This window comes from Polyodon spathula, chromosome 10, assembly GCF_017654505.1.
Source record: "Polyodon spathula isolate WHYD16114869_AA chromosome 10, ASM1765450v1, whole genome shotgun sequence".
Taxonomy (NCBI): Eukaryota; Metazoa; Chordata; class Actinopteri; order Acipenseriformes; family Polyodontidae; genus Polyodon; species Polyodon spathula.
The window spans coordinates 32,704,035-32,980,153 of record NC_054543.1 but is presented as its reverse complement, the minus strand read 5'-3'; the positions used below and the strand labels follow the sequence as shown (position 1 = coordinate 32,980,153).

Sequence of the window (276,119 nt, the reverse complement as noted above, 5' to 3'; positions counted from 1 at the left end):
TGTAAAAAAATGGTGTTCACCTGGCGTTTTACACCTGCTCTTAAATGTGCGTCATTAATCCATTAAATTTATATTGAAATGTATTCAAATGAAGAAAAAAGCATGGAATTGGGCGAGATCTGGATACTGATCAGGTGCAAACATTATAATGTGATGTAAGGATTTTGGCATGCACTTAGGCAACTGCTGACTCTCCAAAAACTTTACACCTCCTCTTACAAGGTGCAAACCATTGTAGAAGCGAGTAACTAAGAGCTGTATAAAAGCACACCTCTTGCTCAGAACATGTTCAGTGGAAAAGGGTAAGACGAAGAAGACCCTACATCTTCAATCCCAGGGTCACTTTGTTTGGGATGCCGGACGACGCAGTGCTAAAGCATTAACGTCTCGCTCCACAGGTCATTCTAGACCTAATAGCTGAATTGAGGAATGAGCTAGACCCCGGTGTCAATCTAGGGGCCACTATCCCGGCACATGTGAAATTGCTGCGTTCGTTCCCTGCACTACTTAGCCTCTGGTTCCTTTCAGGGCAGGCCAATACATATCATTTCCTAAGGATACTAGCATAACTGATGTGGCTGAGGCTTTTCCAAACAACTCAGCAGTAAGGACTCTCAGCTCCTTCTTAGAAAACTTTGATTTTCTTTTCCATGTGCCAAGAGGACTTTGCTGCCCTTCCTTTGACATATTCTTTTTGCTTTGTATTTTTGTGCTCCACACGTCATACAGTGACTACAGCTCTCTGTACTCCTAACTCTGCAAGTGCAGCCGCTAAATAAACTGATGCGCTCATTGAAACCCTCTATCATAATTGCGGACCATTATTCTCTCAAGCTTCCATAGGGCGCAGTGCAACAAAATTGCTTGGCCGCAATGCAATTTGAATTTTGCATCCGCAGTTATTTCCACTGCACCTATACTTACATCACCCCCTTTGTGTGCAAAAGCCAACCGATTTTTTTTTTTGGGGGGGGGGGGGGGGGGGGGGATTTTCATTTTTTGAAGATTTAGATCTTGAATTAGTGGCATCTGGTGTTTGTGATGTTCACTTGAACCCTCTAAGTTCAGAGCTCGCTAAACCATAACTAATTTTATTTGGTATCAGATGACCGCCAGATATAAATCCCTTTTTGTCACGCCATTGTAGGACTGGAGTTGAACTTTGTCCGCTTGGCCTCTGAGGTTGAAAGGAGAATGTCTTTCAAAGGCCTCGGGCTGTCTTATTAATATCCCTATGTTTTCTTTATTCACTTTGTCTACATGCTGTTTGATAGAAAAGTTTGGTTCAGGTTCAGAATTAATATGAGAGATTGTTGCCCAAGAGACCTGGAAGTTTAGTACAGAAATAATTTGATGAGGTGACTGGTTTACCAGAATAAAAATAACAGCAGATTACAACAGTAATTATAGAAGTTTAACATGGTACATTTGCACAGTTTTCCATCCTTTTTCCATACGTATTCTAGTACAGAGCTTTAATGTGTATTTTTAGGCCTCTGTTGGCTTTATCATACTTGTTTAAATATAACCATGCTTTCACTATTCTTTATTATACTTTTACCTTGATATACAGCTTTAAGCTTTTATAAACTAAAGTGCACTTTTTCCTCATGTGCTGTCTATGGTTTACCTGTACATTGAATGCAGTCTATCTGCTGTTTATTAATTTATAATAAACGTTAATTTAAGATTACTGGCTACAAAAACTAATTTACTATGTAGTTAGTTAAACTGCAGTTTTCTTAAAGGTGGATTTTAAAAAACCTAAAAAGTATATTAGTTTAGGAATAATGAAGCATAATTAACTCCATAGATGCTAATATGCATTTAACTACTGTACAACTAAGGACATTTTGCATCCCCTAGAATTTTAGGATGAGTCATGATATGTATTTTTTTAAACTGTAAAGCTGTATGTAATTCAATATGTTAATGTAACATTATTAAGCAGGTTTCATTCGACTTCATGAAGCAACATTTGTTAATTCTATAGGGTGATGCAAAAATCTTTGGCCATAGCTGTAGATATTTTATATCAACAGAATCTGACTAGAAACATTATAGTGTATCTGTAACCCGCCTTCCAAACGAATGGTCGCTGATCATGATCAAATGTGATTATAGTCTAACCTCCTTACAGCAAAAACATTTGCCCTCCAGAGTCCAATAAAGACTGATATAAAGATAGATCTTCTCTGTAATTATTTGAGCCATTACACTGTTCATATTTCATTATGTGTAACATGCCCCACTTTCAAACATCTAAAATGAGATAGGCATTCCGCTTTCATAAAGATAACAAGGAAACAAACTGCAGGTGTGTCATATGATCCCCAGTGGTAACAGTATCTGGTAATTGAGTTGGTGTGATGATAGTGCCGCATGTGCCCTTGTGCACCGTGATATTGCATTCTTTCCAGATGGATGATCTCTCCCTACAAGCTAATCCATTGATTTAGGTTGGATAATCCACTGCATCCAAATAACTGGGAGGATTTCAACAACAAGGCAATTTGTTCAGCACATCGTACCAATCTTAACCCTATTCGCATCAATTTGAACTAACAAAGCAATAAAAACACTATTTTAAAAAGAAATCGAAGACTGCCATATGCCTAATCCTAAAATAATCTGAAGAATGCCAGTGGGTCGTGGGTCAATTTAAAAAAAACATTGGTTTGGGGGGGCTCCCGAGTGGCACATCCGGTAAAGGCACTCCGCATTGAGTGCAGGATGTGCCCAATAATCTGGAGGTCACCAGTTCAAGTCCAGTGTACTCCACTGCTGACCATGGACTGGAGTTCCCAGGTGGTGGCACACAATTAGCCTAGCACCACCTGGGGTTGGAGGGCTTAGGTTGTCCTCAGCTCATTGTGCACCAGCAACCACTGTAGACTGCCTGGGTGCCTGCAGGCTTGCCTGTAAATTGACCAGAGCTGCATTGTCCTCCAGTGCTCTGGGTTGGCTGCATGGCAGGCCTGCAGAGTGAAAAGAAGGCTATTTCACACAAGGCACACAATTGGCTATTTCAAACTGGGAGAAAATCAGGGTAAAATCAATTGGCAACTACTAAAGATGGCATCATGTCCATGTAATGAAACAAAAGACAGGATTTTCCCCATGAGCTTAAAAAAAGAAAAAAATCTGGACAAAAAAAAAAGGAGTGGAGAGTTCAAGTTTAAAGTGCACAATAGTTCACTGAACTGGGGACAGATTTAAAGACTATCCCCTTGAACTATTTATATTTACCCAGTTTTTGTACCTTCTGCAAACTTTTGGAAATTCAAGTTAATTCCAATTTTTTTGCAGTGGGAATGGCATTTTGTTTTGCAGGTTTGCAAATTGTTCGAAATCATCAATCAGTTTCCCAAAGCGATGTGAATAGCGCCCAGCTCCTGTGCAGGCCATGTCCCTTGCAGTGTTCACGGCACAGATCCTGAAGGTTGCAATGGTGGGGACACTGAGCTGCACAGTGAAGTGGGCCGGGCTTGATGGATTTTACTGTAGGTAGGACAATATCAATAATGTGAAATTATAGAGGAGGCTGACATAATTAGCGCAAAATATCATAAAAAGGAGGATTTAACTAGGACATATGTTTGCGATTCACCATGCTTGTACAGTATGTTATCTATCTTGCTTTATTATAGTTTGCTATGCTTTTACTATAGTGTACCACAGTAAACCTTTCACACCCATTATCAGTCTAATTCAGAAATAACATGGGTTTCTATACTCAGTACTGTCCATGTTTTTTCCTCTAATTGGTCTAAAGGAGTGATACATGCAAATCAACATATTGCATATTCTGTTTTCTGTTTTGTTGTGGTCAATGCAGAGGAACCGGGCTTTTCAAAACAAGAGTCCTTACTCAAATACAGAACTCACTACGAGATAGAGCGCTGGCTAGGTAGAAAGCCTATCATTTCTGAGGATGAATCTTTGCAATGTTAAACTTTGTTTCAAATTAAGATGTTGAGACAAGGCTGCAAAAAGACATTTCAACTTAGCAGCCTTGAAGAAACCGAGCTAATTTAAAAATGTAACATTTCATTCTATTCCCGGTCACAGCTACCAAGCTTGGGGTATTGAAAAGAATTACATTTGAATTGGCAGTGAATGAGATGTCTGGAATACTTTGCTGGTGTTACATGTTAAAGGTTATAGACTTAAGTGCAATTCAGAACAGTAGAAAGAACAAATAAGAAAGGGAAGGTTAGACCTGAGCCACACCATCTCAATATACATGCCATGTGCAAAAAAAGAGACACGATCCATTAGGGAAAAATGTGCGTGTGTGTAAGATGCGGTGTAGCTCATAACATTTCCCTAGAAAATCAACAATCCCAAGAGCAGCTGAACATGATTTACCATTGGACTGAGATTGGTTTTCAGACTGGTCATATAGTCATTTAAAAAGGAAATGGCCTGCTTGGTAAAATAAGGATATCTTCCTAATTACTCTGTTACTTTAAATGATAACTGGGCTGGAAAGGTCACATTATCTTAAACTTCAAAGGTACCACTAAAATCGCATCACAGTGCAGGAATTTGATGTTTTATGACACGACCGAAAAAAAATTAAGTTTCTAATCCCCCTTCTTATTTATTTTTTCTTCCTTTTGATGTCAGATTTAAGGATTTCTATGGTTCATGTCTCCATAATTTAGGATGAGTGAAAAGGTCAGATGTCAGCAAATCTCTCAATCCTCAGACATGCAACGCTCAGGGTGGGGTTTTTTGTATATACAGCTCCAGATAGACAGAGACCACAAGGTTATAAAACTGTATGCTTGTGTTCTCCATAGTTGCTCCAGATGCTCTATAGTTTGCTATATGACTACATGTTAGAGCCACTATGGCATCAGATTAAGTCTGTACTGTATTAAGTGACCCAATTCAAATCCACACACACTGTTGGACTCAATTATATGATGGTATCAACATCACATTTTTTATATGGATATCAATTTGTATTTGTATCAATTTTATTCCAGAACATTCAGAGTTATTAGACCTTTTATGTTCGGTTGTTTAATCCTATCAGGTTTTATTGTGTATTACGTTGGTACTGCCAGCTGTAAACAAAACAGCTCTACAGAGCCTCACTGTACTGTAAGCAGGGCAATTCTTGAGTGACAGCACTACAAAACCTGAAATAACTTGGCAGTTGTTTAGCTGCACTCAAACTACAGTATATGAACTTTTATTAATATTATTAGGCCTACATTTTATAACCTTAACATTAAGAGAAGAAAGCCTACCCTAGGATAACTATTTAATCGTTTCAGTGACTTGCACAAAAAAAAAAGTTTAAAATGGATAGATATACATATTATATTAGTTTACTGGTCTGCTGTTTTGAGTGGAGTTATGTGTCATATACTACCAGAGCGGCCTGCAGTTTTGATCGACCTTATCTTTCCTCCTTGTTGAAAGTTCTTCAGTACTGTGGTAAATCTGCACACCCTATTAAGTGTTAAAAAAGCAAAGAACAAAAGAAAATAGGGGACCGGGGATGTTCCTAATATTACCAAGAGGTTATCACTCCTTAACGTCGCTCTTGTCAAATGCAATGCTACATTTTACATCATTGAAGTGAATTTGAACAATTCAACTATAATGGGGGACATGTATCAAGATCGACTGATGCAGTGCTTAACTGGCGGAGTGTAAAGTAGCGCTCTGCCACGGCACACATTTTACCCTGTCCTGAATGTATTAACTGGCACAAAATGAAAGAGGCATGGTGTAAACTGCGACATTTAAATGAGAAAATTACGCTGTGACACTGTTCTGAAACCCTAAAAATGGGCTACAGTAGCACTGACTAATCTGAAAAAATAGCACCTCCCCTCCAAATGGGCCTCAATTGAACAGTAGGTAGGTCACTTGGAGAGGCAATGACCCGTGTTGACTAAGTGTCTTGAGTTTATATTATTATACGACAGATAAAACCAAGTATACATAATGAAAAATATATAACGAACCAGGTTTATTATACGACGAATACAAACAACTGTACATAATGAAATAGCCGATAGAGCTATAATTTAATCCTCAGGGAGATCAAAGAGGGTAATGCACTCTCACTCTGTTCCTGGGTTGTTGAGGAAGGTTAGAAGCCAACACTCTCAGTCGTAAGAAATGCCCCTGAAAAATCGTATCATCACTAATTTCATGGATTTCGCGTAGGTCTATTTGACTGCCCACAGTGAAAAATATGCAAAGCGGGCCACTTCTGAGGTGCACATGCAGCACTACCCTGTGTGAGCTACCCTGCGAGAGCTGCGTTGTGGGAGCCTTCATTCTGCAGCTGGATACTCTTGAGATTAGATGGCGAAACAGACTCACATCACACACAACACAGGAGGATTTGCGTACAGTATACAGTTTGTGTTGGCCCCACCGTCACTACTATATACGAAGATCATATGGGGAATCCTCCATGACAGCCCCCCTTTCAGCAATATTACAATTAAGTTCTGCTCTCGCACCGTCCTTGATACAGCCCTGCCAAGGAAGCTTCCACGGGCTACAGCTGTACACGGTCCGACTCAATACTACACATTTGGTTACTACGCCAAAGGGGTCAAACAAATACCTGCTCCATGATTGGTGAGTTCCTCATAATGTACAATGACATTTCTACATGATACTGTGTACAAAGTGCTGCTTTCTGACGTTTTCTTTGTGCTCAAATAAGACCAATTTGAAATCTTATTTATGGACCCTTTTAAGGCCAGCACTGCTGTTCTGTTGCTTCTTAAATCTCATTTTAATATCACAAGACTTCATATATAAATGAGCCCCACCTACAATTTGCACATGCATATAATTAAGTCTTGACACACCTTAAAATGCATGGCTAATGAGCGGTGGAGCGCATTGCATGGCAGAGCGCATTTTGACGATGCTAATGGCCTTAACTTACCAAAAGAGTCACGATACATACAGGGCAACTTTAAGGCCATCGTAAACTCGACGCTATGTCCTTAATGTCATTGCAAACGCTTCATACGTCTCTCTGTCTCTCTCTCTGTCGTATGTTTATTATGTATTGGTAATTACCTGCTCTAACAAATAAAGAGCTTAAATACCATCGAAACTGATATCTTGTAATTTTCAAGCAGTTACCGTTTGTTTTATTATATAGCAAAAGTTTCCTAATTGGGCATATCAATTAAAATATTCCTGCAAAATAAAGTGCTGCCAACAGAAGTAAGGTGTTATTGAGGTCTTACTTAAGGTAAGAATTCCACAATTTTAACTCACGAAAATTGAGCCGTGTCAACTAGTTTTGTCTGACTAGAAAGTGTATAGAGTAGAAATCCATACAGTATGTATATATGGCAGATATCACATTTGTATCCTGGAGAACTGATGTGATATTTGTTATACAGTAAGGCTAAGCCACTTCTACATTGCATGTCTTTTCAATTACACTTCAAATACAGATTGTAAAGCAAACCTGGATTTACTTTTAAATATGCATAATTCCTAAATTCCTGGGCTGACTTCAAAAGTTAAATCCCAGGCAAAAAAAAAAAAAAGTGTGACACCATAAATGTTATTTAAAAGAACAATATTTATAAGAACTCCACAAAACAATCACACACTATAGCGTGATTTTCAACAAATACACATTAAGTCTAAACCAGATACATCTGTCATACAGGTTTCAATCTAATTTTATAAAATAATGAGGTACCTTGATCTTTAGCTGACACTATTATTTACTGTTGCAAGGTGGGGTCCTCAGTGTGTTGCTGCAATTACACTCAGACAACAGAAATAAGGTCTAAACAGGCAGGGCCTGTGGGTTTATTCCGTTTTCCTGTCCTGTTATGAGGACACAGAGTCACCAGTTTTTAAACAAAAAGTACAAGACTTACTAACACAACAGCCGTTTACCCTAACTATCACCCAGGCAGCTAAGCTGTTTGCTGGTTTCAAAACAAACTAAAAAAGTTACACAAAACCTACAGTAGTTGTCATTGTTACCTTGTTTAATTCGTCTCGTCTTGCCTCACATTAGTCCCACACTGCCAGAGAACCCCTCAGGTGGGGGGATTAAATGCCCACCATTAATAAAGCACAGGTGCAACCCATTCTCCTGTACTCCAGCCACTCAAAGCCCCTTGGGAAATGTAGTCTTTTAGCCGTCGCCATTCTCACTGAACTACATTTCTTATCTCAGTGGTCAGAAAGGGTATATGATTCACTGTGCCCTGATTCTATGATCTATGATTCACTGTGCCCTGGTGCAAGAGTGTGAATTAGACCGCCCAACCTGAAATAAATCTAATTGAAGTTTTGTTCCAAAAATGAGTACAAATCATGTGTGATTTTTGGGGAATTCAACATCAGTTTATTTAGCTGCACAGGTTTATGTTTCATGATTTCAACTCTAAGCTCTTTGGTACAAAAGTCAAGCCAAGTAGCTGGATTATAAAAATCACATAAAGGTGACTGACCTTTATTTTTCTCTGTATTTGTGATTATATACCTTGTTAGTAAACTGTTTGTTATAATCTTTATAAACAGCAGCTGTGAAAGAAGTGCAACCCCCCCCCCCCCCCCCCCCATAAAAGGAACACAGTCTGTTTTTTAATCGACACTGACCTATTATAAAGTTTCACGATGAGTCCCGCCTACATAGCTCTGATTTGATAATGTGTGTTTTGACTGACAGTACAACTTTGCCACGGTTTATTTTTGATCCACTGGGAGAACAGTTTTTTGTTTTTTGATAATGGACTTCAAAATAAAAAAACTGGTATGGGCAAAGATATTATAGAATATCTTTGGTATGGGCCCCAGCAGCGCAGACGCATCCCTCGCACCCCCCTGATGCTGGCCCTGGGTATATGCTTCTTTCCAGGCATGGCCCTATGTACCTGCCCTCCATCACTTTACCCAACCCTTTATCACATTACATACAATAAGATACAACAGTGAATAACGGCAGATCTGGCAGTACAACAGTCCTGCCACCTTGCATCCCAGATGTATTTAGCCTGTTTTTTGTTGGGATTTTGACAGGTTATCAGTCCTTTTCATATTTCCCAAGTCTGCTGGAGTATAATCATTAGAACAAAAAGTCAAAGGCTGAATAAGCATCACTGGCTACCATTAAGTTATTTTTTTCCCTGTCACTCAAGCAAAAAAGTGTTGCAACAGTTTGTCAGATACAAAAGGAAAACAAGGAAATTATGTTTCACAAAGGTGACTCTAGAAATGAAGTGCATATTCTGAAAAGAAAGTCACAGGACTGTATTTTAAACTTAGGTTTTTATAGTAGTTATTAGAAGGTGCTTATATACACAAGGGCTAGTGAAAAGGTTCAAGTACAGCATCGTTCTCTCAAAACAGATGGGACCTGGTGTTTACTCTTCCTGGTCTAAGTACTGAATATTTGAATATGTTCAGCTATTTCTATCCATCATTCGTGCCTTGGATCTTACAATTCAAACCTGCTGCAGATATAAATTACTTTTATATGCACCGTATATCTGTCAGTCTTAGAAAATCGAGAGCATAGGGATAGGAAGATGCCATCAAGTGCAAAAAAACCCCAACAAAACTGATTGCCACAATGCTTTTCTACACTCCAAGAGTTCTACTAGCCCTTTATACTGAAATTCAAGGGCTGATTATCAGAAGCATATAGATAATGGAGAGGCCCATTTACCACCCTGGAAGCCTCATTTATGTACTGTGATTGGTAGCAATAAGATCCATCTTAGATATTAGTTCATAGATTTATAATGCAACATTTTGACTTGCAATAGAGAATTAGTATAATCATCTAATTTCTTCCTTTCAAACTATTTTAATTGTCCTTTTGCTAAACCACAGACCAGTCCTGTAGTCAATACCTGTGTAAATCGATTTTTTTTTTTTTTTTTTTAAAACCAAACAATGTATTGTTTTTTTAATATTGCTGTGCCCATCTCAGTGGTGGATACAACCTCAGCTATGGTTCAAGGGTTTCCAGTAGGCCACCACAGACAGGAAATGTGAAATACCACATTTCCCCAAACGAGCAATTCTAGAAGCTTCACTAATCCTACAGAATACATGCTATATTACAAGTAAAAGCCACATTGACTCCACCAATACAGGCCTCCTTTATACCAACCACAGTTTTTTTTTCTTCTAATATGTCAATATTTTCACTGTAAGTCAAACAAGGTGTTAAATATCCATGTGACCATAGTAGGAAAAACAGAGAAACAGTACTGACAGCACCCCCACCCCCGCCCCCCACAGCATGTGAAAGCGCCATGTGAATCTGTGTGTCTGCTTCAGGCCCTATGCTCCTTCTGGGATGGAAGCTGGGAGGCCCCTAGCCTGCCCTTTCGGCCTGCATATGCCTTACAGGACTGAGCACTTTTGATCTTTTGGCTTGGAATGAAAGTGGTGAGGCAGAGGGGAAACAGTGTGCTACATTTTATAATCCTGTTACAGGAAAAAAAAAAAAAAAAAAAAAAACCCAAAACCAAAACATAAGCACATGTTTTTAAGGTCACACGAGGGGAAACAGTGTGCACACTCCCCCCACAGCCTTTTATAATCCTGTTACAGGAAAAAAAAAAAAAAAACAGGCCGGGAAGAGAGGATGCAAAAAAAAAAACAACATTTGGAGGACGTCCCTGTCAGGGGTATTATCGGACCCACAAGCTCAAGTGCCTGGTGGCTCAAGCCTCAGGATATCCTGATAGAAGTTGGCTTGTGTTGTAGCTTTATATATTCCTTCCTCCGATACTGACAATTCACCAAGTCCTGAGGCAGAACACTCTTTTTCACGTCCGCTGTCAAATATTATTTGACTTCCTCTAAAGAAATGCTGCGGTGTGCAGATTTGTTTTAACATTTTCATTATATGTTATATCGTACCCAAATGTTTCAAATAATTATTTTTTCACCTTCCCCAGGCTTGCTCATGTTCTTTAATGTTTTGCAAATCAAAGCACAGATTATTTTCAAACTTCTCTGCAGACAGAAGATAATTAGCCTTTGCTCTAAACAGTCTTATCTCCATTAGGAGTAGCTAAGGCTTTTTTTAATAGATTATTTCAGCATCTTAATAGAAGTAACATTAAAAGTACTAAGAAGGCTTTATCTTACACAGCCAAGATAACAAATGGAGATAAACAAATGAAAACACTAGAGATATGTAGTATTCTTTTGTGTAAACAGAATACTCCACAATGACTAATTAATTTGTTAGGCAACTAGAATCTCTTACTTGGACTCTTTACTATAGAATTTAAAAGTGCTATTAGGAGGGAATCATTTTTAAAAAATGGTCAGGCAAGTTTGTCAAATCATAAAGGTCATTGGTTCCTATGGTGATCTTGCATCTGCTAATGTGATATTATGGCAGGTTTTGATTTTGACTGACTCCTTTACATCATAGCCATTAAGCTAAATCTACTAAACTTAGATGTATTTATATCAGTGTAACAATATGCTTTCTACAGCTTTTGTTGCCAACACAAGCCATTTAAGAAAACCACAACACAAAAAAAAGCAAGAAATTATATAAAAACAAAAAAACAAAACCCACACACAAAAAAGACAACAGTCCTCAAACTAACTCACAGCCACTGTTTGACCTATTATTTCTAACAGGAGAGTGATTCATACAGTAGTTTCTCCTTGGATACTGTAAGTGGTATCAAGGATGCCTAAACAGCTCTTTTGCCTGGGTTCAAGTTCTGGTTCAATTATAGATAGTAAACCTGCTCCAGGTTGCTATTGAACCACCACAGGCCTGCCAGTTAAATAGGTTATCTTTAATGTATATGGTAATTTGGCTCACTCCGTTTGGTAATTGTAATGGTAATTAAATTGGTGCCACATATACCAGCCCCCATCCCCCCATCCCAGGGGAGCACTGATCAGTAGCTGTGATTGCCTCATGTCAAACTCCCTGTGCCTAATGGTGCATGTCATTGTTAAACCGAAAAGGCTTTTACTGTTCATAAATGTTTTTATTAAAGCCTCCATAATCTGCCTCTAGGGGGCAGCCTTTACCATGCGTATTTGAGCACTTTTCCCCTGAAGGAGCCAAGCCAAGGCTCAGTCAAGTTATCAGATAACCTCACTATCCGCCACAGCCCTGCTACAGTAATTAAAGTTTTGTAGGGGAATTACAGAACACTAAATTTGTTTGGTGAACTGGGGGGTATAAGCCCAGGAAAAAAAAAAAAAAAACATTTATAAAAGACTATACAGGGAAAAGGTGAACTAGTTTTGTTCAGCTCTTAATGGACACCTGATTTATAGGTTTATTTCTTGCTGTTTCTTTGTTAAGAAAAACAAGTAATTTGGTTTTAAATCTGGCTTTACTTCCACACATGCACACAATGTTGGAGAAAATCAGGTTGTGGTTTGTAATATCCTATAAGGTGTATGTAAACCCACCTCTCCTATAGTAGATTACTTACCAAATAAAAAATGACCTTTATTGCATACTGTGTACAGAGGGGTACCAGCTACACTATGCCTAGCATGTATAAATACATGACATAACATCACAGGTTCATCGCATTAAGTAGATTGCATTTCATGTATTTTCTGTAAGGAATTATTTTTTAATTTTAGTTTAACTAGTTTAACTGGGCAATGTCTTTGTTTAGTTTCAATGACATTTACACTTGTCTAACTGCTTTGTAATTGACACACCCCAAGCTCAAGCTTAATATGCACTCTTTCGTGTGGGTCATGTTATAATGAACAGCTTTTTGAAGAGTTGCTTGAACTGCCAAATACTGTATCTGTTGTCACAGCAAACCCATACCAGACCTGCCTTGCAGCTGTATTTATTTCCATGCAAAACACTGCATTCAGCTGCAATAGTACTGACTAATCTTCATATACATGACATGTCCTGAATTTCTGTTGCCCAATATAAACAAACCTATCGGAACAAGTTCCTTTAGTCTTTCAGCATTTTTTTTCCCCATCATGCATCACAATCTACATGGCTATAATAGTTCTAAAATAAAAAAAAAAAAAAAAAAAAAAAAAAAAAAGCTGTATTGAAGAATTTTCAAGTACTGTGACATAGTCAGATATCATCAGTGGTCTAAGGAGTGCTTTATACATTCTGAATTTGCATGATATTTTTTTTAAATACATGGTGTAACTTGAATCATAAAAGCTTAGTAAGCTTTACTGTGGTTCATTTTTTTTTTTTTTTTTTTTTTTTTTTCTTTAATTTTATTGCAAAAGACAACACCCACCCACCCACTCCACAGGGAACCATGTTAAAGAATTAAAGCCTATCATTAAAGAGTTATGTAAGCAAGATAACTATTATTTTTTTTTAAAAAACTGAATGGTGGTTTACTCAAAAAATTGAGTAAACAAATGCATAAATAATTGGAAAACAGACCACGTGATCATTGACCCAGCACACAGAAATTGATTTTTTAAGCACAGTTGTGATATATATTTTTTAATAACAAAAAAATAAACAAACACTTAGCTATAATGAGAACTAACTACACACAACACAGGAACCTAACTATAAAACAGGACAGCTAAGATGTTTACCTGTAACACAAAACACTAACCATTGATGACAAAATTTGTTTTTATGTAAGTATTGGTTCCAATTTGAGAATTGTTTTATTTAATTTTTGAGTCTGTCTGGGAACGTGAACTCATAACTGTCGTGTGTTCTTCACCAAAGATGCATAGTCAGCTTCCGATTTACCTCTGGTGAACAGTTGTGCAGACTATACTGCGGCTTGATAATATTGTCCTCCACTGAATTTTTTTAGTCTACAGCCTTTGTGCAAGCAGAGACCTTATCAGTTTCAAATTCCATTGTTCCGTCTTTGGCACCTTGGATTTAACCCGTGGAGCCAGGCGTGCAGCAAAAATTCACAGTGTTTTTGTTTAGTGACACTACATGGGAGAGGTTGGGGAAAAGGAGCCTAGGCATTTAACAACTGGGCTCTTCACTATTCAGCAGCCCAGAACAAACTGGTTGCACGCCTTTTAAACCCTGCACCTGGCTCCAATTTGCAATCATAGCCAAGTGCAGGTGATTATTTCCCAAATGGAGGCTTGTCAGCCCCATGGTCTTCTGGGAACTGTAGTCATGTGCTCATCAGGACTACACTATCTCTGCTCCTGGTTTCACACATCCTTCCCTTTGTGCGAGACACACTGGCCATTCCAAAGCCACCTCCTCCACTGAAACACAACCACCCACCCTCAAGTTCACAAATGTCCATTTTCGCCCTCTTCCATGGGCGGACTTGAGGATGGGTCGGTGACCGGGAGCCAGGGCTGGCAGGCAGAGGCGTGCAGCTGTGGACTGGAGCAGCGACCTCTGGGAGACCAGGGAGAGCAGAGCAATAGGCAAGGGAAGTGGGGCAAATCAGCAAGGAGAACCCAAGTGATGTCTGCCACTTGTGCAGTGACATCTGGGGTTCAAGGAAGAGTGGAGCAAGGGGCCAGGCAAGAGATTGTGTCTGGCCATGCTACAACCTAGGAGCTAGGTCAAGCAAAGGGAGGTCTGGGCATTCTGGACAGGGGACCTCCCTCAGCAGTGCCGGATTGGCTTGCATGGATGGTGGTTGTGGAGGTACCTTCATCGCCTCCTCCTCCTCCTCCTCGATTTCAGCCTGTGGCTTCAGAGAAGGTAACAGCTCCACCTTGTCCTGCTCAGGAGACAGTTGGTACTTCTCCCTTCAGTGCTGGAAACAGCAGAGCTGCTCCTGCCTTCTCCCGCTGTTGGAGCAGCAGCTCCAGCCCGGCCACACTCACCAAGGTTCATTTGCCCCTTTAAAAACCATAGACCCAGCACACGGAAATTGATTTAACATGTGCCTTTTAACTCAAAAATTGCTTTCTTAATAACATAGCCCCATTGCAAAACGAAATTGGATGTTTTTTTTTGCTCTTTATTTTGTTTTTGTTATTAAAAAAAATAAAATAAAAAAACACCTAGCTCTAATGAGCACTAACTATACACAACACAGGAACCTAACTATAAAACAGGACAGCTAAGCGGTTTACCTGTAACACAAAACAAAATAAACAGATTAACACAAAACACTACACAAAGGTTTAACACTAACTTTTGTTTTTCTTTACAGTTGAACACACTCCCAACTGGGCTCTGCACGCTTCAGCAGCCCAGAACCCTGCATCTGGCACTAATTTGCAATCATAGCCAGGTGTAGGTGATCATTTCCCAAATGGAGGCTCTTCAGCCCCATGGCCTTCTGGGATCTGTAGTCCTGTGCTCCCCAGGACTACACTTTCTCTGCTCCTGGTTTCACACATCCTTCCCTTTGTGTGAGACACACTGGCCATTCCAAAGCCACCTCCTCCACTGAAACACAACCACCCACCCTCAAGTTCACAAATGTCAATTTTCGACCTCTTCCATGGGCAGACTTGAGGATGGGTCGGTGACCGGGAGCCAGGGCTATAATTTGTTACATTATATATATATATAATGTAACAAATTTGCTGCCGTCTTCCTGGATAATGACCTTGCTTGGTGTAATATTTAAGAATAATTCCAAGCAAAACAGTACTTATAATGAAACACGTCAGGACGTGGCTTTATTTGAAAACAAAACAACTGCACTGTTGGTGCAAACAAAAACAAAAGAAAAGCCTAAACCCTTTTTGGGTCTAACTAAACAGTAAAGGTGTCCCTCTCTAAACAAGGACAGGCTACTCCTGTTTACCCCAAATTACACACACAGGTCATTTATTTCTTTATTTTTTTCCTTACTTTCGTTTCTTTGTATACAACCAACTCCTCTCAGGCTGTCGGCAAGTCATCCTAACATTTCCCTTCCCCCTACCTTTTCAACTTTACCACTTTTAACTGCCAGACAATTAGACAATTAAGCTACATTGGAGATAATTCCTGACATCAGTATGTTCCCCAGGGTCTTAATGCCTCCAAATACTCTTTCTGACATAATACCTTTTTTTTTTTTTCCAATCTAACATAACATTGCTTCTTTTAAACCCAACCACTTTACATTAATTTGTTAACTATAATTTTATTTTTAAACATATTACCTTATCTACATACTTTGTTTACTATCCAGTTGGTTTATGTTGTCTTTTCACACTTTATTACTTTTGTTTTATTTGAAACATCTCCACAACCTTTAACCAGATGAAGTGTGCATTCTTTACACCCACGTCCCCACAGCTGCCCAAGTTTGATCTGGAATGTACACTCCATCACTATATATATATATATGTGTGTGTGTGTGTGTGTGTGTGTGTGTGTGTGTGTGTGAGTGTGTGTGTGGTGTATGGTGAACCTTTAGGCAAGGGAAGTCCCAGCAATAGGACATGCTCACTTCATAATCCATTTTAGATATATTTGTCCCCATACTTTTAGCACTATACACACTTTTGTATCACTTCTTAAGCTCAATACTGTACTTACAATTGTACTTGTTATTTTAGCTCACTGCAAGATACATGTAACTGAATGCTGGGAAAAATGAGCAATCACCAGGTACCCATAGCAACAGATATATCAAGCTGAGAGGGTTAGCAAGAGTGCAGATTCAACTTTTATATCTATTTTGCCATAAAAAAAAACATAATATAATGCTGTGAGAGTGAAACCAATAGGACCTATTTTCAATGGCAAAAAAATATATACAAATGTGAGCCTGATATATTTTAATATACTATTGAATAGGTTATCAAGCAATCATATTTTGTATACTCTGTGTATTTCCATTAATTTTAACATTGACCACAGTACATGATCAGCTAAGGTTTGTGGGAAGGAGGTCCTTTATTGTTTCAGTTAGCTAGAAAATGTGTGATGTGACCAGTCTGGCCAAAAAATGTGCTCTTATTATTAATTATTCAGGCACAGAGTGACAGTTCTGTAGCCAAGAATTACAGATTTTTATTTTGTAAGAAATATGTTAAATGCATTTTTAAGATTGTATGGCAATGTAATTTCAATAATACATTTATACATTTTAACTGACTGCAGTGCATGAAAGGATACCACTATCTCCATAGGTTTGTAATGCAAATTTCTCATTTAAAGTTGAAAAATTAAACTGGCAAACCCAGAATAATATAAATCCAGAGCGGTCCAGGGTCAATATCTCATTTATATGTAATATTGTATAAATCACACTGCTCCTATTTCAGAATTTAAATCTTAGAAGAAAACATCTGTGCATCTCCTGTTGGCAGCCACAGAAGCCAAAGTGGCAACTAATAGTTATTTCATATATTTCATTTATAAGTACATAGACACCCACAGAGCATACAGTTGAATGTTTCCCTGTCTGTCTTTGGACCTTAGGATTATTGTTGGATATTGCGTTGGATTGTTTGACTGTACAGTATATGAAAGACTGTCTACATCAATACCCAGTGCTGATTCATTACCACACCCACTCATGTCTCAGAAACAGAAGATGGTAAATTTCATGCAAAGAAAATGCATGAAGCAATTTACATGCGACTACAATACAATTTGTGCACTTTTGGCATGAATAACTGCACTATGCCTAAAAAAAGAAGCTAGGTATGTGTTAGAGAGTACATACAATAACTACGACTCAAACACCCTCCTCAAAGTTTGTATTTGGTCCAAACAATTTTTTTTTCTCATAACTGATTATTATGTCTTTGCATGGTGATCTATGAATATAAATAGGATTCTGCTTGAATGTACCATATACAGATTTCAGTATAATGCTAGTTGAATATTAGAAACCTATACATTGCAAAAGAAAATGATGCTTCATGATTTGAGCCCATACAATGTTAACTCAATGATAGAGAGCCATTTTATCAGTTCTATAAAGGCCTTTATTTTATTATTTCAAATGTTCATGTATAGGACAATGTCCTGGCTAACAGCAAACATTTGATCCTCATGTCATAACATTCAATAAGCTCTTTAATGAAAACACATGTGTATAGCCTCTGTGGAAAATCGGATTGATTGTCTTCACTCACCACAATACGGAAAATTCCGCTTCAGGAAAAAACACTTTTCCAATTAAACATTGTCATTTAAAAAAAAAAAAAAAAACAGATTGTTCAGATAGTTTTACTTTTATCATTAGTAGGCCCTTTTCATAAAATTTTAAGGCCTGTTTTTATAAAACCCATTTTCACTAATTTAAATTTGCAGATCATTAAACCTTTTTTCAACTGTTTGCTAGACGGTTTATTAATCTGTTTTTGTTTTTCAAAGGACTTTTTAGCCTAAAAGAATGTATATAAACACCCTTAAATAAATACATAAATGAATAAACAAATCCTTAAAACTGTTTGTTTTGTGAATAGAGCACTATGTGTTCTGTGTAACCTCTTAATGCTATATTTTCATTTACTGTACCCTTAGAAGAAAAAAAAAAGTTTTCATGCTGGGGCCTAAGCATTGATTAATCACAAATTCCAGATTGCAGTGTCAAATGAGACTTGCATGCTCTAAAGTCTCTGCTCAAACATCTGGATTTGTAACTAGGTGCCCTGCAGAGTTTTTGTAATAATTTCTCAAGTTTAGGCTGATTGATACACTGCATAGGTGTTGATTGGCTACATCCTTTCAGAGAATGTGAACTGCCTATGAAAGTTGTTATTCATGGTTGGATACCAAGTGTTTCTGACTGACTACTTGTTAAACAGGTTTGCTGGTAATAAGAGCCTAACATGTGATGTTTAGCATCAGTAGTTAGCAACAAAGCAGGTAAGGTTATTCTTGTGGTTGTGTACAATGATGAACAGTAAATAATTAATAATAAAGCAAGATTACCTTCAGGTAAGAAATTAAGTCAAATCACCATGGGTGTAACCATTACATCCGGGTTGCATCAGTAGTAAATAAATGATCAGAACATCAGGTACAAAGGTTCATGATACAGTATCACACTGGTACTGATATGGAATGGTGCTACTGCTTAGCATTGTGATATCGTTGGTATGTGAAAATATCACAATGCTATTACTTGGTATCATTCTATTAGTGGCTCAATGCTGCAACTGTGCTATGCTGTAGTTTCCCCTTTGTTTAAAACCATTACATAGTCATGGGTGACAAGAGTGGATCTCTCCAGTACGTTTCATAATTTTCTTTGATTACAATATTAGTGAGCAGAAGTATTTTCAACCTAATATCATTTCTTGTTCTAGACCGTAATATTGAAGAAACACAAAAGAAAAAAAAAACATGAAACCATTCTGAATTGTAAAGTAAATAATAAACACGATTACATATGAAGACACTGCTAATCTAAATCACGTATGTTATGACATGACCTTAATCTAAAAAAAAAACTTCCTTACAACTCTGCAGTTATTGCATCTATTGTCTCTTAACAAAGAAATCCAAATTGCTTTTCAAACTCATTACTTACTTTGATGTTGTAAAAGATGTAATTTCCCACATTTCCTGCTGTGTTCCTTTTAGTATAACACCTTAATAATAAGGGTCATTTTACTGTTCAGCCTGCTTAGGGTGAAAGCATTACACCAGCCTTATGTTAATTACAATTCTTTTTGTATAAAAAAACCCCCCAAAAAAACAAAAAACACAGTTATTTCCTGTCTTACAGAACAAAAAAATACAGTACTTCCAACAAAAGTGTATCAACTGGAAATAACTTTTTATGTACTATACAGTACATATTATATGGAGTGTCATCCTCACAATCATATCATTGCATGTTAAGTAAATCATAACTAAATGTAACAACACTTAGTTAAGGCTTTTGTTTTTTGAAGTGGGAGACTGGAGATACTGTGTTTTGCTTTTCCATAGGGATTTTTTTTTTAAAATGTGTTCACCTGTTTGTTGCTGGCTGGTGAATAGGCATAGGCTATACAAGAAAATACAGTGGCGTGCTGCAGGGCTTTTCCAGATGATACTTTAAAAATCAAAGCCCTGGAACATTTTTGTAGTATCACATAGAAGATGGACTTTCAGCCCTGCATACCACAATTTATATCCTATAAAGCCAAATTGACCATTGTTTATTGCATTCTTCCTTCAATGCACATGCATTTAGAACAGACTGGAAGTATGCCAAATAATGTTCTGGAAGAAAAGGTGACTTGGTGGTTCCCATGAGAAAAGAGATAAGCATCACATGTAAAAATAAAGCTTACAACCTACAGTTGTGACAAAGAGATTATTTCCAGCAGAACTGTAGTGCTAAGAAGCATTCCTTGTTTCCATGGAAACTTCACAAAAGTAAATGTAAAACATTGACCTTCACATATATCTGACCTCTAAAGGGCTGAACATATCTAAATACCAAAGGGTTGCTAAGTCAAAATATGTAGGTTTTTAGGAAAAAAAAAAAGTTCTTAATAGCACAATGACGACATTTGAAGTCATGAGAGTTTTTACAATGTTTTTGCCGTACTTTTCAGGAAATGCATTGCTATACTGGTCTGAGTTAGGAAGAAAAGTCGGCCACACCAATGCTGATTACTCAATTCATAGTAATTTAGGGGAGGGGATTATTAAATGTCCGTGGTTACTAAGCAGGAAAAGAACAACTCTGAATATCGTGAGGAAATACACGCACACGCACACACACATAAAAATATATAAAATAATACTTCTACTAAGTACAAATTTTACTACTTAAAACATAGATATGAGTAACATCTAAATGTTTTATTTAATCACACTAGTCTATAAAAGTATGTGGAAAATGTGGGAACACGGGGGGTTACACTACAATACAATAAAAAACGTTATGATCCTTAGGCCTATATGAATATAAGATTGAGAACAGGGGGGTATGTAAAAATACATACAAAGTTCCGGAGCAGCTTCATGCACTGGTAGGTCTATAGGTGGAGTACCAGGCTGAGCATACTATCCTGTTCCTGTACACATCTGCCGGTCCCTATACCCTACCTCTGCTCCGAGAAGCCAGTGACTGGTCTGCAGCTGCAGTAGAAGTGCAGTTTTTTCTGCTCCTGGCTCTTGCTAGACTGGCCATCTACAAGACCAGGAAGTGTAAAATCATCGAGGAGGGTCTCTTTGACTGTGGAGCCATGTTCAGGGCCCTGGTCTGGTCCTAGGTTAATTTAGAGCACGCCCACGCGGAGTCTGCTGGCGACATGTGGGCCTTTGTCGACCAGTGGGCTCTGGGTGGCATGCTCTGTACCACCATCCTTTTTTGTCTGAATATTTAATTTACAGACTTTTTGACCTTTTTTTTTTTTTTTTTTTTGTTTAAATTAGTTAAACGCCTGCCTATTTAGCATCCTCTTTTATGAGAATGCTAATTTGAATTTTTTTTCTCTAGCCGTCACTTGACAGCTGGAGTTGATGATGTCCTTTATAGGCATTTAGATAGGACTACTACTACTACTACTACAAATAATAATAATAATAATAATAATAATAATAATAATAATAATAATAATAATAATAATAATATGAGGCTAAACGTTTGGTTAGTTGTGTTTAAGAACATGCATTTATACAAACATTAATAACAGTCTATTCAAGAGGTTTACATTTGCAGCATGATTTGCGTTCTTTCTTCTCTCTCTCTCTGTCACTCTCTCTCTCTCTCTAGTATGGCTTTGCTGAGGAATAATGTGAGATTTCGCCAGTTAAACGGGATCTTGACTGCTGAAATCTCGTGAGACACAAGCACAATTCCTCCTCCAGTTTACATGGGTTTTTACAGCTATTGTATACAGCTAAAAACTAAAAGGTTTTTAAAGCGATTGACCCTGCCCTTAAAGTCACGCTGATCAAAGGATGTTCTTTTGTTGTTTCAGGATGTATTCGCGTGACAACGTCACACAGTCATGACTGTAAAGTAAATTTTCATGTGCATGTAAACCCAGCCTGTGTTAGCCAATTTGATTTTTGTTTTACAAAAATTGCTCTTAGGCATAAACCATTTGGTAAACATGTCCCATTGTATATAATAACACAAATCAATCAACAAGTATGAGGATTGGTACTCTATTCATTAAACAGGAAGATAGTACAATCGCCATGATTTTATTGCACCAACCTTTGCCCTGTTAACCCCTCCAACACAGGATGTGTGAGAATGAAGGTAGAGCCAATAGGATACATAATTTAGACAATGTTTGGTCAGGAGGATGTTCTCAAGCTGGTGGCTAAAAGGACGTTCCTTTCCTTTCAGAAGTTAAACAGTGATCTTTGTTCATCCCCTTAAACATCTCCATATCAGTCTTTATAGACTGCAAGGGCCTTGTTCCATTGTCAAAGGAATCTGGCACTCAAGAAACAAAGTTCTGTCAGCCATGTGCTTCAATTGTCTGAGCCCCCTTGTTCAAATGAAGTGTACTGTGTGGTGGGATTTTTAAAGACATTATTGATTTATTTTTAAATGTTTTATGCAGAAAAACAGCTGCGATAATACATATCACTTCCAAGTATGTCCACTGGGAGATTACAGAAAGCCACAGAAGTCAGCAATAAGTTACATTATATAGTTTCCATCACTAGAAAAATCTGAGTGCACTTAAATTAAATGGGTTTGCATAAATACTCTACTGTTGTAAAAAAAAAAAAAAAAAAAAAAAAAAAAAAAAGATCTTTAGAGTTTTCTATAAGGAATCTGGAACAGTATCTTACCCAAGTTTAACAGTAAAGTCAATATACAATATTAGCAGGTTCTAGTATTATATTTCCAGCTGCCACAGAAAGTCGGCAGACTTTCTGCTTCTCTGGCTGATGCAGCAAACAGAAGTGTCGGACAGAGTATAAGGTCAACATCTTCTCAATTGCAATCCAGGTAGCATTATGTCACTTGGGTGACAGCTGTAATATTGTCACAGCTCTCAAAAGGCTTAGAAAGCACCCAGGCTTGAGAAATGCAATTTATTGTTTGGTAAGAGTTGTCAAGTTAAAGTGGAACAATATCATAGACTGGTGTAGGCAGTGTGACAGTCGTGACCTTGTGACAGCAGCTTCACTGGAGCTGTTTTAATGTGCCTGCTTCCCTCACCTCACCTATATGGAACCTAGATAAAGGCTTTCTTTTCCATTGACATCCTGGTGACTAATCACAGAGATTGGACTGGTACCGTTCACTCAGCAGAGAGAAATGTCTTAGTGACAGGCCTAGGACTTAAGAGAGAGAAAGCAGTTAAAAGCAGGGTCCACTTGTGTATGTATCTCTGGTCTACTTGGTTGGCCACTGTATGGCCTCACTGACCTTTCAAACAATGTATCCCAAGTCCAGTCATGCAAATTATACACCAGGTACCAGTACATGTAATATTTTCAAATGATGGTACTTGTGAGAATGCTAATGAGGGTTAAGAAAATGTTACTTATGTATTTACTTTTTTTATTTATTTAACAAACCATGGTAGTCATTAAATGTTACAACTTTTATGGTAAATTCATGTATTAAATTATTCTTGAGATATATTGCATGAAGTACTGCAAGTGCATAGTAAATACTCTTAAAAGCAGGATGACAGTTGAGAAAAATAGATCCACTGATATATTGATTTAATTATTTTCCCACAGATTAATGGAGTCTTTGCAGTGGTTTGGATGCTGATCAACATTAATCTGTCCAATCTGTGGCTACTAATACAAATGCATAAGACAATGTTCCCTTCACAAACAGCCATTATTTATACTAATTGGGCCTTTGCTGAGGTAAGGAAAACAAGTAAGCACTAAACTGAGTTATGTATTAGTGAAAAGTATACAGTGCGTGTTTAAATAGTGAGAGGGGGTGAAATCCTTCAGAAGTTCAAAGCTGAGTTTGCATTTTTCTTTTTTTCTCTCCAGCTGTCTCATCTTCAGTTCTGTTGGAGCTGTACTGTAGCCCAGCTAGATTTTAAAAGGGTTTGTTAGAGAAAATGTTGCTTTTATTAATTTCTTTTTCACCAGATGCAATGGTAAGCCAATGGTCTTGCATTGAGGGGCAACAGTAGTACCAAGGTGACTGCAGTGGTATACATTGTACCACAGTATCAATGTGGTAGCCTAAAGTCAAACGCTACTGTAAGAACCAAAAAACAAAAGTGTGACACTTGCAGAACATTTAGGAAACAACGGCACCTGTTGCAAGTCATTGTGGATAACTGAGAAGTGATACATGATGAAGAAAGTGCAATTCCCTTCAAAAGGCCTGACAGAACATTTTACACCCTGCACATTTTCTGGACACCGGTGTAAATTGGTGTTTTTATTACTTGTGGAGCTGGCTGAATGACATGATTAAGATATTGATCAGAAAAACAATGCTGCCTCCAATGCAACCTTGATTTGTCACTTTTCACACCTGCTCACATTCACACTGCAGGGCATTGGAAAAGAGTTACACTTCTGGTCTTATTCTGCCAGATCTATAAAGTACAGTTAATAATTTAGTCATTATTGAAAAAAAAACAAAAAAAAAATTAAAGTACAGTTAATAATTTAGTCATTATTGAAAAAAAACACACACACACACACACACACACACAAAAAAAAATCAGAATAATTAGCCCTGTTCTTGGAATAGGTTTGAAAACAAAAAGGACTGGTAAATAAATGACCCTTGATTCAACAAAGAGTTGTTTCATTCGGTCAGGGATAATGCTAACTCTATTGGGGTCAGACTTTATATATAAAGGCCTCATTCAGTGGTGGTGAGTCTGACTGTGCAGTAACTGAACTTAACACAGCCACCATTAAACACATATGATTAGTCAAAGAGAATAAGTACAATACTATTCATCTTTTAAACCAAACGCTATACAATGAAGAAAAAAATCTGAGTAAAAGTTTATATTGGAAAGAAAATATGATTTGGTAAAAATAAAATAAAAACACTAAATGTGCATTCTAATATATTTCCTATTATAAGGTGAATGAGGACAGAGCTCTTTAAAAATAAAGTAAATCAGTAAGAAACATTATTCTCCACTGTATGCAAATATCCATAACAATACAATCTCATCTGGTAAAAGCATGGCCATGTGGTTCACAAGTTCCTGAGTGTAAAGAGACAGCTGGCTTTGTGGGGTATCAGAGGACACCCACTGACCTGTTCTCCTGAGCTGTTGTGGGTAATTGCTGTGGTGAGGAAATGTAATTGGACATTCTACATTGGGCATTAAAAGGGGGGGGGGGGGTTGAACAATCTACTTTTTTTTAAATAAGGCAGTTGTTTTATTTTTTATTTGACTGATTTTAACAACAAAGTCAATGCTTTTCATTGATTGGTGGTTCTAGTAATGATCCACTTTTTCTCTCAACCAATCAGGTAAGAAGCAGCATGTCACACCTCTTTTTCTGTTAAATTACTTTGAAAATATTTAATCTACTGCAACTAATAATAATACTACTAAATAATAATAATAATAATACAGTACGTCTTCTGGTGTATAGTAGTCAGAGCCATCAATGGAAAGAATAGAAAATTCATTTATTGATAGCATCTCTACTAGGCATCTTGGAAATGGTACAATATTGATTCTCCTCTTGTACAATCTTACAAAAGAAACATTGTCCTTTAACTGTTCACTTTGTCCCATTCAATTTTGGTTCCCCCGTGCTCGGAAACAAGCTGTTCCTCTATTTCGTAGCTATGTGAAAGAGAAAGCACACAGCTGGAGGTGGGTGGACAAATGGAAATGGTAGAGATGGGTGAAATTTGCACAGAATGGCACATGACAGAAAATAAGATGTTTTTACTAGAAAAGCTTTATGTCACCCCCAACCCTTCCACAACCTACAAATCTAGTAGACTCATTCAGCTGGATGCTTTCAATCTCACATGGGACTGAGCTCCCTGATTAACCTTGGGTGACTATTCTGTATCCTAATGGCATGAATTGGGCTTTCTTTCAGAATACATCTAAGAATAGACACAAAGTAAATAGGATAGGAAATAGGGGGAGAGGAGACCTGGACTTAATTAGACAGTGTGTGTGTGTGTGTGTGTGTGTGTGTGTGTGTGTGTGTGTGTGTTTGTGTGTGTGTGTGTGTTGCTAGTACAGTACAGTATATCTTGTCTCTAGGTGTTGTTCCATGATACCAAAAATGTAGGTCATTAAAATATAATATGTTTTTTATAGCTTCATCCTGACCTCAGTAGCTTTCAGAAGTCAAGCAGCCTAATTACTTGTATGGGGGACCTTCATGAATATCGTGAGTGTTGGTGGCTCTGGGGTGGGGGAGTTCAACTAATGCCCTCAAGTCTACACTGCAGAAACAAATGCCCTTTCAATGAAGAGCATGTGTCATGGGTAAACCCCCAAAAGATCAAGTGAATCTGGTCCATTTCTTTACCCTAACTATATTCTCAAATGACAATTCATTTTTCTTCCACATGAGCTAAATCCATAAAAGAAAACCTGTTAATGCAAGGGTTTAACATTTACGTGATGGTTTCATCATCAGAATCAGAGCAAGTAGCTGCCTGCTGTTTTAATTTAAATCTGGTTTCTGTTACTGACATTGTTTTGTGACGTTGTGCCTGTTGCCTGGTTACCAGGTTGCAGTACAATAAAATAAAAACAAATAAAATAAAAAATGAAATCTGTCTGCCTTTGGGTGAATAAACACTAATACATAATACAATTATTATTATTTTTTTAAACAAGCCGAATTCAAACCAGAAATAGCTTACTGCATGGATCAGTTCTGTACACACATATACATATACACATACAATACTCACAACTGTGTGCCTCTTATCAGGGCGATTCATTAATTCAACACCTGGTCATCAAGTTCGTTCTACATGATTAAATACAGAATCCAGATATAGCATATGATATTGGCAAAACATGTTTCTTCTCTAACTAGTTGGTCATCTATCTTGGACCAGGTTTAGTTTTTTTAAAGCCCCATCATATTATAATCATAGGGCATCTCAGTATGTTCTTTGTTACATTAAGCTATGCCGTTTAAATTAGAGAAACCAGCCATACTGGTCTGCAGTATCAACAGCTTGGCAAAGACCCAGATGAGATAACAATGAGAACAAAATATTTTTCAGGGATGGTAACATCACATAGAAGTAATACACTGAGGCCTTTTGCCACATAGATAGCAAATTAAAAACAAAACAAAACAAAAAAAGATTTCACTGCATTACATAAGTCTATATGAAGGTTGTAGGCAGTGATGGATGAATACTACTTAGGCTTTTCAGGTCTAAAAGGAACTGGGTGACAAAGTTGATCAGTTCACAGATAACAACATTTGCATATTATGTCTGGCACTAAGTAAAACAGCTCAAAGTATACAATGGCTGTTTGTACAGCACACTGTGATGAAGTGCCCATCATTGTGTGTATTTTCTGTTATATATTGCGTATGGTGTGTTAAATGTTGGTGTATAGACATTGGTACCCGGGATATAAATGGGTCTGTATAACACGAGTGTTTAAAATGTATATTTGTATTTAGGCACGAGGATTGCATAGCACTTCACGTGCAAGTAAAATGTAATATGTGAGCACGGGGAATTGCACTTTATTAATTCACTTGCAGTTGTACCGCGACTCCAGTTGAATGATTGATTAGCAGTCGAGTCTCGGTACAGCTGCATAAAAGCAACATGTTTTCACATACTCGGGGTTGTGTGTTCGGTGAGTGGAGAACGGGATTGAAGACGGAGGTAAAGAGAATAATAATAGTAATCGTTAAAAGAAGCTCACCGTGTTTTGTCTGTATGGTCCGTTTTGTTTGTCTGTTTATTTTGGCTACCAGTGCCATATCCTGTGTATTTTTGTTTGTTACTACCTTTTTATTTTCTGTTCTGTTTATTTATTAAATGCTGAGCGAAAGCATTCACTCAGCTCCAACAAACTCCACCTCTCTCTGTTGCTTATTTCCTGGCTCTGGTCTTTGTGACACACACCTACCAGTGATTACACTATGTAACACAATTTTTGTTCCTGGGTAGTAAGTGTTATTTCCTAATTGCTTATGCCTCAAAAGTATAGAAAATGGCTATTATTCCCCACAAACTTTGCTTTTGTGACCAGGACAGTGATATTTCAAAATATCGCTATTTCCAATGGGAAAATGGGCAAATGTGTGTCTTTTCGTTCACATAAAGTAAAAAAAAAAACAACATATGAATCCAAATTAACATGTATTTATACTAAAGTAATACAAAAATGACTACAAAAGATTTAGAAGTGAGTAGTTTTTCGAGATTTACGATTATACAGTATTTACGAAAAGACACACATTTGCCCGTTTTCCCATTGGAAATAGTGATATTTTGAAATATCACTGTCCTGGTCACAAAAGCAAAGTTTGTGGGGAATAATAGCCATTTTCTATATTTTTGAGGCATAAGCAATTAGGAAATAACACATACTACCCAGGAACAAAAAAATAAAAAAATAAATTTATTACAAAAAAGCAAAAGCCTAAGCGAGACACCCTATTATTCACCAGTGTCTGTGAGGACACAATGTATACATGAAGAACATACACACTATTTCAATATAGATTTATTCTAAAAAGAAAGGATTCAAATTGGGCCATTTTTATTGGGGATGACAAAAGTAATGATAAAGTTGACTAGAAGATTCTAATGCTTGTCTTCCATAAAACAAAACAAACAAAATCGTACTTTGTACTGTCCCACCTACTCTGGCTGGCAGGTTGGGATGGCAGTTTAAAGGTCAGATTGTCACATGATTTGAATGGGATAAGTAAGGCTGATCTTTTGATTGCAAACATAATAACATACAGTAATGATGGAAGAAAATTAAATTAAAATGTAATTTGAAGCTACGTATTACTTAATAAAAGCACCACTATGACGTCACTTAAAATCCAGTAAACATTTTATAACAACAGAAAAAGCTTTAGTTATCATTCTAGCATGTGGTAAATGAGTAGGACTGGCAGTTTTACAAAGCTTTTATCATATAATGCAATTTAGTTCTACCATAATATTAGCTGGAGATGCAAGTTATACATTTAGACAGCGTAACAGATTGGGAATGGAGTGTGCTCTTAAACCTGAAATTTGCCTCTCTTCTATATATATATATATATATATATATATATATATATATATATATATATATATATATATATATATATATACTGTGATTGATTGACTGCATGTGTACTGTAACAATGAAATGCTTACTCCTTTAAGAAAAATAAGGAAAAGAGAGCCTTATTTGACTGGCAAAATACCTCTGTCTGCTCTTCATGTCTCTTACAGCAGCCAGAAACCCTGATCCTGCTTTCAAAGTAGTGTATTTGGTTGACGGGTCAGTCCATAAGCGTGGGGTCTTTTGTGTAAGTGGTCTGTCCCACAACTGATTCATTTGGTATACAGATGGAATCACTGACATGTACTGTGAAATATATACAAGCTGCAGCTCAATTTCAGTCTTGAGACAGCAGATCTGGCAGACTGATAGTCAATTTATTAGAGGTCTGTATCTCCATATCCAAGACTAATGGCGTTTCATGAAGAGCGGTCTCAAAAGAGATGACTCTTTAGACATTTCTGGAGAAAAGAATTATCTGCATATTTAATGAATAATTGAGGAATGGTTATCTGAACAATTTATGGTAATGACTTATTATACATACGCATACTGTTAAACACACCAAATATCTATATAAAAAAGAACAACCTTACAGTTTGCAGGCCCCTGTCCTGCTACATCTCTTACAATATGTACATATCAGTGCTTGGAAATTCTGGGCTATGATTGGTTAAAACCTCATCATAGGAGCAAAAATAGATTGAACTATTGCCCTTATCCTTATACCACAAGGCAATAGTCACCCTCTTGCATGTGATTGGGTCACATCACTGTCTGTCCCACCCCTTTTCAAAAGAACGCCTTCCACCTCCACTCCTAACAAGAGACAATGGCTGAATGAAAAAACAGCGATTCTGTGACTTAAAGAAAATTAATTACAAACCATACTACAAAAGAATGAAAAAAAATTTTCATAAATTTTTTATTTATGTTATTGCATTGATAGTAGTATATTACTTCACTATGTGTACCGCGGTAAAATATTCGTGCCAAAAAATGTTAAATTTTTTTATTTTCATACACAAAAAATGCATAATAAAAGGCTTGAAAATATTTATGGCTTTAGAGTATATAAAGTCATATTTTCTATCCAACCTTGCCTCTCTTAGTATTTTGATGGACTCATATATTAAATATGTACTGCATGCTCATTCATAGTAGAAAATGAAATGCCCCCCCCCCCCCCCCCCCCCCCCCCCCCCCCCCCCCCCCCCCCCCCCCCCCCCCATTATAGCTCACTGTCGGTAACAATAGTTTTCCTTCTAGGCAATAATTTTCACTATGGCCCTCCTCTCCAGTCCATATTTTCTCTCTCTATATACACACACACACACACACACACACACACACACACACACACACACACACACACACACACACACACACTGCTGTGCAAAAGTTTTAGACATGTTGCATTTTTCTACTAATGCAATATGAGCAACAATTTATTCAAAGCCTCAACTAGTGTTTTCAACTATTATCAAGCTGTCTAACATGGATGAGCAATGCTTGAAGAAAATATCCTTAAGGAATAGAAAGAAGGCAAGTGTTGAATTGATAACAGAACTGGCAGAAGGCACAGGTGTCGTTGTCCACCTTTGACCATTGTTCCATAGTCCAATTTCTGTGTTCTTGTGCATATTTTAGTCTTGTTCCCCTTCCTTAACAAAGGTATTCTTACTGCAACACATCCTTTAAGTCCTGATTTCAAGAGTGACCTTCGTACTGTTGATTTGATGGACAATGACACCTGTGCCTTCTGCCAGTTCTGTTGTCAATTCAACGCTTGTCTTCTTTCTTTCCTTAAGGATATTATCTTCAAGTATTGCTCATCCTTGTTAGACAGTTTGATGGTGGTTGGTGGGGGTAGCGCTGGTGGGACCGGAAGTGACGACACAGACAGGCAGGAAACAGGAAGTGCGGGTGCAACCTGCAGACCAGCAATGCAGCAATGCAAATGCAGCATTAATAACGAATAAACTCAACAAAATGGTTGGCCCTAAGCCGCAGATCAAATTAATGGTTGTAGTATTTAAAAAAAACTAACAAAACAAGCCCCCGGAAATACCAACAATGGGAAGCCCAGATTAAAAATAAACACAGTAAACAAAACAGTCCCATGCACTCATTAAAGCAGTGGTTCAGCAATCAAGGCAGTTCCAGCCTCTGCCACGTCGTGGGTGGTGGCGTGTCTGTTAGACCTGGTTTCCTCCAGGTCTTCTACGGCTCACACCAGTGCTCAATCCACTGGGGCAGGAAGGGATCCACCAGGGTAGGGAAGAGAAGTTCAGGGTTCTGGAAGACAACTCACAATAGCAAAACACACACTCCAACAACATGGCTCCTTACAGGTTGCTATCCCAGGACAGAGAGACTGGAGCAGGGGAAGAGAGGCTGCTTAAATAAGGCTGAGCTGATTGCCTGGCCATGCTGAGTCATGCTGCTCAACATGGCCGCTGCCTTGCCAGCACCGCCAGTGGTCGGGAGGGTGCATTACAGCACCCCACAGCACTCTCCCAATGACAGACAGCTTTTTTGCTGTTCCAGTCCTGGGTTTGTCAATTACAGATGATGTTTCTCTGTATTTGTTGATTATGCTTCGGATACCACACCTTGAAAATTGAGTGATGCTAGCTTTTTCGCTCAACATTTTTCCTTCTTTATGCAAGTCAAGGTTGTTATAATAATAGAAAACACCAGTGGGGGCTTTGAGACAAGACAGCCGTATTTTTCTAAAAAATATATTCAACATACTTCTTGAATATGAACAATATTGTAATGGTAGTCACACATGCATTATGCATTATAAAATCCAATCCATCCAATCCCATTTTGCATCATTTTCATTCTTAGAAACCACAGCGGGATACATTTACTTGGTCTGTGACAGTTATTGAGAGTTTGGGTTGGAAAGAAAATTGCTCTTGTTAGTACAATGGAATGTTGTTTGCAGTAAGTAACTCTATTTGTTGACCTGATAATGATTGTATAGCCTATTGCTTTTGCATTTTAAGAAGTCTTCTAGGAATTTTACCATAACGTATCAAGGGGATATACAACCTGCCCTAGAGATCAAGGTAACCTAATATTGTCTGTCTTCCTCCCATTTCAATAAAGCTAGAATACAATGCTGTGTAGCATTTAAATGTACACACAGTAACAAGTGAGATACAGATTGTCAGCATTCAATGAATGGTGAGCACCTTGAAAAAGTAATTTTCCAAGCACCTTTGGCTAGATCCATGAACAAGCATGTCTCAACTATGCAATTGTATTAACAATAAGTATGGATTGGACCTCTTTATATTCTTGGATATCCATGTGACAGCTATCTATATAAATTACCAAGTCCAAACTGTGATGCAACTATTAAAAAAAAAAACAAACAAACAAACAAAAAAACCATCTACAGCAAGGGATGGTTCCTACCAAATTATTGCACTGACACTGCATTGACACTGTGTCATAGGGTCAGGAGTTAATTTGTGAAACGTTTTATATCAATGAGAGTTACTCTCACAGAGTGGCCAGGTGTTACAGAGATATGTCTCTGTTACACGTACGTATGGTACATGTCCTGTGTGTTATACGCGTCCCATATGTAACCCCTGTAGTATCATTAGAATAGATTTTTTTTCAAGTTAAAAACAGTTCTCAGTAATGTCCTGAAAATATGATTCTTTTTATACTAAGGGTAACGTATCGTCGGTCAACTGGGTAAGGACTAAAATGTATTTCAATTTTTACCTTTGTGGACTCTCTACCAATGGATACTGGGTGACCCCGATTAGTTTATTATAATTTTAGACCTTACCCACTGAAAATGAGAGTCTTATTTCCAACCCTGTAAAGGTCAGTTTATTTTTTTATGTACTGCTTAATTAAAACATGAAAAGCAATGCTAATTTGGATTTGATGTAGGTAGTTACAGGCACAGAGTAAACAAACACATGATGTTGTCTCACAGTTGGTAAGTGCAAAGAGAGAAGAAACTTACATAGTGATCTTTGTTGCCTTTCCCCATAATTGTACAGTTTTCTTTAACAGTGTTATTCCAAATGTATTTGTTTTTGCATTAAATTGCCATTGATAAATATTTTCATATTGTAAATACTTATGTTTTAATATTACGTTAATCCAATTGATATCAAAAGGCAATTATATGATTGCTGTAAAATAAGGCTCACATGCAACAAAGTTGAATTGGGGCATAATCATACTACCTGTATGTGGCAAACTAAGTAGAGACTACAAACAAAGGCTGTCTTCCTGGGAGCCACATTCATCTATTAGTATTGACAAATAAGACAAGTTCTACTTACAGAAGTATAGCAGGCATTTTTTATTATTAAGGAGGGCTAATACTCTTATGAAAGGGTTCCAGGCAGCAACCCCATTAGTGGTGCATTAACCTCATTTCATGCTGTTTATATATACTGTTTGAAAAGCCCTCTGTCTCAATACTAGCAATTTTCCACTTTCTAAGACATTTTCAGTTTAAAAACTCAAAGGCATTTCAATTAATTTTGCAAATAAAGGAGAACATATCTGACCCTAACTTCTTCTAACAGGTTAAGGAGGCAAGTCAACACCATGTTTAGCTACTTTGAAATAAATTTCTCAGCGTTAACACATTTATTTTTTTTGCAGCTGTATCATGCCATCTGGCTATGCACTGTTGCTCTTCAGTACATGTCAATGTTATTCAATAACCAGCTTTAAATATAAATTACAGCACTACAACAATTAGGAAGTCACTCAACCATCATAATGAAATATTACAGCAATTAGAAATTTAAAATAATGCTGAACAGTCCTTACAGAAGCAGGGCATTGGAGTTAGCAGTGGGAAGCGAGGAAAGCAGCTTTCTGGGAACCCAAGTCAATAAATCAGAAAAAAAAGCAATTACAAACATTAAATTGTAGTGTACAGTACTGTATTATAGTACACTTTTTTTTTTCTTTTTGACCCCTGGCTTCTAATTTAAGCAATACCTAATATGCCAGAGCCCTCAAGGTATTACATCCAGAGCCTATTCTCTTGAGCAGGCTCAACGGTTTAATTATTCAACTGGAATAAAATTGCTTTAAAAGTTTCAAAGTAATTCGCTCCATGCTGCAAGCATTACAGCAATCACCTGAGGGGCCAATTTGCTGTTTCAGGGGAACCCAAAACCTTTTTTTTAGCATGAACCAAAAACATACAGTTCTTTAACGTTTCTAATTAGCATGCATATTGTTCTTGTTTAACATGGAGAAATGCTTCAAAACCAAATTACTATGTTGCTGTTGACCAGAAAATGAGCATCCTGGTTGGAATTTATTTATTTACAAAAAAAAAAAAAGTGCATCATCTTTAAAATGTAAAAGGTTGCATTTATTAAGCCTTTGCAATAGGGAACCTTTCCTTTGAAAGGAAGAAGGATGATGGTTATTTCTAGTTTTGAAACAGATTTACTATATTTTGCACCACTGCAAAATAAAACTGTTTTTTTTTCTGGAACAGTTTCAAAACACAAACATAATTTTCTAGAGTTTTAGCAAAAGAAAAAAAAAAGGAAAAGTTTTAACGGGCCAAATTAAAATTAAACCCGAAATGGTAAATTATAATTGAAAATTACATTATGAATTGATATAATAAATAATAGTAACTATTTGTTGCCCTATTTAAACCCACCAATGCCTTGACAATTTTGTGATAACACTTTTTTTTTTTTTTTTTACAGTTGTACAATACACATTGCTCTAGGCATTTGTTACTGTTGTGGTGTACTGTCCCTTTAAGAGTCTGAGCTGCTGGGTTGTTTGAATGTTTGGATTGTGGAGGAGTTTTGGCGAAACTGCAGAGTTTGGAAATTATCTACTTTATAATATATAAAACATTTAGAACACGTATTTCTGTCAACAAGCCAGCTTCTGGAACATATCTGAAAAAGAAATAAAAGAAAATCTGGGAAATCCAGAAAAGAAGGACTGGGAAAAATACAAAAGAGAAAGAAAAAGAGAAGGGGAAACTGGAATCTTACTAAGAGCGCTATAGGCTCCGTCTTCAAAGTCGCAGGCCGTCATATTAGAAATCCAACTACACAATGAGAAGAAAACACGTTTAAGTCATCGGGGATAAATTGAATTTTTATTTTAATTAAACCGCGTAGTGTACGCAACGTTTTCAAAGACTTGACTGTTTTGTTTTTGTACGGCACGTCGTAATGTTTTGAAAATAACAAGGAATAAATCGGACTATTATACTGTTTTTTTTTTTTTTTTTTTTTAATTGAAATCATGCAAATGAACAGGGTACTTTTGAATTTTTAAGTCCCATATAGGCTATACCAGTAATCTGAATGTAGTATAGTGTAATCATTTTCTTCCGGTTTTGGGATGTCACATGTTTTTTCAACGATAGTCTTTTTTTTTTTTTTTTTTTAAACAAAATCTGACAAACATAATTCAAAGTAGTTTGTATTAAACTGTCCTTCGGCTTGTTAGAAGTGTTTTTATTTTATTTTTTTAAAACGTTTCTAAAACAGTTTATATCTGTTGTTGTGCCTTGTAAGTGATGATTACACCTGTTGCTTCCCCTGTATCTAACATGAACTGATGACCCTAAGGCAACAGGGGGGGTGAATTTTACTGGCTGTATATTAGTTTATTTGGCATTGACAGTGTTTTGTATATATTCACGTTTGTTTATGAAAGTAAGCAGAAGATGAAAGTAACTGTGAGTTTTGGAAGGACTGGAGTGGTTGTCCCTTGCAGAGATGAGTGGACGGTCAGAGAGTTAATACAGCAAGCAACTCAAAGATACATTAAAACGCTGGAAAAGGTAAGTGTTGCAACTTGTTGTGAAAGCTGTAGGCCTTTCTTTTGCTGATAGTTAGTAAAATAACATACAGTAATAAGTCTTTTTTTTTTGACATTTACATTTGAAAATAATATAAAGTAGCCCCTTTAAAAATGACATACAGTAAATTCGTGCACCTGCGCCCTGCCTTACACAATGCCAGTCTGTGTTCTTAGCAGAATGCTGCCGCCCAATCCGGTGACTTCACCATCCACTCATGGTCTCCACCTGACTAAACGTTTAACACTAGAGTCTCTGCATGAATAACCAAGTGAGATTAATCTAACTCCTTGTTAAATCAGTGTACTGTAAGAGTCTCATTTCGAGTTTGTTTTGCAGCGTTTGAGTTTTGCTTATGGCTTGTCAGGTAACACGGATGAAAGGTAATTTGAGAGAGTTATGGTTACATAAAGGTGCAGTACCCCATACCATTTAAAAAATAGTTTTATATTAACATAGTGGCCGATTGTAAATACAATATGAGAGATTGTGGGTACATTCATGTAATAAGTTATCACTATCAGCATAACAAACATAATGTAAATAACTTGCTGGTGACAGACACACACCCACACCTGATCTGGGGATCCTGAAACTCTGTAGCCATTGACACACAAAATTAGGTCTTGATTGCTGTGATCTTTGAGCATGCTTGGACTGCTGTCAATACTTTTTTTTTCAGGTATGTATTAGCAACTCAGCTTGTGTTTATATTCCCATTAGTTGCAACTTTGCCCATAATTAGCAGTTTTTAGTAGTTTCCACAAACTCCTTTTGACATGTTTTCTTTTGAAATCCTTTTTACTTTATTTGCCAATAAAATGTCCTATCCAACCATTGCCCTTATTACAGTGGTGATATTTAGCTTTAGATGAATGTAAAAAAAAAATTATATATATATATATATATATATATATATATATATATATATATATATATATATATATATATATATATTCCTAAGTGTTAGTCTCCGAATAGTGTTAGTGGATATTGTCATTAAAGAAAGCAAGTTCTCTAACATCTAGAAATGTTACAGGAGTTCCATTGGACCAGCTTGCATGCTTTATCTCAATAATTAAAGTGGCAGACCTTAGTATTCATTACTTAGAAACACCCGCTGTAAGACAGTACTGTCTTGTAATTGATGCGAGGTAAAGCCTGTGGAAGTGTAAATTAACTGCAAAATAACTTGTTATTTTCTTTATTCTTCTGTCAAGGAAATAAGCAATCAATTACATAAAGTGTTGCATCCTAATCCTGTGCATTTTGTGACAATCTGTTGTGAAAAGTTGATATTTTCAAGCTCTGTTTAGCTCAGGAAGTAACATGCATTTAATCAGCGCTTACTAGGGCTGGCAATTAATCGTAGTTAACGTCTGCTTTTGGGAGATACATTTTTTAACATAGTTAATTGCACTCGTCTGTCTTGTCCCTCTTAGCATACCATAATTCATTTCTGCAGCACCATTTTAATACACTTGAGTGCACGAAACTGCATTAAATAGCAAATAGCACTCAAACTGAAGGACTTGTGAATGGGAAGTTTATTTAAAAAAAAAAAAAAAAATCAACTTTCTGACAGTTCATTGGCTAGAAAGAGGGTAACTTGTATCTCCTGGCAAAGTGAGTTCCATTATCACAGAAGTGCATCTAGTCTGCTGTACCACCTGTGTGCTAAAATACACTTTCTAGTAGTTTTCTACTACAGACAACAACAATACAACAAATTAAACCTGTCAGTTTCGACAGAGTACTCTTTCTGAAATTCAGGATCGTTGCAAACTCATGAATCAATCTAGTACAGTACTATATCCAGTGCTGTTGCAAAGTGGATAGCTACTGACTGTAGACCCATTAACATTGTGGCTTTGGTTTATTTCAATAACCACATTTATTTTAAACAATATTATTTACAATTATGGGGGATATAACCGTTACTCAGTGACTTTTGTTTTATTTAGGCAATTTCAAGTTATTAATAAAATATTATTATTATTATTATTATTATTATTATTATTATTATTATTATTATTATTATTATTATTTAAATGGAAATGAAAAACATCAGTTTATTAGTAAAGGAAACTGATCATTTTAAATGCAGTAAGATAAGTAATAAACTCCATTGTGATTTAGCAGTTGGTTCAAACAATTTACCAACAAATGCTGGATTGATTGTAAAAAAAAAAAAAAAAAAAAAAAAAAAAAAAAAATATAAAGAGGGACAAACAAGTAGGATGCAGAATCCAGAAATAGAAAAGCTTTTATGGTGGGTTGTTTTTTGGATGATAATAATATCTGTAATAAAACAAATGTAAATGAGATGGATGCAGTAGTTTGTATTAATTAAATATGCGATTAAAACCAAGATTCACTGAGATACATTTTTTTTTAAATCTCAAGATTAATCGTGATTCATTTAAATCACTTGACAGTCCTGGCGCATACACATGCAGACTTTATAATCTTGGACTGCATTAATCTGTAGGTTGAGTATGTGTAAAGAAGCGCAGAAGGATATATAGACTATAAGATATTGTATTATACAATACACAAAAGCAATCCGTAAGCTTAGAGGAGGCTATAGTGATATCATTTGGAGAAGATTCATGAAAACTCAGTGTGTGTGTGGCTGGCAGGCAGAGAGAGACACAACATTTGCAGATTTAGGAATAACATATTGATTTGTTCCAGGTTTGGTTATCTAAAGTTGCTGTATTTGCATTGCAGTAGTGACTGTTTGAGGTTTAAGGAAGTCTTTGAATTCTGGTGTCCCAGATAAAGGCCCACTTTACAACACCGTCTCTAATTATGCACAGCTCAATTAAAATAGATCAAAAGGAAAATTAATAAAAAGATGCACAGCGTACTGTGCTGCACCAGATTCACTTGTCTAGGCCCCCATTCTTGTCATAGTATCCTCATTATTCTGATCCATTGCAATTCCAGGCATATGGATTACATAAACTGCATATTCCTCCCTCCAGCGATTTACCCAAAATCTCCTTTATTGTGCCAGGGATATTGCCGTTAGTGAACCCAAAAAATGGGGACTGTTACACGCTGATCGTGTCTGTTCAATCGTCTCTCTGTCAAACTCTACATGGTAAATATGCTTTGATCTTGCAATAATCTCCTCCAAATCATACACTCTTGGCTTCCAGTAAATATTTTGGATTGCATTTGGCTATATTCCGCAAAAAACTTTGACAAATATGTTTGGGATGCAGTGAAAATTGCATACAATTCCAATCCGAATGATAGACTAAAGATAAAGCCAACCGAATATGAATCTTTTTTCTTCAATAAAAAAAGCATCGTCGGTCTCCTCACTAAGCCGGTGGCATTTTCGGGGGCTCATCTCGCACTTTGCTGCATGTAGATGGCTCATATTCACATCTCTTGATAATTTTAGTAAATAAATCAGAAGTTATGACAAGACCTACCTGATTGATTCTGACTGCCCTCAGTAGGGATAACCACAGCTTCATATTTGGTCTGGGTGTTCAGATGTTGATGAATGGTGCTGGCAATAGTACTAGTAGGCATACGCAAACACCAACTTGCATCCCTAAAATGTTTTTAACCTTTATTTCAGGACCCTGTTGCACTGGCCATGGTTTCATTGATACAGGGTTGTAGCATGAATATGTTTACCTATAATACTTAAACAATACTGATATATACATACTGATGTAATAAATCATTTAATTGAAATTATATAGTTTGTATTCTTTTATTAACCGTGACACTGGCCAAAGTCCAGTCCCCCATATAAGAACAAAGTTTATAAACTAGAGGGCCATTTGGCCTATCTTGCTCGTTTGATTGTTAGTAGCTTATTGATCCAAGAATCTCATCAAGCAGCTTCTTGAAGAATCCCAGGGTGTCAGCTTTCTTTCTTCAGTTAAAAAAAGTCCCTTGGGTCGAGATTGTCGATATCTTTTAGAATTTGGAATGCTTGAATCAGATTGCTGCATTGTTTTCTTTGTTCAAGACTGAATAGATTCAACTCTTAAGCCTGTCTGCATATGACATGCCTTTTAAACCCAGAATAATTCTGGTCTCTCTTCTTTGCACTCTTTCTAGAGCAGCAGTATCTTTTTTTGTAGCGAGGTTACCAGAATTGAACACAAAATTCTAGATGAGGTCTTACTAATGCATTGTAAAGTTTTAACATTACTTCCCTTGATTTAAATTCAGCACTTTTCAGTATATATCCGAGCATCTTGTTTATAGCTTCCCCACATTGTCTAGATGAAGACAATTCTGAGTCAGCATAAACTCCTAAAGTCTTTTTCATAGATTCCTTCTTCAATTTCAGTATTTCCCATATGATATTTATAATGCACATTTTATTGCCTGTGTGCAGTACCGTACATCCTTTTCTCTATTAAATGTCATTTGCCATGTGTCTGCCCAGTTCTGGATAACCTTTGTTGCTGCAACAATGTTTGCCACTCCTCCTATTTTTGTGTCATCTGCAAATTTAACTAGTGTGCTTACTATACCAGAATCTAAGTGATTAATGTAGATTAGGAAGAGCAGGGGACCTAATACGGATCCCTGTGGTACTCAACTGGTTACCTCACTCCATTTTGATCTTTAATCAGTACTTTCTGTTTTCTACATGTTAACAACTCCTTAATCCATGTGCATGCATTTCCTTGAATCCCTACTGTGTTCAGTTTGAGAATTAATCTTTCATGCAGGACTTTGTCAAATGCTTTCTGGAAATCTAAATAAACCATGTCATATGCTTCACCATGCTAGTAAGTTTAATGTTTTTTTTTATTTTTTTTTTTTACATTAAGCAGACCATTCTTCAAGTTCCCAAACAGTCAAAGGTTTTGTCAGAAAGTAGCAATGGGTTTACCAGGGGTCAGAATGGAAAACATTCCAGTGAAAGAATGTTGGAAGCTTAAGTATCTTTTGTCCCAGCAGAGGTGGCTGAATGAGATCTGAAGTTGCCTTTGATAATACAAATGTAGATGCTTGGTTAAGGGTTAGGGTGTGCTGGTTGAAAAACTCTGTGTTCACAGTGTTTGTTGTTAAATGGCCTGTGTTATACAACCAAAGTTTAGAGAGTGTTGATTGCGTAAGCTATCTGTTGTAGTAAAATAATTTAATGAAGTGATGTACGTTGTATAGTGTATCAATACTTGATATGGTATTTAATTTAAACATTTATTTTCAGTATTTATTTAAGTATTATAGGTAAACACACTCATGCTACAACCATGTATCAGTGAAACCATGGCTAGTGCAGCCAAATAGAGTATTGGTTGTGTAGAGCTATTTGTTGTAGCATCATGATTAAGTTGGGCATTTTATAATCCATGACAGCCTATTGTTCAAAAAGGTACAACTTCAAATATATCATTACAGTTGCATTTTTAGCATCCCTTTTAGTATAAGTATGCCTTTGCTTGCATTGCAAGTATGATGTAAACCTCTGCAATGGCAAATCAACTGGTTGGTGGTTTATTGCTATCCTTTTCCAGATCATACTGTTTGAACTGTTGGTTATCAAAGACACTTTGTGAAAAGTTGAACTGTGTATATTCTGTGCTGACTAGTCAGAAAAAAGCTTTTTTTTTTCTTTGTTTGTTCTTATGTTAAGTTTTGTTTAAAAGGGCATAAATTCCCCTGAGAAATTAGTCAAAATACATTTCTCAGTAAAATTAGTTGGTAGGAAATTTGCACATCATACAGATTATTAAATGAGACTCAGCCATAATTACTGTCCATATATTGTAATGATCATGTACAGTATCTGTGGAAACATCATGTAATTAATTGCATATTTTTGTAGTTATTTGGTGTGTTTGATATCTAACAGTGAACAGTAGTACATCACCTTTTAATATGCTTTTAATATGCTTAGCCTATTTACACCTTGTTACACCTTGTTGTGCTTTTGCAACTTTCAGGGCAGTACATAGCAAGTTCCCTTATCAACTGCATTTTTAAAATACCTTTTTATAGTTGTTGCTGTTTTTGGTATAATACATTGTAATCACTGCCACCAAGACAAAAAAGAGAAATATGCAACATATCTGGAGAATTGAACTACTCAACTTGCTATTGCTTTTTTCAATAATGAGTGCATTTATAACAAGAAACTGAAATAAGGAAATTAGCTAACAGGTCATGTGCATTTACTTAACATATATACTTAACTTTTCTGAATGCAGACACATATGGGTACTGTAATCCATATATATTTTTCACCTGCTGGCATGCCATATATTCTGGAGATGATCTATGTTTTTAATGTTTGCATTGCAAGACTGCAATAAAATACACATTTTTCTCAATCTAAATTTGCACTTATTTTGTCAAGCTGCAGGGGAATGCATCATGCTTTGTGCATAACCTTGGGGGGAGGGGGGGGGGGGGGGGGGGGTTATCTAGTTATGAAAAAGCAGTGTGGATCATTTGCCTTGGAACGATGGTAAATGGCAATGGTAAACTAGATCTATTGCTCCCTTTGTGAAACGATATTACTGCATACATTCTTCAGCCGTTTTCTCCTGGGTGCAATGCTGATGGTATTTCAGCTGTCCATCAATGCAGAAGACTGGGGAGATGGAACTATAAATTGCGCAAAGGGTCAGAGAAAAGACAAAACCCCAAAGCCACATTTACAGAGATTGGAGATTTCCCCAGTCCCCTGATTTAGGAGTGCTAACTGTGATTTAGCAAGCTAGGCTTTCAAGTGTGAATATCAAGGGCTGCCATCTGACGTTATTGTTATTATTATTATTATTATTTTTGTTATTTGTATTATATATATATATATATATTATTATTGTTCCTGGTGTTATCGTTTTATATAGATATAATTATATATATAATATATCCGGTATATATAATATTACAGTTATATACAACAGAGGTACCTGTCTTTTAGAGAATATATATATATATATTAATTAATTTTTTTTTTTTGTATTTTTTTAATTAAAGTCCCTTTTCCTTTCCAATTTAAGGATGAGCAAATATGTTATCGATCTCTACTTTGTATAGGCGTCTGGCTCTGAATTGTGTTATGTAGGCCACTATTGACAATAGGAGAACCACAGATATGTCTCCAGGCAGTGCTTGTCTCTTGCTCGGTCGTCATGGTGTAAGGCATAAATCAGCAGAGAGTTTAGATACCAGTCCTACGGAACGTGTCTGGAATGCTAGTGTTGTCAGGCCCATAAATCTGAATGTTTACAAAGGTGTTGTACTGTCTTGCTAGGCCTGAAATAAGATTTTTTTTCCACTCGTGTTTTTTTTCTGAGGTCGTGTTAAATTGCACCCGTGCTGTGGTAATCATTTTGATGGTGAATTACAGTACTGAGGCCTGCAGGACAAATAATTTTAAAAGCCTCTTCCAATGATTGTGTAATCCAGGTATGAGAGGAGATTTATGAAAATAAATAGCTCTTTGTTCCTTTGATACAGTGGATTCCTAATGATTGATCACGTCCTTCTGTTTTTGTTTACTAGTTCAGGGTTTTCTTATCCATGCTCCTAAATGGCAGTGGCACAGACCATCTGAAATGATGCCCCACGTATTTAATTTAAGTTGCAGGAAAGGATTTTACTCTATTTTGGGAATATTGTTAAACTCCCACTTATTACTTGACCGGTGCTCATTAGAGACCACTCCCTTTCCAACTGGCAGAACATTATGTTTAGCCCAGTGGATGTCTATGGTATGTGTGCGCCATTTCTTTCACATGCAAACTGAATAATCCAGAAGTGTCAAAGAAAAGTGTAAATGTTAACATCTGTATGAAGGTTCAACTATCATTAAGATAAAAATAGGTCTAACCTATTTAATGACATTCTCAGCATCTGACATCAGCAAACCTTTGGTCCTCTATAACAATGTTCTTGTAAACTATATTGTATCTGCTTCCCAGTTTAATAATTGATGTGAGTGATAATCACTATCAGTCCCTCCTGCTACTCTTCAGCAGATTAGAGGCTTTCATCCTTAATTTGGCACAAACAGAACGCAAAGTCTTATGACTTCACTGGGCTGTCATTTCAAACTGTATGAAACTTGGATGAGTTGAGAGTGTGTATTTTTGCTGCAGTTTCCTTGTGAAATAGTCTGATTTCAATATAAAACATGTGTAACTGGTTGTGAAAGCATGTGTGGGTGGATAGGGATTAGTTTTGTTAGTTTTCCCCCCTCTGAAAGCTGTAGTGAGTCAGTGGGGTACTGAGTAATGATAGAATGGTAGTGCAACAAAAAGTACCAAGTTATTTCCCTGCAATCAAGTCAAGTATTTTACTGAGATGTAAATCCTTGATCTCTGTTTATTCAGTTTAGCTTGTGTGCACACCATCAGCTTAATTTGCAATTCCCAAATATAATTTATTTTTTAAGAAATACATTGTACACAGGTACTGTAGTTCAAAAGAATTATAATTCAGAACACACTATTGGAAGGCTTCTCACTGCTTGGTATTATACCTACTTGTTTCAACATGGGCTAGTGAAATAAAAACTTCTGTACCAGAAACAAATATGTAAAAGACAAAACAACTGTTCACACTTTTAACCAATTACCACATGCGTTTACGCACACATGCTTCTCATTCTTTTGACATTGTTTCCCTCTCATTCTTTTGACATTGAGAAACCCAATAGCCTGTTCAGGCTATTTCAGTTGTGATAGTACAGCAGCTGTGGGGACCCCGCTGCTATTCTACTGCCTGCAGAACCAACACAGGAATCTCGCTAGGGTGTAAGTGAGTTTAATATACAAAAGTCAACAGCTTGACATGCACAGCCTGATCTTTTTATATGAAGTCTGTGAACGGTTGTAATAATGGAGTACACTTCTGCTTATTAAAAGCTGTGTGCATCAGTTGAGCTTTTACTGGTGTCGGGACATTGTTTTATAGTTTTCGTTTAAATATAATACTAATTGGAACAAGGTGACCTGTAATGCTGTTAAATTAAAATAGAAAAAATTAAACCAGTTTTTATGAAAGATATGTCCACTCCCTCAGATGGTTTTCATGCTTGATTTATAACAGTTTTTGCCTCATTTTTTCATATATTCTTATACCAAAAGTGTTTTTTTAATTATTATTTTAAATATAACCTTTTCTAATGCGCACCCTTAAACTTCTGGTGGTCTCATCAACAGTGCGAAAGCCTTCAGTGCATCGCATCACGTCATGCCGCTCTGAATTTTCACAAAGGACAAGGGAATTTTGCCTGCAAGTGATGGACGAAAATGAACCGTTTACCATGCGGGTTATTTCTGCTTTCATAGAACTACAATGTATTTGCAGAAATATACTTGCCTGTTGGCTCATTGACACATGGCTTGTTTTCAGGTGATTCCCCCCCCCTCCCCCACTTTTCAACGTTTTTTTTTTTTTTTTATGTGAGCGCCATCTTTATAAAAAACCTTAAGCGTGTAGTATGTTCTTTAGCACTCCAAGATGAGAGGAATATTAAAGGACATTAAAATGTGGATGCAATGGGTCTTTAGAATGATGTTAAGTACAAAGGTTTCTGATCGAGTCACAGCCCTGAGAAGATGGTTCAGATGACAGCAGTGCCTAATATAAGAACAGTTTTTGACTGATTTTTTTATTGGCTAAAGTACTTTTTATTCTGCTTAATGTATTGGATTTTGCATGTTACACTGCTAGTATGTTGGTACAGTCACTTCCACGTACAGCACAGTGTAATTAATTTTTATTGGACCTTGTGTTGCCAGAGATGCATCCTAATGAGATTTTGCCAGATGGTTTTAAATAATAGTATTAATAAAAATGGGGATCTGCAGTACAGTGAATTGTTTATTTAAAGACAGTGGGAGGTAGGGGGCTGGGGGATACAACTTTTTAAATAGAGCAAAACATTAAACAGAACAGTCAATTGTGTACAGCTTATGAATACTAAAGAATGAAAAGGTGCATGTGTAATAAAATGGAAAACTTCTCTCCCTTTCAGTGTGACCTCATCACCCATTCCTTCTGGACTAATTATTTGACATCTTATAAATACCCTGCCCGTTATTGGAGGCGATGTGTTACTTGGTATGAACTATATGACAAACAGTATTCCGAGGAATAATTACATACATTTATTAAAACATTCAATAAATAAAACGCCCAGGGCCAACTTGTAAATAACTTAACATTATACTGCTGGAACTTCTAATTATGGCAGATGCCTTTTTTTTCTAAATATGATATGTCTTTAGGATTTATGCTAATATTCCTGATTACTATTTTTCTCTTTTTTTTTTTTTTTTTTTTTTTTTTGGCTTTGAAATCAAAAACACATTAGTTTTGCCAGTGAGTCTCGGGGGTAATATGCAAGATAATTAAAATACAACTTTAGAATCAATAAACAGTGCCTGTTGTAGTTACAGTGTGTGTGTGTAGTTTGGCGATATTATGATGGGTAAAAAATGTAAACAGCCTTTTAGGACCTTCCTCCCATGACCTTTTCCTTAAAGGGTGAAAAGAACAGATACTGGGAGAGGAATGCATTCTTATTTCCATTTGGCTACACATGGGACAGTATAACCTTTACATATGTGCTAACAATTCACTTCAAAACAAGCTGATGTATTCCCCTGTGATAAAACAGTTACAGATTAAGGTCAATTTGAAATAATTTCATTTGCATGACTCGTTTAATTTGTTAAAAGAAAAGCTTATAAAATAATTTATGGTATTACAACAGATATTTCTAGGTTTTGACTAATAAAACACCCAAAAAATCAATAAAGTTGTTATTTTTCGTCTACAAAAAGTATTCCAATTAAAAAATGGAATAAAAAAAGCACATAAGTGGCAGCTGAATACAAACTACATGTATTCTAAATAGGGAATCTGACCTTTGTATTGCTACAGTAAGTTAAATTTGTAGGTTCAGTAAATGATTAATTTAATAATTCTAGTTTTCTAGTATTTTCATGAATACCTTTAAGAACACACACAGGGTTCCTCCTCATTGGCCTGTTGTGTTGAGGTAGGTTTGTTTCAATACAGGTTGTACTGTAACTGTCTTCTTAAAAATGCTCCCCAACTGCCTGGTGGATTATAAGAGAAATTGGCTTTGTAATGGGTTGGTACCATATTTTTATTTTTATTTGATATTGTAGATAACTCTTTATCTGGTTCGCCGGCTAGAGTAGATATTATGAAACCCTTGCTACTGTATGACGTTTTAATTAAACGTGGATATTCATTTCTAGATTATTCTATCAGTGTTTGAGACCTGTTACCTCTTTTGAACTTTTCAGTTAGTTATATTCTCCCTCGAAAATGTACTTTCTTTCTTAAATCTGGCTTCCAGTTTATCTTACAAAGAATATGCATTTTGAATGCAAAAGGGTGATTGGTGAAGTTGGTTTGGAAACGCCTTCATGAATGACTTGATGAATTCAAACCCAAAGATCTTTTACTCAGTGTGCTTTAGAGTGCCAACTGTGATGGTGAACACCTGCACAATAGTAATTGGATTGGGGCCACTAGAACTAGAACAATGACTTTCGATCACGTGCAATCTTGTTATACTTGAACCGACAACCAAGTGAAAACAAAACAAAAAAAACTTTTAAATCTCATTGACAATCAACTGAATCTCCTGGCTCCTGTTTTATCATTTGCTGTATTTTAAAATGATGTGTTGCAGAAGCAACTGGCATTTAGATAATGCCGTCGCCACCACAATATTAATCAGTTATTTGTATAGATAGTATAATTGATATCCAAGCTATAACATGCAAAGGTTACCATTATTGCTGTGTGGCTGGTGGTTTGGACAGCATGCAAATAATGAAGTGTCCCAGCTATTCTGCTCGTACTGTTCTTCAGATTTATGTAGCTATTGTATTGCCTGCAAATGAGTACATCTCTCATTCAGGCTTGTGTGTCGTGGTTCAAAGCTACGACTCCTTTGTAATCATTCTGTTACCTCCAGATATAGCAGATAAAGCTGCTGCTGAGTGCAGTGCTGTTAATTACCAGATTTGCTTATCATAGAAGTTTCTGTATCATTTTGTTATGCTAATCCTGTGACTATGCATGTTGTTGCTCTATAATTATGTGTATAATTTGTTTCTGGATTAAAAAGTAATACGTTTAAAGTAAATTATAATGCATGTCTTTTAATGCTGTTATTTTTAGGAAAGCACTGTACTAGGTGGTACTTAATACTGCAATTTTGGAGAATTTACACTCTAAATGTTTAATTAAAATAACTTGTGTTTTGATGTTGACACGCTGATATAGGGGGAGCTTATATTCTATGTTTTTGTAAATTCACGTCTAGCTTTTTCAGTATACTGACTTTGTACATTTCGATGTTATAAAAAATGCTTTATAGATATACAGGTATACCCTTTTTCACCCTTTTTTAAAAGTCCATTTTGATTAATTAAGTCAAATGTGTACATAACAACAACAACAAAAAAAATCAACATTGTAGTGAAAATTAGAAGTTGATTCTAATTTTTCAGAAAACTGTTTAACCTAAGTAAACATTTATAAACACTCTGCAGAAAACTGTCCTTAAAACAGTCTTAAAATTTTTGTAAATAGGACCCATTGACTTCATACTTGGTACACAAATGTATTCTGTGATTCTCTAGGTCAAGTTCAGTTGAGGGTACCATGCAAGAAAAATATACTGTTTTGTGGCAGTAGTATTACAAAGCTTCTGCACTATCAGGACCTCACAACTTGGAGGTCATTTGAAGCACTGACTTTGTCTTTGTAGGGTTGTATAAACACAGCAGATTAAATGATGTAGAAATTAAGCTATGACCCAATATTGCTGCCATTTAAAAATTAAATAAAAAAAAAAGCTGTTTCACTGCCACATTGTTGGGCGCTCAGTTGAGACTTGCTGCCTGCTAGGTTTGGTTGAGAGGAAGGGCAGCAAGTGATTGACTGTGCCAGTCCTCAATCAGCAGGTGGACGGGTTTCGACTGCGTGTCCGTCAGCCGCGTTTCAACTCCAACTCCCATGTCTCTATCTTGCATATCACCGGTTACCCACACACTTGACACGAGTAACCTGTCACATACCCTCTCTGAGATTTTGACATTTTTGTTTCAGTAAATTAATAACTCAAACAATTCAATATTTTCTAAATATGTGATGTTTCCATTTTATAAAAATAACCATTTTGCATGCGCATATCAATTATGGAGACTATTGGCCACTAGAGTTTTAATAAAGAAAAGACACGATTGGTCGTATTGGCAGCATAGCGACAGCGGCCTATCGCCAAGCCCAATGATTGATTCTGTTGAAGTTAGACTCGGAGCAAAGGCAGCAAATAACTGAATTTAAAATAATAACAGTAATAAAATTAATAATAATACCTCCAGCACATTAGAAAAGAAATCCAAAAAGTTTTAAAAAACACTTGTCATTTAATGACTGTAACTTGAAGAAGCAGGGAATTTACTTGGAGACAACTTGTCATTGACTTACCGAGTTTTATCTCGGAAAGACTGTTCTCACTTTACAATTTTACATATTCATTGTATCTGAGGTCTTATTCCACTATAACTGTAGTTTATAATGTAACATTTGACATTTACTCTGTAACATATCAAAGTTTCTTCTCATTACTGATTTTATAAATGAGGAACAGTCTTGAAACTGACAAAGCATCTGGAGAAGATTGTTTCTACTTCCCTGAACAAATTAGGGACAGCAGCCATTGTATCCCTGTGGAACAGATAGAAACTCTACCAGACTTGTCATGCCAAATCCGGGCTGTCTTGACCACCATGGTGGCTCAACACCCTATAACAGTGTTATATGGCAGATACGGTATCAACCCCCGTAAAGCTGTCTTCAAATAGCAGACGTGCTATAAAGTTTTTCTGCATACTCTGCAGCTGGGACTGATGCAAATGAGAGTTTATACAGCATGACGTGACCTGTGGGAGGAAGTTATTGTGAGTCTTTCAGGAAGTTATCAGGTTGATCAAAAAGGCCAGCTAATTACAAAGACAAATGCAGACTGGCCCTTCACTGCTGTTTTTTTTTTCATTAAATAGAGCTTTGTCAAAATAGGAATGTTACGTAGGCTGCCAAATGAAACGATTTCCTTGAGAACACAATGCTTCAAACCTGGAGGTTGAGTGTCAAACTATGCTGCTTTAAAAACAAATATCAATGCATTGTCGAATGTTTTGTTTCTTTTGGCCATAACCTTGGAACCTTCAATATTGAAAGTGGCATACATACTGTCATTTAGGCTAAATCATACACACAATAAACATACACTCATGCCTTTTGCACATGCATCAGATATAAACATGCTTCCTTCTTGAACAATACCTTTTAAAATATAAAGTTGTCTTGTCTGCACATGTAGTCTTTAACAACCCTCACGAGTTGCACAGTAAACCTGAGTCCATTTCAAGCCAGTGCAGTTGTACAGCTATATTAATTGCACATATACATTCCATACTAATACATAGTATAATTTAATAAAACAGTGAATTACACATTTTGATAATATTTAATATAGGAACCAGCCATGCAAAGTGACTTTGTAATCGCCCTGCACAGTATGTACTGCTTGTAATAACTACAGTATGTCCTGTTTGACAGACCTGATGCCTGTTTTTTTTTTTTTTTTTTTTTTTTCTTTTTCTATACTGAGCGTGGCAAAAGGTGTATTTGAGATCTTTACTATCTGGGGCTGTTCTGTCTCTTTGATGGTTTGTTATTATCTTGAGATACGCTTTTGCAAAATGGCTTGATTCCTGTGAAAATATAACTTTTTTTTCCATCTTCTATCATGTAAAACATGGTATAACTGACAATTTTTTGTACTTTTTTGTAGCAGCTGTTTGTTCTGTGTTTTTTAGTAGTTACATAAACTTAACAAGAATAACAGCAGGCATTATGAATATATATAGTTTATGTATGTAGTACCAGCAACATTGTATTGCCTTTCAAACTATTTTATTATGCACTTAATCACACCTAATTTTACATACCCTAGAGATTACTGTTTTTCTCTTTTTTTGGCTGTGAAATCACAAACAAATTTAGTTTTGTCACGGAGTCCTAAGACGTAATATCCAGTGTAATTATAATGCAACTTGAGAATTAATAAACAGTGCCTGCTGTAGTTATAAGGTGTGGGTGTGTGTATTTAATTATACTTCTGAGAAATTACAATAGGCAAAAAAGGTAAACAGCTTTTTAGGACCTTCTTACCATGACATTTGCTTCCAGGTTCAATTTCTCCAGCCTTCAATTACAATCTGAAAAAATATAGTAAACAGTTTGATTTGTTCTTATGGTAATTTGTACTGTTTGCATCTGTATTGAAATTGCAATATAACCAAGAGTGGCACACAAAACCTGACTTAGGTTAGTCAAAGTAAGCAATATTGTGTGTGTGTGTGTGTGTGAGTGTATACAACACATTTTACTATTATTTTTAATTGAGTGACCAATTATTATTTTCATTTATTTTCCCCCAATTTGGAATGTCTAGTTGTGTTTTTTTTTTCTCCTCCGCGCAGCGAGTCCCCACACAGCGCAGGCGTTCTGAGGGAGTGTCCTCTGGTCTCACAAGCTTAAAGCCAGACTCTCTCTTTTACGCCGATCAATCCAGAGCGGAGGGGGGGGGGGGTTCCGATCCCGGAGAACATCAGCCCTGCTTTTCATCCATGTCTGGCCAGTAGGGTTCGCTGTTGCGCGATGAGGCGAAGCAATCCCTGCAGGTTTCCAATCCCCACCCCTGGAGTGTCGGTAGAGTTCGGCCTCTTTGCACAGCCCAGACGCGAACTGGCAGCATCCAAGCTGTATGACTCAACCTGTGCTCCCAGCAGCAGCACTTTAACTGGATGAATCACTCAGGGACCCCTATACAAAACATTTTTAACCCCTTAATTGTATGGCAGTGTAAGCTGTAGATCCCTTGGCATTCAGTAGCATTTGTTCTAGAATTAGATTTAGTGATGCGATAAATAACTATTTGAGCCGCAAACAGCACTGAATTGGTCTTTGCAGGATTGGGGTGAAAATCAGATTAGGCTAGTTTGCCTCATTGCACTCCAGCAACCAGTACTGGCCAGAAGGCACTTGACGAGTAGAGCAGGGAGGGCCTGAACCTCCATGCTTCATCAGCTTGGTAACATTTGTTCCTTAGGGGTCTCACTGTGGGAACTGAGGTTTTCAGTAAATCTTCAGTCCTCTTGAATGCTAAATTGACTGCAGCACTGAGGCAATGTTTGAATTGGGCATTTCAAATTGGGTAGAAAAAGCAAGGTTAAAATTGATCCAAGAAACTAAATTTGAACACATTTTTATATTAGTATTTCTCTCTGTGTGTGGTCTACAGTCCTCTAGGTATTGAGCTGAGGCCAAAGCTGATTTAAACACAGGGTCTCTGGGGGTGAATTTTTTTCAACTAGCAACAGTACTGGTACTGCACTTATGGAGGTGTAATAGAGTTAAGACAGATCATTGTGTCATTTGCTCTTTTGGACTGCATTGGCTTCGTTATATATAGTGAAATTACAATGTCAACAGAGTCCAGAAACATCTAGTTGTTGTGTTTTTTTTTTTGTTTTTTTTTTAATTGTATTTATTAAATGATTTTAAGTTCCCATAATCTCAGACTTACCTGTTTAATACTGTTTTAAGCTCCTTGGTGAAAAGTAGTTTTGTATGAATGTGTTAAAGTATAATTTTGCCAGGAGATAAGAGTACAATTAATGTTCCCATTCTCAACACCTTCCGTCTCTCTGTCTGTACTTTCAGTATTTCACTGTCGGCTTAGGACGTATCTTTGTTTGCCTGTCAGTGTGCTGGGGAGATCTCTGAGCACAGTAAACAGAGCGGTCTGTCTTATTAGGTCCAGAATTGCTGTTACTCTGTATTATGTCTAGATAGCCACAGTTATCTAACTGAGGATAAGATCTTAAATCCTCCAGGCTTAGAGGCAAGTGAACAGAACACTGATTGACTACCTGTTCTTATAATTCCCATAAGAACAGCGTATAGTTTGTGTTTGTGGTGGTTATTACATTTCAACATAACATCAGTTGTATATTCTAGTGGTGCGTAGACACAATTGATATCCCTGTAGCAACACCCTTCCCCATTCAATTCCAGTCTAATCATGTGGCAACATAATCGCTCATCTCTGCAAGCCCCATCTCTCTCTCTTGCTACAGTATATAGTGGTACGATTGATACCACAGAATTGAATGCCATATTGTGACATGAGTCCCAGTAATTCTAATTTTCTAGACAGGCTCAAAGTCTATTAAAGACTGATGATAAACATAAGTCATTACATAAGCAATGGAACTTAGAACCACTCTGAAAAGACATTGAGAATTACGTTTATCATTTAATTATAATATTTTTATATCGCTGTTTGCTAAATGATTGCTAGCATACAATTGTAGAAATCATATTTAAAGCCACTTGTTCTTTTACTGCAGTGTAGCAGAGCCAGGAAAACTACCAACCACTTTAGCATAGAGTTAGTTAGACATTTGTCCTGTAAACAAAGTATTGTATCTGGTCTTGTAAATTACAAGTATTTTCGACAAGGTGAGGAAGAATGATCCCAAGCATGGCCTCTTGGGCCAGGGTTTAGTGTACAATATGTTGGCGTAGGTGCAATACACTGAGTTTGACTTGGTAACTGATAAACTGTACTAATCTTCAAGAGACCTGTGTCAGGCAACTCTATTAACATCTGATTATCACCATGCTCATTATGTTGTCCCCATCCTTCTTCTGTGAACGTGCAAATGACATGACAGGTGAGAAACCGCATGCACATTATGGGTAGGTTAATTGGAAGGTGTTGATTTTTAATACTGTTCTCTCTACTGGTTTAAAGCTGCAGTGTCCCACTCATGTTTTTGTACTAAATATGATTCCTGGTTTCCTTACTTATTTTGCCTTTTTGTGCCATCTGCTTCATTACAAACCACCAAATCTTGTTGAATATCAGTTTTTTTTAGTTTTTTTTTTTAATATTATTTATTTAAACAAATAGATATACTAGTATATACCTAGAGATAATTTTGCTGATTCAGCCAATGTTACATCTACAGTATCTCTATACTGTATGACAGGCAACTACAACTGAACAGCAGCATCTAAAATCAGGGCAAAGCATCTTAACGCTATATGAAGAACTTGGCACTATCCTCTGGAAAGAGTCCTCGACAGGAAGCAGAACTTGTGATCTATAGTGTTGTTTTTAAAAACATAGGCCTCCTAAACAATCAAACAGTGACAGTATTGATAGTGCTTCTTGGCGGTATGACAATATATTTTAAAGCCTTGACTATGTCACACCTTTTAGTATCAGAGAATCTTAAGTTGCTGTACAGGTACTTTTTGGTTCTTTAGAAGAATCTAAAGAATGTGACTGGATCGGTTGTTCTGTTTTTCCCGTCAGAGATTGTTTTTGTTTTGTTTTTGTTTCCAATGCCATCCGATCTATTTGGTTTAAGTTCGCATGGGTTACTGGATACATTCCTTACATGCAGTAACTTAAGTCACAGCAGCACCCAATTATTTGATATGAAGGAGGCAGTGTGATCCAGAGGTTAAAGTGCAGGGCTTGTAATCAAAAGGTCCCTGGTTCAAATCTCACCTGTGCCACTGACTGACTCACTGTGTGACCCTGAGCAAGTCACTTAACCTCCTTGTGCTCTATCCTGCAGATGAGATGTTAAATCAATGTCATATTGTAAGTGATATAATGCACAGTTCACAGCCTACCTCTGTAAAGCATTTTGCGATCGTGGTCCATTATGTACTATATAAAAACAGATTTATTATTATTATTATTATTATTATTATTATTATTTATTTATTTTTTTTTCAGTTTTATTACTGTACAAAGAGTTGAGAGGTGGCCCAGAGAGGTTAAAGTTACATAAATTATATAATTTCGTGAACCATACTTTGTTGTGCATGTTTTGCAAGCCATATTATGCTTGCAACAACAACAACAACAAAGGAAAATGCAAAACCTATGTAGCAAAATTCCAACACTACAGGTGGAAATGATTTAATTGTTTATTCAGCCTTTAATACATCATAATTGCACATCTGGAGATCTGGGTTTGAATCCAGCTCAAGTCACAGTTCAATTAGATTGTCTTAAACTCGGCATTGAAAATGTAGTACTGCAACTGGCTTTAGGCACAGAGAGAGGCTGAGGATTAGATGTGCATGAACTGCTCTCTCGCTCCCTATGAGGGTTGCTTCTTTAGGGCAGGCTTGAGGAATGCCTGTGGGGGTAATCTGAGGGAGGCTCAAATCGCCACTGCTGTTGATTCCCTTGGTGAATAGAAAGGACACTCCCAAAGGCTGATAATCCCTTGTCTTGCATTAAAATACCAAAATTCTTCACAAAAACTGAATTGTGTTAAATATCATTGTCTGTTGTAAGGGTCATGATATTTTTCTTCTGTTAACTTAAAACAAAAAAAAAAAAAAACTTAAACAAATGCTCTTGGCCAGCAGGCAAATTAATAAGGTTTTCTGGCAGAATCTGGCATTCCTTCTTTAGAACATGGTTTTCCTTTTATGTGAGCCCTTGGCACATAACATAGCCCCTTAAGTTGTAAAGTTCATCAGCAGTGAACAGCTTCTCTGTGAACAGTCATGGAACAAATGGAGCCCTATGTTTTTCGGTCTGTGTTAATTGTACTGGATCCCCAGGCAGTGAAAAACGTTAAACATTCTAACCACATCTAAAGCTGCTTGTGTTCTGCTTTTATTCTGTCCACATTCTGCTTTAACAATCTGATTTTTGTGATTAGCCCGACTTTTTACTTGTTGTTCAGCAGTGGGGGACAGTGTAGTAAATTCCTATTTTGCCCATTGGTTACTACAACGGTATTATTAAGCAAGGTTAGTTTAAAACTTTATCTTGTATTGGCTACTTTCCAGTGAACCAGAAGAAAAAAAGTCAGAAGGAAACAGAATAATGCCTATTCAGTACAGTGATATGATGGTAACGTGATTATTACCTTAAGGATTTCTACTGGGTGTGGTGGAAACTTTTAGGAATTAAAGCAACAGTAGGCACGCCATTTTGTGCAGGAGAACAGAACCATGTGACAAGTCAAGTAAACAACTGCCTCAGTTCGTTGTTAGTAGTTAGTTGTGGATATAAGGTTTTATCAGAAATCCAATCCTGCAAGATTTAAGGTTGTTGGAAATTGAGTGAAGCATAAGTACTACCTTGTTTATAGTTACCAGTGCCATACCGTCCTCATACAGGATGACAGGAAACTGTGAAACAGGCAGTAGGCGATGTAAACATTATTTTTATCTACGCTGATTTTAGATTAGTGAACCATTCCAAATTTAGTCCACTTGAGCAAGCTGAAGTGGGTCTCGGCTGACTTTAATGAGGTCTTAATTGGATAATGTTTGCCTAGAAACAGGTAGAGAGTTTCTTGATGTTTTTTGTAGTGTCATTGATGTGCTCCTTGTCAATCACATTGTTTTAAATAATTATACTGTTGGTTAGTCTGGAAGACAGTAAAGTTAGTTATCTTTTATTTTTTGTTATATGTTTTAATAAGCGCTCAATGAATAAAGGTATTCCAAAATCGGTTGGGATTTCAGTAACTGTTATAGAAAACACTAGTATACCATTGAATAATTCCTCCCCAAGTAAATTATATATATTTTTTTATTCCATACAGGATGGCAGTTACTCAGTAAAGATTCATCACATTGAATACATAGATGGAGGAATACTGGATCCAGATGATGTTTTGGCAGATCTTGTGGATGACAAGGATAAGGTAAGGAGGATATTGCTGCATTACAGTATGTCTCACAGATTACGTGTGGAAACAGCAGTTTATGTGAAATGCTGTGTCTACACTTAAAATGTTTGAGCCGTCAATTGAAATGGTTCTTTAACATACTTGACTAGTCTGCACATGGAAGCACATACTGTAATGTATGTCTTCATTGTTTTAATACGATCCAACCAAATCACTCTGTCTCAAACTAAGGGCACAACACCCAGACTGCATGTAAGGGGGCACAACTATATTTTTTCCACAGACAGCAGTCCGGGTTATTCCGTTTATACTGCACTGTACAGTTCACAATATGTATTTGTTATGCCATAGCTCTAAATTAACAGTGACACTTGAGTTGTTGTCCAGGAGAGGCTGGTCATTAGACACAGATAAAGGTGAAACGGTTATCTCAATAGCCTGTATCCTGATGTTTTCCAAGGGCATTTTATTACATGTAACTCAACCCTTTCCTAATAGGAGCAGGATTTCCCCCTTTTGTAGCTATTCATTTTTTTTGTTTTGCAAAAATAGTGTTTCACAATCCTACTGTAAATTATTTGCTAAGCACACAGTTAATAAATCTGCTTTCACTGGAAGACTTAGCCAATGGTTTGCATGTCAACACTTAACAAATGTGTGATACAGTACAGGTGAGGAACAGAAGTGGACAATTTTAAGAATACAGTACAGCATACAGTTTGTAGGATAATGTCTGCTACTGGTGCTGAGACTAACATGTTCAAATGTTCTTTCAAAATGTACAAATTTAAACGAATAATCAAGTATTCTATATTCTGAAGTTGCTGGTAAACAAAAGTGTAATTCACATTATAGTAAAAAAGAAATCTGGAGTTAAATAAACTTGGTACCCTAACTTAACTAATGTATTTCTAAGAAGCAGGAGAGACTCACTCTTCTCTACAGGATCATGTAGGCAATTCATATCAGAAATCATGTTTTCAGTGTTCTCCTTTGCGTTGTTTTTATTATGATGCAGTCATTTCTACATTCTGTAAAGAGTAATGTTGAAAAAAGAATAAACAACATCAATTGTCAGGGCTAAATGAAAGAACGAAGAAACAAAACCACAAAGAAACTAAGCTCTGGAGAAAAGTTTTGGCTTCTGCCTTCATCCATGTTCTACTATAAGACATTGTAATATAAATGAGTGTTTGGGTTATGGGTTGAATAGATGGATTGAAAAGACCAAATGCAGGATTTGTTGATCCTTGGTTTCAGAATGGAAACATTCTGTGGATTCTACTGCTGTGTCTGGGTATAATAGTACAGTACACATTGCTTGCTGTGTTATAAAAATGGGTACAGGCTTTTATACATGGGATATTTTAAATAAAAAGGTAGAAATAAAAGCATGAGGAATAAAATAGAATGGATTCTGCTTTCATGTTGCCTCGAATTCAGGAAATCCTTTAGCTGCTTGGGGGGGGGGGGGGGGGGGGGGGGGGGGGGGGGGGGGGGGGGGCTCTTTAAGACACATTTAGAATTTACATAGTATTTTACAGCTCAATAGGGCTGCTCTGCCTGCTTCACAAACAAATCCCCATTTGCTAATTATCTAGTATAATAGCACGACTGAAGTTTGACAGGGCTGTTATGTTTTTACCTCTTGGTTTTAAAAGGGTACTATTGTTTTACAAACATACGGTAATATATTCTCTAGATCTTCTCATCTTTTCAAGTCAAACAATAAATATGAATATACCATTATTTAACCCAATGATTTAATCTACATATTAATAGAAACATAAAAGAAACCCTGTATTGTAGTCTCCTAATACGCATTAAAGTAGTAAAATAGATTTGGAAATGCACTCATTCCAGCTTTGTTTTGTGAATGTGGCTGAGGCAGTGTGAACTACTTTAAGCCTCTCCTCTAGAACAGGAGTTCTCAACCTTTTTGCTTATGAGTCCCCCCCCCCCTCCATATACCTTTTGCACAAAAGAAATGCACTCATGTCTAATAGATTTAATAAAATATTTTAAACATACATATCTAACAAAATCATAGAAATAAAAATACAGATCAAAGAATCCTGATCAGTATGAAACATGACACACTGTCAAAATGAAAACATTACAAAGTTAGTATCGGGTATGACCTCACTGAGCATTAGTACAATCTTGGCAGCGTTGATGCATAGACCCAATAAGCCTCTGGATAGATTGCTGTGGGCACTCTTCCTGTGCAGCTATAGCTGGCAAAGGTTGGTAGTCGCTGTTGTCTTCTGTGGATAGCACTGGCGATTTGGTCTCACAGAAGTTCTATTGGACTCAGGTTAGGAGAAAAAGCTGGCCACGGCATGACCTCGACATTGTTTTCTTGAAGTTGTGCAATTGTAATCCTAGCACTGAGTCGGCTTGCATTGCCCTGCTGGAAAATCGACACTTCCGGATTGTCTTGCAAGAACAGAAAAACTGTTGCCTTACAGACTTTGTCAATGTATTACTGAGCAGTAAGGTTGCCCTCAATCTGCACCAAAGGCATTCTTGTGTTTTTTTTTTCATGCACACGGCGAGCTACAGTCATTCTGCTGATGCCAGGAAGAAATAACCTGCGCATTTCTCGTGCTGCAGCCACTGCAGTCTGAAAAGATTGTGCAGATGGATCAGTCGGATATGATGGTCCTGGGCCGTTGTGGTGACCTTCTGCCTTCCATACGTTCTGTATTTTGAAATGAACCGATAGTACTTAAGTTACAAGAAACTTTAATCCAGTCATTGAAAAGTGAGTTAAATACTTGTCTTTTAGTTTTTTTAAATATGTAATTTATTTTTTATCCCAAAGACTGCAGTATGTACCCAGCTGTTTATATGACATTTAAACAACAGGGCTTATTTAAAGCGTACATATTTAATATGTAAATTAGTCGTGTGTGCACTAAACGCCCTGTCACAGCACATCAGTCTGGTGTTAGCGATTAAACGTTGATTACAAGACAAAAAATTGCAACATAGATTGGCAACAGGTACTAAATAAAATGTGGTGTTGGCTTTTTGCAAATTTTTCTCACGTACCCCAGTTTGAAACCATATTACCAACAGATACAGTTTAGTAGTAGTGGTATTTAAATGCCATTGTCCTGGCTGGTAAATTCTTACCTTCCAGCTGCCCTTTTATCTTGACAATTTTCATATCAAAAATAGCATTTTTTTTTTGACATTATTCATTTTTAGCCCCCAAGTAAATATTTTGGACAGTTTTCAAACAATTTTTGCTTTATTTTTATAGCACATGTTGATATGATAAACGCTCTGCTTCAGGTACTGTATTTAATTTTTTTCAACGTCAAACAATGGTCTGTGTTTCACTGAAAATAAAATGTCAAATATACAACATGTATTTCATTGGTTTTGTGGATTTGCTATATTTTAACATATTTTAATACTGCAAATTAGTGATATGGTTTTGAAAATGCTACTTGCCAAAACCGTGACTGCATGTGAACTGTATTGCATAATAATTTCCTTTATTCCGATTTTAGTGGTGTTTTCTCAATGCAAGATGTATAGTGCTGTGTAAAGTCGCATACTTGATTTATTATTTGACCATTCTTCTTTACAAAACTGTTAAAGCTGTCAAATTCCTTGGGGAGTGTTGATGGACAGCAATCTTCAAGTCATGCCACAAATTTTTGATTGGATTTAGGTCAGGGCTGTGACTGGGCCACTTAAGGACACTTACCTTTTTGTTCCTTGGCCACTCCAGTGGAGCTTTGGCTGTGTGCTTTAGGTCATTGTCATGCTGAAAGCTTTCCTGCGGAGGGCAGTAGGTTTTCCTCAAGGACTTCTCTGTACTTTGCTCCATTCATTTTCCCTTCTGTCCTGACAAGTGCCCCAGTCCCTGCCGATGAGAAACATCCCCATAACATGATGCTGCCACCACTATGCTTCACAGTAGGGATGGTGTTCTTTGGGTGATGCGCTGTGTTGGGTTTGTGCCAAACATAATGCTTTGCATTTAGGCCAAAAAATTCCATTTTAGTTTCGTCAGACAACAAAACTTTTTTGCCACATGGCAACAGAATCTCCTGAGTGTTTTTTTTGCATACTTCAAACGGGATTCAAGGTGGGCTTTCTTGAGTAATGGCTTCTTTCTTGCCACCCTACCATACAGGCCATATTTGTGCTTGGGATACTGTTGCCACGTGCACATTTTGATCCGTCTTGGGCATGAAAGCCTGTAGCTCTTGCAAAGTTGCCATTGGCCTCTTGATAGCCTCTCTGATCAGTCTCCTTCCTGCTCGGTCATCCAGTTTGGAGGGACGGACTGATCTAGGCAGGGTCTTGGTGGTGCCATACACCTTCCGTACATATTTTTTTATACCCATCCCCTGATCTGTGCCTTTCAATAACTGTCCTGGAGTTCTTTTGAAAGCGCCTTGGTGCTCATGATTGAGTCTTTTCTTTGAAATGCACTACCCAGCAGAGGGAACCTACAGGAAATACTGAATCTTTCTTTTTATCCTGAAATCATGTGAATCACTACAATTTAACACAGGTGGAGGCCACTTAACTTGGTGCATGATTTTGAAGGCAATTGGTTACATCTGAGCTAATTTAGGATTGCTATTACAAGGGGGGTGGACACTTATCCAACCAAGCTATTTCAGTTTTTATTTTTAATGAATTATCTACAAAACATCTAGAATTTTTTTTCACTTGGAAGTTGGGGGTAGGTTGTGTAGATAAATTAAAAAAATAAACAAAGAAAAAAAACTTTTAATCTATTTTAATTCCAAGCTATTAGGCAAAAAGGTGAAAATTTTGAAAGGGGGTGTAGACTTTCTTTAGGCACTTTCATCCTGGCTTGGTACTTTGTTTTTATCAATGTCATGGCTGAAAATCCAGTTTTGCATAAGTAGGTTGTTCTGAATGGGACTAGCACTTTCAGTGCTGCAGAATAAGCGGCATTGTACTGAACTTGGTTCTGAGGGAGCTGTCTGTTGAAATATCAGTGAGCTCTTCTAACAGCTTTGATGGGACAGAGGGTGGCAGTTTAGCTTCTATATTCTCACTAATAGCCCACAGGTGTGTATCGGCTTGTTCTGTCGTGAGTTCAGGAAAAGTAAGTATTACATTTATTGAGTAGACCAGACAGGTGCGCAGCCAGCTGCGGTGGGACTACATCAAAGTTAATGTTTCTTTCCTGAATGAAAAGAAAATGAATGTTGCTTGTTGTTATATATTTCATCCTTGGGAATTAAATGCCTCTGTAATTTGGAGGGTTTCAAACATTCACTGGACACCTCAACTGCGGCTGAGGTGTATCTCCACTTCCAGTACAAAAATTCAAGTAGCTATCTTCATATTTCCTTCATTTTGCAGGGTTAATAACTGCTTTATGTTTTTTACTCACAACGCCACCTCCTCTTTGTTCTTCAGCCCTTACGGTTGAACTTGTTAAAGGAAGTTCTGTATCATCATTCTGTGGGTTTTGTTGTTTTGAAGCTGATAGTCTAATAAATAATGTATCCATATCTGGTATTTATTGTGCGTGTTTCCAACGATTTTTCCGCTGCTTTGTAATCTGTCGTGCTCCTGCTGAAATAGCTCTATTACACCATACCCGAGAACGCGTTCCGTAACCAGAGAACGCATTCATTTCTGCGCATGCTTATGACGTGCTTTCAACGTGTCATAAGCATGCAGGGAAAATAACACATTCTATTTTTGGATACCTCCTTATACCCCCCGACTGAGAACCCCTGCTCTAGAAGACATCTACCATCCATCACATGCAGATCATTATTAATAGGGAAAGTAAAATGGGAAATAAACTAAAAACAAGAAAGCTCCTTTTTTTGTGGTGTTTTTCCACATGCCACTTACAACACAGCAAGTCAGCTTGCTTCTGTGTAAAACCTTACTTCCAGAGAAAGACTTAACTATGTATTGTGCACTCTGCTGCCCTCTAGGGTTGTAAATTGATCAAAACACTTTGTCGAGCACTATATTCTGCAATTTTGAATATTGACTTGGGATACTGTTTTAATTCTGGAAACCTGTTTTTTTTTATCTTTTGGTTTTGCTAAATTGCATTGCCTTTTGCGTTTTACTCAGTTCTGTGCATGGATAACATTCAGATTTCATTTTGCTGTCGGGTCGTTTTTACGTCGTTTTTACATACCGCTGCAATACTCTTTAGTTTTGGCATGTTTTACCTTCAGAATCATATTGTTCTGAGTTAAAATACCACTTCTGGTTAAAAAATTGTACTGTACCAACAAAACCAATACAGTACATCTAAATGGAAGCCTACTTATTTTAAAACACGGTCCTTTCAGATATTAATTTTTGATATTGTATCTTTTTGTATTCCCTGAAAAATGGACAAGGGTTGGAACGGGCCAAAATGAAATAATCAGATATGCGTCACACATGTTTAACCGTCACCTGAGGTCAAAATTTTATAGGGTTGGATATGTGAGTGCTGACTATACTTGTAAAAATAAAATAAAATCTACTGTGCAAACATGACTTGGATTATAATAGACAGCTTTTCTTCGGTGTATATCAAATGACCTTACTGTGTAATCAAATACATTATATGATCATTGTGTATATATTATATATATATATATATATATATATATATATATATATATATATATATATATATATATATAGACACACACACACACCTGGATATTTTTAAATCCTATCAGATTTATTTTGGGATGACTCGGTTCCTGTTTGAAAAACTGAGGTTTTTATAGGAAATTCAACATTATCTCCCATCACTGTTAAGTTACTTATTCATAGTGTGTAATGACTTGCTGCATACTGTACATCAGTATATATAGAAAAAATAGAAACCTTACTGGTAGACTACTAGTGTTTAGATGTGTTTTTTATGTACTGTATCTAAATAGTTTTACAATAAGGGTTATGTTAAATACAGTATAGTGTTAAATAATTATATCAGGCTATACATAATGGTGACGTTCACAATTGAGTTTTGGAAGGCACTCATTGTGAAACTCCCTCCCCAATGATTTCTGTGACTTGGACTTCCTTCCAAAAGTTTTTTTTTTCCCTCATAAATAATATGTGTCATGAATGCCACTTCATATTGTATTGCATTATGTTGAAACAGTTGACTGGAATTTGTATTGAAGTGCTTTCTCTAGCTGCAAAACATGTGGACAACTGAAGTTCTTTTTTTACAACAGTAAGTGACAGAGTGAGAATACGTGGTTACAGTTTCCCCTTGTATGGTTTGGAATGTTCTCTGGATTATATATTAGTTACGTGATCCTTTATTTTGGCATTCAGCTGATTAATACCACAGTGGAATTGCTCTTTTACCATATGTATCTCTTCACTCTCCATTACATATATGCCTGTATATTCGCACTAAACTTGCTTGAAGATGATGCATTTAAAATGTTGTTTTGGTGAAGTACCAATGTGGCTGTCTCCAGAAGCTATTTTAATTCTAATACAGTACATTTGGACATTTACTGACCTAATACAAGAAGTGCTTTGGAAAAAAAGAAAAAAATACAAAGCCACATTCTGTCCTCCTAATGGATGTTATACCAATATTCCAAATATACTTATAAACACTAAAGTCATTATAAGTGGCCTTTTTCATTTAAATCGACCGTAAAGTTGATATTTAGCAGTCATAGTTAATGTTTAATTACCATTATATAATTTTTTATTTTGGATAAAGTTCAATAAACCCACACAAATTGGAATCAATAATTTATGTTGTTATTGCTTCCAGCATCACTCCTCATCACTAATAAAAGATACTTCTACAGTAGTAGTTTTTTTTTTTTTTAGTCCCAGTTTTGTCCCATTGTTGTTAATGGGAAAGTTAGGCTTGCATACTTGCCGGGGTCTAAAGCCCTGGAATGTGTTAAACGTGTGCTGCAAGAAAGAATAGGTGCTTGAAAGCATATGCTGCAGGATTAAGCAGCCTGGCGGTTTTACAGCTGGAACCGGAGGGGGAATCAAAAGTACCAGTATTAAATTACAAATGCAATATCGTGAAGGCTGCAGGGAGGGCAGAAAGCGGTTTGGATAGACTTTGTTATGTTAGGTATGATTTGAGCGCCTACAATGCCTTGAACTGCGATTTTAAAGTATTTGTATGCAGTTGCAATATTTAAATAAACTGTTAAGTTATGTATTGCCCTTATCTCCTTTTTTTTTTTTTTTTTTTTTTCCCCTGCCAGTCACCTTGGAGGTATTTTTTAATTTCCCTAATATACTGAAATAACAAAGCAAACAAAACACTCTCCCTGGATTTAAGTTTTTGAGGAAACAATGGCCACAGTACTGTAAGGGTTCATGGTGTTCTAAAGGAAACCACTATGTAATTCAATATGTTTCCCCACCCTGCAGTAAAGGCCACGTGCTGTGCATTCACATAGGTTGGTATAATTCTATTCAGAGTTCCAGAGTCAGATTATTATATTTCATATTAGATATTGGCACAGTACTATACTTTAATGTTTAACTGAAAATGTTCAGTTTTATGAGGGTCTTTCATAGTTTTTTTTTTTTTTTTTTTTATAGTATAGTTTAATTTATTGTAGCTTCACTTATTGTTAACTGCTGTAGTCGAAAATCAAATTAAAAACATTAAACAATGCAGCCGGTATGCATATTAATCAATATACAGTATTGTGGTGGCAATCCAGGAGATTTTAACTGGGAACTGAATGATCTGGTGAAGTGGAAATATCCCTGCTTTAACTGCAGTCCTGTTATGTTTATGTCCTTATTCAACTATATGTGTATTGCTTATAATTACGGTGAGTAGAGGCAAATGGATACTAGCCTCTGTACCACAGACCCAACTCTAAAGTTTATAGCAGGGAATATGACCCTTGTCATGTCTGATTAGTTGCATGAGAGACATTCCACTTTTTTAATTTTTATTGCTTTTTCTATGTGTAATGCGATTTAATAAGTGATAGAATGTGTGTTGGAATATACTCCAGATACCTATTTATTTATGGGTGAAGATTGGTTCTCTTATGCGACTAATTATCAAAAAGGAAAGGGGGCCTGTTTGAATTACTGTGACTACAGGGCTATCCACTGTCCATAGAAAATTGAAAACTTTTTTTTTTATTTTTTATTAAGCTTTTTGTGCTCATCATCCACAAACTGTAACTTCATAACAGTGTCATCACACTGATTAACTTGTTATGAGTTACAGGAAATCCTGACCCATTGAATCCTTGGCTGGTTAAGATGCCTAAATATAATTTGTTTGCCTTCACATGCAGCTTTTCTTTACTTTTATTGAGTCTGGATTTAATCCATGTAAAAATAAGCAGAATTTAGTATTCTGAATTAACCACTGTATTTATGAACCAGAGGCACTATTGTATAAACCCATTTCTGAATCATGAACATTAGTATTTTTTAACCTTTGCATTCATATGGTTTATCTGAAACGTTTAGTTGTTTAGTAAATACTGACTAGTGTATTTGCTGTCCACCACTCGATTGTCAATTTGCCTTAACACTTCACACTGTACCTGGAATTGATCAAAGCAAACACACGCTAAAGGAAGTCTTTTTTGACATTAACACCTTAATGAGAGAATCTGATGTAGTCATGCTTCGACAGGCACAGAAAATTAAACTGACTGCTCACCCGTGGCAGTTGCTTCAGTAGTTCAGTAATCATCTTGGAAATGATCAGAAGGGCTGATGTGCTCAGTAATGTGTTATACAAAACACTGTTTCTTAAAGAGATTAATCTTGCAAGTATTTGTTCCAAGTCTTTTTGTTCTGTGAAACGGCTATTTCTGTGGAGGTCCCTATACCTATTGCTTTTACATCTCCAGTTGTTTTGAAACTACTTTTTAAATGTTGCGGTCTGGGTCAGGGCTAACAAAAGTCTGCCCTGGGGCTAAATGTGGATCTTCTCACTTCTCAGACGAGCCCTGCAGCACACGGGAAACAACTTCAATATCTGCTGCCTGCTGTTGCCATGACAACCCAGGGTACCTCTGCCAAGTGTTTATTTCTTCTCATAGGGAATTATTGTTTTTTTTTGCACCTTTTTACTTGTTTCATTAGCAGGTATAAATTCAATATACATATTCATAATTCAGTTTTCAAGTAATTCACTTTTTTTTTTATACATCTAAAGAACATGTGCACAGCATTTTGTGAAGGTATGATGCCTACATTCATAATCGCAGAATTAAACATGTTGGCAACTCGGTTTGTACATTTTATTAAGTGTGTTGCTGCTTGCCTGACCGCTCCTGGTTTTTCCACAGACTGCTTGGTGCTGCCTTTCAACGAGCAGGTCTAGCATACTGTATTACATACTGGTACTTTGCCTTTTTCTAAAATTAGCACACATAAAGCTATAGCTCTTGTGTCATTGTTCTATGTATTTTCTGCATCATTTATATATATTTTCTGAGGCTCAGAATATATTGGTAAAAATCAGTTTTGTAGCTTTCCCCATTCACTTTGCTTGGTCCAAGGTGGCCACAGCTGTTAACTCAAAGATGTCATGTGATTGCAAGGCATGGTTTTCTCTTGTAAATGGGCATTTGGCAAACAGTCCATAGCCACAGACAAGATTTTCTTTTTTTTTTTTTTTTTAATGTCTGAATGCTGTACGCAGAGGCCTGTATTTACATTTATTGTACCCAGAAATATATAGACTTTTTAAACTATTTGGGAAACAGAATGGCCCAGGGTATGGCAGTGAAAGTGCTGCTCTGTTGTACAGGCTTGATGGTCATTTTTTCAATGTTTATTGCTCCATAATGATCAAATAAACCAGGAATGATGATAATTTAAATGGTGTGTGTGTGTGTGTGTGTATATATCTATCTATCTATCTATCTATCTATCTATCTATCTATCTATCTGTCTGTCTGTCTCTGTCTGTCTGTCTGTCTGTCTGTCTGTCTGTCTGTCTGTCTGTCTGTCTGTCTGTCTGTCTGTCTGTCTATCTGTCTATCTGTATGTGTGTGTGTGTTTAGTATACCGGGATTTTTTTAATGGTTAAATAATTACCTAACTTTGAGTTCAAATCAGAAGCACATCAAAGAATGTAAGAAAGAGATGGCTGGAGTCAACCTACATAATATTAAGTCATTTGTGTTTTTTTTTGCCGATGGTTGAAGTCCCAACAGTTGTAACCTGTTGCTTGTCTTGCTTACCACCCTTCTGACTGCCACGCGGTAAACACTGCACTTTTACATCTTTTCATTTTATAAACACGACATTACATTGTTAATGTAATCTAGTGCAGTGATAACACATAGATTTATACAGGAAATCAGAAAGATGGTCTCTGAAATCTGTGTTTAGCAGTGACATTACTTTTAGCAACACCCTCATCAGCAGTTAATGAATGTGCATTGTGAGTGCACCAATAAGGAGTACACAGGAGGCCAAACAGGAAGTGCTGTGAATGTTATCAGGCTTGTCTTTGTGGATGGTTTGCTTAGTTTTAACCTGATATCTGCAGTCCATTAACATACCATTTAATGTAACTTTTGAACATAACTTTTTTAAAGCTTTTAAAATGCCCAGAATATGTTTCTTAATTTAGGCACAAACAAAGGCGAACACTGCTAATTTAGCACATAGCAAATCGATTTGCTGCAGCTTAGCACAAACTGCTTTCAAAACGGTCATCAGGGATTTCAATCCGAAAACGCTTTCCTTCTAAATCTCGGTTCCTTCTCAGATTACTGTCACTGCAGTCAAGTGCTCTTAGACTCCTTCTATGTGAAATGGGCTTAGGCAGTTTTATGAAAGCAAAATTAATCAAACCTGCTGCATAAACCTGACTTTACTGTAATTTCTAATTTGGTGAGTTTGCTAGAGCTGTAGGGCCAAAAAGTAGCATTTGACACGTGTGGACATTTGTGTTTCAGAAATCTAATTTAATAGAAAATGTATTTAAATGTGCTAATATAACAGAACATTCCAGCTTTCTTAATTTGCCTGTTTAATTATAAACCATTTCAGCAGTCGAGGTACGATTATGCCTACAATGTATAAATGACAATGTGGATATTGCAGTTGTTCGTTTGAAATGTTTTTGGGAGCAGTGCTTATGATCCTTCCAAAGTATAGCACGTAAATAATGCAGTAGCTGTGCTAATTAGTGTTAATATAAATTAGTCAATTAACATCATGTGAAAACATTATGTGAAAAGTTGGTCGGGGGGGGAATGAATGTTAATTTTCCTGGCTGTCCAGGCTCTCGAATCTGAGCACCTTTTATTTTAGATTTGAACATTTTTCTGTCAAATGTTTGTTTTGGTAGTAACATTTTTTTAATTTTATATCTTCATTAACTTTTTTTTTTATGGTAGTATTATTTGAATGTAGTAAATCAGTTTTATTTATTTATTTATTTATTTCAAAGTCATTAATATGGACCTCCGTAATATGCAGTCTCTTCTTAAACTTTATTTGCATGCATGCTGATAATTTAAATGCACAAGACAGGAACTATAGTACATCTTCTTTAGAAAAATTGGTGGGACTCACATATCTACTGTTCATACTGTATTATACATTGGTGTGGATATTTTGTTTAGAGCCAATACAGGTTTATGTTTTGCATATAGCAGACAAAGATACAAACAATAAACCATTTTTTTATTTATGGAAAATATTTTTATTATTGACACCTAAATTTACTGTAAGCATTTGTTAGTAAAAGTTATGTTAATATTAGAAAATATTCTTTTTGAACCTACAAAGTTATACATTTTTAAACAATCAAATAGTGTTTCCTTGAAATCATGTTTTATCTGTCAAGGTAAATTACAGGTTATTATGTGATATACTGTACAGTAGAATCATTTTTTTCCTATTAGTTCTCAAGGCCCATAGTCATAAACATAGAGCTCCAGTTATACTCTTCATAAAAGTTTTATAAACTTGACCGTAAAGAAACATTTCATGTATTAAATAAGCAGTTGAATACCATTACATGAGAGTAGATGTTAAAACTTCATGCTGATTTGAACTTGGCTCTTGCCAAGATAAGCACCAACTAAGACATAGCTTTGCAGTAAACTCTTGTGGTCCAGCTGCATCTCCATCCATTTGTGTTGCTTTCCATCTGATGATGTAGATATTTTTCTGTCTGGTGTTGATGGCTGAAATGTAATGCTGTCTCCAGGGATCAGCTTATTTTGCCTCCCTAGCTCATCAGCACACACAACGGCTGCGATGCTGGCTCCAGGAATCAACCACAGTGCGGCCTCCCCAGCGCATCAGCATGACAACCGTCTGGATGGAGCTAAATAGGGTACATCTCTGGAGTCTTCAAGTGGGCACCTTCCATCCTCTATGTTTCGTCGACTAGCCCATGACACCTCAAGAGGGCTCAACAGTGATTCTCCCAGCATCACCCCCCTCCCTCCTCCACTCTAAATTAAAATAAGTGAAAAGACCATGTTAGTGATCAATATCAATAATGTATTAACTAAACCATAGTATAAAGTTTGTGATCTTGGAATGGTCAAGAAAAGAACCTAATATCTTGTTAATGGCTTTTGAACTTTAGCATTTAAGTTACAGTGTTATAGGCTTGGAAAGTAACTGACTGACTTTTTTTCTCACTCATGTCTAACGGTGCAATTCAAATTGCATGTAGTCACGGCAGTAATGGTACATACTGTATCAGAGGTAGGCAAAGGGAGGAAATTGTAATCGGATGCCTGTTCTGAAAAAATCCAGTTACCTTTTTGTGTAGCGTTTTTTTTTAAGCTCACATCTGGTAGACTAGCTTTACATATAAAAGATACTTCATGTACTCTCCACTTTGGTTTTTGGTTTTGACTAATGGAAAGTCAAACTACTTTTGGTTTTGACTTACTAAGCCATGCTGCAGGTCTAATTGATTAGTCTTGGTCTTTCTCTATGATGATGCAGTGGGAAGCTAAACATATTTGCAGCATGTCACACATTTAGATTGTAGCAAGTGGCATCCATATTGTGTACAAGTTCTCTAGTCTGCTATCCTTGAGAATGTGTGCTGGTGTACACCCCTTAACTATACTTACTAGGGTGGATCAGTGTTGGCTTTTTTTCCTGTTTTCTGACATGCATTTTTTTTCTGTCTCCTTGCATTTAAGTGAGACATGCATAGCAATTCCCGTCTATGTTGTGTTGAGCTGTAGGATTGCGCTTTCATTGTGATCGTACACTAAGCAACACACATCTATCAGGTTGATTTGTTCTGTGGCATGATACCTTTCTTTTCTCCACCTTTTCTTTTTATTGGTTTTTCCTATTTCTGTATGTACATTACACACTATATATATTCTATATCTGATATATATATTAGCTCTATTATATATATATATATAGCTATATACTATAGATTACGCTCTTACGACGAATAATTACAAGATGTTAGATACTGTAAATAATTTAACAGCAGTTGGAAATGAAAAAGAACCATTGTCAGACATTGGTGATGTGATTCTGCTTTAAGACGTGCATTAAGGCTTTTTTTTTTTTTTATTTAGTCGGCATACTAATGATGACATTACTGAGAAATTGAACAAACAAAAGGTAAGGTGATGTACAAAGTAATGCCTCTACACACTTGTACTAGTCCAGTTTCCTGTCTCTCCTGCACATGTTGCTTTTAAGAAATATTTTTGCTAGCCTCACATGTGATTTACAAAGGTAGGTGATGTACCACTTAATGCCTCTACACACTTGTACTAGTCCCAGTTTTTCCTGTCCTTCCTCTCCTGCACTTACATGTTGCTTTTAAGAATATTGCTAGTCCCTCACACTTATATTGATTTATGAATATATCTATATATATATAGTATTATCTATAATATATATATATATATATATACCATATATATATATATATATTTGTGTACATGAACGCCTATATTATGATAGGACAAACTTTGAGGAGGAAAACCAATGGATGCAAAACAATAGTTCCAGTTTTTCAGCATACCTGTTCTCTATTACATGAAACTGGTCTTTTTTTGTCTCTTGGCTTAAGCATCTGTTTTTATAGGGAGTGAACACAATCTGAACATGGAAGGTTATGTGGGGATTTTCTCCCAAAAACAGGCTTGTTGAAACAGAAAGCTAAAATTTGGCACGTCGTTTCATAAATTGCTACCAGTTATTGCAAATTAGGCAAGAGCCACATCAGCTCTTTAATAGTGGCACGAAAGCAAGAAAGAAAAGCCTTTGTAGGTGCATAGCCTGTGTGTAGCTATTAAAATAATTGGAGTGATTTTATAGTAATTTTAAAAATGAGCTCTTATTCGCCTTTGTTGCTATTACCCATTCACAGTGGCCATTAGAGGTGCATATGGATTTTTTTCTATACTTTCCTCCATGGGGGATACTCTTGTCCAATTTATGATTCAGGATTCACACCCACGGGTGATACTGACAGGGTTCGATCGGCAAGAAACGAATTGTACTTGCTTGAATAACAGCTGTATAATACTGAAATCAATAAAAGCTAATATTATAAGTGTATAAAATAAATGTATGCAGACTTGGTAGAATGTTTTTTTGACTAGATGTTGTGTTTTTTTAAAATGTTTAATTCACACATTTTAATGAAATTCACAGTGTGTGTGCACAGATCCGTACAGATCACTGATAGCACCCTGTGCGAGATATACCCCCCCCCCCCCCCCCCCCCCCCCCCCCCCCCCCCCCCCGCCCCCCCCCCCCCACCCCCCCCCCCCCCCCCCCCCCCCCCCCCCCCACCCCCCCCCCCCCCCCCCCCCCCCCCCCCCCCCCCCCCCCCCCCCCCCCCCATCCCTCTTTCCCTTTTCGGAAACATCCTTTTCTGAACATCCCACGTATATCGGACACACATCGATATTTTTATTAACCTCACTAAATATCTTAAAATTTTTACTCTAAATAAGCTACAACGTATAATGGGTCAGTGTCACCGGTAATCCCCATACGTATACCTCAAAAAACAGATATGAAAGTAGGTTACCCCTATGAAAGAACGAGGTTAAATACTAGTCCTCCCTAAGTGGTCCTAAGTGTGTCCTCAAGTAGTGGGATAGTCCCAACTATGACTGTCCGGCAAAGCTAGCGCGTTCTCCTCTGCTTAAACATGAACGAACTTATTGTCGGTACGACGGAATATTTGAGCGTTTAGGTTATTTTCGGATTATAATATTACAATAATAATGTTATTTTAATTTTTACTACGTGTCTGAACTTCAATCTTAGCAAAAAAAACTGAGATCTAACAACACAAAAAAATTATATTTTACAAATAAGTGTGTATAAATTACTTTAAAGTGGTCAACACACCACTGCGGTGTCTAGTCGATGTCTAGTGACGACTATCCCCCCCCCCCCCCCCCCCCCCCCCCCCCCCTTCAGTCAGAATTACCCCCCCCCCCCACCCCCCCCCCCCCCCCCCCCCCCAGAAAAAAAAAAAAAAAAAAAAAAAAAAAAAGCAATAATCGTTTAAAATCTTTGTAAATGTCCAATGGAATGCACCAATGGAAATGAAACCTAGACCCTACAAATGTACTTTTCTTGTCTTCAGTGATGCAAAGTCATAGTTCAGAGAGTTGGCCAATTCAAATTCAATGGATATACTGGCTAGATTAGACAAGCGTTCAATTTCAGCTTTCCGAAACTATGTTGGATTGCTGGTGAACTGGTAAAAATTACCTACGTACTTGAACAATCATACTGTTAGTTGAACGGGAAGATGTTTATTTGCATGTAATTAATTATATTATGTGAAGATTGGAACTAAGTTTTAGGTTTCCAATAATCAGTATAATAATTACAGTTAATAGTTGAAGATACTGAACTGGAAAATGCTGCCAATCTCTCTCTGTTGGGTAGGTTTTCTCTGGAACGTTCCCAGCCCAGAATAAAGAAAAGGACTCTCACTCTCTAAACTAGGAGGGCTATCCTTGCCTGTTCTTGAGAAATATTATTTGGCTGCAAAGCTATATTCGGTGCAACGCTGAATTTTCAAAAATGTTAATGCCAGATGTGCCCACATGAAACCATTTGGAAAACAATGTAACTGTTCACTCCTAACGGGTCCCAATGTTTCAAAACAGCTAATTTACATACACTAAATGCCTGGTTTAAAAATGTTTAGAATTAGACAATAATTACTTAAAACTGGAGGATATTCCACCCACAAAATAGTAAAAGCTTGGTATCAACACTGCAGGACATCTCTCAAAGACACTGTCCTTTGCACAGCACAATACAATATAGCAAAGGAGCTCTTTCAGTTCTTTCAAATAAGACAAGTCCTCAAAATGACCACAATATAGCATGTACACTAATAGCATATGTCCAGTCGAATAAATATGATTGCTGCATCCTAAGCCATAAAAAAAAAAGACCACGACACTGCAGGGCGCAAAGAAAAATGAAAGCATAAATAAACTGACAATATTAGCCTTACACTTGTGCCCTTTTTTTACGTAAAATATAGTATCCCAAAGCACTTACAATAGAACATATAAAGACCATACAGACATCAAAGAAATCACAGAAATAAGAAACAAGCAAAAGAAAAAATCAGACATTAAAAAAGTAGCAGGTCACAAATAAAAAACATATACGACAAAATGTATGCAATAAAATAAAGAGCAGAAAGCTCTATATTATAGCCTGATAAAAACAGGTGTGTTGTCTTTATCATATTCAACAGTTTTCGCTTTGTATTGTAAGCTTTCACATTTATTTTCAGCAAATCGAGAGATCTTGCTGGGAACGCAGGATCGATGAGGAAGGCAGGGCCTGTTGTGTGCTATTGTTTAGTTTGTCAGTTTTGGAAGGAAAACAAAACAAGGTCAGCTATTGTACTCATTTTTACTTAGTTTATTTTAGAAATGTCATAACTGAATCAACAAATGTTATGTGACAGTATTCTTTAAAAAAATGAAAATGCAGTCGCCCTTTTAAACCCAGTTGCCACGTCAATTTCAGTTCCCAATGCCGCTTGTCAATTTTAGTAGGCAACTGTTTAGCCGAGAGCACACGCAGGCCCAGTACAAGGAACACATGCATCGGGAACATTAAAAGTATAATTATGGTGAGAAATAAAATAGGCTACTATTAAGAAAATTAACAATGAAGATGGAGTGTGAAAAGTCTAACACTGGTTATAATTCTTTTTTCAACACTAGTGCAAAACAGCTAGTTGGCTATACGCTGCAGCCTTGCTGCTCAGACCCCAACATTTTATATGAACTGAGTGTCTTGTTTGGAGCGCAGCTTCCGGAAAACCACCAGGAGTGAAAAACGTGGCTGTGCACAGTGGTCAGCCTTTTAGATCGATAGCGAAAAGTGTAGCCTGTTATCAGCAAAAAATATTTAGGGTCGGTCAGGTAACCACACATTTTTTTTTATGTGGCCTTATTATTCGTCAGTCAATCGACGTCCCTCTCAGGTCAGCGCCCTGTGCAGGTGCATTGCACGCACACCCCTTGGTACGGCTATGTGAGATATATATATTTTGTCCTGGAGTTCTTTTGATGTGCCTTGGTGCTCATGGTTGAGTGTTTACTTTGAAGTGCACTACCCAGGAGAGGGACCCTACAGGAACTGCTGAATTGATCCTGAAATCATGTGAATCACTACAGTTTAATACAGGTGGAGGCCACTTAATTGGCGTGTGATTTTGAGGGCGATTGGTTACACCTGAGCTAATTTAGGATTGTTATTACAAGTGGTGTGGACACTTATACAACCAAGCTATTTCAGCTTTTATTTTTAATTAATTTTCTACAAATTTCTAGAATTTGTTTTCACTTTGGAAGTTGTGGGGAATGTGGGGGGGGTAGATAAATGGGGGGGGGGGGGGGGGGGGGGGGGGGGGGGGGGGGGGGGTGGGGGGGGGGGGGGGGGGGGGGGTGTAGACTTTCTATAGGCACTGTATGTGTGTGTGTGTGGCTATAAGACAACAAAAGGTGAAAATTTATTATATATATATATATATATATATATATATATATATATATATATATATATATATATATATATATATATATATATATATAACGTACTCACACACTGCTTTACCTACAGGCTGTTAATTAAAACATTGTTTCACAAGCTATTGTAAAGTGCTTGAATTGACGTTGATTTTGGTGATGTCAGTTAATTTACCTCTATTTGATGTTTAAAAAAAAAAAAAAAAATCCGTACACATAATTTATAAAATAGGTCTGTGTGTGAATTTTATAGAAACTTTCCGTGATTTTCACAAGGCCTTAATTATGAGCATCGACGCAAAGCTCCCACTAGTGTTTTCTACTATTATAACAACCTTGACTTGCATAAAGAAGGAAAAACATTGAGTGAAATAACTCGCATCACTCGATATTCACGGTGTGGTGTCCGAAGCATAATCACCAAGTACAGAGAAACATCATATGTAATTGACAAACCCAGTATACTGACAAAGTGTGCCTTCTGCCAGTTCTGTACTTGTTGATTATGCTTCGGGTTCCACACTTTGAAAATCGAGTGATGTGAGTTATTTCACTCAATGTTTTTCCTTCTTTATGCAAGTCAAGATTGTTATAATAGTAGAAAACACTAATGGAGGCTTTCATTAAATTCTTCATGCTCATAATGCATCAGAGTAGAAAAATGCAATAAGACTTTTGCATATCAGTGTGTGTGTGTATAATATATATATATGTGTTTGTGTGTGGTGTGGTGTGTGTGTGTGTGTGTGTGTGTGTGTGTGTGTGTGTGTGTGTATAATATATATGTTATATATTATATATATATATATATATGTAATAATATTATATCTATATATATATATATATATATATATATATATATAGTATATATATCATACATGTACACACACCAATATATATATTAATAATATATATATATATGTGTGTGAACATTACTTCGGATTATTGTAACATCTATAATATTATATATATATATTATATGTGGGTGACTAACATGTCAAGAGTATCATCCTTGTATCCAAGGTCAGGACCTGTTGTGGCATGATGTTGCACAAGCATTGTGTTAAGAACAGCCTGAATTCGTCGGGGCATGGACTCTACAAGGTGTCGAAAGCATTCCACAGGGATGTTGGCCCATGTTGACTCCAGTGCTTCCTACAGTTGTGTTAAGTTGGCTGGTAGTGGATCTCAACTCCGAATAGCTCGTTCCATCTCATTCCACAATTGGATGGAGATCTGGTGACTGGGCTGGCCACTGCAGTAAGCTGAATTCACTGTTATGTTCGTGGAACCATCCCTGGACAATCCTAGCCTTGTGGCATGGGGCATTATCCTGCTGAAAAAATCCATTAGCAGATGGATACACTGCTGCCATGAAGGGATGCACCTGATTGGCAGTGATGTTCAGATATCCTGTGGCATTCAAACGTTGCTCCACTTTTATCAAGGGGCCCAATGTGTGCCATGAAAACACACCCCACACCATCACACCACTACCACCAACCTACAATGTTGACACACGGCATGGTGGATGCATGTACTCATCTGGTTTTTTCCATACTCTAGTCCTCCCATCAGCGTGAAACAGCAAGAATCAGGCAATGTTTTTTCCAGTCCTCCAGTATCCAGTGTTTTTGTTCCTTAGCCCACTGCAACTGCAGATTTTTGTGTTTCTCTGAAAAAGTGGAACTCTGTTAGCTCATTGGCTGCCATACCACATTTGTGTCAAACCCATTTACAACGTACCTGGGATATAACCTACACACTGATATAAAGAACCAGTATCAGGGAACTGAATAAAATCGTATTAAATCCGGTTTAAATTCTCCTTTTAGTATGTACTCTGATAGTTCATACTTCTTGTTATTACGCACGCACCGCGATGGCACACAGTGGTCTGTGCTGCGCATATTGCGTATTCGTAGGCCAAATTCTTGCTTTTTTAACTTGACTTTGCTCTCTGTTACTGTAATTTATGCAGTATTATCATGGCCAACGCTAAACGATCGCCAATTTCGCTTAAGGACAAACTGTACATTATTGGAGAAATCGTAAAAGGACGAAAGCAATCAGAATTATGTTCTCTAGTTTAAAAAGCAGCAGTCATCTATGGCCCTGTCCATTAGAGGAAAAAACTGATAAGCGTTCAAAAACGATTTACCTGAACCCTAGCCCAACAGTGTTAGAGCGTCCAGATTGCCGTAATGAAACCGGGTTAGTTTAACCCAGCTGTTGTTGGAAAAAACACCGTATCCCAGAATCCACTGTAATGTATACACCACCTACTTTTTTTTTCCAAATAAATACCTTTAACTTGCTAATACGTGATGTGATCTAAGATAATTTAAAACATGTTTTGGACACATGTTAAGTTTTGTCTACTACAGTACATTAGCATATCTGACTGTACCAATGGAATATGACAAGAATAAATCCTAAATTTTAATTCAGGCTTGTCTTTTCTTTATTCTCGTCTCATGTAACCAGGGGAATTATGGCAACGTACTACCACAAAGCACTAGGGGATATATAGACTCATACACAGTTCATGTCCAGATTACAGTTAAACCAGTTTATCTAACCCAGTTATGTTGACAACCAAGTCCGAGACTACCTCCTGAGTAGGTTTCAAACTCGGTTGTTTAACTCAGTAATGAACTGTGTTTAGTGTGGATACAAATCGATTTAAGCACTTTTAAAAAGGCTTTGAACCCTTAACTCGGTTCTAAAAAGCTAATGTGGCCAGGGCCTAAAATACTTCTTAAAATAGCGTACAGTAATGATTACTGTACCTGAACTGACAGTTTGTATGGTAAGGTTTATTGATTTGTATATTTTACATTTTTATTATCATCAGTTTTATTATATATATATAATTTATTACTGTACTGTATTTTTTAAATTAGTTTATTTTACTAATTACAGTAGTTATTCATTACATTAATTACATGTTTTTTTGTTCTTTTTTATAATTCATTTAGCTGAACATCTTTATTCAAGGCAACATAGAATTACTGTATTAAATAATAAAAATACAGAATGTTACATATGGTATAGTAATGTACAGTACTACTTACATTGTTTTATATTGTTTCTTCTGTAATACACCTTTATACTACATACCTCGGTTATAACATACTATTTTTACGGTCCCAAGGCAGTACTTTGTTTCAGTGTTTCTCTCTCTCTCTCTCTCTCTCTCTCTCTCTCTCTCTCTCTGTGATAGGTGGGTATTTTGCTTTTAAGACAATTTGCAGTCATCAAAGTAGCTAGAAGGTGTTTCCTGCGGTGAGAGAAACTTTTATTATTATAGTGGATGTGTGAGTGGGGGGAAGAAATCAGTTTTCACAGCATGTGATTAAACTGTAGCAGCAGTGAGTGAACTGGCTTAGTACAAAGCCAAATTAACTGTGACGTAAAAGCTGAACATTTTGATTTGGTGCAAAATGGCAATGGCCTGCCTATACCCAGGACACCTCACTCTCTGTTCTGTCCCAGATTACACTGCTAACTAAGCGTTCTATTCTAAATGGCAGTGAACAATATGTGACTAATGCATCTGACAGGGAGCAGTCATCAGGGACGTTTCTTGCATCTGGTAATCCTTTTTTTTTTTTTTTTTTTTTTTTTTTTAAATCACAGTTCATTAAGTTTTTTTTAATTTACTCTGGGTTTGACCAGAAGGGTTACTGAACATTTGTAGAGATTGAGAGAGAAATACCAACAGGTGGGATATTCTGTTAATTTAGAAAAAGCCCCTTAAGTCCATCTGCAAACTGCAATATTGTGCTGTGATGAAACATGAGTGATATACAGTACAGGGTATAGTCTGTTCCATAGCTAGACACCTTACTATGGAACGTTTTTCTTTTTTTTTTTATTATCTCACTCTATGGATGTTGCTTTTTTTTTATTTCACAAGTTGACAAATCACAAATTCATTCAGCTGTAACAAATAAAATGTAAGACCTGTCAGTTTCAGTCTTGCTTTATTGGCAAACTTGTCCATTTCATTTTGTTGACGATAATATTGACGCGTTCTAGCACAATTGAAGCTTTTTATTTTTTTTTACAATGAATAAACAAGTTAACCGGTTTTACAGGTAGCATTAGAGATGTATTTCAGTATGCATTAACAACAGGGGTGTAGAACTCTGAGTCACACATTGTGAAAAGCAGAGATTAAAATAATTTGATTTGATTATAGTTTTTTTTTTGTGGGTATTGTGAGGTTTTGCGTTACTGAAGACAATATTGCGATATGTATTGCGATACATATTGGAATTCAATGCTAAATGATGCTGATGTTGGTTTTATTGCTACCAAAATTATAGACAGTGAAACTTCAATATTGTCATCAAATGAAATGGACAAGTTTGCCAATAGAGAAAGATTGAAATTGACAGGTCTTAAATTTTCTTTGTTACAGTTGGATGAATTTGTGATTTGTCAACTTGTGAAGTCAAAAAATCAGCAACCATTGAATGAGATAATAAAGAAAAAAGCATTCCTTAGTAAGGTATTTCATGCATCACTTTTTCTTTTAATTGCAAGTTAAATATAATTCAATTTCATTCTGCTAATTGACCTGGTTGAATTTCTCTCTGTAAGACCTATTTTATATATACCATTGCATTTAGCATAGCTCTTCAGATTATTTTGAAGAGTATGTCAGATAAAAGGGAATAGCATGTGGAAAGATTATCCTTACAATTTATGAAATCCTTGATTATATAGGAGATTTATATTGGACCCCAACACCCCCGATATATCGAGTGGGTGTTGTATATCAAAGCAGAACATTAGTATCTGTAAAGTGAACGTTTAACTTTCAGCTGTTAGGAGTGTTTTAAATGAGGTTAAAAGTGTGTCACACACAGTTACTGAAGTGATATCTATCCAAGTCTTCTAAATTAATCTCTAGTGTGTGACAGTTTAAAATGAAGAGTAACAGCAAGTAGAATAAAATAGATGATGTTTGTTTTTAGTTTCGATTTTACAATAATGCTTAGCTTGCCCAGTTGAACATTTGTGTTTAAAGTACAGAAGTTCATTCAGGTCTCTGAGCAAATGGTTACTAAGCCATTGTCAGGGCAGGTTAAGTGAGCACACAGGAATAATAATAATAATAATAATAATAATATAATAATAATAATAATAATAATAATAATAACAGTAGTAGTTTCAAATGGGGGAAAAAAAAACCTCTGCTCACCAGTTTCTAATAAATGACAAGTATACAGTGGACAAGTTTGACTGCTCGCCACTAGGACTGGTGCAGGTACAGTACTGTATCAAATTGTGTCCAGAGGAAAAACTATTGGTATAACCAATGTCCATATCCATGTGAAAACATTTCAGCTTTTTTGAGAGGCAGAAATCAGAAATTTTAAACTACTTTAAAGAGGCCATACTTAAATGTAATTTTAATAAATTGTAAGGATAACCTTTCCGCATGCTATTCCCTTTTATCTGACATTCAGAATAATCTGAAGAGCTATGCTAAATGCAATGGTATATAAAATAGACCTTAGAGAAAAAATCAACTAGGTCAATTAGCAGAATCAAATTGAATTAATAGGTGTGATGCCCAATTATATTTAACTTGTTAACTTGCAATTAAAAGAGAAAGTGATGCGTAAAATAAGACTTGTTTTACTACACCTGTGTTTTCAAATAACATGTGGATTTCAAAGCAGTTTCTACATGGAGTAGTTGGAAGGGTACTTTACTTTCTTACAGCGATATCTTCTTGTTTTTAAAACCTCTTGCCTGTAACAACATGCTACTTAATACAAAACCTCTTTTCCCAGGTCCTCTTTCTAGAGAATGTTAACTAGATAAAGCATTTTATAATCGCTAATCCTGCGAGCACCAGAGTAATTGGCCAAGTGCATGACAAACTAAAGTTATGGCAACAAATTTACTTAGAATGCAAAAAAAATGAAAATAAAAAAGACTGCATTTGTTTTGTTGTAATTATTAGTCTTCTGTCTTCTCTAGGAATCAGTTTTAGTCATGCTGTACATACAATTGACTGAAAAACAGAGTGCCTGTCAGAGTTTCCACACTTCATTAAATCACATCTGAACCCTAATTAAACACTCACCTTTCCTTTAGCAAAGATGCTATCTGCAGCTGGAGCTCTTACTTCAAGGAACACTTTAATTATTATTTTTAGTGCTGCTGACAGTATTAGATAAACGTCCGCACATCTTCAGTGCTAACCGAGGGTTTAGAGGGTTGAAGCAAATCTGGAGACTTTGGTTTTAATTAAACATGCATTTCTAAAGGTCTTCCTTTTATTTATTCAAGATACAGTGAGTTTCCTCTTAATATTTACTTTATATTGTATTTTAACATGTGATGCAGTCATGTGGCTATTACAGTGGTCTTTCTGTTTTATATGGTTTTTTAAAACAGACTATTTTAAACACCATTTTTAATTGATGCTTGCTATGTTCACAGTGTATCAGTTTGCATTTGAATCGTTTTTGTTCTCAATGTAGTCGTAAGAGGTTACTAGCAATATCCTATTCTTACATGACAACTACTTTTGGACTGTGTTTAATTACACAGAAGTAATGACATAAAATAGCAAAATGTTGTTTACAAGGCCATCCCCAAGTAATTACAAATACGTTGCCATCTGAAGCAGAAATCATGGGTAGTTACCCAGTTATTACATTGTAATTAAGTGCTGGGATTTGTTCAGATATTCAAACAAACACTTGATGTCCTCATAGTCAAAATAACAGAATTTCTAAATGTGGTATAAAGAAGAAATCATGCATTCTATGATTTTGTCAGCTATTTGAAATTAAAGAATATTTGAACTACTTAAAACTTTCTGATAAACTTCTAATTTTGAAGATTAAAACCCCATATTTTCTCACCCATCCAAATATATATATATATATATATATATATATATATATATATATATATATATATATATATATATATATATATATATATATATATATAGTCATATATTCATTTCATTTTTAATTAAGTGGATATTAACCATGTCTATTTCTTTATCCGGTACAGTGCTTTCAGTGCATGAAGCATGCAGTGATTTGAAAGGCTGTCAGAAATAATTGTGGATGATTTGTACAGATGTTGTCAGATCTGTTTGCCACCTGCCAGCATTAGTGTTGAAAGGTAAAAGGGAAAGGGTTAAATGACACTGAAATGCCAAGTCTATTGTCTGTATTTAACAAAGAAAATGGAGAAATAATTTACTTGTAGAAACCTGCTGTATGTTTTCAATCGTTATATCGAGATATTGTACATATTTTATTAACAGACTCCTGAAGCATCCTTTTTATTACACCACCTTTATCTGTCACTTTTCCTTCTGAATAATATCATTTCATATTTTCTAAATTAAACCCCAAGGGGTGGGTTTGATTTGAAGTAATAAGGGTTGGGAAAAAGTAAGTTGAGGGATTGAACTTCGCATGTCTCAAACAGTTTATCATTATGGAAGAAGTATTAACACAGGGTGGAAAAAAAACCCAATAAAAAAAAAAAAACAACCCAGTTGGTTAGGGGGTATGGCGAATATTGCATTTTTGAAGTAAGGGATCCAAAACAGATTACAGAATATTAAAATAGGTTTGGAGTTTGCATTGTTTCCAAGAAATGTGGTCCAGAGGAGGCAATCTACAGTCTATTTTAGTAGCTTAAATTGGTTTTATATAAACAAAGATTCAGACATTATTGATTCATAATACAGATTAAGGTGTTGCTGTAAGGCTTTTGAGTCTTCTTTGAAAATAAGTTTATGTATAACAACTATTATAACTAAGCATATTTTTTAACAGTTACCGTGGATTTCACAATTTCACATTGCCATGCAAAATGTAGTTAGTTCCCTGTGAAAGTTCCCATTTTTGAAAGAATATAAATATACATTTTTTTGATCACATAGAAATAAATACAGCAAACTTTTGTGTGATTGACACACTACCTGCTACACTGCATTTAGGAACCTGGCGTGATTGAACACATTGCATAGATCGGCATGCTTTCTTTAAAATGTCTTCAATGAAAAAGTCACCAACTGCATCATAGATTGGAAATGTTTCTGCTAATCGCTCTGTCCAGTACAGAGGGGCATTTCACATGTCTGCTGTTGTTTTTACATGTATTTATGTTTTTATTTTGTTGGATAATTCACTGTTGGTGAAAATGGGTGGACATGGAAAAAATGAAATCTTCTACAATTTAGCATTTACTGTTTTTCAGGCTCCATTTCATTATTAAGGAACATTTGTTGTATAGTAACTCTTGAGAAAACGACCAGTTTTGAATGCGACAAAGGTATTTTTTTCTGTCATGAAATAAGCCAATTTGTTCCATGCCAACATACAGCCCTAACTGTAACCATTAATCCTATTATTAAAAAGCAAGAATGAGTGTATGTATGTGTGTTTTCTGGCTGACTCCATGGTTAAAGAGACTCGCTGGAAGCGACAGGCCACATGGTTCATGTATAGTAGAGCACTGTGTTGCCAGATAAAAACAAATGCGATATTAGAACAATTGTACAACAGTTTCTGACATATGTGTTGGCAAATACTTGCTCAATACATTCATGGTCCAGATTCTTTGAAAGTTGCCAGCAATCTCAGTTTTAATTATAGTAGCTGTATTCCCTAGTGTGATGTTGATATTGAAACAGCTGTATTTGCTTTATTCAACGTCCAGACATATGCGCTGTGTTTTGTGGTAGCTGTGTAGCTTCACAATGAGAAAATAACGCTGCAGACTGTGAAAGAAGGAGCTCAGCAAAGTGACTTTGTGGCTTTCTGATTGGAATGGACAAATGGGAACCAGCAGATGCTGAACTAAAGTATAGTACCAGCTGTCTGTGACCTGAAGCAAGTCACAGCAGTGCCTGTACACTTGCATGCAGTTGCAATTAAATCGATAGAAACAGGAGCCCACTGGAAATGAGCATCTCAGATTAGAATATCTGAGGTACAGGTACATTATTTTGAAGTTCCTTTGTCTGTGTTGAATATATGTTTCATATAAAAATAAAACAAAAATCTGAGTCAAAGATGCTGTAGAGTTCTAGTGACATCAGCCATGCTGACCAATCTCACAGTGCTTAGAGTGTTGTTACCACAAAGCCAGCCACACTGGGTCAGGAGCTTCCTATTGGTCTGCATGGTTACATCAGAAGGTATTTTAAATACTGAGGAGTCTATGGTGAAATAACAGCTGGATAATCTAAACGTGCAAAACAGTTTGAAGGTAGGGTATACTGTATGCAACACATCAGTGGGTGAAACATATTTTAATTGCAATTTTAATTGTCACTGCTGGTTTCAAACTTTGTTTTGTTAATCACCCTTTGGCTGTTGCCTTTGTCACTTTTTTAACATTCTAGCAGGTAATGAGTGATATGTCAGACATTAATGCTTAATTAATAGACGGCTTTGTGTTTAGTAGTTATAGACATGTCTTTCGTATTGTATGTATGTATGCCCTGTGTGTGGGTGGGTGGGTGTGGGTGTGTGTGTGTGTGTGTGTGTGATGTATATATTATATATATATATATATATATATATATATATATATAGATATAGATAGATAGATAGATAGATAGATAGATAGATAGATAGATAGATAGAACATTCCCTGCATTCGGATTGGCTGCCACCATTCCAAAGCCATGCGATTTTTAAAAGAGTACAACCAGTGGTTCAGACCTCATTTCATACCATGCGTTAAGATCAAAGCGTGTCTGGGTCAACGGCTTTTTAATGAGAGATTTGCAGCCATTACAGCTGGTGGTGAAGAGCTACAGGTCACAGACTGTAGATGTTGATATTTTTCAGAATTAGTCATTTGTTTTAAAACATTAGAAAGGAAACAAAATCATACAAAATTTCAATGTCCTTGGATGTGTCTTATTTAAAATCGAGAAATTTCAATCCGGTGTGACGCAGCAAGAACGTCTTTAAAGCCTTGGACTTTAGTACAGAACGCAGCCAATCAGTAGTTTATAAAACCAGGCTTGAGCGTAATTGGGTTGGACCTCAACTGTGGATGTATTGCAGATTATTATAAAAACACTTTGTAAAAATAATGCTGATAATTTTAAGCCATTTTATAAGCATAATAATGGCTGCACCTCATGCCTAACAATGCATCTAAGGCATGGGTTAAATTAGTGTAACACATGCCTTCATGTGTGGTATTGCTTACATATATATTTAAAAATATGTTCTTATTATTACTGCATTATGATTGTAAAGTTAGCAATTATATAAAACTGCAGTATTGCCTTGTTAGTTATATAATAAATAAGGATTATTTTAAAGTCAAAAATAAAACCCAGGTTCTTTGTGGGCTTTAATAAACATATAAATAATTTGCAACACTTCATTAAAACAAGACAGCGGCTATACAGTCATTTGGTTGAAAGTGCATGCTTGTTCCCACATCACTGTTTTTGTGGTGCATGTATTACCGTGTGGTTTCACAGAACACAAACGAGAGGAGGCCATTCGGCCCATCTTGCTCGTTTGGTTGTTAGTAGCTTATTGATCCCAAAATCTCCAGCTTCTTGAAGTATCTCAACAACATTACTGGGGAGTTGATTCCAGACCCTCACAATTCTCTGTGTAAAAAAAGTGTCTCCTATTTTCTGTTCTGAATGCCCCTTTTTCTAATCTCCATTTGTGACCCCTGGTCCTTGTTTCTTTTTTCAGGTCGAAAAAGTCCCTTGGGTCGACATTGTCAATACCTTTTAGAATTTTGAATGCTTGAATTAGGTCGCCACGTAGTCTTCTTTGTTCAAGACTGAACAGATTCAATTCTTTTAGCCTGTCTGCATATGACATGCCTTTTAAAGCCCGGAATAATTCTGGTCGCTCTTCTTTGCACTCTTTCTAGAGCAGCAATATCTTTTTTATAGCGAGGTGACCAGAACTGAACACAATATTCAAGATGAGGTCTTACTAGTGCATTGTACAGTTTTAACATTACTTCCCTTGATTTAAATTCAACACTTTTCACAATGTATCCGAGCATCTTGTTGGCCTTTTTTATAGCTTCCCCACATTGTCTAGATGAAGACATTTCTGAGTCAACAAAAACTCCTAGGTCTTTTTCATAGATTCCTTCTCCAATTTCAGTATCTCCCATATGATATTTATAATGTACATTTTTATTTCCTGCGTGCAGTACCTTACACTTTTCTCTATTAAATGTCATTTGCCATGTGTCTGCCCAGTTCTGAATCTTGTCTAGATCATTTTGAATGACCTTTGCTGCTGCAACAGTGTTTGCCACTCCTCCTACTTTTGTGTCGTCTGCAAATTTAACAAGTTTGCTTACTATACCAGAATCTAAATCATTAATGTAGATTAGGAATAGCAGAGGACCTAATACTGATCCCTGTGGTACACCGCTGGTTACCACACTCCATTCTGAGGTTTTTCCTCTAATCAGTACTTTCTGTTTTCTACATGTTAACCACTCCCTAATCCATGTACATGTGTTTCCTTGAATCCCAACTGCGTTCAGTTTGAGAATTAATCTTTTGTGCGGGACTTTGTCAAAAGCTTTCTGGAAATCTAAATAAACCATGTCATATGCTTTGCAATTATCCATTATCGATGTTGCATCCTCAAAAAAATCAAGCAAGTTAGTTAGACACGATCTCCCTTTCCTAAAACCATGTTGACTGTCTCCCAGGACCCTGTTACCATATAGGTAATTTTCCATTTTGGATCTTATTATAGTTTCCATAAGTTTGCATATAATAGAAGTCAGGCTTACTGGTCTGTAGTTACCTGGTTCAGTTTTGTTTCCCTTTTTGTGGATCGGTATTACGTTTGCAATTTTCCAGTCTGTCGGTACCACCCCTGTGTCAAGAGACTGCTGCATGATCTTGGTTAGCGGTTTGTAAATTACTTCTTTCATTTCTTTGAGTACTACTGGGAGGATCTCATCCGGCCCAGGGGATTTGTTTATTTTAAGAGCTCCTAGTCCCTTTAACACTTCTGCCTCAGTTATGCTAAAGTTATTTAAAACTGGATAGGAACTGGATGACATGTGGGGCATGTTGTCAGTATCTTCCTTTGTAAAAACTTGTGAAAAGTAATCATTTACATCACTTCATTAAAACAAGACAGCGGCTATACAGTCATTTGGTTGAAAGTGCATGCTTGTTCCCACATCACTGTTTTAACACCTGCTTGGTGCATGTATAGCGCTACCCCTCCTCCCGTCTGTCCTGCCTGTCTTTCACAGTGTAACACATATTATATTGTCACTTGGCGTCCACTTTCTCAGTAGCTTTTCTAATTTTGTTTCGATACCTGTTTGCTGCGCAGGAGTTTAAATATGGTTTTGGCCCTGTTGTAAATAGGACTGCATTAGTGTTTGAGCAGGCTGATTCCAGTGGCCTGATGGATTGTCAGTATTAATGTGTTCTAATATGGACAGTGTAATGGACACAATATCTGTCACCCCAATCCACTCTATCTCCTTTGTACTGTATGCCAAAGTAATGGCATTTACAAATATTTTGATGAGATGAATGAGCTTTCAGTGAATGTGAACTGATCGCTTTCTGTGTGGCAGGGGTATAGGGTTGCCGATCTCTCAGCTACTGAATGATATTAAAACCTGAGCCAGTGGTATTGCTAATAAAGGCACAAAGAAATAAGCCAGTTTGAGACAGAATTGCCTCTGGCAGGCTGGGTGGATTATTGGTAATGGAGGCAGATGGGATTGAGGTTTACATAAAATAAGATTGGCTGAGAGCAAGCACTTATGTACATTTCCAAGGCACTAGGCAAACTAAACACGAAAACCAGCTTCTCATTAGAAACCCATAAATCCTTGCAGAGGTTCAAAGGGCTGCAATCTAACCCACAGCATCTGGATGATTGGAGTATGACGCTTCCTCTGTAAATCAAAACACACTTCATTAAGTTGGTGTCAAAAACACAAATCTGTATGGGAATGTAATTTTGGAGTCTGTAAACTCGGCACATGACAGGCTTTAGATGGGGTGGAGAAACAAAAGACCTATTTTTGAATCCTTGTACCCTCAAAGCTACTGTAATCGTTGTGAAGATAAAAGCAGCACAGGGTTGTTGGTTATTCATACAGCAACTACAGTACTGCAACACACCTTTTAGATAAATGTTTATCTCTGCCAAGTACCGTAACCCCATTTCAAAAGTATTTTTTATTCATTTACACTTCTTTTTTGAGTTTCTCATACAGTATTTATGTTAGTAGATATTACACTGTCACAAAGACGACTGCATTGGGTGACGTCAGACCAGAACCAGGAACCAGGAAATAAACAACAGAGAGGTGGGGTTTGATGCAGCTGAGCGATTTGTTCTCGCTCAGTATTTATTAATGAAACAGACAGAAAATAAAAGGTTGAAAGACAAACAAGACACAGGACACGGCACTCGTAGCCAAAACAAACCAGACTATACAGACAAAACACAGTGAGCTTGTATTTTAACTTCTTATTCTTATTACCTCCGCCTTCAATCCCATTCTCCTCTCACCGAACAGACAACCCAGAGTGAGTGAAAACATGCTGCTTTTATGCAGCTGTACCGAGACTCGATTGCTAATCATTCAGTTGGAGTCATGGTACAACTGCACGGGAATTAATAAAGTGCAATTCCCTGTGCTCGCATATTATTACATTTTACCTGCACGTGAAGTTCTGTGCAATCCTCATGCCTAAATACAAATATACATTTTAAATAACTTGTGTTCCACAGACCAATTTATACCCTGTGTACCAATGACACTGAAATACACACGGGTGGGCAACATTACCACTTACACTTAAACAGAAAGAATAAAACGTAATTCAGACACGCAGAGATGTTCACAAATATTGTTAGACACAGCGTTGCACAGGTTCTGTGAATGCAACAAATCCAGGCTCCATTCCTGTTTGTATTTTTAGATTGATACATCAAGAAGATTAATGGACAGGTTTCAGTGCACTGGTGTACAGTTCTTTAGATTGATTGGTTCCCTGCATTCTGGAGGATTTTCATGTGGCATTGGTTTTGCACCAATGTAGCCAGGGTCATAATCTTTACAACCATAACATGTAATAAGGTATATTTTGTTGGAGAATACAGCTTATTGTGTAGGCAAATGAGGATTATCATTTAGAAAAAAAAAAATATATATATATATATATATATATATATATAATATATATATATATATATATATATATATATATATCGCCCCATATAATACTTTGAAAGATTAACCAAAATTGGTTTTAATATTATACTTACTGGCCTCATATATATATATATATATATATATATATATATATATATATATATATATATATATATATATATATAAAAAGTATAAAAACCACAATTCTGTTACCCAGCAACGGACTCAAATCTGTATTAAGAAACCATTTTAGCATTTATCTGCAATTAATAAACATGCTATAGCGTTTTAGGCAGGAGGCAGAAAAGAGAGAGACACTCTTGGTTCCATTAATCGTTTATATCGGACGCTCTCTCGCACCAGAGACCACCGCTGTGCCAGCTTCACCGCGACACACACAGGATGCTGCAATACAGGAACACAACAACCATGGCAACCAGAACAGCAACAACAACACTGAACGGCGTGCAGTGTCTTCTTATACCAGTCTCTTAACAGTGTTATGCTTACAGCGATGAAACCAAGAAAGTGATTCTAGCAGAGATATGTACATTTTCTCATATGCCTTCAACAAGTTTGCTAGTTTAATGATGCAGTCAGTTATTTTTGGTGGTTATTTAATATGATGTTATTTATTAATTTTCTGCTGTAGTGTTTGTCTTTTTGTTTATAATACAATACTGATTGTTATGTTACAGTAGCGTGTAACTGATGCAGACAATATGCTCAGCTACTTTTTTACTGCTCTAGTATGTTGTAACTGGAAACGGATCCGTGGCCACTGGATTAATTGTAAGCTCACTTATACAACTTTTATTTTTTATATGGAACTACAATTTGAACTTTTAATTTTAAAACATTTTGTGTGACCTGCAGACAGCAAGCATGTTTGCTTTGTAAATGCATTATCTAAATGAACGTAATTAAACTACACTACTTCCTTTTGTTCATATCCCGTCTTCTAGTCTTTTACAGTGTAGGCCTATTCAAAACATACACACATAGCCTAATTACAGGAAGGCATGTCAGAGACAAATAGAAAATTCATAAGTTATGGGCCCTCTTTTAAGAGACCACCTGTGTTAAGAGGCTGCTATTTGACTGTTTAATCATGACTTTGAAAATATTTTGTAAAATTCCAGCAATGTGATTGGCTAGGAGCATTAGTAAGAACTTACAGTATGATCCCTGCTTTTGTTTTTCTTTTACATACTGTAAAGCTATTTTATGAGCACAGTAACACACTCCATGGTGGCCGGTTGTACCGTGATACAGACTTCTCTGGTTATTTGAGGTGTCTGTTTGTCTCGGTCCGACTGGGCACCCTGTTATGTTTTTGCCAACTCATTTTGAGCCCGGTATACTAAAATCCCTTTTCTTTCATTGGTTTGTGAAGTCACAAAAGCCTGTGTGTCCTTGTGGCTGGCGTTGTTTGCATAAAATCTTTAGTTTAACATAAAAGGCCAACAAGTTTACATTTATACTGAAGGTGACACAAAGTATGTTAAAAAATATTGAGCATAAGTAGAAAAACAACAACAAAACAAACACGCAAAACACTCCGTATCTCATTAAATAGATAATAGGCTTATTGAGATCAAGCCCAGATTTCCACCTACATGCAAGAAATACAAATGATAAAATGCATTTTGGGCCTTGGTGTAAACTCAAAAATATAAATATATATTTGTTGCATAAAAACCTCCATGTAATTTCTTAATGTTTGTTTATGCACCAGTTTTATGATGTACAGCATTAGCATAGCTGTATTTTCTACACTAGTGCTAGAGTATAACCTGCTGTACACATCCAATTTTGACTAATGTTACACATGGAACATCTTGAGAGCCAGCTTGTGTAAAGTGAACCATTAATACAACCTAAGGGGCCTAAATAATGCATTGAAATGCCAAGTAACACAATTCTCCCTGTGTGTGTATACGCACACACACACACACACACACACTGCTGTGCAAACATTTTAGACACGTTGCACTTTCCTACTGTGATGTATTATGAGAATAAATAATTTTCTCAAAGTCTCCACTAGTGTTTTTCTACTTTTATAACAACCTTGACTTGCATAAAGAAGGAAAAACAATGCATGAAATAGCTTGTATCACCTGATTTTCAAGGTGTGGTTTCTGAAGCATAATTACAAGTACAGAGAAACATTATCTGTAATTGATGAACCCAGGACTGGATTACCAAAAAACTGTCTAACAAAGACGAGTAATACTTGAAGATAATATCCTTAAGGAATAGAAGGAAGACAAGCGTTGAATTGACAACAGAACTGGCAGAAGGCACAGGTGTCGTTGTCCATCAAATCAACAGTACGAAGGTCACTCTTTTAATCAGGACTTAAAGGATGTGTTGCAGTAAGAATACCTCTGTTAAGAAAGGGGAACAAGACTAAAAGGCTAAACTATGCACAAGAAACCAGAAATTGGACTATGGAACAATGGTCAAAGGTGCTTTGGACTGTTGATGGATTGACAATGACACCTGTGCCTTCTGCCAGTTCTGTCTTTGCATATGGTTTAATTACTCTTTTTACATTGAAGCCAGAAATAGAATTGACTACAAGGTAAACATTGTTACCTCTAATCACATTTCCTCCTCAATCATATTTTCTTTATTTACACCAGCCGTGTTTGGAGCTATCATTGAACACAGAGAAAGGAGGGATGATCAGAGAAATAACTGAATAGCTGCTGGAAAAGACTCAAATTATTGAACGTCCAGTAGTATGCTAGCAGTATACTAATATCATATTATGCACTATGATGCTGGATACATGATTTAATTTAGTTATTTGGTAGTTACAGGAGCATTATTAAGCTTGTGAGATACAGGCGCATACTTTATGATGTACTGTATGTTTAAACACATGCCTTGTTGCATTAAGGCATGTGTGAAAGCTGGCACCACCTGATACTCTGGCCAGACTCAAACTAATCAAGAGTTGATGACCTAGAGACCAATGAAGTCAGAGAGTAGGCATTTAAATGAAAGTTGCTGTTGGATTGGATTGCCTGTTTTACGGCTAAAGTACTATAACTGGTCTAATTTGGAATATAATACACTGTATTATGACAGTGCTAGAGAATTTAGTTAGAAACAAGGTTACTATTTACCAGTATTTATCCTTTTGCATCCTATAAATCAACAATTGTTTGCATAGCAGCGATCCCTGCTTGTGAAAGGCAGGGTAGCTGAACATTTAGAAATTGTCAACATTAGGCCTTGGCGGTTCAAAGAGTTACAGTTGTCTACACAACACTTTTAACTAAATAATAAAATTGAGCTCAATTTCTTTACTGCTAGGGTTGTGAAAGATAAGTTGGGATTAAATAATTCAGTTCCACTTGGAAGTCGAATGTCCTTGCTGTCATAATGCAGAACTAGTTACTTAACTACATCCACATGTGTATGGCTTATTAAGCAGTCATTTCTCTTGCAATTATTGATTGACTTGATCTGGATTGCAGACCTTTCTCCAGAGGCGAGGCCATCAGTCATTCCCCAGTCTGGTCTCCTGTATTTAGTGCACGACCAGAACATCTTAACCCTTTGATCAGCATATTTAAGTTTGTGGTTATGTTTAATGGTTTTTCTGGACAGTTTCTTCCTAATGCTTGGGGAACAACACATCAGCATCCATGTTTGCTCTTAGCAATATTTAAAACAAATAACCCAAATATATTCAATTTTGTTCATACTGTAAGAGCTCTTGATTTAAAATATGAAACGTCAGTTTGAGGAGAAGTCTATCTGTAATACGTAGTCCTTTTATTATCTTCTGCTGTAAATACCTGAGTGAACTATATTTCAGTATAACATTTTAGATGATTGTGCGGTACTGTAAATTAAAAATATCTCCTTTAAACACAAAGGGGGAAAAAAAGAACTATTTAACATAGGGGAAGAAAAGGAAAATAAAACAAAACATGGGGATTTGTTAACTGACTTGCTGTTCCAACAAGACATCCAATTAAAACCCTGGTTTGTAACAGTTGAGAAAATAGAAGCAGAAACTGCTTTTTCAAGCTGCCATATTGCGCACTTAGACATTGTAAATGATTGTCAGATGTGTACTTTGCCACGAGAAGTTGATGAAACAGGAAAAAGTGCTAAAGTGAGACCATGCTGTTGTGTTATTGCAGTTTAACTGTGAAGAGCTAGGTGGTGCTGGCAACCTGTTCTGTACAAGATCATGGTTTTGGACAGCTGCTGAGCTACCAGCTTTGATAGTGGGAAGTTTACAGCATGCCTCCCCAGCAAGGGATTCAGTTCAAGCCTCGGGCTTTACAAAGGTTTCAGTCCCTGAATGCCCCGCAGCAAGGGAGAGCGCTAAGAGCTACTGTAACCCCATTGCTCAAGCAGTGTGTCATTCCATGCTGCTGCTCCGTGATCGTCTTCCAGCAGGAAGTTAGCCAGACCCGGAGCGGCATTAATCTGAGGAAATGTCCCTTAATTAGAATCAGGAGGGGGGGGGGGGGCATTGTTTCAGCTGAAAAGTAAACGTGAGGTGAAAAACATCTGCAGTAAATGAGGAATAATAGCTTGGGGGGGATTAGGGTTAACTGTTTCCTGTTAAGAGTTGATGATCTCATATGATACTGCAGTCATGTTTAATATTTATTGAGCATTGTGTTGTTTTGTTTATGGTCAAATACATGGAGAAAAATTGTATGGTATGATGGTTATTTCTTACAGATCTTCTGTAATCTAAAGGTTTTTATTTGTCATTAAAGCAAATTAAGTATCAAATGCTCTATAAAGGTATAGTGACGCAAAGCAATTACTGATTCAGTGTTTTTAATAAATCCATTCTAAGGAAATTGTGTTTTCATGGACATTTGAATTGCATTGTGCAGTAAGCTAATTTGCATTCAACCACCTTGTGGAGTTTGTGTACCTTTCAGGGTGCAGGTAAGATTTCCAGTTTTTATTAACTGTAAACCTGGTAAATATTTAGCCGAGAATGAAAGAAACCAAAACAATAGGGTATTAAACAGCTACAGTAAGACATTCCTTTGAGAAGATTCCTGTGAGAGGTTTGCTTTGTAAGAAGGATGGTGAAAGCCCCCACAGTTTTCTATAGGTAATACACCTTGCTGCTGTAAAGCAACAATCACTATGGTTGAGACCTACTGTCCATATTATTGTTTACTATGAATTCCCTTTGGCTCAGCAGCCATGGACACACACTGTATTTCATACTCTGGGGGCTCATTAGAGCTGGGCAGCTGGGCTCTCTGGCCAATGCAAGGATTCCTTAAAGCTCTGAGGATTCTTGTACACTGCCCAGTCTACTTGCCAGACATATTGCAGTTAAATGTAGTTTTATTTCAAAATAACCATCTTATTAGCAATATGTTTCAAGCAAGTGAAGCCTATGGCGAAAGACAATGACTTGTTATGGTGAACATAATTAAGTCTTGCTTTTTCCCTCAGATGGGTAAAGTAGACTTCTCATTGAGTTTAGCTTTTTTTTTTTTTAATGTAATACAGTACAGATTACAGATCATGTTCCTGGTTTGGGGAGATTGCAGGCTGATTTTCAGTATGTAATGCACTTTATCTAGCTATAATTAAAAATGTACACAGAAAACCGCGGACCTGTTCCAGAAGGGTTGTTCTGTCCCAGCATGTGCACTGACCGTGCTCCTGTTGTAATATGTGGGTTCAGTTTATAAGGTTAGATTTCCCATAGAGTGCTCTTTAACTTCATAGCTAAGAGGTGATGGATGCCAATATCCCCTATTTCAAGACCTGTAATGAAGTACTGAGACAGAACCTCAGACTACAGTGTATAAAATGAAATTGCTGTCAGTTAAAAATAGAGATCTACCAGATTTACCATTTTACTGATTTTAAACTTTTCATACTGATGCTATGAACTAATAAAAAACATTTTAAAAGAAAGGGATATCATTAGAGACTGTTTGCATCAGCCTATTCTATAGATAACTTTGGGGCCAAGTCATAATGCATTAATCTACAGTACTCTGTACATCTTTGACTTAAACCATGCTGGACTTCACAGCTAAACTATTAAAAAAAAACTAAAAACTTGCCTGTTTTATCCATAAAAGTAATGACACATTTTCTTTAGTTATTGGAAGATCATTAAAAAAAGTTTCAACATTTAAAATTAAATTTCCCCAAAATAATCTGAAAAACAGCACAGAGCAACAAATGGGTCTCTGTGGGTTGCAGTAATCAGTAATTTCAGGCTGATTTTGTATAATTTTGGGTTTTCTGTCTGAAATGGTGTTCAGACAAATGAATTTAGCCTATGTGTGCTTGTCACACTGATGGCTAGTGGATGACGTCACAGACTCGGAAGCTACAGACACGAAAGGCAGAACTGGAGTATGCAAAGCGCTGCTCGTGCATTTATTTAATAAACAAAATATTTAAACCAAAACACTTTACCAAAACAAAATGGCTTGTTGGCCAAAAAAATAAAAAACAGACAAATAATAACTTTAACAGCAAACAAGTATGTGGCTGGTTTTGAGCCAGCATGTATAGCAGTGGTTTTGTTTCAATTATTTTTCATTAACTCCTAGCTCTCGTTCTCTATTCCTAGTCAAAGGATTTCTCCTGAGGGCTATTCTGTGGCTGAAGCCCAATTAATCGTTAATTAATAATTATATAATTAAGGCTCTGTCACATTCTCACATGTATTTTGGCATGGAGAAATTTAACCTCCTTCCTGCTAATCCAAAACACAAAATAACAAAACCATAAACAAATGAATATAGACACAAAAAATATGTAACATTTAAAAAAAAAAAAAAAAAAAAAAAAAAAAGTAGCCAAAAATGGGCATGTAGTCAGCATTTCCCCTACTGAACCCTAACCAATAAGATGGTCCACTACAAGCTTGCGGGCTGTCCATGGTGAAATATAGGGAAGCCAACCTTGCACATACTCTTGCCAGAAAATGTTCAGTCCATCCTGTGCTTCCATCCTGGCACTTCTACCCAAAAGCTTAAGTTCACTATTGAAAAAAGGCCAAAAAAAGTGATACTTCTCGATGAAAATGACTAACGAGCGGTTATTTGTAAAACATCCAAAGCTAATTGGAGAACTATTATGTTTGAGTGAACTAACATGGAGATGGTTTTTAAAATACTATCGATGGGAAGAGTTTGTATATTGTAAAACAAGGGAAAGAATGTATGCCTTAAACACTGATATGGCAAGCTGATTTCTACAAAAGGTGCAGATCTGAAAATGGAATGGCAGCTATCCTTGGGAGTACCGACACCCTATTTCTATATAGTTGCCATATAAAAAGAACAGAGAACCATTAGGAAATATTGCTATGTTTTTCAACTAAGCCATTGTTGTAGCACCTGACTGACGTATACTTTCAATTGATTGCAGTAATTACACCAGCAAAAGACTCTTTTTTAGAGTAGTGTTTTGACATACTGGTAAATTCGTAAATGTTTGGTGTCTCTTTGTTTTGAAAGTAATTCCAGTTTGAGGAAATGGTTCTCCTGCTTTACACACACAAATCTATTTTTTAAATTTTCTAAATAATGTAAAAGTACTTGCTGGTCTCCTGTGGCTTCCGAATATTTAATGCTTTGTTCTGCCTTGCAACAACAAAATCACTTACTTATCCCAGTAGTTCATACAGAACATACCACAGCTAGATTCTTATTATTCAAAGCAATATGGAACAACGTTAGTTGCTATGACAAGAAAATGTGCCATTCTATGCCTGGATAAGCCTGGTCTCCTAGCTGTTAAGCAATGCAAAAAAAAAAAAAAAAAAAAATGTAGGTCTCTCCATCTGTAGATGCTGAATTTGTTTGATTACCAGAGCTCTAGGTAACAGGGTAATTTATCAGCAGTAATCAATCGTATTAGTATGGAGATGATATGAACATAGATTCTATTGATGTTTCATAACCCAGGCTCCGGGAATGTAGTAAACGATTATAGATGCACTTTTTTCCCCCTTATGTATGCAATTCCTCTGTAATAAACATCAGCAAGCTCTTTGGTAAAGGCAAGGTGATTTATTTTCTGCCAGACCTTGCTTTAAAACTCGTCAGTATACTGAACTTTCTGTGTCTAATCTGATATTCTTGGCAGGGTCTGGAGACAGTTGTCACAGATCAACAGTGAATTATTTCTTTTGTTCCTCAGAAATATGTCTCCAGTCTCCTGTTCTGGGCTTTCTCAACTCAACTTCTGATAAGGTTTCTTATGCTTTATTGAAAAAAACAACAACACATCTCTGTAGTGTGTGCTGAGCCTGTTATTGTTTTAATGCATATTTTCATCACATTAGGCGGTAGGCATGGACATTTTATAATACACCGGAGACTACATAAAATAAGTGCAGCTTCTAAAAAGTTGCATTCCTTATTAGAGTAGAAGCCTTTAAATATGGTACAGGAATCTTAGAGGAACACAAGAATTCTGTGTTTTCTGCTGTGTGGGTGGCATTTTTTTTTTCTGTTCTAGTGTTTCCTTATATTAACAACTTCTTATCCCATTTCCTGATCATTTTGAAGTGCAGAAAAACTAATTTTGTTACATTTGTGTTTTGCATTTTAATATGTATCTGAGGTGTTAATTCTAGCTGACAGGTTTCAAAATTACCTGTTAACAAGAAACGCTGCCTAACTGCAAATTATTTCAGACCCTGTATTTAGCAGCTATAGTGATGTGTCCAATGTGTGTTGACTTTGCCAGTCACCATGTGCAATCTTTGCTTAAATGTTTTGGCAACTGAATTAGTAATTTTCCACATCCAATTGGGCACTGTAATTGGGATTGAAGGGGATCTCCCTAGTGGCACTGGGATAATGGTAATTCCTGAAACTTGATCCATTTTCTATTTGGGAATGATTGGAACAACTGATTATTTAGTTTGATTTTGACTACTGTTAAAGTAGTCAAACTCAGCATTACCCCTTTTTGAAACTCCTTCACCTTTATAGTTATAGTTTGCTCTGTATTTGTCTAGAAGTGTGGCAAAGTGGTTGCTGTGCACAGGTGTAGGGGTGATGCAGTGGTCAAGACAATGACAGACAACAAAGTACTGGTGAAGTGGAGGTTTATTTTGTAATCCAAAGTCTGATGACAAAACAGTAAACAATAGTGATATCAGATGATACATAGTGTTTGCGTACTTCTTTGTTTAATCCACGGGTTGGCCCCGAAATAAGTCCCAGTATTTAAACACCCACAGTTAACACAAACACGATCACAACCCCACAGTGAGTGCTATAGTGGCTCGTGGTGCAAATGCAGTTTAATCGTGACACAAGTGAAGTGCTGTCCGGGTTTGATGCTGGCCTTTAAAATAGTTTTTAAACATGACAAAACAAACAAAACACTCATGATTACAATACAGGTCTCCTTCTGGTTTAGCGTTAACCATAACAAAGAAACAGATCACCTCGTTACGTCCCCTTATGTAACGTCAGTCATGACCCCTTGGTTAATGATTGCAACTGCTCCTCCAATCCGCAGCTGCCACATCTTTTCCCTTCCAGGTAGATGATTTAGTGTGTCGTAGCTCCGCCCCCTTTCTAGATGGCCGACTTCCGCCTAATGAATTGTCTGGCCACCCAGTCCAGGACACTCTATTCCCTTTATACAACGCCCTCACAGGTCGGGAGAGAGATTTATCACCAAGAATCAGTCTCTGTCACAAGACGTCCTAGATTAAACTGACTTACCTGTGAAGTGGCAGCAGCTAAGGCTCCTTACGTGTCTACCAGTGACAGTGTAAAATATCAAAATAATATTCACTGGCGGTGATTCTTTTGAATTTTGATGTATTCACAAACAGTACCTTACAATTGCTATTAATGAACAGCAATTACCTCCAGACAAGGAAGAATGGGATTCACAGAAAGAAAATCTATTTGATCAGATCTTTAAACATAGGTAAAGCACAGTGTACATTGTGTGCTTATTTAATCGTTTATTCCTTAAGATTATGCAATATTCTCTTCCTGGCCAAACGATTGACATAATTGTAAATGAAAGCTGTAGTATTGAAGGCACTAATTCATCATAAGTAAATTAATTAATTTATCAGAGCAGTTGCGCTTTTGTCACCCTGCCAGCATGGTCAGCTGTTTTCTTCCCTGAGAAGAGGGAGCCATGTCATTGTGTTTGACAGCTTTTGATTTACTTGTCAGATGCAATTTAGCAATAATCTCATTCCCTCTGCTTTGACTATAAAATACAAACTGTGTGATGGTATACTACTTATTCAGGTGTACTCTAACCTGTTGGGAAATGCATTGCACAGGTATTCATTTTTCCAACTGTTGGTTAGGTTAGTATTTAAATGTTCAAGCTGTTATATATAGTACATTATTACTGAAATGTATGTAATGTATTGCATGTGATAATATCCCAATGCAAAATACAAGCTCACTGTGATCCAACCCCAAATCATGTCTGCATCATGATTCCTACATTTTAGCGGACAGGATTATATTTTGAATTGGGATCAACAAGTGCATTCACACTTTAAAAAAATTAAATAAAATACAAAGAAGTGCCAATTTAAATGGTTGAAGAGGAACACATATTTTATACAGTCATCAATAATATAAAGAGCCAACATTTTGGTCTTTCACATACAGCAGTGTATTTCAGAACAGAAAACCATGCAAGTTTCCCTTCAACTTTACATAAAAGGGATCTTCTGTCTAGCTATACTGATGTAGCTATACTATAACACACATTGCTGTATATGTGAAATGCTTTCCAGTAGATCTGAAATATGGTGGTATACTAGGGTTGCCATCTGTCCAGGAATTGGTATCTGTGTCTGGGTGGCAAGAATTAACAAGCCTGAAAGCCCTGATGTCCAGTTTTAAGTGAAACAGATAAGAAACACCAACCTTTCTATAATATTTTCTTTGATATACATTAGTTGCTTAAACAATGTCCTCTGTCTTATTAGAAATGTACTGTTTAGTACTGATCTGTACATTCTACTTTATCCCCAGCATTTGAATAATGCTGAGGAGGGACAACGAACATATTCACATGATGTAAACCGGTGGTTCTCAGACTTTTTGGGCCGTGGCCCCTTTCTCTTGTCTGTGGTACTTGACTAGATTTGCAATGTTCGGGGATTTTTTTCACAGCATGCTCACAAAAACAGTTTTGCATTTATACTTTTAATTCCAAAAACATTTAAATAAAATGTTTTATATGGTTGATAACGTTTTAACAATAACAATCAGCCATTTTGTTACAGACTTTCAACATGTCTGACGAAAACAATTTTGGCTGTTACTTAATTAAACCCTTGTGTAAAAGAAAAAAAAAAAAAACACAAACCATTGCTTAACATAAAAAAAGAACAGTCCTACTACACAGTAGCAGGCGTAGTTTACAGTGCCCCTGCGTTTCTGATCGCATCATCAATTCCAGATTTTTTAAATCCATTGAATGAAATGTCCGGTCTCTTTTAATGCTTTCAAACAGATTGGCTTCGTCACTGCTATTCTCATGTCCACTTTGATATCTGACACATTATTTCTCTTGTCCAGCGCTTCTTTAATCTGTTCTGCGTACCAGTCTGACAGAGGGCAGGGTCGTTACGTGTACTGTATGCAACCCTCTGATTGGTGGAAGTATTATTGGCGAACCAATCAAAACCACCAATAAAGCCCAAATAAAATATCCACCCATTATAGCCTAGGTTAAGATGTGTGCTGTAATTAAAAAAAAATTAAAAGTTAAAAAGTTAAATAAATAAAAATAAAAAAAAACCCTGAACTTCTAATTGCTCCCCCTCTCCCCGCCAGGATATAGTTTGTGTCCCTCCCACAGCAAAATGTTATCTATTTGCAACCACACAGCACACTTCTTCCCTCCAGTCACAGGAATAATAAGTGCCAGATACCCCTACTGTGCACCACCAGTGAGCGAGCTCACTTTAACATGATTTGCCAGAGTTTTTTTTTTCCCTTTTAAGAAAACTTGCTTACATGTTACCAATTAAGACAATATGCATTTTCAATAGTTTGTTTCAGAATGCAGTATTAATATGAATTCTATACAGTATTTTTATGTTTGTATATAAATGTTTAACTTCTTTGGTTAAATAGACTCGCAATTATTTGGTATAGAAGATACAGAAGAAGAATACTTTGGATGGCAATACAAAAAAAAGATTCTACGAAGCATCAGTAACTGGAATATGTAGATTTTTTGTTCCTGTAAAATCAGTTTCAGCGAATGACAGCAAAATGGTTACGCTAAGAGACTGTACGAAAGGACTATGCAAAAATGAGCACAGCATTAACAATATGTAAGGTACATAGATAACGATTTCTGTTCAGTTTTCAAGTTGCCTAAAATTACTGGTAGATGAATGCAGTATGCATTATTATGCATTTAAATATGTTACAAATGATGATGGTATCGTAATTTTATATTGAAGCACGCTATGATTGCCTACGTAGTTTTTCAGCAGAGTGCCCGACAGACAAGGAAATGGACTACAATACAGAAGCTGATAGTGAAACTGGCGACAGGTGTTCAGATTATAGTAATTTGCATGACAGTGACAGCGAAAATGAAAGTGACCCGTGATATGAATATTCCCAAATATCTGAAGATGGAAGAAATAGTAATGGACCAGTACTTTACTGGCTTGAACCAGTAGCAAGGCCAAATGTTTTGGGCGATAATATGCCAGTGAGAAATCAGCTACCACCAGCGCGCAGACTGGTTAGTAACGGCACAATTTCAAGTTGTGGTATCACATCAAACAGAAGCTGTTATTTTAAAATATTTAAATTGCAGGATGAGATGTTAGGATTTTTTGTTTGTTTTTATTTTTAGTTACTGCATTAAACAACTGAAAAAAATATTGACACTGGATCGTATCTAAACGGCAAATTGGACTTTTGTTACTTGTAGGGTTGCCACCTGGCCCCATAATTCCAGTACACTTTGGGACAGGACATAGTTTTTAAGTTGCCCTTAAACTGAAAGCAATGAACATGTGAATTGAGCACTAAGCACTTGCTTAATGTATACTGCTTCTTAATTATCCGAATCATTGTGATAATACAAATCTTACTAAATAAAAAAAAAAGCTTCTTGAATAAACGTGTGTAGGTTTATTCAAGATATTTATTTTTATTTTGTACAAAATGGTATTTCAGTTCTCAATATTTAAAATATACTGTTTATATCCTATTAATTAGTACTATATAGCCCTAATTTACATTGACTCTCCCAATTAAATAACAACACTGATGCAGTGTTCACGCTGTCTGGTGTTAGGAATAGTGAACAGCTGCTCAGTATTAATGATTTCAGTGGAAGAAGTTGATGTACTATTAGAAACTATAAAGAAACTTTAAAAATATATATATATATATATATATATATATATATATATATATATATATATATATATATATATATATATATATATATATTTTAAAACTATTAATAAAATAAATATTGATGATGTACTTATTGATTTGTACTGAGATCTGGTGGTATTGTGTTACACTGTATTATATTATATACTGCAGTTTTGATAGATCTGACATATATCCAGATTTGGTCTGATGTGTAGCCCTGAACTAATAGTGGGCTTTATAAAATGCAACCCTGGCACAATGGCCCTGATGCATTCTTTGTACTGTATCCCCAAAAATTAAATTCCAACTTCTCTTGCATTCTCATTATTGGTCTCTTAAGCATTGCTCTTGTCTACCTCATTATGAAGATAAAGCACTTTTTAAAAGCTTTTGATCATTGACACTTATTAAAGACAGGACAGTTAAGAGATGGAAAAGGAATAATGGAAGGTTAGACAGTAATACTCTAGATTTTAGCTCCATTTGAAACAGCCTGATAACTGTCTTTTACATCTTTTTAAAATATTTATAGTTTTGAAGCCATTTTTAAAGTCTCTGCCCAGACATAGACATACGCAATATTAATCACTTTAATTCATTATGTCCACATTTCATTAGCTCCTGAAAGACTGTCTGGTGCACTGGATTAATGCAATGGCTAAATGAATTGTTATTTTCCCTCTGGGACCCTTCTTTGAACCTACATGAATCTTCTGCATTAAGAGTAATTCAGCTTTGACAGCTGTGTAGATCACACATGAAGGCTAGTTTGCATGCTAACAGGCTATCACAATCAAGGCTGACAACTGTCCACAGTTTCAGGGCATAGCTTATTGCATCTGCCATCTCCTATAAGTCTTTGATTAGTGTAAATATTCTGAAACATTTTTAGATGCTTTCTGTATTTACTTGAACACTGGTGTGGTGTAGTCTATTGCTGTTGGATGGCAGAAATGAACTACTTTGAATTCTGCATACCTTCAGAATCTGCTTTAGTAGTTCATCTCTATGGGTGATTGTATGCGATCATGTTGGCTATTCTTGAGAGCGCTTCTGTAACTGAAGCGGTACAGATACTGTATACCAATACAATAGAATACCCTGCTCCAAAACAAGCAAGACAGAGAACCCGAAGCCCCCACACCCCCACACACATTAAAACGTTAGACCTTAACTTTTTAGTTGACATTTAAAATCAGTCTATAAATCAAATCAACATTAAGCTAACATTTCTAACAAATAAATCAGTGAAAAAATACATGTCATTTGAATCTTTTTTTTTTTTTGTAACTTGCCGATTCAACATTTACCTAACAGATAAATGTGAAAAACATTATCACACCGGGAGCAAAGCAAACGATATGAATAAAAAAGACTTTCTCATTTTGTGGAGATGAAATAAAATAAATAAAACACAAAGAAGTATGGGTACACCACACATAAAAAAGGAGAGAGTTTGTTAAAGACCAAATGTGATTATTATTTTTATTATTATTATTATTATTATTATTATTATTGGTCAACATTAATACAAGCCTGCTATGAATCTTGCGAATCTTCAGTCTGTGATACATATTCAGATGTCCAATCTGTGATGAATATTCAGATGTTCAAATGCATATTCCTGGGGTTAAGGAGTTGTCATTTTTATTTTTATTTTTTTTTTGGCATCACGTTGCACAGTTCTTGGAATAAAGTAACACTAATCATCAGGATTAATGACATTTGTGGCACACCATGAACACTTCCTGCATGTCGTTTGAGCAAATTAGTCCCTACTTCTGTAATAAGTCAAAGCCCATCAAGATATGTTGTGGATGGGGAAAAGATAAGTTTTAAAAAGGGTAAATTGTATTTATCATAAGAGCTTGTGATGGGGAGGCAAGATCTGCAATTAAACTCCAGTAAAATTAAATTGATGAGTCGCTGCAATATCAGAGGTATTTTAAATTAAAGCACAGGGTGAAGGCGGTATGAAATATTTGTAAATGAAAGTGGAGGAGGTTTTGGTTAATGAAGTGCTGGTTTATTAAACGCTTCTTCCATTAACTCTAAGTGTGTGTAGGATTTTATAGAAGCTCTTGGAACGTTTTAAAGCTAACGTTTCTTAATGATTGAAGCATATCTCTGCAGGTATTCTGAACCTAGTTGAGCTTTCAACAGTAATTTAATGAGGATGCAGAAATGTTATAAGAATCAAGGAAATATTGGCTACTGTTTGAAGGTTACAGAGCGTTTCACCTGAGGAGATTTGGTATTTCTATGTTTAAAGGCACTTTAACATTTAATGATTGTTGCATCACACCTTTTGCTGTGCATTTGTTGTTTTAGTTTTGTATAACAAAAATAAAGGGGAATTATTAAAAAAAAAAAAGAACTCGCTTCTTAAAGCTTTTTTTTTGAAGAAGACTGATCACCCTGCTTTCAGGTTGTTTTAGTTCGGTGACACACAAAGAAAGTACAGGAATAATCTGTTCTGTAATACAAGTATTTTAACACTGCTAATAAATCTGAACTAAGCATTTTAGCACTGCTGTTAGCTGTACTTTTTTATTTTTTGTACAACTCCAACTGTTACATATTTTTTTCAGTTTTTGTATTATTCCAAGGTCCAACTTTAAAACTAGTCAGTCTGCCATTTATGTGTTTTAAAAGCTTTATGAAGTTGGCATTGGACCTTAACACTGTTTGAATAGTCATAAATTTTTTTTGTTCACTACTGAAATATTGAAATGTACTTGATTTTCGGATGATTCGATGTCAAACTTTGAATATGAGTGCCTACAGCTCGATGACTAGTTGGTTATTTATAGAGGAGACAACGTGCAGTACATATTCTGTTTATTGGAACTCTGTACGTATGATTTAAGCGCAGAGATTGAGAGAGTATGAGAAAAGTATGTTGGGGTCTCTGGATGTCCTCTGTAGTGTCTTAATTCAAGGTAAATGTGTTTAATTTGTTTGGGTAACTTTAAGGCTTTATTTGTGGTATTGTGCATTGGAATATTTACTACTACTATCATGGGTGAATATACACAAGTTTGGAAATTCAGTGCTATGATGGAAGATACTTTTTAGAGATTTAAATGTCCTTTAAAAAAAATATTGCTGTGTGCTTATTTCTTTTATTTTGTGTTTGTTTTGCAGCTTATTGCTTACTATGAGGAGCAGTTGACACAGCAGAGAGAGGGCCTTAATGGTACCCTGACAGGAAGACGGAGCTCCCCAGACCACTTTGAGAATGGAGTGTCTGCCCAGCTTGCCGTCTTCCAGCCAATCAGCGGAGAGATTGAGGTCAACTCTTCTGCACTGAAATCCAGTATGTGACCCAAGAGTCCTATTGCAGGCTTTATGGAAAGTTACACTGTGGGTGGCAGGAAGGAGTTAGTATTTACTAGTTTACTCTTGAGTCATATTAGATATCTAGTCCTACTGTATCTGCAGTGTAATTTGGATCACAGACACAAGAAATGAGTAAAATCACAAAGCAACGTACACACTGTCTTTACTGTGAGTGAGTACACACACTGAAACTAGTTCAGTTTCTCTGCCATTTACTTTCAGTTATTGAAATTCATTCATGATATATGTTGTTAATAACATAATTGATAATATATTTATTGATTATGTATAACAAAAGTTTTCATACTACACTCTATGAGCCAAGCCAAATGTGAAACTAGCCACACTCAGCAAATGTGGTTTGATGTGCTTTGAGATAACATGCATAAATAACTTTATCTGGAAGTTTATGTTCAAGGAAACGGTGGCCTTGTACAACAGTTTTCTCTTGTCTGCATATTTAAACAAGGGCATCAGCTGTCATCAGTTGTTGTATTTATAACTCCAGTCAGACAAAACTCCACACAGGGTGAAAGGCGAGAACAAACTAAATATGTTGGCCCTTTTTTTTTTTTTTTTTGAAGGCATATTTAGTTCTTACAAAGGTGTTTTACAAATTGGGAACGTTGTGATAGTTTTTTCAGGAGTTACTATCTTTGTGGGGACATTTCTTCAAATTGTGTCCCCACATTGATCATAGTACCCCCCCCCCCCCCCTCCTCCCACACACACACACATACACACACACAGACACAGGCTTTGGACATGTCATTGTCTCATGTTTGATTCCTTTTTGACATAAACAGAGTTCAATATCCTGTATACAAATGAACATGCCAGCAGCAAAGTGTTTGATATGTAAACCTTAAATGAAGAAGATCATCAGATCCTGTTAGTGAAAACTGTGCTTTAGGGAGCAGAGAGAGCGATTTGTTTTGGGTATTTACATGAACCAGTGCTTAAAGTGCTTATCATAGAAGCAATTAGATTTTTTAATGGACAATTCCTCAAGCCGCGTTTTCATTTTTTTTTTTTTGCTTCAGTGCTTCCTTTGTCTGTGTTGATTTTAAGCGTCATGAGTACTATTACCAGTTGGTGCTGGGATTTACACATACTGTACATGTACAGAGGCCAGTCCTTTCAAACTATTGAAGCCCAGCCTAATGCAGTAAAATTCCTAAAATACACCTAAGTGTTTGAGTGGTGTTACTGAGATCCTTCACTGTTTAGGTAAAGTGGACCCAGCTGTTGTTAAATGACTGATTTCTGTCATTAAACTCAGCCACTGTAGATATTGTCAGATTGTTTTTTTTTTTTTTGTATTTAACTGGAGTTTATATATACATTATATTCATGCACTTTTGATTTACTACCTGCATTGTTTTTATTTGTTAGAACCCCCAGCCTTTCCCATCCCTTTGCCTTCTATACTCGTCTAAGTTTTCATCACAGATTGCAAGTGGATCTCTGTGCTGAATGAAAAAGAATGAAAAAAGGCCTACAACATGGCATAAATGTTAGGATGAATTGCTCTCACCTTGTGTCAATATAGTCTGGAGGTTCAGTTTTATTTCTATATTTTATTCCCCTTTTATTATATGTGTTATTGGTCCATGTGACATTTCAGATTGTTCTTCAGAACCCAGAAAATGCAAGAAGTTGAACTTCATCAGTCGTGAAAATGAATTTCTTATTCAAATTCTCTGTCACTGCCAAAATACTTTTATGACTAAAAGGCTGTCTGGAACAATAGCAGCAATACATACAGTTCTACAGTGTGTGATGAACAGTGACATCTGAGTTGCAGCATTGTGATATCTGTCATACTATGACACTAGCAAAAACTTATTTTAAATGATTTGACTTATCGGTAAGCTTGGCCAAATATTCAATTATGGTTATCTGTCTGCCATTCTTAATGATGGACTCGCCCATTGTTTAGAACAGGTCGTGATTGAAGCCTGACACATTGGGAGGAACACTGCAACACAAGTGACATTCATTTGCAGTGCAATTTTCACATATTGTAATTACACTGAAACAAACTGGGTTTCTTAATAAATATGAATAAAATTAGGTTAGAACTATCAAGATAATTTCCGTGAGTGTTTTGCCGAATTGCCCTAACCCCCATTGTGTAATTGTTGTTTAATTTGTAGGTAATATTCATCATACTGGTTGCTACGTAGTTACATGAAAAGTTGCCATTAAAGGGTAAAGGGTTAAGTGAAAGGGTTGTTCTTTTTAATGGAACAGCTTTGCTCTTTGACCGTAGGGCTTAGTAAAGTGGCTCCATTAGTTTGTATTGTTCAGATACAAATACAATACTTTTTAAATGTCTTCAATCGTTTGTCATTGTATTTTAGTTCCTTTCAGTATTTCTAAATTCAGCACTGTTGAATGTTCCATACTTCTGGATGATGTTGTTGGGATAGACTTGGATTACTTATTTATGTTGAGTTAAACTTACCAAAAATACTTAAGGTTAGACCTTTTAAGGAGGATCAAATGCCTAAGGATAAAAAAAAAAAGTTAACTTTGTAATCCTGACAAATTATAGTATTAGTTATTTTAGTATTTGATTGTTCAATCATTATTTTATCCGTTTAAAAATGTTGACTGTTAAGGTCTCCACGCACCTACGCGATGCAACAAGCGAGTGTGTCGTACGACAGCTGCACCGTGACAAATAAAAACAAATAAAAACAAAACATGTATTTTTTGATACAAGACATTTACTCTGTCTGTGATGCGACGTGATTTGGGGGGGGGAATAGGTGCATCCCATATGTACAGATCGCGATGTTGACGGTGTGCGTTTATATTATTATTATTATTATTATTATTATTTTATTTTTTATTTGGGGTCCATGGGCCAGGTTAATTATAGCTGAAGGTTTGTTATAATGTATAATTTGAATACATTAATTTACACTAATTTGGTCTCGTACAGACACATCAATAGTGTAAAATATTGTTAATACTTTATATTTTTTAATTTGCCATGACATCGCCACTAGTGTGAAAGGTATTGTCGCTGCGAAAATACAATTTTATTGGCAGACAAATCTCATCGCATCCGGTGTGTGGAGACCTTTTGTCCAGTCAATTAACCTCCAGCTGCATTGGGTACTTTTAACTTCAATCACGGGAGGATCTATTAGATTTTCTATAAAAATAGTCGGTACCATGGAGAGTATGTCTTGCGTTATGTGTTATCATGTCAAAGAATCTTTCCAGTATTTAATATAACAGCAGGAGTCTTACTTCACAGAAACAAAAATGTACGGAAGTAATCGAGATTTAAAAAATGAAATACATAATTAGCCAGGTTTTTTTCTTTCAATTGTTAAATCAATAGAAAGTGATAATACATCTTACTGTATATTTACTGTAGTACATATTAAATTATTACTAAGCGTTATTGTATGACCTGTTTTGTATTGAGATTGAGGTTATTTGACAATAATGAAATTATTTTGATGTAAACAAATTTCTATAAATGTTTTAGCCTCAAAGTTATCCTAGACTGTAGTCTGTGAGGTTTCGTACAGTACATTCTGCTAGTGCTTTCCACATATTGGCCATCAGGGTGTAGACAACACAGGACAGCATGTGTTATGCTCTTTTAAATGTGTAAAGTTAATCCCAGAAATGCACTTTGTGCAATAAACCTTTTATCATAGGCCCATTTTATTGAATACCATATTCAGTATATGGCCTACTCCACATTACTGAAATTGCAGATGTGTAGTGTTTATGTAGTTGCTGCATGGAATCTCTGTGTACCCAGCATTGCCATGTCGTCATATTGTTACTGTGCAGAATGTGTATTACTTTAGTATATGTTTGAAACATTTGATCAAAGAAACACTACCATACAACAAATATGTGTCCGTGTGCTCCGATTTATACATCAATGTAGTATAACTTGCTGAATTACAGGGCATGTAAATTAGGTTTTAGAATACACAATAATATTTCAGCCAGCAAATCATTAAAAAAAACTCCAGTTCCTGATGACCTAGTGTGACAGACAGAATGATTCTTGGTGATAAATCTCTCTCCCGACCTGTGAGGGTGTTGTATAAAGGGAACAGAGTGTCCTGGACTGCATGGCCTGACAATTCATTCTTGCCATCTAGAAAGGGGACACAGCTGTGGTATATTAAGTCACCGCCCCAGAAGGAAAGTGATGTGGCAAACGCAGATTGAAGTAGAAACTGCTGCACTCGCTAACCAAGGGGGCGTGACTGAAGGTACAAATAGGGGACGTGGCTAGCTGATTTGTTACCGTGAGTGTTTAGTGTTTGTTTGTTTTGTCGAGTCTAATTGTATTGTTTGTTATTTATTAGAAGCTAACACGATCCATAACTGTCGGTTATGGCCAGCACAAACCCTTATAGATTAATTGCATATTCACCACTTACACATTAGCACTCACTGTGGACTTGTTATCGTGTGTGTCTTGTGTGTGTTTAATAACTGTGCAGGTTATTTTGTGACTGCAACCCATTGTTTATTGAACTGTGCGATACACGTTGTGTATTGCCAGCCCTCCTTTTCTTTACTGTTGTCATCAGACTTTGGATTATAAATAAACTACCATTTCACCAGTACTTTGTTGTTGTTTGTCATTATCTTGAGCACTGCATCACCTCATCTGAAATAAGAAACCTTTCTTTTTGGCTGGGCTGATCTAGTGTGGTGAAATGACCTTGCCTTCTAATTTGTAGTTTTTTTAAAGACATGTGTTTGTGTTCCACAAGCCGCGTTTCCACTTCATATTTCTTAATTTAAACATCAAACTGGAAGTGTTGGCTTACAAAATAAACCTTCCCTTTTCATTTTCAGCAGAGGTAAATAAGCTGTTTGTCATGTTGGTTTTGCCTGACGTCCATCTGTGTTCAAGCCGTCTGTGCCGAAGAGAGGCCCTAATTTGATTATTTGCGGTACATCCATCTTAAGTAGAAGTCATTTGGAGTTGGTCACGCTTTCATGTGGCTCTTGGTTTTTCTGTCTCGGCCAGGCGGAGGTGAACCAAAATAGTGATGGATAATGGCTCAAGGAGGCTAAACCTGCTTTCCTGTCTTTTTAATTTAATTTTGAAACAGCAGCATTGTGAAGATCTCATTTCCCCTAGGCGTAACTGGGGCTAGCTGTGCTGTCAGTCTTTCAGGATAGAGGAGGCACCCTAGTTTCTGACCCTCCATCCCTAGACTATCTTAATCACTGGTTTCTTTATTAAGTGGATTTTAGTTATTTCTTTACTTAATGGAAAACCATAGTCAGCTCATGCGTAAAATGTAAGTCCAATTTGCCACTAATTTAGTTACAAGGCGAATGCTTAGCTTCCTTTGTGTTGGACCATGTGTCGCCTTTATGAGTTACTGAGACAAACACAGAAGATTGTATTTTTTATTAAAATTTTTCTCTCAAATGGGTTTGTTGTCCATCAAGACGCATTAACCTTGTTCCAAGACAGTTAAATCACAAAGATAAATATATAATCGAGGGAAAAAAAAAAACAGGAAATAAAAAAAGTATTTGTCCAAAAGGATGTATGTCTCCTGTCAAAACTAAACACACATTTGCAAAAAAAAGATAAGTACAGTATATCTCAAAATAGGAAAACAAGGCTGATTTTTTTATTTTCGCTGTCAGTAATTGAAGCAAACTTTGCACTTGCTTCAAAATAGGTCCAAGACTGAGTTTTTAAGCGTTAAGTGATTTGTGAATTGAGATCTTAATTCTCTGTACTTTATTATTATTTAGTTATGGTGTGTTTTAATTTGCAGTTGGATTATATTTATGAAAACAAGTTAGTTTATAGAGTTAGTTTATTGCATCTAATCTTATTTCAGATTTAAATGAATAAAACATTATAAATAGGCTCAAATTTTCAAACGTGGTTGTGCAAGACAAAACACACTACTTAAATAAGAGCAGGTTGTGTAAAAGCAAAATTAGAGACTATTTCTTGCCAGCAAACATGTTATGTTTTACAGTATTCTTACTAATTGTTTTCTCTGTCCTAATAGTATGTTATACTACAGTAAGTGCATTTGTGCCAGAAGCTAAACCTTTTGGCACTAGAAATGTTATTGAATGATAATGGCCTGGGTTCAGTGTTGCTGCCAATATTCATATAATTTTAACTATTCGACTGCATATTAATTATTTCCAATTGTTGGGTGATTTAATGTAGTTTTTTGTTACCGATTTAGCAACTGAAAATAATTACAATAATTCCTGTTAATTCACTTCATTTATTATAACACACCTAACACATTTTAACATGTAACTAGTAATGATGTATTAGCACAAAAAAGAAGCACATATTATAATTATCCCAAAACTACATAGTCAGTATTTATTTTTCTGGACATACATGCCCATACATTTTTTTTTGTATCTACTTTGACCTCCTAACATTTCCACAACTTCTTTTTTGTTGCCTCCTCTGTATAGTGACTCCCAAAGTAAAAATCACGTAGAGCATGAAAATGGGGCTGTCTTCAATGAAAATTTAGCAACTGTCCAAAACTTTCAAGGTCAGGGGTCAAAGTTGACCATGCCTTTTTCCCATCAGTTGGGCCAACCTGCAATTTATGGTTGTCCAGTTAATGTAATGAGCATCAGAAAAGATCATTAAAAGAAGACATTTACTTAGCACTATGGTTAACCTCTTGCCTTGCATTAAGTAGACTCTTGGTTGACATCCAAGTGGAAGGTCAACTTTAGAAACCACTTGCCTGTGCGCTGGCCAGTTTTTGATGGAACTGTTGGGCTGGGGTGTACCGATATATATCATGCTGATAAAGCCACATCTAGCTTTTCCATCACTTAAGCTTCACTGCCATTACCATCTAAAATTGATACCTTCACTTACCACCTGTCATTGAGCAATGTTTCAAGAATATGTGGCCTGCCTATTTCTTAAATTGAAGAAGAAACTGAGTACCTAGACAGATGTTATATACTGTAATTGTATTCTAACAGCGTTAGGCTTGTCTTTTAATATTGTACTTGGAGCCAGTAAACTTCATATCTTTCACCACTGACCTACTGTACGGTGTATCCTTGGGAAAGCCACTTCAGTGCATTGTCTATCCTAGCTCTAAAACAAGGTATGTGAATGGGACCTGCAGGAATTGCACTGAAAACTTGGTATCAAGCGCTTTTTCTTCCAGGTGGCTGTATTTGTCTATAAGGGTGTTAACTGAAGGTGCATAACTGAGTGACATGATATAGCAATTCCTGTGAAATATGTAAATATAATTAGAACAATTTCAAATGCCGGTCGTGTTGTGTCATGCTCTCTGTTTGGCGTAATGCTTATCAATAATTAACTCTGTACTGCAACAATACCCCTTTCTCTTTTGTTTCTCTAGCTGATCCCCTCCAAGGAATCTAAGCATTATAATGCGCACTGTTATTTATTATAGGGCTATTTCACACTACAGGCACAAACTACTATATTCCAATCTGGATCCTATTTTTTCTCTTCCCCTGTTAGTTTGAACCTCCTTTTGAGGATAGTTTTTAGCAATTTCTATACCACTGCAAAAAAAAAAAAGGATTGCATTTTTATTCTCCTAGCAGGGAAAGTAAATAGCAAGTGCATTTTACATACAGTGTCTTAACCAGGACTACATCAGTCTTCTGTAAAGCCTAAAGAAATAAAACATGAATCACTGAAAGCTCTTTGGAGTAGTTTTTAGTTTAATGGTTTAGTATAGCAGTAAAAGCTTTACATTTGTAGATTCATTGAAAGCAGCAACAGCTATGAGTGCTCTGCTGCCACCAGGTCACTGTTGAGAAAGTGTTGCTCAAAGCTCTGGGCTTAACTGTGACTAATACTAGCTTCTTATCAGGGTTTTCATATTAATGCATCACATTCCTCTACATCTCTGACAACACTTTGAAGTTTGTACATCATATTCACCAGGCTACACAAGTATAAGCACAATGCCTTAATACATGGTTGCTAATGAGTCCTGCTACTCTATACCAACAGCTATCCCAATCTAGGTTACACTCCCATCCCATCCATAATTGTTGAAAATGTGCTAAAGAAATTAGCTATAATATGCAGAGCATGAGCTACAGTGAGTAAGTAATGTTCCTGCTTCAAAAATGACAAGTTCTCAGCGTTCACTTTAATATATTCATATTTTATAATATATATGAATATATATATTTAATACACATTAAATTACCTAATGTCTGTATGAGAATAATGTATTTTAAATATTCATAGTTATAAATAGATAGAAAATTATTACAAAATGGGTATAAATCTTAAATAAAAATTGTAAAAAAAAAAAAGTACCCAAGCATTCGCCCAAATCTTTTGGATGTCTGTTAACCTTTGGTAATCCAGAGCAAGTGCTTGATTTTCAGAACATTGTTCGAAAAGGATTTAATTCTCTCTACAGTGATTTTCTTTAGATTCAATAAAGTCCACCCACAACACAGTAAACAGCATTCGCTGTGTGGGATGGAACAGCAGAGGGCTTACGTTGGAAATGTAGGTTCCTAATGAAGTAGGCTGGTGTTATTTAATATCCCCCCAAGCTGTCCACACCTCCTGACCCTGCTCTGTTATTTGCTTCACCCCTCTCTGCAGGTACACCACTCATGGTGCGGCGGAGCAGCGACCCGGCACTCTGCCCACCTGCTGAATTTCACACCGGTGTTTCACATCCGGAAGATGTCAGTCTGAAACCCAGCACTACGGTAAGTTAGGGGCCTGGTCCATGTGAGACTACCAAAAGAGACAACAGCACAAAAATAGTCATGCTTATGAGAACACACTCAGCCCTTTTAAAACAGTAGTGAAAATGTGTGGTAATAGCGCCAAAATACGGTACAGACTACAGGCAGATAAAATTGATATATTCATCAAGAGCTTTCTTTTACCATGACATGTGGCATAAAACTAGACTTTTGTCTATCATTTTGAATCCTAGATATACATTTAAAGAACACTGTTTCAAATTGTAAACAAAATATTGGAAACATGGAAAGAATCTACAGTGTTTGCGTAAAAATATAGATGGTAGATATCATATTTTTTCGATTACATATGTAATATATTTATTGTGTGTTATATTGAAGGCAGATAACTAAGTAGATATTTTTGGTGGGGAAATAATTGTATTTGTTTGCATTTAAGTGAAACCAAAATATAATCGTATTTCACTGTTTTGCAGTGTTTGCTTTTTTTAATTTTTTTTTTTATGCCGGCAACCTTTTTTTTTCTTTTCTTCTCATCAGTCTGCAGCTCATCTCGATATAAAAGTAGAGCCTAATAGACTTATGATATGATGGAAAAGTCATGTCTTAACATGCAAAGCTCCCAATCATAAGATGAGGGCTGTAAGAATTGTAATGCACTGCTTCACCTTGTCTGGTTCATCCCTGTGCCTAGTTTTTGTTTGGCTCCTTTCACTTCCCCCTACTAACCAAACATAAAATATGCTACTGAAAAGCTTTATGCATTCGAGTCCTTGTGACCACTCAGACCCCTATAAAATGTGTATTTCTTTTTCAGTAAAGCTTTCTGTGTAGCCAGCTGAGCCCCAGACACTCGTACACACTGTTTAAGCTTTGAACCACCAGGAGGTTCTCCAATTGAATTTCTCAAACACAGTATTTTTTATGTGATGTAAAAGCAAAAACAAAGAAAGACTGATTGTTTATGTCAAATGCTATAAAAAAGTACAATTTATATTGAAAAATAATTGGTTTTAAAAATAAACTTTCTCATAACAGACTTGATCATATTGTTATGTATATTCTGATGTCTTATGTATAGCCATTGGAAAGTGGTTCATCTAGTTTAGTGACTGATTTTTTTTGTTGTTGCTAGGAGCAGGTTATCTTTACTTTTAGTTTAAGACAAACTAGTTTCTCTCAACAGGGAGCTGATAAGACAGATAAAGCTAACAGGAGACTATATAGTTGTAGGGAATGTGAAAGAACCCAAGTGGAATGTTATCTTGTTTTAATGGAGCGTTGTGAGTGGCAGGAACCTTTATCTGTGACACATAGCAGTTGACATGTGGTTCACACTGCAGATACAAAGGGAAACATTTTGGTATACATGTGTCTAAGTGTAGGTGTTGATTCACAATCCCAATATTTTGAGCATGCTAGTCTCCCTCAAAAGGTTTTAGAATGGGGAACCTTTGATGACAAAAATATTGGTTTTATGTTATCTGAGGATACAGTGGGGTAAGATTATACAACAGAAAGTAAACAAAAAAAAAAGATTATACTCAATATATTGGTAGGATTGTGTGCAATATATGTTTAGTAAAAATCTAAGTCCTGATTTAATTTTGTGTTGGCAGTACATCTGGTACCTAGTGTTATAGACATACTTTAAGATTGCCATGTCATCACATTGGAAATCATAGTTACTTTTAGAGAAATCTGTGGATAAAGGTTATTGAGATTTCTTAAGCTGTGATTCTGTCAAGTAATTTTTCCGAACCATACACCAGCGATTCTACACAAATATTGCAAGGCCTTCAGCATAGATAGCTGTATATATGTGGCCTGTGGTTTTGTATCCTGAAATAAACTACTGGGGAAGTTGAAGTTTCCATATTTTCTACAGTAGATATTTAAGTTATAGTTACAATTATTTAAAGATATATAGATTTCACAGAGGGTGTGCACATTATATGTGGTGACTGTATACATGTATCTGGAAAATTGTGTGTTTTATATGGGTTTGCATGTTATCTGAACGTACATGTTGGCAAGTTAGTACAATAGCTTGTTGAATAAAAAACGTGACAGTCTCTACTGGGTCTTTACAGCTTCTATGACACTTTGTCACTGTAGCATGTTATTACAATATGTGGTTAAGGTTAAGGGGTGTTAAGGCAGTTCCCAAATTTACTGAATGTTATCCTATTTATAGTTAGATCAGCTCAGACTCCCTTATCAAGCAACAGCTGAAAGATAAGAACACTAATACAGATGGATTGCGGTGTCCCTTTTCAGGATTGGAAGCCAAACATCTGTAATAGCATGCCCCTGTTTACAGGAAGCTGCCAACAAGAATGACAACAGTCTTCTAAAGAGAGCAGGCATCTCCATGAACTTTCATAACAGAAAGGCAAAGCTCGATCAGTGTTGCAGAACCCTCCGCAAACACTTGAAGAGCACTGGGACACAGGGATTTGTGTTTGCGTCAGGGACTACATGAGAAACATGAGCATGCTGATTCGCACCACTTGTTTTTTTAAATACAGGTTATCTGGCCATTAGTAATACTCCTGTTTTTTCTTTTTTTTTTTTTTTTTTTTTACCTGAGCATGCACCTGTGGCCTGTCGAGCCTCAGCACATCTCCAAGAGGCATATTGTTTGAACTTGGATGTCTTTTATCATGTCTGCTGGAAATCAACAAGTATAATCCCTGAGATACAGTATATTGTGTTAATTGCTCTTGAGCTGTTTCACCCTCTAGGTAACATGTACCTACATTGCATTATTCACCCCAGCTTGCAGAAATTACAAGGTTACTTTAAAAATTGCGTGAGCATGCAGTAACCTCCCCAATCAACTGGAAAATGGCCAGTGAAGCTGAAAGGCTCGGGGATTGTTTGGTTTTCCACTGGTTAGTCAGGTAGAGTTTAATTTCTACCAATACAGAATGTAAAATGGCTTTCTAAATTCTGTGTGCTAGTTACTTTGCACTCTGTAGTTGCTTTACATTCTTCATAGACTACTGTGAATATGACTGTTGTAATATCATATGAATAGGTATAGGAAATATGACTGTTGTGAAACATTCAACATAATGTATGTGTTTAATGAAACACGTGAAATCAAGAGACTGCAGTTTTAGCTGTTGTAGTATTCAAACCACATCAAGGATATCCATTTTATTTCTACTGTGCTCTTTCAGTGATCAGTAAAAAATAAAGCAAGTCAAAGATCATAATTCCAGTGCAGGGATATGCCATGAAAAGATTTTTTTTGAAGCAATTTTTGTTTCTCAGCAAGTATTAACGCAAGTGATTGTTTCTAGCTGGGCCTACGTGAACTGGGTATTGGATTTCTCTACCCAGTCCCCACATCACAGAAAAGACATAACAACAGCTACTAGTTAGCGTCTATGTTGGCATTCTCTCAGGGAAGCACATTTCTTCAACTTCATTCTTCTCCCTTGAGGGTGGTTCCTTCAAGAGTGGGTTGATCATTGATCATGCACTTGCTTTGTGGATTATTGGAACACAAAGGTCTCCTAGCGGTGTAAAACAATTATTATTATTATTTTTTTTAGGTCACTAAATTCATTAGTATCATGAGATTTGTGTAAAATTGCTGGTATTGGTTTGATATGAGATGACATGGAAGATATCTGTCAAAATAATTTATAAAGTAAAAGCTTTAATCTATGTACTGTATCCCTCCGTATTGTTACTAGTCCTTTTACCCACTTGCAGCTCTGGTCACTTTTTATGTCAGTTTAAAGGGGAGTTTCTTTACTATTTATTTAAATGCTAAGGCACTTTTTAAAAAGACCACACAAGCACTACTCGTTTAAATGGTTTAAATGTATTATACTGAAAAAGAAATAAAAATAGGCACAGATATACATATTAGTATATCAGAATAGTTTGCTGCTTTCCTTTACTACTAGAGCAGTGGAGTTAAAACATATTTTGTAGAAACTATTTTAATGTACATGAAACAGTAGTGGCCAACTTTACTAACAAAGTAAATACCATCTCTATTGACTCAGTATTTTCCATTCGTGCTCCCTTGCTTTAAACAAGCCCTCTAAACATTTTATAAGCCTTGTGTTGTAAGGGCACATGGGACCTTCAAAGCCTTCTTCTGTCCGTGCCATCTATAAAGTTGACAGGCATTTAAGTTAGTCTGCAGGGAGTCTCTTGGCATGTCCCTTGAATCTCCTGTGCTGTTTTGATGACCCTGGCGTTTCAGTGCTCTTTGGCTTCCATAGATTAAAGTCTTCTGAAGTAAATTGTCTGTAGTGTTGTTCCAAGCGAGCTGTGCTGGTTTTATATTGATGTATAATACGTGGTGTGACAGCGGTTGTGGAAATGACTTCTGGGAGCTTGTCTTGATCTTTTTTTATTTGTTAGAAAGATATGCATCACAATAACTTTAATAATGAGTTTTTCAGGTGTTTTTAAGGTGCGCCTTCACTTTGCCTGACAGACATTCATCAAACGGGCTTGACCGGATTGACAATGGATTTGCCTTTAAAAAGACACAGATTACAGCCTGATTGGTTAGGCTTTAAACCTTTCCGTGTGCAGAGAATCAGTAAACGAGGCTCCTGCTTAGCAAAGGCTAACAGGAGAGAGAGCGCATAGACATTGGGATATTGGAGGATACACCAAAAATGTAGTTTGGTATTACAACATCCACACTTCAGATAACCTGCACTGCCTGATGTGATCTAATTAGAACCGGACTCGAGACTACTCCCTGAGGTGGTCTCGAGTACGGTATTGAACACTGCGCAGTGTGGAAGCAAACTGTTCTTAGCACTTTTAAGCCGGTTTAAAGGCAACTAATACAGTTTAAAGGCATAGTGTGGACAGGGCCTAAGTGTTATTAGTATTATTAAAATATTAAACAGAATTGAAAATATATATATATATATATATTTATTTATTTATTTTTTTCAATAACACCATAGGTAATTAGCTGTAGCAAGAAGTTCACGTAAACTTCTTTTAATCTCCAGCTGCTTCCAATTAGACTGAGAATATTTATCTCCAATACATTTTCTTGTGTTTTTTTTTTTTTTTTTTTTAAAGGTTAGAAAATATTTTTGCTGTTTATTCTGTGCTGTCTTGGTACTGCATGGTTTTATCTCAAGATGATAAAAAACAAATGGTGCATGCATTAGCATTTAAAAAAGGCTATTTTTCTTAGAATGAAGCTTGCTTATGGATTATTCTTTTTATTAGCGGTGTCTCTTTAAAGCCAGACCATCTGATTTAGTGCCTGTACTACAGTATTGTTGACAGTGTAGCTCATGTTCCCAACTGAACACATCTGTTCACTAATAATAACTTGGGACCTGTTAGAAGACGATCAAAACAACGCCATAGGGATGTTTCTCAGGGTTTACTGCGCATTCACCAGTAGATTAGATGCCTTTGAATTACTGGACCATACAGACTGTTGTTTGTATGCAGTGTAAGTTTCAGTCTTTCTTTGCTACTGTGTGTGCCATCGAGCCCGAAATGTAGTCGTCGTTTTATTCTATTCTGCTCTGTTTTATTCTCCATTGTTCATGTCCAAATGCTAGTCAACTGTGTGAGCTATCAGCACATCTCCTATTACTCAAGACGGCTGTGCCTACTGTAGCTAGGATATCCTTTGCTGAGCACGTATCCTGTTGGAATCTGAATCACTTATCTTAAGTGTTAAAACTAGATCAGCAGGAAGTCGGTTCAAGTTCATTTGAAAGTCTGAACCTTCCTCTTTAAGGTTGAAAGTGTTATAGGTAGCCCGAGAGATATGCAAGTTAGCAGCCCTGATGTAAAAAAAAAACAAAACAAAAAAAAACAAAAACATACGACTCACTGGAGGAGAAATATCACTGTCCCAGAGCGCTAACAGATAGTGTTAGGATTATAAGCCTTTGTTATCACTGTGTGCGATTTGCTTGTTTGTTTACTGTATGTTTTCTTGTATGGATAGATCTATTTTTCTATAAAAGATTGTGACTCTTTTATAACGTGAGCAACTTGCTGGTTTGCTTTGAAAATCTGGATATGCTTTCACAATTGCGAAGGAACAAAACAAACACATTGCAGATTGTTCTAACAAAGCATTCCCCCAAAACACCAGAAACACCCACCTATTGAGTATTAATAGATCTATGAGTATGATTTGTAGTTTTAGGCATGCACCCTTCTGGTATCATTTATTCTGTTATCCCACCCCACAATCTACTTGTCTCTGCACTATTTTGCTAGAGAAATATGATATTAGCTAGCTTCACAGCTAAACCAATAAGACATGACATTGTAGGCTTTATCTTTGTATAAAACACCATCTTTTGGAAACAGTAGCGTTATTTTTTTTACACAGTTACAAAATGCATACTGTTCCTTGACTGAAACATTTTTAAATAGCATTTTGTTTTATTTTTACTTTATATGTTACATTTAAAGTATAGTAAAATAAATACATAAAAACATCCTGAATTTAACATGTCCTTTTGTTTAGGCTTTATGTAAATTGCCTTTGGTCAGTCGTTTGATCAGCCTTTCGTTATCCGCTGTCATATCTTCAGAGGTGGGCTGTTGATTACAGTCGGCTTAAGTTTGGTTTGTTTTTGTTACCACATGTTTGCATAGATCAGTAGTATACACTGATTTGTGTAGTCTCCTGGTTAGCTCGGAGTTATACTATAGAAGCAGTCTGTACTGTCCACAGCATCTTTACCCATCATGTGAGTGATCTCCTAGATAAGTCCATTTGTTTTAAATGTCAACGATACCCTTTCAGATTAATGTTAGTAAATGCAACATCCAGATTCTGTGAGTCTTGACATAAACAGATTTTACAGACAGATGGGCTTTATAGATTACACTCTATCTGTAATAGTGCCATGGGGTCATGGTGAAGTGCATTAGGGGCTAGTGCATGTTGGTGACCCCTTGTGTAATCTCTTGTCAAAAAGGATTTACTGTGATGCATTACTGGTATATTTCCTGCATAATGTGATCACTATTTTACTAGACCTTCTCACAAACTAGGCCTGGAAATATAGTACTGGAGCTCCTTAGGATCATTATCTGTGCAACATGCGTGGAATTACATGTTTTACATTATTGCTTTTTATTCATTTTTGTTATACACCCGAGAGGGTAACTCTTAATGTGCATAGTAAGATGAATTATGAAAGTAGTTTGTATACTTTTCTTTTTGATGCAGTCTTTGCATTTTTAAAGAAAGAGGCTCACAAATAGCCTCATCATTTTTGATAACCCTACCTAGAAGTGTGTGTTAGATACATTTTAATCAGCATTTTCTAATACTGTTTGGAAATGTTTACAATTCCACTGGCTCAGAAGCAGGGGCCTTGAAGAAAGATTTCTCTGGCCTGTGGTTGTGAGGTGTCCTGAGTAAACAGGGATGAGAAATACAATAACATTTGAATTCTCAACTTTCTAAACCTTGATAGTTTAACAACAATAACGGCGAGTCAACAGAAAGATTATAATGTTGACGTTCAAAGAGAACATTGCATTTTGACCGTGCAGGTGAGTATACATGAAAGTGCAGTCATGGAATAATTAACACAAAACTCTTTTTGAAGGAAAGAATTTGAATAGGTGCATAAGCACTGAAAAACTGTGTCCAGACAAGGGTTGAAGCACTATGCAAATATGGGTTCCACAGGCAACTGTAGCCATGTTTAGCCATTAAAAACACTTTACAACAAAGCCATATACTTAATTTTCACAGAACTGTATCCACTATGTTAAAGTACTGAAAAGTTTAAGAAAAAAAAAAATCTAAAAATAAAAACCCTCCACTGCATGAAACAGTGGTGACTGGAACCATTATTAATCAGTAATACTGACTAAAAAAGAAATCTTTTGAGAAGAAACCCCAAGTGAATCTGGAGTGGTATTAAACTGTATAAAGAAAATGGTCAGTCTGTCAGTCGGCCACAGTTGTCCATGTCTGTCTTGATCTATCTGTCTGTTTTTCACTTCACGGTTGACTTCCGTTCCTATTTGATTCATTAAGACAGCCTCGCTCGGAGACACCTTTGCATACACACATTTTTTCAGTATATGTAAACCCGCTAATTGGAACAAAATTGTTATGGTAGAATCGTTTCTTATGAGGGTCAGTCCTAATCAGAATCCTGATGCCTTGCCACACAATAACAGGCTGGTTGATTGATTTATTCTGACAGGGTGTAAACCAAGCATTGACAGATGAGGGGGGAGCTGACCAGAGCCGAAGAGCAGCAGTGGAGACAACCCAAATGCAGCAAATTGTCTACAGGTAGGGATATTAACTAATTTTGTTTTTATTTGTTACTAGCTTTCAGAAATCAAGGTTGCCTTGAACATACATTTTTAAACTATAAATCATTTCCAAGGAGCCAGAGAGGAAAACCTTATGTATAAATCTGCAAACCAATTTGCTCTTCTAATTAGGGTGGTTTTCTTTGTTCTTTTCTTTCTGTATACAGAGTAATGGGAACTGACGAGAATTTAGAAGTGAGGTCTCGCAGAATCCAATAAATCACATACTGGGGCTGGCTTAAGTACATGTAGATACATTCTCTTGATGTATTTACCATGTCAGGGTATGTCACACCATTTTGTGTGGGAGGGTAGTTCTGAAGGAAGTGTTGCCCTTTGGAAGAGATCGAAAGCCAAGCTCCCATCTGCTTTGTGGGTGTTAGAGATCCAACAAAGGCAAGTCAGGCCATGGTTTTTGGGCTCAATTACCTTTTCAGAATACCCTGTGTATTGTACATATCTTTAACATTGTGGGATCTTAGTGTTAGTGAATACTGTTTTTTGTTTACAATGTGCTTGAAAGTCACTAACAAGACCTCTCAAGGCACTGAAATGGTTAAACAAATGATAAAGTGAACGTTTGCTGACAGTAGTGAAAATGCAATAATTTAAACAGATAATAAGACACCAACATGGAATTTTACCAGACTACTTCATACTACATTATCTTATTTTTGGAATACAGCTCCTGTATGTTGCTCACTATCCCTTCAGCCATGTTGGTGGAAGGTTATAGGAATTTGACCTTTTATGTATCACTGTTCAATTTAAATGTAATTCCCTGGCAGTATACCTGTAAAGTTACAGGGAAGACAAATACCAACTGTACACCAATCCTCTGCTTCTCTATATATGTTTATTTATTTACTAATGTATTTATTGAAAACCTGAAAGACTGAAGCAGCCCAATAGAGTGTGTTCTCCAGTAGATTTGTTAAAAAAGGACATCATAAATTAATGTTTTGGCAAAAAACAATTTGAATTAAAGCTTTTAGTTTTATGGTAATACATGAGTAATATAACTCCACCTCAATACCACAGATGGCTTGAAGCATTGACCCAGTTTCCGTTGTTTTAAGACCTGCAGTTACCCCTTGCTGGTTTGGGTTCATATGATTCTTTAGCATCATTAGAGGACCAGCCTGATTCTTCACGCTCACATTTGTTCCTGTGTTCCATGTCTCAGGACAGAATTCAAATTCTTGAAAAGAACCCAGATGATATGGAAAATAACCTCCCTTCCTGTTCTCCTGAACAAACTGACAACTACAACCCACTAACTTAAGACCTTTAGGATACGCCTGCCATAGGTCATAACACAGTGTTACTGACACAAATGTAAAGTTTTTTTTAAAAGATACTAAAAATGGTTCCATGTACTAATTGAACTGCTGTTTTTTGCACACAAGTCCAATCGGAATGTTCCAGGCCACTGTGCATGAAATATTCCAGTGGAGAAAGTGGTGCCTACTATAAATTACAAGTGTAGAGTTAAACCAGCCATCAGACTGGAGACACAGTGCTTAAATGAGGGTTCCTGCTAACCCATGACATCAGCCCGAATGTTTCTGCACTGTTGTTCAGTACGAGTGCAGGACCTCCTGTAATGCGAGTCAGGTTATAGATGATTAGATTACTACATGTGAACTACAGACACTTTCTTTTGTCAGCTTTAAGGCATATCTAATTCTGGATTCTGCCTGTTCCTGTCAGGGTTTAGTCAGGTCTCTTCTGCTGTCTGGCAGTGTTAGTTGTGGTTTATCAAAAGCTCTGTGCAAGTCTAGCAGCTGATGTGGGGAACTTTGCGCTATGAGCACAGCAAGCATTCTTGTCATGTAATCCCTGCCACACAGAAGCCCTTTCCTCCATGTTAGTGAGTAGCTGATCCGTTATGCTCCGGGTAATCCTGTCTAAATGGGTCTAATCACTGCCCCATCCCACTTTTCCAAGTGGGAGACACAACTCCATCACCTCTGAGTACGGTCCTGTCTTTTAACAGATCCGCTTGACACCCAGTAGCTTCAGCTTCAGGTTGATACCTGTACAAGTGTCCTCTATTACCCTGGTTAGGATGGGGATTTCTCTTTTTACTAGTGTTATTAATGGTTTTTCATGACTATAAATGGTGATCAGGGTGTGAGGAAAACCTTGATGAATCGTTTGCACACGCAGAGATCCTGCAGGGATCAAGTTGGTAATCCTCTCTTGCAATACAATGTCCCACACGTCCAAACCCAGTCCTAACACAGAGTGCATCTGAGTAAGTAAACATAGAATGGGTTGTATTCAGTTGATGTAAAAGAATACTGAATACTACTGTCCTTTAAGTCACAAAAAACACGATTCTGTTTTCAACAGGATATGCACTTAAAGAAATGCACTAAACAAACGCACATGCACTGCTAAGTGTTTCATTTTCGTAACCGTGGCGTACAAATGTGTTTTGTCTCAGTGGTATTTAGATCCTCCAGTATTTAGACCTATGAGTGTTCAATATCTGCTTGTGTAGCATTTACTACAAACAGTGTTGTCATAGCTCTTTTTTAATATAAAAAATGTAGGCTATACTAGTATGTACAGTACCAGAAATATCCTTTAATTGTTGTATGCTTTTATTTGAAATAGCCTAGCTGCATGGTTAAAAGTAAAACAAAGTCATGTAAGATTGACGATACGTAAAGGATGTCACAAATTGTTCCCATGTTTTCATTAAATACAATAGTACCTTATCACATCTTATTTCAGCTGGGACAAGGAAAACAGAGAAACTTATGACAAAGCATAATCAAATGAATGCATTTTAGTAACCTCAAAGCAGTGTTATGTGAAATACTTCTACGTATGATGAATAATGTTATGCTTTCTTGACAGTTATTGTTAAGTTCTCTGGAGTGTAAAAACAAGGACACAGGACATTAGCTCTCTAGTTAAAAGAAATAATATATTTCAATTCATTATTATTCAGACATGATGCATTATTTGACCTACACTGTCTATGCGGTGCTGTCTCTGTCAGTAGTGAGAGCATTTTGTCCTTAGGAGATTTAACATTATCAGTATGACGTCATTGTCAGGATGTCACGACTGACATAATAACTTGTGTGACAGACTATTATTTTAGGGTCAAAAGAAGATCAGTGTCAAGTTCCTCAATTGTTGTGTCCCTCAACCCAAAGTTCACCACTATTGTATGAATAAGGAGCACTGTGCAATAACCTAGTTACAACCTTGCACACTCTGTATGATGTGAAGAAAATGGCATGCTCATACTGAGTCTTCAAACGTGTACAGTGCAGTCAAAGTGACGGTGCTACTTTCTTTTATATTGTTGTCTAATATATTTTTTCAAAATTCACAAGTTTGTTTTTGTGAGTTGATGCTTGTTTGTGAAACTGTATTAATTCCAGGTATATCCTTACTAAACTGTACCACTAAATCAGTATGGCAGTGTGACAGGGTCTTCATCGGGTCACACGTGTGGGTAGCCGCTGTTCATGCATACAGAGAGACAGAGGTGGTGTTGAAACGCGGGCACAGGCGCGCAGGATTTATTAACAAAAACAGAAAACGAAAGTAAAATAAAGGTGGTCATGTGACGTTACCAGCGATGGTAACGCACAGAGGACTAATATAGCAAACTGTACAAAAAGTGCAAAATAAAACACAGTACAACAAACTATAAATCAAAAGGTGCCTTGAAAACGGCAGGCCTTGCAGCAGCCCGAGCTATCTCCCGCGGATGTTTTTAAACTGACGGACACTCGGTCGAGACCCGCCCACCTGCTGATTGAGGACCAGCACAGCCAATCACTTGCTGCCCTTCCCTCAACCAAGCATAGCAGGCAATCAAGCGCCCGTCTGTAAACAATAATACAATCAAACAAATCAAGTCCCAAAACGACACAAAATAAACTCATTCCCACATATAAACCACATCAACACTAATTTACCACTGTGCAGGGCAATCACACTGCCACAGGCAGGTATGTGCATACAGTTGACAAACTAATTTAGTATTCAAGTTTGGTAGAGTTTTTGTTTGCATGAGCATGCATAGGAAATTTTATTATGAGGCGTTCTGTTTTCCATAAACCCTGGAGTCCAAAACACAGAAAGTTGGGGGTAGGGGTGAGCGAACTTCAGAACCTGTGTTTTAAAAATTAATTTAAATCAAAGTGAATAGAAATCTAATTGCAGCACGGCAGATCTCTAAGGTATTTGAACTGTTTCATATCAAACCACAGTCTTGTGAAGCAGCAATAGAAAAGAACACACAATTTCAGATGAAGCCCCATTTAATTCTAGGTAATTGCTTAGCTTCTGAAAATCTTTAGTGCAGTAACAGATGATCCAATTTAAAAAAAAAAAAAAAAAAGAAAATATAAATATCACAACTACCCTTCTTGATCTACCACCTGCTCAGCCGCTTGGTCTGGTTTGATTTTCAGATTTTTACATGCTGGAAAGTTACATGTAATTGTAATTCTTACAATGTCTGCTTTACTGGTGCGATTTCCTAACAGTTAGTCACAGGATTTTTGGAGATTAGGGAAGAGCAACACAGAATGGTGTACTGTACAACGGTAATGTCATTTTTGTAGTCTAGGTTTGTTGGAAACAGTCATCAAATAGCAATACCACCTGTGTAAACATTACCCACACATGCAGTACACAAGCGATGTGTTTATATTTTTGCATGTTTTAAAGTATAGCTTTCAAAGCTCCTTTTCCAGCACTTCATTTGTATTCCTAATACACTTTATACCTGAGATACATAGATAATTAGAATAAAATGCAGGAGTGGGAGGTCATCTTATTAATGTATGTGGAATTCATTAAGAGCCCCCTAATTACTTCTCTCCTGCCCGTTTCTACTTCACACGGAGCTGGGCCTTTGATACCCGTCGGCTTGCTTTGATTAATTGAAACTTCCAGTTTGTTGATGAAGCACTTCTCAAGAACTCAATCTGTTTGTTTACCAGAGCCTGTAAAGTACATCTCTCCCTTTCTCATTTCTCCCCCCTTCCCATCCTGAACATCAGTGTGTGTGTGTATGTGTTATCTTTACAATTTACTTCGTGGTACTGCTTGATACAGCTAAGCTCTATTCACAACAACAACATAACTAGCCATCTCCAATGTGTTTTACATTCAGGGATTAAAGGAAAAGCTATTCAATTGCTGTTATAGTATTAATAAAAACCATGGTTAGTGCAAGAATAGTAAAGGGATAAAGAAAGTGTTACCAGCTAGATAACCTACTCATCCCACCCCTGAAAGTAATGTATATCTCAGTGGAGTTTTAGATGTGACAATTAAGAGAATGCAACCAGTTTAAGAAACCATGTTTTCCAAAGACTTAAACTTAAGAGCCTCTGGCAAGCAAATTAATAAGAGTGGACTTTAGGGCGCATAAGGCGACTTTTAAGTTAACATGAAAGAATTGTAATCATGTCATGGAATGTTTTGTCAACACTGGTCTTTAATGACAGAAGCTTGATAAAAATGTGTTTTAAATTGAACAACTACAGTTAGCTGCTTAGCCATTTTGCTTGTTACAGTGCTCATGAGAATACAATCTTATAAATCATCATCATATAAATATACAGACTTTGGGTAAATAAACTGTCATTAAAGATGGTTGTTTTCATTTCATGTTAAAGTTTGGCATCACCCTATAGAATTGTATCTAATTTTGCTTCATAAAGTTGAATGAACCCTGCTGAATAATGTTACGTTAGCATATTAAATGACATACTGATTTGTAGTTTGTAAAAAACAAAAAAAAAAAAAAAAAACAACAAAATATGACATTTCAAAATCGAACAGGTAGTAAGTACTACTATTGTGGCTTCTGTTAGATTTTTGCAATATCATTTTATAGTTTATTTGATTATATGATGTTAAATAAAATATCAAAATTATGTTCATATAGTTTTAAAAAAAAAAGTCTCAATACTTATATTCTATTTTGTTGCAAAACACTTGGCCTTAGCTGTATATTTTTAATCTCCACTTTTTTTTATTTAAGTTTTTACAAAATGTCAGCAGTCATGATTAAATAAAGTTTAACTGAATTAATGATAAATAGATGTAAATAATTGGGCTAAATGATCCCTTAGGGTTGTATTCCAGTTCATGTTATATAATAGCAACTGATTGGATTTCCCATCTGAAACCCAGCATTCTAGCCCCAGTTCTATTGAATCAGCACCTAATTCATCTCCTGCAGCAAGTAGACAGACTGCATAAACAGTGAAATATTGAAGGCTGCTATAGCAGGCACCATATGTGAATGCTTACGTGATGAGTATGTAGTAGTAATAGTAGTTGTAGTAGTGTGCCACACGCCTTTATCCAAGGCCACTTACAGGTATTGTCAGGACAGTACAGGGTTACAGTTCAAGATTCATTTTTATATACAGTATAGTTTGCAGTAAGTGCAAATAATACCACTAAAATACAATAAGAACTAGGGTGCAACAAGTTAAGAAGAAGTTCGATCTACAGTGACCTATTAGTAGTGCAAGGATAGTGTATTAGCTGAGGAACCAGTAACGTGGTGCATAGGTCAGGCAAGTCCAGTGCATAGGAGGAGGGGTAGATCTACAAGTGCAGTCTAAGCAGGTGGGTCTTGAGGAGGCAGCGGAAGGCAACGAGAGATGGCACAGTCCTAGTGTGTCGTGAAAACTGGATTTAAAAAATGAATTGGTTTTTATTACTTTAACTATTTGCTGCCCAGATCCAATATATTTGACATTGAGAAAACAGGTCTGGGGACATAACCAGGACAGTAAAGGGTTAATATAGACAACATATCTTTTCTTCTGTCTTTTAAAAAAATGTTATAAGGTGCAACTGTGCACAAGTATGGGTAGTATGGTTACAATATTTGCAGTAAAATCACACGTTGCACATCACTTTTCATCAACAGGAACATGATTTTTGCAAGCTGGGGCAAGTATGCCATATCTGGCTCTCATAAGATGACTGCATCAAACCTCAGACCAGTGTGCAGGTTCTGTCTTTATTACCAGTGAAAACCTGCTGCTGTGTTCACAATTTGTAAGATTCACAGACTAAACAATAAATATAAAATGAAAAGAAAAAGGTCAGTCTCCAATACTTGGTACGAATAGGCACTGTAACATGTGTTCAAGTTTATCTTTATTATGAAACCATATTTTATTAAGGTAAATGTTTTAAAATGCTTGGTATGTTACAGACAAAAAAAACACAAGTGCATTAATTTTACTTTGACGTACATTTAAGAACCTTCACAAAAACATGTAAAAAAAAAAAAACCTGGTACTTGTGACATGATTGGTGCAGCCATCATGTACCTTGAGTTAAGAAACTCATTTGTTATAAAGGTTTTCAGTGTGGTATTTTACTGAAAATGTATTTTAAAAACTTTTAAAATATGCTGTTGGTGTTGTGTTTTTTTCTTACATGTTGAAATTACAGATTATCAAAATGTGGGTTTCACATGTTACATATCGTGACAATAATTACACTACAAGAAATACCCTTAATTTATTTGCTAAATGTAAATTTCTGTATATTCAGAATGCGTAACTTAAAATTATTTATAAAATTAGCACGTTTTGAGTTCTCATCAGATAGAAGATATTCAAATCCAAATAAGAACATTTGAATTACCTACTCCACCTTGTAGTCAATATCAGGATATGTAACATGCGAACTGCAGTTTGTGTTGAAAAATGTATATACTTTTCATAATTACTGTGACGCAATGTTTTACCACAATTGCCACATTTTGTATTTTATTTTTTATTGTGTCTTCAGTCTTTTCTCAAAGTGGGAATCTGTTTTACCTGAGCATTTTTCACATTGGTTTCCAACATTTTTATGTCGGTAGATTTGAAACTTCGGGATCACTAAAATAAAGATGGTGAATAGTGGGGTGGTCATTGAATAAAACTGTGTCAATTGACAATGGCATTTTGTTTTATCTTAAGACTTACTTGTTATGTAAATTCATACCTTGCACAGTTGATAACTAAATAAATAAATGCAACGAAGTCAAGTTTAAATTTTGTTCCTGCTTTTGGTATTGGAGATTGACCCAAAAATGAAAATGTGAATTGATACTTGCCAAAGAGATTCCTTTTCAGATATAATCTTTTTTGCTTGTAAAGCTGTACAAAGAGTGTGATGTCAACAATTTGGTGCCAAAGGAGATTCTGGTCATTCTGTTAAGGTGTAACAGACTTGGAGATGGTTTCTGTATTGTAGCCACTGCTTTTGGAAAGCAATGAATGATTAGTTCCAGAGAGTCTGAGCTGTTTCATAGGCAAGCCTCATCTGTTCTCTTGTTTTCTCTCTCTTTAGTGACCTGGCAAGGAAGGTGACGCTTGCTGGAGATGATGGACCCCTGGGGATCCATGTAGTGCCCTACGTTTCATCTCTCAACGGAAGGTAAGACTACAACGGGGGGCTGCTGCTGTTCCCTGTAGGTTTCTACTTAGTGTCTAGTTTAACAATAACTGATTTTCTTTTTAATTAAAATAAAAAATGTGCTTATTCTTCCTCTAAAAAGCGTAATTTAAAAGAAAAGGAATGGAAAGTGTTTACAATTACAAACATTGAAACAGTAAATGTAATTATGTAATTAGCACAACACTAGAAAGATGAGAACAAATGGCATCGACTCTGGCGGCTTCACCAATGGAGATAAACCATGAGGTAGCCATTTAGGAAAGTTCAAAATGTAATTTAAATTGTGAGCATAATACAGCATAGTGATTGCACATTAAACAATGGCACTGTAGCTTTGAAAGTGAAACCCAATCACACTGAACATTTTAAATGTGTTTTATGTATGCATGCATCATAAGTTTGTAAAGCGAATAGAGTGATTTAATATGGGGTCAAAAAGGGTAATTAATATGTTATTTAATGGAAATTGAAAAGGGTAAAGTATGCTGGACTGTGTTGGAGAGATAGTAGAAATTTAACAGGATATATGACTTGTTGCAGGACACGTGAATAACCTGTGTAGAAAATGTCACACTTCTTGTTTGTATTGTGGGGAAAGTATAGTGCAGAGGATGGGTGGGCTTGGTTTTGTATAAAACAATAAAAAAAAAAAAAAAAAAACTGTGGCTGTCTTTGTTTTTACTTTGCCACATGCACCAAGCTGTAGCCTTGAGCATTGTCCCATTTTATTTCATCACCCGCTTGACCAACCTATTGTATTTTGATTATTTGAGCCTGAAAGATAATTTCATTTTACAGACGCATGTGTGTCATGTTTCACATTATTACAACATTGTTACTCAAACTGTGCGAACCACAAGAGAGCAAAAAATGAAGAAGCTTCCCTGAGACCATAAAACCTGCTCTCTTCTAAGCAGGCTTTAAAGCATTTTGGCCTCAAGTCACATACTTCTGAAGCTCCCCCACCCCTAGGGAAAATACCACCTGGAGCCTGTGGATATGCTTCTCCAGCACAAACACTTACACTCACTGACGCTCAATAGAGTGCAGCTAATAAAAGTTGATAGGAGCTCCAGAACCTTTTTGTCGATATCCTTGTTTACAGATGGTAGTTTGCAGTCCAAGGCAAGGGGTTTTTAGACTGGCTTATTGGCACAATTCTGGCTAATGACTAAACTGATAGAGTATTGTTTCAGGGTAGTGTCAAGGGCCAAGCAAATTGACAGAAAGAGAGACTCAGACACAAGAAAGCTGCAGTGAAGCGCTGTTGTGCACTTTATTAAACAAAAGCAAACAAAACACAGGAACAAATAAACACGCCACAAGGGCAAAAAAAACACAGGATCAAATAAACACGCCACGAGGGCCAAAAAAACACAGGAACAAATAAAAACGGGACGAGGACCAAAACAAAGATTAAAATAAAACAATACAGACTGGTCATTCGCCTTCAGTGTAAAGTTTTAAAACAGTACACAAAATCGCAGCACAAAAACTCACCCACCCAAACTCCTCCACCGCACAAAGGATTTCTCCTTCCTTTTATACATGTGGCCACTCCCCAGTTAACACCAATGACCTAATTAGGGAATGATCACACTTTGATCCCATCCCTGCCAACCTAACATTCTTGCACACACACTATTTACAGCAGCATGGGTTCGTCCCTGGCACAGTATTTTTTTGGAAAACAATAAAACTGAGAGTCCACTCTCCCAATTACAATTAGCAGTGGACAACATATTTACAGTTCATGTCGACACTGCTAAGAATAGCGGTAATCATAACCTTTAGAATCTTATCAGCACTGCATTTAAAGGCATATGTGCTGATAAAGGGACAAAACTGGCTTTGTTATAGTGATGTCTGATTGAGGAGTGGTGAAAACCAATTTTACTTTGTAATGATTGCCCTCCTGAAAGACTGCATTCAGGAACAATAGGACATCTGTAAATTACAAAGCATGCCTCACTAATGGAGATGGTACATACAGATGTAATGGGTATGTTTGATTTTTTTTTTTTTTTTTTTTTTTTTTTTTTTACATGGACTAAAATAGCTTTGTTGGTAAATAATTTCTCCGGGGAAAAAATATTTACTGGAGCATTGCATGGAACCAAATAACAGGAAATTAGATTAAAAAATATCCCGTCAACACCAGCGTGGCCTTGTTCTATATTTTTATATGGGCAGCACTTAACTTCTTCTCGGCATGTAGGTGGTGTGTGACTGACTGTATTTTTAAAACTGATAGGAATGTAGCGGTTATGAAAGGTGAGGGAAGCCACATGTCTGTCAGGCTTGTTGTAGTATAGGTGTGTGCCTGCTTTCCTACCCAGCGCATTAGAACTTTCCAGAGGGGGAGGGTGGTGCACATGTAATTTCTGTCACCAATCCTGCTTAACCAGCAAAATATGGTTACACTGTTACAGTTGTCACTTTCTAAGATGTAACCATTTTTTCAGTACATTATAATTCTCCATATGATGCATTACTTGTGCACGTTGAGACACCAAACTTGATTTAATTTACTTTTCCAATGTACAGTTTAATTGGGTGGATCCTCTCTTGGCCTTCATCACTGCATAACACAGTATCTTTTTATTAGTTGTATTTCATACCATGTTTAGGGAAAAGCATCAACTACATTCAATATCAATAATCAATACTCTAGGTATGAGAATTATATTGTGGACTTATTGACTAGTGTAGTGTTAATAATCGAAACCAACACACTTATTTGTTTCATATTTTGCTCTTTGAGGTTAGCAGTGCTATTATCCAATAAAATCACGTGTTAAGGCTTTGGGTTCAAACCACAAAAAAACGAAGGAACGTTTTGTTACGGACTGTATTGTTTAAACCTATTTTAATTAATTAAGTCAGTGTTACAATTCATTAAACCTGAACTGTTTGAGGTTGGAGCTTTATTCTTATTTTCAAAAAAAAGTTAGTCAAACAGGCCTTAAACATAACAAATATGTGTTGCTTGTGATTTTGTATTCGGTTTCTAATGTCATGTGTTGTTTTTTGTTGTTGCTTTCTTTAAAGGGCACTTGGTCTGTACATCCGGGGTGTGGAAGAAAACAGCAGATCCAAAAGGGAAGGCCTTTTTCAAGACAACGAATGCATTGTTAAAATCAATAATGTAGACTTAATGGACAAATCATTCGCTCAGTAAGTAGAGGTTCTTTTGATGTCAGTTATTTTCTATGCATCAATGTATACTATATATCTTTTTTTTTTTTTTTCTTTCCCAAAGATAAGCTTGTTGAATTCTCTGGGGATGTTATGTGCGTTTTTTGTTTTTTTTTAATACAAAAAAAAGGCCCTTCAGGGTCCATTGTTGCAGAGAAAATGTCTGTTTAACATAAAGAAAAACATAATGAAAAACTTCAGAAGAAAAGTTACTTCAATTGTTACAGATGAAACACAGTATATTTGTATTCCTTTTATCATACCATGCTGTTAGCTGTCTTCATTGTCAAATACACAAATATAGGAATTTCCCAATGCCGGTGAAGAAGAAAGATAATAGAATCTACTTATTGTGATAGCAGTTTTATTCATGGTTTGATAGCAGTAACAGTCATATTTTGAAGTCAGAGTAGCAATCCCAATAAATGGTTTGTACACTTCATAGCAATCACTTGTGTTGTATTACAGACCATCATAAGTACTGTGCTGACAATTTGCCTACAATCGTTATACAGTTTAAATAGCTAACTATTCAGCTTGAGTTCTAAGATACTACATACACCATTTTGCTATTACTGAAACTGTTGGTTCTTCAAAAACCTGGTAAAAGTTTTACATTAAAAAAAAAAAAAACATAAAAAAGGTCGATAAACTGCAAAAGCTGTATTCAGACGACTTTTTGAGCTCTCATATTGTTGGGGGGAATAGCTTTATAAAATAAATGTTTTCATTTCATCTGAAATAATTGTTTTTTAAATTTATTGAGTGAATAAACTAGAATGATAAAATAAAGCGAATGTATCTTCAATAATTGGAATTGATAAAGACTTTGCAATTTTATTCTTAATAGATCGCAAGAGTTGTTCCGACAAGCCATGAAAAATCAAACCGTCAGCCTGGATGTGCTACCTGCACCCAACAGAGATAGATATGAAAAGACTCTGATTGGTCACCTGTACAGCCTAGAGCCTGAAGACAGAGTTCCGAAGCTCCAGGTTCCACTCCCTGTGAAACCCAAGCCTGCTCCAGCCAATCGGAAACTGGAGATTGGACATCCTCTGATGCCTCAGAACACTAGTCTCTCTCCGACTAGAAACATCAATGAAAATACATTGGTGAAAAATAACTCCTCTCTCTCCCCTCTAGTAGGGTTTGGTAGCAAGAAAATAGGCAAGAAAATCAAAATTGACCTCAAAAAAGGTACGGAAGAAATGATTTATCATAATCAGTTTTTTTTTTTGGTTACAGTAGATAATAAAGGTGACTGTTTTCATTTTAAAAGGTTTGTTGTGGTTCTGGTGGTGTTCCTTAATGTTTGTTTACAGCATTTTGCTTGCAGAAATAGGATGTTATAATGATGTCTGCAAACTATTGTATTTCACAATGATGACGTTACACAGGTAACGCATGTAGAGCTTATATTTGTAAATAGGTCTATTTATTAATCGAATAATTGAAAATACTCTGTCAGAATGAAACATCAGGCAGATTACAAAATACAGTATGACGTTCTAACCATTAGGGGTATCTTAACTAGATGCAATGAGACATAATAAAGAAATGTTATCCACGTCTTTGCTAACTCCTTTACCTGTGAACGGTGCAGTGATCTGCCATATAATTTGTCCTAAGGTTGACACATTATGACAGGCTATCCTGCTAAAGCTAATCTGCTACAGCAACACTCTTGTAATAATGACTTGACAGTAACCCTAAGTCAGCACTTTGAGCAGGTCATTGTGTGATAATGTAGTTACTCAGGTATCCTTATCCCCTGTGATTCAACCTGCTGTTTTTGTATTTCATAACTCACAAACATCATCATGGTTACATAAACCGTGTGTGTGCCAGTTTTCTGTTACACTCCCCTGTCTAGAAAAGTAAACCAGCCTTACAGTAAAGAAGAGGTTTGCTGGATTTCTAAAAGCAGGTCTGTGAGGGAGACGCAAGTCTTGTCTTTTGCCATCATACTGGAATTACAAACACGTGTCCACAAAGATATCATTCACAGTGAATTAACCTGCTTGAATACACTCGTTTTTTTTTTTTTTTTTTTTTTTTTTTTAATTCTACCAGATTATTGCGTTTAGCTTTGATCCACACAGCCTTGCTGCTAACAGCCGTTTTCTGTTTAACAAAGTGTGCATTTGTTAATTCCTTACGTGTACATTATCTGCAGCAAATGTAATTGAAGACCACGTAAAGATTGTTGTCATCTTACATTTTCATTCGCAACATACTGTGCCTATAGAAAGTCTACAGCCCCTTGAACTTTTTTCACATTTTGTTGTGTCAGTGCCTCAGAGTTTCAAGCATTTAAATGAGGATTTTTTCCACTTATCTACACATCATACCCCACACGGTTAAGGGGAAAAAAGTTTTTATTTTATTGATTATATATATATATATATATATATATATATATATATATATATATATATATATATATATATATATAAATACAATACTGAAAATAATTGGATAAATCTCCACCCCCCTAAGTTAATACTTGGTGGAAGCACCTTTGGCAGCAAATACAGCTGCGAGTCTGTTGGAAAGGGTCTCTACCAACTTTGCACACCTAGATTTGGCAATATTTGACCATTCTTTACAAACTGTTCAAGCTCTGTCAAGTTCCTTGGGGAACGTTGATGGACATCAATCTTCACATCATGCCACAAGTTTTCGATTGGATTTAGGTCTGGGCTCTGACTGGGCCACTCAAGGACGTTTACTTTTTGTTTCTTAGCCACTCCAGTGGAGCTTTGACTGTGTGCTTTGGGTTGTTGTCATGCTGAAAGGTGAACTTCTGTCCTAGTTTCAGCTTTCTTGCAGAGGGCAACAGGTTTTCCTCAAGGACTTCTCTGTACTTTGCTCCATTCATTTTCCCTTCTATCCTGACAAGGCCCCAGTCCCTGCCAATGAAAAACATCCCCATAACATGATGCTGCCATCACCATGCTTCACAGTACCACAGGGATGATGTTGTTTGGGTGATGCGATGTGTTGGGTTTGCGAAAAACATAACTCTTTGCATTTAGGCCAAAAAAATTCCATTTTAGTTTTGTCAGACCACAAAGCTTTTTGCCACATGGCTGCAGAATCTCCTGAGTGTTGTTTGCATACTTCAAACATGATTCAAGGTGGGCTTTCTTGCGTAATGGCTTCCTTCTTTCTACCCTACCATACAGGCCAGATTTGTGCAGTGCTTTGGATATTGTTGTCACATACACACTTTGACCAGTCTTGGCCATAAAAGCCTGTACCTCTTGCAAAGTTGCCATTGGCCTCTTGGTAGCGTCTCTGATCAGTCTCCTTCTTGCTCTGTCATCCAGTTTGGAGGGACGGTCTGATCTAGGCAGGTTCTTGGTGGTGCCATACACCTTCCACTTCTTAATAATCATCTTGACCGTGCTCCAAGGGATATTCAAGGCCTTTGATATATATTTTTTTATACCCATCCCCGATCTGTGCCTTTCAACAACTTTGTCCCGGAGTTCTTTTGAAAGTGCCTTGGTGCTCATTGTTGCACTACCCAGCAGAGGGAACCTGCAGGTACTGCTGAATTTATCCTGAAATCATGTGAATCACTACAATTTAACACAGGTGGAGGCCACTTAACTTGGTGTGTGATTTTGAAGGTGATTGTTTACACCTGAGCTAATTTAGGATTGCTATTACAAGGGGGGTGGACACTTATCCAACCAAGCTATTTCTGTTTTTCTTTTTAATTAATTTTCTGCAAATTTCTAGAATTTTTTTTTTTCACTTGGAATTTGTAGGGTAGGCTGTGTAGATAAATAAAAAAAAAAAAAAAAAAAATTTAATGCATTTTAATTCCAGGCTATAAGGCAACAAAAGGTGAACATTTTGAAAGGGGTGTAGACTTTCTATAGGCACTGTGTATTGTTTAAAGAATATTCACACTTCTTGTCACCTGCTAAAGTTACTATTACAGAGTTGTTAAGAAGATCCAGTAGCCTCTTATTTAGCTACAGATATGTTGTACAAAATCACAGGGATGACCCACTTCAGCCATAGATGGTGTATTTCATACAAATGTCGTTTCTGTAGAAAATGTCATATGCTTTTCAGTCTGTTATTGGTCACGGTTTAGATAGATTATTTGTGTGGTATTAAAACACCTAAAGAAGAATAAAGTAAACTGCCCCTCTATTCACGGACTGACTGTTGTGTTATTTGTGGTCCAGGTCTAGAGGGCCTGGGTTTTACAGTAGTTACCAGAGACTCCTCAGTCCACGGGCCTGGCCCCATCCTGGTGAAAAACATACTGCCAAGAGGAGCTGCTGTGAAAGATGGCAGAATGCAGTCTGGAGACAGGATCCTGGAGGTAAACCCAACTTAATTGTCTATCACAGACAGTGTCTCTTTATTTTCTCTCTATATTCATGGAATTACTGTAGAATGAGATTTAGCTTTTAATGTCGTTTAGTTTTTTTTGTTCTGCTTGTAACTTTTCTGGAAAACAAAGTCAACAAATTAGAACAGTTATATAGATATGCTGTTTCCATTTAGTAGTTTTCAGCTCTTGGTTGTGATTAAAAGGATAGAAATATGAAGCATTTAAGTGAACACCAAAAAGAGAGGACAAGCTACTTGGACACCCTAGCTGGTTTGTGGAGGTGGGACATTTGCTCCCTATTTTACTCCACTCAGAAAAATCACTTGCTAAGTATCCTGTCATCCAATCAGTGCAATACCAATGTGAGGGGAACATTGTATTGAATAAATACAATACAGTATCTTAATATTAATAACTTTTTAAGTAGTTCTCGTAGCCTAGAAAAAAGGGGAAGGCCAACACGTACTTGTAACATTGGGATGTTGACCTTTACGTTCAGAGAAATAAGGAACCAACAAAAAAATAAATAAATCAGGGTGGAACCACCTAAAATATTTCACTCCAGCCTCATTCTGAAGGTTTGGAAATGCCAAGTTTACAAATGGTTTAGTTGTGGTTTTTATGTGGCTGAACTTTTTTTTTGATAGGTGAATGGCAGAGACATCGCTGGTAAAAGCCAAGAAGAACTGGTTGCTATGTTACGAGGTACCAAACAAGGAGAAACGGTGTCTCTCATTGTGGCACGTCAGGAAGAAGTCTTCTTACCTCGAGAGCTGGTAAGCTTGCATTGCGGGGAGTGGGGGTGCATGCAGAAATGTGATTGTCATGTTGTTGCTAAACCTATTTGTGTAGTAAACATACCATCTAAATTTACAGCCCAATAGATTACTGTTTTAATTGTGGCAAGCTGTTTAATAGGTTTTTTGTTTATACAGGACCTAATTTGAGCTGTATCTGAACATCATATTAGCAGCTCTACATGTGTAAAACTAGTGCATGGTGCAGTTATACAGTAAGTAAGGTAAACAAACAGCAAAAAAGTCCATTGAAGAGGTCAAAGGTTTTGAGCAAAACATGTACACATTAAAAAAAAAAATTAATTCTGGTCTGTGTGAATTGCCTATACAAGGGACCAATTAAGTGCTTTTTATAAGCTTAATTGGTCAAATTACTTAATTTAGGGTATAGTTACAAAAAACAAGCGGTACACAGACCCTCCATGACAAGGATTGGAGACTCCTGGCCTATACCGTCACAGAGCCGTGATATTTTATGCCGTCTCTGAACCCCCTCGTGCTTCATGCTGACACTGAAACACTATAGTGGACGTGCATTGAAAGTCAGCATTTCACATGACTGTATACCGGAGGTGTTGGGTATTTTTGTTGTCGGTGTTACACGCTTTCATTTTTTTCAAATACAATGACTGATCAAGAACGAGGTAGTAATTGGAGACAGGAAGAAGTTAAGGAATTGTTAACTTTACAATTCTATGAGTGGCAGCTACTAAACAGATACAGCACTTTGAACTGTGCAGTAGAATTTGGGGGCACAGACCCCAATCCACTTAATGTGATCGGGGGACTTCTCTCGAATGCAGAGGAAACTCAAAGTGAGCAACAAACACAACAGTTTGATATATATATATATATATATATATATATATATATATATATATATATATATATATATATATATATATATAAAACATCTGCAATTTTTAGTAGCTGATAGTATATCCAATAAGTAGAACTTTTAATTTTTTTTGATGGTCGCCAACATTACAACTTTTAATATGCTGCAGTTGGTATCAGACAGCTAAATGAAAATAATATTAATAATGCGTCCCTACTTAAATATTTTTATTTCAATTTTCCACATATGTACTATATATATATAGAGTACAATGCAAGCACATGGACATTTACAGTACACTACAGTTCTGCAGCGCCATTCATTAAAAGATAAGAAATTGATATATACATTTTTTATTTTTTTTTTAAATCGCTTACCCATGTTGTTCCGCTTATTTATATATTTGTTTTGTTTTGTGTCTCTTGCCATGAAAATTGACAGGTTTGGAAGCTGTTTGGAACTCACATGATTCATTTGGGTATGTGAAAGGGGTATGACGGTATTATATTGCGCAATTACGTGATGTGGGAATGGGTATTTTGAATAATTTTTTTTTAACATCTCTGTGATGGGATCAGTAGCGGCATTTGTGTTGTTTTCATTAAAAAAAGAAGCACATTAGACTAGAGTGGTACCCATTTTAATTAGATTATGATTAAACAGATATGCAGGTACTATATGCTGTTTGTTGCAGTTTTTTTTTTTTTTTACTCGCTTTATAACTTTAAAATTGCTTTGTATCATTCAAAACAAAAACATTACATTTCATACAATATATAATAAAAGTCTGATTAGTTAGACACTGTAAAAGGTGTATAACTGTGTCATTTAAAGATTCTGCAGAAGTCTACTTAATAGAAAAGACTGTTTTGTAAATTTATTTTCTGGATATGCAAAATGTATTGTTTCAGCACCACTTCAGAAACAAACCCCATTCCTCAGCCTGTCTGTCCCCACTAGGTCCCCTCCTGAACTAGGTCTCCGTCTTCCATAGTCCTGAGCTTGATTGATTCCTTCAACTGGCACGCTTGATCTTTCTTGTGTGTGGCGGCCCCGAAAAGAGGAAGCAAAGCATTTCCTCCTTTTGTCTTATCCCTGTTGTTCCCTTTTTCTTTAACCCCTCCACTGTCCCCCTAGTATGGTTTAACTGTCTTCCCTTACAAATCACTGCACCACCTCCTCCAGAAGTGTGTTTATTTTTCTTCTGTTATCGGCCAGTGTTTTTTACGGTACTGAATTGGGCTGGCGACAGCTCCTTCGCACATGTTTCACCAGCTATACAGGAAGTGCTCAAACATGCTGGTCCCTGTGATCTGACCTTGCATCACTTTGCAGCTGTGTGCTGCCTCTTCCCCTCACGGCTCCTTTTGAAAGAGTGCCAAAACGAACTTGTTTTTCTGCACATTTCAGCAGTTTTGGAAAATAACATTGGACTGTGGGGGGTGTGTGTGTGTTTAGTATTGAATACAATAACATGACCTCCTTTATATGTGTTACTCGAGGAATTGTACTTATTTGTTTAATTATACATTTTAAGGGTTAAAGGTTCATAATGCCATTTGTTAATTTGTGTCATTGCTAACAGCACTGAACTAAACCATTGAGGTGCTTGCTGAGTACTTTGTAGCAGACTTGCATTTGTGTTCTACAGTATGTAAAATCACTTTGCCATCTCGTAGTTCTAAATAAATTACAAAAAAAAAAGCACCACTTGCTGTGCTTATACTTTGAGAACAATTTGGTATAATAATAATAATAATAATAAACAACCTGCTGATTTTTATTCATTTTAAATTGTACAGAATTAAACATTTTTAAAACCCTTAACCATTTATAGAATGATCAGGTAGAACACATATAGAACCAATGGAATTAAAAGCCTTTCCTTGTCCATTAACAAAATGTCCAGTGGCACTTAGGAAGAGCATTCCATTGGTTAACGCGTTAAAAGGCAGCTTCCGAATGAAAGCTGTCCATTACCTGTTGAAAAGCAGCTCGCAGCGAGTGATGTGCTGCCCCCAGCAATCCACCCATGAAGCACAGGGGCTTGGCTATCACTAAAGGCAGACACCACAGCTGACTCTTACTGTGTTTCCCAGATGGGAGTGTCATCCTGCTGATGTGTCCAAACACAACAAGGGTGATGACAGATGGCTTGTGTCGTCCTGTCTTCAAACAAACCAACATTTTGCACCATCTATAATCCAGTGCCTAACACATTTAAAAAAAAAAAAATAAAATAAAATAAAATAAAGGTCTTCATAGAGCATTAACCCGTGAGTAAACCCAGTACTCATTCTGTCTTCCGAGGGCTCCCTGGGGGGCTGGATTCAGTCATATCAAGGTTGGTTTTGATGGATCTTTATCTATCTTTAGAATGAGGCTTTTAAAGAGAATTTATAGATGCAAGTTGAGGACTGGTAAGGGTTGAAATACTGTAAGTCTTTTAAAGATACCATGCCCCATAGACTGCCAGTAATCTTTCAAAGGGCAGTCGACTGTCTGATTGTAGCAATCAGAACAGTTAAGGAGATTGCTTTTGTGTCGATGGGATAAAAATTGCCTTGTCATTTTGAAGGTGCCTGTCTGCTGTTATTTTAAATGATCCCTTCTTTTAACAAGAAGTAAAATGCTTTATAGTAACTGTCAAGTGTAATTACATATAACTAGCTTATTATTTCTTATTGAATTTGTGTTAAATTCATATGAAGTAATTTATTCAGATTGACTCCTACTTCATAACACACAAGCCCTTTTTCTGAAGTGCCTCCAGTATGAGCAAGTGTGGACTGCTTAATTGATGATGATTTGGATACAAAATAAATATGTACGTAGGTAAAGTATTGCGTTTGAATTAATGACACTTATAAAAGCTGTACTGTTTTTACTTCTCCATGCAGTAGTAGTTGATTTATTTAATGTATGTTTTTTCATGAGCTTAACCTTAGTTTGTTAATTAGTCAATTGAGTCATCAGTCTTGTTTTTCAGTAGAATGCTAGACTATCATATGCATTTTTATTTTTTTGGTTTTATTATTTAAGAGGGGGCTGTGTCAGTCTATATTTTAAGCAGGAAATCCTGAGTTAAATAGAAGTACATTTTAAAAATGGTATTTGCTAAAATGCATGCTGGCATCGCTTTAAAATCTCATAGTGAAGTTATGAATCGTTAACTGTATTTGAATACCTGTTTTGAACATATACAAGCATTTGCTAAACCCATTTAAAAACCCAAAACAAGCAGTTACCATATGGTCACAATGTCTATAAAGGGCCAATATGAGATGTGATATTGTACAGTTCATTCTGCTACACACAGCTGTGGGGTTTTATAATATTCTAAGCAAACGTTTCTGATTTGATAAATCTGCTCATGATGTACAAAACAGACATCCATAAACAACTTGCATTACTTCCTCAATACAACGCAAATCGTCCTTGCCAAGAAAGAGATCACGTCCCCCAGGACTCCTTTTGACTTCCAGGTCAGGACTGGGTTACTAGCTAAATAATGCATTTAATAACTCAAACTAAATCATCTGTTACCCAGAGAGAACCCCTCTCTGTTTCATGTAGCTGCTTAAAAAAAATACAGTACAGTTCAATTTATAGTTCAACAGTAAAATAAGGCCTGTAGCCTTTGTGTCGAGACCCATCTGCCCTTGTAACCTGTCAGCTGTGTAAAGTGGATTGGAATGCTTTTGCAGCCAGGAATAAGACCATGTAAGTGACTGCTCTGTCCAAAGAAATCCAAAAGTAAAATACAGTGTTTTAACACTATTTGTAGCTTCATCCCACTGATTCACACTTCACACACACACACACACACACACACACACATACACACACACAGTGGTTAATTTGTGCACCTCTTCAGCTAGTTAAAAATGTCATAGTGTTTTGCTCGCAAATGCATTTTCTTAAAATTCTCAACAAAGTACGCTGCCAGTGACATTTAATTACTTTACAATTTCAGCTACTTACTATTAAGATAACCCTGGCTGCAAAAAAAGGACTTGTGACTCGTTTTTTATACACAAATAAGCTTAGTTGCTTTGATTGAATGAGCACTACACAACAAGCTGCACTATGAAAGCTGAACATTCATTTCAATAAACAACAAGTTTATTTTTTACTTTTAAATACCACTTCTTCTGATTATTACTACTGCTTAATAACAGGAACAACGTCTTATTTAGGGTTGTTGCTGAAATGAAACGCTTTCATGCCTGCCTGTACCTGGAACCTTACACTTAACTTCCCCTAAAAAAATATAAAAACAATAACAACGGTCGGGTTCTCTTGCCTTTTTTCAATGAATAGAATTTAATTAATAGAGTATAAAAACAAACCAAAATAACAACTGTCTAGCCTAAACTGAATTATTATTATTATTATTATTATTATTATTATTATTATTATTCAAACTCCACAAACTGCGGGTTCTGTTGCATTCACAGCACTGATAATGTTTGATATGGATAGATGTTACAGTGCGGACAATGGGTTAAGCCAATGTTTGTTTGTTTGTTTGTTTATCTGTTTATTTATTTATTTATTTTTTATCAATGTCGGCCTTCTGGAGTCATCTGAATGCCTGTCCACTTTCAAATACCAAGTCATAACAAACACAATAATAGAGCTTATACACAGAGCAAAAAAAAAGTAGAAAATACATAGTCACCGCCCCCTACTCCTCCCCTCCTCCCTTTAATGTATTTTTCTGCACGTACTGCTCCATTGTATGTTATGTAGAATACATGATTAGAAAAACACTAGTACATGCTCTTTCAAGTAAACTTGGCATGATTTTGAATGTGCGGTTCATAAGAACGATATTGTCATTGCTTGCGCCCCGGCACCTCTTTCTTTACAAATTAAGCACTGCACACATAACAGTAATATGTATAGTTGGCTGTTTTTTTTTCCCATTAAGCTAAAGTAAACACAAAACTGGGACATTTGTACATACTGTATGAACCCCTGTCACAGTGGAAAAGCCCATAGAGGTCATTGTAGTTTTCGCAAACGGCCTCTGCATTGATGTAAAATATACCTCTGGCTATAAGAGAGATCTTTCTTTTTTTGTGGTATTCTTGGAAAGCTCAGTAAGCCTTTAATAAAATACACATGGCTGTGTGTACTATAAAAACACATGGCCCACGATATATTTATTTGATCTTAACTTTCAAATACTGTGTTCCCTTTTGGCTTCCTGGGAGGTAGAACCATAGGATTATTTGTTTTCTCAGTCCCTTTGCTTTTTCACATCTAAACTGTATAATTGTTCCAAAGGGAAAAGCTAAACTTATCACATAAACTGTGTTTATGTAAAGGATATAAACAGTAAAGCTGGAACCACAAAGAACCCTTCAAATATCTGACATAATGTGTAAGAGACATTTTTGGTTACAATTGTAATAAACAAGTGCAGCATATGTATTATTATTTGTAAAGAGAGCCACAGCAGTTGCTTTACGCAGAAGAAACGTGACTGTCTCTATATGCTGTTGTGCAGTTTGTATCTTATTTGTAGAAAACAAATAACCTGAAACTCAACCGTATATAAAGCCTAAAGCTATGGGAATTGAACACTTAATCTGATGCATTTTCTCACACCATTTTCATCTGTTAACCACATCAAAGAGTACATTTGCCCTATTTAAAACCAGTGCTTTAAAAGTAAAAGCTAGGGTTTTATTTTTTAGTCTGCTTTTTGTTCCACAGATTCAGTGATAATAAAAATTACTACGTAAACCTCCTAAGACTTTCTAACCCAAATTACAGAGAACAAATCAAAGAAAGCGCTGGCTTTTGAAGTTACTCAATACCACAGGGAAGACCATTTGCCCATGTGTGGTCTGACACACGGAGTAAAGAAAATGAAGACTACAACCTTTCAACTCCATAACACACCTCTCTGCTCTCTCACTATTTGCCAAAAATAAAGACAACACATAACTCCTTTATTTCATTCAGAAGCCAAGAGTGTCTTCATTTCTGCTGAAAAATGAAGACTAAAAAGGCCCATGGGAGAATATCATTATGGAACAATTTGGCAGGGTTAGGCAACACATTGCAAGGCTGTGACAGTGAAACAGTCAAGGACACTGGGCAGGTAGTGGAATAAATGTAGTTTCCTTTCCTGCTCCCACTGGAGATTAAAAAAAAAAAAAAAAAAAAAAAAAAAAGTTTAAATAAATAAATAAATAAATAAAACTGTCCGTGTAACCGGCTCTTTTAATACCTTGTTAAACCGTCCCAAATCCGTTGTGTAACGTTCCGAACACTGCCACTTGTCAGTTCCCTGTGACCCGTCCATCACCTTCTTACATTATAAAAATCTCTGCTATAGGCTTGAAGAAAATATGCCTGGATACAGTGATCCTCTTATCAGAAATGCTGGATCATATTACCTAAATTAGCCAATTAAAAGTGCAGTGGTCATCTGAAATTAATAATGAGCTGGAATGAATGTTTAATGTTTAATTGACCTTGTCCTGGGAGGGATTTTCTGAGGAAGATTATAGCTGAAACACTCAGTGTTCATGCATTTCATTATCATAAATGAGGCTCCAATACAGTAAACATTATTCTCTCTCTCTCTCTCTCTCTCTCCATCTCATCACAGGCCCAATCCCTTATTGTGTAAAAAAGGATTGTGTGACACATTTGCACTGTGCATGGTAACTGGATGTGCTGTTATCACCTTTTTATTTCTTCTTTTTTTATCTACTTTGGAAGTCAAGTTATAATCTAGAGTGGATTTACAGACAGGCGAGATTAGAAGATATTGCGTATTACAAATATGAAATAGAAGGCTTAATCCATTCCCTTTGATCACATCTACACTAATGACAAAGCATTGGACCTTTCCAAGCTTTGAGTAAGGATATAGGAGCTGACATGTCAGCCATCAAAAACATCTTGGTTACAGTCATTACATTGATGAGTTAGACACATCTTTGCTTTCCTCATCAGGTTTCCTTTTCTCACAAAACATTTTCTCAGAAAAATAAAAACTGTTACTTTCAAGTTTTGAAGTTTTTTTTATTTTTTTTAAATAAAGTTACTATGTGTTTGTTTTAATTATTCTGAAATTATAATAAATTATACATTTCAGGCATGTTTGGTGTCACTTTTCAAAGGCTATAAAATCCTTCTCAGAACATTAAACTTTATTGTGGTTAAATTACTTTTAATTCTTGGTCGTGTTGACCCCAGAGTTTAATAAGTGTATTGTCTTAGAACATACATGGTGTTTTATAGTTCGGAACTGAGAAAGCAGCAGGCTTCTGGCCACCAACAGGCATTGTGTTATCGGTGAGACAAGCTGGATAAAAGCCGAAGCGTTGAAGGACAGAGACGAACCACCCAATCCTATTATACGTGTCTTTGTAGGTTAAATATAGTTGACAAAATCTTCCAAACAGGATAACAGCTGTCAAAACACAATATGAACCAGCTAAGCAAAAAAATTATTGTGCCACTTAGATTGTGAGAAACCACTGTACAGTTTATTTTTTATTGTTATTCTGTTTCCCTATTATATAGTATCTGTGCCCTTATGGTCTGTTCCTTATTTAGTGCCAGAAACCATACAGTTCCTTATTTGTTTGAATGTACAGTACACATTAAAACATTCCTCGTACTGTGGTCAGTTTAATTATTGTGATACAAAAATACTTCTTGGCATGACACCGAATTTAAATATGCATTGGTATATATTTAGAGTTAGTACAGTATTTGTGAAACAATTTGGACATTGTCTATATTGTACGACATAGCAGTGAGTAGTGCGCTCGGAACTTGAAGGTTTCAAGTCTCAAGCCGGGTTATGACTCATGGGACTGGATTCCAGCGTGAAAGGACATACAATCTGAAAGCCCTGTCCTCTGTCAATCAAGCCAGAATTTCAGGGTAGCTGGCAGTTCACAGTGGGAAGACCTCAATGAAAAGGCCTGGAGTGTAGACAGACACCCAGTCACAAAGACAGGTTGACCAAGGTCCTGCAGGGACCTGTGGGTTACAAGTCAGGTTTTTAAAATCACACCAGTTGTCTGTGGGAGCATAGTGTGCAGCTGCAAGGAGTGCTGTAATGTGCCAACTTATTGTTGCTCAGGTCAGCTCCCTAGTACCTCAGTTTTGAACACTTTTGGGTCTATTCAATTGATCTAAAAACGATGGTTGAACTAAATGCCATCCTTGTGAAAACATCTCCTAACAGTGTGTGTGAATCTCTTTTGTGTATTTCTGTCTTTTAAAACTAAAATGCCAGCAACATTTCTAATATGTACAGAATAGTAGTATTCTGTCAAGCACTAACTTAACTTAATACAGTCATTATGAAAAGTAGCATGGAAGAATACAGTTTGCATAATAGACAGCATAAACAGGTATATCTCTGTATGGCAACATGGCCCTTGGGTGCTATTTATCAACTTAAAAATAAAAATACATTGAATCAAACACATGTTGTTTATGATGAAGCTCTTTTCAGAACACTCATGTGAAACTTTTTTTTTTTTTTTTTTTTAATTATCTCTGGACTATGAAACCCTCTGTGTAGGATTATTTGGCTTCATCTTACCTCCCACGTCAAGTGAACATAATTTAGAACTGCATTAGATAAACATGGATATATCTAAAGTGACTTTTAAAATGCATTTTTATGAGGTGTGGATTCTTGTAAATTGCATATAGATGGTATCAGGATTTTCACAAGGAGTGATTCTTGCTCAAGGACAGAAATGTGTTTATTAAATTTAAATGGCATGTATTATATATTTATTTTTCAGTTTCAATCATTATTGATTTATTCAATTTGTGCGCTGTGGTGAGATTTTGACATCTTTTGATAGCTTACGCTGTGGCATACTTACATACACATCACAGACTGTATTTTAAGAATGCTTCACGAAAAAATAAAAACTTGAGGCCTTTTGGATCTTGGACATGCATTCTTTAAAATACCAATCTTTTAAAACCCTAATGTTAATTTATTCTTTATACAGGGGTTCACTTAGCTTTTATGATTAGGTTCTAAAGTGAGTACTAGCAGAAATGGTTTGATATGCAATCATCATCCAAGTTGCTGTCTAGATACACCTCCTCCTCTGACAGTTCAAACAATTTGGATGTCAAAGATCAGGGGTGAAAAGTATCACACGAATTACATTAAATTAGGACATGTTTCTATTATTATTATTATTATTATTATTATTATTATTATTATTATTATTATTATTATTATTAATTAGCAACCATAGATGATGATAGTTTCTCATTGGGTCTGGACTATTCACATGACTCACCCACGCTTATCAGGAGAAAAGGTTTGTGTTGTGTGAGAAGTTGAATGGGGAGCTTGATTAGGGAGTTATGTAATAATTTAGCACCAGTACAGTAGGCTCTCTCTCATATTAAGTTTTAATATGATTTACACCCCTGTCAAGGATGTTGGGTTCAGAATCAAAGGTTTCAGTGGTCCGCTTACACATATGAATATGCATCAGGAAGGCGTGAGGCTGATATGTGAAAACCCGTGCTCACAAGCAGCACTGCTTAATGGCGGTGTCAGAAACAACAACAACAGTTTATGAATGTTTAAGTAGGAATACGGATTGCTGGTTATTACATTTTTAACAAATCATCATGTGTTCTGTTCATTTCAATAGCCTAGCACCAAATTCCAGCCCTGAGGATTCAAAAGCAAAAAGCAAAGCACTTCAGGGGGCTCCCAAGTGGCGCATCAGGTAAAGGCACTCTGCATGGAGTGCAGGATGTGCCCTATAGCCTGGAGGTCACCAGTTCAAGTCCAGGCTATTCCACTGCTGATCATGGAAGGGAGTTCCCATGGGGCAGCACACAATTGGCTGAGCGCTGACCAGGGGCAGGCCTGTAGAGTGAAAAGAAGCAGACAGCTGATGGCACACGTTTCAGAAGACACTTGTGTCCTTCTTCGACCCTCGCGAGTCAGCGCGTGGGTAGGAGCAGTGAACAAGGATGAAATAATAATAATTGGGCTTACCAAATTGGGGAGAAAATAAGAAAAATAATTGATGATTACAAATTAGAAAAAAAAAGAAAAGCACTTCAGTTGTTCACTTTATTAGTGTTGTTAAACACGTTAGCTTTATGACACAACAGCTTAAGCGAGATCCCTGCTATGGTTGTTTCAGTTGTCCATTAAAAGAAAATGATTGATGTTGTGAACTGGAGTGATTCCACCTATTGCTTTCTCTTTCATTTTTTTTAAATGTAAATCCTTTAAGCAGCCAATCTAGCGATAGCAAGGATGGACTTTTTGGTGAATAGGAAACCTCCTGCCTTGTGTGAAATATGGGGACTGGTATTTAAGTGATGTCAGCGATAATCAGCTTAGTTACCCGGAGATCATTGACAGATCCCAGAGACCTTGAGACTCACTAGAAAAGGTTAGGCAGGTATGGATCACAGCTGGATAATATCACAGCCTATATGAAAAATGCTTTCCTGTTGTACTAACAGTATGTATGTGCGTCAAAAAACAATATGGAAGTCCGCTTTTTTATTTTTATTGGTGCACATGTGTACCTGAGTACCAGTTATGTGAACCCCTGTCTATATATAAAGACACTATGGGTTTATTTTTCATAGATACTTACTCCAAATTGTCGATTTATTTATTTATTTATTTATTTATTTATTTTCAGAAAGGAAAAACACACCTAAACCAGAAATATACAAACTACACATTACATGTAGAGGTTTGTAGGTAGCCTTAAGTTGTTTCTTGTGGTAATGAAAATTGGAGTAAATAGCTTTCAGAATCTAGCCTGGTACATACTTAATCCTGTTACATATATGTAAAAAGAGCTATATCTTTTCCATAGGTAGTAGAGATCTCTCAGCTATATCTGTTCCATAGGTAGTAGAGATGCAAGTATCAATATGAATTGTGCTGTAGAGAACAGTATATATTATAATATATATATATATATATATATATATATATATATATATATATATATATATATATATATGGCTGCAACTGTTCTAAATTCGTTTATGTTCATGATGCTTCCCTGCTTTACATACAGCTATTGCTTTACATGGTTGCTTTCATTTTTACTATTATTGTATTGATTTAGTGCTCACTTTTTATAAAGCATGTTAGGTGAAACATAATAATTTGTAATATCAGGTGAAATAGTGTTATAATGTGTTAAAACGGCATGTCTTTCTCTTTGTGTTTTTAACAGAAGGGGGAGCAGGACTGTGTCATCCCCTTCCAGGAGGGTAAGGAGCAGATGATGTTCGAGGTCCCTCTGAATGACTCTGGCTCAGCTGGGCTGGGAGTGAGCCTGAAAGGGAACAAATCCCGAGAGACCGGAGCTGACCTTGGCATTTTCATCAAATCCATCATCCACGGCGGGGCTGCCTTTAAGGTATGGATCGTCTTGGGATGGTGTCAGCCTGCCGTATGACTCTAACAGTGAACGTGATCCTTTTGTGTTTGACATGATCAGGTAACAAATCACAGTTTAAGCAACCCAACTATGACCATATGCCTAATTTACACAGGGAAGAGGGGGCAGCATGCTTCAATCAAGTTTTCATTGACTGAAGATTGTTTTAGAATAAACCTTTTGCCCCAGCTATAGCAACTATCCCTTCCACTTTTGAAGCTAGTTATGCCAATTTACTCCTCTTGCTCCACAACCCAGAGCACTCTTCTGTTGGTTATGCCACCTCAAATGTAAACTTAACATAATGACATGTACATTACAGTAAGTAGCAGCAGTAGATATCATCCATAGCTTCAAACACTGGGATACGTCTAAATAAAGCCCAACTCTAAATGTATCTCTGCGAGTAATGCCAGTAATTAAACAGATCTACTGTAGTTGATTGATATGTGTTTATCTTTGCACCTGCGTTTCAGTATTTAAACCAGATTATGATGTAGCTGTGGTACAGAATATACTTTTCTTTAGCTGGGAAAGAAGCTGTGCTTTTATAGACACGCTTAGCCCAGACTTGGAAAGAACGTCCCTTTGGCATTAATTTGAAGACAGTCTTTTCTTGCTGTCTGTGAGGCAGAGTAATCAGACTCTCTCTAAAAAAGTACATTTGTATTTTAATACACTTAATGCTCCAATCTGTAATCTCTTTCTTTTTCTCCGCAATTCCCTGTTGTGTGTTAAGAGGTTCTAAACTGTTCATAAATTTAACATTCTGACATATTGGCTGCTGAGTCCGCCTCTCTCTGTAATTAATAATGTACAGCAGCCTAGTTACAGTTAATGTTGCAATACATGGGATGTGAGTCATATTTCACATTTCATGTAAACCCTTCATGTTTGTAATTTGTATTTAGCGTGTTTCGTGGCTGCTAATCCAGGCAGTCTCTGGCTTTGATTATTTTATTTAATAAAAGCATTCCTGTTTCACTCAGTTAAACTACATGTACGGGCGTACAGTACTGTCCAAAGTAATTTACTTACGATATTTAAGATGCATCATTTACAAAAGAAAATAATGATGTGCTGAATGTAACAGTTTGCTCATTTGGAAGTTTGTCTGTAGGAAAGATTGTAGACACATAGTTGATGTGTGGTAATTGCTATATTGCTTTATATGTGGGGGAAAAACAGGCACAAATTTGTATACCAAAACATCCCCCACATATTTTCAAATGATCCTGTAATCTTGTGAGCATTTCCCTATGATCTGACTGAGCACCTTTATGTGACCTGTCTAAAAATAAAATCCCCTGCCGCAGCTGTAAATTCAGAATTACAGATATCAATATCGGGAAAACATTGATTACCGTGGCGCATTTCAACTGTATATGGAAAATAAAAAATACAAATAATTAAGATCTAGAAGACATGTTGAAATGTAAATGTGACACACAAACTGGCGGGTGAACAGAGAGGTGCACCCATATAACCCCACAATCGGATACACCCAAGAATGTATGTCAAATGATGTTAATAACAAGTCTCATCACATTTTAATAAGTGTAGTGACTGACAGACAGACACCAGAATATCACCAGAACCACCAGGATCTTGAACTCTCAATAACCTATAGTAGGTCATGTTAATACCAAGTTTCATATCATATATATATATATATATATATATATATATATATATATATTTGTGTGTGTGTGTGTGTGTGACATACATTGTATGAAAGTATAACTATCTCCACAATATCCCTTTCACCTGGGAACAAATTTGGAAACTAATATATTCTCACAGGCACTCCCAACAAATGTATTCTCATGAACTTGGAAATTTCTCCATGGCTGTATAATCTGTAGCTCTTATTTCTAGCCCTTAACTTTTTCACACCCTTGGGTTGCCTAATCAGTACAAGAAGTTTTGAAATGCCAGTGAGAAAATGACCCTACCACCCTAACAGCAATATTTCATCAACATTTATTCATAAGGCATTCTTTCTCGTCTTCTTTCTCCGCATTCCTTTAAATTTCAAAGGTCACAGGCACTTCTGAAATAGGCAGAAGTGTGATATATTATTTATTGCCTGCTGAGTTTTTCAGGAGCCAGAAAGTGTGGTTACCGTCTCTGAGAATGTGGCTTGATGGAGTTCACTCATTGTGCCTAAAAAAAATATTTATTATATTATATATTAAATTATATATATATATATATATATATATATATATATATATATATATATATATTATTATATGTAACAACAAAAAAACCTGTTTGAGAATAAGTTTAAGATAGGGTGGAAAGTACTTTTTATGACTGTGCATACCATAAAACTTGCCTCCAGTTTTTATTTACAATTTTTTCCTGCAGACCTGGCGCATATTGGAGACCCATTATGTAACACAATTTTTGTTCCTGGGTAGTAAGTGTTATTTCCTAATTGCTTATGCCTCAAAAGTATAGAAAATGGCTATTATTCCCCACAAACTTTGCTTTTGTGACCAGGACAGTGATATTTCAAAATATCACTATTTCCAATGGGAAAATGGGAAAATGTGTGTCTTTTCGTTCACATAAAGTCAGAAAAAAACAACATATTTACAGTATAATTGTAAATCTCGAAAAACTACTCGCTTCTAAATCTTTTGTAGTCATCTTTGTGTTACTTTAGTATAAATACATGTTAATTTGGATTCATATGTTGTTTTTTTTCTGATTTTATGTGAACGAAAAGACACACATTTGCCCATTTTCCCATTGGAAATAGTGATATTTTGAAATATCACTGTCCTGGTCACAAAAGCAAAGTTTGTGGGGAATAATAGCCATGTTCTATACTTTTGAGGCATAAGCAATTAGGAAATAAAACTTACTACCCAGGAACAATTGTTTTTTTTTTTTTTTTTTTTTTTTTTTTTTTTTACACAGTGTTATTTGAGAACAGTGTTTATATTAGATCACTAGCTTCGCATGCTTCATGCGGTCATTGAGAAGCCACTGACACACAATCTTGCAGCAACATCATAACTCAATTTAAACATTCCAGCAACTTTGTTAAAAGGTTGTGTGTCAGTGGGAACTAAGTAACAGTGTGATTTTATAACAATTATTTTACACTCTCAAGTATAAAGCGAAAGGATACGGTATGCAAAACTTTGGAAAATGAACAAGCATAAGTACGAATTTGTGTTATAAACGGAATTAGATCTACCACTGTAGATAATAATAATAATAATAATAATAATAAATAATAATAATAATAATAATAATAATAATAATAATAATATTATGGGTGGCTTTGACGGCAATGACAGAGACCTGCCGTTTATTTACAATATTTGCCAGCTGACTCGCCGCGTACTGGAGACAGGCAATTATTTGAGACCTGGCAATTATTTGCAGTTTTGCAGTATGCATCCTTCTCCAGTGAAAACAAAGTCAGTTTTTAATTAAAGTAATGAGGCAGGCTCTGCACTAATTCTCTGGATGTCTGAAGGTCAGTCCAGGCCAGGCTAGGTTTTGCCTGGGAATTGAAAGGCCAGGTTAAAGGGCAGAGTGAAGGGGATGACAGCATGAAGAGGCTTTAAAATCCACATAAGCTTCCAAAGATATTCAGGGGTTAGTTTACTGCCATTATGTCATCGTCTCTGGATTAGGTTCCAATGCTTTGTTGACAGAAGTGTATTTCAGCTCCACAGGTGTAGCTTCTGGCTCAGTTTGGGTGAAAACCGGGTTTGCATTTGTAAAAAAAAAAAGAAAAAAAAAAGAAAAGGAGATTCCGTGCAGACTTGCAGTTTTAAAAGTTGCAAAGTTAAATTGCGATGCCACTTTAACCTTTAAACCACATACAGGTGTTGCACAAAAGCTGTAATGCCTGCTATGAAAATGGGAAAAGGTAACCATACAAGATACTACTGATAGGAGGTGATGAAAGAGGTTTTTAATTGTTCTATATGGGATACATGCATCAATTATTATCACCTGTTCTTTCAGCAAGGTTTGGAGTGGGAAATCTGCAGTCAAGTCTGCTCTCTAGAATAGCCCATAAGGTCATCATGTCTAGATATGGAAGAGGCAGCTTTTATGTCTGTCAGCATGGATGCTCTTTGCATAGTACATTTTGTAAGGAACAGCACATGTATACAAAGTATGTGCATCCCATTGAATATGTTCACTCTGTTATCTTGCCATACTGTATGTTTGTTTATTTTATCAATATCAATTAACACACTATAAACAGCAATAGTAGATACAAATGTTAAAAATAAAGACTATATGGCAGCAGGCAAAGATTCATACTGTATATGGAAACCCCAGCAATCTAAAGTTTAACATTTATGTAAGGAAATTGTGTTGGAGGTCTCATATTAGAACATAACAATACCTATTGTAAGTATCTTCATACAGGACCTGTGAATATTACATTTATGTTGTAAGGACTTTAAGTTCAATTAAACAGGAACACAGTACATTCTTTTTGCCTCTCCAATGGTTTATGGAAGCAGTTCTCCTCCGTGGATGAGAGATGAGAGAAAACGATCTAAGGGTTTTTTATAGCATAATTAGTATTCATCCTAATAAACTTCCAGTGCTCTTTTACACTCCATTTAACATTCAGGCAACATAATTCTCTGATAAGCAATCAAGTCCCTTGGAGCCTAGGAACTGTAACCCTTTCCATTAACAACTCAAGCTGCATTTGTTTAATACATGGGTGACTAAGAAAAAAAGGAAAATAATGAGCCACTGCTGTAGGCGTGTCCCCTGAGATGAGGACCTGTTCTGTGTTGCAGGATGGGCGCCTGAGGGTGAATGACCAGCTCATAGCAGTAAACGGGGAGTCTCTGCAGGGGAAATCCAACCACGAGGCCATGGAGACTCTGCGCCGCTCCATGTCGATGGAGGGGAACATTCGGGGGATGATTCAGCTGGTTGTGACCAGGAGGCTGGAAAAACAAAATGAGGTAATCATGCAATCCGGGACCTACGATTCAGGACTTGAACGTTTAGTTCTGATGAAACCAATCCAATATGATTATTCAATTTGTCTTTTGTTTCTCAACATTTAAATCATTTTACTTCCAGCTAATTTTGTTCAGTTTTAATTTTAATATTATACATATCTAGTAAGCTTATACCAATCAAAGCCCAACCATTTTTTTAAACAATACAGTAGGTGTTCAACATCTAATTATAAGAACAATTAAATGAAGCAACTTTTAATGTACTTTTTAAATGGATTATAATCTCATTACACCTTTTGGGCCTAAAAGGGTAGTAACTAAAGATAGTAATATTTGTTAGCATACCAACATTATTTCCAAATTGCAGCAAACATGTTAAAGTTGAAAAATAACAATTGCGGCACAGTTGTCTGTTAAACCATTAAAAAAAGATATAGGGCAAATGTGATATTAAGATAAAAGGAAGTGTCTGGGAAAATTGCAGCAAATCAATAAGGGACATATAAAGAGGTAAAGGAATTAATTTGTAAAGGCTTGGCTATGACTGCTTGAAGGGAGTAAAGTAATTGATCATAGTTAAGCGAACAGTCCGAACCTGTCTCAGTCAGTGTTGAACATTAAGAATAAAAATGATGTAATGTTTTTAGTATTGCTACAATTATCCCTGCATAGTTTTACAGATTAACTGCTAGTCTCCATAAATTAACATCTTCTGATGTACAAAGTGATGCCAAAATTAACTAATGAAAACAACTTTGTGTAGACAGCAGTCTTGAGTGGTGGAGGAGAGCTCCCATAGAGCTTGGGGTCAGAGGAGATTTGTTGCATTTCAGACAGATACTCATCAGGCTCATACTGCTGATGGTGCTAGTCCTCCCTCAAGCTGAACTGACAAGCACCCACAAGCTGGCTCTCCGTTCTTCACAGCCCAGATGTAACCCATCTGTGTGGCAAGGTGGGGAAAGCTTTCCAGACCACTCAGTGAAGTCGGTCAGACCCCCATTTGGGGATCCGACGCCTCTACCTATTCCAAGTCTTCGTTGATTCTAACCCACAGTATAATTTCTGTCAGACAACAGAGTACATTTTTCACATAGATACATGTCTATTGTAAACAGTTGAGACTAACAATCTATGAAGAATGTGTAACAAAGGTTTGATTTAACTGAATTCTTTTAAAACAAAGATGCATTTTTATAGGATGTTGCCTGAGCTCAATGATAATTCCATAATAGAGGTGGGGAGTGACTGTGACCTCCCCCACCCCCCCCACCCGTTCTCATTCCCGTCACAGTACTCCCCTGTACAGGTCAATGTGCTGCAACAATCTATTACAAGATTATTGGCAGAGTCAGTAATGTGGGCTACAATGACGAATCTGTTTCTACAAACTGAATACTTTAATTAGCCTGACTACTGATCAGTTGCTAGCGTATCGATTCATTCACTTTATCATAGAGAGAAAGCTGAATTTTAAAGCGAGTGTCTGCTGCTCTACTCTGCAGATTTGTAGCAATCCCAGGGGGGCAGCTTTAATTTAGTAATAGTTTGCCTTAATGGAATAAAAGCCTCAGCAAAACATGCTGTAATTTTGTTCAGTGGGGTTTGATTGAAGGGACTTTGTGAGATGATGCTTTTATATTGTTTCTGCGGTGACATCATTTTGATAGGAAGAGTGTGTTCTTCTTTGATACTTTATGCATAATTTGCATGTGTAGCATTTAAATGAGTTGAAGCTGCCAGGATTTACTGCATCAGCTGCAGCTTCTCTCACAAGCACAGTAGCTTCTTGCCAAAATTTTTATAAAATTAATTACAAATTGAACCTAAAAATTGGGCACCAGTCCGAATTAGGTCACATTAGATGGTTGATCATTGACGTTGATTTATTTTTATAGCCTCTGTAAACGACAAATAATTATCTGGGGTAAATCTGGGGCCATGTTTTAAAGTAGTAATTCTGCAATGATCCAGACAGATTGGCTAACAGTGTTGTCTGATATTGCTAATGATCTGAAATAAGTTTCTTATATAAACATAATAGTATAGGCTGTAGTAACTGATTTTCTACATAACATTCAATTTAAATGTAATTTTGTTAAAAAAATAAATAAATAAAATCAAACCAAGAAGGAAAAAAGGCCGCTAAACAATAGTAAAAAGAAACTGAAATAATCTCTAGCCTTAAAAGCCTTGGCACAGATGTTAAAGCTTTTAGCAAATGAGTGCCCCACTTGTACCAGTTCCTTTCTCCCTGCTGGGGTCTGGAGGAAAATGTTAATACGGTATCTCAAGGTCTAGTCACATTTTTTTCACCATAGCTTTTAAGCAACCATCTATGTACCTTGGCAGAATCAGATTATAGCAGCTTGGAAGATAATGAAATCAAGCTTGAGAAACGCCTGGTCTCCCCAGCTGCAGGGTCTCAGTCCCTGTTGAGGGATCTCCAGAACAATTGGCATAATGGGAATAGGAGACAGTTGTATAGTATCTATCTAGCTATCAATCAATCTGTCGATCTGTCTATCTCTAGCTATCTGTCTATCTATCTACCTCTAGCTATCTATCTTACCAACAGGATGATTACTGGCCATTGTTTCCTGATAAAAAAATAAATAAAATGTGGTAAGGCACCTATCAGTCGCTCAGTAATTCAATAGCATCACCAGGAAAGGCAATTATTTGGTATTGATAATGTATTCATTAATCACTAATTTAGCATTATAACACAGAGTCAACCACCCCATCCACCTGTTGTGCAATATTGTCTCCTGTCTCATTGCTGGCAAGCAACTGGAGGAATGATGTGGGGGAAGATCAAACAGAATTTCATGTAGTGGTCAAAAGAAGGTCTATTAATAGTTTGCTTCTTTAATAACAAGAGATACTAATAGCATTATTAGGGATTGACTTGGCTACAATATATAAAACAGTTTAACTAGCTGTCCTGCCCTTTGCTCTTTTTCTTTTGTACCCTCACATTCTGACTTATACCCATATCTCTAAAATTGAAAGCTTTGCTTCTACCTTGGAGTAATGGAGGCAGATAATATTTAAATGGAAGAATTGGCCCAAGAAAGCTTATTGATCCTCTTTTAATCTCATTTACATTCAGTCACTGTCTGAATTTGGTAACTTTGCTTTTTTTAATTTTTCTTCCACTTCATTCCTATTCACAGCCACTGAACTGACCACCCTCTCTCAAGTATACGCTAGCACACACACTTGTATTCCCACTAACATTCTCACACACAGGGTTGGCCACTTTATTATTAAAGTCAAAGAAGCTGGACCATGTCATGTGATCAACTTATATGTAAATGTAACTACAGTATGTAAGATCTAAGGTAACTGTGCAAAGGACGCCTGACCAGCTGGTATCCGAAATCAAGAGCCACTTTGTCACGTGTATTTGGGGAATTGCAGATGTCCTACAGTGGACTACCACTGCTGACAAGTCTATGGTCAGAAGGACCTAGGGACTAATAAGGAAGATAGTTGCAGTACACTGTGACACCGAGAGACGACAGTCAGTGCACACAATAACCCAAACACTGAAGGCAGGAAGTGAGCAAGCTGTTGAACAATGTGATTACAGAGTCACAGAGATACACAGGATGGATTTCCACCAGGTACTGAGTGGGAAGCTGTTTTATTACCTCCTTCCTCTCAAGGTGATGCATCCTGAATATATTTCCATAATCATTATTATAAAATGAGTATTTTAAATACTCTATTCTGATTGGTCAAAACAGGTCACATGACGGTGTTGATATTACAGCATATCACCATGGGTTTGAACTTTTTTTTCAAAAATGGGCAAATCACTGTCAGTTATCCATACACCAACAAAAATGGCAGACATATTGAAATTTATCACAATAAACCAACAAGATTTATGTAAATGTTGAACTTTTGAGAAACCGAAGTGTATGTGAGATATTGAATGAATCTGAATCGGACACCAGTGACTAATTGGCGAAGTAGTGAGAAAAAGCAAAGTATTCAAATAAATTCAAAACTTGCCATTCTGATCGCTCTGTTCCTTCTCCCTGAACTACAGCGTTTCCTTATCCCATTTTGAAAATAAATAGTTTAATAAATATCTCTTAAACGTTCAGCTTTTCACAAAAGATTTGGGTCCCTCTTAATAGAAACTTTGGGGTTTAAAGATGTTTTGTTGCCGTTGCTCCCGCTGTCTGTTCATCGGTCTGCCTGCCGGCTGCCACTGGACCCACCCCCTGCGCAGCTGTGTGATCTGATGCTGAACATTTAGAAATTCATCTTGACCGTTCCTGCCATACCTTAAATGTGTCCAGGTACGATGGTATCATGTCTTCTGCTGTGCCCTGCATTGTTTAAAATTGTTTCTTAACACTGGACCAGTAATTCTCCACGTTACCAAGCTATAAAGTACAAAGTCAGTTTGATAAGTGACCGGGTATTCCATGCAAATAACGTATTTCTCGCCACTGTGAAGCTGTAGCACAAATCTGGTACGGATACCTCCTGTTACTACCCTGCATAACAAAGGATGTTTAAAAAAAAAAAAAAAAAAAAAAAGCACTCTCAACTGATACTATTGCAGGTCTTGTGAGGAAGAGTCTGCGTGATTTAAAGGCAGTCGTATTTGTGCTGCGTGATTTAAAGGCAGACTCATTTGTGCTGAGTCATGAATAAAATGGGCAGTAATATTTTACTTTAAAATGTAATGAATAAACCAAGAATTACAAGAAGTGTAACAAATCAAAACTGCACTCTCAATGGCAATGTTCAGTTCAACATTTTTTTTTTTCTTTTTTTTTAATTAATGCATTTTTTTATGTTTTAAGGGACTATTTTTTCTAAGGTCAGGCAGAGGTGGAAGGATATTTAATAAAAATTACTTTTTTGTTCATTAAAACATGTTCTTGCGGTTTTTTTTTTTTTTTGTTTGTTTTTGTTTTGGAATGTTAGTTTATCCATTTTGTAAGTGCATTAAGGCACTTCAGGGTGTGGGATATACTCCAATATCCACACGCCCCGAGCAATTAACGCTTCGCCTTGTGACTTATAACGCACCCGGGCCTGTGGATATTAGCGTATATCACACACCTTGTTGTACCTTATTGCTTACATAAAGACATTGTTTTCTACATGTATTTTGTGTGTATAAATCAGAGTTATAGAAACTAGGTGATATTTTTTTTTTCAGTCATACATCGCCATGCAATGATTCAAATGTATTATTCAAGGCTTTTATGTAAAAAAAAAAAAAAAAAAAGGTCAGTCTCCTTAAAAATAAAAAATAAATAAATAAATAAATAAAAATAAAAACATTTTGGTGCTTCATATGTCAGCTTGATTTTTGTTTACGCATACAGCACACATTCATTTAAAAACAGGTTGCAATGGTAGGGAACAAGTAATAAAGGTTATTGTTGTACAGTCATGCTCGCACAAACCTATATATACATGACATTGACATTTAGGTAATTAACACAGCGCCTGCATGTTCAAATTTGACTTTCAAATCTGAACTTTGCATGAAGGTTTTCATAAGCATTCATGCCTTCAAACTTTGAAGATGGGGGGGGGGGGGGGGGGGGGGGGGGGGGGGGTTGTGGCTACAAAGCAGTACATTGAATATAATATATTCAAAAATGGAATGTTTGAGTGCTATTGTTTTGCATGTTTAGTGGGACGTAGTTTTCTTTTTAAAATGAAAGATGGATGAACTTCCACAGGTGACGTCCTGTGTACCTCACGCCAAGATTATATATTATTCATAACACGGCTAGTGCACTAAGCACTAACTAAACGAGCCGGCAAGTTTGTAATGAGTCTGCAAGATGTTTAATTTATTCTGGAAAAAAAAATATGGCCATTTCTTAAATGTTTTATTCCCTTAGTGAAGTTTGGGTTGGAAGACTGCAGTATTGCTCTTGTGAAACATCTGTCGTTTGTGAGGTTTTGAATATGGGAGCACATGCCTTCCAACTGAGCCATCTATTGCAATTGAGGTCTTGTCTTTCCACAACTGACTTATTTTGTTCTCTGACCTCCTATCATGTCTTTCTTAAAGAGAGTGGGTGCTCAGGAGTTACTTTTCATGGTGTTAGCTAGAAGTGTAATTTTTTTAAGAATGTGTCAAAGATTGTTTCTTGTTAAAATCCGCCCCTCTTGCCATATATGTATTTATGTTAGGTGTGATAAAGAATTGTATTATATGGTATCTTGAAAAAGGGTTAAATATAACCCATTAAATCAGAAATCAGTAGAGGTGTGTGATTGTTATACTTCGATATACTTTTGTTACCTTTGGATTCCATACATCAAGAAATATGAGTATAACCTGTGACGTTTACTTCCTTGTGTTTTAAGATTATACTTGTGTGTGTGAAAAAGAAATTGGCTATGGTATCTAAATGTAGCCAAATCACTTGTACTGGAAATTGACTTCCTTTTAAAGGATAGGGTTGTTTATCAGGACTTTTCTTTGTATTTATTATTATTATTATTATTATTATTTATTTATTTATTTATTTTTTTAATTTTGTCATTCACAAAAACGTTTTCTTTCTATTACAGGAGCATTATAATTCTGGAACACTTCAGAGTCCAGCTTTTGATAGCCATCAAGGTTGGCAGTCAACTAATAAGCCCAACGACCCTCTCCAACCAACTATGGTGACTAACAGTATATATGAAAGGATAGTTGGTAAGTAAGGCTTTGTGATTTAAGTGATGATCTTATATATTTTTTCCATGATATATTGTATATCTCTCCTTTTGAGTCTCATTTATATTCATGGCTTACAAAAATCTCTTGTTACAGTAATACAAAAGTCAGCAATACCTAAATGATACATGGTAATCTCAACACAGCTATTGAATTTACTTTGAAATGACTCCTTTAGAAGATGTATAGGCAGCGCCACAGCATTCCAATTTGTGGCTGTAGGACGGCTGAATATCAACCCAGTTCAATGTCATGATATATCTACTTATTGTTATTAACAGACAAACAAAGCCTCCAAAACAACATTCTGCAAAATAAGCAGGTTTTTACGAGTTCTTCCTCCACCAGCAAATTTATATTCACGCTGCCCTGCGTGATCTGATTTAGATGCATGTAGACCTTAAACAGTCAACATGATGAAATAAAATCCACAGCTGACACATCCACAAAACTGACATAATAAATTACTAAATAAAATGCATACTCCAAGAAAACATATTTAAAAAAAAAAAAAAAACAGCACAGTAGAGAATTCCTTGATACAGTAATCTGTTTTATCAGGGTCTTAATGCCATAAGGCAATTTGCAATATTTTTTGTGGAAAGAAACAATTTGACTTAATGCTACCAAACTAGTAAAAGGAAGATGGAGGTGTTTCTTACTAGTTTTGCAACAATAACAGCTTGATAATGTTACAGATTGTATTTTAGAAAAAAGATCTTGATAAATCCACCCAAGTTACTGTATTTAAATTGTTGTCAGAGACAAGATGCCTTTACTAAAATTATTATTAATTAACTTGAGCAGTCCAATTCAAAATAAAGAGGGACTAGATTTGTAAAAATACATTAAACATCATGATATTCGCGGTTCGATATGTATCATGATAAGTGTAGTGATCCAGATAAGATGTGTAATAAGATGAAAAGGTAATGTATTATTGATTCAAATTTCAAGGAGGGATTGTTAAACATGTATTCAATCCAACAATATATCTCATGGCAATCTATCAAGAGCCAGGTGCATGTGGGGGCATATCATTTTGAAAAACCTTTAGTATGAAAATGTGTACTGTAAAGTGTTACTTTATGCTTTATTAGGAACATTCCTAAGTACACAAATGTTGGTTTGAAGAACAATATAAATCACCACTTAAACGCTCTTTTTAATTTATTTTTTACTAGCTAATGAATGAAATTCATATTGCTTGAAGAAAATGTTATGAAATGAACATATATATTGGAGTAGACATTCCATGTATCCACCACCTCTGAGGGTTGTGTCTGAGTTTACCACTGTAAAAGATCAAACAGTGTTTTGGTGTTTAAAGTAACCTCTGGCTGCATGAACAGGACATTGCAGAAGCGCTGGAACATTCAAGAAGATTTCACAAATTTGAAAACTGTTCCAGAACACATATTTAAGCATGTTGGGTAACGCACTTTGCTAAAAACAGGCGATTACATGATATTAGTGATTTTCTAATGTATTATTATCCAGATTAAAGCCACAGCAGAGCTATAATCTCAGAAGCCAATATGTAATGTCATACATTTATTTTTTTATTTTTTTAAAGAGTGATGCTGCAGACTGAGAAAAGTATGAAACTCAAGGGGTGTATTATCAGTCCTTTATGTTTTAACACCAATAATTCCTTCAGAGAAGTTTGAGGTTTGATTTATCAGTGTCAGTCTTGGATGTGGAAGCACCTGCCACTCAAGTGCTTTCTGTCAGCTCACCATCAAAGCCTCTCAGATCTGCTGTCTTTGCAAACCAGTGTTGTGCAAAGGCCAGCACAAAAAAATATGTGCTACGTATTACAAGTGTTTCTTGTCAGTCCTCTTATTTTGCAATTTATCTTGAATTTGCAATTGTTGACAGCAACTTAATAAGACACGTGTCAAAAGAACGAGGTGCTATTTTTGGAGGGACAAAATGAGTCACTTTACGCATTATATAGCTAGGAGTCCAAAGGAGTTAACACTAATACATCTGCAATAAAACAAATCAAAGATTAGTCACTGTTTTAATGATATGTTTAGTAATAAAAATACTGTTGCATTTAAGACCAGCTCTGTTCATGATGCTAGCTTCTTAGATTAAAAACACATTACTGATCCAGTCTCACCCTTAACTGCATGCTGTTCCCTTATAGTGCTGCTTTTTATCTAAAGACATCCTAACCGTGACATAAATGCTCTTACGTCAAGGTTTTGAAATTGATAGAAGCATTAAAAGAGACCTCGCCTCCATCAAGTAAACATATTGCCTGTTCTAAAGGCATCAAACAAAAATAAGATGATCATCAAGGCGATAGTCATATATCCTTCAGGCTTGAGAAAAAAAAAAGGGATGATAAAAATTGTATCTCGAGCGAGCAGCTGGAGACCTTGGTTTTATATCCTTGACCTACTGAGTTAGACATTCAAAAAGTTTTAAAGCATTCTGATTTCAGAAACTCGTAGCAGCACATCGGTTGCCTTGAACTCCTGTGTGGAGTGTTACACAGTAGACCAAGGAGTGACAGTGTTTCTTCTTATAACTTTCAGTGAATAAGTCAATGATGAATGGGAGAAATGAAGACGAGCAGGAGGAAGAATATGGTGAGGAGGATGATGACCTGCTACCCCCACCGCTTCCACCCCACCCTAACGATGAGCTGCTCATGCGAACAACTCCTCTAAGACCAGAACGCCACAGGAGGTAACACGGAACCCTGCTACTTCAGCTTAATGCACTGATTCACATTCTCTCTGATATAAAATATCACAGTTAACTTAACTAAGTATTCTTCTTCTTGATTAGACTCAATTGTGACGACTTTTCAAGTGGTTTTGTGATGTAAACCAGTGTCCACAGGGTTAAGCTGAGACTACCAAACTGATTTCAGTGAACCCAGGCAAATTAATTACCATCCTGCTCCACCCACTTATCTTTTAACTGTCAAAACTAGGCGTAAAACATTTGTCTTCCAAAAACAAATCTTGACCAGTACTGTATTCCCAGAAAAAAAAAAGTCCTATTTATAGCCGACAGTCCATGTGTAATATATGAAGTGTTCAATTCAAGGATCCAGCAAGTCTTTTCTAATTGGGTTGAGTTTTGTACATGTTTTCTGTTAATTGTACTTTGTTGGTTAAATTAGCGAGTCAAGCCAAATCACATTTCCCTTCTAATTTGTTTACGTCAATGAGTAGGCCTGCAGTCCAGGGCTAGCATGTCTGTACCATTAAGATATTAAGATGTTATTAAGTTCAAAATTGCATTAATAACTACATGAAAAACATCTATCGTTAAGCATTATCTGCTGACAAGGACTCAAATGTGCAGTTTTGAAAAGTGCATTTAAAAAATGACAACTGCTACTACACGAGGTTTAAAAAAAGCTTTGTTTGCAAACCTCTGTTGTAGTCATTTTACCAGGAGAGTGAAATTGTCCACACCCCTTCAATATCTTATTTCCTGTCAATACTAACCAGCTGCTTCCCCTAATGGCCGACTTGCTTGACATCCTAAAACACTGTGATGGTGAAATGACCCAAAAGAAAGTAAAAGAGAAACAGACTGCCTGAAATTAAACTTTCTTTGACCTAGTATAGAACCAGATATCAATTTAAAAAATGAAAACGATTCAGATCCATATAGCAAATTGTAGTGTAATAACAGTTAAGTTACTTTTAGTACAAGCAGGCTGTTCTGTGGGATAGTATAAAAGTTTTCACTGGTCTGTATCTCATACATAGAAACTTTTGAGCAATCCTGTTTTTCCATGGAAGCACAAACAAATATGAATACTACGTAGATGAGCGACAGTACTATTTAAGTCAAGTGTCAGAATAGTTTGGTTGTCTGGAAGATTGGGTCAAACACATCAGAAAACCCGAGTTTGGCCTAGTCTAAGAAGAATGACATTAAAAAGATACTTGAGGAAAATAAATTGCAGTTGAGACAATTATTTTAATCTGAATCAACAGAAACCAGAAAGTTGATTGAAGACGTGAGGCAGTGGGGAGAAACACCACATATCATCTTTCATTTCTTTCTTTAGTTGATGTTTGGTTTTGTACCGATGCCTGCTTATTTCCTGCTATATTTTTCCATAGCCTGGAGCCGGGTGTGACGGCGCATTTGAAAAAACCTCATCCAGGCCTGGATCCCTCACAACAGCAGCAGCCTGAATCCAGCAAACTGAAGACTTCCAAAAGCATGGATCTTGGTAAGTCCATTTCACTGAAGGCACAATACAATACATTCCACGATATGCAAGTCACGGTGCATAGTCTGCCATTATACAAAAGACAGCCCTGATGGGATCCCTTGCATTATGTAGAAGATATATTTTGTTTTAATGACTAGTGGTTATTTTTTAAAGATAAATCTTAACTGAGATCCTGGTGGAACATTCATTAGAGATATAACATTATAACAACTAATCTCTTTGCAGGAACATCCATCTATTAATTGACAGAACTATTTTAGTCAATATTTTTAAAAAAAATTCCACAAGAGAAATTGTGATTCGCCTAATTCCGTTTTCTTCTAACTTCACATTACATGAATATGGAATTCAACTTTTAATACGATTGACAAGGAGTTAAAAATCTTGTGTCTTCTGAAAAAAATAATTCTTGATATGGTGGAAAGCATTTCAGATTTCTCTAGACCTCATTTTACCCAGTACTGTAGTCTCATGTTTTATTTTCAGCACAGACGTTAAACCCAGTTCCACCCTTCCCAGTATCTGATATTTTCTTCCCTGTCATTTCCAGATAAAATTAAAAAGCAACTACTTTGATAGATAGAACAAGAAATCTATTTTTTGTATTAAATGGCAATGGACGGACTTAAGTGCACATTATAAATACAGATCAATGTAGCACTTAGGCATAATATAATACATTTAGACTGTACACTGAAATAAACTAAATCAAATAGTTTCCTTAATTTGTGTTTGAACAGAACCAAAGTAGAAAAACAACAATTTTGAAATACATGATGGCATTTTAACAACCAATTTGAAAGATTTTTTTATTTATTTATTTATTTTTCATTTATTTTGTTAACCAAACACTAAGATTGTTTTTTAAGGGACCAAGTGAATTGTTGGTTTCTCTGCCAAAAAACCTTCCTAAAATATTTTGCATGGAAGAGCAGTCTGGTAAAAATGCTATTCAAGTAAATTGGAGTAGCCCTAATGTAAATATTTTATGCTATTGAGAATATTTCAGCCAATACTCATATAATCGAACAACCCCAGAAGAAAACAATGAACAACCCTTTTCTCCCAACTAATGGAAGCTGAAATCAGTAAATTCAGATTTACTTACAAGACCAACAGTGTGCCTCGGAGCACGAGAAGTTTCTTTCAAGTGAAGTGCTAGTAGTTTAACACCTTTTTTTATATAGAACCGATGGCTCCATTGGTGTAAAAATTGAATGCGCACGATAAAAACTGAATACTGCAGCACATTTCCAGAAATTAGCCTAGGATGACCCTATTAACTTTTTTTTTTCATTAGACAGGGAGTGAAGAATATTTCATTTTATTAAAACACTGGATGCGGCAGATCTTCAATTACAGTTCATTAGGTTTCCATATTGGGTTGCTTCACCGTGATAGACTAGCCGCACAACTGATAAAGCACTGATTGTGATTCATTACAGGGAAAGAATATTCTTCTTTTTTAAATCTTCTGCAAATGTTAAACTTAGTATATACACTGCCCATATAACTTATGATGACCCTTCTCAGCTTTGTTGGCATATTCAGGTTATTTTAGAATGTGTGGTAAGGTTTCAGTTATAAATGCTTATCTGTGTTAAGATGCATTGTTTTGCAAACCAATGTTACAGTCATATTGATTAAAATAAAATCAAAATCTGATATCAAATCCTATCCCTGATTGTTATTCACTTCTGCACATAACCCCACTTTAAGCATGATTATTCCTCTAACCATGCAAGTTTTTTTTAAAACTGCACTTCTGCTATTTCTGTGGCATGATTTTTCTCATGTTCCTGACTCAAAAACTACAAAGTTACTCGGAAATAACAAAACACTATAAAAAACTCTATCACTGGGTTTAATTGTTAAACCTTGTCCATATATTCAAACCAGACACCACTATCAAGTGGATCCAAGAACCTCAGCTATGCAACTGCATAATGTTGAGTACATGCATTCCAAACAGCTGCCCTGCTGTCCTTGCACCTGTGCCAAGCTAGGAAGCACACAAAAAGTGTTTGTGCTTTAGGCAAAACCAAACACATGTCCCGGCCCCTTTCAAAGTGAAATGCAAGGGGGAGGTGGAAGAAGGACAGGTAATGGGCTCTGCCCTAATGTATTCTGTTGCAATTAGGGTAGAACTACAACTTGAGTATCTTACAAACAACAGAGTAGGTTATTGATTAGTGTCTGCTGAAGCAGCTTCTTCTATCACTCTTGCGTTGTAATGAATCCACCTCTGCCCCTTATAAAAGGAAAAACTAATCTATTTGGAAAAAAAGACAGTCCTGTAAATCTCAGTTAAGGGGAATTAGTTAAATTAAGTCAAGACCTGCATAGCTTGTGGGAGTAAATTAAAAATGACAAGCACTTGACTATTCTAACCATGTGCTACCATTACATTAAATTGGGCACCAGCAGGAACGAACCAGCTTAGAAGCTGACTTAATGTCTTATGGATGCATATTAATCAGTCTTGGCATCATATAGAGTGCTATGGCTCCTATTATTTTTTTTTATTGGTTTAATTAACAGCAGGTTTCCTCAGAAAAGACCTCATGTGTGGCCATGTATTTTGTAGTCTACAATGAGGATTAAACAAGCTGCAGTTCTCAGTGGTGTTAAGCAGGTCCCGTTATGTCTTCAGATTGTGTCTAAATGCACGATAGCATAATCAAGCAATCTATAAAATGTCTTGCATCATATCAGCAATTACTGTCAGCTTAACACAGGAAAGCAGATTAGGTTTGGTTTCTGTGAAATCTGGGTGTAACAGGCACAATAAATATAGACCCTTTAACAGGTTACCCCCGAGGTAGCATCAGTACCCTTTACTTTAAACCCTATCATTTGCCATTGCTTTCGGTCTCAATTTCTGTCAAAGTATGAGACCTAAAATTTTACTGCAGGGAGTGGCTTGATATAGTGTATCATTTTACTTTTAATCATATGAATTAGTTTACTTTGCTTAGCTTTGCAGATTAGATTGAAAGTGGTTGAGTTCTAGGAATATCATAATGATCCAAATGTGACCGTATGTGAAAACATAATTGATGAAGAACTTGATCAAATAATTCATTATTTTTCAAATTGTACTGGGAGAATAGATCTAAATAATTGTGGTGTTACTGGCAGCTACCTCTCCACCTGTTAAATACTGTTTTATTCATATTATTTTGTCAAGGTGTCCACTTCATTGTGTATATTATAATGCCAGATACAGCAATGTGCATTAAAATGAGGTCAATACAGAAGTGCATTTTTTAAATGGTCAAAATAGGCAGTATAGCTGATGTTTGAAACTAGTGGATTTGCATAGTAAAGTCGTGTGTCTGGAGGATTTTTTTTTGATGTTCATCACAGTATGAAACTATACCATAGCACTTGAAATAGAAGCCTTACATGCTGTAAAATTATTCCCTAAGAGTATTATAACTTCTTGAAAGATGCTAGGAGAGGTTTTGCAGTTGATTTGTATTGATCACAGTTACACTTTTTACCATATGTCTGCAATTATACGTCGTTAAAAGGTAACATGAGTTGAAAGTTCTCTGATCTGTGCACGGTGTCTTTTGCTTTTTTTTTTTTTTTGCAGTGGCAGATGAAAGCAATGTTGGATCCCTGGCTGGACAGAAGTCGGGTAAGGAATGCATTTCTTCTCTTGCAACTCTTTCAGAAAAAACATTCAAGAAACAGCTGGATCTAGTTACTAGGCAGCGTGGTGATTGAAGAGTGTTCTAATTAATGCAAGTCTCCAAATCTCTCCCCGTGATAAATTAGGACTTAATGCTTGCATGCAGAATGTAGTCATTTTGTAGAACTCTCAGAAATCTGCTTGCTGAGATTTAACTGGGGGGTGGGGGTAGGGGAGAGAGTATATTGATACTGTAGCCCATGAATTTATCTGTGTCCGTCTGAGTCATTTCCGAATTAATGCGTTAGTGTTGACAGATAAAAGTTCTTCATTTGTGATACGCAGCCCCTACAGCTGGGGTGGAGATGACGAAGTTGGGGAAACCAGAAAAGGTGATGCTTTGAGATAGGAGGTTATCAATTTGGGGGTTACCCTTTGCTAAATATTCAGCCTATAGACAAACAGATCCTGGACATATCCAAACCACCTCATCACTGAAAGCAGGCCACCTCCTTCAGCAAGGTTTTGCATGCCTTGGCATGTTGGTCAGGGTCTGATCTAAAAAACAGGCCTCACAGTGTATTGTATTGAAGGTTGGGGCTGCCTTGCCTGAAGTCAGGTTCATCCCATTGGGTCTTAATTAGCTGAGTTGTTTAGGCAGGCCAAGGTCACATGGCAGTGACAACATGTCTAGAGATGTCAGCAACCAGTTCAAACACCATAGTGGGGACCATCACACTGACGTTTCTTGGCCTCACTAATACCTAGATTTAGCTAATTCAGGCCTCCAGCAACAGAGACCCCAACTTACTACATTAGAATATGTACAACGCAAAAATGTAACCCACACTATATACTAATGTTAATGCAGCTGTTGATCTGCAGTGTGTGTCAATTATACAAGAACAAATATAAGGACAGTATTGTCACTTGAGCAACTAAAGAAACTTTGTCTCTTTTGTAGAGCTTTTCCAAAGAGAGTAAAAGGTATCCTTCTAGAAGTGTCTGTCATATTTCTTTTGGCCATCAAGGAAAAGAAAAAGTAGCTTCTGCTGTTTCTGTGGCATGAACTTTGACACCACCCTTCCCTGTTATTTAGTCTCATCGCATTCACTATGCACTCTCTTGTTAACCCTTCTGCTCTTGTGGGTTATCTGCACTGTACAGCTGCCACAGTACTTGAAGAAGAAGATAAGCTGCAATGTGGTTTTTTTTTTGTTAGTTTTTTTTGTTTCTGTAGCTCAGTTTATGTGGTGGTTAACTGTTGTGTACCAACTGTGAAGCCCTTGAGGCAATTACACTTGTTTTTACCATGCAGTCTTTGTTTCAAAGTGATTTGTATGTATTTCCACCCACCCAACCTGAGCAGCATAGAGATACAAAGACCTTTATTCAGTTCAATCGTATGTCATTGTGTACTGCCTGAACCATTTTTAGATTTATCTTTCCTCTGCTTCAAAGTGCTTTGTGGTTTCAAATGAGATTTCTTGAAAAAACTTTTGCCTGCGGCACCAGTTAGATCTGGACAAAGTTTGCCACAGTGATATGTTACCGGAAAGAAGTTAATCTAGGAGTTCAGTGGAAGGAGCACAGAGATGAGTAACTGAATGATTTCTCTGTAACTGTGCTAAGTGCCTGCATCTGAGCCATTCCACTTCAAACCTCTTTGTAGGGAAGCTAACCAAAATCTATGTCCTTGACTTTCGAATACAGTAGTTTATAGTCTAGATTAGAGTAATATAAAGTTGGTGGTCTGTATAAAGATCATTTCAGTATTTCTTCCTGGGAACTGTTATCAAAGTTGCATTCCTAAAAACACTGTTGAAGTTTTAAATGAAAACATGATTAATGATTTTTTTTTTTAAATCTGTATTTTTCTTTTGACATTATTATTTTCTCGTAAGTTTTATAAAGCCAATAATAATATGTTTAATAAAACAGTACATTTTGCCCTTTCCTGATGTGCTGCCTAATGTTTATTGACAATCTGCCGAATGCACTGCTGACATGGAGATTTCAGTGACACAGTGCTTATTAAAGCTGCAGAAGACTTCTTTATGAGCTTTGACATGTTTAATTAGCAGGATGGGCTAAAAATCCTTGCCTTTTTATTTTAATCTTACTAAAACCTCTCTGGCTATTGGGTTATAGACATAAAGCCATCATAAAGGCATGCGCAAGAAACGGTGGTGACATCTCTGCATTGCTGGTCTTCTGTCTAACAGACTCTTGCTAGCATCCTGTCATGTGCTTTGCTAGAATGTGCACTTTCTGTATGCTATAAATCGGGTTAAACTGAGCTTCTTAAACTTTGAATGAATCAGTACATCTTTACCCTTTACTGACTTCACATTTGGTGCTTCTGGTTGAAGATGTATAGCTAGGAACATATTGTTTAACTTTGTGTGCAGTTTTACTGGTTTTAGATGATGCTGGAAGTGTACATATTTTGTATTATTATTATTATTATTATTATTATTATTATTATTATTATTATTATTTGGAGATTTAAAAAAAAAAAAAACATTTTAATAAGAAAGTGGTTGAGGATTACATGGTATTACTTGAGTCGGTACTTAAAGTGACTTAAAATATACTTTGCAGAAGGATTGCCTTGACTTTTGCCTTGAAATACCAAAAAAGGTATTTTAAGCATTGCTCCTTGACTGCATATCCCAGACAAAACATTCCCATTAAACATGCTTTTTGTGCCACTGAGAATTGGGAAGGAAAGGACTGGTTTAAACACTGCCAGCATGTGTAAGCTTACGTCACTGTGCAAATTTATTAAAATTTAGGAAAACTTGCAACTACACTGCTGGATTCTGTGCAGTTGTAAACCCTGTCTAAAATCGACCTTCATTAATGTGGAGTAGATGGAACTGCTTCAAAGTTTATAGCTGACATGTGTTGTTGGCAGGAACTCCAAAAGTACTTAATCCAGTATATAATCTTTAGTTGTCTTACACTGCATGTTCTTAGTTCAATTCCACATGTTTTCAAGCTTCCCCCACCCCTACCCCTACATGGAGGAAAAGCAAAAAAAAAAAAAAAAAAGTATTTCTTTGTTAGGTCATGGAAATGTTTTACTTCCAACTTTTTGTAGTGTATTTATTTTCATAGATTATACCAGGCAAAGACAGCCTTGTATTTCATTGTCACTGAGTTTGTCTCTAGGGTAAAGTCCTGTTCACACTTGGATTTTTATACCGGTACAGTTGCGATATGACTCGGAACAGATCAAGTGTGGACAGGTGGATCGCAACGACAACAGAATGGATGAGTCTGAGGCATGCGCAGCACACTTACACCAAAGATATTACCAAGATTACTTCCGTCGTGTTGTTTTATTATGCATTTTTTTAAATTTACAGATAATTTACATTAGTAAATGATCAAAGTGAAATTTGAATAAATGGTTAAAAACAAAAAACATATAAAAACTGATGGCTAATACCAATAAATCCAAGTTTTTATAATTGCACCGACTACTCTGGTACTGTGTGAAACGTTCATCTCTGCTATACTGCATTCAGAAAAGTGCATTTCACGTATAAATTACCACGGGTTATGTTTTTTGCCAAGAAACTCTGGGCAAGAGTAAAATAGACTTAACAAGTTTTTAATATTTTTAAACATTGATAAAATAAGTTCAAAGCAGCTCAATCCGACAGTGCTCCATTGTCTCAATATAAAACCTTTTGCGCGCAGTGTGACGAAGATCCCCATAGAGCAGCGGTGGCCACTAGTGGATCTCGAGAGATTTTTAGTGGCTCTTAGGGCAAATCTGAACAAGCATCAACGCATAAGGTTAGCATAGTTTTAACAGGGTCGATTATGTATTTAAAAATATAATTCCTGACAATGAATGCATACAAATAAAAATTACATTAATTCCAAACAGTAGATGACACTAATAACTGTACTCCATACCTCAGTAACCCGAGCAACAAGCTTCCTCAATGCGTTGGTTCGCAGTGTACTACAGTTGTGAGTTTGTGTTTAGTGGTTTGAATGGATCGCTTTGTGGTATGAGTTACATGGAGCGACTACTGTGCCTTCCACTATTACTTAATTACTTTGTCCTGCTGAAGCACCGTCTGAGCCTGAGCAAAACCAAAACATGCAAAGTTCACACTAAACTTTAGGCAGTTGTGCTTTTTTTATGCCAATGTGTTTAGTTTCAGCAGAAAAAAAAAGGGCACATTTGCCTACTTGACTAAGATATTTCTTTAATTTTAATAAATTAAAATGTTCATTGTTACTTTTATGTGATGGTTTTCTATTGGACAAAAATGTCACAAAATACACAGTAGCTTTCAGAACTTTTCCTCGGATACAAAAAACTAAAGTGTTTTTCATTCTTTTTTAGTTGAAAATGCTGATATGTTTGCATTCTGTTTTTTGGGGTTTTTTTTCCATTGCTTCCTTAATGTATTGGTCAACACTGGCTTAAAGCCAGATCATCCCAGCTGATCAGAAGAGGTTTACTTTATTCTACTCTTATTCACTTTATTGCTGTTGGATTACAGAGCCCATTGAGAATCATTAGAGAATCAGTGGTGTTGATCATCTTGGTGTATACAGATTATCTTTGATATATGTGCATCAATGTAAACCAGCTTAAACGTGGAAAGATATATCACAACAGTATCGATCTTGTGTTGAAAAGTGAGTTGGACAGAAAGTGGTATTGTATCGGTATATTCTAAACTGAAACAGAATCATTCCGATACAAGTGTGAACAGAGTATAAGTGTCCAATGGAAACACATGCTTATGAAGTGACCAACTTCCCATAAAAAGAGGTATTACTTTATGGCCAAACAAACATGGTCTTTGAAAGATCCTTCTAAGAATTGTATTCTTTTCTTTTTTTATCGCTTAAATTAGTTGTTCTTAATTAGAACTGGTAAATAACTACCTGGTTTAGGCGCTAATATACTCAAAGTAATAAAAAAAATATGTCGGTTACAGTAAAGAAATATTTTTGTTATGCACTCTGGAATACACACACATCTTTTATCACAATCACGCAACCTGATCAGACCATTTCTCCCAGTACAAGTTCCAGTATATCAAATCGAAACACAAATGTTTCTATGGCCTAAAATGGAAATATAGGGGGGGTGTAAGGATGGGGTTAAATCTGTCCCAGCCAACAATTACAGGTGTGGCCATTCCCCAATTAGGTAATTAAGTGCTAATTTGGGAGTGGCCGTATATATATATAAAAAGAGCCAGAAATCTGTTATTGTTTGGTGGTTTCGTAGTTACAGTTGGTGGTTACAGTTTCGTAACTTGGAAGTGAAAGCTAATACCCAGTCTGTTTTGTTTGAACCTTTTATTTTGACCCCTGTGCTATGTTTTGTTTGTTCGTGTTTTTGTGTTTGTTTTGTTTAATAAAGTGCGCAACAACGCTTTAAAATGACAGCTTTCTGTCTCTGGGTCTAATTCCTGCCAGTAACCAGCCTGGGCTGTGAGACTACAATGTCACAGTTTCCCTTCATACCAGCAAACTTCATAACTTTTACCTTGTTGAGCAGACAGAAAAGAAAAAACTCCTGTGGTGTTGCATTCCTACTGAAAAATATAATGGTTATATTGTTTGTAAGCTAAGAATGCTGATATGCTAAACGTAGGGTAGACTGTATTAAGAAGATAAGTCATAAGAGCATTGCCCAGACAGTTGGAAGGGAATGCAGCTGAAGTATTAAGAATCATGTGCTTTATAATGCTTAGGATGAAGCATCCTCTAAAACCTATGGGAGAGAGAGATTATTGTGGATAATTTGGCCTTGGAGTGCTCTTTTTCTTTTATCACACCGATGGGGAGTACAAACTAAAACCAAAAAACTATGAAACACATCCTTTCTTATGTGAGATAGCCAGGCTCATGGAACATAGAGTGTAATTGCTTTTATTTATTGTGAAGTTGTTAAGGCGACCAGATTTTTAAGTCTTTAACTGGGACAGTATGCAAATATTGTGAATAACTTCCAAGCTGCAGGGAAACTAGGGTTTTTATTTTCACTTTGGCAATGTTTGATCTAATGTCATATTGAAAGTGAATGCAGAGACTCGAGGTGATATTCAGAGTGGAATATTTTACTTTCAAAAACTTTTTTTGTCAATAAATTATCTTATTGTCTTTGTAATTTCATTTCTACACAATAATTTCTATTATTGATTAGAGATTCTATTCTGCTGCTGATTACTACTGCAAAGCTAGTCCCTTTTCTGCATAAGAAACTGCATCTGCTCTCTTTGATTTCCACTTTCCATCTCACTCTTTCTCTTCCTCTATCTCTGTTATCCTCCAATGTCCAATCTGTAAACCAGGTCCTTCCTGAATGAAAACATTACATATCTTAATATTTCTATTATTAAATGGTTACTTCATAGAATTGGTAGATAGTAATCCACATAGGCAAACCCTTTACGTTTCTCTGAATACTTGTATTTCTAGATTCCCCTTTAGTATGTTGTAAGCTGATAGGCATCAGTTAAAACAGAAAGAACCCTGTTAAAAACTTGTTAATTGCAAGATGTAATTTCCTGCCTATTCCATTTTTTGGTACCAATCAGTGAACATGAACAGTGAACAAGCATCTTCTGACAATCTAAATTAACTACGTATTTTACGAAGGCTCATTTCTTTACTGGGCTTGCTGGAGTTTATTTTTTTGAGTCAAAGTGTTCAAACCATGACAAGCTTCAGTGCACTGTGTTGTAAACATGGAACGGTGATGTGATATGACGGCATCGATTTCCTCAATTGTCGCTTATACCTACTGTAAGATAGCAGGGAGGGGGTTAAAATTCCTCCTTGCTAAACATGTGAAAATGCACTTGTGGGTGAATGAGCTAAGGGTTTTTGAATGGTGTTAATTGTTTTTATTGTTTAGTTAATCCCCTGCACCTGGTGGTAATTGCAAATCAGAGCCAGGTGCAGGGTATTTAAGAGAGGCAACCAGTTTGTTCTGGGCTGCTGAGTGGAGAGCCCGACTGTGTGTGTGTGTGAGAGAGAGAGAGAGCAGTCGTTTGCAAGGTGAAACGTGAGTTTGAGTTTTTGTGACAGGTAAACGGCTTAGCCGTCCTGTGGATTAGTTAGGGACCAGTTGGCGTTAGTCAGAGCTCTGAGAGAGAGATAGGTGTTTATTTCTGTTTGTTTAATTTTGTTTTGTGTTTATTAAAAAGTGCACGTTAGCACCAGAAAACTCCATTTTGAGTCCTGGGTCTGCTTTAAAAGGGGCAACAAACAGGGCGAGGATCACTTGCACTACACAAGATGGAAAGTCGTTTGCACACAGATATAAAAATATCATGGATGAATAGAATAATTCTATCACAATACGATGCTGCCTGTATGAGCCGTCATTGTTAGACTTAAGTAGTCTTTAGTCTCTTCAGGCAGCGAGAGTGATGATTCAAACGAGGATAGCCACCAGTTCGTTTTAACAACAGTCAGTGGATAAACCCGCCCACAATTCAATGTGATTGGTTGTAAATATGAACGTTCACTGTTCAGTAATTCTCCAGTTTTGCACGGTGCTGTACAGCCGCTTTTTAATGCTACTGATCATTTAACCTTCTCTTTAGTCACATCAAGTGTCATTGTACTGTAATAAGTTAGATATGGTAGGAACACAGCATCCTGCATAAAAATACAATATCACCTTAACTTCAGTATATATTGGATGTGCTTCAGCAGGCAAAGTGTTACTTAAACCTATAAGTCGAGGCTTTCAAGGAAGGCAAGTCCTTTCTTGAACACAATAGCGGTTTAACTTACACATACATTTTTTCAATTTACACATATGCAATGTATTATTCCAGAGGCTGTCATAACACCAATGAAGGCATTAGCTGGAATGTTTGTACTCTTGACTTGAGTTTCTTATAGTTTGCCTCCGAATCTATGACTAATAGTTTGAAGTTTTGGATATTGTAGTATTTTCATAGTACGTAGAAGTTATAAAGGTTAAGGGCTGGATTAGCTATGCTTCAGAAACCCAAATAAGATGATGTCTTCAGAATGGCTTCATCTTTTAATGATGTATTAGTTTAAGATTTTAGAGGGTTAAAAAGCCTGACTTCTGTCAGTAGGAAGAAAACCTACTGTGGTACATCCTCAGGCAATTTTTGAAAGTCTGAAATATAAATTTGTCCAAAAGACAAACCACTAGGTGGGTGTGTTTGGAAAGAGTTATGTGTTTTGCTTTGATGGCTGCACACAGGGAAGCTGCATCATAATCTATTGATGTCAGCCTCTGTAGGAATTGTTGGTAGTGTTGAAGATTTAAAAGAGCTTGTGGTTAACCACAGATGCAAACTTATAAAGTAACTGACTTTACTTTATACCTGACACCCAGTAATTTGATATCATTGTCCAGTTTATTCAGCACAACCTTTGTTGATTGTGCTTTGTTAAAGTCTAGTCATAAAAACGATACAGATCTTTTTCACATTTTTACTTCGTTTACAACGCATTCGGTCAGAGATGCAGTTCTTATATATATATATATATATATATATATATATATATATATATATATATATATATATATTATATATATATATATTAGTAACAAGAACACCCACTTTTTAAAATATTGAACATATATAAAGGTCCCCTCTTGGTCATTCTTCGCCAATTTGATTCCTAGAAAACCCAACACACAGTCTTCGTTATAAAGGACAAACTCGATAGCTGCGTTGGCAAAGCTCCAGAAAATAAATAACCTTACTTGAGTTACGTTCAACTCTGTAACCAGGAATGATGCCAGAACTACTGAATGTTTTTATTTATTTATTTATTTATTTTTATTTCATGTTATATGTTATGTTTCTGTAGAGAGACTCCCACTCTACAGCCCCACCTTCTGTTTACCATTTCCTCTGTCTTTGCTATACTCACAACAAACAAAGCCAACATGTTCATAGATTTGTGTGCATTTCTTAAATACCCCTTCTCCGCTCAAAATGGTACATTCCACATGCTTACTACTTGCTCCCTGAGTTTTGGATCTTTAGATCTGATTAATCATCGATTCTTACCAACATTGAATAGATTTTTGCAGTTCATAACTCAAAATCTTAAAATACTTTTATGTGACAAGTTGGTTTTGTTTCTGCTTAGTGGTATATATAGTTAACAGGGAAACCCAATAAGCTTGTTTTTACACATTGTTTCAATACAATGATTTGATTTTATTCATAGGGAAATTAAGGTGTACAAGGTGTTAAGGTGTTTTAACTTTGTAACTCAGTGCAGATTCCCCACAGGGAGTTCCAGCCGCTTTACTTAAGTCTGAAATAAATGTATGAAAGAACTACTTATTACTTACAGGTTGTAAATTCGCCCATGTTTGTGAGTTTACAAAGCAAGATTACACGCTCGGCAAGTCTTTATTGCCTGATAACTCGTAAAACGTTACAAAGTGGAAGTTTTATCTGTCTGTCCTTTAATGTGGACAGTCCCTTTCTTCAAGACGTACCTTCCTTCCTTCCAGACTAGTAGCGAGTGTGATCTACAACCGACACATCTGTGAAGATAGACAAACTACCACAGCCAGACAAAACAGCAGCAATAATCACCTTGGGGTGGTAAACACATTGCAGGGGTTTCTTTAACACTTGCTTTACCAGCTTTTCTGTGGCGTGCCCTTAAAGCGGCTTAATTCCTTAAACTAAAGCTGCACAGAAATAATTACATTTGTGACATAAATTTGCATTTCTCACATCACTTCTTTTAAGATAAGTCCCTCTATTTATACCATTTGAAAATAAATCATTTTTATTTCAGTGCACGCTTCATACAAGTTTTGCTATACTCTCACAGAGCTACATTAATTTTTTTCATGGACACAATGGTAAAATACGTTTTTTCTGTTTTTATCTTTTACTATTTTTAAACAGTAAGCTGGTAAAGCAAATAAGGGTTAAACCAAGTGTAAGTACAATTGAATTGGTGTTAAGAAGTGTACAATGCTATGCAATTTTCTCAGTAAAATATATTTATAATGGTACGAATTAGGGTGGTAATATACTGTGTTTTAAAAATCATAATTGCAGTTAATAATTGCTAGCTTTCCTTGAAACATGAGATTAGCTGCTTGTAGTTTTGCAATGTTTTGCAAGAATTACCGCAAAAAAAGCAAGTCAGTGCAAACCTCCATTCAATGCATGTTTTTTCGTTAGGACGTATTTTTATGATTCACATATTTTGGCTATTTGTCTTTGTGGATCTTATTCTGATGACTCAGTTTGTGTATGTGTTATTTGTGCCTGATCACAACGGTTTCAGTTTACATTATAGTACTCTGAAAGAGGTTATCTCTCAGATAATTACTCTGTCTCCACAGGAAGAATTCCGTGTAAAGCCAAGCTCATTAACAATAGCTTCTGTCTCCCAACAGGATTTGAGGGACTGGATTAAGAGCATTCTCAGACTCGTGAAAGCCAGAGCAAATAAATAGGGTATTTTATGTTGGTTTAAGCTGATGCCAAATTAATTCAGATAGACTATTTATCTAGTGGTCTGGCTGCTTTGGATGTTGTGGCTGGGTATCGATTTTGTTTTTAAATATGTTTTTTAAACAGCTTTGCCTTTTCTTGAACTCTTATGCCTGCAGCTATCATCAGGGAAAACATATTTCACTAGCACATAACTGAATTCTTCCCAGATGTGTTTGCTTATTTTGTGGAACAATAGCTCCTTACTATACTCTGTGTAAAATAACTTTCCGACCCCCACCCAGAATCAGATTGGGAATGAATGTATCCTGACAAACCCCTTTAGTGCAGAAGTCAGGGCTAGGAAGCGTATGTAATTCTTACAGCTTAATTTAGTTGAACAGATAGTGGTGCACATTACATTTCCTAATGGTTCCAATCAGATATTAATTTAAATACTTTGTGTCATATAATTTCAAAAAGTAATATTTCAAGATAAATCTTGTTTTCATGCTGTAACCTATTCCAGGAGCATCAGTCTGTGATTGATTGTGACGATAAACTGCAGCCTGCTCCTGGCTCAGCGCTGCCATTCATCACATACATCTGCAGGACAACATTTAAAAGGAATTGAAACTGTAAAAGGGATTAAAGATATCCTGTTTAACCTGCTATCAGCCCATATGCTGTGGAAGACATAGGACTTTTGTAGTTTTATTGTGGTAGGTTGTTTAGCTTCACCTAGGCACTTATTGACTATACTTAACCAGCAAATAAACAACTATTTGTTTTTTGCTTAACTTGTTTTATAGAAGTCTCAAACTTCAGTCTTTCTTCTGCACTAGAATTTCTTTTTTTCCGTACCATGCTTGAAGGCTTGAGCCCTCAGTCAAGACATTTTTCTGAAGTATGCGATGTTCCAGAACACCCACTATTTACTGTGGAGCTGTTTTTGGCCAGTCTACTAACAGAGGTGAAAACAGTTTTGTACTTGACTTTGTAGTTTTGCTTTACATTATGCTACACATGGCTGTGGAAATGCAACAGGCAAATATCTGTTTTTTTTTTTTTTTTCCCCATCCATTTGAAGTATGAATATCAAGTCAGTTTAAACACACTTATCAACCTGGCATCAGTTCACCAAGGGCATATACTGCATAGCCATCACCTGGTGTCAGTTTGAAGTGACCAGTTATTACCACCTTGAGAATTCACAACTTCATCTTAATGTGTTTATGGAGCTATGAAGTGTGAATCATACCTTGGAACTTTCAGGTCAGTTAAACAATTCACTTAATGTGAGAGTGAAATGAAGGCCCCAGTTTTATGGTATTGTTGCGCCGTGCATATGCTCAGTACAGTTAAGCAGAGCCATGTGTAGAGAGAGTTTGGCCAATTGTCAGCATAGGCACCATGTTGTCACCAAAGAGGTGCGCACATGCACGCTACGCAATGTAAATCAATGAGGAAATCCGTGGTTCAAAAATGTTTTATTTGTAGTAATAAGTTATTAAAATCGCATTTAAAAAAAATGGTGACTGGGTTCATTTTTATTAAAAGAAAATATTACCAGTCAATCATCTTTAAATTGAGCGGTAACCCTTTAAGGCATGAGCCATAAAGGCATGAGTTTTTGTTGTTTTTTTACCGTTAAAAATGCTGCTGTTTCTGTACAGTCACCATAGAGCAGTGCAGTAACTTTAGTGACAACATAAGAACATAAGAACATAAGAAAGTTTACAAACGAGAGGAGGCCATTCGGCCCATCTTGCTCGTTTGGTTGTTAGTAGCTTATTGATCCCAAAATCTCATCAAGCAGCTTCTTGAAGGATCCCAGGGTGTCAGCTTCAACAACATTACTGGGGAGTTGATTCCAGACCCTCACAATTCTCTGTGTAAAAAAGTGTCTCCTATTTTCTGTTCTGAATGCCCCTTTTTCTAAACTCCATTTGTGACCCCTGGTCCTTGTTTCTTTTTTCAGGCTGAAAAAGTCCTTTGGGTCGACACTGTCAATACCTTTTAGAATTTTGAATGCTTGAATTAGGTCGCCACGTAGTCTTCTTTGTTCAAGACTGAACAGATTCAATTCTTTTAGCCTGTCTGCATATGACATGCCTTTTAAGCCTGGAATAATTCTGGTCGCTCTTCTTTGCACTCTTTCTAGAGCAGCAATATCTTTTTTATAGCGAGGTGACCAGAACTGCACACAATATTCAAGATGAGGTCTTACTAGTGTATTGTACAGTTTTAACATTACTTCCCTTGATTTAAATTCAACACTTTTCACAATGTATCCGAGCATCTTGTTAGCCTTTTTTATAGCTTCCCCACATTGTCTAGATGAAGACATTTCTGAGTCAACAAAAACTCCTAGGTCTTTTTCATAGATTCCTTCTCCAATTTCAATATCTCCCATATGATATTTATAATGTACATTTTTATTTCCTGCGTGCAGTACCTTACACTTTTCTCTATTAAATGTCATTTGCCATGTGTCTGCCCAGTTCTGAATCTTGTCTAGATCATTTTGAATGACCTTTGCTGCTGCAACAGTGTTTGCCACTCCTCCTACTTTTGTGTCGTCTGCAAATTTAACAAGTTTGCTTACTATACCAGAATCTAAATCATTAATGTAGATTAGGAATAGCAGAGGACCTAATACTGATCCCTGTGGTACACCGCTGGTTACCACACTCCATTCTGAGGTTTTTCCTCTAATCAGTACTTTCTGTTTTCTACATGTTAACCACTCCCTAATCCATGTACATGTGTTTCCTTGAATCCCAACTGCGTTCAGTTTGAGAATTAATCTTTTGTGCGGGACTTTGTCAAAAGCTTTCTGGAAATCTAAATAAACCATGTCATATGCTTTGCAATTATCCATTATCGATGTTGCATCCTCAAAAAAATCAAGCAAGTTAGTTAGGCACGATCTCCCTTTCCTAAAACATGGCGCCTGTGCCACCGATTTAGGTCACGTGAAAGGGATTGACCAATCGCCTGCGGGGATTCGTCGATCAAGAAAGATCAAAGGTTGGCCAAACTCTCTCTATATATATATGTTTCTGGAGTTAAGTGGTCTAGGAATTGTATTTCTGTTTGTATGTTAGTAATGTATTACTCTAGACACTGTTCGCAGATGCACAGAATGCCTACTATGAGATGGTTCAGGCTCTAGGGATGTCACTATAAACAACTATAAACAAATAATAGTTGAAAGAGGAAAACAGTCTCCGCTTGTTTAAAATCTTTACCAACAAAGATTGCCAGCTGTGCCAGTCTATGTGTAGTACTGTACAATCTCGGATGATTTAGTAAGCATGAAAAACAATCTATACAAAGAAGTCAAAACTATTGAATTTTGCAATTGTGTACTTTCATTATCTTGGACCTGCTATTATGTACTTTATTTTGTGGTGAATGAAGACCATCCCTTCTGTAACAAGTTTAGCAACGCATCATTTTTTATTTATTTACAGGTGTTTCTCCCGGTCAAGACGTTGGTCCCACTTTGGGTTTGAAGAAGTCCAGCTCTCTGGAGAGCTTGCAGACAGCTGTAGCCACGGTCAGAAAGAATGATGTTCCCTTCCACAGACCAAGGCCTCACATGGTACGGGGGCGAGGCTGTAATGAGAGCTTCCGGACTGCCATCGACAAGTCCTATGATGGCCCTCCAGAAATGGAAGAGGGTATGTTTTTAACTGAAAACATATCATTAAAAACAGCTCATCATTCTGAGTTAAAACTCTTAAGCAACTATGTGAGGCTAATTCCCTTGTCTGTGTGTTACAAGTTTAAAAGCATTCATATTGACATAAGGATGACAGTGAGTTCCATTTTTTTTGTGGGGAATTTTATGGGCTGCTTGTTCGACTTTCCACATGTGGTTACACTGTCTTTGAAAAGCAAAACACTTCATCACTCCTATCATATCACATGTTTGCTCACATTCATTGCCAGTCCAATCCAATGCAGTTTCCTTGTTTGTTTTATCTTTCACACAAAAAAGTGTTACATTTCTGAATTTCAAACACCCTGTACATTTTCCAAATGAACTTATTTTTTTAGGAAATAGGAAAATAGTGAAGTGTTTTTTTTTTTTTTTACCAGTTTGTTTTGTTTTACTCAGGGTGTGTTGATTATGGGGTAATTGGAAATCCTGTGAGAAATGGTTGAGCTTAAACACAAGTGAATTTGACCACATCATTAAATTCCGAATTGTTGCAGACCTCTATCAAAACAAACAACCTGAAAGATCATCTGCAGCTGACAGTCTTGTCTGCATGTGCTCCCTGGGACTAATGGGTGTCATGAACCAAAAAGTATGTTACTGTAGTTTCAAGATCTCATTCTCACGGATAAGGAATGCATCATTCTCTACAAATTAAAATCAAGACACAACAGGATTGTTTCAATAATGGAGCTTTAAAATGAGTAAACAAAACAAGAGGCAGAACTAATGGCTAATCATTGAATTATCTCAAGTTGTATACCCTGTGAAGATCTTAAAACAAAGCATGACAGAAAAACAAGGTTTTGCTATGATGGCATCCTGCTGTTTATTAAACGTCTGCATGCTTTTCGATATTGGATGGCAATTAACATAAAAACTCAGATCATTTAGTAAATTTAGTGGGGCGAAAAATCTGCTTTTAAAATGCTTGACCATTTGTCTGTTAAACTTTATTTCTGGTTGAAACCATTCATTCTGCCAGATGATTATGGTTAACTACTGTAGATGGGTGTTTAACTAATGCATCCTGATCTAAATCCAGGATGCATTAGTTAAAATTTCTGCATAAGTGCCCATATTGCAGATAAAATAAATTTTGCGTTTTCCAGTGTGTGGTCTCACCCAGTTTAATTTCAACAACACCAAAAGTGATGGTCTTGCCTTCACGGATAAGAACCAAGAGGATGCAATATAAAAAAAAAAACCTCCAGTGTCACAGCTCTATATTAACAGTTTAATAGTTATGGCTTTCAGGACTGTCTGTCCCTTCATCAGGTGAAGACAGACTTTGAGAAGAAATTTTTTTTTAATAAAATCGAATATGCGCAGCACGATACAGAACAGTAAAAGACATGAATAATTTTACATTAAATTGTAAAAGGCTACATTAAGTAATCTGTATTGATGTTATCTAGCATGGCTAATGCTCATGCTAGAAGCTGTTCACCATCATTAACACATTTTTGTTTTATTTTATATCAACTTTGCATAACCCACACAAACCAACACCTCTATGGATAACCCACATTAGTTATAAGTGTTAAATAACTGCTTGACAGGAATATTGTGGACTGGCATTGATAGTCACTGGCCTCTCGGACAAGGCTGCATACTATGGTGGAGCATTCTAATAAACATCTCTCTGCCCCTTGGTGTGTGTAACAGTCGCAGGGCAAAGCACATGATTTGTGCTTTCACATGGAAAGTTGCCTGGGATGATTATTATTATGTAAAACATTTTTTATATTTACATCCACAAAAAAACAAAACAAAAAAACAAACAAACATAGAGACAAAAATAATTGCCTAACAAAAAAACAGCTGGCAATGCATGACAGTTGTATTGACATATTAGTATAACAATTCATACTATTTCAGGCTGTGTCACAGCTGTTTGTTTACTAACAAGGCAGTAGACGTCATGTTTCCCAGTATGTTGTTTCGCCTCTGTGTTTAGAAAAAAAAAAAAAAAAAAATCAAGCAGCAGCAAAAGAATCCTCACAATGACGGGTTTTGCTTTCTTTCTTTTTTTTGTTGTTCTACTCATGGAAAATGTCAACTTGTCTGGGGTGTCTTGGAGTGTGTATAAGACTGCAGTGTTAACAGTGCGTAGGGTGCTTTGTTAGAGCTGTTTTGTCAGGTAGACGGCACGTCTCCTGAGGTGAGTGTTTGACTCTGAGTTGAAATGGCAGCTCCTGGTAAGTGATCCATTTCTGTCTCAATAATTGGGGCTGCTATGAACGGTAAACAGATGTTGCCTGTTGAGTTGCCTGCCTGTGTGTTGCGAATGGGGTGGTGTCAGCCCACTGGTCCACTCCATTTCTCCAGTTGAGGATTGAGGGGGGCATCCTGAAAGTGCTGATTGAGATAACTAGGCATTGATGTCCTCATTTCTAGCCTAATTTCTTCAACATTTCCATTCTTGCGATTTTAGTTCTTCTAAAAGGCGAGGGACAATGGCTTCAGTCAGGGACATTGTCAGTGCATGCAATGAGAGCTTTGCATGCAGCTTTAAGAGAGCACACCTAACTTCACGTGAACATCCGTGAATTTGCACACTTTTGCTAACTTTAAGTTCATTTTTAGGACTTTGTGTACATTGTTTTTAATGTGAGGGCCCTCTTTAAAGAATTTCTGTCTTCAATATTCTGTTTTAGAATTATGAAAACTGATACTGTTAAAAGAGCTAAAATACTGTATACCCTACCGTAGTTTAAAGGTACAACAGCTTCCTTAATAAATATTACATTTTTGGCCATCAATTGTAGGCAAAATTCCCGTCCTATAGACCCTTTGTGTTTTTGTTTTGTGATGAGGACCAAAGTCTACTCTGGGATAAGTTGTGACTACCAAACTCACTTTACATGTGACCTTAGCTGGAATAAGATGTACTGCTTACCCCCTTCCAACAGCCTATGACAGTCTAGCCAGGAATAAATCGAGTCACCTAAAGATGAGTGATCCAGCTTGTACAACTAAGTAAAATCATATTTAATTTCAGTGGTTGTAAACCAGAGTGGGGCTGTTAATAGTAACAGAGTAGCCCTTATGTTTTTAGACATGATTTGCCATTTTATTTTCCTGAGCTGGAGCACCAGAGGTCCAAGTAGATTTACATCTGTTACTTGCACTTAAATGACCAGCTGATAAAGCAAAACAACACAGTAAAATAGAAGCTGTGCTTCAGGGAAACAGCAAGAGATGGATAGTTCAGTGCAGCCAATCGCACTTTAGAAGGACAGTAACAGATGGCTGTGTCAGCAGCACTGAAAATATGAGCATTTCCCATTCTCTGTGTATACAATTAACCAAAACCTAGCTCAGAAAATAACCTATTTAACACTAGAATGATCTGAATAAACAAGTATCATATTTTCTTATGGACTTCTAGTTGACCTGCCTTTTAAAAATAAATTAATTAATTAATTAATAATCTACAAGTGATGGTCTTTAATTATAAAGCGGTATTTTTGTTTTGGCAGTTGCATGCATTTGAGAAACAGTGGGAACATGGAGACAAAGTTAATACAACTGCCATCATTAGCATTAAAATAAAATCAATAAAAAAAGATGTCTGACAAGACAAGCAAGAAAAGTTTAAGAAAAGAAATATACAGAAATTGGTGCAGCAGTAAAAAGTACAGCAGTTTCTTTGTGTTATTTTTCAACAAATAGGCCAATTTTATATATTACTGCCAAGATTTGTAAATGCTTTATGATTTGTTACCTTTTTTAATTAAAATAAAAATGCAAGTATTCTGTGGCTATACCATTTTGACACTAAAGAATACATTTCCTATCATTTCTGGACAGATGGATTGTCTGATGTGAGTTCAGGCCGCGATACCCCAGCCAGTGGATCTTCACGACAGGGCTTCAGAGACACAGACGAAGCCAAGAAAGACAAAAAGAAGAAAGACAAGAAGAAAGAAAAATTGAAAGACAAAGTAAAAGAGAAAGACAAGAAAAAGTTTGACGATGTAGAGGAGCAGGAGAAGAAAAGCAAAAAGAAAGGTTTTGGAGCAATGTTGAGGTACGTTATTTATTGACTTCCTGGTATTTGTATGTATTTATTTATTTTGTTGTTGTTTTTACAAATAGTTTAATTAAAGTCAAAACCAGTAAAATGTGACAAGCAATTAGTTTTAATTGTATTAATTCAACTGGATGCTCTGTTTTGCACTACTCCATTCTGTAATTACATTCTTTTACCAGTGGGCAGAAGCTGCAAACTATTTTGCCCATGGTTTTTAACCTAGCCTGCTGTAGTTAGTATAGACCAGCCTAACACCAGGCAAGTATAATACTGTCAATGCTCACACCTCATTCAGTTTAGGCTGTTGGAGGGGGTACCTTGGTCTTCATTACATACTGAAACCTAGCTTGTTTAATTTTGATATGCCATTTGTGTTTGTGTTCTCTGAAATGCATTTTTTAAAATGTTTATTGATCACATTTATTTTAAATCTGGACCGTATACTATGATGTACACCACATTGTAATATTACAAAAAAAAAAAAAACATTACGAAGCTGTCAACATGCACATTGCAGTCTTAATTTGCTGTGGCATGCTAGCTACCTTATACCTACCTTATGCCAGGAATTTAATATATGCAGAGTGGATACAGTAATGTTGTGGAACTGACTGCAATTAAAGCATGCTGCAGGCTTGCTTATATTTGTACAGTTTGTGGTTTTGCAGAGATAAGCAGTTATTAGGAAAGTTGGCAGTGCAGTCTTGGCAACCGAATGCAAATGTAATTGAAGACACTGTCTTATTGGAGTGGTAATTTAACAATAAAGCCCCTTTCACACTGGCACGCCTATTCGGATCTGGATCCGGGTTCTGGCTACCAGGGTCACAACCCTGCGTAGTGCGAAACTACGTACCTGGGTCGCACCCAGGTTGACCCGGGTCCCAGCGACTCACCTCAGGATGTGGGTCGACACGCTATGTCCCGGGTCAGAGTGCAGCAGGGATGAAGAAGCATTTGCTCTAATCAACATTTGGGCCTCGGTGGTTCAATCCAGAGAAGCTTGGATGGAAGTGTCCGTAACAAGCTGCTTCCAGGGCATTTCTACGCATTGTGTACTTGTGTCTGTCATCCAGGTCAACCCTGCTGCATCAAAAGCAGTGTGAAATCGCGTAGCCGTCCTGCTTGACACCAGGTAGAACAAGCCAGTGTGAAAGGGGCTTAAGACGCAGCGTAGAAAACAATGTAGAAAATATTTGAATAAAAAAAAAAAAATTGGCATTAATCAGTTTCAATTAAAAAAAACAGCTATACAAATAACATGTATGTGTTGTTGACATACCAATGCATTAGAAAAACACTGCATTTCAAGAAATAACACTGCATTTCAAGAAATAACACTGAAAATTATATTATTGCACCTCATTTTTATTTTTCCATAGTTACTAATAGATCACTGTATTTTCTATCTCTTTGCCTCAGAGATTGATGATTTTTTGTACCCCATTATTATAATAGATAGAGCACAATGAAAATATGTGAGTCTGGCATAGCTCATGAATATAAACTCTGCATTTATTGCTAAATTATTTACTAAAAATGACAGGCATCTCAAATAGGTACTGTTTTATAGGTTCCATTTTCTTTCATTTACACACCACCTGCTATGCAGAGTCTGCCTTATTTATTCCTTGAATCATTTTCTTTCTAACTTAATAGCTGAACAAGCCATTGTCATTTATCATGGTCAGAGTGTTATCTCAAAATGGCTATGGGACAATAGAACGGCTCAGATGCATTTGTATTCACATCAATGACATACCCAAGACTACAAATGGGATGAACACATTTATTAATGGATTATCACAGAAGTTACTATTCGAACTTGTTCACTTGTCCAGTGTCTCTTGAATGTATATCCCTGTCTAATTGATGTCTTATTGTGTCCACCCAGGTCTGTCGTGCAATTGTTTATTGTTTACCAATGTTACATACCCATGTAAAATGTTCCATTTAAGTCCGAACAAAACTAAGTCAATTTCTTGTGTTTTCTTTTCTTTTTTTTTTTTTACTTTTAGTCTTCTGCGCTCAAGGAAGCGCTCAGTGAATCTGGTCCATTGTGTTGCAATCGTTATTTTAATTGTTTTACTTTCTTATCTGATAAAAAAAAGAAATGTATTTGATTGGATTGAATTATATACTTTTGGCTGGCACTATATAAGGTAGCTTGCTCCCCTAAAACCACAACAAACATGAGCCTTCCAGCACACTGAAGGTACAGGAAACTAATCTTCTTAATCTTCATCATCAAGTGTGTACAACTCTTTTTGGCAGCAGATTGAAATGGTAGAAGTGATGCAGGAGGTGTTTGGAATAGTCTGTTCAGTGTGTTAGATGATTGCACTGCCCTGGCACAATAAGTGGCTCAGTAAGAAGAGCAGAGGACAGGAACATGCTGCTGTTTGTCAATTTTCTTTCCTTTTTTTATAATAGCATTGTTTTGGCTTAAATTAAAATGTCAAACAATTTGCTGCTGTTGTTAAATCTAGTCCAAGAAAAACGCAGATAAGTACTGTAAAGTGGCACAATTTCCTGTTGAAAATCAGTGTGACAGTGGTAAAGAATTGCAAGCTTCCTATTGTGGTCCAAAAAATGTCCTAGCCCTGCGTTTTTACACTTAAAAATGTAACAAAACCTGACTATTAATTGTGGGGGCATGTGATGAGGGTTCATTGTGGCTAAAGTTATTTAGGCACATTATGTCTGGAGTCAAATGAAAAAAGAAAAATGTTTTCCATTTGCATTATATGGAATCTTAACATAAAAAGTAATGCTTTTGAAAACTGACAAAACGTAGAAACTGTATCTGCATCCCGAAATACTGCACAAACGGGTAATCAGTTGCTGCGATTGAAGGTCTTTTTTGTGTTCATTTTTAAGGTGACCAGATGTCCCATTATTGACGGGACAGTCCCGCTTTTGGAACACTGTGCCAGTGTCCCCAGAACCTTTCTTGGGACGCTCATTTCGTCGTGTTTTTTCCCAGAGCATTGTTGTGCTGGTAACAGGAATTACAGAATATTGTGTTTTCATGCAGGTTGCTGTGTTTCTACCATATCTAACTTATTACATTACAACACTTGATGTGACTAAAGAAGGCTGAACGACCAGTAACGTTAAAAACGGCTGTACAGCGCCATGCAAATCTGGAGAATTACTGAACAGTCAATGTTCTTATTTGCAACTAATCACAAATAACTGTGGGCGGGTTTCTCCACTGACTGCTTCTAAAACTTAACTGCCGACTCTCGCTATGTCTAACAATAACGGCTCATACAGGTAGTATTGTATTGTGTTGGAATTATTCACTTTATCATAATTCTCTTCATATCTGTTTAGCTGCCGACTCTGCTTTGTACATTTCAACACTTTGTGCATTAAAGTAGCCCATCACATCAATAGGAGGGGCTGTACAATGTGACAAAAGTATTTGGAAACATATTTTCTATTGAAATAAGTCCGTATTCACTTTCAGTTCACCACAGGTACTCTCTAAGAAACTTATATTCGTGAATAATACAAAATAATTTAGTTGTTATTTTCACATTTGTAAAAACATTTTACAAGTTTCAGAACAGTTTGTTTATTTATTTAAGTATACATGTTGTGTTGTGTTTAGCAATTATGAAATACAATAATTTCAGGTCTCCTGGTGCAAATTTAATTATTTAATTAATATTTACATTGATAGTTGAGTACTGTATATGGAACAACTAGTTTAAAACAATTGCAAAAAAAAAGAACCATGTCCTTGTTTAATTTTACCTATCTTTAAAGAATATCTAAATAAACTGCCTGAGAGGCATCTCTCTTTAATTTGGTGACCCTTTATTTTAATTTCTGTGTTAAATGTATATTTTATCCTGTAGGGTTTAAGAAGAAAATAGAGACAATGGGAGTACTTATATTTAAGATTAATGCCATCTGTTGCACAGGTGTGATGGCTCTATAAGGTATTTTATAAGTATTTTACTTTATCACAGCTTTGCGTTTAATAGAAAAAAAAAAAAAACAGTGATCCAATCAGAAACTGCAATAGAAAACATATACAGAACAAATACCATGTCATATTAAATGGTAAGAAATTAAATATTTAGAAGAAAGAAATAGATTCTATGAAGTAACCATTTAATAAATAGAAATATTGAGATATGTAATGTTTTCATGCTCCTGGTTTGCAGATTGAACATTGGAGGATAACGTAGAGATAGAGCAAGATGGAAAGTGGAGATCAAAGAGAGAAGATGCAGTTTCATAGGCAGACAAGGGACTAGATTTGCAGCAGTAATCAGCAATAACATAGAATCTGATAATTTGATATTATTGAATTGCTACTGTGTAATGTAATGACTACCTTTTGTGTTGAAATGACATTACAAAGACAAGAAGATCATTTACTCACCAACAAGTTGTTGAAGGTAAGATTCCACTCAGAATATCACCTCGAGTCTCTGCATTCACTTTCAATAGGATATTAGATCAAAGATCGCCAAAGTGAAAATAAAAACCTCAGATCTTCATCATAGCTTTGACGTTGGAAGTTATTCACAATATTTCCATACTGTCCCAGTTTAAGGACTTAATATTGTCCCCTTATTCATTTTGTCTTTACAGTTTGCATATTTCAAAGAGATTTCAGCTGTATGTTTATAATTGTATACCTGCTGTAACAGTGAAGTGGTTTGAGGGCACCGCATTTTGACAAATCATCTGGGTTTTATAAACTGGGTTGAAAAAAAAACACACACAAAAGTGAGTTTGAGAGACATAAGGTTCTTTACAAAAAGGCCTTTTTATCTTTTTTTTTTTTTTTCTCGCCTGGGGGTATCCCTAGGTGACTGAAATCAGATCTAGGGCGGAGACCGTCATGCATGTGTGTGTTACTACATTCTAAACAGGGAGGTAGCTGGGGCTTGGGAAGGGGTTACAGATGGGGCTGCTTAAAAATTCTCTTTTAAGGCCTTCTTCTGCAGCATAGTGACAGTGATGGAGCAGCCTCTGAAGGGAATGTGCGTTTACCTGCTAAGGAACTACTCCAACACACGCAGACACTCACCGAGGTACCTTGGAATATTACATCCTCAAGCACTTGACCTACAGACACTTGCTTTACAGAACCCCTTTCGCACCCTCATAACAACACCTATTTAACCAGGACCTTGGTCTATCCATTATTTATTTTTATTTTTATTTTTAAGACAATTATCAATGCTTTGGTTTTCACCCATACTGTAGTTTTTGTTCACACAAGGACCTTTCTTTGTGAGCTGTTTATCTCTCCAGTCATACTATTATGGCAAAAAAGTGTGTGTGGTTTGTTTTGTTAATCAGCATTATAGGAAACGTCTAAGCAACATTGGAGATTTTAAGCAGTGCCATATTGATTTAAAATAGAAATAGATAAGCCCAGTTCTGAAACATAATTTAAATATTGATAAGTAAGTAACTCGTTGTTTACCTTCCAAGTGTATGTAGCAGGTGCACAGTGAGATCTTCAATGTCAGTAGGGACTCCAGCTACTGTACTGTTGATCTCCTGCAGCCATGCATAACAGATAGAAAACATTTAAGCAGAGACAATCAAGGGAAGGTTTTTTTTTTTTTTTTTTTTTTTTTTTCAATTTTGCTACAGTGTATTTTATTTTTGGAGAAGAGTTATGGGCAACAACAGCAAACACGTGGTATTGTGTTCTATGACATGTGTAGGACTAAACAAAACTATCCATCATGCAATGTTTGTAGGCTTTTGAAAAATCAACAGAAAAAAGATAAGGAACAAGTTCCTAGGGTTTTGGAAGAATGTTCAGTTACATGGAAGTATATTTTTTAATTATTTAAAATATGCAACAGGAAAAACATCATCTTTTATATGGTTCTGTTTTATTTTGTTATTAGAAACAATATAATAAAAAGCCTTTTTTTACAATGATATTCCAAGCAAAAGCAGGCTTACAGTTTATTTTTAGAACATGGATTGGAAAGTACAATAATACAAGCTGCATTTGAATTAAAAGTAGAAACGTCTCCCTTGCTGTGAAGTAAATAGCCCCAGTAATCATAAACATTGTGACGATGCAATTATACCTCCCCTCCCTCTTCCCCCTTTCGTTTCTTTAAGCGACTGCATTTCCTTTTCCTTTCAGGCACCAGGTGTGTTGCAAATAAGAAGTAATAAGGTGACATTCACATGTATAATGAGATGCGGGCAGTCCAGCTTGATGAAAGAAAACATTGCTGGATTTATGAAAGCCTGTTGGTTATAGAGAAACCAGCAAGCTCTAAACCAAGATAACAGGCTTTTTATTTTTAAACCATCAACACATGCACCTGTGTACTGCAGTTCAGGAAGCTTTTGTTCGTTAATGGAACACACTTAGAGGAACACCCGAGTATATCTCCATCTGGCTGTAAGAATAGAAACATCAATACTGCCTGGGACCCTCTTTGGCTGTTGGCTGTGTTTTAATGACCCTCTACTTTGTAAAGCAAGAGTCAAAATGTATTTAAAATATATATTTTTACCAAGAAACCCATAATAAAATTTAAACAATATCTTGTTTCAGTTGAGCCTACTGTCCTGGGGAAGTGTACACATAATACAGGGGGATTGTAAAAAGCTGTATCATTCACAGAAAGCAAAGGGAGACTGGTCATTATACAGATACACAAAATAATTAATCAGATTAAACCCAGTATTTAATTTTGGTTTTGTGATCAGAATAGCAATGTGTCTTACATTGCTCTTCAGTTAATTCCTAAGTGGAAGTATATTGATTGCTGGCTGTTGATTAGCAAGCCAACTGTTTACAGTTTTTGTTAATGGCCTGTCTGTTCTATGTGTAAGTACATCAACATGTGTACTGTGAGTACAGATGCTTTTAAATACAAGAGCTTCATCCAGCACTTAACGGTTTACAGATGGATCTTAATCTGAAGACGCTGTTCAAGACTAACATGTTTTGCATGAAAAGAAAGACATAAAAAACTCAGCCTTCGTCACAAGCGACAGCTGTCTCTGTAGTCTGCAGTATTTTAGACTGAAAATTCACTGCTTGCTGATTAACCTTTCCATTGATCTGCTACGAATTGTTGAGATTGGAAAGTATGTTGGTTTTCAGGCAAGGTGTATCTTTACTTGTTCCATGATATCTGATTTCTTTTTTCTTAATTTAACTTTTCTATTGTTTCATTTAACAGATTATTTGGAAACCATATCGCTTATGTCAGCTTTGACACCTTACTTGTAAAGCCTCACAAGAAACTATATTTTAAATTTTCTAATTAATTTGTAGCTTAAGGGACAACCACTTGTATAAAGTATGTATGGATCACGTATGTTAGTAGCTATAATTATGCTGTTCTTAGTTAGGTGGTTGGTTCCACAGGGACTCTTTAGTGAGAAAGACAGAAATACTGGAATAGCAAGGTATATTTGCTCATCATCAAGTATTAAGCTTCTGTATAGTATTGAGGACTCAATAATTATTAGTCAGCTTTTTTCTTTTTTTTTCAAATGGAAGCATTAAAGTAATTACACCTTTTCTTATTCTAGTTCTTTGTTCAGTGTTCTATGGAAGGTGATGTTGTCTTCATTGCAAACAAACCCTTTTAAAGTAGATATTGCTGATCACCACGGTGTGATTGCCTGCTGATTTGTCTGAATCGCGAAGTTCATTGCTCGGCATGCGCTTGCTTATATAGCACCCTGATGTGTTTCTAATGGCAGCGGCTGCATTCAAATCTGCATTATGTACAGCCCAGTAGGTCTGTTTATGTCCAAAGTTGTTTTACTGCTGTTATAAACCCCCTTGTTTTTTATGAGCAGATGTGTGGGTTTCATTTCTTTTCTTTGTTGTGCTGTGGGCACTGCACTTGTAACCTTGAAATGGTCTGGTTGTATTAAAAGCCCATTAAGCACATCAGAGCTGGGGTTTCTCAATTTCTATCTGATGCATTGGGCAGTAGTGTATGTGATGAAAAGCTAAAGCAGGATACAGCCATACTGGTTACATACTGTGTTGTTGTTGTGAAAATCCTAAGAAATAATTCATTTTCTCACATAATCACTTTCACATGAGCATTCATTTATATAGCATTACTAAACGTGTATTCACTATATAGTTAGTAATAGTGAAGCTCGGGTGCTGTGTCTTCCAGAAATATTATACCATTCTGCACAAATGTTGTACTGTTTCCACCACCTCAGGGAGCATCTATCGGTTTGAATGTATTCATACACTCAATCTTAAGATATTCAGTAAAAATGGCTTTGTTTTAGCAATGTTCAGAATAAAGTGCATTCAGACATATGCAAATATATATATATATTAGAAAATTCATTTTGGCTATTGCATCCACCTGATGACATTTAGCTACAGAAAATGATCTATGGCTTACTAGCAGTGTGCCTCTGGGGCTTTCTGAAAGGGTTTTATTATTGCACAGCTCATGTCATGTGACATGATGTTCATCATGATGGTGGTGTTTTTATGATCATCCCCATGTGCCCTATCACACTCTGGTATGAGTTTCTCATTTCTGTGGCATGTCAGTCTGCATAGATGACGTGTTGTGTGTGATATAGAAGTGTCAGGATTTACACAGTGCCTAGATACAAATTGCACACTTAGGACATCTTTGTGCATAATTAGCAAAGTTCTAAGCAGTTTTACAGCCAGTGGCTGTTGGCATTCATCACACCATTTATGCTCTGGTGTGACTGATATGAGCTGGAGGTGAGTAGCATATAAGATAAGGTGTGATTAGTAATTACCTCCGCTGTTAACATGAAAAATATTCATGATTCAGGTTGGTATGGTGGGAGCAAGAAATACTGTGGTTTGATAAGTGACGTGTAAGGCTATCTAATACAAATGTTGCAAATATATACAGTGGCTTGCGAAAGTATTGACCCCCCTTGGCATTTTTCCTATTTTGTTGCCTTACAACCTGGAATTAAAATGGATTTTTATTTGGATTTCATGTAATGGACATACACAAAATAGTCCAAATTGGTGAAGTGAAATGAAAAAAATAACTTGTTTCAAAAAATTCTAAAAAATAAATAACAGAAAAGTGGTGTGTGCATATGTATTCACCCCCTTTGCTATTAAGCCTCTAAATAAGACCTGGTGCAACCAATTACCTTCAGAAGTCACATAATTAGTTAAATAAAGTCCACCTATGTGCAATCTAAGTGTCACATGATCTCAGTATATATACACCTGTTCTGAAAGGCCCCAGAGTCTGCAACACCACTAAGCAAGGGGCACCACCAAGCAAGCGGCACCATGAAGACCAAGGAGCTCTCCAAACAGGTCAGGGACAAAGTTGTGGAGAAGTACAGATCAGGGTTGGGTTATAAAAAAATATCCAAAACTTTGAACATCCCACGGAGCACCATTAAAGCCATTATTAAAAAATGGAAAGAATATGGCACCACAACAAACCTGGCAAGAGAGGGCCACCCACCAAAACTCACGGACCAGGTAAGGAGGGCATTAATCAGAGAGGCAACAAAGAGATCAAAGATAACCCTGAAGGAGCTGCAAAGCTCCACAGCGGAGATTGGAGTATCTGTCCATAGGACCACTTTAAGCCGTACACTCCACAGAGCTGGGCTTTACGGAAGAGTGGCCAGAAAAAAAGCCATTGCTTAAAGAAAAAAATAAGCAAACACGTTTGGTTTTCGCCAAAAGTCATGTAGGAGACTACCCAAACATATGGAAGAAGGTACTCTGGTCAGATGAGACTAAAATTGAGCTTTTTGGCCATCAAGGAAAACGCTATGTCTGGCACAAACCCAACACCTCTCATCACCCTGAGAACATTATCCCTACAGTGAAGCATGGTGGTGGCAGCATCATGCTGTGGGGATGTTTTTCATCAGCAGGGACTGGGAAACTGGTCAGAATTGAAGGAATGATGGATGGCGCTAAATACAGGGAAATTCTTGACAGAAACCTGTTTCAGTCTTCCAGAGATTTGAGACTGGGACGGAGGTTAACCTTCCAGCAGGACAGTGACCCTAAGCATAATGCTAAAGCAACACTCGAGTGGTTTAAGGGTAAACATTTAAATGTCTTGGGATGGCTTAGTCAAAGCCCAGACCTCAATCCAATTAAGAATCTGTGGTATGACTTAAAGATTGCTGTACACCAGTGGAACCCATCCAACTTGAAGGAGTTGGCGCAGTTTTGCCTTGAAGAATGGGCAAAAATCCCAGTGGCTAGATGTGCCAAGCTTATAGATACATACCCCGAGAGACTTGCAGCTGTAATTGCTGCAAAAGGTGGCTGTACAAAGTATTGACTCTGGGGGGGTGAATACTTATGCACGCTCAAGTTTTCTGTTTTTTTTGTCTTATTTCTTGTTTGTTTCACAATAAAAAATATTTTGCATCCTCAAAGTGGTAGGCTTGTGTGTAAATCAAATGATACAAACCCCCCAAAAATCCATTTTAATTCCAGGTTGTAAGGCAACAAAATAGGAAAAATTCCAAGGGGGGTCAATACTTTCGCAAGCCATTGTATGTGTGTGTATATATATATATATATATATATATATATATATATATATATATATATATATATATATATATATATATATATATATATTATATCATATGTAGCATACACCTTTGCATAACTGGGCTGTCCATCATATGTATCCCCCTGTTACACGTCTGTTTGTCACAAAGAGTAAGACAGACTTACTCACTGAGGAATAGTCAAGTATCACTTTTAGATTTTGTTTTTTTTTTCCCTAGGTATTACCTAAAGCAAGTCACATGGTTCAAGTAATCTAGACTCCAGGAGGGGTGTGTTTGTGTGTGTATATGGGGGGGGGGGGCTTCTGGGAACCAGAACCAGACCAAAGGAAGAGGGAACAGAAGTGTGTTGCAAAGGACATGGAAATAATTACAGTTGTGACAATTACAAAGTAAAAAGTGATTGATTACCTTTAAAACTATATAAATAAATCTGAAGTCATCACCACAGGGTTTGTGCTGTGAAAAGAGCACAACAACCTTTGTTGGAAGTTTAATTTCCAATCTAAAGAAGAAAACAATTGGAAGTTGTTAGATGTATATGTAGGAATTGTTATATCCATTTATTTCAAATTCCAACCCCCGGATAGCACATTGATGTTTGATTCCCTAAAGGTCTTTAGTCTTAAGTCAGTCTTTCTTTAGATCTTTCCTGCTTGGATCATAGTCACCACATTCACTTTTAAAAGCAATACCTCAATTTCCTCTTGGCATCCATCTGTTTTTGACATGGACTGTAGTTTTCTTTGATCAAGTGGACAGAGATAGACTGTACCTGTCTGAATTGCTGAGTAAGTTTACATTAATAATGCAGTTTCATCTTTTCAAGACAAGAAAAACTAAGACAAGAAATGGGCTTTGCACTTACTTTAGGATACTCGTCAAGCTTTTCTACAGTACAAATGACCTACTGATTCGTGAATTTTGATGTGTGCTTCTATGTAGATGCTTTAAATGGCCAAACAACTTGGGTAAACTGGTAACAATTAAAAACTTATACAGATAGCAAAAATATTCGATAAAACAATTATACAGCTTGAAGAGCTGAATAACCTATTAAAAACTAGGCAAAAGTGGATCTTTTATTTAGGCTTTAACCGTTTCTGTCCTGAATTTTTTGTTGAGTAGAAAAATGCAAAATGAGGTTCTATAATTCAAAAAGGAACTCCTTTATTCATGAGAACAGGACAAGAAAATATTTTTGCCATATATTTATACATAAGGTGTCCGTATGGCTCGGTGTTCAGCGGGAGAGTTTGGAATAGTTCAGGCTTTTCGTCTCACAACCCAATGCGTTCTGGTACTTTTTACCTGGCTCAGGTTCCATTCTTACCTTTTAAGAGAAGAAGGACTACGCTTACCAGAATGCATTGGGTTGTGAGTTGAAAAGCCTGAACTGTCCCGCTGAACACAGAGCCATATGGTCACATTATTTGTACACTACCTTAGACTGGGACCAAGGAGCCCCGGGAGGTTCTAACGTGATTTCCGACAGCATGTGTCAACATATGGCACTAAGATAAGGCGGGGCCTCACTGAAAGGGTTAAAAGTAGATCCCTATGCAGTGTTCTTCAGAGGTGGTTCATTATGGCTAAAAAGAACACCCTCCTGATAAGACTCCTCCATAAGACAAAATTAAAACTAGAAAAGGATAACCAACACCTCCAATACTGAAAATGTACTTTAAAAATGCCAGTGAATAAAACCCATCCTTTATGTATTTATAGAATACACCAAAGGGAGGCGAGATAGAATTTAGACTCAGTTTCCGTTTGACTCGTTGTAATTGTTTCTTTAATATTTTTCGGGACCCCCTTGTAAATGAGGCCTCAGTCTCAGTAGGTAAATCTCCTGATTAAATAAATATATAAATAAATAAATACATTTTGTGTCGAACCTTGATCTACATTTTTATTGCACCATATTTATTTCCAGCCCTTTTTATTCTGTTGAATCTGCAACACCACAGAAGGAATCAGGAATAAAATGAGATTAGTTTAAAAATAGTGACACAAAACTAGACCCGATGAACCCACTCTGAAGGGCTAAAGCTCTTTTAATTTAAACCTGCTCCCATTTTATTGGCTTCTGTTCTTTTTCTTTTTAACTGTATTGTGGCAGTAGAATGCAACTTATTTCTTTTTATGAGGGACCAGTCGGTGAAAAGATGGTTTCGCATTGTGCTGTCATTTTAATATTGGATATGTCAATCATCTGGGTCTGAAATGTCTTTCTTTGTGATGCCCATGAATTGCCAGTCTTACAGTAACCTCGCTCTATGACACTGCTGGTTAAAGGCTTGACGCTTGTTGAGTTTGAACTCATAAAGAAAAGCGGCATAATAGGAAACTTTTGATTTTTTTTTTTTCTTTTCAGAAGTAGCTGTGAGTTTCCTTAAAAGCACTTCATTTCTTTCATTTCTCACACTCTTTCTTTCTATTCCTTGGAGGAAAATGCCTCACTCTCCTCCAAAGACCAGTTAATTAATCCTTCAGAAGCTGGACCTATGTCTCATGTCTCTCCTCACACACACTCGCTCTAGAGTTGGTTAAAAATGCAGATTAAATACAGTTTGATACTGTTTTTTTTTTTTAATGGTGGGTGTTTCAAATTATAACTGCCACTTTCTTTTTAGACCAGCCATTGTGTAATCGTAGTTTAAAACTCAGCCAGTTATTAGTAGAAGAATGTAGTGGACAACTCGAGCTATCATCAGACTTACTGTTGATGACACTGCAAGTTTGTAATTGGGACATACAGGTCTAAGGAAGTTCTTAAATATGATGGGTAGTCATGTTGACCTACTATTACATGATTTCTGATCTGTGATTGGGTGGAAAATGTTCATGACTCGTACCTTTGGCAAGGTATATGGCACACTACTTGTCTTTTTTGCTGTTAAATTTATTTGAACCTCTCACTGACTTTTCACAGTGAATTGTGCCCCAATTTAACGAAACTCCACACTTTAGTAGGAACTGTTTTAGAAGTGTGACTGGATTCCTCCACAGTGGAAAGTTAAAGTTGTCTCAAAACCTCAGCATTACAAAACTCATTGGAAAAAGGTATTGAGAAATCGAATTAAGATAGCATTTCAGTTGGAAGATTAAATGCAAACACTTGCAGTTTGAAACCATGATGTTGCTTATTCCTAAGCTACTTATCAAACTCTGCCATACGTACAAGGGAGATTTGCTATTGTTGTTTTTATTTTTTAGTAGCTCTCTGCTGAAATAAATTCCCTTCAAATTACTGTACTTTCTATGGAAAAATTGTAATCTGGCTTTTTTTCTTTTCAAAGAGTGAAATGGCTGAATATTTTTCTCATAAAATAACATGAACGCATCCTTAAATATGACAATTCGTTCTTTTAATTCTGCTTCACCTTGCTGTGCTGCTCTGCCTAATTGGAAACATTCCAACCTGTTAGGAAAGACAGTCTAGGTTTAGGCTATGCCAAACTCTCAGTATTGCTTTGGCACATTCTGGTGGTTCTATGTATTCTCTGTTCTAAAGACCTTACACAATCCCTGAAGTGTAGATGACAAACCTTATTAGTTTTGTCTTTGATTAACAAGCAAACGTTCTACTTACATACTGTAAAGCCAACTAATCCCATTACATAACGCCATACAATATCAGCAAATACACAGGTCCATCACTCAGTTCACGTGTGGGCCTTTCCTGTAAAACACCATTACATGGAGAGAAATGATTAGAGGCCTCACCCAGACAAGAGAAGGAATAAGGTTGAAAGTAATTTGCCAGTCAAACTCAGTGATCATCGTGAGACTGTGTTTATTAAATAAATTGCTGTCTATATCATAGTCCGCCTTTGTGAAATGAGAAAAATGCAGGGAACGTATTTAGTTATTTGGTTATGCTATTGGTGTCCAGTTACTGCAGAGAGTCCCACACTGACTAGAAGCTTTATTATTTTCGATATACAGTATACTGTAGGCTATGTATAATCAACACATATTTATGGCTGCTGATTGCCTGCTAGAGGAATATACATCCTTAATGCATGTGAACTGATATGGTTTCGGCCTGTGGAGGTTACACCACTGGGCATTCAGGTCGTGATTTCTAATTTACTAATTTACTCGACAGTTTGACCTTATAAAAAGAGAGCTAATTGGAAAGGTTATGAGATGACATGACCATTGGCAAAAGTAAAGGACTTTACTTTTGTTATGACATTGACTCGTGTTGTGACCTTGGGCAAGTCACTCATCTTCCCTTTGCTTCAGTCCTTCGGGTTCTTAAATTGGGTCCCTGACTGTAAACACAGTGTTGCAACTGATTTTGAGCTCTCTGAGGTGATTAATCTCTAAATAAATCATGAAGCTCTGCCTTTTCTTGTACAGGTCCTTTGTATTGGAACATATTAACTACCGTTAGATCCTCGATAAAAGCATCAGGATATTTCAGACTAACCCCTATTACAATCGTTACTTAGAATCCCCAATCTTGCTTACTGAGGTTGCTCATAGCTTCTTGCTCTTTTCACACATCAGATGTGTGGGGTTTATTCAGATGGTCTAAACAACAACAGATCTGAATACTGTCAGCCTTTATGTCATTATTGACCTGTTGTGCACCAAGGTTGTGAAATCCACTCTCTCCAGTACCGTTTTTACACCAGGCTTTCAAGCAGCAGTGAGTTCGCATTCAGCCTGTTACTGTTCACCTTCACAGGGAGGAAAATCTGGGAGTGAGTTCACCTAATTCCTGAATTAACAGAAAGAGTTCCAATACTGCGTTTAACATAGTACTTCTGCTTTGTACTCATGCACAGTGAAGTGAAATTATATGTGCTGTCCAAATGCAGTTATGAGTTCTTTTTTTTTTCTTTTTACTGAGCTGAGAGTTCTATTGTCAAGGCAACAAGGAGCAATTGTGTGTGAAAAATGGTTAGAGGAGGATTTTTAAATGACCAGGTGCCATGGAATGTGAGAAATCAGGCCCCTATATAATTTTGTTCCGACCTGGTTAAACACATTGTTCCTCCCCTGTGTCTTCATGGGCAGCTCCCACCAGGTAACCAGTTGACCTTAGGTGAGACTTATTGCTGCAGTAACACTGCTAAGTGTGACCTGTTCAAAGAGTTACGATTATGCAAATTCCTGGTACCTGGTCGTTGAGGGGAGTTCTAATGTAAAGTATCCTACCATTAAAATAACTTGATTTATATCTGAAATTGTTATTGCCTTTTCACTACAAAGTAGGGGACATGAGTCCACAGTGCCCAAGCCCGGGGGGGGGGGGGTTGTGTTGATGAGCCATTGCAGATCCTGTACAGCTGCAATATCATTTATTATAGACATTTCAATGACCGTTGCTGTTTTGTAATTCGGTGTTTTTCCCCCCCAAAACACCCACGCTAATAACTAGTAGTGTTCCTCAAATCCAAATTTACACCAAAATGAAAAAAAAAAAACCACACACACACACACACACACAAAAGACCAAGTAGCTACCTTGCATTATAGAATGAGTAGGAGAAATAACATAGTAGTGAACGAAACACAATCTTGAGAAGTAGATCGATTTTTCATTTATTTTTGTGTAATACATTCTCACTACCTTACGTAGTTCGGCTTTCTAACCAGTAAAACGTGTGCTTTCACAAAAGGAATGTGTATGCTTTGAAACATCCAACATTGTGTGCATGCAGCTGTTCATCATTGTGATGCAGAGCACTCTCCGTTGCCGCGTTGTTTGTACAGGTTTCAGTGGTTAGCAAACTACTGAACAACTCATTTCAGTTTGAATGCATTGTTTAAATGTTCGCTTCACCAGCGGTCATGTTATATGAAATCCAGTTGAACTTGCTTACACCAAATTATGAAACACGTGGCACGTTTTAAAAAATGCTTTAATTACAGGACGCAGACAAGCACTATATTTAGCTCTTGTTAACAGGCTGACGCAGTTTAGAAAAAATACCCTGAATATATATATATATATTTTTTTTTTTGCAAAAAAAAAATCTTCTCTTAAAATTGTGCTTAGTGGCAGAGTAGCTTTATCTGTTTTTGATCAGCTCAAGCTGTAATGGGCTTGACATTACTATGTGAACATTAGCATTCATCTAAATCTGAAACAAGGGAAGAAGGGTGAATGCATTACTTAAGGTGCAATCCATGTTGGTATGCAATTGCAAATTTGTACCAAAAAACAGATTTGAAAAAAAAAAGTTATTTTTCGGAACCAGTGGAGTTTGGTTTTGTAAAACCTGCTTGCATTGTACATTCTAAATTTTCTTACCTACGTACAGTATGTAACCTCCTGAGATATATACAACAATAGCACAATGGAGGCCCAGTGCTCATTATTTGAAGCACTTCTGATTTGATGTACAGTCAGCACTGAAGCACATAATTGAGGTCAGGTCAGTAACATCAGATTTTATAATCAAATAATTCTAGTCTTGTTAATTGTGATTGTTAAGTTTGAAAAACTTCACTTGAGACTGCATTAAGACACTGTAAGGAAAATGGTCTGATTGTTCCTGGGTGTTTTTTTTTTTTTTTTTTTTTTTTTGTATTTTTTTATTCAGGTCTGCTCGTTTGCCTGATATCATTGCTAATGAATTCAGAGTGGCTGCACTGCTGATATCAAATAATTAAAGGGGAATTTTCCTTTCCTGTTCTTCAATTTCAGGTGTCCTGAAAAGGGTATTTTGTGAGAATGATGCACAGTGATTGATTGGATCTTAAGTCTGGTTGTCAGTATGAAATAACCAGTTTGAGATGAAAGTGGCACTATGATATACATTAGTGGTTATGGCCCTCTGCAAGAATTTGAAGCAAGGGATTTTGTCTGAAAGATAAGGGGATACCATTCCTGGTCTTTTGTTGGTGTAAACATGTATCAACTTGCATGCGTTGTGTATGTTGATTACTGCCAGTGACCCTAGGGGTCTTGATTATGAGGAAACATAAAATGACCCCAATTTAAGAATTGCATCTGACAACATACTTTCCCATTTAAATGTTAGTTATATAACAATTTTTACTGGTGAGAATGATTGTTTACTGGTGAGATCTTTGACCCAGTGGGGGTTCTGATATTATCTAGGTGGCTTTAGGCAAGGTTTATAGAAAGAGGAGGTTATGCAAAGGCTTTATGGGTGCCATTTTGGATACCCTGACTGACTGGAAAAATCCCTCTCATTCACATTCAGGCGTATGCCAAGATACAGAATAGTTTGATCCAAAAGGGTGCCTAATCCCCAAAAAAATGGGAAGTTAGGCAGCCAGAATACCATGACCTATGTTGGTAATTTTAAAACAAATAACTGCAGATTTATACTGCATTGCAATAGAACAACCGCTAATAGACTAGAATTTATATCGATTTGAGGCTAGTTTCTTTTAGTATTTCTGTATTCTACTTGATCACTTTTAAAATTAAGACCAACCTTTACCAGTCTTGGAATGGTCTGTTAACAAATGAGTCATCCCAACATATAAAAAGGAAGGGAACACAAATGAAAATACCTCATTTACAGATTTAAGCGTGGTTTAGTCTGACCTAGACCTGACAACATCCTTCACAGAGCTCCACAATTCAGTGTATTGTGCACACTGGGAGTATGGGGGCAGGAAGGATACGTGCATTTGAGTTTGACATGTTTAGCTGCCCCCACTCTTGTTCTTAGCATCAGTTGCTCATGACTCTATCTTTTGTTACATCATCTTTTTTTTCCCTGGCTACAGGAAGTGGCTGGAGAAGAACTTGCAGTGTGGTAATTTTATTTGAGTTTTTAAACAAGTGTGAGATTTCAAAGCGATGGATGAAAAGGAAACAGAAATAGCCTTAGGTCTAATTAGGTTATGCTGGGATGAATAACAGCGTTAATATGTAGAAATTAGACATTTCTCAGCTTGTGATTTTCAGTAGCAGACAACCGAGTAAATTAATCTATGGAGACTATCGAATGCCCTGTAGCAGGACATCATTTTCACTTAAAATGAGTGAGAAACACCAAAGAACCCACCCCTAACACCCAAGGCGTAATTGAGACATGAATGATGTTCCTAACTAGAGGAGATGATGTACCTATAGTTTAAAACACACTTTTCTGTAAATAAACTGTCCCTGCCATGACTGATCAATTTGTTATGCAAATGACTGACACGGACATATACTCTCTACTATATAAAATGCAGTTTTAGTTTCATTCACAAGAGGCAAGATTTCAGATTTGATAGAGGTGACAGGAGGATTTGTATTGTACGGACATATAGCTGAGGTTGCACTAGGAACAAACAGCAGTGCATTTTTCAAATGGAATAAAGGATGTATTTTGTCAAACAAAGATTCGTTAAAAAGGCCACATTATGCATAAATGCTACAGGCATTAGTGGGTTATGAAGAATGATCTCCCTTGCAAAAAAATAAGCTGTTATGTAATCTCCTTACAAACTAAAAATGGTTTATGTACTCTTCTTGGGATGTTGGCATGGCACTTTTGCTTATTGGCTGACCTACACTGTCATAGTCATTCAAGTGGCTAACCACTAATGGCTTGGCTTTTGTTGTAGTTTCTCATTTTTTGTAATTCACTTCCAGTCCCCAGAGTGGTAAATTATGACTAGATAATGTTTATATAAAAAAAGAAGCTATCCCTTGATTCTCAGCCTCCATTTCATTAACAGGCTACAAAATGGGTTTTTTTTGGATCTTTTATGGATAGAAAATGCTCAAAGGTGTGAGCATTATATTTCACTTGCAGCTAATGATCATTACTCGTTATCTGCAAACAGGTACTTGGTCAAGGTTGTAGTATGTATCATTTTTTAATTAGCTGTAATTACTTTAGTATTAGCAAAGATAATGTAAAGTAAAAATGAAACAAAAAATAAACGAGGTTCCACAAAAGCTGAAGCTGGATTATCCAAAATGCCCTGATCAGAGTGTTTTTTGTTTGTTTGTTGCTTTGTTTTTAATTCCATTCTCCCATAGCTCCCAATTTCATCACTTCAGACCAATATATGGGCTTAGGAACTAAAAATTGGGGAAAGAGAACTCCACTCAAAAAGTCAGACGACTATCTCAGTCTAGGAAAGATAACTCAATACAGCAGACCAGTAAACCAGACCATGTGTAACATTATCTTTGGATTTTGGTCTAAGGCCCTGGGAATGTTGTAATGTGTTGTCTTATGGTTATCTCTATTATAGTTAAGGTTTGGAAGTAACTGTAAGTTATGGTGATTTAATTCTCAGTGTTTGAGGTTTACAAATTTGTAAAATGCAGAATTTTCAGCATACAGTACAATGTTGCATATCTGACCCCCCGTGGACTGGGCTATGGGCGGATATGTGAAAAAGTCAGATGTGCGAATATCCATAGAAAATTACATATACACATGCATAAATAGGTTGGTGAACAAATACAACACTCAAACTACTCTTAAACACTGTGAAATTATTTGCTTTAAAAGTAAGAAAATGTAAACAAGATTAATTAGGCTACAATACACAGTGTTGCTGTGCGGTTTACTATAAGCCATCTCCACGCAAACCTTTTAAACAAAATACAAAAGAAACGATAAATGTACAGTAACCTGCAACTGATGGCTTCTTTCTTAACTGTAGAAGTCCCTGCCTCCCTGGTTCTGCTTTCTTAATATCTCTGTCACGGTACTTTGCGCTCTTTCTTGATATTGCCAACAGCCGATAAGAAGCTTGGTTTGAATATTGCTTTGACTATTTTAAACAAACAGCTGGTAAGCATTGCGTTTATAAAGCTTGCTTTGTATTGAATTCAAATGCATTTAAAAGTTACAACAACCTGCTGCCAATATCTGCAAGCATGCGCTCCATGTTATAAACACATTGCACAAAAAAGAGTAAAAAGAGTAAAGCTTTCTCAGCTGGTGTATTGAAACATCTTTGCTACACACAGCCGACTGGCACATGCACACAGCCCGTCTCTCTTAAAGCGGAACACACCAAAAGGCTGATTGCTATAAAGCTGTATATAACGCTTTCTGCCAATACCATTACTCTCGTAGCCTAATTTTAATAAATATTTATTTATTTAGCGAGGCGGTTAATTGATCAGGACGGTTATGTGACAGTCGGATATGCGACGTCCCACTGTATTTAGTTTTTCATAAAGTCTTGCACAAACACAGTGAACTGTTCAATGTATTAGAATGAGATACTTATTCTGTATGAAATGCTCATTAGGCTGCACACTATGTATCACAGACAGTTTCTGTTTCATTGTATGGCCTTGACTTGATTTTCTTTAGCTTTTTGTTAACTTGCTTTAAAACTGAAATCCAGTATTTCTCACTTATTCAAAGCATATCGATGTGCTACCATTAAACAGGTGTGGTGTATTACTTGCAAACTTGAGCGTCCTCATCACTATCCTCCTTTTATACATTTCATCACAAGCAAGCTTAAAGATTATAAGGCAGAATCTCATCCATCCAATTTGAAATGCATCGAGGCAAACATACACCTGTATTAAAAAATATGTTGAATTTGCTGCATTTATTAAAGTACTAAACACAATGGATGGGCCACATATAAACCAAAGGAACAGAGCCTACAGTAGTGTCTGTATGATTGGGTAGATACTTGGTGTGGTGTAACTTCAATAAATTCTGTGCTCTTAACGCATGAAAAAAATCATTCAGCTGCTCAGTGCTTTAATATTTGTAATCAGTTTACCTTTTAGGCAAATGCAAATTTCCTGCATCATTCTTTTGTTTTCCTAGTAGCTCTTTAGTATTCCACACTACTGTCCTCTACTGAAAGGAACCTCGTAAACTATTTCAATATCGGGAAAATGCACCTTTTTTTCCTGCTTTTAAATAATGTCAATGTCATAATTTTCTTTGATGTCATTTGGAATGAGACAGCATTGGTGTGATGATAAATCGGCATGTCTGAGGCAGAAGCATGTATCATAATATTATACAAAATAAAAAAAAATCTCCTTTGTTGTTGAAGCAATACTTCAAGCCTGTGGAGATTCATGATGCTGTTTACCTTATTAAAGATAGATCAGGTAAAAAAAAAAAAAAAAAAAAAGATCTTGCTTTGTATAAAGATCACAGAATTTACTGAACTCTGGTTTCATCAGCTTTGTGGCTGACACCAGAAGGGTTCTTCATTCCATATCGCTCGCTTCGTTGAAATTGATCAGAGAGGAGGTACACTAGGGGTATATAAAACCATTCAAATGTTTTGGCCACTGTTGTTTCTCACTAGTGTAGTATGACCCAACACAAAATGTTTGCATTGAGAATTGTTCGGTGTTAAAGGTTTGAAAAGAAGCATGTTATCGTCATTTACTGACGAAGACTTGATTAAGGAGTGCTGACTTGCTCAATTTCCATTTGATTCCAGTCCGGTTATTTTAGTTTCAGCACCCATTGAGAACTTTATTTAAATTGAGTTGAGCGTGTTACTTACGATTTGATATCGTCATTTAGTGCAAAGCCCCTGCGGACTCTTAAGCAGGACAAGACCCTGTTTGGATAAAGGATTGCCAAGTGAGCAAATCTGTGATACGGAGCACACACTCCTCCAGGGAAGGAGATGAGACCACTAATCTCATTGTATACGTGTAAACTGGAACTTTTCACAGGCAGATGTCCAGGTTAAGATTGCAGTGCCATTTAGTTCCCTTTGTTAGGCCACTGTAAGAATAATCCAGCTTCCCTCTTTAGTGCTTAGCCTCTTTCCATTCCAACAGTGTTTGATGCCTCTTGGCAGTAGCCTGCATGTCATCCTACAGTTGCAACTCAAGATTTTAGACAGCTTATGATGGATTTCCTCTTCTGTAGCAACACACAGCAAATATCTTTCAATTAAAGCTTATTGTTTTGAGCAACAATTTACAAAGGGAGGGGAGGTGTAAACTTCCCTTCGTTAAATCAGTCTTATAAAGGCCTAAACTCACAATGTGACAGTATTTAGATAGTTTGTATAGGAGCAGCATAACAGTTTTCAAATTCTTTTTAATATTATTTTTTTGTTGTTGTTGTTTTTAAATCATTTCACATCAAATTGTAAAGCCAACCAGAACAAAAAGATTTGGCTACAGACTTCTTTTAAGGACTTCATTGTAAAATAAATACATCAACACAGGGAGTATTGTATTCCATTAGGTTCTAAGAAGACAACACTAGTCATTAACACTGAATGGTGCCATTGCTGTTCATGGGGAGAGAAACCAAATGGGTCTCCTCCCCTCTGTACTAACAATGCTAAACTGCTACCCTAATAAAGCCCCTTTGGGTAATCTGCCAGCTACCCCTGGCTAAGTAACTGTAACCTGTTCTGAGTCTTTTTGTCCCTTAGTGTCATCTATGGTAGGTGAGTGACAGTAAACATTTTACTGACAATTATTTGTGGTTATTATTAAGACACAAATAGCATTTCCTATTTCCCAGTGTGCTTCAAAGGGAGGACGTCCAACAGCCTACTAACTGCTGGTTTTGACCCCATACAGTTTAAGCTCTAAAAGAATTATTAACGGCATGTTCATTAGAAAAAAGACTAAGAGACTGCATACCAGTCATTTTAAAGAGGCAGTTTCTATCAGTGAAATCCACATTTATTAAAATTTTTGTATCTGGGTGACTCCTGTTAGTTATCACAGATATTGCATTGATACTGTCTTCTTTTTCCCTTAAAAAACATAACAAACTAATCTTATGCAGCTTTTCTGAAAAATGTTTTTTTTTTTTTTTTTTTTGTTATGCTTTGTGTTTCAAAGTTCAAGTAAATACAAATGTGAGGCAGGTGGACATTAACAGAAAATAGCTTTTATACCACATTTTTGTTATTTTGACTTATTCTGGACAGAAATCACACAATATCAAAAGTGGACCTGAAAAACTGCAATGGAAATAGAAGGTGGACTCACTTCACTGTATCTCGCTAAACTGTCTAGCTTTGGTATATCTGAGAAATCCAGTGGGAACAAGTCCTAAGCAAAGGCCGTTTGTAACCCAACCTAATTAGCCACACTTCCAGTAAGAATTTAGTCTGCAAAATCTGCCTGAAAGGTAATTAAGAAAAAAATAAAATTTCTAACTAGAAGACAGCACTCATGGATATGTGAGTGAGATATTGTGGATAAACTGGCACACCCATGTTTATTTACAATTAATGGAACCTTGTCAACTTTTTTCAGGTTTGGCAAAAAGAAGGATGAGAAGGGAAAGCCGGATCAGAAGATTAACAAACAGAAGTCTGAAATGCTTAGTGAGGAGGAACTTGAGAGAATGAAAGAAGAGAGAGAGAGGTAAGTTCTATTCATTTTCATGATGATTGTTTGGGGAAATAGCAAAGGGTGTGCATCACTTTTGGCCAACTAAAGAAAAACGTGCTTGTGTCAGATGCTGTGCAACTTTTTTTTGTAGTTTTTTGGCATGAGAGCTGAAACTAATGTTCGGAAACGCCCGTCTCCAGCATCTGCTTGACATGTATGGATTGACGGAGCCTCATTCAGTATTGAAACAGTTAATGAATGGGCAGGATGTTGAAGCCCCTCTTTTGAGGATGTTCTTTTCCTAATAAAGGACTTTAGCAGTCTCTCTAATTGTATTTGGACCTCCATCTGGTTTCAATTTTATTCACAATCGGTTCTCCCTGTGACCCCTTCCTGCACCACGCGGCTCGCTGTCAGACAGTTACCGACTTCAGTTACTTACAGTCCCTAAGAAGCAAATTATACCGGTACTTAAAGGACAATTTTAAACTTTAATGCTGTGCAGACCACAGAATTAAGCAATTACAAAATGAATCGCCTACTGTCAAATTCAGATTAACCTGACCAGTGGTTTAGTGTACAAGACCTTCCTGGTGAAGAAGGGGCCACAATCATTGAAACAGTCTAGACTTCATGAATGTGTCTGAATAACAATGCCAATCAGGTTGTTTTTAGCCCTGAGACTGCAGATTAGGCAAATGGTCAGGAAACTGGATTAATGGGTATTTCCATTAAGCAGTTCACAACATGACTCAACAGGGATGCCTAACCATGGTCTAAAGTCAGGGGAGTTAGCACCGGCTACGCACCTTCTGAAGATTGTGTTGACTGTCTTATCTGCTTTGAGTACCATATAAGCCAGCTCATGCACTTCAGATATCTGAGAAACAAAATATTTAATCTAGAAGTAGCAAAAGAGTTCCCACACAGGCAACACTGACCTGGAATAAGAGACACTCTAATTGTATATCCTCTGTTAACTTTTGTATTATTTGCTGAAGCTTTCATATAATTGGAAAAAAGTGGAAGTTAAATCCAGCCAAGTATTTTTTTTTTTTTTAAATGTTATTTCTTATTTCATGGCAGTTGTTCAAAATGAGATGAAATTGCCTGCAGTGTGTTTCTTTTAATAAAATAAAATGATTTAGTACATGTTGTTAGTGCTATTAGAAATTTTAAAGTAAATGCATCAGCAGTTAAAAAAAAAACATGTGCTGATTTGGCATAATAATCCACAGAGCATTTAGGGTACCAAAGAGCTGTTTTTGCTCAGTGGATTTCCATTTAAGTAAAAACTGAACTAAATTAGCCTTTGTTTAATTTAAAAAGAGTGCCTTGCACAATATCCAAATACAATTGTTTTTACTGGTTCACTTAAGATATTCCCAAACAAGTCAGATTTACATTACAGCAGTGGCTTTGATTAAATTTAAATAAAGTGAAATCTGAAGGAACTGTTTGTGTACAAGCCCTTATTTGTTTTAAATGATCAGAATCACCTTTTAACTTTAGATCTAAGAGCTCACAATATATTTAACAGGTAAACTGATTGGATGGGTAGTTATTACAGTATGTTTTAATGTTCAGAATCTCATTGCATGCAAATAATTTACTATAGATTTTAGCAAACCCTAATACATTTGGGTACGAATCTGAATATAGACTATTATTTTTACGTAGTTTCCTTCCATTGTCTGCCTTAGTCATAGTACATTCCCTGGAATCCCCTGTAGGGGGTGCTCCAGACACCGTGCTCTGGGAGTGCTCCTTCTGTCAGTGTCGGTATATAACGTAACCGAGCAATAATGTTTGTTTTATTAATGTAAGGATTGAGGCGAAACACCAGGAACTGAGGGAGAAGCAAGCCAAAGTGAAATACGATCACACTCCTGCACATGGTCCCCCACTGCCTGATTTTGAAGATGACGAGGCCGACCCAAATTATGCACGAATCAACAACTTCAGGGAAAAGGCACCGCCCCAGAGAGTGTACAGGCCACCCTCCCCACACCTGCCCCCTGCACCCGTTAACTACCAGAAGGACCATCCTGCAGATGAAGAGCATCTGGAAGGACTCTACGCCAAGGTTAACAAACCTCGAAACCAGCCCGCTCCGCATGCTGACAGGTACCAGAAATAGTGATGGTCTTTTTTACAATCGTACCATGATAATTGCATTAGAATAATACGCCCCTCTGTCCCGCTAAAAGAAAACCAAAAAAGCAAACCATGCCTGCAGGTGAATGCTAAATTAGATTATAATTAACTTGTGTGACGTTGTAAAATTAGATACGGTTTACTTTTCTTTTTAGTGTTTACACGGATTGAGGAAACACTACTTTTTGAAAAATCAACCAAAACCAGATTGTATTTAAGTATTTGGCTTGCTCTTTATTTACAGTTGTAGCCCAGTGTATATGGGGTAGATTTTGATTTAATAATATCTGTAATTATCTCAAGGGTTTTTATACCTCTATTCTGAGCTCAATCCGCAGGGAGCCCAAGTCCAAGAACGGTTAATCACTAAAAAGATTGCCACTCTAAATATGTGTATGAGAAAGAGCACAGATATTGAGACTCCCTTAATCTGTTTTATTAAAGAGGACAATTAGATAGGGATGTATTATGAAAAAGAAGAATTATAATTTAAAATAACTCTAATTAAATATTTAGGAATTGTAATATTCATGTTCAGGACCTCCCTGGGTCTCTTGGGTTGGGAGTAGTGGGACAGGAACCTGCTTTATTCACTACTTGATCATTTATCTAAACACTGAGGAGAGATTTAATAAAACACATTATTTCAGTTTAACTAACAGATATTCTGCAGAATCTCAACTCTTTAAATGAATACAAGTCACAAAATCACCAGTAATGGCTTCTATGAAGATCTAAGCCATGGAACATTAGCAGTTTATTTAACTTTTTTATTAAACAGAATGACACTTGGTATAGCTCAGTAAGTTGTAACCATGTGTTTGTTTGGCAGCAAAGTCTCTGCAGTGTCCTTTGACTTTTAAATCCCCATTCTCAGTATTGCATCCGCAGGAGCACTTAGGAAACATCAAATTAAAAGATTCCAAAACACTGCTATAAAGATCACTAAACAAGCTGAACACTGTGATGCACGCTGCTGTTAAATGATTGAATAAAATGATACCAGATTGAATGCCAGGGCCATTAAGATTGGTTATGATAATGTATTGTTAACAGTAATTAGTGCACAGTATACCTGCAGTCCCATTAGTAGCACTGCATAATTAAAAAAAAAAAAAAAAAAAAAGATTTAAAGTCTGCTTATGTTGTCAATTATAAAACTACTGAAGAAACCAATTAAAGTATTTGTTTAATTTGTTGTTCATAGTAAAAAAAAATGCTTTTGTCATATATCTCCATGTAAAAGTCAAAAGGGGAGTTTATTTTATTTATTTTTTACTAAGAGTAAAGTTGTGATTTGAGGGTTTCATCTTTTTCCATCTATATTTTGGTCCATATCATAAAAATAAAAGCCCCCATCTAAAATTTGCTGTTTTCTGGAAAGCAGATAGCAATTTCCAAAAAAAATGTACAGCAAATGCATTCTTTAATCCAGCGCATTGTTACTTTCCCTGGGGGGAAAAAAAGTATTATAATAAAATACATACATGCAGTAAATAATAAAATACATACATGCTGTAACTAGAAAAATTGTAACCAAAATAAATAATGGGACCAGATGTTTTTATGTGTTCATTGCAATGTGTTTAGTAAACATTACTAGACCTGTTTGTAAGCCAACTGTAGTAAAACAATAGGTTTAAATATCAAGCTGTGTATTATAGACTTTAAATAAAGGGTTTTGTAGTAGACCCATAGTAAAACAGATGCCGCCAGAAGCATAACATGTAAATCACGCCACTCTGGCAAGAGGAAGAAGGCAAGAGTTGTAAAGGTGGCTTGTGTGACTGAAGATTGCAAGTACTGGTTCTTAAAATCATCACGAGCATCTTCAAAACGTGTAATTAAGTTAAAGAATAAATGATGTACAGTGTACTATAAATACCGGTAATGCCTTTCTTTGTGTTTGCGATGATAATAACGATACACTGCTAGTAAAATGTTCTTAGTTTTCAGTTTATGGTATTCAGAAAAATTCTCTCTGCAGCACAAAGCCCGTATATTCAGTTGAAATATTTTATTGTTGTTAATAACTCATTAAGTGCTTATCATATTTTTGCATTTTATACAATACATAGAACTTAAGCACAAAAGCGTTTGTGATTAATTATGAAGTCGCAATTGCATGTGAGTGCATTGGGCCAAGAAAGATTATTAGATTCCAGTTATAGATCTCCAATTAAAGTTAAAAACTGAGAATGTGTGAAATAAAGATGTTAGACGTGGCATTTTTGATTTAAGGTCAGGCATATAAGAATAATTAAAAGTCATTGTCATTTAGTTAGGCAATAAAACAAACTTCTGAAATTGTAAAGGGCAGGCAACCAACACTTAATTTATTGTTAAATTCAACAAGGACAGTTGATGCTCTTCATAAACTACCCTCCTCCCTTCCATACAAAGACTCAATTTATTGTCATTTATGGAGCTGGTCATAATTTATTTTGACAGGTTTGATTTTCTCTTCATAGTCTTGTTCTCTGAATTATACATTAATTGTTGAAGTTATTTTTTGTATAAATACTTGTAGTTTAATGCATCTTCAGATTCCCAAAACTATAGGCAGGATTTCAATAATTTGAAAAAAAGCTTTTTTAAATTTTTTTATTGGAATTATCACAGTATTATCAGTACAGTATTTACCTAATTCTGCCCCAAACAGTAATGTTCACTGTATACACAGTACTGAACACAAAAAAATCACCCAACCTTGAACCAAAAAAGAAACACATGACTAAGAAAATGAAAAAAAGATACATGAACAAGTGGTGTGCAAAGCGCTGATTGCAAGTGATTGTTCTTGGGTTATCTAATTTGTCCAAACAGTGGTAATACAATACTTAAGTAACCCTGGGTCAGTTGTTTATTACAATGTCCTTCAACTGCAGTAATAGCCCTAGTCTTGTATTGAGTTTTATTTTAATTTATATGTCATGTTAACTTAATTGGGGTACAGTTTCTCTAGATCCTAAAAAGACATAGTAGGCAGGTAACTAGTTTTACACACACACACACACTCACACACACTGACGGGCGCTCCTGCTTTCTCTCACTCTTTACCTCTCTATCTTGACTTCTTAAGGGAAGCTTGTTAAAAATACTTCATGATAAAACCCTTTCATAGAAAATGTCAAAGCCCTCTTGCCTATGTTCTCTGCTGCAGCTGCCATTATCAAGATCTGGGATTGAAAGCTACTACAAGCCTCTGGAGAGGGAAGCAGGAGAGCTTTTAGAAAAGTTACTATAACAACCTAAGTACCATTAGGTTTTTTTTTTTTTTGTGTCCAATTAGAAGCAAATAATTGTCTTTAGTGCGAGAGGTAGGATGGAACTGCATCAGCAGCAGCAGCTGTAGCAGGAGGCAAAGGTATTGTAAAACGTTACAGTACATTAGCCAGGGCGCTATACACTGTGCTCTGTATGTAGACATGAGAGAGTTAAGCAGTGCTAATTGTTGTGCTTTTCCATTTCGAGTAAAAGGGCTTCATAGTTGAGAAGGGGTTTCATGAGAGTGCAACAGTTATTTTTATTTATTTATTTATTTTCTTCCCCCATTGATGTGTCTCACCGACCAGAATTATAAATTAATCCAGAAAAGCTTTTAGTGTTGATCCGGAGAGTTTTGAAGTGCGCCTTACTGATTTCTTTCAGGACGTTAATTAATCTGCTGGTTCTGTTTGATTGAGTACTCAGAGAAAAGCTGAAGCCAGATTAATGGGCTGCTAGTCTTAAGTGTGTATTTCGCCCTCTCCTTCTCTCTCCCAGGTAATGATGGAGGATGCTTGTTTTAATGCATTTGCTACTGCTAAAATCACCGGCCATTTCTGTAATGCACCAGACGGGGAGCTAAACAAGCACAAGAGGCATTACTAATCATTGAAGGTTGCAGAGTGGGCAAATCATGCTTAATTTGAGAAAGCTCGCAAAGTGTCGTTCTTCGTCTTGCAGTTAGGGACAGCACACGCGTTGTCCATCTGAATTGGATTGTCATTTTCAAGAGAGCATAACTTAAATAAATAAATAAATAAAAAGAATCCATTTCCCCACTCCCCTAATTAAAATAATCACCAAATATCAACCCGGCGCATCAATGACCCCCCCCCCCCCCCCCCCCCCCCCCACTCCCACTGCGAAACGAACCGCAGTTTTTTCGAAACGTGTGAACGAAGCTTCAAAAGTAGCTTGCACCTTAACAACACTCCATTCAGTAAAAAGCTTGGGAAAATAGTTTATAGGTTAATAGGTTATAGAGCAGGTAGGGGGTTAGCAAGGTCAGTTCGTTGACATTAAAATCTGTGAGAGTCTCCATTTGAATTTCCATTTGAATATATTTCAAATATATGCATGCACAAGATGTGTGGCAAAGTAAATGTTTATACCAAGGTGCACATAAAAAAAATCAATGGGTGTTTTTTCACGATGTCTAAGGCTTAGAAAGTACTGTATATTCTGCCTTTTGAAAGCTTTCACTCTGAGATTGAAAGGAGACCAGATAGAAGAGAAACAAAGGTCTGGGCTGACTAAATGTTTGCTCATTTGTGTATCTCATTCAACTAAGACTTAATTTTCATCCACTTCCAGCCAGACAGTAATTCTGCACAATAGTATGGTAATCATTTTAACCTTTGCATGATTCAGAGATGTGGAGTTTGAATCCCAGCACATTTGGCTACAATCTAAATCTACTTAACAGGACTGTGAATTTCTGGACCTCAGTTCTGCCAGACTACAGGGGCACTCATCAGTAACAAGATGTGGAGAAACCCATTGAAAGAATGAAGAGAATAGCCACCATATTCTTTCATCTCTAACCATGTGGCTCACTGCCAGCTCTGTAGGTAGTGGCTACAGAAAAAAAAAAAACATCAATAGAAACAGGTGTAGTGTCGCTTCAGTCTGTCCCCCCCAAAATAGGAGATATTTCTAAATAATGTAATGCCACAAAAGATCATCTTCATTTTTGTCACAATTGTAAAAGCCGTTTCAAAAGCGGTGCCACTTCTTGTTAGAAAGGTTTCCTCCAAGCTACCGGAAAAGGCTGCCTTTTGTTGTCAAACTCCATTTGAGAAAATGTCACTAAACTGGGAAAGAGCCATTTAATCTATACAAGAGAAGACTAAAGAGCACACATTTTACTGTCATTTATGTTGAAACTGAAAAGTATTTTTTCTTTCCTCTTTTTTTGCACAACTGATACTGAAATTGTTATATGTGATTTATTTTTTGGGGTTAATTTTTCCACTGTGCTTATCACCAGGGAATAGGGATTGTGTTCTTGCAGTAAAAAAAGAGATACAGAAACCAGAGCAGATATGCAATATCAAGAAGTACCGCTGTAAATTCTAAAGTAGAGCATCAGCATTATTAAGAGTATGTACAGAATAGCATAGAAAAAAAAATCTAATTTCATAAGCAATAATCAAGGTAAAGGCAAAAATGTGAACAGCTAGACAAGCACCTATGTCCGCAGAATATGAAAACTCTCAGTAACTTAATGTAGTTAATGTTAATACTAGGTTTCATGACAATTGGTCAAATAGTTCTCCAGATAGTTGAAGTCAAAAGTTTACATACCACAATGGAAATTTATAATTTTTGGAAATTTCTCAAAAATAAAGAATTTTAGGAAAAATCTTTTGTAGCAAAAGTTTTGCTTTTGTGAACGAGGAAAAAGAAAGTTACAATAAATAGATGTCTATCATAATTTATTTCAGCAATTTTTTTGCAAAAATGCTATTTCAAAAGTATTCATACCCATTGATGCTATAATAGTATTGTCTACAAGGTGCTAAAAATTTCAATATGATAATGCAGAACCTAATTCTAGAAAAGTCTAGTAACTGCTGGATTGTAGGTGAATATTCTTAGAGAGTATGAAAGGGTTAGGCATAGGACGATTACTGTTGTTACTAATAAGTCAATATGGGAAAAAGTAAAGAGTTATCTGCAGACTTTAGACATAAAATTATTTATTGTCATAAAGCTGGAGAAGGATACAACAAGATTTACAAGCATTTGAGCGTGCCAATTTCAACTGTTATCAAGAAATACAGACTCGTGGTGCTGTCACAACACTCCCTCGGTGTGGAAGAAAGAAGGTTCTTTCACCAAGAACAAGTAGAAGAATTGTGAGGAAGGTTAATAACAATCCGAGATTGACTGCCAAAGATATTCAAAGAGAAATGGCTGCAAGTGGAACTGGGGTTTCCATTTCAACCATAGATTGAGTATTACATGATGAAGGTCTCAATGGTCACATGTCAAGGAAAAAGCCACACTTAGGAAAACATAACTAAGACAATCACTTAAAGTTTGCAAAATGACATTTGAATGATGAATATGAGTTCTGGTCAAAGGTTTTGTGGAGTGCGAAACACAAATCGAGCTATTTGGTCACGCTGGTAGTCGTTACGTTTGGAGAAAGTCTGGTAAGGAGTACAAAGAAAAGAACACCATACCCACTGTCAGTCATAGAGGTGGTAATATTTTTCTATGGGGCTGTTTTTCCTCTGATGGCACAGAAAATACAGTTTTAATACATGGTAAAATGGATTCCACAGCATACCAAAAAAAAAATTGGCCTATCATCTAAAACCATCCTTACAAAACTTGGTTTAAAGTGCAACCGGACGTTCCAGCACAACAACGATCCAAAGCACACATCAAAATCTACTTCAGAATAGTTAAAGAAGAATAAAATCAAGGTTCTGGAATGGCTTAGTCCCGATCTAAATCCAATTGAGAATCTTTAGCATGAGTTGAAGAATGCTTTGAAGAAGGCTGTACACAAGATAAATCCTCAGAATTTGAATGAACTGGAACAGTTTTGCATTGAAGAATGGTCAAAAATCGCTAAAGAATCATGCCAAAAGCTCGCTGACAAATATTGTAATTGTTTAAAAGAGGTTATTATTGCTAAAAGTGCCTCAACTAGTTATAAATTTCATTTTCTTGTAAGGGTATCAGTACTTTTGAATTAGCATTTTTGGGGTATTTAAAAAAAAATGCTGAAATAAGTTATTGTAGACATCTATTTCTTGAAACTTTTTTTTTTCCTCATACACAAAAGCAAAACTTTTGCTCCAAAAGATTTTTCCTACAATTATTTGTTTTTGAGAAATTTCTATATATGCAATGTAAGTGTAACATGTGGATGGAGGGATAAACAGTCAGGCACCCCCTATGTCCCCATATTCTGATATTAGCAATATCTTTTACATATTGTAAGTGATTTCTTTGTGGAAACATCTATGAAGTGTAACATCATATCAGATTTCTTCTCCAGCAGGGGATAACATATCATTTGTAGAAGGTCGCTTTTGCATTTAGTCTAATGTGTAATTTATAATGTTTCTCAAAAATGTCTGTCACCTGCTGGCTGGGAATGCTTATCCCTGAAGAATGGGATATAGTGGAGGTGCACATACTGTATGTCACTATTTAGCGTTTTACATAAACCTGCAACTAGAAAAGTGACCACAAGTTTTTGCAAGTTCAGTGTCTGTGGATATGTAGTGGAACTTGTCCATGCTTCTGACAGTATCTCACACTTCCACTTAATTTACATGCAGTCTATGTGGGCCACAGTGATCTCATTTTTTTCTTCATTATATAACATTTTTACAGCTGTGGCAGCAGATGCCTGTTGTTAACATACATTCTTTTAATCTTTGTATTCATACCAGTCTGCATTGATTTATCATATATCTTTCCCAGGGTATCTTTTAGTATTAACGATCAAGCTGTCCTAGACTGAATAACCCTTTTTTAATATATTTTGTAGTACCATAACTGAATTAATCAGCCATTTCTTAGCTGCCTCATAAAACATTAAAATAAACGCCAGTGAAAATGAGTCTCAACAGCTGTGACTGGCTGACATGCTGGGGGTAGCCTAGGAAACCTTGTAGAAAAAGAGTGAATCATGACAAGCTGTAGTGGGAGCAGCTATGGTTCATTATTATTCCTACCTGTTGTCTTTAATGAGCATTTGATCCGAGCCCCATGTAGGTTAATTACAGGACCATGTTCTCTGACATTTTCTGAAATGTATTAATATGTTTGGTTTTTTTTTAAACTCAAGCCAATGCTGTATGGTGGCTCTGCTGGTTACACTATGAACTGTGTAAACCATGGAGTATATCTGGGTCACTTTCCAGTTTGTTGCTTTGATCCTACAGCCAGACGCGTTGCCTCCTCGTGGATCTCCAGCCTCTTACAGGCTGACAGACAAGTATTTTCGAGGTATAATAAGTCAGTGGTCTTGCCCCTTCATGTTTGCCTGGTATTTTCTTTGTGTGTCTACGGTAGGCCAACGTTGTGCTTATGCAAGGTTCATGTGATATGTCTAACTAGGCTAAATGTGTCATTATTTAATTTAAAAAAAAAAAAAAAAAAGTAATATTGTATGGCTCTGCCGGGCATCAATTTGAGATAACTCGATCATGAAAGCTGCTTTATAACGATTTTTTTTTTTTTTTTTTTTAAGATAAGAAACCTGCTTCAGAAGGAGGCTTTCCTAAAATGACTCTGTATCTTGTATTAAGTGTTATTTAAAGGATTTTCAAAAGCAGTGACCAAGTTTTGAGTACAGGTGGATTCACAGGTTGTTAATTGGCCATGTCTGCCTCTGTCTGTAAGAAAGGGGTAAAAATACATATAAGCAACGCATAGGAATCCTGGTTTTGTCTTTCTTTTAAATACCTCATCTATTAAGGGCACATCTTGTCTTTGTTTAACCACTTTGGATTGTTTCTGTGATTTGGGCTAGTGCTTCTTAATACTTAAATCTGGACTGTTGGTTGTTGTCAGGCAGCATTGTACCAGTGTACCATTGGACAGTTATACCAAGGTATTTTACAGTCCATTTCTAAAATGAAACAATAAATTTTGAAAGCAGTGAGGCCTTCGTAAAAGCAGGCAGCACCATTGTTGAAAGATGCATTTCTTCTGGGATTTATGTGGCAAAGCTTCAAGCCATTATTTGCAGAGCACTTAAAATTTGCTGAGCTGACTTTTTTTCTGAGCAAAAACCATTACAAATGAAAAATTGCATCTACAGTTTCTTCAGATTACAGATATTCTATTGCAGACAATACAAGCAGAACTATGGAGTGATAGCCTGTCACTGTTATCAGTAAGCTCCTGGTAAAGCTGGGTTTCTTCTGCAGTCTCCCACTAGTTTGTATTATTGTAAATAAAGCCAAGGCCATTAAATACCCATTTGTAATGTTTATATTAAAGTAAATAATAACTTTCATAACTTACTTTCTCAACAGCAGTGGTCAAATCTAACACTTTAACTATTGTGAAGCCCATGTAGCTCCCTTAGGAAATCACTGGCCATTCAGCAAACCATGTTGTTAAAAACTGGCAGCGCTTGTAATTCTGCAGCTTTATGCTAATTTTGGTTTCACAGACTTTGATAAACACTGTTCTTATGGAACTAAATGAATAATGGTCTCTATGTATTATGTCAGCTTGTCGGTTTCTTTGGAGCAAGGAAAGTAAATATGCTTACCCTTTACAGTAAATACTCAAGCTTAGACCTCAGATTTAAAAAAAAAAAAAAAGTGGTGACCAAATGAACTGTTTCTACCAATTTATTTACCCCCCTTTCGTTCTCTTCTGGGGGTCATAGTGCAAAACACACTTTATTTTAACACTGTGAGCTGTGTGATTAAGAGTTTTGAACCATAGGCTGTGTGATTTCTAATTAAACATTGATAGTGTTATTCATTTGGACTGCCTGATGTGCGCTCAATCAAAATGGCAGTTCTAATTATGTTCCCGGGATTAGCTAATGGATTTTTTAAATGATACACTCCGCAGTGCATTTTGCTGCAGTCTGCAGGTTTCTCTAGGGCACCGAGATGATAAAGAAACTTCAGAACTGCTGGCCGTCAGAGTTCCTGTCATGGATCAGTGGCTGCTTGTACTCGGTTCTTAAACCCTTGCAGTGCCTGGGGCTGATTGTAAATTTGCCCTTTTAATTGGACCGTACTTAGAAACCAGTGGGGATAAACAAATGTGATTTGGAGCCTTGTAAACCTTAGTGAAGTAGGAAGTATCAGGCATTGCAAGGGTTAACCATTAATTTAGTCTTAACTGACTAGTAAGTTGACCCAGTCGTGGTATGGGTAAGAATTCCATCTTCTAATTTATGACTGGGCCATCTGTAGAGTACATAAATCATATTTAATTAACATGACACACATTTTGTTGCAAATTTGCCTTTAATCTAATAGGAATTGTACAGTCATCATTCCTTTAATAAGCAATATGTTGTGTCACATGAAGACAGTTATGGTTAAAAATAAACTGTGTCTTATAAAGTTATTAAATAAAGCCTTTATTGGCGGAAAGTATGATTTAAAACAAAATTAAAGTCCAGCCAGGTTGCATATTATTGCTTTGTGTGCATGACACGCAACATCATCATTGCCCCCCATTTGTTGTGTTGAAGATGTTTTGGGTGTTCATTTCTTTTTCCAGGATGTGTATACTTTTCAAATGCAGAGCTTTAGATTACTGGTACCTAATCACATGCTGTGCTCTAGGTCGCATGGTTTAATTCCTGTAAGTCTGACCTACAACACAGGAAGGGAGAGGTGCTGGGGAGTAGTCGTGTTGTATTAGAAAATAAATCTGCCTATTTGCCTTAAATTTAAATAAACAAAGAACCAAGAGGTGTTTGACACAAGAAAGAAAAGTGGATGTTGCTATCGGTTTATAGAAAGTAAGAAAATCCAATTTAAAGCCTTAAAGGCTATCTCTGTATTCTTTTCATCTGCCTGAGTATCAGGTTGTTATGGAAAGTTTGTTGAAATTAATCTGTTCAGCAACAAAAATAAATATATAAATAAACAGCTATTACAGTTGCTTGAAAAGTATTTGCTAACCCCTCGCACATTAACCCCAGTGTCAAATTTGACCCCGTCCCCACGGATTACGTATTGTTTTATTTGATGTATATTCAATGATGTTTCACTGCAATTGGCACTCCCAAGCCCTGTCTAGTTGTGACTATATTAGTTTAACATTGTGTCTCTGTTCAGTTTTGGTTCAGCAAACGAATACCTGGTCCTTTGTTTAAAAATAGAGAGCATCTCTTTTGTGCCATGTCTCCATCTGCTAATTTCAAATCACACTTGATTTCAATTTGGGCTGTTGTAATTGCGGGCTGGCAGAACACAATCTATCCAGCCTGCACTGATGGTGTTAGTTACCTATTATTCCCAAAAATTGTATATGGACGAGGATTTAAAGATAGACAGCATTATTCTGTTTTTTTTTTTTTAAACTATTGAATAAGACCTAACGGTATACTTTCAGAAAAAGATGACCATGCAAGTGAAGCTTTAAGAAGGGTGGTAAATTACAGTTTTATGATAAAACGCTTGTTCTTTGTTGGAATCAATAGATGTCGTTGATCAAACTTGTTTTTTTATGGTGTTCCATAAATCCAGTAAAATAGCCATAGGGGAACATTTGCGCGAGGGGAAAACACAGGGCGACGCATGTCAGCATACATCTGTCCTCTCAAGGCAAGACACATGATTTTTTTTTGTTGGACAGAGCATTTAGGACAATTAATCAGCTAAAAGAAAAAAAAGAATAAAAAAAGAATGTGTTAAACTGGTAGTGCTTTCCATTATAAATCCCTCTCTACTGAAATGCCAATTTTCAGTAGAGAGGGATTTATTAACCCTGTGAGTTCTTAGTTGTTGGCAGATTATTCTGTTTTTGTCTTGTAATTTGGGGAATATTTGCCAGGTTGTTTATTCCCCTACTATGATATGCAGTTACGCTTATTGTTTGGATACATAAAAAATAAATAAATAAATAATTGTTTGACCCACAAATGAGACTGAAAACCCTGCCTGGAAGGAGCTGTGAAAATGGACTGCTGCGTTGTTATTAAAACAGAGATGTGTCAGCGTATTAAAACCTAGGGGACTGAAACTTTGTTTTTCTCCTCTGAAAGCAAGAACAGTATCACCCTCAGGGGAATGCCAGCACTGGTACCATATAAGAGAGTCTGCAGACTTAACCTCCCCCAGCAGGTGTCTCTTCATCACTGGGGTATTTCTTTAAGGATTTCTGTCCTTGGGTTGAAGGGTAAAAAGGGGGGGATTGGCAGTCGCAGTGGAGAGGGCAAGGGGCACAGCACATAACAAGCCATTGGTTCCCTAGGTTTTCTGTTTACACAATATAATTAGTCTTCGCTTCATGTCTTGGTAATTCAGAGGAAAAAGAGCTTCCCTTCTTCTCGGTTTCATGGGAGGCACAGCACAAGCACATGTCCTGTTATTCTGTGCAGCTTGAAGTTACACTTTCTTTCTGTCAGCTCCCAGTGGCATCATCCATTTGACATGACTGGCACTCTTAGCAGCTTGTTAACAAGAATCCAGAAAAGTACATATAAAAGCAGAAAAAACCAGCAGGCTGCCGAAATCTTGAAGAGAGTACCTCGTTTATAGTGCCTACTCACGACGACTCCCCATCTTCTAGCGGTAGTTAAACATTCCATTAGCATGGCGAATTAGTTGATCCACTGTTTATTTAAAAAAAAAAAAAAGTTCTGTTTAAATTAGATTTGACATGTTTTACTGTCCTGTCTCCAACTGTATGACTCTTAACTGAACTGGACAAATTTATTAGAAATTCATGCACCATGCACCAGTGTGTTTGGAGTGCTATTAGAACCTGGTAGGTACTATTTAAAGAGCTCTCAAATATGTTGGCCTAAGTCTTTTAAAATGCCAAGAAAACAAGATTATACAATCTGAGGACGAAACAAAGGCGAATAATAATTCTTCTGAAATATTTGTAGCAAGACCCTGGTAATAATTCAGAGATTTGATACCAAAACATACCCCCCTCCCCCCAACAGTTTGTCCTTTCTGGTCAGCTGTTGTAACTATAACTGTATCTTTACTTTAGTGTTGTAGTTCATTGTTGAAACATATCCTGACAACACATTGATGGTATCTGTGTTGCACATGCATTCAGTGCACCAACAATGGATGATGGGGCACCTCTGAAACTCCACCTGGTTGACAGATCTTCACCAGCCTGTGCTACAGCACCTGTTGAGTCACTTGCCACCACACAGATGGCAAGTTTGTGCACACTGTCAGTAGAGCTTGCTGCCTTGTAATGGGAGTCATCTACTTAATCTGACTCTGATGCTCGCTTAGCCGAACATCTCAACAGTGATTCTTTTTTTAGGTAGCTGTGGGGCAAGTTTCGAAATGAAAACAGCATGACTTCTCTCAGCAACAAGCATTAAAATAAATGCCTTCTGTCTTAAGTACTTGAAAAATTGCTTGGACTACCCATGATGAATTGCTGGTCTTTGTTAAGAAAACCTTGCAGCAGATAGGCTTTGTGTTTTGTACAGAGCATTTTGTTTCAGAGTGGGGAGAGCAGCAAAGGTTGTTTTTGATGATTTTCGTTCTTGTTTTGTAATTTAGGTGGCTTTCTGTTCAATGGTCTTGAGTTTCACAACAACATAAAACAACAGCTTCTTGTATGGCGTGTCAACTAAAAAGGATTTTTAAATTGCTTCATCATCGAAACATGGCCACAGAGTAGAAAGTAGAAATTAACATTTAAATGCAGTGGTCCATTTTTCTCTGTGCATGACTGTTATGGTACAAGTTACTGCATAATTTTTTTCTGATAACTCTTTTGACCCTGTGTTTGTGTCTATACTGTAATATGTTTCCAACATTAACCATGACTATAATATCGGAGGCTTTAAATGGCTTAATCAATAGAATCATCACACTTATTATTTGCCAATAGTTAAAGCTTTGCCAATAGGGCCCAATGAATGCTGTCCTGGCTTCAGTGTTAGTTTTCCTTTTTTGTTATTCTCTATAATAAAAGTAAAGTAAATTCTATCAAATGTACATGTAAAGCTATTACTCTAGTAGTGCTTTGATCATTCTTTTTCTCAATTGCTTACTAGCACAGTGGTGTCTTGTTCTTTGTACACTGTTGTGACTTTTAAACCAGATGTTGTTCATATACTCCTGCAGAGATTAAGCTTGTGTACAACACTGTTCTTTCATTGCAGATTTACATGTACTTCTATGATATACTAAGAGCCTGTACAGCTGAATATAAAATGTCTTAATTTGTATAAAATGTTTCTTGTAAGTTGAATTTATTGTTGAAGGGGTTCAAAAGTGTTCCAGGTGGACGTAAATCTTTAGCCATCACAGTAAAAAAAAAAAATGCTGGTTATTACTATAATCAAAACTACAAAGCATTTACCCCAGATCTCATGTGTGTATATGTATATGTATATAGAGAGAGAGAGAGAGAGAGAGAGAGAGAGAGAGAGAAGAGAGAGAGAGAGAGAGAGAGAGAGAGAGAGAGAGAGAGAGAGAGAGAGAGAGAGAGAGAGAGAGAGAGAGAGAGAGAGAGAGAGAGAGGGGAGAGAGAGATGAGAGAGAGAGAGAGAGAGAGAGAGAGAGAGAGAGAGAGAGAGAGGAGAGAGAGAGAGAGAGAGAGAGAGAGAGAGAGAGAAACTGTACCCGTCTTATCAGTACTATGTGAAAGCCACTTCTGATCATTGATTTACAGCATATAATATATTGCTTTTTGTGCATACATATATTCATGTGGTAGTGATTGAATTTAAATGCAGCGTTTGAATGTGGCACATATATTTAAATAGCTGTCAGAAGTTTAGTTGAAATTCATGATTCCCTGTGAGTACATAATTATGCTGTCACTTATCTACCTTTATGCTCAGAGAGGCATGATATCTATAAGGGATAGTAAAAACTATCTTTGCTTCTAATTGGAAGAAGAATGTGATAGTGATAAACGGTTATGTTGACAACTTAATTTCTGAAAATAAATAATTAAACAGAACATACAGTAACAGAAGGGCAGTGCCTGTGTCTTGAGAAGCCTGGCTATTCAGAATCACGTTAGACTACACCAGTGGGTTAGTTGCTTCAGAGGAATGACATGAAAACTGTGGTCTCTGGGCAATGTTTGGGCAAGCTGAAGAGATGGCCTTGTATTTACATTGCTGTGCTTTGTGATTCACAGTGGACAGGGCGCAGCCAGCAATGTAGACCGGATCCAGCAACTGAGGAAGGAGTATCACCAAGCCAGAAGAGAGGGGGTTGCTCCCCCATACGAGGAAATCGAAGGAAGATGGAGAGGCCCTGATTATGAGCCCAGGGTAGGTTTTTAACAGTTTTTATGTGCAGATTTTTAAAAATGTTTTCTTTTCATTAACATACTTCAACTGGGCTCTGCAAATCTTGGCTTGCTCTCCAGAAGACAGAGATACAGTGCAGCCTAGAGGTGAGTCGGTTCACCACGGTTTAGGTACGTTACGGTATTGACACTGACCCTGTTATGCTGCAGGGGTACAAATAAGACTCCTGTTGCATAGCAATACTATGCTTTCTCACTTAGCTTCACAGATGAACATTCCAGTCACTTCTACCTTACTCTCAATCACCACCATCACCATTGTTATGCCTTTGCGTTACTCTATAAACCTCAAACACATGAGTTATCCCAGCTACACTGTCAGAAAGAGTGTTAAATAATAATCTGCTTCTGTGATGATGCTTCCAGCCTTAGCAAAGTGTCTGAGAGAATGTTCCACATGTAACAACTAAAAAGTAGCTGTGTGGATTATCACGGCTAAAACATAAAGGTAATACTACTTGCCAGATGCATCAAGTAAAAATAGGGAAAGCACTGCAAAGAGCTGAAGAAACTTTAGATAAAGATACAAAGGTTGAGCAGTATAACTGAAGATGTTATTGTAATGCTGTCTTATAAAAGCGACTAAATACAACATGTATTGTCTTATGCATAGCTCTACTAAATGTAATAGTCAGTTTATTTTAATCTAGTATGAACAGAGTGCTGTATTTTTATGATGGTTTTGGAGGAAATTGTCAGTGACACAGAAGCCAAGTTTCAGTGTCTCAGTTTATTAGCAGAGACAAACGATTGCAGCAGGAAAGCCTACTTATTCACAAAGTAGTTTTGCTTATTTACAGTCTTCAAAACGTTTTGGGTAAGTGAGATAATATTTTGTAATAACATTTGGAAGTTTACTTGTGCAATGCCACCTGGCCTTTGACATAAATCCAATCACATTTGCCTTAGTGGTAAAATACATTTAAGGGTTTTGCTATACCTTTTTGGACCCTATACCAGAAATTCAGTATATGTCTGTATGTCTATGTGTGTGTATGTAAATACATACATACATACGTACACACTGTACGGAGAGAAAGAACAGGGATGCACACAACTGTGTGAGGTTTTCAGAATCTAGCTCATTGCCACCTTCTTATGCATAATTTCAAATGAAGGCTATATCGATTGGCTGTAGTTTTTTAAGCAGTAAGGGTAAACCCAAATCAATCACAAATATTATTAGTGAACAGGTTTTCATTTTTGATTTGCCAGTTCAAGCAATCTTTGCACTCTCCATGTCAAATGTCTTTGTTGCTTCAACCTGTCCTTGGTGAACTTCCTTGTCTGAAACGTACCCTTATGGTGATCCTCTCTCGAGATCTGATGCTACGCAGTCCCTATTAACATTTTTGTATAACAGGATAGGAAAAAAGAAAGTGGGGGATCAGTGACTGTAAGCATATATACTGTAGTTTGATGGGTTTTCTTTTTCTTTTAAATACAATCTTGTTAATTTCAGACCTATAAAAGCCACCAGCTCTGCAGTTTTAACTTTGGAAGCCAGAACTAGATACTTAAAATAATTTAAAACCTTGGCACAATAGCTACATACTTTTATGTAGTTGGATTGATGTACTGTGGACTCTATGTAAACACTTCTTGTGGTGTCTTGGGTTTAGCATGCTCCCTGAGGGTTTCACTGGTATAAGCATGTTTGAAATCCAACTGTATTGTTGAACCCTCCTGTATGAAGTTTAGTGCTGCAGCCCTTTTGGTTGCTCAAGTAGACTTGCTCAATAGAAGTATCCAGCCAAATAGATCACACAAATCCAGATGTCATTTTCCTTTTCTTTTTCACATTCAGCGTTATTCTTATATTCAGATAAACTGTATATCGTAATTAGTGTTACCCGTTTCCGGTTTATTCCGAATTTTACCGAAAAATGACAGTATTTTATCTGATTTTATAGCTGATTTTTGTCTATTATTCAATATTTTCCTGTTACTATTTTCTAGGAAATACAACATACTTTGATTAAAATGCTGTTTTATTTTGACGTGTAAGTATTTCAATTTAATTTTTGATCAAGCTAGTGTATGAGGAATGGGGAGAAAATGTAAATGACTTTATGAATATTCAAAAGAAAATTAATGTTTCGAAGTAAACAAAAAGCAAAAATAACAGAAGTGGGTCATATGAGGCAGAGGATGCATAGCGTTGCAAATACTGCTGCATTGAGGTGCTGCATGTTCGTGCTTGCTGACAATAAAAGAACACACTAAAAAATAAGCGATTACGTTAAACTAAAATAATAAATTGAACTGAGAGACAAGCAATCCATTTTGTGGCTTTTAGCACGCTTTGATAAAAGAGAGCTCAGAATGACTGTGTTAATGAGTTTGTCAGACAGCTGTAATTTGCTGGACAGCCACTTGTTTATTGCAGAGAGGTAATGTATTGGTGACTTCGTGCGACAGTACTGTTCATCAGCTAAAACGCTGACGATCTTAATCGTAAATATTTGCCAGAAAATGGTGATGCTTTAATTGGTAAAATTATGAAACGCTTTGATGGAAATGTCCAGTATGATTTTTGACACGTCTCCCGATGGCTTGTACCGCCCAGTTCTGTAAATTTTCTTTTCTTTTTCTGATTTCAAGGCGAATAAACCTGGCTCAATAAAGCGAATAAACCTCAGCTTTGTACTGATGTCATGTTCATACCTTCTGTAGATACTATTTCCATCAGCACAGCGATTGCCCAAACGTTCGTAAAGTACCAGCTGACTTGGGAAAATGTGGCCTCAACTGACACAGATTCTGCTTCATCATACATGCCAGGGACATTAAATTTAATCAGAAACCTGAACTGCTATGCATCATATTCTACATGTAAAGTGTGTATACTGAGATTTTTTTACCCCGATTTATTAGAAACTTTTTTTTTTTTTTTTTACCGATTTTTATCCCTATTTTAATATATGTAAAATAAACTCCGAAAAATTTCAGGAATTTTTTTTTTTTTTTAAAGATAAAAACCGAAAATGCGGAACACTGATTATAATTTGATGGTTTGAAACCGGTCATTTTGCAGAGGAAAAGGTATAATTTAACTGTAAGCCTGTTCTGACAGTTGCCCAGTTTCAATGATGTATTTCTTCAGCTGAACTAGCAGCATAACAGAGTATCATCAAAGAGAGAAATGAAAATCTTTCAGTGGATTTTATTTTTTTCTTCCTTTAAATTAGGATATACCGCCATGTAGCCGAGTGAAGAGCCTGTATTGTGGTAATGATTGCATGACAGATGTCCAGGGAACATCATTACTTGAAAGAGGTCAAATATTCAACTGTAACAGGAGTTTCTGTTCTTGCCTTTCATGCATTTATCAACCAGAATCCGTGTTTGTGCTCATTCCAATATATATATATATATACTTTTTTTTTTAATGTAGACTGTTGAACATTAGTTTCTTAACATTTTAGTTTAGACAAGACAGGTATAAAATTCTGTTTAAAATCATTTTAATACAGTTATGGGCTGACAGCATTGAAGTAAGTTTACCTGTTGCTGTGCACAACAACATTCAACAATGTAGAACTTTGAAATTCATGCTGCTGTTGTAAGATTATTAGTAGGGCTGCAATGACAAAATGCTGTTGCTGACACTAGTCAGAAAGGGCTCCCATGGCACAGTCTGACAAGTTAGGTTTCTATAACTTTTAGGCATCATTTAGAATTTTCTCCTTGGGCATTCTTGCAAAAATGTGTTCATGGTGTTTATCACAATTTTTGCTGTGATTTCTGCCTGGTGTTGCTAAAAAAAATAAAAAAAGTAAAAAAACAGGAAAGTTTTGTTTTGTTTTTTTCTTAAGATTATTCAACCACAAAGGAGAATGTTGCAACTTGTTATTTCTGGCTTCCTGAATCATGGTGGCCTTTTTTTTAATGCCAAAGTTAAAACAAATGTCTCCCCTCATTCTGTTTTTCAGTATTAACATAAAACATGCAAAACACATGTATTCCCTTTATGCTATACACAATGTTTGTGTATGTAGATATAACTAGATGTATAGTGATTCAGATATACTGGGATTGGCCACAGTTGATAGCCACTATATATTCATTTTATTTTGGAAATGTGCTAATTATATGCAATGCTTCAATAAAGCTGTTCCACTCTTTCTCATTTGCCAAACAATAGCAAGTATTTAATTAGTTAGTAGTTTGGTATAGGTAGGAAGGTATTTGAGTTTCTTTCACTGTGCTTTTCCCTTGAGGCCCATCTCTTGAGGAAGTAGCCGCAACAACATATGTGTTTTTTTTGTTTTGTTTTTAATGAGCGCTCCACTCTTATTTTAACAGTGTTATTGTGAATTAGCCCTGGTGTTTTACAGTGAGGTGTACTTGTACAGCAGATGGTCATTACGCTGTTTAAATTGGGAATCGATGTAGTCATGATAGTGGTAATGACAATAGCTTATAATGAGTGGTAGTCAAGCATTTACTTGTTTGTATGTTTTACAGGTATTTGTATGCAGAAATAATGGGGCTCTTGTGTCCAGATTTTTGTGTTCTGAAAGATTACATTCCATTAAAATCAGGAAGTACCATTCTAGTGTGTTGTGTTAATGAGACTGCAGTGTGACAAGGTGATGTCATAGCTTAGACTCATTTAAACAGGCGGCAGTGCTATGGGAACAATTACAGTAAATGCATTTTTTTTTTTTTTTTTTTGAGACAAAAGACAAAGAAAAAGTAACAATGACATATTTGTCTTTAAAATGTAACACACGGTCGTAGGAAAAATATTGCTGTAAACAGCCAGTTCCAGGCATGTTTCAGCGATGGAAACAAGATACCTATTGCAGAGCAGTTTTACCCATTCCAGGTTTTGATAGGAGCTTGATCAGCCCCGGTGTATAGGTAACAAGCACAGGTGTGTCTGATTTAAACTCGTAGTAAAACCAGGAATGCATCAAGTTGCTGTGCAACAAGAGTCTTATTTGCTTTCTGTATGACCAATTATATGTTTGCAGTTGTAATGTTAGACGTCAGCCCTGTTTCAGTTTTGACGTACACTGTTTCACAAATGTGTGGATGCTATATACCAGCATCATGCTAGGTGCACAGTATATTGGGTTTATAGTATTCTATGTTTTTTCACAAGTAGAATACAAAGTGTGCATTATATAGAAGGAATGCAACCCAGTGCATATATATTCAGAAGATTGTGCTGTCCCAGCCTATTTCAGAATCACAATGCAACATTAAACAGGATTCAAATCATTTAAATGGTTGCTACGGTATAAACAATATCATTTACTTTTACTTTTTTTTGGTTCCCATGGCCTTATTGACCTTTATTTTACCTTCTGTTTTCTTGTTACTAAGTACTGCGTGGGATGTGTTTCCCCTCACAGTTCTGGTGAGGTTTATTTTTTCCGTGTTAAATCATTTTTGATAGATAAGTACTTACGGGTACTTTCAACAGTATTTTTAGAAACTTGCATATTCATTAGTTTGTAAATAAGTCCTGGCCCTGCGAAACAGAGATTTTGGCACCATGGTTAATCCTCTACTGGCGACACCCATCATTGCACAATATAGTTTAACCTATATGAAAATCTGCAACATCTCGGCTCCCAGATACCCAAATAGATATAGGATTTAATGTTTGGGTGTTTTAGGTTTATCGACAGTCTTCATTATTAAATAACTGAACTACACAAAAAAACAATCCTCTGTGTGGAGCTCTCTTAATGGGAGGCTGTTGAGCATGGGTCATCCAAATCCCAAGTAATTGGCTAAAACCTCTTAGGATATTTTAAGTTTTCCTGTGAATAGGTGATGTAATATGTAGCCTTTGGTTTCCAGATGGCTCAGCAGCTCCATGTGGTTATGTAATTGATCCGTGAGATCAGATCACTTTGTGTCGGAGGATTCGTTTTTCTGGTTTATTCAAGTGAATAGTTGTGTTCGTGTTTACGTTAATATCTCTGGATGATCAGGTGGTAGCAATTTGAGTTCCTGTTTTTAAACTTTGAATCCTTCCTGTAGTAAGTGTCCTGGTTGTTGAGTCTGGTTGCACTCTCTCAGTATTTGAGATATTCTACTGAGTGCAACATGTGGGTATACAGTACAGTACACTTCAGTATGTTGCTGTGTGTCTAGCACTGTTGGTAAAATCACAAGTAATGGTACTTAGTTTAACCACTGGTCAATTTGGTAACCAAAAATGGGCCAGGGGACAAACAGAAGTTTTGAAAAGCAACATCGAAAGGCTATTTGAAAGAATAAAGAATAATGTCTAATTAGTTAAAATGCAAAAAAATAAAAAATAAAAAGTGTTGCACAAATAAATGTAAAAAGCATAGTGATTGACTGTATCCCATAATAGGATATTTAACAAGTGCCAGTATCAACTCACATCATCAAAAACAACTACATAATGCAAGTGACAGATGTATTTAAGGAAGTGCAAAGCAAAATACCCTGTTTGTTTGAAAAGGCATCCTTTGATTTGTGGGGGTGGGGGACTGATTGTAAAAATGTATCGTGTAGGCATTAGGAAACAGTCTAGGAATCAGTCTGGATTCAGGTATGAATCCAGATGTGATTTAACCAGGGTATAGCCTACCTGTGTTTTCTATTTAAATTGAATTGTGGGAAGTTATGTGAGATTACATTGAATTTGTTTATGTTCACTTTGTTTGGTTTGGCTTCAGAAGAATCAGAATAAACCCTTATTGATTTAGCCTTGACCCAGAGCATCTGTCACCCAGATAAAAGGATGCTTACCTGCTTCAGAATCCGAATTCAAGATGTGTTTATTTTACCTATCAAGTACTATTATAGACGAGCCATTACATTCCATCCCTTAAAACAAATACAAGTTTTCTCTTTTGCACATCAGGCAAACTAATTAAATGTCTCTCCTCGGTCATCTTTACCTATTAATCGCAAAAATGTACTCTGCTTCTGTTGTCAAGCTTGGTTCCTGTATGTAGGAATCAGTTGTTTTGTTCAACAGCAGAAAAACGCAAAGTGTTTACAGAGCATAAGACTGCCCGCGAGACTCAAACTGTATGCACTGCTGAAAGCACCTGCTTGAGCCTTTCAGAATGTGTGTGTGTGTGTGTGTGTGTGTGTGTGTGTATATATATATATATATATATATATATATATATATATATATATATATATATATATATATATATATATATATATATATATATATATATATATAGTTTGTTAGTTAGATATTCAGTTTGAAACCAGGTACAATAATGACGTATTGGGAGCATGTAACATAATTAGCAACACATTGTAAAGCAAAGGGGTTTCAAGTTTTGTATATAGACCACTTAGTAAAGGGAACAGTTTTCACTGCTATTAAAGTACTATACCTGGCCTCCTGGAAATGTACGTAGATTTAACTCCTTAAAATCCTGAAACCACAGCAAGGAACAAGAAGACTTGCCCAGTCACTGGTGCCTAATCCAGCTGGACTAGCCTGTCAGGAACTGCTAAATGGATTTAGCCCTTAGTGGACATTATCTTTCTTTTTTTTCAGATTTATTATTTGTGATTTGTTTATTGTAAATTTAAAAAAACAGTTCTCACTAGCATGCCAATGTGCTCCGCTACAACACAACAATCTAATGACTTGATAACCTAAAGCGGGCAACAGTGAGCTCCCAAAATGACATGAAAAAGAAGTTTCTTCTTCGGAACAAGCAATCATGTATAGAAGTGTAATGAAAATAACTAAATCTACAAGGTATTTGTGTATAGTAAGCTGGGCTACAGCTGGCCAATGCTAATAGCATTCTGCTTGGAGGCCCCTGGTCTGCATGTCTGTCTCAAACTGTTACTCAAAGCTGTCACTGCATGGTCTGGATTATGTCAAACACTGGGGATATTCTACCTGGAGGAGATAGCAGTGCCCCGTCTCCCAGAGGTGATTTAAAAAACAGAATGGGTCGTCTGGCATGCTAAGGGCACCCCTCAGCTGTTGCTAATGGAGGGCCACTGACAGGCGAAGTCTCACACTGAAGTCCCCAGCCCATCAAAAGTCGCGCCCTCTCGGCTGGAGGTACACAGAGGTTAGGAGACAGGAGGGAGGGCCAGGTCTAGGAACTGGAAAATAGCAAATTTTAAAGGAAATACTTCATGCTGTCGCTCCAGTGGAGGCAGCTCCTTCTTAGTATTAATGAGATTAAAGGGTAGTTTACAGCAAACAAGTTTCTGCACCTGTAGCTGTTTAATTATTAAACCTGTGTCAGGATGGATGCTTTTAGTTGAATAAATTTCATACGCCGTGTGTCACAATTTATTTGATCAGCAAACACCCAAAGTGCTCATCTAATTGCGCACACACAGGTGAAGTAAATAGGAGTAAAAAGTGTCTCTCATTTCAACAAACAATTTCTCCTCAACAAAAAGCAGTAAACCTAAAGTCAAGTTTAAAACCTAGACATCAGGGAATGGTTAAGGTCAGCAAAGTAAGCCAAATCTTTGGCGACAGTTTGTAGGTAATGAATGAACAAGTTATAAGTGTAAATTGACCTGAGTATACAGAATATAATACTGTGTTGTCAGCCAAGTAACTTAATGCAACCGTGACCAAGCTCTATAATCACTCACAATGCAAAGACATAGATCTCTCTCTCAATTAGCTCTACATCACAAAATAATTATTTGTAATGTATTATTTTGTAATGCATTCACATGATTCATATCTGGAAAGTCTGAAGAAAAAGGCTGCCTTTTTCAGCTGTTTCTGCCTCTATAATCTTTTGTCTCTGAATGATCACCAGTCTCCTGAACTGTAAACAACTTCATCTGTTAATATTTACATTACCTTTCAAATGGGTCTGCTTATCTTCTTGTCAGGAAGTTAGCTACATTTTAAAATTGCTTATGGCACATTTCACAATACAGACCATTCTTTCTCCTGAATTTCCCTATTTTAGTTTTAAAATTGTAGCAGATGCGATTGTACCCTAGTACTGTGTTGTCATTAGCAAAAACTAAAAAAATAAAATTATGTAAAATAAAACATATTGAGTGTGCCACCTCCAAATGCAGTACTTGAGATAAGTTGAGATAGGTTGAGATAACATTCCCAAAGTATTCCAGAAAAGTTGTTAAATAAATCAAATCTACACCCACCCAATAACAACTAAGAACTACAGAGAGGGGAAGCAGTTAGCTGTGGAATTATGAAGCGTTCAAGCTTGCAAAAAGTGTGTTTAGATTATTAAATTAGCTGCTTAATCCTGTTCTGGGTCACGTGCCATCTCTACCGTGACACAGTAGGATTTTGTGTCTGCGTAGCGCAGGTGATCCCACTGTTGTTAAATAGAGCGATATGGGTCATCCAAGAGTCTTCACATTGCCTTTGAGGTATAGCGCTGTTAATAGGCTGAAGTAAGGAAATATATACAGTTGAAAAGGTCAGTAAACACTTGTATAATTATACCCAAGTATAGTTTTAGGTTATATATGCAGATGGTTTGATCAGATAACTGGCAGATTTTTAAAGAAAAAACAGCAGTGGTTACTATTATAAAGAGCCGTATCCAAGAATTTCACCCCAAAATTTAGTCTTGACTTGGTTTTGACCTTCTTCACCAGATAAGTGCTTTCTGCAAGTCTCTGATCTTCCTCTACTCTTCCCCAGAATCACTGCCACGAGCTTTTTATATATCTGCTTCAAACCACAGAATTCTTTCACAGCAGTGTTTGGTCATAAGTATGCACTGGAATGCTTCAAAAAAGAACAAGCTGTCTGTGTTCAAGGTTGCAAGGTTCATTAAAGTAAATGTGCTTTTCTGTTTAAATATGTAGTAATGTAGTAATAAAGCAGAAAACAATCTGCATTTTCATGCCAAGAATTATTTATAATTTACACAGGATACATCATCTTTAAGTTGTTTCTTTTTTGTACTGATAAGGCTGATTTATAAAATGTTCAACAAAAAATGTGCATCATCTAAAAGGAATGATAAACAAGATTTTAAAATCCTTTTTTTGGTTATATTTTCTTAATACTGGCAACATTATCACTGGTCCACTTTTTATTATGTTGCAGATCTTTTGTTTCCTTGTTTCAAGTACAACACTATAGAATAAAAGTTGCTTCCTTAAGCAATCTTTGACATTAAAATATTTGCAAATACTCTACATCCTGAATTTAAAGTTCAAACAACATGTGTGTACTAGGATCTAAAGGGTTAAAAAAAAAAAAAAAAAAAAAATTTGGTAAAAAAATAGTACATGTTTTTAACAAGTAATTTATAGAAATAGTATATTGGATTATTTTGTTAAGACATACAATTACAAATTTGTACCCATTTTTCCAGACTAGTAATTTAAGGGTCATATGGTTATAGTTTTAATATACACGAAGACCATTGTTTGGGGTTATTTTTTACAGTTTTTTTTTTTTTTTTTTTTGGTTGATGGAAAAACAAAGTTAAGCCCTTCCATAGAATGGCCTGCAGGTTTGATCTAGATAATGTTATAGATCTCAGTCAATGCATTTGGAGAATATAAGAAACCACTTTGATAACCCTTAGGCCAACCGTGTCTTTTCCATCCCTGTTTCTCATCGCTGGATTTTAGGTTTCAGGTATAAAAAGTCTGATAAAAAGTAATGACCCTTGGTTAACAAGAAAGATGTAATCTAATTAAAAAGCTATGGCTGTTGTAGCATTAAGTACACCAATGCAGATTTAGAGATTGATAATGCTTGCTTTTTAATTTTCCTATTTGTATTTTAGTTGAATGCTCCTAATCCAAGTACATTTTTGTAAGTTTATCAGTGGCTCAATATGCTGTTTGGTGTGATGGCTTACAAAACTAAAATAGTATTACTCTGGCATGTCTAGATAAATGACTCGTTTAAATCATCAAAATGATGATAGCATCAAGAAAGAAAGGAGAAAAGTCAGTGAACCACACTGTCTCGTTGGCAAAGTAATTATCAATCTAAATGAAGATACTATACTATTTAAAGAAAAAAAAAACATAGGGACAAGTTCGCTGATAATAGATGGAATAGAACGAGGCGTAAGGAACAGGAACTGACCCAAGATATAAGATTAGCCTATGATACAGAGCTCAAGAGGGTACAAGCAAACTTCATTTGAGGAGTTGATGTGGAGTCTGAATCATATAACAACCTATTGAACATCAGGAGGCTGCATGGCAAAAAGTGGGTGCAATTTCCTAATAAATCTTGATCAGCCCTACCTACCTCTTCCTGTTAAAATAGAGCTTGAGTATCTTGTTCAGTATGAACCCATCCATAAACATTTTAATAACAAGCCCATGGACTGTGATTTCCTGTAAGTGTCCTGTAAACACGGTTTTAATTTCCTATGAACATGTGTGTGACAGGCTGGTGAGTGGATAGAGGCCCAGAGACAGACTGCAGTTCATTTTATTATAAATAAACAAATTTTATTATAAGGGCAAAACACAAAATAAAGGTGCACAAGGACAACAAAACAAAACTTACAAAAATAAGGTTTCCAGGCTGGGCGATGCCTTCACTGGATCCACAAAATTAAAAAATGCAAGCAAACCAAAAACCACCAACCTACTTCCTCAGCTCTCTCCTCTTAATGAGCATCAGAGGCCTCCTTTTATGTCAGGTGGCTGGGCGTTGATTGATTGTTAATTAAGTTAATCATTTAATCAACTAAAAAACCCCAACCTACAGTAGGATTCCTGTTCATGCCATAACCATCAAAATCTACAAAAACGGCAGAGGACAAGAAACGGGCGTGTTGGAAAAGGAATACCATTGCCAAATTTCAGAATTACCTATAATCAGCCGAATCTACAAAAGTCTACAAACTCGATGTTAAAATGAGCTAACAGTATAATTTAGGGTTGAATGGAATCTGAAAAGATTTTACGTTTTTTATAAAAATAAGATTTAGCAGCCCATAAAAACAACAAAAATTTGCTGTAGTGTTTACATAAACCTGTTAATTTAATTTCCAAAAATCCGTTGGTGGTTAAATGTTCAAAAGTTAACCAATCAATAAGAGTGCGTTTTTAATACACAACGTTAATCAAAATTACATTTAAAAAAAACACTAAAAAATTGTAAGCCATGTAAAACCCGTTTAATTTTCCAATACAAAAAACAAGACAATTCAAATACACTAATTAAAAAATTTACAAAATTTGGAAATTTCCAAATTAATTTGCCGTGCTTTAAAAAAAATTTTTTAATACTACAACAAAAAAATGAATTACACAATCTTCATAAGCAAAACGTGTACATAAAATTAATTTCTGTTAAAATAATATAGATTTAATAGCTCAAAATTAAAATAAATTTCCCTTTAGACATCCACAAAACACTTTAGTTACTTTATTTAATTAGTACATATAAGATTATATTTATTTTTTAAATATTGTTTTTGAAGGGGTTTATTATTACAATTTAATAATACATCTAGTTAGATATGATCTGATATAGGGAGTTTATTGTTGAATCCTTATCAATTTCTATTGAGCATCAGAGGCCTCCTTTTATGTCAGGTGGCTGGGCGTTGATTGATTGTTAATTAAGTTAATCATTTAATCAACTAATCAACCCCAGCCACCTGAACATAATAAACCCAGGCAGGTAGGGGAAATTAACCCCATCCCTGCCAATTTCTAAATGGCAGAGCTGTGTTCTGCCACAATGTGCTTTTCTGTTTAAATATGTAGTAATTCTATCCAATTGTCTACATAATTTTCATTGTATGTGTTAAATAATGAAGGTGTTTGTGTACAGCCTTACTGTAGTTAGCCACTCTATATAAAAAGAATCTATTTGTTTTTGTTTTTTTGTTTGTTTTTTTTTTTTAACAAGAAAGAGGATAAAGTCTTCAGGGAGTGTTAGGAGCCACAGTAAATTACCTTTAGCAAAAAAGTTGTATGAAAATGTGTCATGGTTAAAGGGAGGATTTTTTTTTATTGCGAAACTGACTAAATTCCATTACAGTAATGACCGGTGAGAGATGTTTTTCATGGGAAAATATTTTTTGTGCTTGCGACTGACAAATAAAATGAATGGTTCAGGCTAGCACACGTGTCTGTTGTCTGTGTCCTGGCTTTAAATGTCAATTTACAAAACACGTAACTAATGTTTTTATTAGTAATTTTAGAAGTAACAGCTGTATGAAATAAACATCATACCTCGTTAATATGAGTCTGATAATAAGCTTTAGAGTTCTTTATAGAAAAAAACAGTTTTTGTAGCTTTGTCAGTTGACCCACTAACCCCAAAAATGATTAGTGAGTGCTTTAATCAGGATTGAGAAAATACAAAAGGGGGTTCAGAATCATAGTAACATAGCTCTAGGTGCCCGATAGGTGGTATAAAATAATTGTGTTGGTTGACATGGTTGCATTCTTTAGCAGATCAGTGTTTGCATTTCCTGCTAATTGTTTCTGTTATCACCATTTCACACTTTTGTATGCTTAAATCTGATAGCTAAGGCAAGTTTGGGAGTCATTTTCCAGAACCTGTAGGGATCACGTGACAGCTATTCATGAGACAGAGCCTACCTTTCTCTCTCTCTCTCTCTCTCTCTCTCTCTCTCTCTCTCTCTCTCTCTCTCTCTCATGTTTTCAATGGCTCATAACTAAGTACAGATCTGCAGCCGCTTGTGAAGGCAGATTAGACCAGCGGGACCAAATCAGTGGGTTCCGATTCTATCTGTGTGTAGTGGCTGCCCTCTCTGTGAGCTTTAATGTAAATGTATTGTGAGGTACCAGGAATACAAACTCATTTATATTCCAGAGCACCTTTTCCATATGCATGTTGGTAACCATTGATGGTAGAGCAAGATAACCTTCAGTGCGGCTGATGGAATATCGTCATTTATGCATTCTAAAGCGGGGCAAAAAGGCTTGGCATTGTATTTGACATACCTGAAATGAGTTTGGTATCAAAAAGTAAAGTCAAGAAGACAAACATTTTCCTGCATCAGATAATGTTTTATATAAAACACACACCTACTGTACACACCAACAACTCGCCAGAAAGTCAACTTATTAACAGAATCTTATATAAAACCTAATAGTCCAAACAAACTCAAATAATTGAAGATGATGTAAACTAATTTTGTATTGTCCAGTATTTTTATTTTTTTTTTTACCTTGGAGAGTGAGGAGAATTAATTTACAAAATGAATGTGGCAGTGCTTCTTTTAAACAAAGGTTCACATTAATATGCCCTTGTGGGGCAGTGGAGAATTCTGTTTTGTAGCTGCCTATTCTTCGATGCTGTCATTACAAGCCTTAATTAAACATTAGAAAATAACATAGAATTTAAAAAAGGAGAGATAACTGTTCAACAAAGCATAAAGCCATCTTTGTTTCTGAGGACAGATATGAGGAGTTTGATGTTTTAAAACAAAAAGCTTGCTGTTTTGGGTGCCTTGAGCTCTGACCCGACGGATCTCCAGTAGTTTCGAAGCGCCTGGATGTTTGTTCCTCCACGCTTGCCTGTCAGCCTGCCTGCAGTCATCCCAGGACTGGGAGCCCTTGTGCAAATCTGGTGCTCATTAGGGGAAATTAGGAGGCAGGGCTGATGGTGCTACATTATAGTATTAAAAGATTAAAGGACGAATGCCACCCAGAGAGAAATGGTCAGGAAGTGTGCAGATGGGGTGGAAGAAGACACTTAGGGCACTAACTAAGGTTTCCCACAGGGAAGTAACTTGTATTGATTCCAATCACATTAACTGTCTGCAGACATACCCCACACACAAAACAAGGACAGTAGTAGAGGAAGGGATAAGCAACCAGGCCTTCTAAAAAGTCAGGAAACAGAACTTAAGGAGGCTCTCTTCAGATCTTCTAGAGATATCAAAGTAAAGTTGAACAAACATACATTAATATAGTAACCCAATAGCTAGGCAGAGCACAGTGGGTGCTAATTGATTGATAATCCTTCACGTATACAGCTGGAAATCATCTTGCTGTCATACTTCACTTGAGATCATCTCTACCGTATATAATGTGCTAAGTACCGGGGGGACTTTTTTTTTTTTTTTTTTTTTGCTGTTTGTGTTAATCATGTATACATTTCTGGTCTGAAAAGTTCTATGCAACAAATTTCAATATGCAAATCATTAAAAAAAAAGTTTGTGTTTTTATATATATATATATATATATATATATATATATATATATATATATATATATATATATATATTATTATTATTATTATTATTTGAGACCAGTGAAAAGCCGGCTGTGTAATGTGTAGCTGGTTGGTTAGGGTTAATTCCCCATCCCTGTATAAAGCTTGTGGGAATGTGGCTGCAGCCTTAATAAGGTTATTGTTTAATGGGTAATTAAACACACAATTAATCAGCCACAGAATATAAAAGACCCCCTCTGGGCTCATTGAAAGAGGAGAGTTTAGAGGAGATAAGAGTGAGAGCAAATGCTACCAGTGAGCGATCCAAAAGGTACTCGTTTTAAAAACAATTCTTATTGTTTGTTTGTTTTGTGTGTTTTGAACATAAATTTGTGTTATTATTTAATAAATATACGGCTGCGGCCGTTTCAGCCCCGTACCTACCCTGCAGCCATCTCTACCACGGTCACCTTAGTCATTTCTGTGGGAAATATTTATTTTAAAGCCTTGAGCATTTTTAATTGATATTTTAATAGTCAAACCATGGCAGATCTTACCACCACCCTAAAATACACTGTGTTTGTTAATAGTGTGTAGTAATGCAAGTTAAATTTACAATCTGACACTACTTCAATAATTTAAGTACAAACAGCATTAAATAAAGCCTTCTGTCGTGTTGTAAAAGCCTGGTTCATCTTCCACAGCGTGATATTGGCTCAAGCCAGGTGTCACATGAATGAAACACAATGCCTATTGATTAGCACCATCAGTATCCACTTTACATTATGCAAACAGCTTTGACACATAGAAGCTATGAAGAAAAAAAATCCTCCCTGTAAAAGCCCATCTATAATAAAAAAAATAGAAATATAGGAGGCATAGAATTTCGAATGTGGTTTGTCTGATGGTTCTTTCTCAGTCAGTGCAATAAGAAGCAGTGCCAGCTTCACTTGCATTTGGTTTCATTAAATGTGTAATATTGCCTGGCAGCTTTGGGCTGAAATAGGATACTACCGTGTGACATAAAACCAAACAGTGTGTGAAATACAAAAACAATCTAAAGATGTTACATGCAGAAATAATACAAAATGTGTCAAGACTGATGATTGTAGTGAAGTAGTAAAGGGAAACAAGCTGGCCAGCTGCGTATAAATCTTGGAAACCATGCACGTGTTTTTCTTGTTAAATGCTAAACTGTTAAGTGGATTTAATGATATAAAGAACACATCTGTCTATAAAACAGCAATAAAATCTGATTTTGCATATTTTGAATGTATAGACATCTACATGTTTACATAACTAAGGCTTATCATTGTTCTGAATATCTTTTTGTTCATTGTTTTTTTTTTGTGTGTGTTGTTTATTTTTTAAAGTTTGAGTCTGTATATACAGGTAGTTTCAAATACAACACTGTAGGTTTAGAAGGATGGAACGTCATCACGCCTTAGGCTGCATGTCGGCCTTTCTCTCATGATCTATCAGAGTGAGGCGAGGATTGAGGCAGTAAGACTAGGGGGTGTAAGTGAAGCAGACCTGCAGCAGCACTTGAAGTCCTAATGTACCAGGAAGCTGTTTTTTTTGTTTTGTTTTTTTTGTTTTTGTTTTTAAATTTGCATATATGCTAATATGTGGACCATTATGAAAGGTGCTGTATAAAATAAAGATTGATGGAATATAAGAGGTGAAGGGGTTGATATTTAAGCCTTGGTTTAAATAGGTGCCAAGGCTTTAACATACATTGTATTGCCTCCCTTAAGCAGATTTCATTTTACTTTGATGCAGGTGAAGACCATTTTTATTCACCATGGTGCTGTAGGTTTACTTAAACTTTCTGTGGGGACCTTGTACCCATAACATGTGTGGCAGAATAAAAGGGTATCACCCAACCGAGTCAGTAAAAAACAGACAGTAAAAGATCAACAGCAGAACAAGAAGGTAGTGAGATTGTTAGGCTAATGAAAAAACTTGGTTATTAACGCTCTTAGTTTGCTCCCTCCATTTCATTCTATATACAGTCACGGCACTGATACTGTGATGATGATTCACTGTAGTTTTTAATCAGGCCTGCACCCACCTATGTTTGTAGAAAAGGAAAGCAGCTCACTTCTTTTTTTTTTTTTTTTAATTAAACTTAAAGGTTTCAGGATCTAAGTAATTCAAGTAATTTTGGCCTACATATTTTAAAAATCTTAAGAGGTAGGAGCTGTAAGCTTAAAACAGTGCATTGTTAAAACTGGTAAAACTGCCTCCTATGGGTCAGTAAACAATTTTTTACCATCCTGCGACTGCTTTTTAGCACCAAGTTGCTGTGGATGTGGAGGAGAGATCCTGCCATTCGAATCAATGGAACTTAATAAGAGGAAATTATGAAAAACTGAAGCAATCTGACAGATTTTACAGTTGCAATTTGCCACTAGATGGTCCACTTGCCTGCAGGAGGTCTTTCATAAGTCAATAGAGCCTTATTTTCATGAAGCAAAATTAACCAGAAAATTGATGGATTTCAAATGGGACCAATTACTGTTTGAAAAGACTGCGTGTCAAGTGTAATCGCTTTATTTATTTATTTATTTTAGACATACTCAAATGATTAGTATATAATTAGTATTTATATTATATATTTATATATCATTATAAAGCAACATCAGTACATACAATCCATGCAAATTCTGTTATTTATTTAAAAATCCATTTTCCAGGAACAATCACATTAAGATTGATCTTATCCTGTTGCAAAAATAAAAATCTATGTAGAAAGGTAAATCAGCAATAAAGAAATTACAATGCAATTTAAAAAATAAATAAATAAATAAAAATGGAATTGTCATTACTGCTAGTAAATGCATTTTAATAGGAATGCGGAGTATAGTGAAAGATGAATGAGCTTAACCCATGCGAATAACCACGTAAATAGTATGTTTGACAGATTTGCTGAATTCTATAATATGTTTATTTTTAAGGAACTTTTGATTAGAAGAAACTACCAGCATTGAAAAGTTGTATAATTTACCAATTTAACATCGATCTTAAGTACAGTACATTAAGTACACAGTACGCACAAAACATTTATCTGATTGTCAGTAATTGTTTTTGTTCATTTCAAATTAAAGAAACAATCATCCATCAACTCAAAACATGAAATATCATGCCAGTTAGCAATTCTGACATTGCCATAGTAACAGCCAACTGCAATTTTTCATTTAATGAACCATAAAAATGAAAGTTTTCTTGTTGAACTTTTATTTTAATATTGCTGATGCAATCCATAATGTAATCCCATTGTGTTTGTTAAAGCCAAATCTCTCGTAACGTAACTGCCCTTCTCCAGGTCTGTGTAATGTATAAACCCCTGAGACTGGTGGAAGTGTGAGGAATTTGCAGGAAGTCCTGTGCAGCTTTGAAAGCCCTAGCGAACATCGAATAATTAATTATTTTACTTAACCGATATTCCAGGATTAACGTCCACTCATCTTTACATTAATGCTTCATTGTTTTCTGCCTTCCTCTTCTAATTAAATTGGAGAGCTCTTTTGAGTACAGTTCAATTTTCACTTCTCCATTTTAATTTCAGCCTGTGAAAATCGATGGCAGTGTGAAAGGTTTTTATAATCTATAACTCGTATTATTTCTTGCAATGCCAGCAGTTTGGCTGAACTAAATTAGTGACAGGGAAGGCAATTCGTCCCTTTGTTTTTTTCTTGTTCTTCTTTGAATATCAGGCACAAGCACTGGTGGCATGTTCATCATAAAATGGAAATGTTTTTCAAAAGAATATTTTGAGCTAGAGCATGATGTAAATGTACAATAGCCCTCTACTTCAATGTGACTGAAGAACTGCGGCACTTAAAGGTTGGAAACAAAAACATTTCTCTGAATATAAGACTGTTCTAAATGAAGTCACAACGAGTAGAGTACACATTTTTATTAATTTGCCAATGTGTATGTATATTTGTATAATGCTGATTAGCTGTTCTAATGAAGGACAGGCAGTAACAAGTAATTAAAACACAATTGACAAGTAATTAAAACACCCCTGTACATATTGTGTTGCTTGTTAATTATGTTTTCAACAGGCTGTATTTGGACAACCATCTAAATTTATATAGGAGGCTGTCATGACTAAATCTGACAGAATTTGTTGTGCTGCTCACTGTGTTTGTGTTTTGTTGGGTGGGAGGTATGGTATACAGAGATCCTTATTATATGCAATAACAAATATAAAGCTGATTTATTATTATTAATATCTTAAGATACATTTGATCATTTCTTGTTTACGGTACAGTAGTAGCACATGTTGGCCAGTCTTGTGCCGTGGATAAAATACTTTTGAACAGCATTACATAATATTCAGTTTAAAGCTCTGTTTCTACCTTGTGCAAATATTTTAATGGTGTCATTTCTGGGTAAACACTAAATCCATTTATTTACCCATATGAGCATGTGAGAGAAAATCCACTTGAAATGAGGAAGGAGGATTTTCGAGGTTAGATGTCAGTTACTCTTGGTTGAATTAGTTTTACTCATGCCTCCCCAGTGCTCAGCATTGCATGAAATTATTTTCTTCAGACCGCTGGCTTTTAGGATCTTCAGCTGAGAAATTAGACACTCAGCATTTTCTCAGTCTGCAGTTCAATTGTAAGGTTTTAAAATAAGTGGGCTGCATTTCCGAGCAGCAGAGGTTTTGAACTGAGCTGTCATGAAGCCTACCCTGTTGGCAGGCCTTGTGCTAATGGCTTTCACTGGCTCCTCCCTGCACCCCAATGGAAATTTCCAGTGAGCAGTGCTTAATTTGTGCTTACGTAATGAAAGTAAAAAATCTCATATTTTGCTTTCAAATGCATGCTGTCTGAGTGTTGTTCTGCTGTGCTCGCAAGACGAGCTGTAATAAGACAATAGGTGATGTGTCTCGACACAGGCAAATACGAGAGCAAGCCCGGTCAAAGCTGTACAGGTCTGTAGCTGAGACTTTATCCAGAAGTAAAAATGAAGTCTCCAAAATGGCATATTTTTCTTTCTTTTCTTTTTGTATTGTCCTGCGATTGCTTTTAATTCATTTTTCTATGCATACTACTAGTTTGTATAATGGGTAATACATGATTGTAAACTTGTAAGTACTCTTTCAAATGAACTTGTTAGTATCTTGAGACCTGCGTGGGGTTTATTTCTGTTATTTCTCATTTTAAATGTGTGGGTAATGCTGTTTTCACTCCTCTCCCCATCATTAGTCTATTTATAAATGTAATGCACCACAGCCACACTGGTGTTTAGCAAGTGTGCAGCTACAACATATCACTTCACAGCTTACTGGCCTCCCTCTGCTCTGAGCTAGTATACTTTTAGTCTCTTAATAGCCCCCCTATGCTCTGAGCTGATACTCTCCCTTAATGGTTTCTCACTGATCCGTTTCTATAAGCCTGGTAAAGAAACAGATGGGATTAGGACAGGAATGGGAATGGTATTGGGGAAAAATAAAAGGTGAATTGTTTTTATAAGGTTAGAAAGCTGGCTATATTTATTTATAAATAGAAAGAGGTGGTTCTTCCAGGGATAGAATTTGGAAGGATGCTTCACACCAGCTTGATGATTTTTCATTCTTCCACAGTATAAGACCTCAGACCACCCTGTTACCTCAACCCTCACTTGGAATGTACCGGCTGCACCTTGTCATGCATTACAATGGCACATTTATTCCTCCGCCTGTCTGATCAGACACTTTTGCAACTGAACAGTGCATCTGCATTCCAATCAGATGTCTTTAGTCTGCCAAGATTTAAAATACCTTCCATTTAATTGCATTCGTGAAAAAGTTCAGAGAGATCTTAATGTTTCAAACACTTTGGAAGTTAACTTTGTGAAATAATTCCTTGGCCTTTCAGTTAACCTTAACCTCTTTTCATCCACATTTCTGGTAATGTCTGTGGCCAAATCCAAACTATGCCTTAAAAAAAAAAAAAAAGGTTTTATATTTTCAACTGTATCCAGTCAGGACACATTGTATATATTGAAAACACAGGTCTTGAGATGGGTGATATAGTTTGGCCCATATTGCTAACCCAAAATAAGTCCTTTTTTTTGTTTTAACAGTTCGACACTTCAGCTGTCAGGACATTGAAGTACTAAGTCTGCTAATATGATTGTAGGCAAAATGTGCCGCGGCTTATTGGTTTTCAGTATTATTGTGGATCATGCTTCCAATATTTCATACCGCTGTCCAAAAAAAGCTGCTGTCTTGGATGAATGCAAACATGTTAGTAACGAATGCATTCAGCTGTCTTTGGTGTTAAGTTGCAGTCATATGGGATTTGTTTTGTCCTTTAGGGTCTGTGAAGTAGAAAAGACTAATAATTCTACGCAGAGAGTTGGGCCATAAACTATTTATACAGGAAAAGATTAAATGATTTTATGATGTTTAAAAATCCTCCACTGATATAACTATAGAATCCTCAAAGGGTTTTTAATATCGCTTCAGATACTGTTTTTATTGGGTTTGGTACGTCAAGTAGCGGGTACAATGGAGGGGGGAATCAGAATTGAAAATGTCAGTGTCACATGATTACTGCATGCATGTTTTAGTTATCTGTTTGAATGTTAAAAGGATGAGTGGTGATTTCAGGAAGGGAATCCTTTTATACCAGTAACCGTTAAATTACTTGCATGTGTATGGCAAGTAATATGCCACACACACTTCTGTGACTTATTGCATCTAATATGGATCTCATTCCAGTGGGCCACATTTGGGATTTTAGATCCCAGGAAGGTAAATTTTAACGAGGTCAGGTAATTTGAAGGTACAATTGAGGGGTACTATAGAGTATCGTTATTTCAAAGGAAGTGTTTAAACCTGGTTCTAAAGAAGAAAGCGCATTTTACTCATAAGCTGCTTAGAATACTGCATGCCATTTCATTAACATTTTTAAAATAACCACTTTGAAACATTGACATGACCTTCACGCATAGCTGCATCTATATATATATATATATATATATATATATATATATATATATATATATATATATATATATATATATATATATATATATATACACAATATTTTATATACTAAAATGAAGCTTACACAAGGCCAGGCCAGTTAAAGGAAGGTGTTTAATAAAACCTGAACCATCCCACAAGATTCTGTGTCCATTTTGTTTGAAGTGTGATGAACAAGGCCTTTAGGAAACAGAAGTGCTTCTTTAAGCTGTTCTCCGCAGCTCACCAAATAATTAAGTGAAACTTATCTGGTGGTTAAAAAGAAAAAAAAAAATTATCTCGTTTTGCATTGACAAAGGTTATTAAAGAAATGCCTAATGGGCATGCAAGTCAGTGCACTACCTCCAAGCTGTTCAGCCCAAGCACTGCCTATGGGCTGTATTCCAGTTTATTCCTATTAATTGATTATTTCCACCTTTACAGTGACTTGCACTGAAAGAGCGGTCAAATCTGCAGCCGCCCTGGGGGTTAGAATGTCCAGTGCTTCCATAACCTGCCCCAGCAGATAGCCTCCTCCGGTTGTTATTATTGTAATCATATCCTGCTGCTGACTGAGGCTTGCTTTGTTGTTGTATTTTCAGTTACCTGGAAGAGGACATGACGCACGTCCAGCTGTGCCTCGCTATGAAGACATAGAGAGGCAGTATGCATCTCTACCCAGGTGAGTCATTGTCTGGCTTCCCATTCAACATTTCCAGTGTGTAATGTCTTGGGAGCAGCGTTAGGAAAGGTCTTTCCCTTTGACAGATAGGCGAGGATATAATAATGTACTTTAAAGCTTATAATTAAATCTGTTTACCTTCAGAGTTCTCATGCCGAGATTTCACTTTATCCTTCCAAGAACAAGGGAGAGAGCGACGGGCAACTGGTGTAAACTGATAACTGATATTGCAGCAGCTAACACTGTCTAGTGCCTGCTGTTATATGAGAAAGCAATAGAAAGCCTTAGACTGTACCAGCTAATCTATATCCCTTTACATTTAACAGATTATACTAGGTATTACTAGAGCAAATTGCAGGCTCACTTTCAACATCGTTAGATTTTAAAATAACAACAAAACAAAAAAAACACTAATTGAGCACTACATTATATTGCTAGCTAATTCACAGTACTTGTTGGTTGTATTTGTGTTTGACAGTATGGGAACCTAATTAAGTGAGACGGCAGGTATTGACCTGCTAGCCCACCAGTAACGAGAAGTGATGATCTGCCCTTCTTGTAAGCCCCTCTAGGCTGTTTCAAACAGCAATCCCAAAAGTCTAAGCATGTAGATTGTATCTGCCCTGAGAAAATGTTTCCTTGTCTGAAAGGTGTATCACCTTTACAGCCTGGGATTATCTTTACTACTGTCATCCAGCTGCAGATCACTTTTATTTACCTTTAGTCAAAAAACAATGTTGCATCCAAGCTTGCTTTTATTTGCAATTGTCTTGAGGGTATTTAGTTCTTTTATATCCAGAGTAATTTTCTAAATGCCTTGGCAAACATTCATTCACATGAAAAGGTAAGGCATCAAAGCTGCTTTACAATTGTTGAACAGGTTGTGAAAAGACTGAAAGATTAATCTGTGCAACACCGGCATTAAAGTGATGGTCATATGGCAGGGATTTAAAGAGTGCAAAAGGGGGTTTAAAAAGTTATCTTCAACTTTGGAGCAAGAGCTGTCTGTGGTGTAATAAAATGTGTTTACCAAGGACTGTATGCCGTGGATGCATGCAAACAGTAAATGATAAAAGATTGTCATTTAGTCCAACCTGTACATTGTTTTCCTGGGAGTTGTTTTCCTGAATATGTATCCTTATGCTCGGTGAGTTATATTCTGTCTCTCTGTGTAACATTATTAATAAAGAAATACAACGATTACCTGGCAATGTATTGTGGCACTGCATGTATTTACCCTGCCATATCCCAAAAGAAAACAAATGGAATAACAAACAAAAAAGATTTATTTAAAAAAAAGTAATAACAGGTAAATTGGCTTGAACCAAAGAGCAGCTTTATACATACAGGTATCTTTTTGCTTGCCTATAGAACATGTGTTCTTCTTTAAAAATGGGTGGGTATTTTGTAGTCTGTTTTTCACACTGTTTTTTACATCCATTGTTCATTATTCTGGGTACTGCAAATTAGTATTTGTATTTTGTTTGCAGATCATATGGACCAATATATGCAAACCTATTTAAATAGTAAGCTGTTTTCTTTAAACAAGTTCATAATTGTAGTTGTGAACATTTCTTACTTAGTACCGCATTTGCATGTTTTTCAGGATAAATATCTTGTTGTAATCTGCTATGTATTTTAGAAATTAATTAATAAAGTAGGTAGTGTATTAATAAACATACTAAGTAATAGACACCAGGGCTGTGGTATGTGTGAATGGTCAATAATACTGCAACATGTGACCTTTACAAATTATCTTCAGTTGGTTGAATAAGATCTGACCATTTCATTGTAGACGTGTCTAGGCCAATTTGTCAAAAGTCTACCAGGTGGTCATCTGCATCTAAGGCCCCGAGCAGGTCAACAAACCTGCTTCTCTGAAAAGACCCTTCTAATAGCAATAAGTACGGATTTAGTCAAATCCACTGATGTGGTTACTGTTGAATGGGATGGAATGGATGAACAACGTGATGTTGACATAACAGCACTTTGTCATTGTCTAAAGCCTGGAATGAATAGCTATTATGAGGCACAGGTGAGATTGGTCTGTAATTATTTAACAAGGGTGGATCAACACAAATATATAAATGTCTTGATCAATAAAAAAAAGTTCAATAAGGGACAGCTAAACAAAACTAACCTGGTTTTCTTTTTTTTTAAATAAATCGATTAAACAGGCTCTATCACCTGTTTGTTTTTTTTTAACAAAATGAGTAATTTGAAGATAATTGTTGACATATCCTGCCTTGTGTTCTCATCATCTGATAAACAAGATAAATGTCACAAACACAGTATATTCATTCAACTCACTAGATCAGCTAAACCTAGTTAAAAACAAGAATAAAAACTTCCTGAAAATTCCTTCAGTTAGAAATGGGAGAAACACATACAAAAATACAGTTTTTAATTTGCTTCTATGCTCTTTAAAACACAGTCCATAAGATTCAAAAGTAATTTCACAATAGAACCACTGTGTGACATTGTTTCCTCTATTAGGCACGTAGAACTTTGTAGGAATCCTGCTTGAAAGTAACCCAGAGCTACTTTTATTGAGGGGCTTCTTAAGCCTATCCCAGTTTATTACCTGAAGATCTTTTACACATGTAATAATTGTAAATGTTGCATATCTTAGCCGTTGGACACAGCAAAATGTAAGCCCTTTCAAAATGTTTAGAAAAAGTTGCACCTTGCTAAAAATCCTGCTAACTGGTTGGTTTGATTCTCATTTTCCAAACTATTCTTAAGTTTTTTGATCAATTATATCACCCTAGGATAAGACACAGCTGCATTTTTTTAAATAATTTTTTTAGAGCATTTAATGTATCAGACAACCCCACCTGGATTGCATAACTTTCTTATTTTTACAGTTATAGGTTGATCAAAACAACCCCTTAGTCAACTTGAGAATAGTTAAACATTTCAATTTGAACTTCCTGCACTTAGTAAGCAAGTTTATTTGGTACAAATGTAAAATGTACTGCTATGTTAGTAATAATAATTATAATAGTATTATAATGTAAATAGACTATGAGTATATTATTATTATTATTATTATTATTATTATTATTATTATTATTATTATTATTATTAGTAGTCGTCGTCGAACATTCGTTGTCATAGTTACTTCATAACTGTAGAGGTAAACCTATACTTGACTTGGTATAAACATCAACATCTTTTTTTTTTATTTCTGAGAAGCTGATTTCACTATGTAACACAATTTTTGTTCATGGGTAGTAAGTGTTATTTCCTAATTGCTTATGCCTCAAAAGTATAGAAAATGGCTATTATTCCCCACAAACTTTGCTTTTGTGACCAGGACAGTGATATTTTGAAATTTGCCTATTTCCAATGGGAAAACGGTCTTTTCGTTCACATAAAGTCAGAAAAAAACAACATATGAATCCAAATGAACATGTATTTATACTAAAGTAACACAAAAATGACTACAAAAGATTTAGAAGTGAGTAGTTTTTCGGGATTTACGATTATACTGTAAATCACTTTCACGAATCAGCCCCCAAATGTAGTCTCCCATCATGTTCTCGTTATACTGTCCATGGTAGCGGCGTTCAAAGTCCAGTATGTCCTGGTGGAAGCGCTTGCCATGCTCCTCCGAGTACGCTCCCATGTTCTCCTTGAATTTATCAAGATGAGCATCAAGGATATGGACTTTGAGGGACATCCTACAGCCCATTGTGCTGTAGTTCTTCACCAGAGTCTCAACCAGGTCCACATAGTTTTCGGCCTTGTGATTGCCCAGGAAGCCCCGAACCACTGCGACAAAGCTGTTCCAAGCCGCTTTCTCCTTACTAGTGAGCTTCTTGGGGAATTCATTGCACTCCAGGATCTTCTTTATCTGTGGTCCGACGAAGACACCGGCTTTGACCTTTGCCTCAGACAGCTTAGGGAAGAAGTCTTGAAGGTACTTGAAGGCTGCCGACTCCTTATCTAGAGCTCTGACAAATTGTTTCATAAGGCCCAATTTGATGTGCAGTGGTGGCATCAGCACCTTCTGGGGGTCCACCAGTGACTCCCACTTGACGTTGTTCCTCCCCACAGAGAACTGGGTCCGCTGTGGCCAGTCCCGCCTGTGGTAGTTCTCCTTGGTGTCCCTGCTATCCCAAAGGCAAAGATAGCAGGGAAACTTGGTAAAACCGCCTTGGAGACCCATCAGGAATGCCACCATTGCAGCCTCTTGATGCCATCTCAGAAAAAATGCAGATATGTATCCACTTAGGCAGCTGGAACTAAACTGAACTGGTGGGCTTAAGGCCCCTGTATTTATACTACTATTTATATTACTGGAAAGTTCTAGAAAGTTCTAGAAGTTACTCCAAGGTTACTCAGCACTGAATCTATCTGGAATGTTCTGGAAAATAGGTACATTTCAAAATATCACTGTCCTGGTCACAAAAGCAAAGTTTGTGGGGAATAATAGCCATTTTCTATACTTTTGAGGCATAAGCAATTAGGAAATAACACTTACTACCCAGGAACCAAAAAAAAATAAAAATTTGTTACACAGTGTTTCCAAAACAAGATTTAAATTTTTAGTCAGTGAAACGTTATAGTTAGGGTTTTATTGTGCAATACATTTAAAAAATGTTTTGGGGCTCCATACAGCACTGTGTTGCATTTATTGTATTAATTAGTGCTAGGACAAACACAGAATTTTCACGTTCGGATATTTGCTCATAATTTAAATATTCATTCAGATATTTGTTCGTTTTTCAAAAAGTAATAAAAGCCATTATATTGCTCTGAATGCAGGCAGAGACAGCATAGCAGTAGGGTCTATATAAAAATCACTGCACAACATCTTCAGGAAGTTGGGTACTGTTTAACGAGGCATTTCAGTCCCATGAGATTCTGGCTTGCTCTAAAGCAGCACAACACATTTTTGTCCCAGATGGCTTTCCATAGTGATCACTAAGGGTTCGTGCGCATAATCTGGTTTGTTTACTTTTTGCTGTCTAAAACTTTAGTAGAGACTCAAGAGCTGCTGTGTTGATTCTGTGTTTTTATATATATATATATATATATATATATATATATATATATATATATATATATATATATATATATGTATGTATGTATGTATATATGCATGCATATATACGTATATATATATATATATATCACAGAGCTTATATATAATCACATAGAGCTCTTTTTTCATTTCCCTTTTTTTTTAAACTGTCACGCAAATTCAGAAAAAGGAATTGTCTAACACCTGATAAACTATGTAATTAAAAACAAACAAAACTCCTGGTCCCAGCCCCCAACCAGGAATCCAATAGTTATAAATCTTGAGGTGGGAAATAAAACAGAGAAAAGTAGTGATGTAATGTAAACTCCCTGCCGTTCTCCAGGTCAGGCGTGTCTGAGGATTGAGTTATAGATACACACCGTTCCTGCAGCAGCTGAAACAACACAGCAAGCTCATTTAATAGCGTTTCACTGCTGTCTTCTTAACTGAGGCTGAGAGCCAGCTGGTGAAGGTGTAACTCATGGCTCTGGTCCCAGAGCAGAACTGAATTACACGTGTGTAGGGCATGCTCCACATTTAAAATGTATAGTTACATTCCTGTGTTAATGTAAAGGAGATAACCTTTGAAAAGATCATCTCTGTTCCGAGTGACTATTTTCTGTAAAAAGAATCCTGGATTGTTTTTGCATTATATTTTTAGATATGTTTGTCTGTGAAGTCAGAAACATGTTTGATTTAGTGCTATGCAGAGAAGGAAGTAATACTCTTGTTGGCTAAGTTTGTGCCATTCCCAGTTTTACTGTACTGTTGCTCGCAATGTTTTGCCCAACTAAATAGCACTGTTAAGTTAGTTGTTGCTGAATGTGCTCCCATGTGTGTACTGTACCTTGTACTGTAATCTGTCCAATTTCCCCCTCTGAGACTGATTGACTTTGTATCAGTGGCCTTTATCTGTTAATATTGCAGTACACAAGACACCACATGTTGAAGTCTTACTCTGCATTAACACTCCTTGTCAAACTGGTCTATTGTGTTTAGTAAAAAAAAAAATTAAAAAAAGTTCTGTTTTTATGCATGGTGTGCATCTGCAATCAAATAACTGCCAATATTTCAGAGCTTATATATATATATATATATATATATATATATATATATATATATATATATATATATATATATATATATATATATACCCACAGCCCTGCAAAACTGTCATTGGCTGTGAGTGACAGTAAGCTAGATTTCCTATTTAACTTTTCAACTTTTAGACCAAGGGCCAGCTGTTTGGTACTGTAGACTGAGAATGCTAGTCGAAGAAATGTGATACAGTGCTGCTTTACTGATACCTTTGGCAGATGCAAGGGAGAAGCTGACATGGCTCAAATTCGAAGGGTAAGCCGGAAAATACTTGGGCGGTTGTTATTTTCCAGAAACGTTGGGTTTCTCCATCACTAAGGGATTAAATGAAATTGAATTATCCCATTCCTCAGCTATGGATTGGGGCTAAGCAAACAGGAAGACCCTTCTCTTTTTACAGCTGAATTTTTCCTCCACACTCAGCACCCCTTCTTGCATCTGTCTTCTGCTGCCAGTTGGCAGTGAGTCCTGCCTAGCCACCCTCCAGCCTCACTGACTGTGATCAAGAACCTACTCTTAAATACTACTATAATACAATAATTACACAAATAATAGTTCTGGACACCAAAAGCATGCTCATTTCAAAGCAATTCCTAGCTGCTGTTCCAGCATGTCTTTAAAAATAAAATTCCTCAGATTCATTTCCCCACATCTTTCAACCAGTGGATTTCAGATTATTTCTTGTTCAGGGTCAATTTGGGTGAGGCCTTGCTTTTTAAGCAAATGTTTTTACCGACACTGCTTAAATTAAACCCTGAGTTACCATTGGGGTAAAGTAATTTGGTTAACATAAGTTATTTTATAGCTGCTAATAGGTAGCAGTTTTTTGTGGGTAAACAATCCAATGATGTGGCGATGTATGCCGTTTAGACCAGTTTGATTCCAAGTGAATCAAACTATTTTATAGAACTTGCATAACATCAGAAAAGCAGCAAATAACAATTGATGAAAGACCCCAAAAAGAGTAATCTGAGAGAGTCTGAAGTACCCTAACTCGTTGGGTGGTCAGAGAAAATAGATGAGGTGCATGCGAGTGGATTGTGGAATGCCTGGCACTTCACCTTTTAAGTGAGATTCTTCTTTTTTTTTTTCTTCCTAGGAAATAGTATTTAAAAGAACAGGGAAAAGGTGGTGCTGATTTTTCATTTTTAAATCAACCATTGTGCCATGTTGAAAACTGGATCACAGAAATGTATTACAAAATTATAGGATTACCTTACGAAAGTGAATGTCTCTAAATTGCTTCAAAATATTTGTACACATTATCAGAAACACCATCAGAAATGTTTATTTGGAAATACCAAAACAACACATGGCTACTGTCATCTTTCAACTCATTCACAGTGGAGGCTAAAACAAAAGTTATGTTTCATTCAGTTTTAAAAAGCCTGGGCTCCCTCAAACACACACACACAAAAAGCTTCAAACCTGTGAGAAATATGAGTGGGCATTTCTGTGAAGCCTTTCTTCTCTTAACAGCAGCAAGTGCAGAGACTTTCATCTGGTAAGGAAAAGACCCCTTCCCAAGCAAGAGCTTTCACTTCCTAGCTATGTGACCCCTCAACTTTTTATGAGAACAAAGTTCCTAATCGAAGTTGAGTGCTTTGTTCAGTAGCTGCAAATGAAAACCCTTCCAATTCATTCAAATCAATGTTTTGATATTATTTCAGGCGGGGGCCAGTGGAACTTGACGATTACCCAAAGCATCCACAGCCTGGATATGGGGAACGAGAGCACCCTTCCTACCCTGGACCCCAGCCTGCGTTCCTGCCTTATCCTGCCAGGAGCAACTATCCCCGGCCGCCTGATCACAGGGGGGTGGACCCCAGGCAGATAGACCCAGGCTACTACCCACCACCTCCACCCAGAGGACCCAAACGTCAAGATGTGCCCCCTTCTCCTGCTGCTCTGAGAGGCCCACGTTTCGAGACTGCAGGCAGGACGTACCGCGGGTCCAGTCCAGAGCCTTACAGGAGTCAGGAGCCACGGCAGAAAAAGACAGCAGCTGTGTAGCATGCAGCAGGGGCCTTGATACGAACACCAGGGACACTTTGTAATACACTGTCTTATTGAAGGGTTGTCTTTTTTTTTTCTTTATCAAAAGTGATAAATCCACTGAAATTAAGTTTTAAGAGCAGTAATAATTATTTACAGCTTGGTTTCACATGTATTTGGACTGAGGCAGGTGTTTCCTTCAGTCTTTCAATTCCTTAGGTTGTTTCTTCTTTTTCTAGCCTTTGTTCAGAGAGAGACTCTACAGTACATTATTCACAGTAAATATTCACCTAAAAAAAGACAGTTGGATAAAATCTGTGGATTTTCATTAGGATAAATGATGGAAAATAATGTGTTTGTGCTTTGCCATGAATCTTCTCTCACATATAATGTTCAGAGAGACTCTACAGTACATGCGCAATGCAGTAAAATTTACTTTCAGTTAGTTTATTTTTTTTTTTTTTAAGTCAAATATTCACCTAAAAAAAAGACAAAGTTGAATAAAATCTGTGGATTTTCATTAGGATAAATGGGAGCAAAAGGTGCCTTACGTTAAATGTATGCAAAAAATGAAAATGAAAAAGCTGCTAAAACTTTTTTGAAATACTTTTCAAATATTGCATCATTCCAGTCAATCACAAAAGAGCATTTTTTATCCAAGCTGTGTCTTCTGCTCTTACTGCTATATGAAAAGATATGACATTTAAATTTGTGAGTGGCCAAAATACTCCAGTGCTGTAGAAAAAAAAAAAAAGCCATAGATCCTCCCATAGACAACATTAGAGTTCCCAAAAGAAATGTCATTCTCTTTGTATATAAACTGTATAATACTGTAAACTGTTAAACCAAATTGCTTTACACGATCAAACCAGTGTTTCAGGACTGGCTGTATCAGATGCTTGTTTGATTATATTTAATGGAGACTATTTACCGTGCCAGTGCAAACAGCAGAACTAAATGAGCATGCCTGGTACTGAAAAGAACAGCAAAAAAAAGTGACATGTTTGTCTAGCATTTTTTTCTACACTTCATCCTAAATTGAATTTACTGTCATTGCTTAGTATTGTATACTGTATATATTTTTTATTATCTTTTTGTACTATATACTGTAAAAGGTCACCCCTGTGCAGTGATCTCAGTAAAACACTACCCAAATCGCAATTAATTGTGCTAACTGTCAGTTATTTAAAAAATGGAGAGAGAAGCGAGAATTAGTTCTAAACTATAAACAGGATGGAGGCCATGCTAAAGAAATGCCAGCCTTGTTGTTCTTTTGATGCAACACATAGAGAAGTAAAGCATCTGCATGTGAGGATAAAGAGGCTACTTAATGCTTCAAAGGGGCTTTTCAAAGAGGTCATTCCCTCCTAACCATAAGCTGGTATTTCTTTTCTGTAAAGATGTTCTAAGATCTGTAAAGAAGAAATAAAGATAATTTCACAATTCCACGCTTAACCAATGTAGCTTATTCACATTTAGGACATGCTGTATGAATACTATGCTGTATAACCAATCCTTGTAAGGCCCTTCCCTAAGTTACCATGTTCAATGTTTCACATTAATTTGATGTGCAAGTCAGATAACAAAATAATTAGGGAACTGTGTAAAGCTTGAAATTGGATCTTCTAAATGTTAATTATTCTCCCAGTTCTCTGTTTTGACATATACTGCACTGCGGTTGAGATGCAACGCATTGTAAAGCCTTCAGCTGCACTGGAAAATAATGTATTTGTTCTTTGCCATGAATCTTCTCTCACGTATAATGTATGTGATTGTTATAACAAATTAGATTGCATACTTTTTTTCTGTCTACTTCAGTTTGTTGTTATTATTAAATCTGCCTTTTAAGAGTGCTTTTTCAGAAAGGAAGAACGCGAAAGCTTTCATTTGATGGTACAATATTGGGAACGAAAGGGTACTTTTATGTCATTGATGCCGAGGCTAAAAAATCTTGGAGCAAAAGGAACAAAACTAACCTCAACGTGGTAAATGGCTGTGTTCTGCTACCAGAAGTAATATAAACAGGATTTAATTAGGAGATGCCACATATTAGCTTGTTTGAGTGTTTACATTATATACCAAATAATTTTGCTTTGCCTTTGATTGTTAAATCATGCTAATGAGACCAGACAAATTTGAAATTGTTGTGTAACACAAAGAATAATTATTTTCTCATCATTAATATGTATTTTTTGTATCATGTGTTGTATTAAATATAATAAAGAATGTGATCTTTACAGTTTTTTATGTTTTATTATTAATATCATGTTGCTTGGAGTGATGTCATCAGGGTTTTCAGTATTCCCCTGTTCCTTACAAGCCGTGCACATCATCTTGATCTCTTTGAGTCTTTGTTATTGTTGACAAATAGGATTGCATTGTATTTGTTTGCGAGAACTGTTGCTGATTCGCCACACAGGCTTCACTAGGCTGTAACAGGGAGCCAAGTCAAATCATGTGATCGATAGCTTGAGGCAGGTGAAGTGATGCCCTGGTACATTTGTTATAATGAGAAAATTCTGTCTCAAAAGATTCCAAAACAAACACACTGAGGAACTGAAAGAAGTATGATTAATTACGACTTGTCTTTTGGAGAATCAGATGTGATCAACACCCATACATATAGTGAAAAAAGTGAAGTGAGCATTAATGTTATGAAAAATGTCACTGTATACGATTTCAAGCAGTCCCCAGGACAATTTCCTATTATACAGGTCACCCGGGAAAGGAGATCCATTCCTGTACTTACCTGGTAACTTCAGAAAACGCAGTGGGTGATCACAAATTCAGTACTGTTCCATACAACGTGTTGATGAAGAAGAGAAAGTGCAAGAGCTGGCTATGAGCAAGCTGTGAAGTTGAGGCCGCTCTGGAAAAACAGACTCTTTTCAAGGGTCAGGTCCAATGTTTGCAGAATCTTGTCTGAAAACTTAGATATAGAAATCCAAGTTGTCTGGACAATTTACATAGTTTAGCAAAATAAAAAGTGTCCATCCCTTTTTAAGACAAAAGCACATGTTGTTTACGAAGTTGTTGTTTCTTTTAGTCTAGACAGCTTTCATGCTAATCCAATACTTTACACTTCACAGAGCAACACTGATAAGATGCTGCTTCAATCTACCACATGCCACTGAAGAGGTAGTGCTTCAGTGAGTGCCTCAAAATATCAATTACTGTAAAACTGGAGCTGCTGTTATTAATTGATGCAAAAAAAAAAGCATGTGTTGTAGGGTTAAGCTGGCTAGTTTAAACATAATGCTTCGGAATATGTCAGAAAACAGAACTTAGGGTGTAAGTGGCCTATGTAAATCAACTTTCTTTGATCAGCATTCCTAATTGTGTGAAATTGTGTAACATGATCAACTTCTTGTGAACATGTTGATGTACAAACAGGAAGTACTTGTAAACGAGATGTTGCACCTCAAGCTCACCTCTTTATAAACAGAATGAACAATGCAAATAAAAACAGAAATATTTGTGTGAATAGATTAGTAAATGAGCTGGGGAAAATGTCATGTTAAAACAAATCCTCAGTGGGTGCAATGGCAGAAAGCATGAGTTGCTGACCCCTCAGCCATTCCAGGCTTGATTTATAGCAACTGGTGTCCATATTAATAGGAACAAACCATGGGCATGTTATCCATAAATAAATAAATATTACATCTTAAAAAAAAAAAAAGCCAAACATTTCTTATCCATAGTAGGAGAATCCTAATCATCAACGAATCAGTTCTCATGGTGTTGAGATGGTGTGTCCCAGATGTTCTCCCTAGACATAATGAATAATAATAATAATAATAATAACCTGTAGGTTGTAAACTCTTAAAAGCAACCTCTAGTGTGCCAGAAAATATATGACCAGTGGAGAGAGTCCCCTAAAATAGAAAATCCTGTGGCATCCGTGGCCCATAAAAACATGTTAACATTGAACTTAAACAATAAGGCACTCCAGGGGGAGTGGAGTTCAACGAGATCACAAAACCGCAAGGGTTTTTTTGAGACAAGAACCGTAGTTTATTTCCTCAGCTCCTCCATATCCTTGTAACTAGCTCTGCATGCTCCAGTTCCCCAGTTTCACCCAATCTCGGAATCTCCCTCTACCAGGAAAGGCTGTCTGTTAAGACCCTTTTTGTTTATTTGGTGGGCGTAACATTTTGCTGTGTGTCTTGTTGTTGTTTTTGTGCAGATCTATTTCAATTTAATTAGTCTTCAAAATGCCAGGAAAGCTGATGAAATCTTTCCATTGCATAAACCTTATTTATAAAACCTCAATGTGTACACTGTTTGAGCTAATTTCCTCCACTGCTTATTTAAGCAGGTTCATGCAGGTCTCTTGGAGAATAGTTAGTAAAGCATTCTCAGTGCAGGCTGAGTGAGTGCACTGGGCTTGGAACAGGAAAAGAAATCATCATTTAATCAAACCAAGGTTACTTACTTGAGGTGGAAACCATTACTTGTAGTTGTAGGCTCAACAAGATCACATGACACAGCAACACTGTTCACTATAGCTTTAGAGACGTAAGTCTAATCATAAGTAATGTGACCATCTTCATCAGATCATATACTGTAGGAACTAGGATAGATTACCAGGGCTCTTGCAAAACCTTAAAACTGGTGGGACCACTTCATTTATTAGAATGCATAGTCTGACCATTAATTAGTAGGCAGTGTGGTCCAGTGGTTACAGAAATGGGCTTGTAACCAGCAGGTAAGGATTCAGTCAGGCACTGACTCATTGTGTGACCATGAGCAAGTCACTTAACGTCCCTGTACGCCGTCTTTCAGGTGAGACGTTGTTGTAAGTGACTCTGCAGCTGATGCATAGTTCACACACCCTAGCCTCATATCTTGCAAAGCGCTTTGTGATGGTGGACCACTATGAAAGGAGCTATATAAAAATTATTATTATTATTATTATTATTATATTTGTAATTAAGATATCGAATTAGATCATTTATATGTGAATGTAATTAAAGCATGTACTGTAGACAAAGACTCTGCTGGTCCCAGGAACACTGACTGATTGTAAACAGACTTGAGGTATCTTCCACGCATTAAAGATGCTGAAGACATCATTTATATGAGGAGCATTCATCTGAAGACTAGTGAGCCCTTCTCTATAATTAGAAGTTAGATCTGTCTGATTAACATTGGTATTGTATGCATTTTCTGTTTTTTTTTTTCTTTGCTTGATTGTGTGTATCAGCAGTAATCAAGTTTACTGTATTCTGTTATGAAGAAATAGCACTTCACTGATCAAAGATGAATTTGCTTCTTAATTAAAGTCGGTGCAATTAAAGTCATATTTCAAATATGGACTTAAGTAACATCTTATATATATGATCGCTTAATCTGTTTAACAGTGTAGTGAAGATTTTAGATATCATAGAATTGTATTGGTATTTAGAACAGCACAGGGAGGAGGGATTTAGCATGGAGAGAGAATTAGAGCCTGTGAATGGTGAGAAGAAAAGCACCCCGAGCACCTTGAGATACCTTCAACAGTTTGTGAAATGTGAGCATTTGCATTCGTCCCTGGAGAAGCCTTCCTTTGTTCTTCACAGTAATTGCCTTTGACAGCTATATGCATTGGCTTTGCCTTCACTTGTGCCATCTGACAGTGCAGCAGTAACACCAAAATGCATTTAAATTCACAGAGGACTTTGCTTCGAATTACAAAGTGCTGAAGGGAAACCAATGGCATGGCTAACATATGCCACCTAGACTGTTATAATTTGAGATGATGGGCCCCAAAGAATCCTTCAATTAATGATGCATTATCCCTTCTCATCAGCAGTGGCAGCGACATCATAGTATCAGGTAGAGGCCCGGGATCTCAAACGTGAATGGGGAATATCGAGGCATCCAAAAGAAATTAGGACTTAATCTGAGATTTATTGGAGCCTGTTTAATATCAAATGTCCCTTAAATTAAAATAAATCTATCTTCTTGTATTAGGCAGGCTAATTCCTTTGTGGATATATCTGTAAATCCACTATGAAAATTCAAATCACTTCCCTGGGTCAGATTATAATTACCATTTTTTTACTCAAATGAATGTAAGAATGACTGATGCTTTTATGTGCAAAGGTACAAGATTTGTACGAGGCCTCCTGTGGGTTTGTCTTAATTAATTGATGTTCTAATTAACTGATTGCATTTGCATCTATTAATTGTCAGACTATACTCTGCCGATCTTGGTCAACTGTTAGTAAGAACCTGTCTGGTCTGACAAAAATAGCACTTAGACAAGAAGAAACCAGTTAGTTTATTCTATTAGTGTTTACCTGTTTGTTTATTTGGTACAGACTGCTGCTGACTAACTCAATTGTACGTCTTTTCATCTGAGGCCAGGGGTAGCTGTATACTAAATATAGTGCTGTACTCTAGATACAATGGTCCGTCCGTCGTGTCCCCCCCGCTTTTCAAACATGTAATCATCAAGCATCTCATAGTTGAAGGGTTTGAATTAATAGATTGATAATGCATTTTTGTACCAAGACAGTTCACATAAAATGTTTACATTACCATGAAAAATTATTGCTCAATACTATAGCACACTATTTCTGTATATGTAAGAACAGTACCTATAGAACCTAGATATTAGTAGAGATATTAGTAATACGACTCTTTATCCAAAATACTAACGTGCCAGAAAGTGCATTGCAGTCTTATGCAGCTTGCCTTCTGGGATGTTTTCCTTTCTTGCTCCAATAAATCTTATTTTTTATCCTTTTTAACTGCAAAGTAACACTTAACTGCACTTGTATACTGCACATTTGGCCATATGTAATGTGGCTTTTGACACTGCTTGTGTTATGCCTGCTTTATTCCCTAATCGTTCCTATAAAATAAGTGCTAACACCCACTAATGGAAGGTTATTTTAACTAATAAAGACCACCATTGTTTTATTTTTTATTATGACAATTTGTCATTAGATCAGGAGCATTGTTGGGCCTCCTAATCTGGAATCTGAGTAAAGTGTCAGCAGTATTTTTCAGGAAACGAGTTTGTCTTTTCTACTTCAAAATCACTGTTTAATGGTATATCTGTTTGTAGCTGAACTAAAATTCATGTGGTTGGACCAAATGGCAGAAGGACAGTTTTCTGTATTAACCAATAACAAAAAAAAAACTTATTATCTACAGGTCTTCTAATCTTTCAGGACCCAGCTGCACACTGTATTTACTCAAGGCATCACATAATGCCTGTCTAGTGCCCATTGTACTGCTTCCTTTTTAAATGTGTTAAATGTAAATTGTATTTATTCCCTGACACCTTCTTTCCAACTTCACAGTCTTAGACTTTTGCAATGTAGTCTCCCTCTCCTGGCTCCATCATCTTAAAGGAATGATAATCAGGGCTTTAACAACATTATCACTGGCCCATTCTTTCTTGTGTTGTTATTTTTGTTTTTTTTATGTAGATGATTCTAATAGAATGGTAGGTGTGGGCTGCTTCCTGGTTTTTAATCACTTCCTGTGTTGTAATACAAACACCAATTATCTTACTGCAATCAGAACATGTGACCTACAGTACAGGTACCAGAATGCAGCAGTTTTATGTGTGTGTGTTTTTGTATTATTTATTGTTGCAATGGATATGTGTATATGCTTGCAATAAAAACAGTTTTTTATTTATTTATTTATTTATTCAATATTTCAGCACAATGCAAGGTTATGAAAGGGATTAGAGATGTCTTAAGTTCTGCCCCCTGAGTTATGGAATGATCTGCCTGTCATACTGTGATAGACCACCCCTGTCTATTTAAATCCTATTTAAAGGTCTGTTTCAGATTGCATTCAATTGACTTTAGACTCCGAATGGCATCGATTCCTCTGACTTTCATAGCTCCTGAGCTTTTAATTTGTTATGTTTTTTAAATTTTGTTTAAATTTTTCCAATTTGTACAACACTTCCAGGTGCCAAAACAAAAAGCTCTATAAATGAAAACATTTTTGGATACAATTCAAAGATTCATATTTTATATGTATGTGGTTCTTTTTGCACACCATCTCTTTGCACCAGTGTCACCTGAATCAAAACAAGTTGAGCAGCAAGCCCTGCAAAGAGCCTTACTGTACTCTTAAATCCCCAGTAAAGGGCATATACTGGAGATGGCAGTACGCCTGTCACACTTCAGATTTTCTCTATAGCTGTAGAACCACATATCCAAATGTCATGAAACTTGGTATTAGCATTACTTAGTAAAAGCTCTTGATAATATCAGATTATGTGGATATATGGAGATGTCTGTCTGTCTGTCTGTCCATGCATATGTCCATCTGTATTTCACACTTACATAAATCTGGAGATTCACAAAATGTGATTAAACATTTTGTTGCCATTTCTTATTCTATACTATTCTGTACATGTTGCTGATACATATCATAGTATTTAACTGTTTCATCTTACTGATAATGTACAGCCTTGGTGGGGATGTATGTGTTATTGACATACTTTTTTGTGGTTTAGTGTATGCTACTAAAAGGAAAAACATAACTATATCATATCTACAGAACAGGGGTACAGATTGAACAAATATACTTCTATACAACATGCAACTACCTACAGTTAAGGGAATGCTTGTCACACATGTTGGATATGTTTTTGGTCTGTTTTAATTGTTTCTAAAGCATACCCAGCATTCTATTTCCATAGGTTTCCCCTACAATAGATGCTCTTCACACTGAGTCTCAAACACTGTTTCAGTCAAGAGTAAACTGGAATCCAGGATCCAACAGGCATACATAGAAAGTGTCCACTAATGACAGAAATGAATGGAGCAAGGTTTGGCTAAATTATACAATAAACATAACATTTGTGTTACAATTAAAATGATTCCCAAGCTAAAATCAACTCTTGGGTGTAGTAGGTGGCAAATTACTTGAAGATAAATTCCCTCTTTCATAACATACCATTGGCAGGTTACATTTTTGGTGATAATTATTATGTCATTGTGCAAAGACAATTGAATAATTAAAGAACAATGAGTTCACACTGTTTTGAACAAAGATACTTAAGAACATTCCCTATCCCTGCTTTGTCCAGTGCTCAGGGCTTTACATCTCCAGCTTTAAAAAGGCACACAGAACAATACCAATTAACAAATGCAAACATAAGAGCCCTGCTTTTGAGAGTGTCTGCAAAAGATATTGCTGAAGAAAAGAATGCTGAAGACCAACGGTGCTGCTGTGAGTGAATTACCATTTGTGCAAACCCTTTTCCTCCAGGTACTGTACAGTAGTTAGTGACAGCTTGTCCCCAAGTAATGCAACTCAATGCTTTTATTTATTGTTTGTTTTATTAAAAACCTCTCCTTTTTTTTTTGTCGTTTTGTCAGATCTGTGGGATATTTTTATTGGAGTAATATTCAATGTGCAGACAGCAGTGGTCAAGAGATCTTCGTTTGAAAATGTGCTTCCCTTGGTTACATTTACCCCACTTTTGAAAAAGACCTTGTGAAAAAAGATAAACCTTTAAATGAGGTCAATTCAGGGCCTAAAGGCATACAGTTCTATGCTTGTTCAGTGTATGTATGTTCCAATGATTTTAAAGTTCTGACTGTTTTTTTTGCATTGTTGTGGTCGTTTAGAAATTAGGCAGGAAGTCTTATGATTGAGAGGTCAAGGAGTCATTTGTTGGGCCTGTTTTAACTTTATTTAGATGCAACAAGCATTATTATAAACCTAAGAGAGAGTAGGGGCCTTTTAACACCACCTCCTGCAATACTAGGACAACAAGTAAGGCATCATGGCACTGGGAAACCATTTTAATGCCAGAATAAACAGAGACAAGCAGAAACTTTGGTTTAAATGGTGTACAGTGGTCCTGATATGGTACCATTCTACTGTAGATTTGGCCATGTACCATGTAAGATTGACCACCAGACCTTTGTCCTCCAGGTGCTGATCACTTGTTTACTTTTCCTGGCAAACGTTATTAAATATAGTATTCAACTGATCTAAACAGTCTTAGATGTTTGATTTTCACAAAAGGGTCCTTAAATAAATAATGTAAACAGTGGTGGTATTTAGATCAATAGATTGGACCCCTGTGACTTGTTTCCACGGTGACACTGGCAAGAGAATGGCACAATGTTGTATTTTACAGGACATGCATCCAAATTAATCACACATTACAAACAACACACAATATCAAATGCGTGCCATATTATACAAGCGTTCCTTGTAGAGTACATGAGGACAATTTTAAAGCAATAAACATAATTCAGGGTGGGAGCTACAGGACTGATGTCCCTAACTCCCCTGCAACTGTAACATTGCAGAGTGACAGGTGAGTAGTCTGTTGAATTTTATTTCACAACTGACTAATGGCCCAGGGTACATGAATAATAAACATCACAGCAATCGCAATTATGTTGAAAAAGATACAGTATGGTTTTGAATTTGTCGATTCTTAAGCTTTTTCTTATATAGTGTAGATATAAACTTTCATGTGCGATCAGGTATCTTGCACCATGCCAGATTTTCCATCTGAGCATAAACATTGAAACAAACATTAGTACCAATATGATACAAAGCTAAAATCTAAACAAATTACTCGTCATAAATAGGGGCCCATTTCTTTTGAGGTAAACTAGCACACATCCCTTCCTCCCCCTTGTGCCAAAATATGTTACTCTGGCTTTGTTATTTATCTGTTGTGCATCATTGTTCTACAAAACTCTGTTGAAATATTATAAATATTTATACTCGCCTCTTTAAAGTCTTGACTTTGGTTTTCCATTGCTTAATTTAAACAGCCAAGTTAAGAACATAAGAAAGTTTACAAATGAGAGGAGGCCATTCGGCCCATCTTGCTCGTTTGGTTGTTAGTCGCTTATTGATCCCTGAATCTCATCAAGCAGCTTCTTAAAGGATCCCTGGGTGTCAGTTTCAACAACATTACTGGGGAATTGATTTGATTCTCTGTGTAAAAAAGTGCCTCCTATTTTCTGTTCTGAATGCCCCTTTGTCTAATCTCCATTTGTGACCCCTGGTCCTTGTTTCTTTTTTCAGGTCGAAAAAGTCTCTTGGGTCGACACTGTCAATACCTTTTAGAATTTTGAATGCTTGAATTCTTTGTTCAGGACTGAATAGATTAAATTATTTTAACCTGTCTGCATATGACATGCCTTTTAAACCCGGATTAATTCTGGTCACTCTTCTTTGCACTCTTTCTAGAGCAGCAATATCCTTTTTGTAGCAAGACACTGGGTTGAGTGGGTTGTGTTCAGTGGGTTGAAATTCATAGGTATCTTAATAATATCTTTATAAAGTGCATTAAGATGTCTTGGCATTTTTAGGCACTATATCTATATTTAAGTTGTAATTGTTACTGTTGTACTTTTTGAGGAACTGCTCCTAGAAAACCACCAAGACAAAAAATATTTTCCACAAAAGAAATGCAATGCCATAATGTGCACATATGTTGCACAGCCAATGTTTTTTTCTGGAATTCCATATTAGGCACTATGACAATTGAAAACCTGGGCCCTAAGATGAGAATCTAGCTAGCACATGTTCAGTTATACAGCACCAAAGAAGAAATATTTGGACACTGTGGTTTTAAATATTAACATTCGTCTGTTTTCTGGGAGCACTGTCCAAATTGGCTCAATGTTCCTAAGACATCCCAAATTCTTTAAACTTCCAACTTCACTTTCAGGAATTTTATTTCTTACAACTGACTGTCCTACATACACAAGTTTTCCATTTGGAAGTTTAAAGGTTGCACTATTAGAACTTAGCTGTAAAGACAAAATGCTTTTCCACTTGGTCAGGGCCTCTACACAAACAGACCTCAGCATTTTTTAAATATGTGAGGTCTGTTTCTCCTTTACTTAAAAGCCCTCATTCAAGCTGCAATTGTAAAGACTGATTTTTAAGTAAATGCCCAGTTAAAATTGCAGTTATCTTTAAAATGTGTCAATCACACATGCCCTGATGTACATCAGCTTTACCTTCTGTCATCACTGTCATGCCAAACCACGTGGAGAGGAGACTTGACCAATAAAAACAGAGATAGTTTTAATGGCCCACAGTATTTCTATGTGAGTTGAGTTCACACAGTTTAAAGCAGGTGCAACATTTGTCTGGGCACAAGGGACCAGAAACCTGGCATCACATTGTTAAGTGTTGAAATGTAAAGTCACTTTTCAAGCTTTTCATACAGTATCCCCTGCAGTGAAATAATATCTCATCAGTGTTAAGATTTCCCATTAGAACCTGCTGCTAAAATAAACAGCTGTACACATACTATTAAAAATAAATAAATAATGAAACTATCTAAATAATTATTATTTTTCCTTTATTATTAAAGAAAAAACATGTTTTGTATGGTTGACTAACACATTTACATCTGCTTGTCCTAGACAGTTATTGACCTGATCTTTCAAATCTCTCTACATTTTGGTTTAGGTTTGAACACATTGTAAGATAATATTTACTTTTTTGTTGTTGTTAAAAAAAACAAGGTCAATCCGACATATTGAAGTGTGTTTCGGATGTTGTTCTCCCTTTATAAAAGCTGGTTGATGGATCTTCTTTTTTTCCAGTGTACTGTATCCTTGAAAGAATATTTGCATACAAGTGGTTCCCCTAGCTATTGGCACATTTTATTAATTTCAATACTAGTAATTAAATTTGGATTAAACGTTTTCACAGTGGGGTTTTAATCCAATTGAGCATTGCTGTATCATGCTGAAAAGCCTGGTGAAAAGAAGGCAGTCTTCAAGTATGGGCACAGTTGAAAATGTTGAGACAATAGGGAAATTATATTATCCAGACTTGTGGAAAAGGCTTGTGCAGGTCATCTGTGATCTGTGAGGAGGTCATACCGAAGTGTAATAAAACCACACTAAATGGGTTTCAGTACATATGACTTATCTGTGCTGGACGCATTGTTGTTCATTTATATTTTTAAATGGTTGGAGGAGTACTGGTATCTGAAACTACAGGGTGTCAATATTAACCCACTGTTGCACTATATGCTCACCTAGCCCACTTGAAGGTGTGTATGCTCAGAATATCTCATTCTGTTTACCACTCTTAACCCTTAAAGACTTGAAGGCTTTTTTGGCCTGTCATGAGAAATACAATCTGTGTTATGAAGAAATAATTAATAAATGTATCTTTCACGGTAGGCTGGTGAATGGCAGCTTTTTTTAATATTGAACCCCACACTTCCAATAGAAATAAATGAATAATTATAATTGTAAACTCTGTACTATTTTACTCATTGTCTCCAGGGTTTTATGAAAGATTTTTGTTGCTGTTGTCATTGTTTTCTCACATTCAAAGTCATACTGCCTAATTCTTACGATCCATGGACATCTAAATTCTTCCCTGGTTACCCTGCATCTTCTCGGTTCTTCCGCTATTGTTTGTTTCTGAACACCCTCTTTAGGGTGTCTTCCTAAAAGTGTTTTTTTCTCAAACCTTTTTTG

The 276,119-nt window shown here is 36.4% G+C and overlaps 1 protein-coding gene across 1 annotated transcript; it reads left to right on the top strand.

The window, feature by feature from the left end:
- The first annotated feature begins 34,828 nt into the window (after positions 1–34,828).
- On the top strand, positions 34,829–264,869 carry LOC121322139 (partitioning defective 3 homolog B-like). The gene is made up of 23 exons (XM_041261680.1): positions 34,829–35,860; positions 56,599–56,700; positions 106,436–106,607; positions 115,263–115,372; positions 123,577–123,668; positions 132,047–132,133; positions 135,206–135,331; positions 136,203–136,552; positions 139,564–139,703; positions 140,363–140,491; positions 152,594–152,779; positions 157,597–157,767; positions 164,338–164,467; positions 167,038–167,191; positions 168,592–168,704; positions 172,309–172,353; positions 186,284–186,493; positions 190,351–190,570; positions 214,299–214,409; positions 216,204–216,503; positions 231,609–231,744; positions 254,464–254,543; positions 262,344–264,869. Exons 1-23 carry the CDS (start codon positions 35,744–35,746, stop codon positions 262,684–262,686), a joined length of 3,624 nt encoding a protein of 1,207 aa, XP_041117614.1. The 5' UTR covers positions 34,829–35,743; the 3' UTR covers positions 262,687–264,869.
- Positions 264,870–276,119: the final 11,250 nt, after the last annotated feature.

Bases quoted from the DNA above. Each gene is read 5' to 3' on its own strand.
- LOC121322139 (XM_041261680.1), top strand. From the start codon at position 35,744: ATGAAAGTAACTGTGAGTTTTGGAAGGACTGGAGTGGTTGTCCCTTGC. The intron at 106,608-115,262 runs GTATGTGACCCA...CCCTCTCTGCAG, and splicing joins CTCTTCTGCACTGAAATCCA to GTACACCACTCATGGTGCGG. The intron at 132,134-135,205 runs GTAAGACTACAA...CTTTCTTTAAAG, and splicing joins GTTTCATCTCTCAACGGAAG to GGCACTTGGTCTGTACATCC.